The sequence below is a fragment of the Pongo pygmaeus genome, chromosome 14 (genome assembly GCF_028885625.2).
Source record: "Pongo pygmaeus isolate AG05252 chromosome 14, NHGRI_mPonPyg2-v2.0_pri, whole genome shotgun sequence".
NCBI lineage: Eukaryota > Metazoa > Chordata > Mammalia > Primates > Hominidae > Pongo > Pongo pygmaeus.
Genome location: NC_072387.2, coordinates 49,023,959 through 49,281,882, shown reverse-complemented (window position 1 = coordinate 49,281,882; position 257,924 = coordinate 49,023,959). Strand labels below are relative to the sequence as shown.

Here is a 257,924-nt window from a genome sequence, read left to right as displayed (position 1 = left end):
GCTCTCTCTCAGCCTAATTAGCTATTGTGGGAGCATGTGTGGAGTAAAGGGTAATTGGCATGCTAGGCTGCCCCTTTGAAAGCTGTGATGGGACAGTTAAATTAAAAGTTGGGTGTGACAGAAATATTACCAGACATATTCAATTCACAGCCCTAACTTCCACACCTTCTACCCGACAGACTTTGTATATCACTCAATATTGTTCAGCTTCAGGCCGGGCATGGTGGCTCATGCCGGTAATCCTAGCACTTTGGGAGGCCAAGGCGGGCAGATCACTTGAGGTCAGGAGTTCGATACCAACCTGGCCAAAATGGCGAGACCCCTGTCTCTACTAAAAATACAAAAATTAGTCAGACATGGTAGCACGTGCCTGTAGTCCCAGCTACAGGGGAGGCTGAGGCAGGAGAATCGCCTGAACGCACGAGGTGGAGATAGTGGTGAGCCGAGATTGTGTCAATGCACTTCAGCCTGGGCAACAGAGCGAGACTCTGTCTCAGAAAAAAAAAAAAAGTCTTCAGTTCCCTTATCTGTAAAATGGGTGTGCAAATCCTCACGGCAGTTTGCTGTGAGGAGAAAAGGAGTGAGCAGAACATTGAGCCTGCACATGGCAGGCACTCAGTGAAGAACAGCAACTACAGTTAACATTCAGACATAATGCTGAGTGCTTCATGTACATTTTTTTTCTTTTTCTTTTCTTTTATTTTATTATTATTATACTTTAAGTTTTAGGGTACATGTGCACAACGTGCAGGTTTGTTACATATGTATACATGTGCCATGTTGGTGTGCTGCACCCATTAACTCGTCATTTAGCATTAGGTATATCTCCTAATGCTATCCCTCCCCCCCTACCCCTACCCCACAACAGTCCCCAGAGTGTGATGTTCCCCTTCCTGTGTCCATGTGTTCTCATTGTTCAATTCCCACCTATGAGTGAGAACATGCGGTGTTTGGTTTTTTGTCCTTGCGATAGTTTGCTGAGAATGATGATTTCCAATTTCATCCATGTCCCTACAAAGGACATGAACTCATCATTTTTTATGGCTGCATAGTATTCCATGGTGTATATGTGCCACATTTTCTTAATCCAGTCTATCATTGTTGGACATTTGGGTTGGTTCCAAGTCTTTGTTATGTGAATAATGCCGCAATAAACATACGTGTGCATGTGTCTTTATAGCAGCATGATTTATAGTCCTTTGGGTATATACCCAGTAATGGGATCGCTGGGTCAAATGGTATTTCTAGTTCTAGATCCCTGAGGAATCGCCACACTGACTTCCACAATGGTTGAACGAGTTTACAGTCCCACCAACAGTGTAAAAATGTTCCTATTTCTCCACATCCTCTCCAGCACCTGTTGTTTCCTGACTTTTTAATGATTGCCATTCTAACTGGTGTGAGATGGTATCTCATTGTGGTTTTGATTTGCATTTCTCTGATGGCCAGTGATGATGAGCATTTTTTCATGTGTTTTTTGATTGCATAAATGTCTTCTTTTGAGAAGTGTCTGTTCATATCCTTTGCTCACTTTTTGATGGGGTTGTTTGTTTTTTTCTTGTAAATTTGTTTGAGTTCATTGTAGATTCCGGATATTAGCCCTTTGTCAGATGAGTAGGTTGCGAAAATTTTCTCCCATTTTGTAGGTTGCCTGTTCACTCTGATGGTAGTTTCTTTTGCTGTGCAGAAGCTCTTTGGTGTAATTAGATCCCATTTGTCAATTTTGGCTTTTGTTGCCATTGCTTTTGGTGTTTTAGACATGAAGTCCTTGCCCATGCCTATGTCCTGAATGGTAATGCCTAGGTTTTCTTCTAGGGTTTTTATGGTTTTAGGTCTAACGTTTAAGTCTTTAATCCATCTTGAATTAATTTTTGTATAAGGTGTAAGGAAGGGATCCAGTTTCAGCTTTCTACATATGGCTAGCCAGTTTTCCCAGCACCATTTATTAAATAGGGAATCCTTTCCCCATTGCTTGTTTTTCTCAGGTTTGTCAAAGATCAGATAGTTGTAGATGTGTGGCATTATTTCTGAGGGCTCTGTTCTGTTCCATTGGTCTATATCTCTGTTTTGGTACCAGTACCATGATGTTTTGGTTACTGTAGCCTTGTAGTATAGTTTGAAGTCAGGTAGCGTGATGCCTCCAGCTTTGTTCTTTTGGCTTAGGATTGACTTGGTGATGCGGGCTCTTTTTTGGTTCCATATGAACTTTAAAGTAGTTTTTTCCAATTCTGTGAAGAAAGTCATTGGTAGCTTGATGGGGATGGCATTGAATCTATAAATTACCTTGGGCAGTATGGCCATTTTCACGATATTGATTCTTCCAACCCATGAGCATGGAATGTTCTTCCATTTGTTTGTATCCTCTTTTATTTCATTGAGCAGTGGTTTGTAGTTCTCCTTGAAGAGGTCCTTCATATCCCTTGTAAGTTGGATTCCTAAGTATTTTATTCTCTTTGAAGCAATTGTGAATGGGAGTTCACTCATGATTTGGCTCTCTGTTTGTCTGTTATTGGTGTATAAGAATGCTTGTGATTTTTGTACATTGATTTTGTATCCTGAGACTTTGCTGAAGTTGCTTATCAGCTTAAGGAGATTTTGGGCTGAGACAATGGGGTTTTCTAAATATACAGTCATGTCATCTGCAAACAGGGACAATTTGACTTCCTCTTTTCCTAATTGAATACCCTTTATTTCCTTCTCCTGCCTAATTGCCCTGGCCAGAACTTCCAACACTATGTTGAATAGAAGTAGTGAGAGAGGGCATCCCTGTCTTGTGCCAGTTTTCAAAGGGAATGCTTCCAGTTTTTGCCCATTCAGTATGATATTGGCTGTGGGTTTGTCATAGACAGCTCTTATTATTTTGAGATACGTCCCATCGATACCTAATTTATTGAGAGTTTTTAGCATGAAAGGCTGTTGAATTTTGTCAAAGGCCTTTTCTGCATCTATTGAGATAATCATGTGGTTTTTGCCTTTGGTTCTGTTTATATGCCAGATTACATTTATTGATTTGCATATATTGAACCAGCCTTGCATCCCAGGGATGAAGCCCACTTGATCATGGTGGATAAGCTTTTTGATGTGCTGCTGGATTCGGTTTGCCAGTATTTTATTGAGGATTTTTGCATCAATATTCATCAAGGATATTGGTCTAAAATTCTCTTTTTTGGTTGTGTCTCTGCCAGGCTTTGGTATCAGGATGATGCTGGCCTCATAAAATGAGTTAGGGAGGATTCCCTCTTTTTCTATTGATTGGAGTAGTTTCAGAAGGAATGGTACCAGCTCCTCCTTGTACCTCTGGTAGAATTCGGCTGTTAATCCATCTGGTCCTGGACTCTTTTTGGTTGGTAAGCTATTGATTATTGCCACAATTTCAGATCCTGTTATTGGTCTATTCAGGGATTCAACTTCTTCCTGTTTTAGTCTTGGGAGAGTGTATGTGTCCAGGAATTTATCCATTTCTTCTAGATTTTCTAGTTTATTTGCGTAGAGGTGTTTGTAGTATTCTCTGATGGTAGTTTGTATTTCTGTGGGATCAGTGGTGATATCCCCTTTATCATTTTTTATTGTGTCTATTTGATTCTTCTTGCTTTTCTTCTTTATTAGTCTTGCTAGCGGTCTATCAATTTTGTTGATCTTTTCAAAACACCAGCTCCTGGATTCATTAATTTTTTGAAGGGTTTTTTGTGTCTCTATTTCCTTCAGTTCTGCTCTGATTTTAGTTATTTCTTGCCTTCTGCTAGCTTTTGAATGTGTTTGCTCTTGCTTTTCTAGTTCTTTTAATTGTGATGTTAGGGTGTCAATTTTGGATCTTTCCTGCTTTCTCTTGTGGGCATTTAGTGCTATAAATTTCCCTCTACACACTGCTTTGAATGTGGCCCAGAGATTCTGGTATGTTGTGTCTTTGTTCTCGTTGGTTTCAAAGAACATCTTTATTTCTGCCTTCATTTCATTATGTACCCAGTAGTCATTCAGGAGCAGGTTGTTCAGTTTCCATGTAGTTGAGCGGTTTTGAGTGAGTTTCTGAATCCTGAGTTCTAGTTTGATTGCAGTGTGGTCTGAGAGACAGTTTGTTATAATTTCTGTTCTCTTACATTTGCTAAGGAGAGCTTTACTTCCAACTATGTGGTCAATTTTGGAATAGGTGTGGTGTGGTGCTGAAAAAAATGTATATTCTGTTGATTTGGGGTGGAGAGTTCTGTAGATATCTATTAGGTCCACTTGGTGCAGAGCTGAGTTCAATTCCTGGGTATCCTTGTTAACTTTCTGTCTTGTTGATCTGTCTAATGTTGACGGTGGGGTGTTAAAGTCTCCCATTATTATTGTGTGGGAGTCTAAGTCTCTTTGTAGGTCACTCAGGACTTGCTTATGAATCTGGGTGCTCCTGTATTGGGTGCATATATATTTAGGACAGTTAGCTCTTCTTGTTGAATTGATCCCTTTACCATTATGTAATGGCCTTCTTTGTCTCTTTGATCTTTGTTGGTTTAAAGTCTGTTTTATCAGAGACTGGGATTGCAACCCCTGCCTTTTTTTGTTTTCCATTTGCTTGGTAGATCTTCCTCTATCCCTTTATTTTGAGCCTATGTGTGTCTCCACACATGAGATGGGTTTCCTGAATACAGCACACTGATGGGTCTTGACTCTTTATCCAATTTGCCAGTCTGTGTCTTTTAACTGGAGCATTTAGCCCATTTACATTTAAAGTTAATATTGTTATGTGTGAATTTGATCCTGTCATTATGATGTTAGCTGGTTATTTTGCTCGTTAGTTGATGCAGTTTCTTCCTAGCCTCGATGGTCTTTACAATTTGGCATGTTTTTGCAGTGGCTGGTACCGGTTGTTCCTTTCCATGTTTAGTGCTTCCTTCAGGAGCTCTTTTAGGGCAGGCCTGGTGGTGACAAAATCTCTCAGCATTTGCTTGTCTGTATTTTATTTCTCCTTCACTTATGAAGCTTAGTTTGGCTGGATATGAAATTCTGGGTTGAAAATTATTTTCTTTAAAAATGTTGAATATTGGCCCCCACTCTCTTCCGGCTTGTAGAGTTTCTGCTGAGAGATCCGCTGTTAGTCTGATGGGCTTCCCTTTGTGGGTAACCCGACCTTTCTCTCTGGCTGCCCTTAACATTTTTTCCTTCATTTCAACTTTGGTGAATCTGACAATTATGTGTCTTGGAGTTGCTCTTCTCGAGGAGTATCTTTGTGGCGTTCTCTGTATTTCCTGAATCTGAATGTTGGCCTGCCTTGCTAGATTGGGGAAGTTCTCCTGCATAATATCCTGTAGAGTGTTTTCCAGCTTGGTTCCATTCTCCCTGTCACTTTCAGGTACACCAATCAGACGTAGATTTGGTCTTTTTACATAGTCCCATATTTCTTGGAGGCTTTGCTCGTTTTTTTTTATTCTTTTTTCTCTAAACTTCCCTTCTTGCTTCATTTCATTCATTTCATCTTCCATCACTGATACCCTTTCTTCCAGTTGATTGCATTGGCTCCTGAGGCTTCTGCACTCTTCACGTAGTTCTCCAGCCTCGGCTTTCAGCTCAATCAGCTCCTTTAAGCACTTCTCTGCATTGGTTATTCTAGTTATCAATTCGTCTAATTTTTTTTCAAAGTTTTTAACTTCTTTGCCATTGGTTTGAATTTCCTCCTGTAGCTTGGAGTAGTTTGATCGTCTGAAGCCTTCTTCTCTCAACTCATCAAAGTTATTCTCCGTCCAGCTTTGTTCCATTGCTGGTGAGGAGCTGCGTTCCCTTGGAGGAGGAGAGGCACCCTGCTTTTTAGAATTTCCAGTTTTTCTGCTCTGTTTTTTCCCCATCTTTGTGGTTTTATCTACTTTTGGTCTTTGATGATGGTGATGTACAGATGGGTTTTTGGTGTAGATGTCCTTTCTGTTTGTTAGTTTTCCTTCTAACAGACAGGACCCTCAGCTGCAGATCTGTTGGAGTTTGCTAGAGGTCCACTCCAGACCTGTTTGTCTGGGTATCAGCAGTGGTGGCTGCAGAACAGCGGTGGCTGTAGAACAGTGGATTTTCGTGAACCACAAATGCTGCTGCCTGATCGTTCCTCTGGAAGTTTTGTCTCAGAGGAGTACCCGGCCATGTGACGTGTCAGTCTGCCTCTACTGGGGGGTGCCTCCCAGTTAGGCTGCTCAAGGGTCAGGGACCCACTTGAGGAGGCAGTCTGCCCGTTCTCAGATCTCCAGCTGCGTGCTGGGAGAACCACTACTCTCTTCAAAGCTGTCAGACAGGGACATTTAAGTCTGCAGAGGTTACTGCTGTCTTTTTGTTTGTCTGTGCCCTGCCCCCAGAGGTGGAGCCTACAGAGGCAGGCAGGCCTCCTTGAGCTGTGGTGGGCTCCACCCAGTTCGAGCTTCCTGGCTGCTTTGTTTGCCTATGCAAGCCTGGGCTATGGCAGGCGCTCCTCCCCCAGCCTTGCTGCCGCCTTGCAGTTTGATCTGAGACTGCTGTGCTAGCAATCAGCGAGACTCCGTGGGCGTAGGACCCTCCGAGCCAGGTGCAGGATATAATCTCCTGGTATGCCGTTTTTAAACCTGTTGGAAAAGCGCATTATTAGGGTGGGAGTGACCCGATTTTCCCAGGTGCCATCTGTCACCCCTTTCTTTGACTAGGAAAAGAATTCCCTGACCCCTTGCACTTCCCGAATGAGGCAATGCCTCGCCCTACTTCGGCTCGCGCACAGGGTACTGCACCCACTGTCCTGTACCCACTCTCTGGCACTCCCTAGTGAGATGAACCCAGTACCTCAGATGGAAATGAAGAAATCACCCGTCTTCTGCGTCGCTCATGCTGGGAGCTGTAGACCGGAGCTGTTCCTATTCAGCCATCTTGGCTCCACCCCCCCACACCCCATGTACATTTTATCATCTCAATTCTCCAAGCTAGAGTTCCACTATGTTTCTGAAATCTGAATTTCCTGTTGATCAAAAAGCTTATGTATGAGGAACGAAGTAGAGTTTTGTCTTTAAATACACTATACTTACTCATTTTTATAAAATAATCTCAACTTATTTTAGGTTAAGAGGTTACCTGTGCAGGTTTGTTACCTGGCTGTATTGCATGATGCTGAGGTTTAAGGTATGATTTATCTCAGTATCCAGATACTGAATCTAGTGCCCAATATAGTTCATTTTTCAACCCTTGCCCCACCCCAGTAGTCTCCAGTGTCTATTGTTGCCATCTTTATGTCCATAAGCACCCAACGTTTAGCTCCCATTTATAAGTGAGAACATGCAGTATTTGGTTTTCTGTTTCTGTGTTAATTTGCTTAGGATACTGGTCTCTAGCTGCATCCACATTGCTGCAAACGACATGATTTCATTCCTCTTTTTTTTTTTTTGACACAGTTTTGCTCTCATTGCCCAGGCTGGAGTGCAATGGTGCAATCTTGTCTCACTGCAACCTCCACCTCCCGGGTTCAGGCGATTCTCCTGCCTCAGCCTCCTGAGTAGCTGGGATTACAGGCATGCTCCACCATGCCCGGCTAATTTTTGTATTTTTAGTAACGACAGGGTTTCTCCATATTGGTCAGGCTGGTCTTGAACTCCTGACCTCAGATGATCCACTCTCCTCAGCCTCCCAAAGTGCTGAGATTACAAGTATGAGACACTGCACTCAGCCATTTCATTCCTTTTAATGGCTGTGTAGTATTCAGTGGTGTATATGTGCCACATTTTCTTTATCCACTCCATTGTTGATGGGAACCTAGGTTGATTCTGTGACTTTGCTATTGTGAATCACACTGCAATGAACATATGAATGAATGTGTTTGTTTGGTAGAACAATTTATTTTATTTTATTTATTTATTTATTTTGAGATGAGGTTTTCACTCTTGTTGCCCAGACTGGAGTGCAATGGTGTGATCTCGGCTCACTGCAACCTCTGCCTCCCAGATTCAAGCGATTCTCCTGCCTCAGTCTCCTGAGTAGCTGGGATTACAGGCATGCGCCACCATGCCCGGCTAATTTTGTATTTTTAGTGGAGACAGGGTTTCTCCATGTTGGTCAGGCTGGTCTCGAACTCCCAAACTCAGGTGATCTGCCTGCCTTGGCCTCCCAAAGTGCTGGGATTACAGGCATGAGCCACTGTGCCTGGCCTATTTTTTTTAAAGTATATACCCAGTAGTGGGATTGCTGAGTTGAACAGTAGTTCTAAGTTCTTTGAGACATCTACAGACTGTTTTCTACAGTGGTTGAACTAATTTACATTCCCACCAACAGTGTATAAATGTTGGTGGGAATGTAAATTAGTTCTCTGCAGCCTCGCCAGCATCTGTTATTTTTTGACTTGTAATTGATAGCCATTCAGACTGGTGTGAGATGGTATCTCATTGTGGTTTTGATTTGCATTTTTCTGATGATTAATATGATAGGCATTTTTTCATGTTTTTTTGGCCACTTGTATGTCTTCTTTTGAGAAGTGACTGTTCATATCTTTTGTCCACTTTTCTTTTTTGACACGGAGTCTTGCTTTTTTGCCCAGGCTGAAGTGCAGTGGCACAATCTTAGCTCACTGCAACCTCTGCCTCTCAGGTTCAAACAATTCTCCTGTCTCAGCCTCTTAAGTAGCTGGGATTACCGGCATGCACCACCATGTCCCACTAATGTTTGTATTTTTAGTAGAGATGGGGTTTCACCATGTTGGCCAGGCTGGTCTCGAACTCCTGACCTTGTGATCCACCTGCCTCGGCCTCCCAACGTACTGGGATTATAGGCATGATCCACCGTGTCTGGCCTTTTGTCCACTTTTTAATGGGGTTGTTTGTCCGATGCATACTTTGCAAATATATTCTCCCATTCTGTAGGTTGTCCGCATGCTCTTGATAGTTTTTTTTTTTTTTTGAGACGGAATTTCTCTCTTGTTGCCCAGGCTGGAGTGCAATGGCGCGATCTCAGCTCACTGCAACCTCCACCTCCCAGGTTCAAGTGATTCTCCTGCCTCAGCTTCCTGAGTAGTTGGGATTACAGGCATGCACCATCACGTCTGGCTAATTTTGTATTTTTAGTAGAGACGGGATTTCTCCATGTTGATCAGGTTGGTCTCAAACTCCTGGCATGATCATGGCTCACTGCAGCCTTCACCTCCTGGGCTCAAGTGATCCTCCCACCTCAGCCTCTTGAGTAGCGGGACCACAGGCATGTGCCACTATACCCAGCTAATTTTAAAAATGTTTTTATAGAGATGGAGTATCCCTATGTTGCCCCAGTTTGTACTTCTCAGCTTAAGCAATCCTCCCACCTTGACATCCCAAAGTGCTGGGATTATAGGCATGAGCCACTGCACCCAGGCTGCAATTGCTGTTGAGAACTTAGTCATAAATTATTTCCGAAGGGTGATGTACAGAATAGTGTTTCCTAGCCTTCCTTCCCCTCCCCTCCCCTCCCCTTTCCTTCCCTTCTTTTTTTCAGACAGGATCTTGCTCTGTCACCCATGCTGGAGTGCAGTGGTGTGATTTGGGAATACTGCAGCTTTGACCTCCTGGGCTCAAGCAATCCTCCCATCTCAGCCTCACAAATAGCTGAGATTATAGGTGCATGCCACCACATCCGGCTAATTAAAAAAAATTTTTTTTTTTTTTGTAGAGACAGAGTCTTATGTTGCCCAGGCTGGTCTCAACCTCATGAGCTCAAGTTATCCTCCTGCTTTAGTCTCCCAAAGTACTGGGATTACAGGCGCGATCTACTGCACCCAGCCTGGTCTGGGATTCTTATAGTTTGAGGTCTTACATTTAGATCTTTAATCCATCCTCAGTTAATTTTTTTATATGGTGAAATATAGGGGTTCAGTTTCATTCTTCTGCATATGGCTAGCCAGCTATTACATCCAGCACCATTTATTGAATAGGGAGTCCTTTCCCCATTGCTTAATTTTGTCTACTTTATCAAAGACCAGATGTAGGTGTGCAGCTTTATTTCTGGGTTCTTCACTCTGTTCCTTTGGTCTATATGTCTGTTTTTGTACCAGTACCATGCTGTTTTGGTTACTGTAGCCCTATAGTATAGTTTAAAGTCAGGTAATGTGATGCCTATAACTTTGTTCTTTTTACTTAGAATTACTTTGGCTATTTGGGCTCTTTTTTTGTTTTACATAAATTTTAGGATAGTTTTTTTTTTCTAATTCTGTGAAAAATGGCATTGGTAATTTGATAAGAACAGCATTGAATCTGTAAATTGCTTTGGGCAATATGGCCATCTTAACGATATTGATTCTTCCAATCCATGAACGTGGGATGTTTTTCCATTTGTTTGTGTCATCTATAATTTCTTTCAGCAGTGTTTTGTAGTTTTCCTTGTAGAAGTCTTTCACCTCCTTGGTTAGATGTATTCCTAAGTATTTTACTTATTTATTTTTTGTGGCTATTGTAAATGAAATTGCATGCTTGATTTGGCTTTCAGCTTGAACATTATTGGTGTAGAAAAATGTTACTGATTTTTGTACATTGATTTTGTGTCCTGAAACATTACTGAAGTCATTTATCAGTCCCAGGAGCCTTTTGGCAGTCTTTAGGATTTTCTAATTTAATAAACATTTATAGAAGACCCACTACATGCAGAGCTTAAAGAACATGAGGCCAGGCATGGTGGCTCACGCCTGTAATCCCAGCACTTTGAAAGGCCAAGGTGGTGGATCACCTGAGGTCAGGAGTTCGAGACCAGCCTAGCCAACATGGCGAAATCCCATCTCTACAAAAATACAAAAACTAGCCAGGCGTGGTGGTGCATGCCTGTAATCCCAGCTACTTGGGAGGCTGAGGCAGGAGAATTGCTTGAACCTTGGAGACAGATGTTGCAGTGAGCTGAGATTGTGCCACTGCACTCCGGCCTGGGTGACAGAGCGAGACTCTGTCTCAAAAACAAAAACAAACAAACAAAAAAAATCACCTCAGTCACTCGGAGTGCAAAGTGAAGAGAAAGTGCCTGAAATTTTAGAGCTTACAGGAGACATAATGGTGTCTAATGCAATCAGTAATAATTTGGAAAGAGTTCAATAAAGTATTTTTATCAAATGCAGAGTTGCCAAAAATCTGCCTTCTGCAAACCCATCCTCCACACTGTTTCTGGAATGGTTGGTAGGTGCTAGTTATATTAAAAACAAAGACTCACTCACTCAAACCTTTTTAAGAGAAAAAGGGTTTGTGGCAAGTTCACATGGACTGGACCCGGATCTAAGGCTGGTCTAGGGCCAGCTCTTCTGTCTAGATCTCGTGGTCTTCATGCTCCCACTATAGTAGCCTGGCCTCCTCCCTCTACCCAATGGACAGTGTTGTCTTTCTTTCTTTCTTTCTTTTTTTGAAACAGTCTCACTCCTGTTGCTTGGAGACTGGAGAGGCTGGAGAGCGTGGTGCAATCACAGCTCACTGCAGCCTGGACCTCCTGGGTTCAAGTGATCCTCCCATCTCAGCCTCCCAAGTATCTGGGACCAAAGGCATGTGCCACCATGCCTGGTCCAATGTTGTCTCATCCTTGTAAACTTCAACATGTAAGGAGCCAGGCTGGCTGGCTTAGTAATGACCATCGTCCCTATTGACCAGAACCATTCTTTCAGGCCACCTCAAGGTCTTGCCCTGGATCAGATCCTCTGGTCCCTCTTCTCTGATTATGGTCAACCATGTCCAACTCAGTCCAGAGCAGCTTCCCAGAGCAGGGACTGTGGGCAGGTTGGCTTCATGTAGAAGGAGAAGTTGGTGTCTAAAGTCCTGTATCTGCCTGACAGACAGGTTCAAGATATATTTTTTAAGACAGAAATTATGTAATGGGGCCAGGCATGGTGGCTCACACCTGTAATCCCAGCACTGTGGGAGGCCAAGGCAGGTGGATCACTTGAGGTCAGGAGTTCAAGACCAGCCTGGCCAACATAGCAAATCCTTGCCTCTACTAAAAATGCAAAAATTAGCCGGGCATGGTGGCTCATGCCTATAGTCCCAGCTACTCAGGAGGCTGAGGCAGGAGACTCACTTAAGCCTGGGAGGCAGAGGTTGCGGTGAGCCGAGATCGTGCCATTGCACTCTAGCCTGGGTGACAGAGTGAGACTCTGTCTCAAAAAAAAAAAAAAAAAAAAGAGACAGAGAAATAAATAAATAAATAAATAATGTCATGGTACCTTTTTCTCATCATCGTTTGTTTTTTCTTTTTCTGGGTTTTTCACCCATCACCTATGGTTATAGTTTCCAATCAACAATACTTGGGGTGATGCTTTTTGACTCCACCAAATCAGTGGCCTGAATAATAGAACCAAGAGCTTGCTTTCTTTTATTTTTAAAGCAAAGTTCCCAAAGTCTTAAAATGCATCTTATTCATTTTCAGTGGCTAGCATGCTGGCTGGCAGAGCTGACAGCCCATAAATGTTTGATGAAAACAGAACAAAACAATAAGGCTTTATTAATGTACCATAACATGATAGACTAAGTAGGTGAAAACCTCCATCTACTTCCTTGTTCTGAAAAATCTTCCTCATTTCCATTCTGTTTTCTTCAATTCTCCACTTGAGGGCCACTGACAGCTCAGCCCAGGGCTGCCCAGGCCGTTTTCCTCATCTTGCCCTCAGCACAGGTAGAGATACAGAAGGGATCAAAGCCCACATCTTTCTCTGTCCTCACACCTGCACATACCTTCTCAACACACTCAAGTCTGTAAAATCATCCTACATCTGTTAGTCTACAGCCAGGAAAATCCAGAATTGGGGTAAGTGAGCTCCCTAATGGAAACATAACTTACTGGAGCATGGTTCTACAGGAAGATAATGTGGAGCACTTTGCATCTCCTTCCGAAGCATCACCTTCATATCTTCCCCAAGAGTGGTGGGGATGAAAGAACCCAAAAGAAAGCACAGTTTCTCCAGAGTGATCTGTAAAAATACAGTGTTGATAATGATAACCTTTTATTTAAAAAGTCTTTCAGGGCCAGGCACAGTGGCTCATGCCTCTAATCCCAGTGCTTAGAGAGGCTGATGCAGGAGGATGGCTTGAGCCCAGGACATCAAGGTTACAATGAGCTATGATTATGCCACTGCACTCTAGCCTGGGCAACAGAGGGAAACCACATTTCAAAAAAAGAAAAAAGAAAAAAAAAAGGCTTTGGTGGCCCTGCATTGATTAAATGGCAAACTTCACACCTTTGTACCTTTCCACGTGCTAGAGTACCACCTTCCTTCTCTAACTGGGAAACTTCTTATCATCCTGTCCCCTCCAAGACTAAGCTGGCTGTTCTGGGCTTCCCTCCTAGGCTCTCCAGGAAGGACTGGCCCTGGTGTTCCTTTTGTTGTTGCTGTTTTTAATTGAGATGGGGTCTCACCATGTTGCCCAGGCTGGTCTCAAACTCCTGGGCTCAACCGATCTACCCACTTCAGCCTCCCAAAGTGCTGGGGTTACAGGTGTGAGCCACTGCACCCAGCCCATGGTGTTCCTTTTGTACCTGCGGGCACAGCATCAGCCACAGGGCCCTACTGTTAGATCAGCAAGATGGCAAGTCTGGTCCCATGGCTGACTCGCTGTGTTACTGTGCATAAATTATTTAACACCTCTGTGCCTTGGTCGCCTTATTTGATAGCGATGTAGAACTTGTGATATGTTGGATAATATGAATGAAATACTTAGAATGGTGCCTCGCACACAGTAAGCATGGACTAAATGGTAGCTCTCATTCGAGTATCTCTACCATAGTTTTTAACATGGGATAAGAAAGCGTCAGTGAATTTCTTCTGGAGTAACTGTGTAATCATAGGTTTTCTCTAAGTAAGTTAGTGGTGGAACTCAGAAAACAAAAACAGAAACAAACCCAGGGCAACTGCTTTTTAAATCAGGGTTTCCAACTTTTCCCACTTGTAGGAGTTGTGCTTTTAGCACAAGGAGACCCTACGTTCCGTTCAACAAGACAGCAAAGGCCCTAATGTGGTTGCTTATAGTTGTCAGGCTCTCGTTATTCTTTTTGTGAGACAGGTGTTTTAGAAAAACTATGGGATGCAGTAGGAATGATTTGCATTTTAATAGGCTTGGTCATAAAAAGGATTCTTCTGGCCGGGTGTGGTGGCTCACGCCTGTAATCCCAGAACCTTGGGAGGCCAAGGTGGGCAGATCACCTGAGGTCAGGAGCTCGAGACTAGCCTGGCCAACATGGTGAAACCCCATCTCTACTAAAAATACAAAAATTAGCTGGGCGTGGTGGTATGCGCCAGGAATCCTAGCCTACTGGGGAGGCTGAGGCAGGAGAATCGCTTGAACCTGGGAGGCGGAGGTTGCAGTGAGCCGGGCTCATGTCATTGCACTCCAGCCTGGGTGACAAGAGTGAAACCCCATCTCAAAGAAAAAAAAAAAAGTATTCTTCTTCCTGTGCCTTCCCTTTCCCTAGAACACAAGCTGAGATTTGAACTTAGTCAAATTTACACTGTCCTTCTGACCTTAGGAGAAATAAACCATGGAGACGAGCCCAGTTTTCAAGTTGTCTAGTTCCTGTGAAATTAAAATGGGTAGGTTTGGCTCTAGAAGAACTGTCAGTTGAGGCATCCTTTTTTTTTTCTACAGTATGGCTAATAATGGCAGTTTTTAAAATTGAAGCTAAAACACCTAGAATTAAGATTTTGGCAGAACACACTGAGACATTCCATGGTTTTGGACATTTTAACTATATGCCTTGATTAAATGTTCACTTCTCACTTAACAGATTTTAAAAGCAAGAGGTGGAAATAAATGATAGAAGTCAAAGTTTTATGACAAATGTACTTCAAATGCTTCTCCTCCAGTGAATTTTAAAAGCAAAATTAGGATTAAAAAAAAGGATGAGGCTGCCATGGTGGCTCATGCCTGTAATCCCAGCACTTTGGGAAGTCGAGGAGGGTGGATCACCTGAGGTCAGGAGTTTTAAGACCAGCCTGGCTAACATGGTGAAACACCATGTCTACCAAAAATACAAAAATTAGCCAGTCTCAGAACCTGGTCTCAAATAAATAAATAAATAAATATTTAAAAAGTAAATACAATTTAAAAAGTGTTACTATGTGCAAATTGATGTTGAAAAATTATATTGCTGCTTAAAGCAGTGGTTGCTTTATTTGGGACAATTTTTGTTTCCTTTTAATCCATAATCATTCTAGTCCCAATTCTTACACTCCTCCTTACCACTGGCCCTGCTTGCCTTAGATCCCTTCCATCCACTGATCTCATGTGGCATGATATGTTTGTCTGTTATCCTTATAGAAAATTTGGGTTTTATCATAATAGCTATTCATCAGTCACCTTCTGTTGTTATTCTAATTGTTCATGAAAATTCAAAGCATAATATTTCTTTAAAGATTGATCCATTCCCAGTGCCTACTTCTTTCCTTTATCTCAAGTGAAACAAAGATTCTAGTTTTAGACTAATAAGAAAAATGCGCCAGGTGCGGTGGCTCACACCTGTAAGCCCAGCACTTTGGGAGGCTGAGGTAGGTGGATCATGAGATCAAGAGATTGAGACCATCCTGGCCAACATGGTGAAACCCTGTCTCTACTAAAAATACAAAAATTAGGTCCGGGCACAGTGGCTCACATCTGTAATCCCAGCATTTTGGGAGGCCGAGGCGGGTGGATCACGAGGTCAGGAGATTGAGACCATCCTGGCTACATGGTGAAACCCCGTCTCTACTGAAAAAAAAAAACAAAAAATTAGCTGGGTGTGGTGGCAGGCACTTGTAGTCCCAGCTACTCGGGAGGCTGAGGCAGGAGAATGGCTTGAACCATTGCAAATGGCAGGGTTTGCAGTGAGCTGCGATCACGACACTGCACTCCAGCCTGGGCAACAGAGTGAGACTCCGTCTCAAAAAAAAAAAAAAAAAAAGTTAGCCAGGCGTGGTGGCATGTGCCTGTAGTCCCAGCTACTCGGGTGCCTGAGGCAGAAGAATTGCTTGAACCCAGGAGGAAAAAAAAAGATAGCTTTAGGCCAGGCACAGTGGGTCAAGTTTATAATCCCAGCACTTTGGGAGGCCGAGGCAGGCGGATCACGAGGTCAGGAGTTCGAGACTGGCCTGGCCAACGTGGTGAAATCCTGTCTCTACTAAAAATACAAAAATTAGCTGGGCATGGTGGCAGGAGGCTGTAATCCCAGCTACTCGGGAGGCTGAGGCAGGAGAATCATTTGAACTTGGGAGGCAGCGGTTGCAGTGAGCCGAGATCACACCATTGCACTCCATTCTGGGCAACAGGGTGGGATTCTGTCAAAAAAAAGAAAAGAAAAGACAGAAAGAAAGAAAGGAAGGAAGGGAGGGAAAGAAGAAAGAAAGAAAGGAAAGAAAGAAAGATAGAAAGCAAGCAAGCAAGCAAGCTTCAACCAGCCCAGGAAGTTTAAAAAAAATTAGCCCAGCATGGTGCAACACACCTGTAGTCCCAGCTACTTGGGAGGTGGAGGTGGGAGGGTCACTTGAGACCGGAAGGTCAAGGTAGCAGTTAGCCTGATTTTGCCACTGCACTCCAGCCTGGACAACATAGGGAGACCTTGTCTCAATAAATAAAATAAAATAAATAAATAAATAAATAATTAAAAGAAAGATGCTTCAGAGAGAGTGAGAATATCTAAGAGAAATTCTCTCTTAATAAGTATCTTTAGAAAGTTTCCCCAAATTATGCAACTGATAAACTTTTTTCCCCCAGCAAAGCTCAATATTAGAACAAAAGATGCAGACAAGTCAGATATCTAATGTTAAAAGATGCCTGTATAATGAACAATAATGAAAATAGTGGCCAGGCATAGTGGCTCACTCCTGTAATCCTAGCACCTTGGGAGGCAGAAGCAGGCAGATCACTTGAGGCCAGGAGTTCGAGACCAGCCTGGCCAACATGGTGAAACCCCATCTCTACTAAAAATGTTAAAATAAATAAAAAATTTTAAAAATAAAGCAAATGGTTGGGTGCGGTGGCTCATGCCTGTAATCCCAGGACTTTAGGAGGCCAAAGTGGGTGGATCACCTAAGGCCAAGAGTTCGAGACCAGCTTGACCAATATGGTGAAACCCCGTCTCTACTAAAAATACAAAAATTAAAATTAGCTGGGTGTGATGGCGGGCGCCTATAGTCCCAGCTATTTGGGAGGCTGAGACAGGAGAATTGCTTGATCCCGGGAGGTAGAGGTTGCAGTGAGCTGAGATCACGCCACTGTTCTCCAGCCTGGGCAACAGAGAGAGACCTCATCTCAAAAAAAAAAAAAGGTAAAATATTTATGTTACTCTTAAGATATTATAAAAATGAAACTGCAGGGCACGGTGGCTCACGCCTGTAATCCCAGCACTTTGGGAGGCCGAGGCAGGAGGACTGCCTGAGCTCAGGAGTTTGCGACCAGCCTGGGCAACACGGTGAAACCCCATCTCTACTAAAGTACAAAAAATTAGTCAGGCGTAGCAGTGTGCGCCTGTAATCCCAGCTACTCAGGAAGCTGAGGCAGGAGAATTGCTTGAACCTGGGAGGTGGAGGTTGCAGTGAGACAAGATCACGCCACTGCACTCCAGCCTGGGCGACAGAGCGAGACTCCATCTCAAAAAGAAAAAGAAAAAGAAAAAGAAAAAGAAACAATTTTTGGCCGGGCGAGGTGGCTCACGTCTGTAATCCCACCACTTTGGGAGGCCGAGGCAGGTGAATTACGAGGTCAGAAGTTCAAGACCAGCCTGGCCAACATGGTGAAACCCTGTCTCTACTAAAAATACAAAAATTAGCTGGGTGTGGTGGTACGTGCCTGTGATCCCAGGTACTTGGGAGGCTGAGGCAGGAGAATTGCTTGAACCTGGGAGGTGTAGGTTGCAGTGAGCCAATGTCACGCCACTGCACTCCAGCCTGGGCTACAGAGCGAGACTCCATCTCAAAAAAATAAAAATAAAAATGAAACAATTTTTAAAGGCACATAAAAGACGCTTCTCTCTTTTTTTTTTTTTTTGACTTTTCTGAGTTTTATTACCTTTTCTCTAAAACTTTTTTTGCAAATGGCTATTAATGTCATATACCAGTAGAGGGCGATAAAACATTACTTTTAAGTATTATCTTAACTACTTTTACCAGAGTGGAAAAATAATTTTTGGATAACTTTTCTCTTGCCCCTTCACAAAAGAAAACGATCGAAGACACTGGCAAGATGGAGAAACATAGTTCAATTGGAAGATCAAAAGTAACAGACAGATTACCATGACCTAAATTTGCAGAAGAGAGAATCACCATCTGTGTAAAAACTATCGTGACAGCTCTGTTTAGATTGGTTTATGTCTCACGGAGACAGCCTTTTGTGCTAGCTCTCTGACACTGCATAACAATTGTGGGCAATTATGTATGGAAATCCTTCAAGCTGAAACAAATTGCAAAATTTAAGTGCACTTAGTATGTTATACCTTTTGTGGATCTAGAATACGTAACTTTAAAAATCTAGATTGTAATAGCTTCTAGATAGATGATAGTTTGGGCGTGAACCATTGAACCATCCACTTCTGGTGTGGCAGGAGTATATGGTGAGGAGTGGCCAGCTAACATTCTCAGGGTGCCATGTTTACATGGGCAGGCTTGATTCCTGGAGGCCGAGCTCATTTACCAGAAGAGCAGCCAATACCATGAATAAATCTGGTCCTGAAAAAGTAAATGCTCTGTTTCTTGGATTATTTATTTCCATGAGATGGAGGGGGACAAGAAAGCTCATGCCTTTCCCTGTGGCCATGCAGCGCAGCTAGAGAATGTACACTGTGGTCGGTGCGGTGGCTCACGCCTGTAATCCCAACACTTTGGGAGGCCGAGGCAGGTGGATCACCTGAGGTCAGGGGTTCGAGACCAGCCTGGCCAACATGGTGAAACCCCATCTCTACTAAAAATACAAAAATAAATTAGCCAGGTGTGGTGGGGGCGGTTGCCTGTAATCCCAGCTACTTGGGAGACTGAGGCAGGAGAATTGCTTGAACCGGGAGGTGGAAGTTGCAGTGAGCCAAGATCATGCCATTACACTCCAGCCTGGGCGACAAAAGTGAAACTCCGTCTCAAAAAAATGTGAAAAAAAAAAAGAGAGAGAGAATGTGCACTGTATTTAGTCTAGCCTGGGGCATTTTGTTTTGCAAATTTTAGTAGTATGGAAGTAAACTATCAGCACAAGAAAAAAGAAAATTCCTATGGCTCTGAATATGTTAGGATTTCTATCAAACACAGGGCCCAGCCCAGCCAGTTCCCAGTGGGGTAGGCTTGGCCCTGAGTCCCTACCAACACATTGACTGCTCTCCCCACAAGGTGATTTCACTGCACCGGACACAGGATGAGATGGTTTAGATGCTGGCATTGGAGCAGCTGCAGTAATGTGAGCTGAAAGGAATGCAGTTGTATGTCGAGAGTGCCAATTTCCAAAGCAGGTTCTTGAAAGGCTGTTTCTCTCCTTATAGTGAGGGACCTGTGCTGTTATCAAGACTAGGAAGGAGATTCATTAAATGTCATCATCAGCCTGAACAGGTGGTTGGCAAAGGAACAGAAAGCACGGAGATGAAGTCTTCAAGATCGGGGTGATTGCTGGCAACTAACATTATCAACTGTGATTCCAAGAGGCCCCAACTGTGGGACGCCTGGAGGAAGCCACAGAGGTTATCTGGAGGACCAGAGCTTACAATCTGGATGGACTGGATCCAGCTGAATCCATCTGAGGCCAGCTCCAGGAAAGGCAGGTCTGGTATTAAGACGTACAGCAGACCATGGTGGGTGGGGAGCTCAAATTGTACTTACAGGCAACTGGGTGTGGGGAGGAGGGTGGTACGGCTCTGCAAGCATAGACCAGATCCTGTGGCTATCCCCACATGAGATAGCAGGAGGATATCCTATGGGAGTTAGCCATAGGATCTGGTCTAAGCTTAACTTGAATTTCAATAGGCTGTCTTTTCCTTTCAATGAGCCTTCCTCACGAATACTTTCCATCCAAAGACTCTCTCCTTCTAATCTTCTAAGGGCTGCCAGCTGCCTAGGGCAGGCTCTCCAGAAGCCTAGGAAAGAGATGCAGGGGTCAGGGAAGCATGAGTTGGGACCTCTTTTTTCTCCCATTCTTACCTGTGTTCAGTCTGGTTTACTGAAAGCAAGAGGTAATGAGCCTTTGTGGATGGGTGTGGCCGAATCATTGTGCATTACCGATACAAGATGATCTGGAAGAAGCCCCTGATGGAACCTAAGGCCCTGGTGGAGTTTCTTTGAATATCATCAGATGGAACTTGAGACCCGAGATACAGAGGGGACTGCAAACAGGCCTGCAGTGCCTGGGGCTGATCCTACAGGCAAGCACCTGTATCATTATCTCAGGTGACCCCCACAGCAGGAAGATATTATTATGCCAAGTACTCAGATAATGAAACGGCCTGGAGGAATAAGGAGTAGAGCCTGAATGAATTTACCACTTTGTCCTGCTGAGTGGTTGGTGAGGGAGGGGTAATAAGCATTAGAGCTATTAACTAAGGAAGCAGCATGGATTACTGGTTAGAAGCAAAGCCGTGGCTCTAGCCTGCCTGGGTTTGTATCCCAGCTGCGCAAGTAACACAACCTCCCTGTGCCTCAATTTCCAATCATATCTGCCCAGTAGGGTCTTGTGAAGATTAAATGAGTTTATACAGAAAAGTGCTTAAAGGCTGGGTGCGGTAGCTCACGCCTATAATCTCAGCACTTTGGGAGGCCAAGGCTGGCAGATCACTTGAGGTCAGGAGTTTGAGACCAGCCTGGCCAACATGGTGAAACCCCATCTCTACTAAAAATACAAAAGTTAGTTGGGCGTGGTGGCATGTGCCTGTAATCCCAGCTACTAGGAAGGCTGAGGCAGGAGAATTGCTTGAACCCGGGAGGTGGAGGTTGCAGTGAGTCGAGATCGTGCCACTGCACTCCAGACTGGGCGACAGAGCAAGACTCCGTCTCATTAATAAATAAATAAATAAATAAATAAATAAATAAATAAGCTTAGAACAATACCTGGCACATAGTAAGTCAGTTTTCCTGCATGGTGCTGACTGTGCCGCTTTGTTAAGCAACCACACATTAGGAGAGTGAGTTTGGTTGAGACTGCCTCTAAAATTAGTGCTTTATTTGCTTAACTGCCTCCCTGAATTAGGGTCTTTTCATTCCTCATTTGAATGTTAAAAACCTAACCTATGTTTGGAAAAACATAATTGATCATACAGTCATTGTAATTTGCGAGGGCTGCCCTAACAAAATACTACAGACTGTGTGGCTTAAACAACAGAAATTTATTTTCTCACAGTCTGGAGTCCGAGATCAAAGTGCCAGCAGGTTTGCTTTCTCCTGAGGCCTTGCTCCTTGGTTTGCAGACGACTGCCTTCTCCCTGTTCTCACATGGTCTTTCCCCTGCGCAGGCATCCTTGGCGTCTGTGCATCCAAATCACCCTTTCTAATGAGGACAGAGGTTTGATTGGGTTAAGGCCTAGCCTAACAGTCTCATTTTAACTTAAGTCACCTTTCTAAGGGCCTGTCTCCAAATACAGTCATATTCTGCCGCAGTGGGGGTTAGACGTTTTAGCATATGAACTTGGGGAGGAAGAACACAATTCAGACCAGAATAATCAGGTTCCTCGAGGAAAAAAAAGAATTTAGATGTGCTAACATCAGTCAAAGAATGACAAGTATCATTGAAAGGAAGAAGTTGAGTGCCTGGGAGCAGCCTGGTCACTGGTGGGTATCAGAGCTCATGATCATGTGTATGTATGAGAACCACAGCATGCTTCGGGTTTTCAATTGAGTAAGAAATAATTATTTAAAAAATTCCCCTAGCTTTTTTCTCTTGTTCTTTTTCTCAGCCAGCTAAGAGAAGAGGGAATGTGGCACAGGGCTTGTGGAGGGAGGTAAGTTAAGTGTCTACTCTGATCCAGCTCAAGAAGGGCCCTTGAATAGCTCCAGGAAACAACAGAAAGTACTTTATCCATTACGACCATTTTAATAAAATCTCCATTGCAACCCATTTAAAAATAACTTTTCATCCAGGCACAGTGGCTCACGCCTGTGATCTCAGTATTTTGGAAGGCCGAGGTAGCAGGATCACTTGAGGCTAGGAGTTTTAGACCAGCCTGGGCAGTACAGTGAGACCTCATATCTATAAAAACATAAAAAAATTAGCCCAGCGGCCGGGCGCGGTGGCTCACGCCTGTAATCCCAGCACTTTGGGAGTCCGAAACAGGCAGATCACGAGGTCAGGAGTTTGAGACCAGCCTGGTCAACATGGTGAAACCCTGTCTCTACTAAAAATACAAAAATTAGCCGCATGTGGTGGCGTGCGCCTGTAGTCCCAGCTACTCAGGAGGCTGAGGCGGGAGAATCACTTGAACCTGGGAGGCGGAGGTTGCAGTGAGCCGAGATCATGCCACTGCACTCTAGCCTGGGAGACAGAGCGAGACTCCGTCTCAAAACAAACAAACAAACAAACAAATAAAAATAAATAAAATAAAAAATAGGCTGGGCACAGTGGCTCATGCCTGTAATTCCAGGATTTTGGGAGGCAGAGGCATGAGAATCATTTGAGGTAAGGAGCTCGAGACCAGCCTGGCCTAGATGGTGACACCCAGTCTCTATTAACAATACAAAAATGGCCAGGCGTGGTGGCTCATGCCTGTCATCCCAGCACTTTGGGAGGCCAAGGCGGGCGGATCACCTGAGGTCAAGAGTTCTAGACCAGCCTGGCCAACATGGTGAAACCCCGTCTCTACTAAAAACAAAAAATTAGCTGAGTGTGGTGGCACGCGCCTATAGTCCCAGCTACTTGGGAGGCTGAGGCAGGAGAATCGCTTGAACCTAGAGGCGGAGGTTGCAGTGAGCAGAGATCGCACCACCACACACTCCAGCCTGGGCGACAGAGTGAGACTCCAACTCAAAAAAAAAAAAAAAAAATATTAGCCGGGCGCTGTGGTATATGCCTGCAATCCCAACTACTCTGGAGACTGAGGCAGGACAATCACTTGAACCCTGGAGGCAGAGGGTGCAGTGAGCAAGATCACACCACTGCACTCCAGCCTGGGCAACAGAGCAAAATGCATCTCAAAAAAAATTTTCTTAAGAAAAAATTAAAAAATAGGCCAGGCTTGGTGGCTCGTGCCTATAATCCCAGCACTTTGGGAGGCCAAGGTGTGTGGCTCACTTGAGGTCAGGAGTTTGAGACCAGCATGGCCAACATGGTGAAACCTCGTCTCTACTAAAAATACAAAAAAATAGCTGGGCGCGGTGCCTCACGCCCTGTAATCCCAGCACTTTCGGAGGCCAAGGCGGGTGGATCATGAGGTCAGGAGATCGAGACCATCCTAGCTAACATGGTGAAACCCCGTCTCTACTAAAAAAATACAAAAAATTAGCCGGGCGTGGTGGCGGGAGCCTGTAGTCCCAGCTACTCAGGAGGCTGAGGCAGGAGAATGGCGTGAACCCAGGAGGCAGAGCTTGCAGTGAGCCAAGATCGTGCCACTGTACCCCAGCCTCGGCGACAGAGCAAGACTCTGTCTCAAAAAAAAAACCAAACAATAATAATAATAACAATTAGCTGGGCGTGGAGGCGGGCGCCTGTAATCCCAGCTATTCGGGAGGCTGAGGCAGGAGAATCGCTTGAACCCAGGAGGCAGAGGTTGCAGTGAGTGGAGATCACGCCATTGCACTCTGGCCTTGGCAACAAGAGTGAAACTCAGTCTCAAAAAAATAAATAAATAAAAATAAAAAATAATGCTTTCATTATGACCTGTTTAAGAATTGATCACCAAAGACAGAACTAAGAATGTCCTTGCTAATTAAGAAAAAAAGAAAACCCTTTCACACCTTTAAATATTTTTTGGTAACATTTACAATATAAATTTTTACCCTGACTGTGTAATTTTAGCAGCTTCTTTTGTTTCTAAATTTCAGGTTTTCCTGGTTTCTAATTTAAGATGTTTCCATGGTTCTCATCAATTTTTGTTTATTAGTGACTAAATTTGTTGTATATTTTAATTGGGCTGTGAAAATAAGGTGGCATTTATGGTATCTTTTAATAGAATCATCATGTGTACACACAGTTGACACGTGGTTTTACAGTACAACCGCCAAGAATAACTAATCTAGGAATAACTGCAGAATCTGCCTTGTTAGAAATAATTCGTCTACATGAAAAGACATGAGTACTTTTTAATTTTAAAAGTGAACATTAAAATTAGGCTATTGCCTTCTTCCTAAATAAGAATTTAACTAGTCTTAAAAAAAGAAATCACAGCTAGGTGCAGTGGCTCACTCCTGTATCCCCAGCACTTTGGGAGGCTGATGCGGGTAGATCACCTGAGGTTAGGAGTTCAAGACCAGCCTGGCCATCATGGCAAAACCCTGTCTCTACTAAACATACAAAAAATTCACTGTGTGTGGTGGCAGTTGCCTGTAACCCCAGCGACTCGGGAGGCTAAGGCAGAAGAACTGCTTGAACCTGGGAGGCGGAAGTTGCAGTGACCCGAGATAGCGCCATTGCACTCCAGCCTGGGCAACAAGAGCGAAACTCCGTCTCAAAAAAAAAAAGAAAAGAGAAAAAGAAATCAAACCCAGAAAAACAGATCCCAGACTTAGAAGCCATTATATTCCAATTCCCTTCAAGTCGTCTACTTTTTGTTGTTATTGCTGTGCTATATGTTTTGCTTTTCTTATTTGAGAGAGTTAATTTTGTTAAGATTTTAAAATTTTTATGAGACAGTCACTTGTCTCCAAATTTTGTTTCTTCTTCTTCTTCTTTTTTTTTTTGTAAAGAGACAGGGTCTCACTATGTTGCCCAGGCTGGACTCGAACTCCCAAGCTTCAACAATCCTCCCACCCCAGCCTCCCAAAGTGCTGGGATTACAGGCATGAGCCACCATGCCTGGCCCCAGTTTTTGTATTTCTTAAAGCAACATCTAACTCTTACAAAATACGTTGGAGTGTCTGAGTGGGTTCAGTTTTTGAGAATTTTGTCCAAAAGAAGAGCCACAGAAAACCAAAGGATACATTGTATAAATTCTCTTTTGCAATTATTTTAGAGAAATTTGCATGATTGTTAAAGTTGTTGTGCTGCTTTCTATGATAATATTATCTGTCAAGCTGAAGCTACCAGTACCATTGTCAGCTAAACTCCTGAAATGAGTCAGCTAATTTTATTTTTAGCTGCTTTTTAATTGCCTGCTGAGACTATCAAGAATAATATGAGGATTTTTAAAGCTTTTCTAGCAACATTTTGGTATATCAGATCGTATAAAAAGATAGGTCAAAGATTCAAAATTCTCAGCTTACTTCCATGTAAAACTCATAGCAGCTAGGTGCAATGGCTCACACCTGTAATCCCAGTATTTTGGGAGGCTGAGATGGGAGGATTGCTTAAGGCCAGGAGTTCCAGACCAGCCTGGGCAACACAGGGAGATCCCATCTCTACAGAAAATTTAAAAATTAGTTGAGCGTGGTGGCAAGCATCTGTAGTCTTAACACCTAGGGAAGCTGAGGTAGGAGGATCACTTGAGCCCAGGAGTTCGAGGCTGTAGTGAGCTATGATCACACCACTGCAACTCCAGCCTGGGTTACAGGGCAAGACCTTGTCTCTAAAAAAAACAAACCAAAAAACCAATCATAACAACAACAACAAAAACCCCCAAAGCTGTAGGGCATGAATAGCTAGTAACAATCCCTGAGATTAGAGGCCTTCCTAAACTCTTGCTACGATGTGTCATTATTATACATATTATCTCTAAATTCACAAAGGACCAGTTGGATTTGGCAACCAATGTGCCTAACACGTGAATGTGGAGGAGCTATGGTACAATTTAGAACAAATATCAGTGATTTAGAAATCATGTATTTACCAGAGTTAAAGTAATTTGTATACTAATAAAAACCTACCCACGAGGTTGTACCAATGTCAGAGAACAAACATTTTATCCCTGTTTCAAAGTGCTTTAAGACATTATTTTAATCCTTACAATACCTCTTTGAGGTATGTAGGTGGCAAGTCATACCAAAATAAAAATTCAAAATACAAAATAAATGGAACACTACTTAGGGAATAAAAGAGGTTCTAGTTGATCATGCGTTGTTGATTTTCTGCTTTTCTTGGAAGATCTGTTTGTGATTTCACTTTATCATATTTTGCATAGAGGACCAGCATCATGGCAAACTTGATGAGGGGTTGCTATGATCTGTAAAGAGCCTCTGTGTTCCCGTTGCCTTCTCCTCACCCCAGTCATGGCTGGAGATGACTGAGGGACTCTGGGTGTGCTGTCCTGTCCAGAGGACAGCAGGGAGGGGGAAGCCTCCACCCTACTTCCCCAGACCTCTGCCAGGCTCCTAATTTGGCTGTGTATACAATGAAAAGGGAAAATCAAATCATGAGTCAAATATATAGATACTAAAGAAAAGAGATAATGTATTGAGATGCTTAACTGATTTTGTTTTACTGGGTTATCATAATCTTCAGCATCTACTGATGCCAACATCAGTGGATGCACAGGCCAATGGCCAATGGGCCATTAAAACTAGCACATCTCCTGGAGATGGAAAAACACCAAGGAGTGATTTTCCTTTTGTGATTTAGTGGCAATTTAAACTGTTCCCACCTGAAAGGAAAGTAGCCATAGATAAGCTCTTCTAACTAGGGCTAGCCTCTTGTCTGTGATTGATGGGGGCTTTCCATGCTTCTCTGTGATGTGATGCTGAAGGAAAGAGAATACAACCTCAACTCTTAGCTGAAGGAAGTTTTATTTATGCTTTTCATGAAAACTGGGGACACTGACACCTGATTCCACCCCACTTCTTTTGAGACAAATTCTCACTCTCTCGCCCAGGCTGGAGTGCAGTGGTGCGATCCTGGCTCACTGCCTCCCAGGTTCAAGCAATTCTCCTGTCTCAGCCTCCCGAGTAGTTGGGAGTAGGCGCCTGGCTAATTTTTGTATTTTTAGTAGAGGCTGGGTTTCACCACGTTGGCCAGGCTGGTCTTGAACTCCTGACCTCTAGTGATCCTCCTGCCCCGGCCTCCCAAAGGGCTGGGATTAGAGGCGTGAGCCACCTCACCCAGCCTCCAGCCAAGTTTTTCTTTTTTGAGACACGGTCTTGGTATGTCGAACTTATGGACTCAAGCGATCCTCCTGCCTCAGCGTCCTGAGTAGCTGGGACTACAGGCGCACACCACCATGTCTGATGCAGTAACTTTTTCTAAAGGTGCTTTAAAAATATTTCTGATATTTTATGCCCACTTGGTGAGAGAGAGGGACATGCAGCAATTCAACTTTGAAGCCAACTTCAAAATAGAGAGGAACACAAGGGCTTTGTTTGTTTTGCTTTAGTTTACCGCCTCATGAAAGTAAACCTTATGGCTCTGCTGAATTCCCCAGTAGGTCCAGGCAGTAGGGGTGGGTTACATATTACTGGAATAAGGCCCACCGTCTGAACTGTAAAACACATGTTCATTTGTTCTAATCTAACTCCAAGCTTCTGAAACTCAGCTGAGGACAGGCTTTTTGATAAATATCCAATGCTAGTCCCTTTTCTTGATGGGGATAGAGTTCAATATGGCTGTTGAACTTGGTTTGATGTGCCTTTATTCAGGATAAGGAGAGATTTGGAGAGAGTTCCAGATAAACCAACCATTCTGGAAGAGCTGGCTGCTCTTATTGTATATGGTTTTAGGCTGGCTGTTTAAATAAGCAAGTGCTAATGGCTTGAAATCCCCTACATGGTTTGTCTTATACACATGCAAACATCAGCATTATTATTGTTATTTATGTTCTGTCCCTGGGCTTCTATCATTAACATAAACTGAATTGGCTTTAGGCAGAGATGATTGCTGACTTAGATTACCCCCCAAAAAGTCCAAATGTCAATTTTCTGGGAAAAAAATTGAAATCTTAAATTAACCTCTCATTAATTTCTTGTCCTCTAGAAAAACCCAACATTTTATAGAGGCAGAAAGTGTCATGTTAAACAGGAGATGAGCTCTGAATTTGGATAACGGTAGGTTCAAGTCCGATTGTAATTAGATAAACTTCTAAGATAAGACCTCAGGTAAGATTCTCAGCTGTTTGTACCTTAGTTTCAATTTCTGTAAAATGTGAGTCATAATAACTCTTATATTATTGGGTGGCTTGGAGGACTGATTCAGATAATAGCTGTAAAGTGCTTGGTCCATAGTTATTGTTGAAAAAAAAAAGCAGTTTTTATTAACACTGGAGCATAAAGAAAACTTTCATGTGTATATTCTCATTCTGGGTAAAAAATGATTTACAGTTTATAACTGAAAACATCTTGAAAGTAGACTTATATGTATATTTATTGACTTAACAGCTCATCTTGTGTCAGATGATCTGTAAATCTGAAAAATGAGGAAGAGAGCTTCCGGAGCCTAGTCTTGGATTATAGAAAGAATTTTTCCAGGTTGGAATGCTCTAGAGCTCAGGCATGCAACATAGCCGTCAAATGTTCTGTTTTCAGTTTGTTGTTGAAACACAAAATTATTTAAAGTACACATGGCATCACACGAGACAAATTAATCTTTCCTCCAGCACTATATCAGTAATCAGCTAATTAGGAATTCCATTTTTAAATGTTAAACCTTAGAATATAGAATATTTCAGTGTGTTTTAAAGGCTGTATTCACCACAAAGTAGAAACCTGATATCCCAGGGAAATCACTATTCATCTATGTTGACTCTCTGCCAGAGTAGACTTTGCATATGGGTGGGCCCTGTGAGTCAGCCAAACCTGAAATTTGATAAACTCTTGCCTCCTGTTTTTACACCCTGGCTGACAGTCAGTGACTGTACTATCATATGGAAAACACATGTACTCTAACTACACAGTTATTACCTCTTGTTATTGATTTTTATCAACGAATGACAAGCAACTTGGTTAGTTACTATAAAATGCTAACAGTTTCTTCCTTCATTCCTATCCTGGATTCTCTTAGTCAGTAGTTTGTTTACAATCACACTTGACTCCCTTTCTCTGCTATCATGGTATGGAAATAGGGCGATTAGATTGGAAAAACTGATTATTGTAAAACAGCAATTAATTTCTTACTGCTTTACTTGAACATTCATGCATATTAGTTTTCCAAGTAAATAAGTTAAATGCCTTGTTAAACTTCCTTTCTGCCAGAAATGTTGTACCATCTGTGTTCAACATGGCAGCATTTTCTTATTTAATACATATGTCCCCCCTTTTTTGGAAGTGTGTTAAAGAGCTTTAATATGACAAGAAACAGAAATAAAATAGTGAAAACACATTGTGTTTCAAACATGAATGTAAGATTCAGATTTGTGACATTCAGAGAATTTGGGATTTCATGTACCATCATTAATTTTATGGCAGTTCTATGAGTTCTCAATGTTAGAAAGAATTTTAATTCTAATGTGAATCCCCTTTTGGCTTGGGAAAGCTATTTTATTTTATTGTCGTCCAGGCTGGAGTGCAGTGGCATGATCTCAGCTCACTGCAACCTCTGTCTCCTGGGTTCAAGTGATCCTCCCACCTCAGCCTCCCTAGTAACTGGGACTACAGGCTTGCGCCACCACGCCTGGCTAATTTTTGTATTTTGAGTAGAGCAGTGTTTCAGGGTTTCGCCATGTTGGCCAGGCTGGTCTGGAACCCCTGACTTCAAGTGATCTGCCTGCCTCAGCCTCCCAAAGTGCTGGGATTACAGGTGTGGGCCATTATGCCCAGCCCAAAGATTTTATTTTAAATGGCTGTGTGAAATTCCACCTTATAGATATGCCATTATTTATTTAACCATTCTCTATAGTTGGTCATTTAGGTTATCTAGAAATATGTGTTAGTATTCCTGCAGAGACCCACAAGTAGTCTCTCACTAATACCTAAAGTGAAGGAATAGTTTATTGAAGTTGACAAACACTGGCCCGTCACAACAGAACTGACAAAAGAAGTGGTTCACTGCTTCCCTTCTGTTACAGGTTAGTAGACAGATAACCAGAGGTAGTCTCCGTCTTCTGTCCGTTTGTAGTAAGATCATCCCAACCCTGAGGCTTAGTGGTCAGAACTCATACTCCCAGTGCCCGTGGATGGTGCATTTTTAAATCTTTTCCACTTCATCTCATTATTTTCCTCCAAAATGGTGACTATATTTCAATTTTTCCAGCCTTAGCATTTCTTTTACCTATCAAAAACATTTTTGTGTAATTCCTCCAAATAAATATTGTCACTATGCATTGATGATTAGAAAAGAACAGCATTCTTAACTCTGATAGCAAATATCGTATCAGGGAAAATAAACCATTTTGGAGTTCAAGGAATTTACCATCAAAACAATGGACTCTAAGATGCACAGCACCTGGCATATATGTAGGAGGTGCTCTGTAGATATTTGTGGAATTAGTGACAAAACCCAAAGGAAATTATCCCTTAAGAGAAACGAATGGTTACTTCTAATCTTACTACAGCTACTAGTTAATATGCCAGCCTTCAGGACATTGGTTTAAAGACCTGAGGCTATATATATTTTTTTCAGATTATTACTTTCTATGGGCTAAGTGAAGAAAGGCTGTTTCAGGTTGACAGCAGTACCTCCTAATAATTCAGACAAAGTTTTGGAAATGGACAGTTGTTGGGGAAAGGGAATGTGAAATACGAAGTGAAGTGCCCTGACTGAAAAATCAGCATCCAAGTTTTTCACTTACTCATTAAATGGAACTTAAATTATTTATTTTGACAAGTAAAAATTTAAATTTAAACCAGAGATCTATCATGTGTTGGTGAGGGGTAAATGTAGAAATTTCTGCCTGGGAATTGATCAAAGGGAACCATCCCTCAGTCTTCCTGTTAAGGACGAGGCAATAGTTACCCTGAAAACCAGGCACAGAAAAGAACATCACATAGTTTTGTGAGATGGGCTTTGTAAGGATAAATTTCCTTTTTCATTTTAATTGTCCTCACCTGACATGAGACATTTTTCTTCCCTATTTCTTCCCAGTTCAGACACATGCAGCAACTAAGTGATAATCAGTAGAAAATGCCTTCAAAGCAAGCTGCAACCACAAAACACAAGGAAGGAGAAAACAACTTTTTCCCTTGAGCAGAACCAGGGATGACCTAAATACTTTGTCACCCTTCAGAGATGGCAACATTTATATTTTTGACTAAAAAAACCCCCAAAAACAAAAAACAGAAAAACTTCTTTTGTAATCTCTTCTTTCATTATCTTATTACCACTATCATTGTTTTATGTCTGTTTTCTTGATCTTTTATTTTTTATTTATTTGTTTTTAAAATTTTTTAATTTTTTTGAGATACAGTCTCACTCTGTCGCCTAGCCTGGAGCAGTGGTGTGATCTCGACTCACTGAAACCTCCACCTCCGGGGTACAAGGGATTCTTCTGCCTCAGCCTCCTGAGTAGCTGGGATTACAGGCACCTGCTACCACGCCCAGCTAATTTTTGTATTTTTAGTAGAGATGGGGTTTCACCATGTTGGCCAGGCTGGTCTGGAACTCCTGACCTCAGGTGATCCGCCTGCCTTGGCCTCCCAAGGTGCTGGGATTACAGGCACGAGCCACTGTGCCCGGCCTATTTGTTCTTTTAATTCAAACCTTTATTTGGTTCAGTGGAGTTCATCTAACTATGATTACTAAGATCTGCGGCTTGACTGGAAGGAAATACACCACGAAGTTATAATGGTTATTGCTATAGGGGGATTACAGGATATTTATAATTTTCCATCTGTGTTTAGAGAAGGTTACTGATGGGAAAGCAAAAAATTAGAGCTATAGCCCTGGCATCACCACTCTTATTATGTGAGCTGGGGCAAATCAGCATCTCTGCACCTCTCTTTTTCTAAGTTAAACGGGGTCACCAAGGTGATCTCCAAGTTTACTTTCAAGTTTAACATTCTGTGGGTCTAATGGAAAAGAAAGTTTAGCTTGATATAACCGTTGTGGAGCGCAATTTGGCTGTGCCTTTCAAAACTACAAATACCTGCCGACCCAGTGACTCCCATTTCTGGAAATTGCTCCTGTATATATACTTGTACAGATATGAAATGAAGTTATGCAAGGTTATTTCTTTTTTTTTTTTTTTTTTTTGAGACGGAGCCTCGCTCTGTTACCCAGGCTGGAGTGAAGTGGGGCGATCTTGGCTCCGCTTCCCGGGTTCACGCCATTTTCCTGCCTCAGCCTCCCGAGTAGCTGGGACTACAGGCGACCGCCACAACGCCCGGCTAATTTTTTGTATTTTTAGTAGAGACGGGTTTCACCGTGTTAGCCAGGATGGTCTCGATCTCATGACCTCGTGATCCGCCCGCCTCAGCCTCCCTGCAAGGTTATTTCTTACAGAATAGTCTATGATACCTAAAGACCAGAAACAAGTGAAATATTCACCAACATCCTGGGGTTCAGTAAATTGATACTTAGATACAACAGTGTGGTGGTTAGCTGTAAAAACCCTTCAATATATATTTTTAATTTTTTGGACCTATGTGTCAGGGACATTGGTGTTATAGGTTCTCTGTGCCTGCCTCGTCAATTTTTTAAAAGAAAGCCCAAATAAAAGTAAACTATGACATTTGAAGAAACAATTGGGCAGGAGAGCCTCAAAGATTTCAAGAATTTGGGGAAAGTCTGTAGGAAGACTCCTTTAACCAAATAAATATTCTCTGATTGACGCCCTGAAAAACCGGAATAGAAATGAAGGCAAGGCCAAATTTGAAGCTGGCTTCCTTTGCCAAGAATGATCCAGTAGGGCACCGCCTATTTTTAGGGTGCGGCTGTCTGGATCGGGGGCTGCTTCTGCAGAGTGTAATTGGAAAGGTGGGGGGAAGCAACAGCTGTACTTTGGGGGCCTGCGTTTGAGCTCATCTGAGTTACTGAGGTCCCCTAGCGGCTGGCAGAGGAGGCCCAGACTGTCCAAATTTGATAGTAAACGTGAAGAGACCACAAGACCAGGGTGGGAACCAGTCTCCGCCCGTCCCCAATCCATCCGGCTCACGCTCCCCACCCCACCCATCCCTAGTATCAGCAAGAAGCTGTTGTGATAAATAGATTATGAAGAAACAGGAGCCCGGACTAGAGAGACCATAGTGAGAATATAAAAGAAGAAAGATAATCTCTCTCAATCTTTTTAACTTTTGTAAGAGGCCTAATTTTTCCTTTTTTCCCCTCTTTTCTCTTTTATTTTTTCAACAACCTCTTGTCCAACTGACTAATTTTCTCTAGATGCCACTTTTTCCATTGTAGAATTACTTGTAAGAAAGAAAGGGGATTAAAAAAAAAGAGTTGGAAGCTGTCCTTTTGGACAAGATATTTAAAACCCTACTGTCCATCTTCCATCCTAAGTGGTCCCATCTTTCTAAAAGGAAATGCCTTCCATATTCTTCCTAAAAAAGCAAAAGCATAACAAAACAAAACTGGAAAACTGTTTCTTCTGCTTGAGACACAAGGGCCATTATCTTCCCACCTTTGGCCCCACTGATCCTTGACAGGATGTCCTGGACCTGCAGCCCAGATGAGGAAAGGTGGGGTGTGGGTGGGGGGTTGACTGACACACACAGCAAGTAGCCTCAAGGAACTTGGGGGTGGGGAAGGCTGCGCCCCAAGGCTTTGGTCCTATCCCCCGCCCCCCTTGCGTTTTTACTTAACACCCGATCACTTCCGTTGCAAATAAAAAATAAATAACAAACAGCTAAATTTAATTAGGGATAAGTAATAAAGTGACCTGGTTCTCGCTAACTGCGCTCCTGAGCCCTTCGCTGCCGGCCCTGGACTCAGTGGACGGAGCGGGAGATTCCCGCCCAGGGGAAGAGGTTCCCACCGAGGGCATGCGGTCGCGGGTGCCTTTGGATTCGTGTGTGCGAGGAGGCCAGAGAATCTCCTCCCCGCGCGGGAGCCCCGTTCCTCATTTCTAGCATTTTAAAAAAGGTCAAGAATACAGTGAATCCGGCTGGGGACTGCCGGCTGGGTGACGCGCCTCTGGCTAGACCGAATGGCACAGGCTGAGCCCGGGGATGCGGACAGGTGGGCACGGAGAAGGGTCCCTCGGCGCGGACTCGACTGCAGGAGCCGCGGCGCCGGGGGCGGGGGGCGTGTGCAGCTCGCGAGGGGGCCGCAGGACTTGACAGATCGCAGCGAAAGAAAACATTAAACCAAAACAAAACCCACCGATTCCCCACGTCGTTCAGCAAAGACATCGTGGGTGGAGCCAGCAGGGAGCGATTGAGTAGAATTCCGCGCGGCCGCCTCCGCCCGCCCACCCCGCGCCCCCGGCCCTCGGCCCCCTGCCCTGCCAGCCCCCCGGGCTCGGCCCGCAGAAGAGGTCAGGGCGCAGCGAGCGCCTCCTCCCACCCGGGCTTCCCGAGTACTCGGCTCTGCTGCTCCGTAGTAAACAAAGTGTCGCCGCCGCCTCCACGCTGGTTTGCTTCCTAGCAATCAAAACACTGAGAAGGCGAGAGAATCACAGAAACACTCGAGAATTACCAGAAAATAATAGAGATCCAAAAAAAAAAAAAAAAAGGAGGTGAGTGTGTGAAAGAGAAAAACACCCCACTACCCCCCACCAGCCCACCGCCGCCTCCCCATGGAAAACCGGGCCCCGCCCAGCACGGCGCCCACTGGCTGCCCGTGCGGCGGTGCCGCATGCCCATTGGCCGCGCGGCCTGTCGGTCAGGGGCGGGCCGGCGCGCGCGCCGCCGCGGGCGGGGGGCGGTAGCAGATCCCGTAAGTCGGGCGGCCTGGTAGTCGCAGCAGCCGCTGCCGCAGCCGCCACATTCAACAGGCAGCAGCGCAGCGGGCGCGCCGCTGGGGGAGAGCAAGCGGCCCGCGGCGTCCGTCCGTCCGTCCGTCCTTCCGTCCGTGGCCCTGTCAGCTGGAGCGCGGCGCAGGCTCTGCCCCGGCCCGGCGGCTCTGGCCAGCCGTCCAGTTAGTGCGGCGGACCCCGAGGAGCCTCGATGTGGATGGCCCCGCGAAGTTAAGTTCTGGGCTCGCGCTTCCACTCCGCCGCGCCTTCCTCCCAGTTTCCGTCCGCTCGCCGCACCGGCTTCGTTCCCCCAAATCTCGGACCGTCCCTTCGCGCCCCCTCCCCCTCCGCCCCCAGTGCTGCGTTCTCTCCCTCTTGGCTCTCCTGCGGCTGGGGGAGGGGCGGGGGTCACCATGGCCGAGGCGCCTCAGGTGGTGGAGATCGACCCGGACTTCGAGCCGCTGCCCCGGCCGCGCTCGTGCACCTGGCCGCTGCCCAGGCCGGAGTTTAGCCAGTCCAACTCGGCCACCTCCAGCCCGGCGCCGTCGGGCAGCGCGGCTGCCAACCCCGACGCCGCGGCAGGCCTGCCCTCGGCCTCGGCTGCCGCTGTCAGCGCCGACTTCATGAGCAACCTGAGCTTGCTGGAGGAGAGCGAGGACTTCCCGCAGGCGCCCGGCTCCGTGGCGGCGGCGGTGGCGGCGGCGGCCGCCGCGGCCGCCACCGGGGGGCTGTGCGGGGACTTCCAGGGCCCGGAGGCGGGCTGCCTGCACCCAGCGCCACCGCAGCCCCCGCCGCCCGGGCCGCTGTCGCAGCACCCGCCAGTGCCCCCCGCCGCCGGGCCGCTCGCGGGGCAGCCGCGCAAGAGCAGCTCGTCCCGCCGCAACGCGTGGGGCAACCTGTCCTACGCTGATCTCATCACCAAGGCCATCGAGAGCTCGGCGGAGAAGCGGCTCACGCTGTCGCAGATCTACGAGTGGATGGTCAAGAGCGTGCCCTACTTCAAGGATAAGGGTGACAGCAACAGCTCGGCGGGCTGGAAGGTGAGCGGCCTCGGCGCGCGGCCGGACCTTGGGGGCGCGGTGGGTCGGGCGAGGGCGCAGCTGTGCAGGTTTGCTCGGCCTGAAGGTGCGGAGCAGGAGTGCAGCGCGTTTCCAGGAGGGCGGGCGAGAAGCGGTGGTCGCGGTGGCCTCGCCCGGGTCCGGTCGGGGACGGCAGTAGGTGTGCGTGCGCGCCAGTCAGGAGTTCGCGTGGGACGCGGAAAGGGGCTCGTTGGGGAACTAAGTGAAGAAAGTGCGCCAAGAAGTGGACGTCAGAGCGGCCGAAAAGTTTGCCAGTGAAAGGAGAAAGGGGTTCGCTGGGAGCGGCAACCCCCGGCCCGCGCCGACTGCTTCGGCTGTCCCTTCCCTCCCGGACCTCCGCGGGGGGAGGGCGGGTTCTCTCCGGCCGCGCCGCGGAGCTGTTTCCGCCGGGCGCGGCGGGGGAGGGCGCGGCGAGGGGCCCCGCAGCCTCCCTGCCCCGGGACCGGGCTGCAGGTGGAGGGGACAGGCAGGGCGCGACCGGCCGGGGACGGTGAAGGGCCGGCCGGGCAGTTTCTGGAGGCGGTGCGCATTTTGCTTTGTTTTGGTTTTCTCCGGAGTGGCCTCGAGTGCCGGGGGCCCGGCGTCCCGAGCCCGAGGTGGTGCCTCCGACACGTGCGAAGGGGCGGCCACCGCCTGCGGAGCGCCGGCGCCTGGCCGCGCGGGGCGAGCTAAAGTTCAAGTGTGACCCTCGGCGGGGGCGGGCGCGGGCGGTGGCGGTGGCGGTGGCGGTGGGGTGGGAGGGGCCCCGGGCGCAGGAAGCCCGCGCCTTTAAAGGGCCAGCGCGTCGGGGCCGGGCGCCGTGGGGCCCGCGTTTCTCCATGCGGGGAAGCGCCCGAACTTGGTCTTGACCCTGGTAGGAGGCTTTTAGTTAGAAACACAGAGGCTGCCCTGAGGAGCCGGGGGCTGGGATGTGTGCGTCTTTTCTTGCCTTGCCACCCTATTCTTGAGCATGGAGGTCCAGATGAGGGACCAGGCGGGGGCTTTGCGACCAATGTTTTGAGGGAGTCGGAGTGGCGGTGCGCGTCGAGGGAGCGGTGCCTCCAAGGAGGATTTTTGCCATTTTTGCCTTCCAGAGCGTGGCCAGGAGAGACTTAGCGTGGGGGCAGGCACTTGCCGACTCCGAGGAGAAGGCCCGGGGGCCCTCGGCTCCGCGGAGGCTTCCCGGAGGCGGGGTCCAGTCGCGGCGCGGCCTCCCCAAGATGACAGTTTCTCACTGTCACCGGTGGCGGAATTGCTGTAAAGGCTGTCTAGTTGAGCTAAACACCTCCCTCTCCCTTTCTGAGACGGAGTCTCGCTCTGTCGCCAGGCTGGAGTACCGTGGCGCGATCTCGGCTCACTGCAACCTCCGACTCTCTGGTTCAAGCGATTCTCCTGTCTCAGCCTCCCGAGTAGCTGGGATTACAGGCACGAGCCACCACGTCCAGCTAATTTTTGTGTTTTTAGTAGAGACGGGGTTTCACCATGTTGGCCAGGATGTTCTGGATCTCCTGACCTCGTGATCCGCCCGCCTCGGCCTCCCAAAGTGCTGGGATTACAGGCGTGAGCCACCGTGCCCGGCCGAGCTAAACACCTTTTTAAACATACCTTTCCTCGCCTCTCATATTGGACTCTACAGCATAATAAAGATTGGTCTTTGCTGCGCAGTTGTTAACACCAAGGTTATTTTACATACAGTGTCATCCCTGTGGTTAATGCGTGTCAAAAAGGTTAAGTTACACCATACTGAAGTTCCTTTAGAAGGAGTTCAAGATTCATTTTATATTTTCCAAAGTGTGTTTTAGAGTAAGGGTATCACTTATCGCTTCATTACCAGGCATTACATGCAATTTTACCAAGTGTTTCAAAAAAGTAAAGTGCCTTCTTACCATTAAGCTCAGCATATATTCTATTAAGTCACAAAATCGAAATTGTCTGCCAAATCTTGTTTTACTTAACATTTGAATTTAAGTACTTGACTTACTTGCTCATCTATCAATTCCACTTCAGCTGTTAGAGTATTAGCCATTTAAAAAAAAATACTCCCCCCTTTTTTTGCATTCAAAGTACAGTGTGTACTTACACCATTCTTTAGTCCTTGGAAATGGATACAACCTACTTCAACTTGCTGGAGTGCCTTTCTTTAAAGATAAAGGCAGTGTTTTGGGATATTTTTAGTTTTGCGTCTCAAATGGCATTGTCAGAGTGTTAGTCTTAAACTAGGAATATGACTTACACTTTTTAAGATTTAGGTTTTTAAAAAATAGCTTCTGATGTTAAATCATCTTTACAACCATTTTTATCAGGTTCTTGTTCTGATTTTTAAAAAAATGCAAGAATAATTTAGTGTTTTTTTTTTTTTTTTTTTTTTTTTTTTTTTTTTTACTTTATTTGCCAGAGCTAGGAGACCTGTTAAGTTATCTGTCTGAAATTGGAGGCCCTTGAGCAGCTACCAGTGGGAGCCTAATGGGGCTTTGCTTTGGAGTAGGCTGCCTTTCTCAAATGAGTAAATGTTTCAGGTGTAATGTCAGTTGGTTTAAGTCGGATTACAGCAAGTACATTTTCAGTTTGAGTAAAAGGGTATTTTAAGAAGAAAAGAAACAACCTGAGCTGTTCTAACTCATAACTAGTCTTTTGGTTAGTTTCATAAAAATGAGTTACTTGTTAAAACCAAGTTTCACTCTCAGATCTGAAAGACTCCTAAGAGTCATAAAAGAGAAATTTTACTCTGAATTTTAACTTAAATCCAGTTTTTAAATGCAAAGCAACCAAAACTTAACTGTTTTAGGACCGAGGAGAGGTTGCTTTGGAACAAAATATTTCCTGTGATTTACTACTGGAAATTAGGCTGAATCTTTAATTAAATAGTTTCTTGTGTGCTGCTTCCTGGGGCCTGCCTGAAAGTTTGAGTCATTTGCATAGGACAAACTAGTTGGAAAACTGTTAATGAATTCAAAAACTTTTAATGTCATTCTTTAGATAGTTAAGTGCTGGTTATATTTGAAGGATATGCATTTTGTGTTTGTGGGGATGGTATGTGAAATGTCTTACACTTGTTTTAATATTGGCTAGAATTGCTATAAGGTCACACACAAAGTGGAACCTAAGACTTTTGGAAAACCCGGGATCTTCTAAATCTAGTGCAGTATTTATAAATAGTGAAACTTCATTTCCATGACCTGTTTTCTCACATAGAAAGCCTTCTAAAGCTTGGGAAGTGGTATTTTGAACTCCGATTTTTTAAAATAAATGGCTGTTTTGAGTTGACTCTTGATATTATTTGGAACACTTTAGGTTAAAAGAATGACTTTGACTATACCACTTAACTCTTGTTAAATAAATTTTTAGATTGTTTTATTAGAGGTATCTTCTTTGATTTAAAGATAAATATCTTTTTTTTTTTTTTTTGAGGCAGAGTCTCACTCTGTCGCCCAGGCTGGAGAGCAGTGGTGCAATCTCGGCTCACTGCAACTTCCGCCTCCCAGGTTCAAGCAATTCTTCTGCCTCAGCCTCCCGAGTACCTGGGACTACTGGCATGTGCCACCACGCCTGGCTAATTTTTGTATTTTTAGTAGAGAGGGGGTTTCACCATATTGGCTTGGCTGGCCTCGAACTCCTGACCTCGTGATCCGCCCGCCTTGATCTCCTAAAGTGCAGGGATTACATGCGTAAGCCACCGTGCCTGGCCCCAAAGCTTTTTATTTTTAAGATAAATCTTTAATTGGGAGTGATGTTTCTTATTTGGCCTATGAGTTGACAGTGGATTTCCTTATGTTTTGAAATAAATATTTATTCTGTAATTTGGGTATAATCTGTAGGTGAGTAATTGAACCAGCCACAGAGATCCCATTAGAAAGATGGCTGCTTTTTTGTTGCATGATCACATTTGACTTAGAGAATCCTGGTGAGACCAAGTGGTTAGAGGATCTGAGACATCTTTCCTATTTCTGGATTGTCACTGAAATTACCTTAAAGAAAGCCTTGATAGGCTGGGCGTAGTGGCGCACCCCTGTAATCCCAGCTTTTTGGGAGGCTAAGGTGGGCGGATTGCCTGAGCTCAGGAGTTCAAGACCACTGTCGTGGACAACATGGTGAAACCTCATCTCTACTAAAATACAAAAAATCAGCCGGGTGTGGTGGCAGGTGCCTGTAGTCCCAGCTACTGGGGAGGCTGAGGCAGGAGAAATCACTTGAACCTAGAAGGCAGAGGTTGCAGTGAGCCGAGATCACGCCACTGACCTCCAGCCTGGGCGACAGAGGGAGATCCTGTCTCCAAAAAAAGAAGAAGAAAGCCTTGATAATCCTGTATATGTACTTGGGGAAGCAATAATGAGGAAATAATTTAAAATGGATGAGGGGGTTATGCAGCTAAATGTAGCATCTTATTAAAGGCTGAAAGTTACCTGAATCTATTTGAGAGCTAAAACATTTTGTTCAGAAATTCCAAAATAGATGCCAAATTGGAATACTTAGTTTCAGACTCCCAAGAACTTTACTTTTTACACATGGTTTTGTGGCATGTCCGTGGTTGAGGGGATGGCGATAAGAGTGGCCTCTTTTTGAATGATTCTCATTTTTGTTGTTGTTGTTGTTTTTCTGAGACAGGGTCTCACTCTGTTGCCTAGGCTGGAGTGCAGTGGCTTGATCTCAGCTCACTGCAACCTCTGCCTGCCCCTGGCTCAAGTGATCCTCCCACCTCAGCCTCCTGAGTAGTTGGGATTATCAGCACGAGCCACTGCTCATGGCCTAATTTTTTTTTTTTAAATTAGGTGACAGAACACTTGACAAGTGAAAATAAGGCATTTTAATTCTCAGGTAAACTTGAAAAAAGTTAAAGGTCTTCAAGATCCCAAAATTGCTGAAAAGGTATCACATTAGCAGCAGACACATAAATTGCATGCTCCGCACACACAAAGAATCTTCTCCGAGGCGATATGAAATGGGATGCGGGGGAAGAATATTCAGTGGCAAGTTAGAATCCCTTGCAAACTGTAAACATATTGCCTGTCCTTGTGCTTCTAGCCCCTTCATCCAAGCATCTAAACTGCAATTTTGTGTTAGACTTTCTAAGATAGCAGCTGTATTTGGCTGGAATTTCTCTGGGGAAGCCTGAATGATTTGCATTTTTCTGGAACACTCTGCCCTTGGAAACTACCCAGTTCTCTGGCATCATGGGAATTTACCCAGCCATTTTTTTTGGCCTATATGTGCTGTAGCTTTGGGGCTTTTTGGGGATCCTCTTGGAAAGGCAGTGTAAATACCACATAGTGATTGGGGAAGGCAGAATTTTCAATTGTGTGGGAGTTGGTCTGCTTCCCTGCAGTTCAAGATTTGCCTTTGCCTTTGTAGCAACAACTTGCAGAGACTTGCCCAGCCCCCCAGGATCTCCCTGGGGTCATATAACCAACCACCTTTTCTTGGTGCATAAGGAATTCTGATGCTTCTAGTGGTGTTCCTCAGTTGTGAAACAGAAGACCACATGTACTTGAAAAAGTATGTATTTTGGTGCCTAAGAGATGTGCTGTGTACAAATAGTTCAAGTGTGGAAGACATCTTCCTCTTTGCCAGTTGCTGATGAAGATGAACAAAAATCAAGTCAGTGGCACAGAAATTCTTTTGTAGGTGTTACTACTTGTTATTTGTAGTCTTTTAAGGAACATACGAAACATGAAAAACACATTTTTGTACGTTGGCCATTTTATATGGTTCAGCCTTTTTAAAAACTTGCTTTATTCATTAGCATCCCAGTTTACTCCACTCCGTCTTCTCCCTGTGGTTTATCAACTTGTAGGTTAAGCACCACCAATAGTTGAATCTAGGGTTGACTTATTCTTGCCACTTGGCAGGCATTTGGGCTACTTTTTTTTTCTTTCATCCATTTTTGTAGTTTTGATAAAAACTAAAAAGGAAAACAAAAAAAGCAAGTTAGTTTTGATATTAAGCCAAATACTACTAAAAAGGTAAATCTGCAGCTCCTCATCATACAATTTAGTGAATTTTTACCTTCACTTATTACTTTAATAAGGGCATAAATTCAAAATGTGTCCTTTATTTCAAGCCATATTCATCACAGGAAAAAAAAATCAAGGGAGAGCTGTTTAGGGAATTAGCCTGTGTAGCCCCCAATTCTGGGTTTTGTTCTGATGATCCCTGAAGCTGGACTCTTTATGGGAGTTGGGGGTGTGTGTGTCTAAGTCTTCCTTTTCTTTTCTTTTTGAGATGGAGTCTTGCTCTGTCACCCAGGCTGGAGTGCAGTGGTGTGATCTCGGCCCCCTGCAACCTCTGCCTCCCAGGTTCAGGTGATTCTCCTGCCTCAGCCTCCCGAGTAGCTGGGATTACAGGCATGTGCTACCACACCCGGATAATTTTTGTATTTTTAGTAGAGACAGGGTTTCACCATGTTGGTCAGGCTGGTCTCGAACTCCTAACCTCGTGATCCGCCCACCTAAAGTGCTGAGATTACAGGCGTGAGCCACTGGGCCCAGCCTGTCTTCCTTTTTTTTTTCTTTTGTGAGATGGAGTCTTGCTCAGTGGTCCAGGCTGGAGTGCAGTGGTGCGATCTTGGCTCACTGCAAGCTCCGCCTCCCGGGTTCACGCTATTCTCCTGCCTCAGCCTCCTGAGTAGCTGGGACTACAGGCGGCCACCATCACGCCTGGCTAATTTTTTTTGTATTTTTAGTAGAGACAGGATTTCACCATGTTAGCCAGGATGGTCTCCATCTCCTGACCTTGTGATCCACCCGCCTCGGCCTCCCAATGTGCTAGGATTACAGGCGTGAGCCACGGCGCCCGGCCAAGTCTTCCTTTTCTTAGCTTTGCTTTGAGAAATCATTTCTTATCTTGGATTCCATTACAATGGTCCTCCTGCCATCTGGCTTCTCCAGTTGGTTCGCTTATTTTTCCTTCTCCTATCCTCATTCATAAGTATACCTCAGGACTAGTTGTGGACTTTTTCTCTGGTATTTTCTTAGGTAACTTACTCTCTGTTGCCTTGTGTATCCAGTTACCTAAAGGCTCTGGATGTCCCACTTTTATCTCAAATCCAGTATGTCTAAAACAGAACATACTGTATTTCCCCCTGCCCTCAGATGGCCCATTTCAAGGTCCCCAGTTGGGTTAATGGTCTAGTTAGTTCTTTCCCTAGTTTTCAAACCTTGGTGTCCTCTTGAGCACTCTCCTGGTGTTTAGTGTTCCCAAGTCTGTTAACTCTTCTTTCTCAGGGTCTGTTGAGACTTTCCGTTCCTACCCCCTAACCATTCCCCTAGTATTTCAGGCCTAGACGCTCCTGTCCCCAGAGCTTAGATCATCTTGAGCCCCGAAATTCAGCAGCTCTTGCTCAGTCTGCAAGGTTCAAGTCAGTTCACCAACTTCCAATCTTGGCTCCTACCCAGAGAAATTTTTGTCCTCTGAGTGAATATCTGGTAATCTTTTAATTCATGCTGCTGTGTATTATATGTAATTTAACTTTAATGTCTGTATGTCTTGGCTTCTCAGTTATATTGTAAATATGTTGTTAGGAAAAGAATTCTTTCTTGAAACATGGGTCTTTTATATTTCAGCTTCCTGTGTGTTGAGAATATCACAGTCTGTATCATGTGAGAATAATTTAAGAAGTAGTATAACTAAAGAACAGTGATTATTTTGTTTTCAACAGATTGTCAAAGTACTTTTTTTTCCGTTTATTTGTTGAATGATTACTGTGTACAAGATGTGCTAGGTGTTTTTGAGTGGTAGCAGTGACTCAAAACATAGATCCAGTAGGAAGACTAGATGCAACGTGTAAGTAATTATGATATACAGTGGGAAGAGTTAAGTGTCTTAGAGAAAAATGAAGTTCTGTATTGGCCGTTGAACCAGGCATTGAAAATGGGAGATTGGGCCTGGCACAGTGGGTCACGCCTGTAATCCCAGCAATTTGGGAGGCCAAGGTGGGCAGATCATTTGAGGTCGGGAGTTAGAAACCAGCTTGGCCAACATGGCAACACCCTGTCACTGCTAAAAATAGAAAAAATTAAGCGAGTGTGGTGGCGTGCATCTGTAGTCCCAGCTACTTGTGAGGCTGAGGCAGGAGAATTGCTTGAACTTGGGGCAGGGGGTTCGGGGGGCGGAGGTTGCGGTTAGCCGAGATCACGCCACTGTAGTCCAGCCTGGGCAACACAGCGAGACTCCCATCTGGGAAAAAAAAAAAAAAAAAGGATGGGAGATTGTTCCCTTACGATTTCGCTATGGAAATTTTCAAGCATTCAGCAAAGTTGGAAGAATTTCTACTACCTTTTCTACTAATGACATTTCATGATGCTTGCTTGGTCATATATCTGTGTAAATGCACATCTTTCTGTCCATTAGTTCATCTTATTTTCAAGATATATTTTTGGGATGGTGGACTGGCATTCATAAAGGTCTGAAAATATGGGAAGCATCAATTTCTCTGAGTGCGAGGTCAGGAGATCGAGACCATCCTGGCTAACACGGTGAAACCCCGTCTCTACTAAAAATACAGAAAAAAATTAGCCAGGTGTGGTGGTGGGCGCCTGTAGTCACAGCTACTTGGGAGGCCGAGGCGGGAGAATGGCGTGAATCCAGGAGGCAGGGCTTACAATGAGCCTAGATTGCGCCACTGCACTCCAGCCTGGGCGACAGAGAGAGACTTGGTCTCAAAAAAAAAAAAAAAAAAAAAAAAAATTCTCAGAGTGATAGCCATATGAAATACACACACAGTTTGAAAAGTATAGGTAGGAAGGACATATTATGAAAATAACGCTGTGTTATAGACCAGATTTGTCAAATGATATCTTTGTTTTTGCCAAATAAGAAATTATGAAAATATGATTACATTAAAAAATTTTAAAATGCAACTACTTAGGAACACACTTGTATAAATATGGAGACCTATGGAATGCAATTTAAAGCCAGTGTACTGTAGTTGATTTTGAAACTGACATATGGAATTTGGCAATACATAGAACAGATTATGTAATTGACTTAATGTGAATAGTTGGCATTTACAATGTATTTAGCTTTTTGCTTGATCTGTTCTTTAAAATTAACTTCAGTGAGGCCCAGTGTCCTGGTAGCAGAGTGATTCAAAGAAAGAAAGATTACTATTAAGTCTTGCTTTTTTGAAAAATGAGAAATTCTGAATTGAAGTCAGCAATTTCAAAATATACTTAAGGCAATTATGAGGGAAGGTTATACTGGCTTGAAACGATACTTCAAAATGTAAATGTCAGTTCTAATATTGCCTTAGCTAAATATTAGATGTCCTTGATAGCTTTCTCATTGCAATAATTATCTTCCCACTAACCCAAATGCAAGAATGAAGATTATAATGGGGTATTTCAATAGATCCAGAGGAGGTTAAATTTGGATAGGCCGAATGCAAAATTGACACCATACAGTCCAATAGGACTGAATATATTCACTGTTAAGTGTACTTGGAGTGAGTCTGACTAGCTCATGTTGAACCAAAAGGTTTATGCAGTAAAAACGGCATTGTGACACATCAGAAGGCACAGATGTAGATTAAATAACACTCATCAGCCATTTAGAAATGGCAAGTGTTGAGGAGAGCTGTCTGGGTGCGGTGGCTCACACCTGTAATCCCAGCACTTTGGGAGGTTGAGGTGGGTAGACCACTGGAAGCCAGGAGTTGGCCTGGCCAATATGGTGAAATCCCATCTCTACTAAAAATACAAAAAATTAGCCAGTGGTGGTGGTGCATGCCTGTGGTCCCTGCTGCTCGGGAGACTGAGACACGAGAATCCCTCAAACCTGTGAGGTGGAGGCTGTAGTGAGCTGAGATTATGCCACGACACTCCAGCCTGGGCCTGGGCGACAGCAAGACTCTGCCAAAAAAAAAAAAAAAAAGAAATGTAGAAAACGATTTTACTAATATATTTATCCCTATAGAAGCAGACATTTTATTTAAAAGGTACACTGCTGATGAGGGGTGGGGGACAGTTAAATAAAAGTAAATGAAAAAGCCCACTACCATGAGGTTTTATTAAATGTCTAAGTTACCTTCCACGTGGAGAAAATAGCTTTCAAACGCACCAGGATCTCACACTTGCATGATTGTTAATGATGCCAGGCAAAACTAGTCAAAACCAACTAGGAAATAATATGGAACTGGCCAGTCTAATTTTTTTTTTTTTTTTTTTTTTTGAGATGGGGTCTCACTCTGTCATCAGGCTGGAGTGCAGTGGCCTGATCTTGGCTCACTGCAACCTCTGCCTCCCAGGTTCAAGCGATTCTCCTGCCTCACCCTCCCAAATAGCTGGGATTACAGGCACACCTGTAATAGTAGAGACCACCACACCTAGCTAATTTTTGTATTTTTAGTAGGGACGGGGTTTCACCATGTTGGCCAGACTGGTTTCGAACTCCTGACCTCAAGTGATCCGCCCACCTCGGCCTCCCAAAGTGCTGGGATTACTGGCATGAGCCCCTGTGCCCTGCTGACCACTATTGATGTTTGTAGATCCAGTGAAATTCAGAATTACGGCTCATCTTTGGTCTTTTAATTTTTGTAAGTAAAGATATTATGTAAAACATCATCCTTCAACTCCTTTCTCATCTTGGTTCTAATTTTGAAGGGAAGAAATGTAGTAGGGTCTTATCTCCCTCAGGGAAGGGAGGTAGATCATTTCTTTCAAGATAGCCTATCTCTACTGACCTTAAGTCTTAGGAGTTCTTTAATTCTTAGAGACCTCTGCCTTCTCAGAGGCCAGTACCACCTCTAAAGTGTCGTGGCCCCTTGGTCTACACTGCAGCACCCTTCATCTGGGAAGTGCTGTTATCTCCAGTAAGCCCCACTGTATCCTTTATACATCTCTGGCCAGCCACATATAGAAATTTCCAGGCTGTCAACTTTTTCAGTGTGACTTGGTTCCAGCATCTTGTATACAGATCTTCAAGACCTAAAAAGAAAATCTTTTTTCTGCCTTGATGTGTTTTTCTCCCTAGATGATGTTTGTCTTTTTCTTTTTTTTTTTTTTTTTTTTTTTGTGACAGAGTCTTGCTCTGTCGCCCAGGCTGGAGTGCAGTGACGCCATCTCGGTTCACTGCAACCTCCGCCTCCAGGGTTCAAGCAGTTCTCCGTCTCAGCCTCCTGAGTAGCTGGGATTACAGTCGCCTACCACCACGCCTGGCTAATTTTTTTTTTTTTTTTTTTTTTAGTATTTTTAGTAGAGATGAGGTTTCACCGACTTGGCTAGGCTGGTCTTGAACTCCTGACCTTGTGATCCGCCCACCTCAGCCTCCCAAAGTGCTGGGATTACAGGCATGAGCCACCCGAGCCCGGCCAGATGATGTTTGTCTTAATAACAATGTCATTCATTCTTTGAGCAGTTCCAGTTACAGAGCTGGTCCTAATGATATACCCCATGAGCTTAACAGCCCTGGAGCCCCTACCCATCTTATCTGATTAAAGCGAACCTGTGATGAGAAAGAGGGTGGAAGAGAGGGCTTCCCTTGTATCCTTTTGTTCTTTTTTGTTTCATTAAAGATATTTCTTGGATAAACAGTTTTTCTCAATTGCTGTTCTAACAGTCTGGAAAATATAGGTCATGGTTTTGCGAATCTCCACTCTTACTATGTTGGAGATATGATAAAGCATCCATGTTGAGGGAAAATATGTGTTTCTGTTTAAAACCGTGGTTTCCCCATCTTGAAGGTGTTATAGTACTGCCTTTGTAAGTACTGGTGAGTACTTACAAAGTACTTACTGGTGAGGGGCTGGGTTTTTGCTCAGTTAAAAATCTGAAAGTAGCTAAGTGAACCTGGCATCAGGAAAGGGAGGGAACCTCTGTGGTTGTATTTTGTAACTGCAGTAAAAAAGCCAATGCGCATGATTAATCCTCTTAAGTCTTATTTGGGCCTAATGAGGAAAGAAGGAAGAGGGAAACCAGTTTGCATTATGTGGGAAGATAAAGATTTCTTCAATGGTTTGGTATTCTGAAGAGTTAGCTGAGGCCTGGAGGCACTGGGCTTTGTCTCCTCATTGGCCCTTTCCTTTCATATTGGTTTTCCTTTTTTAATTAAAAAATTAGTGCATTTCTTCTGCAGCTACCAGGCTCAGAAGCCTGCCATGCAAGTGGCTGAGCGAAAACCCCTCTTTGAGTGAGGAATCCCGAGCACAGAATGAGAGGGTCTTCATCTTTGCAGCAGTGGCAAGGGTGAGAGCATTCTGTATCTGAAAAGAAATGCATTTAGAGGCTGGGCGTGGTGGCTGGTGCCTGTAATCCCAGCATTTTGGGAGGCTGAAGCGGGTGGATCATGAGGTTAGGAGTTCGAGACTAGCCTGGCAACATGGTGAAACCCTGCCTCTACTAAAAACACAAAAATTAGCCAGGCGTGGTGGTGCGTGCCTGTAATCCCAGCTACTTGGGAGGCTGAGGCAGGAGAATGGCTTGAACCCAGGAGGTGGAGGTTACAGTGAGCCGAGATTGTGCCACTGCACTCCAGCCTGGGCGACAGAGCAAGACTCTTGTCTTGAAGAAAAAAAAGAGAAATGCACTTAGATTTCAAATTTAGTTTGGAGAGAGAAGTTATAATTGAATCACCTAATTCCCAGGCTTGTAAATATTGTGTCCTTCAAAGCTTGAAAGCAAAATAACCACATAAATATTTGGGAGTGGTCCATACAAGTAAACGTCAAATACTTGAGACATTTTGGTTGCTTGGAAGCAAGGTCAAAGGAAATGGTTTGCATATGGTTTAGCTAGAAGCTCTTATTTTGGCAGATTCTTGAGGTAGTAACGGTCACAATGTGGATTTTATTGTTCTATTTTGACATGAAAAAGGTTTTTTCTCTTCTCTAACCTTCAGGATAGAGTTGCATAAGTAACATCAAGATAGGTATGTTCAGTCACCATAATTTTGTATCAGAGATGATGTGCCTTCATGAGCTGTGAGGTTTAATTTGCAGAATCATCAGTTTGGGCCGGCACGGTGGCTCACGCCTGTAATCCCAGTACTTTGGGAGGCCTAGGCGGGTAGATAACCTGAAGTTAGGATTTCAAGACCAGCCTGGGCCACATGGCGAAACCTCGTCTTTACTAAAAATACAAAAATTAGCCAGGCGTGTTGGCGGGCCCTGGGGAGCCAGAGGTTGCAGTGAACCGAGATCGCGCCACTGCACTCCAGCCTGGGCGACAGAGAGAGACTCCATCAAAAAAAAAAAAAAAAAAAGAATCACCAGTTTGTTACACCAGTAGGTTTCAGCCTGCCATCATACTATACTGTGATTTGAATACAGGAGAAAGTGGGCTCTCTTGAATTACAGTTACCTCATCTGTTTGCAGCAGAACTGTCTCTGCAGGGCTACCTCCTAAACGGGGAGTGGGGAGGGAGGAGAGGAGAACTTGCAAAACTTGTAAATATCAATTGGGGTTGTTTGTGTACTTGGCACCAAGCTGGTTGCATTGGAAACTTTTCTCTCTGGATGGGTAGGTATGTAGGCCATCATGAAATTTACATGTGATGAATGGGAAAGCTTCCTGTGGATCATCCTACCCTGAGAGTTCTTCAATCTGTATGACTGAATTGGTCTCTCCCCTTCAACCTTTTAGGATTTAATTTTCTCTTCAGTGGCCCATTATGGCATTTACATACGTTGAATTTGAAAGATTCCCATACTCCCAGTCTCTTCTGTTACCGGTGTGCCTGGAGCAGTTTGTTGAATTTGTGAAATTTTGAGATAGAATGAATTTTGTAGGACCTGAATTTATTTATAATGTTATTGATATTATAAATATAATGTATATTTAGATGTATATTTATATGTCATGTATTTGTATTAACATGAAGTCTTTCTGATGATGATAAAACACTTTTTAAACATTTGGCAGTTGATGACTACATTTTAGAGGTCATCAAAATGTTTTTTTTAATTTTTTTTTCCTCTCGAAGTATTTGGTATAATTTAAAAAATTCATGCTAAGGAAATTTATCAGGGTTAAAGATTCCTGTAATTAGGCATGTTTTGATGTTATTGATATCCTCTTTTCTGGTTTTGGAGTGGATACTTTCCCTGCTGTGACCTCTGTGCTCTGTAGTGGTTCTCCTAGGGAATTATATTCCAGTAATTCTGGATATTTCTTTAAGGTGCTTTGTATTTCTTGAAGTGCCATTTTGATACTTTCAGTGTTCTGAACTATACCTAGAACGTACTTTTTATAAAGAGAAAGCAGAGTCCATCCAGGCAGAGAGAGTAGTGTGTGCCTGTAGTCTTGTCTATTTGCACGGCTGAGGCCAGAGGATCCCTTGAGCCCAGGAGTTCAAGTCCAGGCTGGGCAACACACTGGGACCATGTTTCTTAAAAAAAAAAACCAAAAAAACTAGGCAGGGCGTGGTGGCTCACACCTGTAACCCCAGCATTTTGGGAGGCTGAGGTTGGCGGATCACTTGAAGTCAGCAGATCACTTGAGGTCAGGAGTTTGAGATCATCCTGGCCAACATGGTGAAACCCAGTCTCTACTAAAAATACACAAATTAGCTGGGCATGGTGGTGCATGCCTGTAGTCCCAGCTACTCGGGAGGCTGAGGTAGGACAATTGCTTGAATCCAGGAGGCAGAAGTTGCAATGAGCCAAGATTGCGCCACTGCACTCCAGCCTGGGTAACCGAGTGAGACTCCATCTCAAAAAACAACAACAATAACAACAACAACAAAAATCAAAGCTAAACAAAAGCGGAATCCAGATTATTAAAATAACAATTTAAAAAGCATGATTGTCACAGGCTTCAATAATTACCTGCCTGCTCTTGAGTATTTAGGTTGGTCTTGGAATCGGCCTGTCCCTGTGCTTGAGGAGTGGACCCTCAGGGTGTCACTGCCCTTCTTTGTGATCTCTTTTTAGCCCACAGTCCTTCCTTTGGTGCCTAACTCAGAAATAAACATTCTTAATCTGTTCAGCTTAATTGAGATTCAAACCTCTTAAAAAGTAGTTTTGTCAAGAGGCGTGTGAACCAGAGCAACTCCATTTTGAATAGGAGCTGGGTAAAATGAGGCTGAGACCTACTGGGCTGCATTCCCAGATGGTTAAGGCATTCTAACTCACTGGATGAGATAGTTGGTCAGCACAAGATACAGGTCATAAAGACCTTGCTGATAAAACAGGTTGCAGTAAAGAAGCCGGCTAAAACCTACCAAAACAAAGATGGCCACGAGAGTGACCTCTGGTTGTTCTCACTGCCACACTCCCACAAGCCCCATGACAGTTTACAAGTGCTGTGGCAAAGTCAGGAAGTTACTCTATATAGTCTAAAAAGGGGAGGCATGAATAGTCCACCCCTCGTTTAGCATATCATCAAGAAATAGCCATAAAAATGGGCAATCAGCAGCCCTCGGGGCTGCTTTGTCTATGGAGTAGCTATTCTTTTATTACTTTACTTTCCTAATAAACTTGCTTTCACTTTACTCTAGGGACTCGTCCAGCATTCTTCCTTGCGGGAGATCCAAGAACCGTCACTTGAGGTCTGGATTGGGACCCCTTTCCTGTAACAGTTTGAATGTTAAAGTTTGTGCCATTGCATTCTTTGGTGTGATTGCTTTATTTTGAACTAGAGGTGGAGAATATGGGGAATGTGGAATAAAATGAAGGGAATATATCAGTACAGATGGAGCTCATAATTTGTGGTGAATTTCTCCTTCCTCACAATTGGAGGGCATATGTTTGAAGTCAGTCAATTTCTGAATTTATTACCTAATTTGATTGTATGCCTTATACATTATATTTTTAAGAAAAAAATTAATTATTGTGCTCTGTGATCTCATTGAACGATGTAAATGATCTTGGGTCATGTAAAATGCTGAACATATAGGAGGACCCTACTTAATAATTTCCTTTGCAATGAAAATAGGGACACATTTTAATCAAAGACAAGCTGTTGATGGGTATGTTTCTTAGACTAACCATGACTTCCGCCTGTGTTTATGGCAAGAAGGGAAAAGGAAAACACTTTCATCCACAGAAGTCATCAATTCTGTCATGATTGACAACTTGGGGGCCTCCAATTAAGCCTCATTTATACTCCCCACCCCTCATTTTTTTAGAGAATTCATTTTAAAGGGTATTGGGAGGAAGAAGTAATTAAGTCAGAGAGATAAAATGAGAACTTAAAACTCTAGAGTAATGCATCAGAGGGATTCTTTGCAAGACAGAATTGTCTGTGATCCTTAACTGTGTGAATACACTCCTCGGATTTGAAATGAAGACACCCCCTTTCCACTTAGTCATGTGCCCTATGAAGCTTGTTTCTGTGTGGCTTGCTGAGACTCACTTAAAATGACATTTACTTTTATTAAACCTTAAGGTTTGTGATGGGCTTTTTGCACAAAAGCCTACTTCTCCAGGGGACGTCCCTGCTCCCTCAGATTGCTATCTTGTTACTCTGGCCTGAAACAAGTTAGCAGCCACTTTCCCGCAGACCTGCACAAGGCACATCACATCAAGGGCTGTTGATTAGAGCATAATGATTCGTTAGATCATATTTATTGTGCAAATGAACCTGAATGTTACTAGGACAGCATATCCATGTAGGCTTAGAAAACTTAATTTTTAATGCCCCTTCTATCTTTCATCAGGCTAAAGCTTTTGAATTTATGATTATTCATTCTAGCTATAAATATATTAATAGTATTTTGGGCTGGTCAGATATGGGGCATGACCTTTGACATCCTGCTTGGCTATGCCTGGGAATTTGACATCCTTCAATTTAGGTGGAATTCTCTTGTTTCGTTTCCTGTGATAGTGTGGGGAAATACACATTTTGGCTCCTTCGGCAGAGGAAGACAGGAAAAAAGTAAAATTGGAATGCACTAAGAAAGTATTAATGATTTTATTTCTGCTGTGTATAGTTGAATGCACATGCTTTTTATGGAAGCCTGAGCCTATGAAAATAGTGCACAATAATAAGAAAATGCTAACAATCATATTTAGTTTTTGCATTTTTTAATTTGGGTTTATTTTTTGACTAGTTTGACATTTTTGGGTTTTTGAACTGTTTTGCATCTAAGTGTACATGGTGGAAAGAACTTTTTGTGATGCCTTTACTAGTATTGTCAGTACAAAGTATCAACAGTTGGGAAGAACTACAAAAGGGAACTCTTAGCCGGTGTGTATTTTGACCTGAGGAAGGGAGTGTTCTGCTGCTACCAACTAAAAGTTTATGAGTGTGCTTCTGTTTCCTGAATGTAATCAGAACCTCCATCAATAATTATCCCTGTAGGGGAACACAACATGGCTTTCTTCTACTGTAGGTTCTTTGACTGAGCCAATAATTAAATTGACATAAGGCAGACTAACAGGATAAAAAAAAAATTGTATTTTCTTATGCACTGGTGACTCGAAGAAGAGTCAGATGATTGAAGCTTATAGAGCATCCTCAGCTATAAGTTAATGGAGATTATACAGATAAAGGGAAAAAGACAAAGAGACTCTTACCACTCGTGCTTTGACCAGACTCTGCAGGCAGAGATGTGGGAGCCCAATGTGGTAAAAAGTCTTAGCTGCAGCTGGCGTTTTGTCAGGGTCTCAGGATCCTGCAGCTGGAGCAGTCCTGGAGCTAGTAGTGTCCCAGCCAGTGAAGGATGCTCCACATTGGGCACCAGAAGCTATATAGCAGGGAAAAATGGCTTCCCCCCATCCTTCTAGGTTCTTTGGGCTGGGCCATGATTTAAATTGACATTAGATAGCTGGGCGCGGTGGCTCATGCCTGTGATCCTAGCACTTTGGGACACCGAGGCGGGTGGATCACTTGAGCTCAGGAGTTGGAGTGCAGCCTGACTAACATGGCGAAACTCTGTCTCCACTAAAAATACAAAAACTAGCCAAATGTGGTGGTGCACGGCTGTAAACCCAGCTATTTGGGAGGCTAAGGCATGAGAATTGCTTGAACCCAGGAGGTGGAGGCTGCAGTGAGCTGAGATCATGCTACTGCACTCCAGCCTAGGTGACACAGCAAGATTCCATCTCAGGGCAGGGGAGGGGAAGAAATAAATAAATTGACACAAGGTAGACTCTAACAGGAGAAAATGTCATTTTATTTATACTTATGTTTGCACAAGAGTCCCACAAAATGTAATGCAGGTTGCATGATTGAAGCTTATATTGTATACTGAGCTACAGAAAAGAATTAGGGTTTGAGGTTTTTGGTGGGGTGGTGGCCACACAAGTTAAAGGAGGATGAGGGGAAGAATTATATGGTGAATAAAGATTGTCTTGTTCTTGGGGATAAGGTCTTTCAGGTAATAAAAGTTGTCTGGAGCAGTCCTAATCTTAGTACAGATACTTTACTAATGTAGATTTCCTTTATGGATGCAAATTTCTTTTACAAAAGGACAGCTTTTCTTGTCTACTCTGGTGTCTGCAGTTTCTCAGAATAACCAGCTCAAATATGCCAAGGAAGTATATTTTGGGGTGGCATATTCTGATCTTCTACAGTCATATTTTGGGGTAGTGTGTCCTGGGCCCCAACATCCCTTTTGAATTGTTACGAAGTTCAGGCCGGGCATAGTGACTCACGCCTGTAATCCCAGCATTTTGGGAGGCTGAGGCAGGCGGATCACTTGAGGTCAGGAGATCGAGACCACCCTGGCCAACATGGTGAAACCCTGTGTTTACTAAAATACAAAAAATTAGCTGGGCGTGGTGGCACATGTCTGTAATCCCGGCTACTCGGGAGGCTGAAGCAGGGGAATCTCATTAACCCGGGAGGCGGAGGTTGTAGTGAGCTGAGATTGCACCACTGCACTCCAGCCTGGAGACAGAGCGAGACTCCGTCTCAAAACAAAACAAAACAAAACGAAACAAAACAAAAATGAATTGTTATGAAGTTCAAATGTCCAAAATTCGATGAAGCGGAGGGAAATTGGTTAAGCTAGAATTTTATAATATTCACCTTTTAGAAGTCACAGTAGTCAGCTAGGCACGGCTCACGGCACCAGCGCTTGTAATCCCAGCACTTTGGGAGGCCGAGGTGGGCAGATCACAAAGTTAGGAGTTTGAGACCAGCCTGGCCAATATGGCGAAACCCCATCTCTACTAAAAATACAAAAATTAGCACTCCAGCCTGGATGACAGAGCGAGACTCTGTCTCAAAAAAAAAAAAAAAAAAAAAAAAGTCACGGAAGTCAACTTTTGCTTTAAAAAAGAAAACCACAATTCCTTCGTAGCCTCCAAATAATCAATTTAATAGGCTTGCTTTTTGTTCATTAAGTTTTTTCATTTCCCATCTAAGGCTGATATCCATCATAGACTAATTAAAATTGTAGATTGTGGGGAGTCTATCTGTTCTGTTCTCAATTATTCACTAAATGAAGAGTGCCATGACTTTTTTTTTTTTTTGAGACGGAGTTTCGCTCTTGTTGCCCAGGCTAGAGTGCAGTGGCGTGATCTAGGCTTATCACAACCTCTGCCTCTTGGGTTCAAGCAATTCTCCTGCCTCAGCCTCACCTGAGTAGCTGGGATTACAGCATGCGCCACCATGCCTGGCTAGTTTTGTATTTTTAGTAGAGACAGGATTTCTCCATGTTTGTCAGGCTGGTCTCAAACTCCAGCCGCCTTGACCTCCCAAAGTGCTGGGATTACAGGTGTCAGCCACTGCACCTGGCCAGTGCCATGACTTTTGAGGATGCACATCTAAATGGTGATATTAAAAATGAGTACTTTTTGATCACCTCCTACTCCCCTTCCCTAGTTTTTCATCTCTTCTTTGCTTTCCTTCTCATTTTTGGCCCCCTCATTTAAAATATTTGACTTGAATAAATTTCTCTAACTTTAAATTAGATGAAAAGTTTCTTTAAAGGTCATTGCTGGCTGCTGGTGTGAGTTTTAAGTTAGCTACAACAACCCTATTTTACTTATTACTGCCTTTAGAAATAGTCATTGTTATTAATAGAACTGATCCCATTTAGAAATATTTGCAGGTGGTGATGATACACTTCACCCTGGGCGTGAACATGATGCAAGTCACCTTAAGGCCCGTAAAGAGGAAATCCACAAGGAGAATGACTTAGGGGAGTGAGTTAAATGGAAGTTACCTCTGTGTACTTTCACCTTTTAAACTGAAAATATGTAAGTATGTGTTTGTCTTACCATAGTTTTACTACCTTCATTGTGTTCTGGTAAATAGGACCTTTAAAATGAGCAGGGAAGGGGAGGGAAACAGTTTTTCTGGCATCTGATAGTCTGGATATATAGATGTAAATTTCCACTGAAACCGCACCTACCCAATCCTTTTCCTACTGTGACATGTCATTAACTCATATTTGACTTTTGGGAGGAGAGAACTACAAACTCAAGCAGAAATACCAAGGTGTGAGGTAAGAAATCATAGCCATTTCAGTATTCTAGATGTGCATGTCAGCAGCTGTTGTCATTGAGCTAAATGCCTTTGTGTTTTCAGTGTTGTCTCGACTCTGTCGCCAGCGGTAGTCTAGTTTAGCAAATTCTGCAACCTTCCTGCCTCATCTGTGTTGAATGCTAAGACTAGTAACTTTGAGATGAGTAGTGTTGGCTGCCTTCACATTGTGAAGTTCTTAATTTTAACTTCTGGCTTAGAGAATATGAGACCATGGACTGGATGGAGAAGTCTCTTAACGTTAGTAAAAGGAGTTAAATTCTCAGGGTGGTTTCGCTTTTGTGCTTGAATGAGGATGGGAGAGAATACTGCCATTCTCTGTGTTTTGGGTGAATAATCCCAAAGACATTTTATATGTTGAGAGTTTAGAGGTTTGACCCAATCAAACCGGGCATTGTATAACTGGGATGTCCAATACCAAGGCCTCTAAGCTCCTGTAAAACACTTTAGAAGTTCCTGAGCCATCATTGTATGTATGACCTGGTATATCCCACTGGACTCACGTGCAGATCTTACATTGTGATTTTTTTCTCTGGCTCTGGTTAGATTTGGCTTTTACTCTATCTCTGGCTTCTAATCGGTCCTCCTTTCATTCTCCCACCCTACTTTTCTCTCCTAGTAAATTTTTCCTTTCTGTTAGAGGCAGTAAAGTCCTCACTCTCCTTGTCAGTCCACATGGAAGCTTTGCCTACTTGGCTCCCCTTGGGGTGCGGTGAGGTGAGAGGAAGTCTAGTCCTGTGCTAATCGCAGATTGTTGGGGATGTGTGTTTCAATTTCCTTTTGTCTCAGTTTCCCCACCTGTAATTTTGGAGCATGATAATGGGCCATCCAGTGCTAGTGTCTGCAAAACTTGCTTCGAGATCACTGGACAAAAGGTGCTGGTTAGATGTATTTACTGGCATGCCCTGGGAGGATGTCTTTAGATCACTAGAGTATTCCAAAACTCACGTTGGGGTCACATCAGAATGATCAGAATTCCCTCTAGCATTTGCTCTTTATAATGCACTCATGAGCCTAACTTAGATCTGTAATTTTGCAGTAAATATTAGGAGTTTTTGGTTCTGTTTCTACATTGGTAACCAGATAATTCCTATTTAGACAAGTCACATCACTGCTGTACTAGCATCGTCATCTGTAAAATGGGGATAATGATACTGCTGGGAAGTACTTGTAGGACAAGTCGAGGTGCTCAAAGGAAGGAGCTGTGTAATTATGCTGTATTACACAGCAATAGCATTAGCCAAAATACTTGGACTTAAAGCTTAGCAAACCTGAGATTCTGGGGTTTTTTTTCTTTTTTTTTTAAATTATGGACATTAGGATTATATGGAATATTTTTACATAAAAACATAAGATCAGAACCAAAGAAAGAATCAAAACCTTTAGACCTATCTTTGCTAGCATTCCTAGTAATTGTGTAGCACGTTTGATAAGGGTGCTCTGGTAGACTTATATTGTTTTTGTGCTTTGGAAGAACTTCTGATGGGATGGGGAAATAACCTGGCAGCATGAGAAAGTGGAGTATAAAACTGTATATCAACTGATTTCAATTGTTTGAAGTATCTTAGGCTCTACTGTGTAGCTGTACTCGGGAGGAAATACACCCAGAGTTTGCAGTGGGTTGTATTTGGAGTGTATAAATATGGGTAAGTTATACATATATATCTCCTTTTCTTTTTTCTTTTTGAGATGGAGTCTCACTTTGTCACCCAGGCTGGAGTACAGTGGAGCAATCTTGGCTCACTGCCTCATCCGCCTCCCGGGTTCAAGCAATTCTCCCACCTCAGTCTCCTGAGTAGCTGGGATTACAGGTGCCCGCCACCACACCTGGCTAATTTTTGTATTTTTAGTAGAGATGGGGTTTCACCATGTTGGCCAGGCTGCTCTCAAACTCCTGACCTCAAATGATCCACCTGCCTTGGCCTCCTAAAGTGCTAGGATTATAGGCATGAGCCACCACGCCCAGTCCTATATTACATTTTAAGTAACAAACCCTTTTAATAGAAACATTAACAATTTTGAAATGAAAATGCTGTTTGTGGTTTTCAGGCTCCCCTCCTTGAGAGAATTTTGGATTCAAGCAAGTCAAACTTGAGATTATTTATATTTTTTATTTTTGGGAGAGGATCTCACTCTGTCTCACCCAGGTTGAAGTGTAGTGGCACAGTCTCGGCTTCACCTTCTAGGCTCAAGCAGTCCTCCCACTTCAGCCTCCGAAGTAGCTGGGACACAGGCGCACACCACCATGGTAGACTACTTTTTTGTATTTTTGGTAGAGATGGTGTTTTGCCGTGTTGCCCAGGCTGGTTTCGAACTCCTGAGCTCAGGCAATCCACCTGCCTTGGCCTTCCAGAGTCCTGGGATTACAGGCATGAGCCACCCTGCCCAGCCTATTTATGCTGTTAAAGGGAAGAACAGAGGGCTGGAATTAAACTTTTGAGGGTCTTTTATGGGATAGGCAGTGAGATAGGACTGAGCTGATCATGTTAGGATTCCAAAGGGTAAGTTTGCCAAGCTTATATCTGTCATCTGATAGTCTGGATGTATAGATGTAAATTTCCACTGAAACTGAAATTTACATTTATATGTGGTGACAGGCATGAGAGATACCTTTTTGGAGTATAGTTGCCAGTGCAAAAGTGAAGACAGACTGGTTGAGGGAAGTACACAGTGTACAATCCATTTTGAGAGGGCATTCACTGACTGTATATCTAGATTGGGGTTTGGTTGCACTTGCTACATATCCTAGCACTTCTTAAGAATGTGAAAAAAATCTATAGAATTAGACCTGTTTTTCAAAGCAGTGAAGTTACACTAGCTACAAAAAAGAAGCTGATATTTATTGTGTGCTTACTGTGGCAGGCACTGCTGTAAATGCCTTTTATGCTATAAATGCCTTTTATTTTAGTCTCATAAACATATAATGTAGATATTCCCACTATCCCCAATTTGTAGATGAGGAAACTGAGACACGAAGTTGAGTAATTTCTTGAATGTTACACAGTAAATGGACTCAAGATGCCAATGGGTATTTATTTATTTATTTATTTATTTTTTGAGATGGAGTATTGCTCTGTCTCCCAGGCTGGAGTGCAATGGTGTGATGTCGGTTCACTGCAACCTCCGCCTCCCAGGTTCAAGTGGTCCTCTCACCTCAGCCTCCCAAGTAGCTGGGATTACAAGTATGCGCCACCATGCCCGGCTAATTTTTACATTTTTAGTGGAGATGGGGTTTTACCATGTTGGCCAGGCTAGTCTTGAACTCCTGACCTCAAGTGATCTGCCTGCTTCGGCCTCCCAGAGTTGCTGGGATTACAGGTGTGAGCCACCGCACCCAGCTGTCAGTGGGTTTTTAACCTAGGCCTGTGACTCTTAATCACTTCAGTTTGCTACATCAAAGAGAATAATTATCTTTGGAATTTTGGAGAAAAAATCTAGGACTTAAATTTGAAACTGGAAAAACTAAAGTAAAATAAAATTAACAGCTAAATAATCAGTTAATTGACAGAATTTAAACAATTAATGCACATACTGACAATCCTATGGTAGAAGTCTTACTGGCTCATCCAGCTAGTTAACTAGACTCTTAAAGATAAAAAATATATAATGATATATATATATATATACACGTATATATGTATATATATACGTATATATGTATATATATGATATATATATGATATATGTATATATATGATATATATATGATACATGTATATATATGATATATATATGATATATGTATATATGATATATATATGATATATGTATATATATGATATATATGAGATATATGTATATATGATATATATGTATATATGTATATATATGATATATATGATATATATGTATATATATGATATATATGATATATATGTATATATATGATATATATAATGAGATATAATGAGATTTATGTCAAAGTATTAGTGAATTGTTCTCTGAGGAGAATAATTCAGGTGTGTTTGTGGTGATGATTAATGAGCGGTTGGGAGGAGTTGACCAAGTAACCCTGTCGTGGCTCACGGTGTGGTGAAGAGGAGTTGCCTGTGGTTTCCTCACCAGATGGATAGGAAGGCTCTATTTAGTTGGCTTCACTGTTGGCTCTGTCACCCCCTGCCATACTGCCTAGAAGATGGAGGAAAAGAACCTCCTTTTACGGGGAATGGAAACTTGTCCTTGTTGATGCTGTGGGGTTGGCACATAGAAATAACAAACACTGGCTGGGCACAATGGCTCACGCCTGTAATCCTAGCACTTTGGGAGGCCGAGGCGTGTGGATCACCTGAGGTCAAGAGTTTGAGACCAGCCTGGCCAACATGGTGAAATCTTGTCTCTACTAAAAATACAAAAATTAGCCGGGTATGGTGGCAGGTGCCTGTAATCCCAGCTACTTGGGAGGCTGAGGCAGAAGAATGTCTTGAACCCAGGAGGCAGAGGTTGCTGTGAGCCGAGATTGCGCCATTGTACTCCAGCCTGGGAAACAGAGCAAAAACTCTGTCTCAAACAACAACAACAACAAAAGAAATAACAAACACTGACCTGTTTGGACAGAAAATACTTTGTTCTTGGGGTGAGCTTAAGCTTCAGGAAGGTTACTGATACTTTAGTTAAGGGACAAGGACAAAAAGAAATCCTTAAGCTTTCATCCACATTTTACTAAGAACAGGTCAGTACTTCCCATTAGGTACTGTCTCTATTGCATGCACAGGAAACTGAGGCGAAGAGAAACGAAGTGACCTGCTCCAGACTGAGGTCCTGAGACTCAGGGCTTGGGGGATGCTAAAGCCGCCCTTCTAACTGGATCATCAGATGAGCAGAATAGCGCCCAGGAGTGCCCTCATTGAGAAGGTCTTTTGGTTTTGCTTTGGACTATACATAGAGAGAGTGTAGTGTGGTTCAGAGGCGGTGGTAGCCAGGGCTACCTTCAGAGCCAGACATTGCTTGGCTTAGGACTCTGCTTCCAAATAATGTTCATCCTCCCTCCCTTTCCCTTTCCTTATCCTTTAAAAGAAATCACAGTGGCCTAAAGCAATTCTTTTAATTCCCTTCACATATGATGCTTGCATGAAGTGTGGCCCTTTAGCTTTTTCTTGAGTAATTGGTTCCTAATAGATGGACAGGATTTGTGCTATTTTAGTGTAGGATTATCTAGAGTTATTAATGTTTGTTTTATTCAAGGAGTGGAATCTATGGCCCTGTGGGGGCAGAGGTTCTGTAGTGTTTAGAACCTTGAGTATTGTCACCAAATCCGTTCAAGCTTGTTTAACTTAACCTTGGACAAGTTAACATTTAAGTATAGGTTTTCTCACCTGTGTAATGAGGATAGTACTTGCTGAGATTGTCGTGAGGATTGAGGGATTGGGGTTGCCACATAAGGCAAAGGTTGCTCTCTCCCCTGTCCTCAATCGTTTTATTTTCGAAGATTTTTCAGATAGAAGGGAGAAAGGAAAAAACTTCTAATTAGGTCTAAATTCTTCCTCTGCTAAAGACTGGGCTAATGGTTCTCAGCTGGTCCCTCTGACATTTGGCAATTCAAGAAACATCTTTTGTTGTCACAACTTGGGTGGGGGTGTGTTGCTACTGGCATCTAGAGATTAGAGATCAGGGATGCTGCTAAACACCGTGCAATGCATAGGACCTACCTCCCATAACAGAGAATTATCTGACCAGTAGTCTGGCCACTATGTATGTCAGTAGTGCTGAAGTTGTGAAACCCTCCCTGCTCTAGACAAAATTACTGTTTTTTTTTTTTCCTGCATGAAAATGCCTTTGTTGCTTAGTGAGTGATTTTGAACTATTGGAATAAAAAACTGAGAGAATTCCTAACTTAGTTACTAGTGTTTTTATTTACTGCACCTAAAACTAGAAGAATGATGTGTAGGGCTCTGGACTACTGACAGGCGACCCTGTGGTAGGGCCAAGCAGGGTTAGACTGTCAGAGGGTCAGACCTCCTGTTCCATCAGCCCCGAGGCTTGTGACCTCTGAAGAAATGAGAGTTACTCTGCTGGCTCTTGAACCTTCTCCATATCCCTGCTTCCCTTTTCATTGTCTTAGTAACTGTTGTTGTTGTTGTTGTTTTTTTTTTTTTTTTAAAGACAGAGTTTCCCTCTTGTTGCCCAGGTTGGAGTGCAGTGGCACTATCTGATCTCAGCTCACTGCAACCCCCTGCTCCCGGGTTCAAGCGATTCTCCTGCCTCAGCCTCCCAAGTAGCTGGGATTACAGGCACGCGCCACCACACCTGGCTAATTTTTGTATTTTTAGTAGAGACAGGGTTTTACCATGTTGGTCAGGCTGGTCTCGAACTCCTGACGTCAGGTGATCCACCCGCCTTGGCCTCCCAAAGTGCTTGGATTATAGGCGTGAGCCACCGTGCCTGGCCTTAGTGACTGTTCTGGAGTTACAGAGGTGGTGCGCTGCCCTGCCCCCCTTCCTTCCATTTCAGAACTTCCAGTGATGGTCTGAAGTTTCTGCTGCCTTCAGTGCCTCATCACAGCATGAATACAGTGCCCGTCCTTCTGATGACCGCTTCTCACCACTGTCGTAAGTGGGCATGTATTTTCCTAGGACCGTTGCCACCTTCTGAAACCTTAGGCCCCTCTTCCTCCCAGACTGCCTGTTTTGCTGCCTTTTTCGTGAAGCTTGTTGTCTTGATTTCCTCCCCAGTTGAATGGGATTTCTCGGTTTCCTTTGATTTCCGCCTTAACAGGTATGCTCTCTCTTGGAACTTTTTGTGAGTTAGTCTCTCGCCCCCAAATCTCGTTGGAGTGTAAGCTTTTAAGGGCAGAATTCTATTTACTTTTCCTTTCTGGTCCCAGGAAACATCTTAATATAGTTTCTCACACACAGTGGGAATGAAACAGACATTTAAAAATGACAAATTTTAGCTTTTTTTTTTGTTGGAGAAGCAAAAATGTATTCTTTCATATAATGTCTTCCTTACATCACTTCAACATTCCTCTATAAGTTATCTCATTATGGTGATGATGGTGATGCCAGAGGTTCTCATCTGGCTTGACATGTTTTTCTAGTGCAACCTTTTGAATTACTAGGTCCTTAAATTAAATGATCTGGTTCACTGCTGTCATTGTACTAAACTGACCCTAAACCAATCCTTGCTGTTCCTAAATTTAGAAATGGAAAGAACCTTCACAACATTCCAGCCTTTATGCCACTGAAGTCCACTGACAGAAAAACCAAATTTCAAGAATTTTTTAAAATACAAAAACTTTTAAGTGGGTAGACATATCACTGTTAACTCAGTAGTGGACTGTTGGCAGTAAAATGTGTACTGCAACTTGCAAATGACCCTAAGTGTGGTGCCTCCAGTATCTTAGTCTCATCTGTAATACAGATAAACATGAACTTTTTCTGCAGTTCTGTATAGTATTGCTTATCTAAATAACCAGTTATTCCCATAAAGTGAGTAGTTGCTGAGGAAGTCAGTATAGTAGAGTGTGTAAGTGCTTCGGTTTGCCAGTCACACTGCCTGGGTGGAGTTCTGCCTTCAGTGCTTACCAACTTTATCACTTGGGCAGTTGACCTCACTGTGCTGCTCTTTACTCCTGTGAAGAATGTAAATAGTAACTCTTACAGGTTGTTGTGAGAATTGAACAAAACATAAAATGTGTTCTAGAGCAGTGTTTGCTGTGTAGGAAGTGTTTTATAAATGGTAGCTATTATTACCATTACTTTGGTGAAGTACAGATTATATATAGAAAGCAGAAAATAGAAGGCTGACATTTTTTGAGTTGGTTAAAATTTGATAGCTAGGAAGACGTAAGGTCAAGGGTGAAATCCCAGCAGGACCTATTGTAACCTTTTTTTTTTTTTGAGACAGAATCTCACTCTGTTGCCCAGGCTGGAGTGCAGTGGCATGATCTCAGCTCACTGCAACCTCCACCTCCCGGGTTCAAGCTATTCTCCTGTCTCAGCCTCTTGAGTAGCTGGGACTACAGGCACGTGTCACCATGCCCGGCTAATTTTTTGTATTTTTAGTAGAGACGGGGTTTCACCATGTTAGCCAGGATGGCCTCGATCTCCTGACCTCCTGATCCACCTGCCTTGGCACTCCCAAAGTGCTGAGATTACAGACGTGAGCCACCGTGCTCGGCCATAAGCTTTTTACATGGGATCGATTGCCACTGCTACCAGAAAGGCTGTCACAGTGTTGAGTTGGGGTATCTTTCTGTCAAGTTTGAATCCAACCTTCATCCACTTGTCAATGAAGTTCTTAATCTTCATGCCTCGGTTTCCTCATTTGTAAGTTGGCACAATAATGATCAAGGGTTGTTATGAGAGCTACATAAATTAATAATACATGGTAAGGTGCCTAAAGAACAGTACCTAGCACATAGTATTCAGGAAAAGTCATTGTTTATAATTACAGTAGTTTATTCAGCCTAGCACTTGTACTCCACCAGCACTGTGCTAGGCTTCTTGTTATTTCATTCTTTTAAAAAGATATTATTTTTTGGCCAGGCGTGGTGGCTCACGCCTGTAATCTCAGCACTTTGGGAGGCCAAGGCGGGTGGATCACCTGAGGTCAGGAGTTTGAGACCAGCCTGGCCAATATGGTGAAACCCTGTCTCTACTAAAAATACAAAAATCAGCTGGGTGTGGTGGTGCATGCCTGTAATCTCAGCTACTTGGGAGGCTGAGATGGGAGAATCGTTTGGACCCACGAGGTGGAGGTTGCAGTGAGCCGGGATTGTGCCACTGCACTCCAGCCTGGGCAACAAAGAGTGAAACTCTGTCTCAAAAAATAAAAAAAAAAAGTTATTATTTTTTAAAAATAGAAATATGATCTTGCTATGTCGACCAGGCTGGTGTTGAACTCCTGACCTCAAGCAGTCCTCTCATCTTGGCCTCCCAGAGTGCTGAGATTACAGGCATGAGCCACTGGGCCCAGCCCATTATTTCATTCTTACAGTAGCCTTTCATGGTGTAAGTATCATCAACATTTTACAGGTCAGGAAATGGAGACCTAGAGAGGTAGAGGACCCTACTTTGTTTGAGGTTGTACAGCTTGTGTGGCAAAGGTTTAACAGACCCCACGGTTTTGTTTTGTTTTTGTTTTTTTTTGATGGAATCTCGCTCTGTGGCCCAGGTTGGAGTAGGGTGGTGAGATCTGAGTTCACTGCAACCTCCGCCTCCCAGGTTCAAGCAATTCTCCTGCCTCTGCCTCCCAAGTAGTTGGGACTACAGGTGTACTGCACCATGCCACGCCTGGCTAATTTTTGTATTTTTAGTACAGACAGGGTTTCATCATGTTGGCCAGGCTGGTCTCGAACTCCTGACCTCAGGTAATCTGCGCGCCTCAGCCTGCCAAAGTGCTGGGATTACAGGCGTGAGCCACAGTGCCGGCTCCCACTGGTTTTTACAGATGTGCGCTACTGTGGGTCTGTCACATGCATGCATCTGGTCCCCAGGGAAGGGCAGCAGGTAGAGTACAGCTCATCCTGATGGCTGGGACCTCTGCCACGCCCCCAGAAGTGGGCAGGGCAGGCCCTCAGTGGAGGGGAGAGGACACTCTCTCCTCAGTGGTGTGCCTGACGGTCCAGAGGCCTTTCCTGCACAAGGCATCAGCCTTATTGACTGTAGAGGGCAGTGATTAGAGGTGAGAAATTTAGCTTAAGGGATGGCCCAGACATGACATCTCAATTTTCCTCTGTAAAAATACTCTTCCAGACTCATGGTAATGAAAATATTTTCATTGTAGTCTTAGCAGGTTATTTGTTTGACGAGCAGATTATAAAGCTGAGTAAAAGCAAAACTGACCAGGATGATGATATTTTGAAAACTGACTCAGTGATGTAAACAGTGCCTCTACCTGGTCCCCATGGATGCAGTATTAAACTGGAAATTAAGTCCTTAAAAATCCTTAACCTTCGTGGGTTAAAGGGTTCTTTATCAGGAACAGTTTTTTTCTTTTTTTTTTCCTAAATGTTAAAAGAAGCTTGTAATGATTCTGTGATGCTGCAGAATTACAGCATTACTTGTATACTTAGTAGCATACAGAAAAAAAATTTATCTTAAATTTACTCCTGTGTTTCTTCATAGAAGGAATAAACAGTGAATGGGAAGCAGTATTTTTCAAAAATTTTTTTGGTTAATGAAGAATTAGGTATTACGATTTCTTTGTCTGATATCTAATACTTTGTTTCAGGCAATAATGAACAATGCCATATGCCTTACCAGGTAGATTTTTATATAAATAATTGCTTTTTATATAAATAATTGTAAATGATATGAGTTGGGTTTAGAGGTTTAGATTTTAATGAATGATGCTAAATTGATGCTGAAATTGTAGAGGGTTGTTTGTTTTGTTTTTAAAAATTGGGGCCGGACACGGTGGCTCATGTCTGTAATCCCAGCACTTTTGGGAGGCTGAGGTGGGTGGATCCACGAGGTCAGGAGTTCGAGACCAGTCTGGCCAACATGGTGAAACCTGTCTCTACTAAAAATACAAAAATTAGCTGGGCGGGGTGGTGGGCATCTGTAATCCCAGCTACTCGGGGCTGAAGAAGGAGAATTACTTGAGCCCAGGAGGTGGAGGTTGCAGTAAGCCGAGATTGCGCCACTGCGCTCCAGCCTGGGCGACAGAGCAAGACTCCATCTAAAAAAGAAAGAAAAAGTACTAAAGTCACCTTTCTTGCTTTCTTTTTTTGTTGTTGTCGAGACAGGGTCTTGCCCTGCTGCTCAGGATGGAATGCAGTGGCATGATGATGGTTCACTACAGCCTTGGCCTCCCAGGCTGAAGTGATTGCCCTGCCTTAAGCCTCCCAGGCGCTTATTTTTAAATTTTTTTGTAGAAATGGGGTCTAACTGTGTTGCCCTGGCTCACTTTTCTTACTAATACACTTGGAGTGACTTAAATTGTGTGTATTCTGTAGCTTCTTAGGTTTGTGTTCAGTTTATTGAATGTGGGAGTGTTCATTTGTTAATGCCTAAGTGAGATTTGTTATTGTCTATACAGCAAGGTGTAATAATTATATCTTCTTGTATATGTAGTTGTGTGGATATTAACCAGTTAAATTGTTGAGTTCTGTGTTGCAGATTAGTTCAACACAAAGCAAGGCTTTTTGGTATCATTGGGAAAACCAAAGGGACTTTGTCGTGGGCAGTTTTATTAGCAAAGGAAAACTTCTTTATGTATTACTGTAAAATCACACAGTCTTGGTACCCTGTCATATACCTGTCATGTGGGCTAACAGTTTGATGTTGAATAACTATTGTCAGTTACTAGATTGTAAAGTACCTCATCCAGAGAATAGGCATGAAACTTCCCATAATTCAGTTTCCAACCTTGATAGTGAGTGCTTTACTAGGTACAGTAATTTGTAAATTTATTTTCATGAACCTGGGTGCTTGGCAAAATAGGGATAGCATGCATTTCTACTGATGTGTGCCTGTGGTGAGGAAAGTTGAGTTTCTATACTTGAGCATAAGGAGACTTGGGAATTCTTTCCTTGGCCATTTATAAAGTTACTGTGACTATCTTTTAGTATGAAATGGATAAAGAAATCTACATTCTATTTTTAATAATAGCTTTATTGAGATATAATTCACATAACAGTTTACCCACTTAAAGGGTACAATTCAATAGTTTTTAGTGTATTTGCAAGAGTTTGGGCAACTAGCACCACAATTTTCATTTTTATCATCCCTAAAGAAATCTACTACCAGTCACTCCCCATTCTTCCCATATCTCCCTAACCTGCATTTACTTTCTGTGTTTATGGATTTGCCTGTTCTGGACATTTTGTATAAATGGTATCATGTTACAATATGTGATCTCCTTTGACTGGCTTCTTTCACTTAGCATAACATTTTCAAGGTTTATTCCCGTGGTAGCATGTATCAGTATCATTCCTTTTTATTACCAATTAATATGCCATTGTATGGAAATAGTATATTTTATCCACTTATCAGTTGATTTTAAATAATTTCAAAACCTCCCCACATTTCAAAATTATTGCTGTTATTAATAATGTTGTGATTATTCATGTGTAGTTTTTTTTATGTGCATATATATATATGTTTCATTTCTCTTGGTTTGGGTATATACCTAGGAATGAAATGGCTGGGCCATAAGAACTGTATGTTCGACCTTTTGAGGAACTGTCAAACTACTGAAAAGTGGCTGCACCATTTTACATTCCTATCATGAAAGGTATGAGTATTCTCATCTCTCTACAACCTTGAATGACACTTGTTATTGTCTTGTTTATTTTAGCTGTTCTAGTGGGTGTGAAGTGGTATCACTGTAATTTTGTTTTCCATTTTTCTGATGCTAAATAATTTTAAGCATCTTTTTATATGCTTATTGGCTATTTGTGTATCTTCTTTGGAGAGATATCTACTGAGATCCTTTGCCCTTTTTTTTTCTTTTTTCTTTTCCTTTTCTTTTTCTTTTTTTTTTTGAGACGGAGTTTTGCTCTTTTGCAATGGCACAACTTCAGCTCAGGTTCAAGTGATTCTCCTGCCTCAGCCTCCCAAGTAGCTGGGATTATAGGCATGCACCACTATGCCCAGCTAATTTTTTTTGTATTTTTAGTAGAGACGGGGTTTCACCATGTTGGCCAGGCTGGTCTTGAACTCCTGACATCAGGTGATCCGCCTGCCTTAGCCTCCCAAAGTGCTGGGATTACAGACATGAGCCACTGTGCCTGGCTCTTTTTTTTTCTTTTCTTTTTTTGAAATGGAGTCTTGCTCTGTCGCTCAGGCTGTAGTACAACGGCACAGTCTCAGCTCACTGCAACCTCCGCCTCCCGGGCTCAAGAGATATTCGTGCCTCAGCCTCCCAAGTAGCTAGGATTACGGGTGCCCACCACCACCCCTGGCTAATTTTTGTGTTTTTAGTAGAGGTGGGGTTTTGCCATGTTGTCCAGGCTGGTCTCGAACTCCAGGGCTCAAGTGGTCCCTTTGCCCATTGTTAAATTGTGTTATTTGTCCTTTTAGTACTGAGTTTTAAGAATTCTTCATATATTCTAGGTACTAATCCCTTATATATATGATTTACAAATAATTGCTCCCAGTCTGTGGGGTTTTTGTGTTTTGTTTTTGAGACGGAGTCTCGCTGTGTCACCCAGGCTGGAGTGCAGTGGCGTGATACTGGCTCACTGCCACCTCTGCCTCCCGGGTTCAAGCTATTCTCCTGCCTCAGCCTCCTGAGTAGCTGGGACTACAGGCATGTGCCACTACACCTGGCTAATTTTTTGTATTTTTAGTAGAGATGGGGTTTCACCGTGTTAGCCAGGATGGTCTCTATCTCCTGACCTCGTGATCCACCTGCCATGGCCTCCCAAAGTGCTGGGATTACAGTCATGAGCCACCGTGCCCGGCTGGGTTTTTTCATTTTTTTTGGAGGTAGTGTCCTTATTTTTAAAAAATTTGTGGTAAAATATACGTAAAATACACTATCTTAACCATTTTAAAACGTACTGTTCCGTGACATTAAGTACTTTCATTGTAATCACCATCCATCTTCAGAACTCTTTTCATCTTGCAAAACTGTAACTTTGCGTCTGTTAAACAATAACTTCACATTTCCTCCTCCTTCAGGCTTTGGACAGCCACCATTCTACTTTCTGTCTCTATGAATTTGACTACTTTAGGTTCTTTATAGGAGTGGAATCATACAGTATTTGTCCTTTTGTGACTGGTTTATTTCACTTAGCACAATGTCTTCAAGGTCCATCCATGTTATAACTTGTGTCCTACTCTATTCTATGTATATATCACATTTTGTTTATCCATTCATCCCTCAATGGACACCTTTTAGGTGTTGTGAATAGTACTGCTGTGAATATGGATGTACAAACAGTGGTGGTGTCCTTTGAAGCAAAAATGTTCTTAATTTTGATGAAGTCCAAAGCATCTATTTTTTTTTCTTTTGTAGCTTGTGCTTTTGGTGTCATGTCTAAGAAACCATTGCCTAATCCAAGATCACGAATATTTATCCGTATGTTTTCTTCTAAGAGTTTAATGTATTAGTTCATACATTTAGGTCTTTGATTCTTTTGAGTTGATTTTGGTAGATGCCATGAGGTCACAGTCATAGTTTATGGAATAGTGGCCCTAAACTTAAGCTCTAGTTGTTAGTCTGCTTTGGTTATGCTGAAAAGTTGCAGCATAAATACTTTTTGCAGGGATCCCTCCTCCACAATGCTGCCACTCCACCCTGCAGGACTCTAAGTCCAGCCTCTCTTGGCCCTGAATGATTGAGAACTCTGGAACAAAGACCTTGGCAATAATGTTTTTATATGCATTTCATTTTTCCTCATTGGTCATAATGGCTTTATTCTTTCTGACTTATCCACCCCACAATGTAATTTATGTTAGGTGGAAAATTCCCCCTAACTTTAGTAAGGCTCTTTGGGGTGGGAAAAGCCTCACCTGTGTGGGGGCATTGCCCCTTGATTCTTGGTTTCTGAACCACATTCCTGCAGAGTGGTGCCCTGCGGGAATCTTGGTATTATACTTTAAGGCAACTTCCTTCCCATTTAAGAAATTAAAAAGATTTAAACAAAGAAAAATGACAGAGTGGTGTTGAGGAGTGGTGTTGGGCAAAGCTCGTAGTCTTCACAGTATGGGAAGGGAAAAATAGTTTTAGGCTCTTTCACTATTTGTCAGACCAGTCATTAAGTGAGAAGCTTTTCCTGGTTTTTCCTTTTTTATTTTTGAGAAGTTTTGCTCCCTCGCCCAGTCTGGAGTGCAGTGGCACAATCTCGGCCCACCCCAATCTCCACCTCCTGGGTTCAAGCAATTATCCTGCCTCAGCCTCCCGAGTAGCTGGGATTATAGGCGCGCGCCACTGCACCCGGCTACATTTTTGTATTTTTAGTGGACACAGGGTTTCACCATGTTGGCCAGGCTGGTCTTCAACTCCTGACCTCAGGTAATCTGCCACCTCAGCCTCCCAGCATGCTAGGATTACAGGCGTAAGCTACCACACCAGGCTGGTTTTTCCATGTTGACAAATGATTTTTGCTTTTCAGTGGGAATAAAAAGAAGAACAAAAGCAAGCAGCCCCAGACTGTTTAGAAGGATCCCCTTGGCTTACCCTGTGTATAAACTACATCGAGATTTTCTGTATAATCAGAGATTCTCAAGAGTTTCAGTTCCCCTTGCTGTTTAAATTAACAGGACTTGAATTCCTAGAACAAAATGCCTAGCATTGTGGCAGGACTGGAGTTCTTGGTTTAGCTGCTTATATTTTAAACCTCCTTCCCTTATTTTTTGGACATAGAAAGGTAGAAGATATAATACTATCAATTTTTTGAAGTGGTGGGCATTATTTTGTAAATTAAAAATGTTAGATGTAATGTAGTTCAAGGTTCTTATCACTTGACTGCTGAGCACAAGAAAAGCACAAACCAGGCTACTTGTTGTAGGTCCTCTGGTTTCAGAATGATTTATGCTCACTTTACTAGCACATATTTAGTTGCCTTGAACCTTCTCAACTGTAGCTTCCTCTTACAGAACACAGTGCCCCACAAGGAAACCTTGAATCTGTGGTCTCCTCCCAGGTTTTAGCCGAAGCCCACAACTCACCGAGCATGTGAAGCAAGGGCCATTGGTAGATGGGTCTTATGTCCATATACAGGTTGAATATTCCTAATCTGAAAATCTAAAATCCTAAATGCTCCCAAATCTGAAACTTCTTGAGTGGCAACATGATGCTCAAAGGAAATGCTCAGTGGAGGATTTTGGATTTTTGGATTGGGGATGCTTAACTGGTAAGTTTAATGCAAATGTTCCAAAATCTGAAAAAATCCGAAGTCTGAAATGCTTCTGGTTCCAATCATTTTGGATAAGGGATAGTCAGTCTGCACTTTTGATATATCTCTAGAGGTTGTGAAATCTTAGGCAGTTCAAAAATCATGTTGTTTGGCCGGATGCAGTGGCTCACACCTGTAATCCCAGCACCTTGGGAGGCCGAGGTGGGCAGATCACCTGAGGTTGGGAGTTCAAGACTAGCCTGACCAACATGGAGAAACCCCATCTCTACTAAAAATACAAAATTATCTGGGCGTGGTGGCGCATGCCTGTAATCCCAGCTACTCGGGAGGCTGAGGCAGGAGAATAGCTTGAACCCAGGAGGCGGAGGTTGCAGTGGGCTGAGATTGCACCACTGCACTCCAGCCTGGGCAACAAGAGTGAAACTCTGTCTTTAAAAAAAAAAAAAAAAAAAAAGTCATGTTGTTTTAACTATTCATTGCCATTTGTTGGTTGGGCCTCTTCAGCCATTGTGATCTAATCCTAGTTCGATCCATTGTTGAATTCAAGTATTGAGGTCTTAGGGTGAATGAGCAAGGCTTTGGGCTGGCACATAAAGGTGGGACACCCACAGGTCCTGCTCTTGGGGAGTTTGGGTAAGTGTATTTTATTCCCGAGATACACTTGTAAAAATATAGATGGTAGGCCATAGGTGGTCTCACAGTTTGTCTGTAGTAGTACAGTTACTATTTGATTCAGGGGAGTGAGAGGTGAGTCTGTTTCAGAGCAGGTGCCTGGGGGACAACCTGGGGAGGAAGGTTGAGCCTGCAGGGCTTTGGATGTGTGAAGGGAATGATTCCCAGTAGTGTTTTGTATTATTTCAAAGTACTTCTATACCATTGTTACCTCCTGCCAGGTCTCATCTGCTTCTGTCGGTAGGTTGGCCATGTCCCCATTTCACAGATGAGGAAACTTGGCTTTGAGCGTGTGGCTTGGTGCAACTGAGATTTGGGTCTAGATCGTATGAGTCAATTCCACTATACATTTTCTAGGAAGTGGTAGTAGCATGAACAAAAAAGCTGAAGAGGATGGACTCAGATAGCATGGTGAGTTCTTTGGGATTGGGGAGGGGAAGGTGAAAAGTGCAGAAAGGGATGAGGGGGTTGTGTACTGTGACAAGGTTTGTCCAGACAAGTTGCCGAGAGTGCCCGGGAAGACTGAAACCCTCACAAGGGGGTGTGTGTGTGTGTGTGTGTGTGTGTGTGTGTGTGTGTGTAAACAGCTCTATTGAGGAATAGCTGATGTATAATCTGCACATATTTAGAATGTACAGTTTGGTAAGTTTTGACGTGTATACTTGAAAAACATCACCATGCTCGAGAATGAACATTATTCATCACCCTGAAAAGTTTACTCCTGCCCCCAAGAAGGGCTTTTAAAAAAATTTTTTTATTTTGAAATTTTTTCAAGTGGTAAGTTTGAAGAAGAAAAAAAAACTTCTGTGTACCCGTTACCCAGATTCACCAGTTTTTGACATTTTGATAATTTGCTTGCATCCTTTATGTATGTATATATGTATACATGTGTATATGTCTATATTTGTAGGTACCTAGATTTGTGCACACACACGGTTCCCCTGCCAACCCAGTCAAGGGTAGCTCTTATGAGTGGTGCTGCTGTATTCTTTAATGCTTCAATGTGTATTTCCAGAGATCAAGAATAGTCTCTTATGGATCTGTAGTACAGCATTCACATTCAGGAAAGTTACGGTTTTTTTTTTGAGCCGGCGTCTCACTCTGTTGCCCAGGCTGGAGTGCAATGGCGTGATCTTGGCTCACTGCAACCTCTGCCTCCTGGGTTCAAGCGATTCTCCTGGCTCAGCTTCCTGAGTAGCTGGGATTACAGGCGCCTGCCGCCACGCCTGGCTAATTTTGGTATTTTTAGTAGAGCTGGGGTTTCACCATGCTGGCGAGGCTGGTCTTGAACTCCCGACCTCAGATGACCTGCCCACTTTGGCCTCCCAAAGTGCTGGGATTACAGGCGTGAGCCACCATTCTCGGCCAGGAAAGTTATTGTTAATATAGTATTTTTTATTTCATGTTCCAGTTTTGTCAGTTTCCTAATAATCTCCTTAATAGCAAGGAGATTTTTCTCCTCATACAGAATCCAGTACAGGGTTATACAGTGCACTTCAGCATTACCTTTCTTGAGTTACCTTTGCTTTGAACATTTCCTCAGCATTTCTCAGTCTTTCATGCCATTGACACCTTGGAAGAAACCAGACCAACTATTTTTAAAGTGTCCAAGGGTTTTGAGGTTTTAGCAGGTGTGTGAATGTGATCTATCTGGGTTTGGGAAAAATGAACAGTTGTGAGTGAGGTGGATACAGATGGTGGGGAGGAAGTTGGAGGCAGTGGGCTCTGATTCCCACAGGCTTAGGTTGGTGGAAGCTGTGGTTGGGGGAATTGTCAGTAAAATTGCTTGGATAAGGATGGACCTGGAAAGGAAGCAAAGGTGATTGCAGGGTTCTAATGCTTGTGTTCTGGAAAATTAAATAAAGAGCAGGGAGGTTTAAAGATAAAACTGGGAAAGGGCTGTTTTATGTCCAGGAATTGTTATGCATACATTTCTTCTTTCTGCACACTGTGATAGCCCTGATGGTAACTACTTAGAAAAAAGGTTGTGAAATTTTAGGAGTTTGGGACCCAGTGGCCAGATTGAAATTCAGTGCATGTAGGGCAGTTGCCAATAAAGTCACCCTTGGGTACTTGTTCATAGCTTTAGATGGAGGAATGTTTGTTCTCTAGCTTTAAGGAATTGAGACTGGTATCATCGGGGCAGTGTCTGATGGACCTAGTTTAGGGAAGTTCATAGGCCAGTGTCTTTGCAAGTGAAACTAGGCATCTTTCCCCAATGAGAGAGCATATGGAGACGTTCACTTTAAGGACGGGTTTTGAAAGGGGAGGTATTGGTGGAACTTACCAACTTTGTTATGTAGCCTAGTTATCATTTCTGTAGGTGTGTAACAGTTTATCAAGTGCAAGGAGTTGTTACCTCTGAATCTTCTATATAGGAAAGAAAATTTAGGCATGTTTAGTAACATGCAGTAACCTCTGGAATGCAAAAATGCATCTGTACTTTCTTTTATGAAGTCTGAGTAGAGAACATTTCAGTGTGGGGCATGAGCTGTCTCACCAGTAGGACAGCTTTAGAAGTCATTAAGCTTTCAGTGTTGTAAACTGTTTATCACTTATATTAAAACATCACAACTGCCTGAGACCAGTGCTCTTACTTGGTTGCTTTGTCAGGAGACTTGTGAATATTGAATCCTTTTAAGTTTTTACAATGTTTTGAGAAGTGGAATTAGTTAAAAATATATCCTGTTATCAGAATGTCTGCTGGCTAGGATTTGTTATTCTGTTGTTCTATTTAAATAGAATATGTCATATATTAGATGTTTTCTTAAATAGCCTTAGGTTTTAAATAAAAAGTAAGGCTGGGCATGGATTTGTTATTCTGTTGTTCTATTTAAATAGAATATGTCATATATTAGATGTTTTCTTAAATAGCCTTAGGTTTTAAATAAAAAGTAAGGCTGGGCATGGTGGTTCACACCTGTAATCCCAGCACTTTGGGAGGCTGAGGTGGGAGGTTGGCTTGATCCCAGGAGTTCATGACTAGCCTGGGCAACATAGCAAGACCTTGACTCAAAAAATAAATAAAATAAGATAAAATAAAATGTAGTGAAGACAAAGACGACTTTATCCTGGTCCCTGGTCAGGGACCTGGTTCATAATTTAAAACTCTCTTGTTTGAATTTAATAATCTATAAAGTAGGATTGATAAACTGTACTGCCTTGGATTGCTTTTGAAAATGTGTGTGCCAAGGCCTGCTTTCACATGGTAAGAGGAAAGTCATTACCTATCATATGCCATGTTTTCCTCTAACTTATACCTAAAATATTTTAGAGTGCTTATTGCCTTATGTAAAATTACAAGATCATATAATCACATTCCCAACCTGTGGAAAATCAAACTTTTTTTTTTTTTTTTAAAGTGAAAGCAAGTTTATTAAAATAAAGGAATAAAGAATGGCTACTGCAAAGGCAGAGCAGCCTAGACTCTCTGTAACTGAGTCTAAGCTAATGGAGAACGGATTATTGTAAAAAAAAACCCTCTGTTTTATAGCAGAATTTTCTACCAGGCCACATATGAATTTTCTGCTCTTGCTGTCTTGAGTGTTAACAGTGGGAAATTGTGGACACTTACACTGAGCAGTACTTAGAATTTGCTGGATTTGCTGAAAAGTAATCCATCAGCATTGGAGACCACAAGCAGTATAAAATTGTTGATACCCATATTTATGTTTATTTTCTTTAGGTGGAGAAAGAGACCCTTGAGTTAGAGTTTTTGGATGATGAGTTTAGTACTTAATCATTAGTATATTTGTGCATGTCATATTCTCGGTCATAATAAATTATCAACATGCCACATTTGTGGTAGTTAGATAATGCTTTTATTTCCTCTTTTTTCCCCACTTTGAATCCAGATTAACATAATATGTTAATTTGTGTTTTTCTCAACTCAGTGTGGTAATTCCATTGCATTAAAACGTTAGGCACTTTTGTCTTAACTAATAATCCACTTAATCTCTCACAATAAAAAGTACTTTCATTTCTACTGACTTAACATTTATCCAATCAAAACTTTATATATTATTAGACTTTTTGTTACTTTTACCTAGCATCCAAAACCATGTTTTATGATTGGTTGGCAAAGAGCTGTAGAAAACAGATTTTAATATTGCAATGTATATTGTTAGATTTTTCTATCTGATGGATTGCCAAAAATATTCTGTGTTATATACATAAAAAACTATATGCATAATTCCCAGTGAGACAGTTATTTTCATTACTCGAAATACTCTCATTGAAAATTGTAATTCCATGTTCCATTACATGCTTACCAAAAATGATTCCAGGTTGGGGGAGTGGTTGATTCCATATACTCTCAAAATTTCCAAAAAAATAATGAGTGGACTTGATAAACTTTAAAAAGCATTAAATTCCTATGCAGTGTCATCTGTCACCTCCCCCCGCCAAGTTGCCTGGCTAGCCACCATTTAATTTATGATGAGATGAGTGCTCTGGCCCTGGGGTTCCCACCCCACCCCCTTTAGTCAGAGTGCTGTTCTTATCATATGGTATGAATCAGAACTGATCATTTATAACGCATGTTATAAGTGATTGGGTAAGACAGGCAAGCACAATTTTTAGATGTTATAAAGCAAAGCATTGCTGCAATTTCTGGGTAAGTTTTCATGAAACTCCTGTAGTAACATATTTCTCTTTGCTCTTAGGAATGTCCTGAGTGATCTTTTTTTTTTTTTTTTTAAGCAGTATTAGTTTTTAACAGCTTTGATCACATTCCTGGCCTGTTTTCTGTTGGTGGTACTATCAGGCTATGAGATGATAATAGTCCCCAGGTGCATGAAATCTTAGAATTGGGATTAGGCCACATATCTCCTTTTGGGTTCTTCTGCAGAGGGTCATCTAGGCTTTGTTTATCTCCAGAGATTAGGAGTCTTTTATTTCTTATTTTTATTTATTGAGACAATCTCACACTGTCACCCAGGCTGAAGAGCAGAGGTTTGATCACAGCTCATTACAGCCTCAAACTCCTGGGCTCAAGCCATCCTCCCACCTCAGCTTCCCAAGTAGCTGGGACTACAGGCGTGCGCCACCGTGCCTGGCTAATAAAAAAAAAAAAATTTTTTTTTTTTTTTTTTTTAAGAGATGGTGTCTCACTTTGTTGCCCAGGCTGGTCTGAAACTCCTCCTGCCACAGCTTCCCAAAGTGTTGGGATTACAGGCATGAGCCACCATGCCTGGCCTGGGGAACTTCTTGACCATGGTCCCCAGAACTGGACCCCTTTCTCGTTATGGGATGCGCTCTGATTTATCAATGTCCTTCTTAAAGTGTGTTAATGAAGAACTCATCTAGTTCTCTAGATATAGTGTGGCCAGTTTTGAGTGTAGTAAGACTTTAATTTCCTGTGATTTGGAAATTGTACATTTGTTAATGCAGCCTAAGACTACCACACCTTTTTGTCACTTACAGTGGTTCATATGACACAGCAAACATTTCTGTGCCTGCCTCCAAACACATTTCCCCATTAAAAAGAAAAAAAACTGTTGAACTTCCAATTTTATGTTGATTTTTAAACCCAGCATTCTAACTTGTCAGTGTAATTTAATTCTGTTGTTGATTTTATTGCTTATTTTATTTCTTGTTGTTGGCAAGTTTACCGATCTGTCTTCTGGGTTGTCGTGTGATACACACAGATGTAAATGCAGAGGAAAAAAGTTGATTTTCGTAATAGTCAGCAACAGTAATAACTAATGCCCCACACGGTCCCCTGTGTCACTTTTGAAAAAAAAAAAGCCTTTGTTCATAGAGCAGCCTTACCAAGGGATAAATGTTTTATGGCCTGAAGGGAAATGCATCTCAATATAATGGCTGTGTTATTTTTTAGAAGCCAGTTTTGTTTTTCTTTCCCCTTTAACTGTATTCCATTTTTTTAAAACATTCCCATTGGATAACTTAGAGAAAGGTGAATAAATGCAAATCAGGTGGTTTTGTTTTGATTAGTAGTACCTTTGATAAAAGGAATTGATTCTGCTGAGAATTTGGCTGTATAAGTGTGTTGCCATAGCAGACTTGCAGTCATAAAATGATTGGCATGGGCTTAAACCTTTGAATCACACCCTGGAAGCACATAATACCTTAAGGAATCTCTTGTCTGTAGTTGTTTCTTACTTACAGAGCAGGACACTCTTCTTCCATGCTTACTTATAGTGATCCTTAGGGAATGAGCAAGATAGGAGTAAACTTGGAAAATAATTTTTAGGGGATTGGAATCTGAGAAATAATGATAAAAAATAGTTTAACTTTGAAAAACCATGTTATGCCAGGCATAGAGCTGTGTGTTTTCTGTGTACTGTCTCATCATGACAAGCCTGAAGCAAGTCATTATTGGCCCCATTTTACACAGGCTCAGGCAATGGTGGAATTATGTCGAGCAGGCAGGAGGCTTGGTGATTTTTGTTTGGATTTTCTTTGGCTTGGGAAAGACAGATTTGCCTTTTGCTAGAAAAGAAACTCCTTCAGTGAGCTAGCACTTCAAAGTTGATGTCTCAGAATGTCGTGGAGATGCAGCCAGTTCACCTGAAGTAAGTGGTGGTGGTTAAATAAACATCTCCTCTGTAAGTCTAGCTCTTCCTACAGTTGTGAAATCTGAGATTTTTTTGTTTGTTTGTTTTAATATTTGTTGGTAGAAATAGATCATCAATGCATACTTTGTGTTTATATAAACTGCATTCTCTTAAAGGTTTTTGTTTTCATTGAAGATTTTTAGCCTCCAAGTGAACTTAAAATATTATCTATGCAATCGATTCTTTATAGACTTTTTTTAGATTTTAACACTAAATTTGGGAAACCATGCATATTGTATACCTTATTTAATAATCCAAAGAATTGTTTGCACTTTCAAAAGAGTTACAGAAAGGCTGAACACAAGTTAAATAACCTGTATGTCCTAAATTTTCCATTACTGAATAAATACTTCTTCAGTATTGTATATTGCTTGCTTTCTAATAAGTCAGATTGTCAGAGATGTTTCAGTAAATTATCTCTATATTAAAATTATATCTGAATCCCTTTTCTCTCTGAGATGATCTTGCCAGTATTAAACATTGTGCCATATGCATTATTAGCCCAAAAGCTTAAATAAGAACCAAACTTGTAGACTGAATATTTTAACCGTAAAATTATATACCTATATATGCATATATGGTATGCTGTATATTAAATTTAACATTTCAAATAACATGTATAGCAAACATTCAGCCAAATACTCTTTCATGAAAAGGTATTATTCTTAAAAAGTTAGTGAAAAGCTTATTTAGATAGAAATGTCTAGACATAAGTACTAAGCCTATGAAACTTGAAAGTAAAGTCTGCTGTGCTATTAAGAAAAAGAAGATTGGTTTTTAACCTACTGAATTGTGCAGATACAAAAGTGCTTAGCATGACAAAATTACCAAAATAAAAACATTTTAGAGGTTATTTGGTTCTAGCAATGTTAATTATTTTGTGTTTCTGGATAATTTAATGTTTGTATTTTAAATTTTATATAAATTTCCTCTTTATAACAAGTTTTAAAAAGCATACAAAAATAGTTCAAACTATATATAATCTGTTATTTTTCATCCTAGTTAGCTCATCACAAGTAACTCAGCAAAACAATGCTTGAACATTCAGTTCTACTAAAATACAATATTTGAGTAGATCCCATCACTTTACCCATTGTTTGCTATGTTGGACCCTAAAACAGGCTGCTGACAGATCGGACAAGTGAAATTCTCTGAGAGGCATTGGTCAGTACAATGAATATGAAATTCATGCCTGCAAGGTAATTGCCTAAGCTTGTTTCCAGTTATGTAGTCACTGATACAAACACTACAGATTTTACCTCGTTCACTATCAATACTGTTATGCTCTAGCGCCGGGTGGAAAGATTGTCAGTCTGTTCTTTGGTTAAATCATGTATTCAGGCGGGCATGGTGGCTCTTGCCTGTAATCCTAGCACTTTGGGAGGCCGAGGCAGGTGGATCACCTGAGGTCAGGAGTTCAAGACCAGCCTGGCCAACATGGTGAAACCCCATGTCTACTAAAATACAAAAATCAGCCAGGCATGATGGCGGGTTCCTGTAATCCCAGCTACTCGGGAGGCTGAGATGGGAGAATAGCTTGAACCCGGGAGATGGTGATTGCAGTGAGCCAAGATCACACCACTGCACTCCAGCCTGGGTGGCTGAGTGAGACTCCATCTCAAAAAAAAAAAAAAAAAGAGCAAGGGGAGGAATAGGTAGTGTTCCAGTTTGACTAAATCATTTGAATTTTGCAACTACATGCTACCCCTATTGTCACTGTTTCAGGTATGAGGCTGGGTGGTCTCATTTACACCAAGCATTTCAGTGCTGTCTCCTTGGGCCTGCCTGTCTCGAGAGGAACCTTCCCTGTGCTGGCTGCTGTTAGTAACTGTACCTAAGTTACTCAGTTCTCAATGCATCTCTGGTAAATGCTGACCATTTCTCTGAAGCTTTGACTTGGAGAACCAGAGCTTCTCTCTAGTGGTTGAACCCTCCATTAGAGTACTAGGTTCTCCAGACCGAGTCATAATCTGCCTTAAGATTGACCAAAGAGCCACTGGTGATGGCTCAACAAGCTCATTCTCAGAAATCCTAGGAAGAATTATGGTACTAACATAGGTTTGAATACGTGACCGCTCTAAACGAGAAATGATTCGGCAGAAGCCCCCACTATTGCTTGGAATAGTGACTGTATTTTCTGTTAGCCCTACTCTGGATGAGTTCTGTTTGCAGTACTGTCTTGATCTCTATTTTCTCTGGGATGGATCCTTCTCACTTGAAGGTCCAGTGTGATTGTTCGATGTCGTCGTACAGCAGTTGAGGATCTGCTGGATTCTTCTTCTTCTACTGTTATTCTTGACTTAAGTCTTGAATTAGAGAATGGGGTATATGCAGTACCTCTGTGTTCTCTATCTTGCTCTGAAAAGACTTGAGTTATACCTCTCCTCCTAACAGATCTTCTAGTGGTTTGCTGTATTGGTCTACTTTCCCTTTGTGAATTATGACAAACAGTGCCACTGTGTCTCTGAATTGGTGAACGGCTTTGGCTACTGAAAGTAGATGTTATTGGCCCTAATCTTTGGTTTGTATTTCTCACTGTAACATTACATCTAGCCCCATTTTCCCAAACATGTGCTGCTTTAAACTGTTGTGCCTCCCTTTGCCTGAGTTCGCTGCCACCCGACTGGTTTGTGTTACTGAAATTAGTGCGTGAAGCACTAGCTCTGGGAATGCCAGCTGATCCCCCAATTCCATTTCTTAATCTTCCCAATGTTGAGAAAGATCCTTCAGCTGAATTTTTCCCCCTTGAAGCAAGCCTAGTCCTTAGAATGTTGGAACTACCACCATTGAAATTCACTGAGGTTTGGCTTCTTGTTCGCCTAGCCACAGGACTAGTTGACCTTTGTTGCCTATTTGTAGTATGATCTCTGTTACTATCTGAAAGTGGAATGTTTGTATAATCTCCATGAATTTCAGATCCTCTATTTTCATGATTTATGTGGATTTCCAAACTAAACCGAAACTCTCCACTGTTGGAGTTTGTTCGACTCACAGCTCTCCAATTTTGATTCCCATTTTGTCCACTTTGAGTTGCATTTCCTGTGCCCCGAAAGGTGTTCAACTATGCTAGAAGAGAATATTCATTTGAACTTTCTCTGGGGACTTCTGAGTCTCTGTAATTTGTTCCATTTATTTATTTTATTTTATTTTTTTGAGACGCAGTTTCACTCTTCTTGCCTAGGCTGGAGTGCAATGGCACAATCTTGGCTCACTGCAAACTCCACCTCCCAGATTCAAGCGATTCTCCTGCCTCAGCCTCCGGAGTAGCTGGGATTAGGGATTACAGGCATGTGCCACCACACCCGGCTAATTTTTTATATCTGTTTAGTAGAGATGGGGTTTCACCATGTTGGCCAGGCTGGTCTTGAACTCCAGACCTCATGATCCACCCACTCAGCCCCCCAAAGTGCTGGGATTACAGGCATGAGCCACTGCGCCCGGCCAATTTGTTCCATTTCTCAAGTCAGGCTGAGATGCTAGTTGTTTGTTGACCCCATCTAACCACTGTTGCAGTTCTTCTGATGTTATTTCTCTAGGGGAGCCTAAAAGATTATGGTCTCTCATAAGCTGATAATCTTCATCATTGAGTTCACAGACTCTTCTCTGTGGAGATGCTCTTGCTGCCATCTTCTCCCATTTTCACAATGATTACGGTCTTGAGATAAGGTTTCTTCACTACCACCATCTGATCTAGATCTAGACTGATTCATCCTGAGATTCCTGGCTTTCTTATTTTCCTTTCAACATGCTTTTAACATATGCCATGGTATCCATCCTTCAATTGTTTGTGCCTTTTTGGAGAGCTGTCCATCTCTTCCCAACTCAAATCCAGGCCTGTTGGTCTTCAGGGTTCTTAGTTTTAACTACTGTACTGTTCTTGGTTTCATAACTCTGCTGTTCAGTAAAATAACAATTATTGTCCTCTCTGCCCTCATCACTCAGCTTAGCCAAATCATCCACCAGAATACAATCCCGTTCTGTGGAACAGCTCTTGGGAGCTTGGAAGAAGAAAGATGAGTGGGTATTTTAGTATGAATTGGTGGTATTCTACATGTACATTTAAAGTTTTCAGGGCCAGGTGTCATGGCTCATGCCTGTAATCCCAGCTCTTGGAGGGGAGTGTAGGGTGAGATGGGTGGATCTCTTGAGTCCAGGAGTTTGAAACCAGCCTGGGCAACATGGTGAAACCACTTCTCTACAAAAATTAGCAGGGTGTGTGACGTATGCCTGTTGTCGCAGCTACTCTGGATGCTGAGGTGGGAGGATCATTTGAGCCTGGGAGGCGGGGTTCCAGTGAGCCAAGATTGCGCCACTGCACTCCAGCCTGGGTGACAGAGCCAGGACCATGTCTCACAAAAAAAAAAAAAACTTTTCAGGTCTTGCACTACTCTAGAAGAAATATCTAGAATGGCAGATGATGTGATTTTGGCAAGCGTGTCACATGTTGATTTCTGTTTTGCCAGTGAATGCATCAGGCCTGAGGTATGTGTGGGATCTGGACTTCTCCATTTCTTGTTTCTGATCACCTGAGGCTTGCACTCTGGAGCTTTTCCTTGTCTTCGGAGAATTTTCAGTGTGATACATCTCATTTGTTGTATTACAAACAATGTACAGAAGAGCACTTAATGCTTTCATTGGTTAGGAATCTCTGAAATTAAAAAGGAAATACCATGTTAGTTTTTGCCTTCTTATTTATTGTTCAACATTGTTACTTAAATCTTTTTTCCTATTTTCAGGTCATTTTTTTCCCCCCCAACATGTTTGGTATTCTTTCTATCCACCTGTTCCTTCACCCAAATATAGTTAGGAGAGGAGTGCTGACCTATTAAGGCTTGTGTACTGTGGCTCTGTGTCTCTATTAGATGAGACTGAGTTCCTTTTCTGGCTCCTAGATGCTGGGGACATATTACCTGGTCACAAGAATGTGAGTTCTGATATGATTTCCCACCCTTCTCTCTTTTAGTAGTAAACATTCTTAGTAACCTGTCACCTTTTTTTTTTTGAGACGGAGTTTTGCTCTTGTTGCCCAGGCTGGAGTTCAGTGGCGTGACTGCAACCTCCGCCTCCCGGGTTCAAGCGATTCTCCTGCCTCAGCCTCCCAAGTAGCTGGGATTACAGGCATGCACCACCACGTCCGGCTAATTTTGTATTTTTAGTAGAGACAGGGCTTCTCCATGTTGGTTAGGCTGGTCTCGAACTCCTGACCTCAGGTGTCTGCCTTGGCCTCCCAAAGTGCTGGGATTACAGGCGTGAGCCACCGTGCCTGGCTTTTCACCTTTGTTATTGGTCAAGGACAGATTGTTCCCTAAACTGTCATTTCTCTTCTGTTATCCCATTAGAAATTCATGCAGAAATTAATACTTTGGTATCGTATTTAAACATATCTGTTCAGTTATATCTATTTCGAGTGACTTGGATCCAGTAGGGAGGGTGTGGGCAGGTTTTGTATGTATTCACATGTTAGCATAAAGATTCTAAAGCATGAGGGCTTTCCATTGAAAAAGGAGCCCCGGGAAGCTCACTGGAAGTGAGTTGCAATAGAACATTGTTTCCTGTTCCTTGCTCCTTTCTCCATCTGTCCCTTTTGCTCTGGCTCCGGATCTAGACTGCCATGTAGTGTCAGTTTTTCTTTTCATTCCTTGGTCTGCTTCAGGTCTTAATTTTATTCTGCCTTCTTCCCTCCACACCCCTTGCATGCAGCCTCGCAGATCAACTCTGTCCTAAGCAGAGAAATACAACTTCGTCTCCCTCTTGTATTTCAGTCTTGTTCTGCCCTATAGTAGCTTCTGATACCTCCAGCAATAAATAAAATTGCTCATCATGGCCTTTTCAGGCCATTCCTGCTGCTGCTACCTGTGAGTTTACCGATGGGCTTCTCATTCTTCTCCACATGCCTTTGGCACTCCACGGGCCCTCTTCTTCTGAAATCCTTTTTCCTGTCTTGTTCATTAGATGAGCATCGTCTCGTCCTTCAGAATCATTTCCTTTACAGAACTTTTCAGAGTACCTGTTTTAGTTCTTGTCTTCTAAATTTTTTCTCTGTCCTTCATACATCTTTAAACATTAGTCCCTTTGCAGCGCTCTCTGACTTAATTTTTTGTTGTGTGCCAGGGTGTGCAATGTTCTTTTTTTGCGTTTCAATTTTTTTTCATTTAAAAAAACCCTCCTTACTATCATTTCCAGATATTCTTGTCTCAGCTGAAGATACTTGTTTTTCATTTTGAATAAATATTCCAAGTAACTAAAGCTCTTTCAAATTTAGGAAGAAGGCGTTTTCCCTTTCCCTTCCTATCCCACATCTGGTTTATCAGCAGTGCTGTCATCTTTATCTTCAAAATATATCCAGGTTCCTTTACTTCTTACCCCTTCCACTTCTGTGTCTGGTTCAAGCCCCTGTAGTTTCTCTGCAGGTTGGTTGCTCTGTCTCCTAACTGCTTTTCTTGCTTCTGTCCGTTCTTCTCTTGCAGCCTGTACTCAGCAAGGCCAGACGGATCCCCTGCTCCAAACTTCCCCTGGCTGCCTACCTCCCTCAGCATGAAAGCTGAGGTTCCCACAGCAGCCTGCAAGGCTCTTTATTACAGCCCAGCCCTCCTGACCTCATTTTCCTCTCTTTCATGTCTCTCTGGTCACTTGGCCTCCTTTCACGCCATGCATCCTTCTGCCTTGGGGCTTTGGCACCATCCCTTGCCTCCCTTTGGAACACTCTTCCCCAGGTGTCTGCCTGGCTACTTCCTTCACCTCACCTCGCTCACTCAGATGTCACCTTTTCAAAGCAATCTTCCTTGACCTCATTGTTGATAATCACAGCCTCCCCGCATGCCCGGTATATGCCGTGCACCATCCCCTCTGCTGTATGTATGTATGTATGTATGTATATATGTATTTGAGATGGAGTCTCACTCTGTCGCCCAGAGTGCAGTGGCGCGATCTTGCCTCACTGCAACCTCCCCCTCCTGGGTTCAAGCGGTTCTCCTGCCTCAGCTTCCCGAGTAGCTGGGATTACAGGTGCGCACCACCATGCTCGGCTAAATTGTATTTTTAGTAGAGATGGGATTTCACCATGTTGGCCGGTCTGGTCTCCAACTCCTGACCTCAGGTGATCTGCCTACCTCGGCCTCCCAAAGTGCTAGGATTACAGGCGTGAGCCACTGCGTTGGCCCCTTCTGCTTTATTTCTCGTAGCACTTGTTGCCACCTACCCCCAGTGTGTATTCTTGTCCATCTCCCCCACCATACAGCACAGGCTCCACAAGGACAAGCATCCTCTGTTTTGTTCAGTCTTTTGAACCCACACGGTGGTAGGTGCTCAGCGGTTGTTTGCTGCATGAATGTGCATTTTATCTACTTCTGCATTCACTGTGTGCTTTTCTGCCTTACTGGAGTGATGGGAGTGATCATTGGGAACTTCTGGTTTTTTGCTTACCACCTATGCCATGTCTTCTGGAGCTTGACAAAGACCTCCTCTTACTGTGTACATTGATTTGCCTCCTAGCTACTTCAGCATGGTTTTCAAGCTAGGAAGGGATGAGCCTTTCAGGAGAAGCTTTATAACAAAGTGTGTTAAATAACTGGCCTTATTTTATACACAGTTTAAATCCAGCAGCCCCTGGTTGAGGATTTGAGAGGATCTCTGTGCTCTGTAGTTCTGTGGATTAGCACTTGGCTTTCATTGTTTTCTTTTAGCCCTGACTTTCTGGTTCACGTTTGTTTAAATAGTCTGAGTGTTTCAGAGGCTGAGGGGTTGGAAGGCTGGCCACCAGATAAGGGGAGCATCACTATCCTTGTGCTTTCTTCTCTGCAGGGCCAAGAGATCTTCCACTGTGCAGTGTGAGAAAGTTGCTGGCGTTGTTCTCAGTAACAAAATCTACGTGAAGATTTGCTGTCCCCTCAGTTCCTTAGTTTTCCTCTTTACAAAATGAAACGTCATTGACCATGTTTTCAGGCTGCTTGCAACTCCAGTGACCTTGAGTCCTGTAGGTCCCTCTTTCTAAGTAGAATGTTCAGATGAATTAAATATGGTGCCGTTGTGTTGCAGAATCACACTTTGAAAAGAGGTCCTATTCCCTGCAGTGTTCTTGACTTTCTGAAGAGGACTGAGCTCATGGTCAGCATGTTTCCTGGTGGTTAAACATATCTAGCTTTAAAATTTCCAGCTGCTAGAGGAGACGAAGACGATGAGAAGCAAGCACACAACAAACTGTTTGGCTTTTAGATGCATCCTGGCCTGGCTGGGTGGACTTGCACAGAACTGCTGGTGCCAGGTTAGTTCCCTGGGACTTTTCCAACATTTGTCTCTGTATTGAGTTTTGTCCTTATTCCTGAAATAGAGTAGCCACTGAAATCAGGAACCAGAACTGCTGGAAAATACCTTTGGAAACCACTGTGTTGCATGGTAGAGGAAAGGCAACTGCCAGTAGTTAAAATACCGGCTTGAGTGCTAGTTTTTTCACCCTTTATTTTTTCTCTTTAAAGAGAGGTCTGATTTACTTTCTTCTGTCTGTTAAAGCTCTTCACAGGCTCCTAGAAAAACAAGCCATTTAATGGTACCAGCTGTGAGGACCCAACTTCAGTTCCATGAAAGCTGCTTGGTAGTTCTGGTCACAGGGTCCTGATGGGAGACCGTGTAACTGCTGCTAGGCAGTCAGCTGGAGGGCTCTGGTGTGGCTCACGCTTGTGTTTGTTCAAGTGACCTGAATGTGCTTCCTCTTTGGGGACCTGTTTCAAATGCACATGCTGACGCCGTAATCATCCACTAAACCAAGTGAGAGTCAGGAAATTCAAATTCGTAGTGCCTGTGACTTGGCCACACTCCCTGTACACATAAAACAAGGTCTTAAATCAGAGACTACCATCTAGATTAACACTCAAACTGCAGATGGGGGCCGGAGCTGCTCTTGGTGTGGGAACTGCAACTTTGAAGTTCCAGACTTTGATGTGATTAACATTTCAGACTTAAAGTCCTTTCTGTGTGGTAACTTTTTTTTTTTTTTTTTTTACACCAAACTGAAAATAAAAATTGATTTAGATTAGGGGTGTTGGAGAAGCAGATTGTAAAGGGAGGAGCCCTCTTGCAAACCACATGTAACTATGTCACATCCTTATGTGCCTCAGGAAGAGAGAGATGACAGACTAGTGACCTTTCACCATATCTCTTCTACTTCTAGCTGTTCTCACAGAGACCCTGCCCTCCAACACACACACCACCTCCAAAAAGAGGACACTTTTGACTTTGTTATCTCTTATTGACCAAGTGATAATCCTGATGGAGAAATAGGGTTTACAGGCATGAGGTGTTCTTTTTTACCCAGATTTCAAGGTTCAAATACTGGAGATCATCTTACAGCCTTCTTCAAATTGTGGCTGATTAAAGTTTAATTCTTCACCTCTATCTTGCTGGTGAAAGGAATACGAGGGCAGGGAAAGTAGAGTTTGTGGGTCATTCCTCTTTTAAAACGTTGCCATTAAAATTGTAGATCAACTGATACACAGTAGTCCTCCTTTATAGGAGGGAGGTAGTTCTTTTCCCTATACCTACATACCTATGATAGTTATACATTAGGCAGAGTAAGAGATTAACAACAATAACTAATAATAAAACAGACCAATAATAACAGTATACTGTAATAAAAGATAGATGAATGCGGTTTCTCTCTCTCTCAGAATATCTTACTGTATTGTACTGCAGGTAACTCAAAAAGGCGGAAAGGGAAAGCTCAGGGAAGGACTACTGTACATGGAATTGACATCAAGCAAACAAGAAATGTTGTGCCTGGGATGATAAAATTTCTTGGCCACTGAAATTGTTGGGCCAGCCTTCTTTTTGAAAGAAATCTCCTTAGGCATGCTTGCGCGCACACACGTGTGTGTACGTACATATGTGTAACACACACAAGTCTCTTCTGTTTTCTTAGGCTAAAAACCTGAGGTGTCGTCCTGATAATATCATGGAGACCCTGTAACATTTTTTCCATCATACATGGCACTTTATCTTCGTAGCTGTGTCTATGATATACTGTCTACCTGCTGTGCTCTGTCCATTTGAGCTTTCTAGAACCCTGTAGGAGAGGTGGGGAAGCCTGGATTTTGTTGGGGAGATCCAAGGTCTCTATGGCATGACAGCTGATAAATGGAAGATGGATAACTGTAACTCTTGAGTCAGTGTGTTTTCTGCTGGCCCTTTCAGTCTACTGACCTTGTTTTCAGTAGGCCTGTAAAAAGGCAGGGCAAAACCTAGCCCTCTAGTAGAGTTTTTATTTTTATTTTTATTTGTTTGTTTATTTATTTATTGAGACAGGGTCTCACTGTGTCTCCCACGCTGGAGTGCAGTGGCGTGATCTTGGCTCAACCCCCGCCTCCTGGGCTCAAACAATCCTCCCACCTCAGCCTCCTCAGTAGCTGAGACTAAAGGCATGCACCATCACACATGGCTCATTTTTTTGTATTTTCAGTAGAGACGGGGTTTTGCCACGTTGCCCAGGGTAGTTTTGAACTTCTGGACTCAAGTGATCCACTCAACTTGGCCTCCCACTGTGCTGGGATTTACAGGCTTGAGCCACTGTGCCCAGCCTAGGTCTTAGGGTTTTTACATTTTACTGTTGACAATGCTGTAGCTGTGATGGGAGGAGGGAAATAACAGGGCTCATGAGAGAGTGCTGAGCACCGTCCTCTCTCCCAAAAACAGCTTCCGTGTGTTTTAGATGTGTTCTTTCCCTATCATGCCATCAATGTTTAGGGGCACAAGAAGAGTCAGGTGAGGAGGGAATGGGCATTTAAGTCCATGTGAACCCCTATAGCAGGGATCCCCCCTGGATCACTCTTTCAAGGAGATGGGATAGAATTACAGCGTAACTGTTTTAATGTACAAAATCAGCAGAAGTGATGAATATTTTTATCTTCAAATTTGTATTACACACTGAGGACCTTATATATGATTCTAAATTTATTGGTCATATCCTGAAATATACACTGGGTGTACCTAGTAACCTTGTATTGGTTACAGTGATGCTGTCTTAAGTTTATTTGTTTGTTTTAAATAATGTCTGAACCCACCATAGGGGTAGCATTCTAGCACAGTTTTGGGTAACAAATAAGATTGCATTCTGACATGGTGTCATAAATCATATCTAAAAGCCGTGAGGTCACATAGAACTTGTTTATGTAACAGGATAGAACAAAACTCATTGTTCTGAGAATATATTGCTTACTCATTTTATCCTCAGTCACGATGAGTTTTACAGCCTATGTGCAGTATTGATGCCATTGAATAAGCATTTATTTTTGATGAAGATACAACTTTTCTCCTCACATTCAGTTGAGAGGTTGCAACAACTAAGACTTTGCATTCTGGAATTTATGTAGATGTATGTGTATAGATACATGTGGTTTTTAAGGCCTGGCAACCTTAATGAATACTGGTAGAAGATTTTGGCTGCCTTTTAACAGCATTACCACGTGGTTGACCATTTAAATAAGCAGCAGTTTATCTTGATGTAGTGAATGCATTTAATTGGTTATCTTGGCAAAACAGGAGTATTTGTTGGTTACAAGCATAATTTTCTGATTTTATATTATTTTTCCTTCTAGATATTTGTGAGCTATTGTTTTTATAGCCTATATTGAAAACATGCTTTTTCTTTTTAAAATGGATTGTAGTATAGAGCTTTGTTAATAAAAAAATTTAAAATAAAAATGGTAAGGCAGAATGACTTAGTTATTTTTATATTTTCCTGTAAAAACAGCCTCAGTTAAGTGAGCCACAATGAGCCATGATGTATTTCCTCCATCAGGATGGAAAATAAGCCATTTATTATTTCAGGTCTGACTCACAGTGAACCTGCTGACACTGGGATGTTTTAAAATCATAATCATAAGGAACAGGTTAGGGCAGAAACTTGGACGCTGGGCCTAGGATTACCTGCTTATTACAGTGTTTTACAACTTGGATGCTTTAGGTTTTCTGGCACAATGTCCTAAACCTCACACACTAAACACCCCCTTGTTGTACAATTATTGCTTGCTGGTTTTAGATAGTGCCAAATAGACAGATGCCTCATCATAATTACCATTTTTTAAAATTTCACTGTTATAGACATACATAAATAGGTTGTTATCTCCTCTCCCTTCCCTCAGTACAGTATGCTTATGCTTCCACAAAAAGCACCCCGGATGTCCTTAGTTAATAAAAACGGGCAGCTGAGGAGTGAGGGTGTGGCAGGTGGATGCAGCGTGTCCTCAGTGTCGCAGGGTACATAATATTAAATTACATGTGATTGCAAAGGAAAGCAGTTACGTCGAATACAGTTGTCAGAATTGTCATAGGGTAATAGATGTGCTTCTTTATCAATACATTAAATAATATTTAGTGGCGGATCACCATAATTTTGAGGTGGAGATGAATAAACAATATTTTGAGTTGTTGACAGCAACTGTAATGTGAAGGCATCCGATTTCTGTTGGTGTCAAAGTCACAGGTACTGCCAATACTGTGATGTGTTGCCTACATTCGTAATTGGAAGAAATGCTAAATTTTAATGAGCGGCTCATAAAAATGTGTTTTTTCCTATCCCAGGTCAGGAATCCCTTGAGTTCTGTCCATGGGCTCCAGGTTAAAATCCTGGGCCTTGAGGAATTTTTTTTTCCCACCCTGAAGAATTTCTTTAGGCATGAGTTTGAATATATGCAAATAAAGTTTTCCTTGAAGACAATGCTATTCTACTGGCCTTGGTTCAAAAATAGGAAGACATGTTTAACTCTTGTTTTTATAGTCAATTCTAATTATCTATAGTCCAGAATTGAAGAAATTAGCCTTCATTTTCCTGAGAAAATCACATACTCCTTTGACATCAAAAGAAGGATGCACTGAAACCTGTGTTTTCTATGGTTTTGAGTAAACAGACTTACATTTACAAATACTCATGCATAATTCTATACACATTCTAGGTGTATTAATACAGTGTAGACTGATGTATAAAAATTACATTCTTTCCAAAATAAGTGTATGCATCTCCTTTGTAAAACAGAAGGAAGAATAAAGGAAGCAAACAAATTAACCTTGTCATGGCAAGCAGAAGAAAAAGAAGCAGTAGGCTCCCAGTTTGGTGTTCTACCCTCCAGATGACTTTATTGCATAATGTGTTTTGTCATCCAAACGTAATTTTATTTCAGGTCTACTGAGCTTCAAAAATTACAAATGATAACGATAATTAATTAAATTTGAGTAGTTTTAATGACATTGAGCTGTGTGCTGGAATGGGAAAATGGCACAGTTGAAGGACATTTACATTGAATGTCATTGTTTAAGGTTACCCTGATTTGGAGGCCCATTAAAAATACCAAAAGTCATTGTATTTTAACATTTATTTCAGCTGAAGTTTTTAAAACAGCTTTTAAAAATCTTTAGTAACTGCAGTGAAGATACATGTACCCCCTTCCCACCCATCTCTAGGATCCATCATATGAGCTGAAAATTATCTTTAATAAATTAACCATGGTCATGACAAATCTTACTTTACTGCTTTGAAGGAAAAAGGAGGCATTTTGTGACGTGACACTGAAAGGATAACATTTTCTGCCACCCTCTTATATAATACCTATCTTAAGAATCAGGAAAAGCCTTGGAGATGACACTTCAATTTGTAGACAATGTTCTTTTCTGAAGAGAATCTGAAAAAAAGATAGCCTAGAGAAATAAATAAAATATAAAATAGAAAAAGAATAAGGTGATTGCTACTTTAACAACAAGCTAATACTCTGAGGGGGTTACATTAATGACAGACAAGGAGAAATATGCATTTTTGTCTTGAAGGACAACACATTGTATCAATCAGCTTTTGCTCCATAACAAATAACCCCAAAAGTCTCAGTGGCATGCAACTGTATGTATTTATTTCTTGCTCACATGTATGAGATTCCCTGCAGCAGCCTACTCCATGTGTCTCACTTTGAGGCCTTGGCTGGAAGGTGAGTGACTAGGGTAAGTTCTTCTTATGGTATTGTCATGTGCAAGAGGGCAAGCCTGACTGTATGAGTATGTTTCAAGTCTCTGCCAGCATCAGATTCCCTAGCATCCCATTAGCCATAGCATTTCTTGAATCAAGAAGGAGGAAAGTGTACTTTACCCACAAGAGGCCATAGAAATACAATTACCAGGGAGTGAAGAATTGGGACCAATAATTCTGTCCTACCACAAATGCTAAAAATGTTAGCAGCTGAGGGTAGCTTTTGGTTATGAGATTATATGGTGCTGTGTTATTGCCTTTGGCTTTTGTCATTTCGTCTGCCCCAAGAAACACTAGTTCAGTTTTTCATATGGACGTGGACTGAATGTAACACACCATGAGAGACATGTCACTAACAGCTAGGTAAGGGACAAGAAAGAGGGTACGTGAATTGAGCCAAGACTTAAGAGATCTGGGTTCAAAATCTGGTTCAGCAGTGTACCCATTGGGGGAACCCCAGGCAATTCATGTAACCTGTTTCTGTCGTGGGCCTCTTGTTCTGTAAAATGAAGATACTGGGCTAGCCCATCTCCTTAGTTCTTTCTACCACTAGAATTGAGATTTGATTTCTTACCTGTAGATACAGGTTTCATTTATTGGCACCTCCATTCCCACCTTTGTGTTGGTGTAGGCTCAAGGCAACAGAATGACTTTAGTAGACAAATGGGGTTAAGTAAAAACATCGAGTGTATAGAGATGTATTACCTATGTGTACAATACTAAATAGTGTGGAGTAATGACTGTCGAATGCTGTGTTTGGGGTTATAGAATCTCCCCTATAGGCTTTAAGATCCCTGATAACTTTATTTCCCTCCCTCCGTCCCACCCACCTAGTACAGTGCCTGACTTGTAGTAAAGCACCCTAGGAACAAATGGTTGAAGGAAGAAACCCCAAGTGGGAAATTAGTAGGGGAACAATTCCCTAGCCTGAAAGTGTATCCAAGAAGAATGGTGGTTTTCTGGTGGTTATATTTATTGCCTAGGATGGACAGCTTTCTGCTTCAGAGGATTGGGAGTGTTCATCCAAGCAAGATTGACATAGACATTTGACCCCTTGCTGTGTCCCCAGCATTTTGCTAGGCGTTCCGGGTGTAGTACAAGGAAGCATGGTTGCAACGCCCTCCGATTTTTGTCTGGAAGACAGATGTGTAAACAGAGTTGCACTGTGCCTTCTGTACCAGAGGCCCAACCAAGGCATAGAAGAGCCACGTGGGAGACATAGGGAGATCTCACTTCGAAGAAACCTGTGTCTGGTCTTGATTGAGGAGTGGGGAGAAGTTGGGCAGATGTGTGGGTTTATAGAGAGCTTTCTGGGAAGGGTGAAGTGGCGCAGTTTTTTTTGGGGGCCTAACTACAAAGTCTGAAGGGAAAGGCAGGGTGAGACAAAGCTTCAGAGGCAGACAGGGTTAGATCTGAGAGCCTTGCATGACATGACTTTGGTCTTTACCTGTTGGAAAAAGGAAGTTACTGAGGAATTTAAAGCAGGGTCAGGGATGTGATGAGATAGGAATGGCGGTGAGGAAGTTGGATGTGGGAGTTGCAGGGAACTGCAGGCTGCACTATGACTTGGGGAGGATGGAGGGACAGCAGAGGGGCATGAGATGGGCTGACATCTGGCAAGTAGTGTCTAGTATGGACAATCACTCTTACAGTCCTCCTCAGTCCCTTTTGGCACCCTGCCTCTCCCCCAGCCCCACCATAGAAAATAACATGCTGTGCTGTCACTTAAAACCCCCTTTTCATGGCCGGGCGCGGTGGCTTACACCTGGAATCCTGGCATTTTGGGAGGCCGAGGCGGGCGGATCACTTGAGGTCAGGAGTTTGAGGCCAGCCTGGCCAACATCGTGAAACCCCATCTCGACTAAAAATACAAAAATTAGCCAGGTGTGGTAGTGGCACGTGCCTGTAATCCCAGCTACTCAGGAGGCTGAGACAGGAGAATCACTTTAGTCCAGGAGGCAGAGGTTGCAGTGAGCTAAGATTGCGCCACTGCACTCCAGCCTGGGTGACAGAGTGAGACTCCGTCACTAAATAAATAAAGAAACAAAGAAAGAAAGAAACCAACCAACCATGTTGCTGGTCCCTGAAATAGTCCGTTTTAGGCTGTATAGCTCTGGGTGATGAGAGAGATATGGTGTAGTCTGTGTTGAAGAGTGATAGAAACTCAGTTTGGAAAACTGTCAACTTGATAGGTTTGAAACCACCTTGGTCACTAAAGTGATGGAGGTTATTTTGATCTTCAATTTTTACATTTGCTTTATCTTGCTAGATAACATTTGGAAAAATTGTTATTCTACAGTATTTTGGTTAAGTAGAACAAGCCTTTCAGTAAATTCCACTACATTATTGTTATAATTTTTTTTGTCATCCCGGATTTGTTGATATTTGTATTATTGCTTGGTCGATGTACGTTTTCTAGATTATTAGGCTCATACCTACTATTCAATATTTGTCAGCTGATAATCAAGAGGTATCTCTTAGTGGTTAATGTCAGCAGCATTACTGGTATAATTTGTGGCCTTCTTTCACACACTAGTTTTCCACACCTCCAAGCAGGTTCAGGGCTTACGTAGCTACTGATTCATACATACTGCTGGCAACTGACTAGAGAGGTGGAAAAGGGAGTACCTTGGGGGTTTAGGGGCTAGAAAAGGTCACCATTGGGTTGGAACCAGGAAAAAATAGAGTGCACACCTATGATGAGCACTGTAGTATAGGTAGAATTTCAACAGGCCGAGGCTGTATTTTTGGGCCAGATTGAGAGGAGATTCAGGGGGAGGAGCAGCCTGGACAAAGGGGAGGAATTGAGAAGTACGGTGTGGTTGGATTCGTGTGATTGGAGTTAAGGCTGGAGAAGTGGGAGCCATGTCCCCGTCATTTCTTTTTGAGAGTAGGGAGCTATCGAGTAGGAAATGTGCGTGTGTAATGCTGACAGTAATACTGTTAGGTTGAAGTTTTAAGCACCAACTGTGAGCACTGGAGTGCTTAGTATTGTAACAGAGCATCTCCAGGTACTCTGGAATTCTCTCAAAATATCCTGGAATTTTCCTTGATCAGGAAAAAAAATGATATAGTCGAGCAATGAATTTTAAGAATTTTATTTTTCTATTTATTTACTCCTATAAACTTTTGTTAGTAACTGTGTTTTATTATAGAGTTGCCCACACAGTGTGTGGTTTTGGTGACTGAAAATGAGGACTGGATGACCATTGACTAAAAATACATATTTATATGTATTTTATATATATCAACACATACATATATATGATATATATCAGGTTTTTAAAAGTAAATGATGAAGAACATCACTAATTTTATTTTATTTTTAGTAAATCAGTAAATCAAATATGTACCAGTTTTTAAATTCTGGAAACAAAGATTCCAGGTTTCTATAGCATTTAACAAATTATTATTCATAGCAAAATCTGCATTCCTGAGGCTGGGAACTAGAGGAAAGGGTTTGTGTCAAATAGGAACCAATTGAATTTTAGAAAGGAGGTTAACATATAGCTGTTTTACTGTCTATAATGTTAAATGAATACACTTTTGGCTTCTGTCTGGAGAAAAATAACATCTTAATCTAGTGTGTGATTCTTATACATAAGACTTTTTTGGGATGACAGTAATATTTACAAATAGGTAAAAAAAATATAGAGTTGTCTGGCTTAGACTCCTGTTGTCATGGCATGTTTAAAGAAGAAAGCTTCCAGCAGAGAAAGACTTGTGATGAAGTAGCATCACCTTTCAGTTAGTTCTCTGTAGTACAGATTATGTGTATGTGTCTGCCTGGTCATAGATGCTGGTAGCTGGGTGTCCTTGCCTGATGCTAATATGATTCTGGGCTGAATGCACATGAATCAATTCTGATATAAGTGTAAATAGCACACGGGAAGATAAACCTACCAAGAGAACCACATACAGATCATATGGTTTATTCCAGAGGCAAGAATAATAAAAAAAAGATCTGACATCAGACTAATTATGAGATAGTTGAGTGTACTCAGTCATATGTACGCTTTAAATAACATGTAGGTACATGCACATACATATACAGTATCACTATTTAGATTTTTCACAAGATTGACTTGTAGGAACAAGTGACACACATTTAAAATGTTAATAGTGCTTCTAGGTGGCATGTCTTGTCTTTTTTTTTTTCCTTAGTGGAAGTTGCAAAATTTAGGCTAATTCTGTCACATTCAGTATAAATCACACAGTTAAAAAGCCACTCTGTAGTTTTCCCAGTCTTTGCCCCATTTTGGCACATAATTGTTCAGGGTAAATTTCTGTGGCGACACCATCATCTGCTCTAGCTTTCTCACCTGATCTTTGCTTCCCCAGCACACCACATCAACCCCAGTTCTTAATTCCCTTGACAAAACACACTTCATGATTGTATATGGCACTCTGACTGCTAAAGCTAAGCTCTAGTACAGTAGTTGAGTTATAGTTTTCTTGAAACTCAGTTGTGCTTTTTCTGATGTGTTTGTGCAGTAGTACTTGTTTTCCTAATAAAAAGTTAGTTATTAAATATGAATGTGAAAATAATTATCTTTAGGAAAAACTAAGTTGAACCCCTTGAAAGACTTAAGCTGCTGATAAATTAGTTGCAGTCAGATCCTGTAAGATTAGGGGAAACCATGAAGAACTCTGTAGTTGGATTGATATGAAAGGGGTTCAGTTGGATTCCTCTTACACTTGAAAGAAACCCAAATTGTAAATCTGTGGTGACAATATACTGTGGGTTTAGGGTTTATAAGAAAGAATGGAAGCCTAGCCAGAGTATCTTGGTTCAAAGGTTTGCTGTACCTCAAGCACAGTTACCTGTATATTTTTAAGGCAAATGTTTAAGGAATACATATATGTACACACACACACACACATACAGACATACACACATATATAAGGTATACATACTTTTTATTTATAATATATGTATATATTTAAAATCCTGTGCTTTAACTCAACCTTTTTTTTTTTTTGATTCATCTGCCAACTAGGGTCTCCATCTGGCTTGGGTTGGATTGAGATTGGATAACAACTTTCCACCTAATAGCAGCATTAAGAGCATTGACTACCAAAAGCCATAGCTAACCTACTTTCTTTAGGATATATATTGTTTCTCCTCATTACCCTGTAATAAAATAAGATTTATCTTAAGCATATGCTGAGAGAAGCCTAAAATGGAAATACACGGTACAGGCATAGTAAGCTGGGAGAGACCTTAAGGACCATTGCCAGCTCCCTAAATTGTAACTGAGGAAATGGCTCCACCAGATTGAGATCTGCATTAGTGGCCTAGCTGTGAAGTGACGTAGGCAGTGAGTGTATGAGCAGAGCATGTGTGGTGTTCATTCCCATCCATCCATCACTCATCCCACATGAAGTTGCCTCTGGATTGGGACCTTGAACTCTACTAATTTTATGGCAGTGTAACTTGCAGAAGACTTACCAGGTAGGTGAGCTTGTTAGTATGTTTTGTTTTGTTTTGCATTTGGGACCATCTTCACATGTGTCAACTAAGAAGGAGTTGCTGCTAACCTATATCTAAATCTCTGACACAAATCCTGGAAAAGCCTTAAATGATTGGCAGGTAGTGTTGAAAGGTGCTGTATCAGGGCTTTGTAAATCATGCCATCTAGATAGAATGCATTGTGTTGGAATGAAATTAAAACAAAACAACCATTTTAAAAAATGTAAATGACCTTGGGTAGAAAAACACGAGCATTAAGCTGTATTAGCAGGTGAAGATAAATATCTCCCCCTTCATGTTTGAAATAATCTTTTACATTGCTTATGTGAATTTCTTTCTTTTTTTCGGGTACATTGATTATGCATCTCCCCCCACCCTCCACATTTAATCCCCTAAGGGATTGGTATTAATGAGTTTTATGCTTTGAATTTTAAAATTTTCTTGTCCTCAAAAGTGAGACTGGGGAGAAAGAGAAAAGACTTTAAAAATTTTCTTTGAAAGCTTTTGGTTATCTCATATACCTATTCCTTTTGAAAATTTCTCTGTGGATAGCAGGCTTAGTTTCTTGCAAAAGACTAATTTAAATGCCATAGAACATGTTTAGATTCACTGTCCCATGGTTGTTCCCGCCACATTTCTTTTGCTTAGATTCACCTTCAGAAAGTGAGGGAGGGGGAAAGCATATTAAGCATATTATTCCTGCAATTGAGGCATAGGTTGGCTACTTAATTTGTAGTTAGTAAAAAACTACTCTGATGGAACTCAAAATATTAATACATTAAGAAAAGCAGAATGCTTGTCTTTTGCTTTAGTGATGGGACTAAGGTTTACATGAATCTTTCTATGTTGTGTAGTTTCAGCTAGTGCCTCTTGGCTCTGAAAGCTATGCATATGTAATTTCATTATTATTGATAACATAGGTACCTCTCTAGAGAGTTCTAGTTACTGTATTTTTAAAATGCGAACATTTGAAAATGTAGATACAATTCTATTTTTAAAATTAATAGGTCTGAACTGGGATCTTTGGTGATATTTCCATTTCAAAGTATTTATCAAATCAAGACATTGGTGGTAAAACAGTACTAGTACGAAGATGCTTAGGTATTGCTCTATATTTTTCAAAAGAATAACAAAGCAAGAACAACATCTTTTAGAAACATGTGTCTAAAAAGGTGCCAATGTGACCAAAAAACCCATTTCATCACTGAGAATTTTAACAGAAATTTTTAAAAGTATTATATTGGAGAATCAATATTTAGTACATTGGACAATTCAGAAGATTTATTCAGGTTTGCTTGGGGACTTGAGAACAAATACGTGTTTAAATTTGTATGTATAATTTAAAAATATTAAATTTGAAAAATAGGGAAGAGTCAGCCATATTGTTTTAATTAAACAAAATTACTGCTACTGTTTTAGCAGTGCTTCCACTTTGTTTTCTATGCATTATCTTTTTGAAGCCACTGGTTAATGTATGTATAAAGCTTGCCAGCTTGCTTTTGATTAACAAAGTTCAGTCAGTGAATAATGTAAAATACTATTATTGACAGCATAACTGGAAAGTGACTTGAGCACATAAAAATCACCTTTAAGTCCAAAGTTAAATTCTTGTTTTTATGTTATTTATTGTTTTCATTTAGAGAAGAGATACGTGCCTCATCTTAGGAATTCTCATTTAATATCCTTCAAAGACTGGGCTTTAATGAACAAATTTGTCATGTGGCGGAAGTTACTGTAGTCTGATGAAAGGGAAGATGGCTGCAAAGAAGAGAAAACGGGTGGTGGGGGGCATTGAGGTATAATAATCTGTGGCTGTGGGATGGTTTTCGACAGACCAGTCATAGCCCAGACTCATGTTTCCAGACATAAATTAACTGCAAACCCTGATCTCAGGTTTTATGTTTTTCCATCACTTTTTAGCTTTAATTTGTAGTAGATTGCTTGAGGAAAGACCCCTGTTGATTGGTTGTAATCATCTAAGATTTATGATGATTAGGAAGTCTAAATAAAAGTCTGTTAGATCCAATTTGGACATAAATTTGAATGCCCAGTTTATTGGATTGCCTTGAAATTTTAATTGGTAATATGCAAATCGAGTTAGAGTCTTTGCTATCAAAATCACCTTAGGAGTAAATTAGACAGTTTGGAAGCTCCATTAACTCTTTCAGAGTACTGAGCTACTATTTAGTCTACCCAAATTTACTAAGTTTAGCATACCCAGACAGTAATTTGCAAAGTAATACTTTGAAGATGCTGGAAGGAGTTAATGAAGCTTCTGAAATATTGTGTTTTTTTGGGAGAATCTGACTCAGCATTTGCAGTAGTTGGAGTTGAGAAAAGGCATCTTTAAATTTTGGATGCCTAATTGGCAGGAATTGTTGCTAATGCTACAGTCTTTGATTTTTATCATACTCCTATCCTCTTCCTGTCATGTGGCACATTCCTTTTACTAATTTATGTGAGTGCCCCCCAAGGTAAAGCCCCTGTGCACTTCCGTGGTGGTGCCTTCTGACTGGTTCAGCCTGTCACCTTGACACACACACAGATGGTTTCTGGAGGCCGATTTAATTCCAGCTGTCTTGTTCTTCACCTCTCGTGTCCATTTCTCTCCATCTTTTCTCCTGAGCTTTGGTCTAATTTGTCAATTCGTTGGGGACCAGATGGCTGGCTGTTGCCTTGAACTTGTCTTCCTCTTTGAAATGGGTTTCTCCTCCTGAAGTCATCAGGTTTTGAATAGCACTTACCATCATTTTTTAGGTGAGGATAGCTTTCAGTGCTGGGTCAGTGGGAAAAACTCCAATTCAGCTCTTTTGCCTCCACAGTAGAGCATGGAGTTGAAGCTTCTTGGAGTTTTCCTCTTTCCCTTCCCCTAGTTGGCTGGAGCCATTTCATCGTTTCATACTTGGGTCACTACACTGGTCTTTTCATCGGCTTGCTGCCTCCAGTTTCCTCCTTCACTCTGCTGTGGGCAAGATGACACATCACTTTAATTATAACGTTTCACCTCCTGAAGCATCTTCAGACACTCTGCTACTTTGAGGATAAAATCTAAATCCTTTTGCTGGGTATCAAGACCACTCACCATCTGAAAGGCCCATCTTTCCAGCTTCCTTTGCTACAGATTCCTCTACCACCCCTCCGAGGCCCGAGGGGGGCACTCCCTCCCTTTGAGGTATTTTACACTTTTCTGTGCTCCTAGCAGGACTTCCCTTTTCCGTACCCACCCTATCTAGAACCACTCAATGAAAAAAAGGCAGGCTCACAAAGACACATGCCACACAATTCCATTTGTATAAATTTCAATAAACAAGCAAAACGAACATAAGTGCTAGTAAGTGACAATACCTGTGGGTGGTGGTTTCACAGGGTACACGTACAAAACTTCGTCCAGCTGTACACAGCCCATTTGAGCATTTGGCTGTAAGTTAGACCTCAGTAAAACAGTGCCAAACGTGTAAGGCTGTGGTGAGGCTTAAATTATATAGTGTAGTATATAAAATGCTGAGGGCAAGGCCTGGCATGCGGGGGAAATCCCATCTCTTTTAGACAGAAGCAGTTGCTCTCACTCTGAATTGTATAGTAGATAAATCCTTCCCTGACAAGACTAACTCTGCAAACAGACCTCGGAAGCTTTTTTTTTTCAGCGTGTTTTTCACTTGACTTTTATTGCCATGTTTTGCTCAGTTGGTATCTTTGGTTTAATGTGGATATACTTGTTTTCTTTTCTTGTTTATAATGTAAATTTTTGATCAATAGAAATAATGGCAGTAGGGTGTGTTGTAGAAAGCTCTTAATGGATTAAGCAATTCCCCCTTCCCTCAAAACATTGTACATATCAAAAAAGAACTTTATCTTAAAAGTATTTCATACAACAAACAAGATTTATTTTCCCAAGTCATCTAGTTACCAGAGAAGCATCCATAAATGGTACTTAGTAGGAAGACATATGACTAAGGAAGACTTTCTTAATTGAGCTGTGAAAATGAAATAATAAACCATTTTGCGAGATGGCAAACTTAAGTGTATATATTAATCACCTGGGGATCTTGTCAGTTCTGATTTAGTAGGTCCGGGCTGAAGCCCAAGGTCCTGCCTTTGTAACCAGCTCCTAGCGATGCCAGTGCTGCTGGCCTCAGAACCACACTGGGAGTAGAGCAGAGCTGGGGGTGTATTCAGGTTCAGAGATGGGACATTATGAAGGGCAAAACAAGAACTTAGCTCATAAAAACCACCCCACAAATTTGGGTGGGTAGTGACCTTGTGAACCACATTTATGTAAATATTCCTGAAAGAATCCATTCAAGAAAGTATCAACTTGTCTTTTACAGTTTTGATGTTGTGTGATTTTTTTTTTTATGCTAGTGGAAAAGACTGGTTGATTTCATTAGTTTGTTTTTGTTCCCTCTTGCAAAATAATACATCAGAAATGGTCAATGAATTCAATCAGAATTTTAGGGAAAGAAATTTATTTGTGTGAATGCCCCTTCTTTAAAGAAATAGTAACAACATCAACAAAAAAGCCCCAAAAACTGAACTAAAAAGTACCATCCTGCCCATTTGTTACCGTATTTCATGCATCATACTTGACAAAGTTGCTACCCTTTGCCATATTCCATCTGAAGAGCCAGTTTCACCGGTGTTCTGTCTGCTCACTTAACCGTGAGTAGATATCCATTTCCCTCCTCTGAACTGGGGCCTCTTTCATTTGCTTGTTCCCTTTTGCCTATCACAGTCTTGACTTGGTAGAGGATTTTATTCCCTGTCAGTCTTTAACCTCTGTTAGCCTATGATTTGAAACTGAGAAAAGTCCAAGTTGGAAATTGAAAATGAGAGCCCGATTCTCTGAGGCTGGGAAAGCCTCTGAGGACTTGGCCCGAGCACCTCCCGCCACCATAACAGGTTAACAGGAAGAATGTGGCTCTGCCTGCCGGCTCCTGGCCACATTCCTTTCTGTTTGGGGACTGAAGTACTGGACACACACATTATTAAATTACTTAATGAAGATTTTGAAGCACACCTCTAATCCCTTTGAAAAGGCCCTTTGAGCTGGAGAAGGGTGTGTGGGCAGTGAGAGAGAGGCGCCTTCACACTGGTGAACAGGGCCCCTTAGAAGCTCCCAGGGTGCGAGTCAGCAGCGCTCCAAGGCTGCGAGTCAGCAGCGCTCCAAGACTGACCATTACTTTCTGCCCTGAATTGGCAGAAGAGACTTAGGGGAAAGTTCTTTCTAGGGCAGGACCCTTCACCGAGGGAAGATGTGGGGTTTAGGCTCCAACCTTGACTCAGCATTGCCATTTACCATTTTGGCACAGGACCTTGTTGAAGCCATGACTAAGGGCCTGCAGGTGGTGGGCTGTCCTTTACACGTCCTGATCACAGTTAGGGATGCAGCTCGGACTGATAAAAATGGGCCTTGGGCTCTGTTAGAAATGTGTATAGTTGAATTACATAGGTGATTCTGATAACAAAGATGTTTTTGTGTTCCCACTACCCTCTTATTGGGAAGATGTCTGCCTTAGAGAATAAGAGAACAGGCTCCAAGGCTGGGTGACCAGGAACTCATCTCTGGCAACAAACTCCAATAGCCTTTGTCTTCATCTGTGGTAATAATAATAGTCCTAATACATTCTGGGGTTATTGTGGCGATTGATTGAGAATATATAAGGAAAGACTAGATATTAAAGCATTAATCGCATGTAACTATCTGTAAACAGCGGTTTTGTAGTTTTTTGCTTTTAGTAAATAGGCTCCCCCGTGTGATCAATACTAAACTGACAGCAAAAGAGCAGTCCATTCTTATTAGACCATGCCTGGGGAGATGAGTTGCTGCTGGTTCATGAAGGACACATTCTTTTTGATGTAGGGAGGTGGAATGAGGATTTAGGCGCTGTCTTCCTCCCCTTTGGGGTAGGGTACCTTGCTATCTTTTGACAGAATGAGGATGAGAGGAGGTGGTAGGAAGGCGGGGGAGGATCAATGATGAGATGGCATTGGGGACAGTGGAGAGAATGGTTGTGCATATGATTTACGGTCTTTATTTTCAGTATACTACAGTGCTTAGATGTGTATGCAGAAATCAAGAGTTATCAGTGATGTTTGAAAATTAGATGTTGCTGGCATGGAACTTCCGTTCTCATTGAGAACAGAGTGTGCTTAGTGACATGTCTATTTAGTACAGTAAGACAGTTGCAGAGGGATGGCCCTGATGGTGACAGTGATAATCCTAACCCTAGACGCTCACTGGCTGGGCACAAGTACAGGATCTCAATGGAACCTCACTAGGTATCTATTGTTCTCCTTTTATAGTTGAGAAACAGAAAGCTTAAGTAATTTGCCCAAGATCATGTAACTAATAACTGGCAGGGATTTGAGTCAGGATCTCCAAAGCTACCTCTCTTCCTAAAACTAGTTTTAAAATTTCATTTGTCATATATGGAGTAGCCCACAAAGGCTGTATGCAAGGTAGTCTTCAGAAAGCTTACATCTTCACCAAGGCACATGAGACTGCAGAAAGAAGCAATGTTAGGCGTTCCTGATAATAATTATCTGCCTGGATGACAGCAGTCCTGCTCTATGGTCACAGACCCCAGCTTTCCGCCAGAACATGGCTCAGGACTCCTGAAAAGCATCCCATTCGGGAGCAAGTGGGTTTAATTTCATTTTCATGAAAGGAAAGATTAGCTTTCATGCAAACACTTGGTCCATTTGGCCATTTAATAAGAAGACTGAAGTCTCATGTTCCATAACTTTATCAGCCTAAAGTCCCTTTGTTGTATTATAAACACATAGGCTGAAACCCCTGTCCTTCCAACTCAGAGCAAATTCTGTTGTATTAAATAACCATGCCATATACTGAATGTTTTTACACTTATTTATTGGACTTGACTCCTACCTCCTTCCCGCAAAAAAAAAAAAAAAAAAAAAAAAAAAAAATTAGCTGACATTTCTACAGGGCCTACCACTAACCAGAGGGAAAGAGACTCACATGTCACTGTTTGTAGCCAGCAGTCCAAATTGTGAAATAAACATACTTTGAAATGTGGTCATAAAATACCTCCTGTATTTTATGGCCCACAGAGAAATGACAAATGTTTGAGGTGATATGCTCAGAAGAGCATAGAAGTGATCAGGGTGGGTCATTTTGTTAACCGTTCAAGGATGGAGATTCTGTGTTCAAGGAATCAGAGTAAATTGTGAATTTATTTGAATTTCTATTACTGTTCACTTGATAATTTATAGTTGTCTTAGAGGCCCTTCAAACAGAATATGCCCCTTTATGAAATATTACCACCCCTGCCCGTTTTACCCTGATTTGATCATTATACACTGTATACATGTATCATAGTGTTACTTAGTACTCCATAATTATGTTTAATTATCATGTGTCAGTTTAGATAAAATTATAGCATGGACCATTGACATCAGTATCACCAGGAAATCTCAGGCCTACCCCCAGACATACTGAACGAGGATCTGCATTTTGACAGGATAGATAGATCCCTGATGATCCCTTGTATGTTCAAGTATGAGAAGCACTGATTTTTATGGTACTCAATCCCCCTCCAACTTACTGGTTAGGCTTATAGAATGGAGGCTTTATTCTTTACAAAGTGTGTCAAGCTCTTTTAAAGCTAGGCTTTAGAGAACAAAAGTCTCAAGTGTACCTGTTTAGCATCAGGGATGTTTTGCCATTTCTAGCAAAGTCTGACTTATTAAACCTCCTAATCACTCCATCTCAGTTTTTTCTGTTTATGTTGTATTTCATTTGCAATGTGAAGCTATTAGGATGTTCCTTTTCTGAGGGAAAAGGCGGGGCGGATTCCATCTTAGTTCTCATAGAAGTATAAAAATCAAAACCAAATAAGCATATAAAGTCTACTGTATGCTGGTGCGGTGGCTCATACCTGTAATCTCAGCACTTTGGGAGGTCAAAGTAGGAGGGTCGCTTGAGCCCAGAAGTTTGAGACTAGCCTGGGCAACATAGTGAGACCTTGTCTCTAGAAAAAATAAAAAAAATTAGCTGGCGTGGTGGCTTGCACCTGTAGCCCTAGCTACTTGGGAGGCTGAGGCAGGAGGATAGCTTGAGCCTAGGAGTTGGAAGCTGCAAGTGAGCCATGATTGTACCACTGCATTCCAGCCTGGGTGTCAGAGCAAGACCCTGTCTCTAAAACAGAATCTCCTGTAGATGGCATGGAGGAGAGAAGCCCGTGTGTATTATTCAGAACCCTCCCTCCCTGACGCCTTCTCCCCTGCCTTCATCTTGTGCTCTTTATTGGAGAAAAGTGTGAGGTGAATACATAGAAAGGTGCTCCCCACTGTGGCAGGTTGAACGTTTGTTTTTGTTAATTAATGTCCATGCATTCTGCTCTTTCAGTAACTAGATTTAGGTAACCTGGGCCTGTTTCCCATCACTTCCTGGCCTTGTGACTTTGGGCAAATAACTTTGTCTCCCTGGGCCTCAGTTTCCTTAACCCTGAAATGAAGGGGTTAGATTCCAGCGCTCTGCGCTCTCTGGCCAGCTCTTGAGCACCTGCGACTCCTTCCTGCTCTTCAGTTCTTCCTCCATCCTGGCTGACTTTTGCCTGGCTCCCGCTGCCCCCATTGGCCCCCTTAAACTCCAGAAGAGCATAGAAGTCATCAGGTGGGTCTTTTTGTTCACTATCCATTAACTTTTCAAGGAGGGAGATGCTGTGTTCAAGGAGTCAGAGGTGAAATTGTGAGTTTATCTGATTTTCTGTTCACTTGATAATTATATAGTTGACTTGGAAGTGTTTCAAACTGAAGATATTCCTTAATGAAATATGACCTCCCCACTGCCCCATCTTTAGGGAATGGCATTCACCAAATCCTTTCAAATTCAGAGAAATTAGGAAACCTTGGATCATTTTAGTATTAAATTTAGTCTTAAAATTGTGGGTGGTTGTCAAATGAGACCTTGTCTAAGGGGACCTCATTAGGCAGTTCTCTATAATGGTGACAGGGTGGCTTAAAATGTCTTAACTAAATGCAAATTATCTCAGAGCCAAAAGTTGAACACTTGAAAGCCAATGAAATATCTATTTAAGGAGCACAGAAGGATGTCAGAGAAGGATCCAAAGTCCTGATTTTTTTGTTATATTATATTGGGGTAGATTTACTGCAAGCCAGAGGATTCTTTACCTAATTAACTCCCATTTGAAAAAATAGCAAACAATAAAACTATTTTTTTTTCCTTTACCTTTGGTATAAATAGAACTAAGCCATAGGTTAGTATGTTTAGTAAGTAATAGGTATTAAGTAAGTAATATGTATTACTTAGTTTTACCATAGTTCAGGTGTGAACTTTTGAAATATTTTTGAAGCACGGTCAACAGTGGTAAGAACTTTTCTTTGCTGCAGTTTTAGATTACCTAGGAAGAAAACAGTGACATCTTGGAATGATTGTAAAGTGGTGCTTGAAACCCTGGAAGTGAACTGTTTTCCAGTGGCAGGGTGATGTGAGATTCAATACTTCTCCCATTTGAGTCTTAGATTTTAAATAGTCTAATTCCAAAATATTTCCTTAGGCTGGACACGGTGGCTCATGCCTGTAATTTTAGCACTTTGGGAGGCCATTGTGGGCGGATCACTTGAGCCCAGGAGTTCGAGACCAGCCTGGGCAACACAGGGAGACCCTGTCTCTATAAAAAAAAAACCCAACAGAAATTAGCCAGGCGTGGTGACATATGTCTGTGGTCCCAGCTATTCGGGAGGCTGAGGCGGGGCCATCACCTGAGCCTGGGAGTTTGAGGCTGCAGTAAGCAATGATCACGCCACTGCACTCCAATGTGGGTGACAGAGTGAGACCCTGTCTCAGAAACAAAACAAAACAAAACAAAAAAGCCCCCAAAACAAAATGCTTCCCTTTATTCTTGAGGCATAGTTGATGTTTTAGTGGTGTTATAAACATAATTATTATCTTATATAGGCTGTGAAGTGATTGCTTATTGGTTTAGTAATATAAACCATATACCTTTAATTATGTTTGATCATGTGAGACCCAGAAATGCCTCCTGTACACGCCTTTACCATTTCTTGGGAAGTCAGTAGGGGCCTGCTATCACTGTGAAGCAATAAAGTGTAAAGGATTGGAAAACAGGGATTGGGATTATTGAAACTGGAAAAAGTGAGGGAGTAATTTAAATTCTTTTTTAGTTATTAAAAGTCTGGTTTCCTGACTGTGCTAAGTATTGCAGAAAGACAAAGTGTGAGACAAAATATTTAGATCTTCAGGAGCTTACATTCAAGACAAGGTTAACCTGACGCTGTAGTTCTGGTTGTGTTCCTCCAAGAGGCAGGAGAGGAGAATGGAGATATTCAGAAAATGTTCGGGAGGAATGTAGTAATCAGGGCACCCTTCTGGTTTAAGTTGTCTCTTCTGCTTCACTACTATTCAGAAAGTGAAAAGCTTTGTTCTGGAACTTTGAGATATAGATTGGTCTTTTGCTTTTAATAATTTAAGGTAACTCCTTCAAAGATATTGCAGGCCTAGTTCACAAAACAAATTGTGTAGTGAGCTGAGAGCAACTTTCTCTGTCCTGCGTTTTGATGAAGTTTTTTTTTTTTAAATCATGATCAGGATACAGGTCCTTAATTAGTTTGTCTGGAATTTAGTAAGCGGAGTGCTGGAGATTGGAGATCAGAGTAGCATGAAGATTGAATAAGATGGGGATTGCACATTCTGGTTTACCCAGTTTGGAAGAGTAATGCATAGGTAATATACAGGTTGTGTTGATGGGTGAGGATACAGATGTCACAGTTTGTGAGAATTCAAGTGTAGTGATTTATTTTCATTTAATCTACTGGCAGAGTTCTAATTTACTTACTGAGCTGTAGAAACAAAAAATTTCTAGTAGGGCTGAGTGCAGTGGCTCACACATCTGTAATCTCAGCACTTTGGGAGGTCAAGGCGGGTGGATCACTTGAGGCCCGGAACTCGAGACCGGCCTGACCAACATCATGAGACCCTGTCTCTACTAAAAATGCAAAAATTAGCCTGGCGTGGTGGCACACAGCTGTAAAAATATCTCAGCTACTCGGGAGGCTGAGGTATGAGAATCACTGGGACCTGGGAGGTGGAGGTTGCAGTGAGCCAAGATCGAGCCACCTCACTCCAGCCTGGACGATAGAGTGAGACTCTGTCTCAAAAAATATATATATTTTTAGTAGTTTATGAAAGTAACAAGACTAGTAAAATTATAAAGCAATTGGCCTTTATGGTCTAAAGCGTTCTTATTTATAGCCACCCAGAATGTATCATCTGCTAGCCTCCACTCTGCTGTCTGTACTTCCCATCATCCCTCTTGGGCGCCCTACCTGGCTGGCCTGCCTAGTAAGTATGGCACCAGGATTCCTGTTCTGGGCCTCTGGCTGCTTTGTACTTCTCCATTCCTAGAGGTCTCTGGACCTTCAGCTGCTCAAAATTCAATTGCACCAACTTTGACTGAAGTGCACTGCTGATGATCCTTCTCTTTGTGAGCCTTGCCTCTTCCCTCTGAGCTACTTTCTGCCTAGACCTCCTCATGGTGCCGTGTCCAGAAGGTGGGAGCCACCCGGCTAGGAAACTCAACACTGCTGCGCTACTAGCAGTAGCAGCAAGCTACAGCTTGCCCTCTTTCGAGGTTTTGACCCTGTTGGATTTCTCATTGCTCCCCTTCTTGCTTTGTACTTTTTGGCAGGAAGAGTCTCTTTTATTTCTGAGCTGATTTGCAGATCAGAAACGATGGACCTCTGTTGAACTCTGAAGCAGTCCTCCCTCTCCACTTGGGACTGCTAGCCCTCTTGCCTTTGGTATAAAGGGGTCCTCCATCTGTCCCCAGGCCCCATCCCCCGAGAGGCCTTCCAGAACCTGAGCACTGTGTTTTTCTTTTTCAGTACTTTAGTACCTTAGAAACCAGAAAGGGATAAATGAGGAGAGTAGGTATGAAGTAGAAGAGGATTTTGATGGCCAGCTCGTAAAGTGGAGCGTTAAGTGAAACATTGTGATGTGAACAATTTGGTATTTTTGAAACTCCTAATGCTACTGTACCAGGTGAAATGTTTAAATCTCTTTCAAGCCCCTAGCATTTTGATATTCTTAAAAAAGAAAAAAAAAAAAAAAGCCACACAGAAGGCATTAGTCCAGCGTGGTATGTTATTGAAACTGGAACGATATTGCAGCATATCTCCACATCTCCTATTGACGGCAAAGCTGAGCCAGTGAAACAGGTGTGAGCCTTTGAGACTGCTGGGATAACCCATGCTGTGGAGATGAAAAACTAAACTTTATCTTGAGTGAGTTTTCTGGTTTATTGGGATTCATCTTTGGTGTATCAGCAGTTGTGGTTTCAAGGTTCCATATTTTAGTTCTTGTTCCACTTGATGGAACACTTGACATCTATCCTCTTCTGCAACTCTGCAAGAGGGGCATTTGGTTAATGGTCATTTTGGAAAGAAAGCTATTTTGGAGACCGTAATTGCCTGGAGTCTTTATGTAAGAAGAGACCGAAGAATCTTAGCAAGAAGAAGGTTTCTGTTTGCGGCATTTGGCCCATAGTATAGTACACATTCCTGTTATGTTGTTTTGTTTGCATCCATTGGGCTTAGATGTTATTAGATATTACTAGTCTAATCCAATTCCTTGTTCTTGGAGAATAGGTTTCTTGTTTATCTGAATGGCTTTTCTTTGCGTCACTATGCCAGAATAGTCATTCTTGGACAGAAATGATGGTTTTTAAATCTCTCTTATATTTTAAGACCTGCTCTAGGGGTTGTGAAATAGTACTGCTGTTATTGGGAGGAGTTGGGTAGGGGCCACAGCAGCAGGGAGAGAGAGGCTCCCATCGTACAAACTTGCAGATTTTTATTAAAACGTATTTATTGATTGCAAATTACGTCAGCAGAGTAAGGCTTTGGTAACTCTTCAAGTTACTAGTGTTTGCTTCTTTGCATAGTTGTTTCCCATCACCCTTTAAACATCTGCTGCTTCTGGTCTTGTCCGGTCACGCTTGAGTGATCAGCCCCAGAAGTCTGACAGCTCTTCCTGTCTCGACTCAGGCCAGTCCAGGACAGCTCAGCTCCCTGCACTGAAACAATGGGACTCCTGAAAACTGTTCTGCTGTTGACATGAGAAGCACATTTCCTCTTTCTTAACTTCCAGAAAGTTACTGTGGTGGCTTTGAAATTTGTTCTGAAACAATAAGCTCAAAGGATTCTGTTAATCTATTCTGATTAATTTAGGAGGCAGCAGCATTCATTATTTGACTTATGTTAGTGGTTAATTAACCAAAGTAGAACATGTTCACTTTTTATAAATTAAATGCTGATAGAGTTACAAAGACGAAATATTTTACAACACAGATCCTTGAATTTGACTCTGAAATATTCTGTTATTTTGCAGCAGCTTCCGGTTTTAGTGACACTTACATACTGTTTCTATTATTAGCAGATTTTGAATTTAAGTAACTTGAAATGGATATGAAAGTTGTTTCTATAAATAATACAGACTGTACTCATGTGAGAGTTTTTTTTTCTTTAATTTCATTGTTGGCCTTGATTAGGGAGAAGATTTATATTTTATGCCAGTCTTTTTCTTGTTTGAAATTGGCAAGAATTGGATTGAGTTGTATTAAACTGTTTATGTGAATAGATAGGTACTTTTGAGATGTCTTTGAATGTAGAATATTCTTGCAGCCATTTCTTGATGGTCTACCTTGACTGTCTTATGGACAGTTGGCATCAGTGACACTTTTATTTATTTACTTATTTATTTTTTTTTAGACAGAGTCTCGCTCTGTCGCCCAGGCTGGAATGCAGTCGTTTGATCTCAGCCTCACTGCAACCTCTGCCTGCTGGATTCAAGTGATTCTTGTGCCTCAGCCTCTCAAGTAGTTGGGATTACAGGCATGCCCCACTATGCCTGGCTAATTTTTGCATTTTTAGTAGAGATGGGGTTTTACCATGTTGGCCAGGCTGGTCTTGAACTCCTGACTTCCAGCAATCTGCCCACCTTGGCCTCCCAAAGTGCTGGGATTACAGGAGTGAGCCATCACTCCTGGTCAATCAGTGACACTTTTAAATCACTTGTGTCCTTGACTCTTTTTATGTTGACTTTATGAGGGACAGGCCCTTTATTCTACCAAGGAGGCCTCCATAGTTGCTCATTCTGAATTCTTTCAGGAAGATTTGGTTGAGGGTTGTTCATTAGGCTGGGGCCTCTGCCAGGGTGGGTTGAGGAGATTAGATGGATAACAGGAAAATAATCATAGTGCTTCCCAGCCCCTGTAAGCGAGGGGTCTAATTAGGATAACTTTTTGGCTTGGAGTAAATGTCCCCCCCAAAATCTTAAACTCAGTTTAAGGGTGAAAACTTAAACATAATTTGTTCCTGGACTTTGGGATTCTGTGAACGTTTGTTTGCTTCTGTTAGTGATGGTTATGGAGGGTTTAACCGCCCACATTTTCACTACGTTTTTAGCCCAATAAATGGAAAAAGAAAAGTTAGGCAGGGAATTTTGTTCCACTTAAAACATCAGTTGGCCTGTTCGGATTCAGGTGACTCAAGGTTTGGTAATGAAGCTAGAGAAGTCTTGTGCACATACACTCAAACTTCCTGACTGTGCAGTTCAGGGAACTGTAACTAGAGCCTGAGCAGGAACACCTTGATTGTTGGAGAGGAAAGGTGGAAGATGAGCACTCCCTAACCCTCCTCTACTCAGTTTCTTTAGGGTTAAATGGGCATTTATTTAAATGTAGGATTCTGCTTGCCTGAACTCCCAAGGTTTTGTTAATTGAATTGAATCCTTTCTATCCTGGGCTTCCTCCCGCACCATAGGAGATGTGAGGATATGGAGCATAATGCAGTAGTGCTCTGTACCCTGTGTTATGCAATTTGAAAAGTGCCGTTCTAGCCGGAAAATGTTTAGTGCATTGACTCTCTTTCACTTGAAAGGCCTTAAAGTTTACCCCTGGGAGTCAACCTAGGGTGGCACAGAGGCAGAGACCCATTACCACCATCAACCCTCTGGCCCTTTTAAAAGATGGGGAGAGGCTACTGTGAACACTGAAGACAGCACTTTAATTGGATGGACTTCATAATTAATGTCTCATTAAGTGAAGACTTCTGTTTCATTTGCCTTTCCAGACCATTCGGTAGAAATGCAGAGGAATGGAGGGAGAACAGTGCATCTCAGTTGGCAGGCAGGAAGAGCAGATGTGGAAGAAGCAACAAAGATTTTCTCCAAGCACTTGAGCCGTGCTCTAGGTATAGATGGACTGTCTTTGGGGCCATCCTAGTAATCATCATGGTTAATGGCAGCTTCTCTCTCTGTCCTTGAGTCTTTTACCAAAAATAAGTTTTTATTTGACTCCTCAAGCAAGGGTACCCAGCCTTGGAGAGGAGATGAAATTAAGATAAATCTTTATTTTTTCTTATTTGTATTTGAAGGGGAAGTTTAAAACTAGTCATGTAAATAGCTGTTTGGCTTATCTGGACTTCCCAGTCATTTTTGTGTTCCTTCCTTTCACGGATAATCGATCTTTCACTATCTGTTCGTATTTGCTTCTCACTGTGGTCTCCTGCTCCGCCCTGCCCACCGCCCCCTGTCCCCCTTTTTTTTTTTTTTTTTTTTTTAAACTTTGTTCTGAGCCCTTCTCAGGCAGAGGAGGTCAGGCAGGTACACGTGCCTTTGGGAAGAAGGTGGTGGAAAAATGTGGAATAATGAGCCCTTCTGACTTTGGATTCAGCAATTTAACATTGGTGCAGTAGGTGGAGTTATTCTTGGAGTCCCAGTTTGAAGATTGCTGTGCAGAAACCCATCTGTGCTGCTGGTTGCCAACATTTCTGGTACAAATATTGTCACATTCTCTTGAGGCAATCTGCTATTTCAGTCCTAGATGCAGTTTTGTAATATGCTGGGTAAAATAGCAGACAAAAAATATCTTAAGTGGTGGTATAATCTTCAGTTTAAAAACACTTTAGCAATGTTTCCAGTAGAGGATTGTTCAACGTGTCTCCTTTCCTTGGCTGTAAACATAATCTAAATTCATTTTTCCTCGTTTCCCTGAGCCATGGTTCCCTTGTGCTGACTTTGCATGTCAGTAACTTCCGTACCCATCAGAGAGGAAAGACAGAGGGGCAGTCTTCTGCAGGTAAAAGGTTTAAGTAGTAACATTTCCTTAAAATTGCACCCTGTAGAGGTTTAGCATTCCATGATCATTCTGTTGATAAGTAAATGAGAAATGAGTAACTTGCTCAAAAGTTATTTGGTTACAAAAATTGTCAAAACTGATACTACACACTATTTCCCATTTGGTACCTTTTATCCCAGACTGCAAGAGTCACACCTTCTGTGCAGGCTGCTGAACAGCTTCACAAGGGGTACCTCTGTTGCCTGTGAGGAGTAGGTGTTCTTGAAGGGATTGGGGTCTCCCTGGAAACCCGGGGATGGGACTGTGCCACCATTTTATTGGGCTTTTGTTATTAAGCCCTTCTTAGAGAGAGAAAGCATATCCTGTAGGAAGTAGTATGTTTCCTTCTGTTTCTGTGGCTTTCTCAGTTTCTTCCCATCCTGATGCATAGTGAGAAATTCATTTTACAGTATGACTCAGTGCACATATGCACACAATGATAGAAGAGTTTTACAAAATAGTACTGTACTTAGCCATTTATGTAAGACTGTTTTATTATTCTTTACAGAAATGCTAGCCACAATCCTCTCAATTGATTTCACTATTTTATGGATTGTGATCCAGAGTTTTAGCCTGAGGGCTTTCCCACATTCTTTCAAGACCTTTGTGTCATGGCAGCAGCCTTGAAGTTAGGGGAAACAGGTAGATGAATCCATATATGGAGAATTGGCCATATATGGGAAATGAGGAGGGAGTTCACAGGTCAGTCGCTTGAACACAATGATTTGGGCTGAGCCAGTTTTTAAGTAGCCCCTCTCTGGATTGGTCTCAAACATGGAACTAGTTAAAATTATGTACTAAATCAAACAGACCCAAAAGACACAGTTTGTTTTTTAAGTCCTGCTGGCACAGACTAGCTAGGATAGGGTTTTTCATCCATCTGGACATCTTGTCATTCAGCTTTTGTATTCAACCCTTGAAAATGGGCAGCTGCTGGGTCCACTTTCCTGGATGAGGTTTCTTCCTTCTTTCTTTTGAGATTAACCTGAGTAAGGCTCACCTGAATCAATTATTTCCGCAGAAGCTTTCATCTCATGAAAGCGCATTCCACTTTTCATGTCTTCAGGGCAAATACGAATTGCACTTCCACCCTGAAGTCAGAACTGGAAAGGAATTTTAGGTGTTATCAATGTTTGATAAGAAGTGATTACCCTTTCTCTGCAGAGCTGGAACAGCTGAAGCTGGTGTGATCTGGCTGGGAGAAGACTGTGCTCTGGAATAGTGTCCTTCCCACTGAGTCCCTGACTTGCCTGTTGGCATATGGAGCAGTAATCTTTTCAAAACTCCATTGTGAAGTTGGCTGTGTGTGTGTGCAAAGGAAATACTTACATACTAAAGGGGAAAGCGGGGGAGGAAAATTCCAGGAAATTGGAAGGTGAGGTTGACATTCCTTATTCTCTTAACGCTTGCTTCTGTTTTTCTTTCTGAAAAACAATGATGACTTAAAATTTGATCCCAGAACCAACTGGCTTTTTATCCGTAAGATTACAATTGTGTTTTTAGACATCCTTTCATAAATATCTAATGAATTGCATTTTATTATTTGGTGTTAATGACCAAAAGTACCACTAACATAGTGTTTCTCATACTTGCCTGTCATATAAGATACTTGTTAAGAATATTCTGGGACTTCATCTTCCTCTTGTTAAATCAGAATCTACCTGGAATAACATGGTTACCTTATTTTCTTAGAATAGTAGAACTGAAAAGAATCTTATACATGAAAGTAGTTCAGGTGTTCCCAAACCTGGCTCCAGTACCATAACTGTTTTAATAGATTGCCAAGCCCTGCTTCATACCCAGTGAATCATAACATCCGAAGCTTCCTAGAAGAGTCTGACCATTAGACTGGAGTGATAACTACTCACTTATTCGGTTACCTTCAGGAAAGGGGAATTTATATGCTTGGTTATTGGGCTGATTAATAGCAGGACAAGAAATCTTATTGTTTCTATAGATTCATCCAAATAATATCCAAATATATATTTAATGTTTGTTTGAGACGGGGTCTTGCTTTGCCCCCCTGGCTGGAGTGTAGTGGCACAATCACAGCTCACTGCAGCCTCAACCTACCCGGGCTCAGGTGATCCTCCTACCTCAGCCTCCTGAATAGCTAGGACTATAGACATGTGCCACTACATCTGGCTTTTTTTTTTTTTTTTTGCATTTTTTGTAGAGATAGAATTTCTCCATGTTGCCCAGGCTGGTCTTGAATTCCTGGGCTCAAGCCATCTGCCTGCCTTGACCTCCCAAAGTGCTAGGATTACAGGTGTGAGCCACCACGCCCAGCCCCAAATAATATTTACATTTCAGGTACCGAGTAGGTAGGCGAGCGGGGGCAGTTTTGAGATGGGTGAGCAAGGTCTCTCTGCCTTGGAGGTATATGTGGATTGTTATTCAGCCTTTCTCAAGGGATGAGTTTTAGAGAGTGGAATTAGACTCACTTGGGGAGCTTTTTATTAAAAAAAATTCTAATACCCATATAAGACTGCGAACTTAACTGATAAATGTTTGTTCTCACTGCTCCATTAACCTGCCATTCCCCATCTCTCTCCCCCTCTTCAGGGTTCCCTATCCCTGAGACAAAACATTATTGAGATTAGACCATTAAAACCCCCACAATGGCTTCTACATGTTCAAATAAAAGGAAGAGTCACACCGTCTGATCTCACTCACTGTAAATCAAAGGCTAGAAGTGATTCAGCTTAGTGAGGAAGGCATGTATAAAGCCCAGATTGTCCAAAAGCTCGGCCTCTTATGCCAGTCAGCCAAGTTGTGAATGCAAAGGGAAAGTTCTTGAAGGAAATTAAAAATGCCACTCCAGTGAACACACAAATTATAAGAAAGCAAAACAGCCTTATTGCTGATCTGGAGAAAGTTTTAGTGGTTGTATAGAAGATCAAAACAGTCACAACATTCCTTTAAGCCAAAGCCATGTTCAGAGCAAGGCCATAACTCTTAAATTCTATGAAGGTTGAGAGAGGTGAGGAAGCTGCAGAAGAAAAGTTTGAAACTAGCAGAGGTTGTTGGTTCATGAGGTGTAAGGAAAGAAGCCATCTCCATAACATAAAAGTACAAAGTGAAGGAGCAGCAAGTTATCCAGAAGATGTAGATAAGACCATTGATGAACGTGGCCACACTAAACAACAGATTTTCAATGTAGATGAAGTGGCATTCTATTGGAAGAAGATGCCGTCTAGGACTTTCATAGCTAGAGAGGAGAAGTTAATGCCAAGCTTCAAAGAACAGGTTGTGATTCTCTTATTAGGGGGGTAATGCAGCTGGTGGCTTGAAGTTGAAGCCAGTGCTCATGGACCATTCAGAAAATTCTAGTGCCCTTAAGAAGTATGCTAAATCAACTCTATTCGTGCTCTGTAAATGGAACAACAAAGCCTGAGTGACAGCACATCTGTTTACAGCATGGCTTACTGAATATTTTAAGCCCATAGTTGAGACCTACTGCTCAGGATGAAAGATTCAAAATATTAAACTGCTCAATGATAATGTACCTCCTCACACAAAAGCTTTGATGGAGATGTACAAGCAGATTAGTGTTGTTTTCTTGTCTGCTAACACAACATCTGTTCTGCAGCCCATGGGTCCAGAAATAATTTTGACTTTCAACTCTTATTATTTAAGAAATATATTTTATTAAGGCCCAAGTTGCCATAGTGATTCCTCTGATGGATCTGGGCAAAGTAAAATTTAAAAATCTTAAAGAAAGGATTTAGCATTGTAGATGCCATTAAGAAATTTGTGGTTCATGGGAGGAGGTCATAATAGCAATATTAATAGAAATTTGGAAGAAGCTGATTCCAATCTTCATGGATGACTTGGGAGGGGTTCAAAATTTCAGAAGAGGAAGTAGATGCAGATGTGGTGAAAACATCAAAAGAACTAGAATTAGAGTGGAGCCTGAAGATGTGATTGAATTGCAGCAATCTCATGATAAAACTTGAACTCATGAGGAGTTGCTTCTTATGGATGAGCAAAGAGAGTGGTTTCTTGAGATGGAATCTACTTCTAGTGAAGATGCTGTGAATGAACATTGTTGAAATGACAATAAAGCCTTTAGAATATTACATAAAGCGGTGGCAGGGTTTGAGAGGATTGACTCTAATTTTGAAAGAAGTTCTACTGTGGGTAAAATGCTATCAAACAGCATCACATGCTACAGAGAAATTTTTTGTGAAAGAAAGAGTCAATCAATGAGGCAAACTTAATTGTGTTGTTTTAAGAAATTACCAAAGCGATCCCAGCTTTTAGCCACCACCACCCTGATCAGACTGCAGTCATTAAGATCGAGGCAAGGCCCTCCAGCAACCGATCACAACTCACTGAAGGCTCAGATGATTATTAGCATATTTTAACAATAAAACAGTTTTTAATTAAGATGTGTACATTTTTTTAAAAAAATAATGCTATTGCACACTTTATAGGCTACAATATAATGCATACCTTTTATGCACAGGGAAACAAAAATTTGTGTGACTTGCTTTATTGTGATATTTGCTTTATTGTGGTATTCTGGAAGTGAACTTGAGGTATCTCTAAGGTAGGCCTGTATTTCATACATGAAGAAAGGCATAGGGGCCAATATAATTAGTACGCATATTCTACCTCTCTGTTTTAGCTATAAATATAATTCCTCCCCTCCTTGTCCCAGAGGTAGCCACTAATTCCAGAGTTTGTGTGTTGAAGGGCACCTTTCCTGCCAGAAGCCCGTACCCTGGCTGTGCTGATAGATGTGGTCCACAAATTCTTTGTAGGATCCCCTTTTAAAAAAAAGCTTTACATAAATGTTATCATTTAAGGTAAACACCATTCTGTAACTTGATTTTCTTTAATAAAAGTCAGCATTATATTTTTGAGATGTATTGTTCTTACATACCAGATATGGCCCCATACTTAATAGTTAAATCAGGAAATTGAAGCCAGACAGCTTGAAAACCTTCTTAATGGAAAAAAAATGCAAGAAGTGGGTGGGATAGAGTTTCTGTTGAATTTTTGTATAGAACATTGTCATTTGTGGAAAACTAGTTGATTTGAATTCTGTATTATTTTGAATAGCCTAATAACAGCTTAATGAGGATTAATTGCATGTTGTATGGAAAGTTAATTGTTTTAATTTACTATGGGTGTAGTTACTGCAGTTTGGTTCAAACAGGTGAAAGTTAAGATTTGTAGCATAAAACAGGAAGCAGATGGGAGCTAATTAAAGTTCTGTTGATGATAAAAGGATGACTGATCAAGGAGCGAGCAGCTGGTTTCTCAATTTAAACACAATTTGTACTATTGTATGAAGACAGCCCTTTGCAAGTTCTCGTGAGTATCTTTCAAAGGTGAAGGCATGTGTTCCAGCAACAAGTGTGAAGGCTATTGTGGCCCTGTTTGTGCTTGCTCCCCTTTTTTGCCTTCAAGCAGTGTCACTTCAGGTTTGTCCAAAAAAAGGGGGTTAAGGGATCACAAAACCTGGCCAGATTTTCAGTGATGCTCTCTGGGCACCTGTTGTGTCCCAGAAAAGTCTAAAGCGCTTTCTGTCTCCAAGAAAAGTGCCCAAGCATTTCATTTCCTTTTGTAGTTTTTCTTACTTATCTCAACTCCGTCTCCTGGTGGGCTTTCCAATGTTGTTGCCCTGACCATAACCCAAGAAGGCCCACATCTAGCTAGCAGAAGCGCTGGGTATTTAAGTGTGTAGGTGAAGGCTAAGCAGTGCTGTAGACACTTTCCTGGAGCCTCACCTTGTTCTTCAGGGTCCTTGAGCTTCTGGCCATGAGATATTAGGAACTTGAACTTACTTTGCTTGATTGTGTCCTGGATGACTTTCACCTTCAAATGACAGCATCTTTTGTTGCTACTGCTAATAATGGTTGCGTAAACATTAAGGACAAGTGTCCTCTATGTGTTTTGCTTAAGGAACATGCCAGCACTGGGTTTTCTTTGAATGTGTGCAGGGAGGTGACATGAGGTCAGATGAGGTGTGCCTTGCTTGGAGCCAGGGGCTAGACATTTGCTTGAGATTTTGTGCCCATAATATCTAATATTTATAAGTGCTTTGTAGGATTATCTCATTTTAGTCCTAATAGATGAGGAGATTGAAGCCTGGAGAGGTAAAGTGACTCAGCCAAGGTCTCACATTTGCTAAGTGCCAGTACTGGATGTAGATTCCAGGTTTCTGTGACAACAAGCCCATGCTCCTCAGCCACTAGTTTTGTGTAAAACTGTTGTTCTCTTTCCCCCTCTCCTGCTTAAGGAAAGATATATTGTTTCCTGGAAAAACAAAAATGTTAGCATATAGTTTGCAAACTACAACTTATTATTTGGTTATGCAGGTGTGTGTGTGTTATATAAACATTATATATATTTCACTTGGATATATTCCACTTGATAGGAACTGCTTTGTTTTTGAATGAATATATGAGAAAGGAAAATGCCTGGATTTTTGTTTGTTACCCCAATGTAGCAACATTATGAAAGGTAAAATGCTCTTTCTTTAACAACAGCAGCAAAAAGACAACATGTAAAGGTAATCTACAAAGTAAAAAGTCCCATTATATTCACCACCTGGAAGCAACATTATTATATTCATCAAAAATGTCTTGTAAAAGAAGTAATTGACCATACAGAGCTCGTATAATTGGTAATAAAGAGCACCCTGTATTTTAGTTGCAAATAGTGTGCAATAGGTTTCAGGGGTGTCATGATTGATGTTCATTGTCAGGTGTTGTAAATAAACTTTCCAATCCCAGATGGTGTTTTTGCCTAGTTAGGTTCTACACTAATCCCACCACATATTACACTAATGGGGAAACCTTGTGTACAGGTTCCTCATTTTCCAAGCTCTATTGTGGTGACCCTAGAAACTGCCTATGTGCTCACATCATGGCTCCTAACAGCATGAGGAGGAGTGTCACAGCCAAGGCTAGAGTGTTTTCCTGGCCTGGGAGAAGTCTTAGGATTGTGCCACCCCCGCCCCCCTTTTTTTTCAGAATCACTCTTCTCCTGTCTTCTTTTCCCCTTCTTTGCTTGTTCCTTCCTATACCTTGCTTGTCTTTTTACAGAAGCATTTAAGGAGATGGAAAAGACTTGGCCCATTCTTCTGTCATAACTCTGCCTGTGTATTTTTGAAGATGATGTTGACTGTTGGGGAATGGGATGTAGGAGAAAGAGGTCTGCTGTGGGTCTTGCTTCGCACGGGGTAATCCGACCTGGCTTTGATTGTCTGGTCTCCTCCTTCATCCATCAAAGAGTAAGGCATGGTTCAATTACTTCTAGCAGCAAGTCCCGCAGAACACCTGGGCTTTCTGAGCTACCTAGGGCAGGTGTGTTATTTGGTAGGAAGTTTGGGCAGCACTGGGGCTTTCAGTGAGAGCCCCTTCTTCTACCTTGGCATAATCGTAAAATCTCACCAATACGTAGCACTTTATGCTTTTTGAAGCACTTATACCCATTACAACTGTGGGGCATTTAGGACAGGCATTGTTTTCCTACTTTATAGACAAGAAAGCTGAGACATAAAGGATGTAAAATGTGTCCAGTCAGAAAGATAGAGCCAGACTTAGATTTTCTTCCTCATTACCACTGTCTTGCCATTAGATCAGCATTTTCCAAAATGTGTGCTGCTGAACATCAGTTTCATGGTATAGTCTGTCAAGAAGCGTGGGCAAAGAAGTGTGTGTGTGTGTGTGTGTGTGTGTGTGTGTGTGGAGGGGTGTGCATGTGCATGCATGTGATCCCACCAACAAAACAAAGTCTAAGGGAACAGTTATGCTCTGTTTGTTTTGTGTTGTTTTGTGTACTCAAGGCTCTAAAAAACTGTGCAGTTAGGAATCCTGTTTAATTCTGTGTGGCCAGAGTGTCCCAAAGGTATTTGTTCAGTGAATTTAAATCACCCTAAAAGGAACCATTATTTTGTAGAGCACATGCGGAAGAATGCTTTAGTAGGCCATAGTGTGCTGCTTTGTCCTGAAACTACTTTGGAGGTGCTACAGGAGACCTCAATGGTTAGAGGAAAATCTGATCTTCAGGGAACTTGGAGGGAAGAGTCCAGAGGATGCTGATGCAGTCAGTGGCTGGGGATGCTTTGGGAATAAAGACTGTCCTGAAAGTGGAGTGGGATGGGAGGCTGGCTGCAGGGAGTCTTTGTCATAATGTTACTGTAAGCACCATGCCTCCAGGATTTCATACCAAGTAGGACTTTAACCAGAATGCACAGAAGTTCTCAGTCTACAGGATCAGCATTCTAGGACCAGTTGTCAGCTTTGTTAGGTAAAGCTCCATGAACTGTAGCCTGAGTGACAGCTGCAGAGTTTATTGGCTTAAGGATGGACTTAAGAAATTTGGACCCAGAACAGCCAGCATGCTGCTGCATCTTGGCCTGAAGTTTGACAAGGCACATTCCCTGAGTGAGGCCATCTGCATCAACCCCCGCTCCACTGCCCTTTATTTAGTACTTAATGTTCAACTTTGCGTGCAATTTTGCTTTTACTAGATGGCAATTGAGGGAAGGGTGGAAGAGAGGTTGGTGGTAAAGGTGCCAGCCAGCGGGCACATTCTGCATCCATGTCCTTAATCAGCTCTTGTATCTTTTAGCAGAAATAGAACTTGATAAAACTCTTATTTTGAAGTAAGTTTGTTCCAGCCAAGCAGAAAGGATAAATTATTTTGCATTGATACCTGAAACTAAGGAAGCAAGTCTAACCTCCTAAGAACTGGTCATGGATATCACCCTTCATCTGTCTTTTCTCCTGTTCATTCTGTTTCATTCCGTTATGTTGTGCTTGGCTCTGTTCTGTTCTGGGCATTGAGTATAGATCAAAAAGTTCAGGTACAATATTTTTAAATCCCGATGACAAAAACTTTAGATTAATGGAGGTGATTAGTTTACTTAGTTTGGGCTGGTGAGGAGAATAAAAATGATCCTGGTAGGAGGAGTGGCTGGAAGAAGTGCTATGAAATAGGAAAAGTTAATAACCTAAGGTGTGGTGTTCCTGTCTGCAGGTATCTGTTAGCTATCCTCCATAAAGTGGTTTTATGTGCTTCTAAAGTGGACGGAGTATTAGACTCTGTGACCCATTCTACAAAATATTTGAACTGTCTGCTAAGGTTTCTTTGTTTGCTAGTAACTGTGACTTTTAGACCCTGTCTTAAGTTGCATGGCACACACTTCGTTTGTAACAGGAAGGAAAGGAAGCAGTTAGAGGTCAGGGCATCTGGCTGGTGGAAGAAGAAAGGAGGATGGGATCTGTTGAGGGTAAGGTTAACATCACATAAAATGTTTATAATCGAATTCTGTTGTGGGGAGTGCTCATCAACCTTTTAAACGTTTTCAAGAATTGGACCACTTGTCTTCTAGTATACATGTGGGCGGGGGGTAATCATGCCTTTCACATTGAGGAGGAGGGGCGGGTGGGTGGGGGGAGTCTGATGCCATTGCAGCTTATCCTCATGCCCCTGCAGTACCCCACAGCCTTGGCCCTGAATCTCCTGTGCATCCACCAGGGTACTGACTAATGCATGAGTACTTTGTTGCAGCTTTATCCATGTTTGTGTGGAACCATCCATGGTTACATTGTAGGCCATTATTTCCTTTAATTTCCTTTTAGCTGTTCAAAACAACCTGAAAGATGTTATAGTTGAGCCTAGACAATGACCTCAAGGAACAAAAATAAACCTTCAAAATGTAAGAACCAAATTTGTATGCCAAATCTTGTGAATGGTGGATAAAATGTATGAAAGCAGTCAGCTTCATGGAGGGAGACTTAAAATCTGTTTTCAAAACAAATGGTCCTGGCCCCAGCATCCTGCCCTCCTTTGGCTATGAAAATATCAGATTATGCCATAAATTTGAAAACAATCAAGTATCCTTCAAGTCATGAGACAGAAGCCAAAGCTTGAATCAAAAACCCTGTCATTTTCAGCGAGGGAGACAGGGAGGAGGGCCTGAAGGTAACTTGTTTCTGAGGCCCTTCTCTCAGCACTAGCTGCAGCAGCTTCCTGTTAGGTGGGAGAAGAACCACAGCCAAGGACAGCAGCTCCTGGAGATGCTTTTACTTATCAAGAGCAATGTAGATGTATGCAAAAATACAGACACCCACACACAGTTACATTTGTGGATAATCAGAAATATCTTTCTGCTTTCCCAGCAGAGCCCGAACTCTTCTCCTATCATCCAGGTGGGAAGACAGGTTTAGCGCTTTGCCCTAGGTTCTGCATTATAACTTTACTCTGTTGTCCTGTGATCTTCCACTTGCTGTCCTGTGCTTTGCATGTAGGGTAAAAAACATGCTGCTGTGTTAAGGCCCCACTCACTGTACCTTCTCTCTCTCTCTTCCCCCTTTCTGTGTCTAAACTCGTACATGGCCATACTGACCTCTTCTCTTTTCTCCAGACATACCTTACTAATGTTTTTAAAAAAGTTTCCTCACAAACACTAATAGCTCATATTTATCGGACATTCTGCACAGTGGTCAGTAAGTACCGTTAGTATTTCCTTCTTGCAGACAAGGGAACCAAGCCCAAAGATCGCGAGCCACTTATCCAAGAGCACTCAGGCCGTAACTGGGTTTGAACCGGGCCGGTCTGGTTCTAGCACACATGTTCTGCACCACCACATAGTTTGTCTGTCAGCATTGGTTCATGCTCTGCCCTACATCAAGAATTCCCGTCCCCTTTTATCCAGCAATCCAAATCGTCCTTTGCTTCACGTCCCAATTCCAGCGTAGGACCTTTCCTTTCTTGTTTTGCGTGTGGTGCACGTTAACGTTCCTGTGTTGTTAGCCTTCCGTACATATGTGTAAGACCATGGGAGGCAGGGAGAGCCTTGTGCCTTAATGCCTACTTGTTATTTCCACAGTATACAGTAGGGGCTTAGTAAATAATTGTTCAGTGAAAATTACATTGATCGGTATTGATTTGGCCAAATCAAAAGATCCTAATTTATGTTATTGAAATGTGAATGGAAATAAATTAACTTCTGAAATTGTCAGTTGATTGAAATACTTTACATTAGGTAGGCTCACTTTAGCTAGGCGTTGCTCAGGCTCCCGATTAAGTTTGCCTAGATTTTCCAGTGACAAAAATGAAGATAAAAATTGATCTTTGGTTTGTTTTCCCAATAAAAATGACTGACACAAGGTCCTTTGAGACCCTTCCTCCTTGGTGCCCTTCACTCCACCTACCCCCACCCCTGGCAAGTGCTCTGACACTGACTTGGGCAGGATGAACTGGACATGTTCTGTTCCAGTCCTGATTCTCTGAATGGTCCCTTACTTATTTATTTTTGTCACCCAGGCTAGAGTGCATTGTTGTGAACTTGGCTCACTCCAGGCTCAACTTTCTGGGCTCAAGCTGTCCTCCTGTCTCTGCCTTCTGTGTTGCTTAGACTACAAATGTGCACCACCACACCTAATTTTTTGATTTTTTTTTTTTTTTAAATGTAGAGACAGGATGGTCTCATTGTGTTTCCCAGGCTGGTCTTAAACTCCCGTGCTCAAGCAATCCTCCCTCCTTTGCCTCCGAAAGTGCTGGGATTACCGGTGTGAGCCACCATGCCTGGCCCAAATGGTCCTTTTAAAGTCTGTCATATATTTCTGTCAGAGACTTCATGAAGATAGACCTCAATATATTGGATAACCATTTTAGTCTTCAAAGTAGCTATAAATTAAGCTAGGAATAGCAAGCAATTTTCGAACAACATATTTCTTTAAAAGAGTTTTCTAGGTTTGGCTATTTATTATGTGTGATAGATTTTTTAAATGATTAAAATGTGAAACTTTTGTTTTTGGGGGTAGTAGGGTACCACTGAAGAATGATTGTTTTACACTTTGTTCAGTCAACAGCAGTTCTAAGTCATCCATTGCAATCTTAACTAGGCTGTCAGAATTTAGCTAAATTAGTTTTCTCAGTAATAAAAATGAAAATAAATCGGAATACCAGAGACTACATGTTGGTTCAGAGAAAAGTGATCTTTGAGAGTTGAAATGCTGAAGTAATCTGTTAGACTGACTTTACTGCTCATCTCTTTGTTGTATAAGTATCTGTGACAGTAGAGCCAATAATTTCTTCTAAAAACCTTGCATTTTGTTCTAGAATATCATGAGTTTATAGAATAATTCTCTAATATGCTTGAAATTGGTAGCATTCTTCACATGTATAATCTGTTTTATGTTTTCCAAACATGTTCTCATTTAATCTTCACAACGTAGTTGTGAAGTTATATGGTATGGAGTTATATGGTATAGAGTTACATGGTATGGAGACACCAGGGCATCATACAGCTCAGATTCACACGTGCAGTAATGATCTAACTTGGACACAGACATACATGCCCTGACTTCTAGTACTTTTCCTACTGGACCATATTGGCCACTTTGTAGTTTTAAGAGAAGTGGAGAAAAGGTATCTCCAAGTGTGCTAATACATACATTGTGGTGGAAAACTAGCAGTAGGTCAGAGTATCCTTTTTAAAAATTTTTTATTTTACTTTAAGTCCTGGGATACATGTGCAGAGTATCCTTGAATAGCTTGGAAGAGACAAAAAACATTTGTATTTGTGTGCAAGATTCTAGCCACAATAGTTGATATTCAGTTCCCTTTTGGAGGAAATTGAAAGTGAAAACGCTGAAACAATGAGGACTAAAATTCCAAAGAGGAGTTTAAGGTGTACCATCGCAAATTATTGGCTTGTGTGGGAGGTTCTAATTTTCCGTTGGTTTGAATCATCCTAAAAAATGGTTCATTTAATCATTCATTCCTTCTGCCTTTGCTAGTTTGCCCAAAGTTATTAAGATAAACTGTATATAATTATCATTGTGTTTTCATCTTCAAACAACAAATGTGTATTGCGCGTAGCCAGTGTGTTTTAAAAGATCAAGACTTTTCTAAAAATGATGTCGATAACTTCCAAAGGCAACTGTGAGGTTTTTTTGTTTTGTTTTGTTTGTTTGTTTGTTGTTTTCTTTTGTTTTGGTCTGTGGAGGTTTATAAAGATAGTCTTGTCTTAATTTATGACAGCAATGTCATCCATGTTTCCAAAAAAGACATGATTCGAACTGCAGCATTGGAATAAAACATTTAATATTTAATACAAGGAACACTGTCCATATGGTAAGGTTTGCTTAGTCATTCAAGTGGGGACCCTCAGGTGGTTCAGGGATTCCTTTTGTCCTACTTGACATTCTCCCTTCTCTCTGGAGCCCAAAGAATTCCTAGTGGGATGTCCTCAAGTCATCTAAATGTGGTTCCAGGGCAGACTCAACTTGGAGCCTTTCAGAATTCCTTTAGCCCAGGAATGATCTTGGGGAAACACATTCTTCCTGGGCTGGCTTGCTTTGACCTGAGACTGCATTTAAGCTGAAAGTCCTCGCGGGCATCTCTGACACAGATGTGCCCACATCTGGTGGAGTGCCAGTGACTGCGCAGTGGTGAAGGCTGCTCTGCAGGCTTCTTTTCTGCTCAGTGGGTGCTAAGTTTTCAAACAGACATGAACATGCAGCTCTCAGCACAGGTGCTTCCATTGGGGTGGAAATTTGGCCTTACAAATAAGCAAAATGTAGGCTTCATTCATGTTAGGTGTGTGCTGATGGGGATGTGTGGCTTTAGTGTGGGCACATTGAGGAGGGCCAGGAGGAGTCATGGAGGCTTTTTATGTATGTTAATGAAAGCAGCATTACTGAAACATTTATGTGAGCTGCTTTTGGAGTCCCCAAACATGCCTGGGCTTCTGGTGGTGCTGAGGGAGCAGCAGTTTGTGAGAGGGACCATGTCTTTTGTATTATTTAGAAGGAAGGTGTGGACAGCAGGGATTTTGCGCAGCAGACCTACTGTGTCTTAGAGTGTAATTGTGCTCTGCCTCCTCAGGTGGATCCCTGATGTCTGTGGGAAGCTGGGCCACAGCCCTAACTTGGGCTCAGTCTCTGTGGTTGTGGGAGTTTCTCTTTAGCATAAACCTGAGCCCAAATAGTTTTGCTATTATTGGGTCAACCCATTTGGGAAGCTATTTGATTTGAGACAACCTTTGAATAATATTTGGGTGGTATATAACCAAACAGTATATACTCGGCAGTCTCAAGTCGTTGTTGCATTAGGCTTCCTAGACAGAATAATGGGCAAGCTGGTGTCAAGATTCTATGTAAACCCTACAGGAAAACCCAACATTGCAGGTAGTGTAATTCAGAGTGTTACACTTTATTGCAGTTTGCTGTTGTTTTTGTAATCTGGATTATCATGTCTAGGTCCCAAAATAGGAGGAAAAAACACATAAATCTAGACTTTGTACTCTGTTTACTAAGAATTCTTAGTAAACAGACTGTGCATCCAATAGATAAATTCTTCCCTAGATTTTCCAGATAGCAAACATATTTAGGATAAAAACAGTTCTACATAGTACATGCTATGGGTGGGATATTGTCCTAGGGATTTTAATCTGTCAAAGTTTCAGTGTTCTTGCTTCTGAATTTGTATCCATAAAGTTTTTCACTGGCTTCTGTAAACAATTCGGGAACATATCTTAAATATACATTTACCTAGCATGAACAGGATTAATAGGCTTATCAATGTAATGCTGACAAAATACTTCAAAATTCACTTTAGTCCTTTAAAATTTTAGAAAGCTTTAAAATGGATCAAAGTATTGGTATGGTTATGCTTTATTTTATGCCTAATTTAAATTCTTCATCAGAAGAGAGTAGATCCTAATGTGTTCTTTGTTTTTGGTTTTAACTTTGTTGTGCCTTAGTCTTCTGGTAGCCAAATAGATAAGGTAGTTAAATGCATTATAATGCTGTGCGTTTATAGGACCACTGCAGATTAGAAAAATTGTATGGCCTATAAAATAGACAAAGATTTTCATTAGGAACAGCAGAATTACTTCAGCGTCAAATGAGTTTCCTCTTAATATTCTCCTATAGTGGGGCCTTTTGCATCTGAGACAGCCATTAGGCGGAAGCAGCAAAAAGCATGGGTGTTCCAGTAGTTAATTCAGTCGAAGTTTCAGGAAGGCCCCTTTAGGTCACTGATGGGCAAGATGCGGGGAGTTGTGGCTGTCTGCTGTGGATTTGGCAGTACCTGGCCTCTGTGCCTCCCTGGGGAGGAGCTGGTGAGTGGGTTAAAGGGCCCCCAGGGGTAACTGCAGGCTGCATCAAAACTAAATCAATCCTAGGGGAAACAAGCTCCACTTTGAAATCCTTGGTAGCCTACAGATCTCTTTTTTTTATTTTTTATTTATTTTTTATTATACTTTAAGTTCTAGGGTACATGTGCACAACGTGCAGGTTTGTTACATAGGTATACATGTGCCATGTTAGTGTGTTGCACCTGTTTACTCGTCATTTACATTAGGTATATCTCCTAATGCTATCCCTCCCCCTTCCCCCACCCCATGACAGGCTCCAGTGTGTGATGTTCCCCATCCGCCTACAGATCTCTTAAAACAAGGCATTAGAAGAATCTTAGCTAGATGAAATTTAGTCTCTGGATATCCACCACAGGGACCTTATTAGCTAGGGTTGATGACATTCATTTGAGAGCTGGCCTTGTTTGGGTTGTGTGGTATCATTAAACCCAAGCGTATGACAGTGTGAGATAGTTTCTGTTTTCCAGGCTTTGCTTAAACAGGGGTCCACATTAGCACCTGATACATTGGGGTTATAGAAGGAAAGTGATTAAGATGAATGCCTTGTGATCTGGAGCTGGTGTCTAAGGGGATTGCTCGTTTCTGCCTCACCTGGATTGTTTTGGGATTTGTCTTTTTGGGGTAGTTTGTTTCTGATAGTGCATAGAGCCCATAGTATTGAATGGTACAGGAGACTTCCATTTCACTTCCTGAAAATTAAAGGTCTTTGCCCTTCCTTTCACAAAACTGTAGCTTCCTTTAATACAGGGTTCTCATGTGGGACATAGTGAAATTTTGTAGTGCTGCTTTTTAATTACTACCTTCTGAAATGCAAAAGCTTTGGTATGGTGTAACATCATTAAGTACATTTTCTGTTCTGTCCCTGAAGGGGTTTTCTTCAATCCTAAATGTATGAGGTTATTGGCTGAATTGTTACTCTGAAATATTTAGACCTTTGGCTAATAAAGATCAGACAAAGCAGAGAGCATCCTCCGTTGTAAAGCTTTCTGCCCCCGGTCTTGTGGGCTAGTGGTGGCCCCCTTCTTCCTTCTTCGTTCCTCAATACCATAGTCCCATTTACTTGTAATGCACCTCTTTTGTCCTGTAGTACGTTCTTATACTCCTTGACCTCCTCACCTCTTAGGGGCTCTTTTTTTTTTGAGACAGTCTCTCGCTCTGTTGCCGGGCTGGAGTGCAGTGGTGCGATCTTGGCTCACTGCAACCTCCGCCTCCCGAGTTCAAGCAATTCTCTTGCCTCAGCCTCCCAAGTAGCTGGGATTACAGGCACGTGCCACCACACCTGGCCAATTTTTGTATTTTTAGTAGAGTTGGGGTTTCACCATGTTGGCCAGGATGGTCTCCATCTCTTCACCCTCGTGATCCACCTGCCTTGGCCTGCCAAAGTGCTGTGATTACAGGCATGAGCCACTGCGCCTGGCCTAGGGGCTCTTTTAGTTTTTTTTCCATAAAGTAAATAGTCATGGGTGACTAGTGTTTGTGAAGAGATGAGAAAGAACATCATTCTTATAATCGCCATCCTGGATATAATTTGTCATCGGTCCAGGTGCAGTAGCGCAGGCCTGTAATCCCAGCACTTTGGGAGGCTGAGGTGGGAGGATCAGTTGAGATCAGGAGTTGGAGACCAGCATGGGCAGCATAGCAAAACCCAATCTATTTAAAAAATTGTTTAAAATTAAAAATTAATCTATTATCAGACAACTGCTGTATCTCCCTTAATTTGAACAACATCCTGGACATGCAGAACACGTGTTCTGACATAGGTCACCTCAAAAGCCGACAGAATATGCTAGTTAAATGCTCAAATTCTTTCATTTAAAATTTTCTTAACAGGGAGAAAACACAATTTTTCTGTAAATGAAGGATTGCAGCTCAGTTGTGAGGACATGGAAATAAGCCTGAGGAAGGCTGGCTGCCTTTAAACAGGAAGTTTGTGATGAGTAACTTTTAATCAAGTTACAACCATTCATAATGGCTTAAAAAATTGTTGTTTATGTATTCTTTCACTTCCTAAAACAAAATAGCCAGTGTTTATTGTCTTTATGTCAGGTGATGCACCAGGCAACTTCATGTGTATCATGTATATCATGCCATCCGTACATGTAACTGTTTTACAGATGTGAAAACAGGCTTAGTGATGAGATCCAGGACTTACTCAGAAGGGCCCAGCAGTAACTGTGCCTCCAGAGCCAGCACCTCCGGTTCTGCCTCACAGTGTACTTCCCAAGTCCATGAAGCTTCTCCTGACACCTATGAGTTCTTCCATTTGTCTTTTTAGTACTATTTGACATGCAAGCGTAATCTCCTACATTTCTTTTGCGGTGGATGGTCATATTTTTCCTTCCTTTGGAACGACTGACTATGGAGTTAGAGGTAGAGCTGTGTAGAACTAAATTTGTGTCCATGGTGGTTTGAGACCATAGGTAAGGATTGGCTTGGCTAGGGGAGGAATATTGCATGTTCTTGGTACTTGTTTTACATTTCTTCCAGTACTAAAGCTCCATGTGGTTCTATTTTTTGTAAATGAACACCCTAAGTTTCCCATCTGCATTGTAATCTCTCTGAACTTTGTTTTCCTGACATAAAACAAGAGTATTAGACCAGATGACCTTCGAAGTACCTTCCGGTTTTACCAGGCCGCGAGTCTCTGTCCACAGCCCTGGGATCAGTGGAGATGCTTTAAGACCTCGGCACAGTGGGGGTAGTAGTGGGGGTATAGTGGTCTTTGAGGATATTCAGGCAAGAAGGAAACGATTCTGGGAAATGAACCAGCCTTATGGAAGGATCTAGGGTGTAAGCGTGTAGATTAGCTATTCTCAGCAGATCTTGTGTTAAACACTTTATAACATTGATTTACATACTGTCTATTGCTAACGTGTGTCTACTGACAACTCTTGTAAAAAGAAGGGTTGGCAAAAGGTCATGTTTTCCTTCTGTTTGCAAACAAAATGGATTATTTTTAAAAGTTGTTGTTTTATTAGTAACTCTTAATGGGAACTCTGTTGAATAGATTTTCCTACTTTAGTTTGTTTTCACTTGTGGAAGTGCAGGAAGAGCTGGTGTAAAAGAGAGGAAGGAGGAGGAGGGAATAAAGGCCATGCCGGGAGCCTGCATAACAATCACACACATTGAGAAAGTTCACAGAAATTAGATTAAATGCTTTGGAAAAATCTAGTTTGTCTAGCATTTTGAAAGAATTTCTAGAATTTCTGGGACAATGAATTCATTTAATCATATGTTCCAGTTTCTGAATGTGAAGTTCTTTTTGTTGGATTTGGTGGCTATTGCTCACACCTTCACTCAGGGTGGTGGGCAGTTCTAGGTAGCTGGGGGTCTCTGGGGACCTTTCCGCTTTCCCTGTGAGTCCCCACAGGTTTTCCCTAGGATGATGCTCACATCTGAAATGCACGTTTCAGCTGCTATGGATTCCTGCCATAAAGAAGAACCCACTAGAATAAAAGCAAATCACATTGTGTAAAATTTTTTTTTTTTTTTTTTTTTTAAGACGGAGTCTTGCTCTGTGGCCCAGGCTAGAGTGCAGTGGCGCAATCTCAGCTCACTGCAACCTCTGCCTCCCAGGTTCAAGTGATTCTCCTGCCTCAGTCTCCTGACTACCTGGGACTACAGACGCCCACCACCATGCCCAGCTAATTTTTGTATCTTTAGTAGAGACGGGGTTTCACCATATTGCCCAGGCTGGTCTCGAACTCCTGATCTTGTGATCTGCCCTCCTCAGCCTCCCAAAGTGCCAGGATTACAGGTGTGAGCCACCACACCCGCCCACATTGTGTAAATTTATCACCTGTTAAGGCAGAAAATGAGCTTTGTAAACTAGTAAACAATTATTTCTGCTCCCTCAAGGTGCATACATGTAACCTCAACCTTAAGTATGTTCCTTTGATTCCTCTTAATAGTGGTGAAGCCAAGGGGATAGTTTTTTCAGCCAGCAGTGGGGTTGCAGGTAGAATCACAGAACTTTGCTTTGAGCCCTAACTGGACAGATCATTTTCTGAGTCTTAATTTTTCCTTTTCCATTTCTAAAGTGAAGACAGTAATACCTGCCTTATAGGGCTGTTGCAAGGATGGAATGAGATGTATTGACAGCAGTAAACTATAAAATAGATAGTTTATATAATAAACTATAAAATAAATATAAAAATATAAAACACAGGGTATGAAGGCCATCTAAGGGTTTCATGAGCAAGGTGTATTCAGCCTTAAGTTGAGGTTTTGCATTATTTTTGGTTAAATATAAAGACCAGGGTAATCATAGAACTGCCAAGCAGAAAGAAATGTAGAATGTAGCGGTGGTGTGGAGACCCCTGGCTGACAGGTAGTGGTCTTTATATAGGCTGAGGGACAGGCTAGATGCATGTGAACTGGCAGCTCAGGTTGGAAGACAGGAGTTGGGGATGTGAGAGTCCAGGCCAGGGTGAAGAGAAGTGGCTGGGAAGGCAGCCAGGCTCAGCTCTTAGGAGGCAGAGAGCTGCAAGCAGAGGGTGGGACCAGGTCTCTTTTTTCAACCCAGTCTTGAGGGATGGGGGCAAAGTCAACCTAGACTTGATTTAGAGCTAGTTCTGCTCTCTTGATCATCTTTATTGGGGCCTTCAGTCTCCTAGAAGGCTACTGTGATAGACTGACTAGTGGTCTGTAAATGGTTTTTATTAAAAAAATCACATACCCTTTTTGATAAAACGTATTTGTTTATACACTTTAAATATATCGTGTATATTATATAATACATTCACAAATAAGAATTTTAAAAGAATGAGATAAAAAATTTAAAGTAGTCCAGGCGCGGTGGCTCACGCCTGTAATCCCAGCGCTTTGTGGAGACCGAGGCAGGCAGATCATGAGGTCAGGAGTTCGAGACCAGCCTGACCAACATGGTGAAACCCCGCCTCTACTAAAACTACAAATAATTAGCTGGGCGTGGTGACAGGTGCCTCTAATCCCAGCTACTCAGGAGGCTGAGGCAGGAGAATCGCTTGAATGTGGGAGGCAGAGGTTGCAGTGAGCCAAGATCAAGCCACTGCACTCCAGCCTGGGCAACAGAGTGAGACTCTGTCTTTAAAAAAATAAAATAAAGTCAAAGAAAGTTGTAAAGATTTCATCCTGCACTTCGGTGGCTGATGATTGCCTTAGACAGTGGGTCTGGGAGCATCCTGGGGAGGGCATGTGTCCTCAGGGGTCTCTGGGGACCAGCCTCAGCACTTTACTTCTTCCAGCCACAGAGGCAGAACATCGGAACTATCCTTCATGGAGCTTCCCAACTGGTCTTTTGAGGTCCCTGCTCTGCCAACCCCTGCTGCTGCTCCGCACATGCTGGCTGTGTCCAGAGTTCGGAGGCCCCTGGCCCCAGCAATGTGTGATGCCTGCACATGTGGCTTGGCTGCAGCACCTTGAGAAGACTTAAATATTCTAGTGACACTGGCTGACCAGGGCACTGACAGACTCACCTTAGTATCTGAATCAGTTCTGAGGCAATATCTAGTGTGAAGAGAAAAATGAACTGTTTTTCCCAAACCAGTCAGTCTTTCCAGTAATTAACATATAAAAAAGCCTCATGTTAAGTGAGAGCAGTGCAACATTTGGTTATAAAGAAATAAGACTAATGTTTATGACATACATAGGTCTGTAAAACACAGACATATGTTATTTTATGGATGCTATTATGCCAGTAGTGATAACAGTAACATTAGCTAATAGAGATTAAGGTAAGCCTTTCCACGCATACTATCTCATTTAATCTGTGCACCAACCTTGTAAATGTAGGAAATACTAATCTGTTCAGCAGATACTTGAGTGCTGTGAGGTGTGGTGTTGGTGCTGTGAGGATACAGTGTACAAGAAGACAGACAAAGGTCCCTGTGCTCACTTGAGCAGCTCACAGTGTAGTGGGAAGTCAGGCATGCCCCCCCACCACCCCAGGGATCAGACATAATGGAATCATAATGAGGGGTGAGTAAGCAAGGTCCCATGTTAGAGCTGCAGGATGAGATGAGGTCCTCAAGAAATGCTTCTGGAGGGGACAGTTGGGCTGAGACAGAAGCTGGGGCATGGAGGGCAGGGTGGCAGCCTTTGGAGAGAAAAGGTCTGTGTTCCTGGACAGTCTGTGGGTTGTGTCGTCCTATTAAGTGGCTCTTTACGTGCACTTATTTTCTCCCCAGGTAGATCAAAAGCTTCTGGAGGGCATGTTCTGTGTCTCATTCCTTCATGTCTTTCACTACTCCTTGCACAAAATAGTTTCCAGTAAATGTTAGTTGACATGAATTGGTATTCAAATGGATAGTTAAAAGATGTGTAGTGTGTAAGACACCATATCTTCCTTGTAATTTTTTTTTTGGGGTCAAGCAACAAACATTTATTGAGGCTATGATATTAGAAATTAAAGACAAGCTTTAGCCCATTTGCTCTTTAAGGAGCTCAGAATCTGAACATAGAACAGCCAGCAGAGCAGGTTGAACAAACAAGTACACCATGTCGGGGTTCCCCGACTCCCCCATCTGTGGAGCTCATTGGGTCAGGCTTCCCAGGAAGCACATGCTGCACTGCTTGGGGTGGCCAGGCATGCAGATGGCAGACGGGGTGTGTGCAGAGGCTTGTGAGTGGGGCTGCAGAGAAACAAGCTAGTGGAGAGGTGATTGGCTGGCTTGTGTTTCTCTAGTGCTGTCATGTAGAAACGCTGGATTTGGGCAAGTGATCAACAGGGCATGAGCCTCTGTCCTGACACCCTGCCTCTGTCCTCAGGTAATATTTGTTTAGAGTTCAAGGGCATAGTATTTCAGAGCCCAGCAGTCCCACGCGGCTCTGCTGCGAAGTCCCTCTGGTGAACTGCTCTTTCATCCAGCCTCTCCTGTGGCCAGTAGGGGAGTGCAGACACAACGTCGTTAATAGCAACACATTTTTACAAAATTTACCTTTTCAAACCCCACCCCCTAGAAACCGTAGCTGCTTTAATGTCCCGCTGGCTGTGTGAAAAACAGGAATTTATGTAACAAGTCCTGCACAGCAAACCTTTTCCTGTTCGGAAAAAATTTTAATTGTTGGCAAAGTTAGGAGACAGCTCTGTTACTCAAAGAGCGACCTGAAATGTCCTCTTAGAAAAATATGTAATATGATGTTTTGATAAGTAAGAGACTGCTGTGGCTTTTTTTTTTAAAGTCTAAATTAGTATATGTCCCACCTGAGTTAGTGAACGCTTCTTGAATGTTTTAAAGATTTCCTTATTATGTCTCCTGCAGTCTTTTTAAAAATGACCCCCAGCTGGGCTTGCCAGTGATCTGACAGGCTTATCATGAGAGAGCTTCACCCCTTCTCCCCAAGTCAATGCAACAACCAGGAAGCTTCTATCTGGGAAGATCTTTCTTCCCCCTTTATCATTAACTAAATGTGACAGGGACAGGAGTCAAGCTTCCTCTCCTCCAGAGATTTCATCGGAGCTTATCTGTGTGTCTATTGTGTTCAAAGAACAAAACTGTCATGATGGAATATTGTGCAAATGCCTGGACTTCCAGTGTATAGAAAATGTCAGGGTCAGAGTGCAGGACTGCATTCCAGTGCTACCCCAAGTGCAGGCCTGCTGATCTTAAGGAGGAATTAAGAACTCGGTTCGGCTGGGGTTGGTGGGTACAGCAGACAAGGCTGTGGCTCTGTGAGCATGCGTGTGTGTGGTGCCTTCCCATAGGAATTTGGGAATCTTAGGGGAATGAAATAGGATGGGAGGGAAATGTACTCCCTGGCCTCTTTTAGGGATTCTTGTACCGACTCTAAGCCCCTGGCCCTCCTCACAGCATGTCTCGAGGTGAGGGTAGATCTTGGGTGCGGAGGAAGGCGGGGATTCTTGGGAAGAGGAGACAGTCACTGCCATCACCACACACCTGCTCCGCTCCAGCCGGGCTCCGGTGGTGTCTTCCTTGCTCTCACGCTTCACTGTATGCTCTGGCAGGAGGGCTTGTCACATAGCTGCTGTGTTGAAATCTTTAGGCGGAATGCAGTACAGAGGGTCAGAGGGCGTTTTGAAATGTGGATTTCTCAGCCCTGACTGCTGGGCCTTACCCTGACTTTTGCATCTCCCTTTAGAAAGTGAGACCTCTCCATTTTCTCTCTTCTACCACCTTTTAATGAGAGAGCTTCACCAACACGGCTCCCAGTTCGTGTTGGAGCCAGGCCTCATCCTGCTGTGCAGAGGCTTTGCTCAGGCGCAGTGGTTGGCACTCAGGCCCGGGCGTCCCATGTCAATGGCATGAGGATGTGGGCGCTGTGGCTGCACCCCTGGGTGACCACAAATCCAGCCAGAGCCTTTTTGTGGTTGAGAAGAGGGGCCGCAGAGATGCAGGGGGCATGGTCAGCTGAGCCTTGCATCCAGTTGGCAGAGGAGGCCAAGAAAGCTGGGAGACTGTGCACATTCCAGGGTCTTAGGGCACCCAGAATCCCACTCCTTGGGAGCAGACCTCTGAGGAAAGAGGCTGCTGAATGAACAAGGTGTAGTGGCTGTGTGCCCTGTACTGTGCTGGGGGCCAGAAGCTATAAGACAAGGCCCTTCCTCCTGGGGAGCTCCCAGCGTTTCCCTCATCTCCTTTTCCATGTGTCCCATGGACTCCCCTGAACGCCATCTTACCATGTGTTGTAGAGGAGGTGAATCAAACCATGGCTTTCTCATCTGCAGCCTGGCTCTCGTGTTTCTGCTGAAACTTGGAGAGACCACCTCTGGCCCCTTTCACCATATATTTGCAGTTGTGGGTTTGTATCTGTACTACTTCTAAGCTCCTATACATACCACACTGAATAGGAATAGAGAAGCAGGACTTTGGGGGCGCAGGATACCACTATTCTAAGTTGGGGTCTAATATTCCCTTCGTGGTGACTGCTTACATGCCAGGTACCACTGAGCATTTTTATGTATCTCATTTAATACATGTAACAACCCTGATAAGGTTCTGTAATTTATCCCTGCTTTACAGGTGAGGAAACTTAAGACACATTAGGGGCTAGGCAGCTTCCCAGGGTCACCTAGGTAAGTAAGTAGCAGAGCCACCCAAGAAGTACTCAGAAGAAAAATTGTTGGTTTTTCTTCCCTAGTTGGCCTAGGGATGATAAACATGGCATGATTAGTCATGAAGCTGCGCTAGCTCGAGTGTTAGAGCTCTTTGCATTCTCTGTCATTTCTTCCCATCCCAGGTTGTCTGTTTGGACAGTGTAGCCCCTGGCTCCGTGGAGGTGTGTCATGGAGTTAGTTGGTGCATCCTGCTCATACTACTGGTCATTGGTAGAACTGGAGGGTAGGGGCACTACTTGAATTAAAAAAAAATTTCTTTTGGCAGGTCAGCTTTCTCAAATACAAAAGCAATGACTGTTTTCCTTACATTCACTTGTATTTGCTTAATGGGCTTTAAAGATGTGAATGAATCCAAGTCTTATTAATTTGGGGCCTTTAATTCTTGATCAGCTCTGTATTTCTATATTCTTTTTTTTTTTTTTTTTTTTTTTTTTTTTTTGCGACAGAGTGTTTAACTCTTGTTGCCCAGGCTGGAGTGATCTCAGCTCACTGCACTCTCCTTCTCCTGCCTCCGCCTCCCAAGTAGCTGGGATTACTGGCGCCTGCCACCACACCCAACTAATTTTTGTATTTTTAGTAGATATGGGGTTTCACCATTTTGGCTAGGCTGGTCTTGAGCTCCTGACCTCAGGTGATCTGCCTGCCTTGGCCTCCCACAGTGCTGGGATTATAAGTGTGAACCACCATGTCTGGCCTATATTCTATATATTCTATATTCTTTCGTCTTTTTTGTTGCTGTATGTGGGCCCAGTAATATAAAACTTCTTTATGTAAATGGCACATGTTCAAACTGAAGAGAATTGGCAGTAGTTTTAAGGATAGTAGAATGGAAGGGGTTTTTGATAGCAGTTTGATACAGAGTACTATTGTAGCTAAGCAAAATTTAAGCATTTATTAAAACCAATTCCTGTGATTTTTCCATAAAATATAGCTGTATAAAAGAAGGTATTTACAATACTTTTTATTAAATTTTGTCCCTTCATTAAATTAAGACACAGATTTTTTTTTTTTTTTTTTTTTTTGAGACCGAGTCTCACTCTGTCGTGCAGTGGCATGATCTCGGCTCACTGCAAGCTCCGCCTCCCAGGTTCACACCATTCTCCTGCCCCAGCCTCCCGAGTAGCTGGGACTACAGGTGTGCACCACCACGCCTAGCTAATTTTTTGTATTTTTAGTAGAGACAGGGTTTCGCTGTGTTAGCCAAGATGGTCTTGATCTCCTGATCTCATGATCCGACCGCCTGGGCCTCGCAAAGTGCTAGGATTACAGGCGTGAGCCACCGCCCCCAGCCACAGATATTGTTTTTAAGATAAGATACTATTTATTCCTGGGCTATTTGAGATCTTTTGTAGTGGCTTCAGAGCCATTAGGACTGTTCAGATGGAAATCTGTAGCACACTCTTAAGATTTTTTACTTGTTTTCCATGTAATACATGTAGAATAGTAAGTTTTGCAAGCAGAGAAGTATTGTACTTCTAATAAGATGTTTTGCCTTACAGAATTCAATTCGTCATAATCTGTCCCTACACAGCAAGTTCATTCGTGTGCAGAATGAAGGAACTGGAAAAAGTTCTTGGTGGATGCTCAATCCAGAGGGTGGCAAGAGTGGGAAATCTCCTAGGAGAAGAGCTGCATCCATGGACAACAACAGTAAATTTGCTAAGAGCCGAAGCCGAGCTGCCAAGAAGAAAGCATCCCTCCAGTCTGGCCAGGAGGGTGCTGGGGACAGCCCTGGATCACAGTTTTCCAAATGGCCTGCAAGCCCTGGCTCTCACAGCAACGATGACTTTGATAACTGGAGTACATTTCGCCCTCGAACTAGCTCAAATGCCAGTACTATTAGTGGGAGACTCTCACCCATTATGACCGAACAGGATGATCTTGGAGAAGGGGATGTGCATTCTATGGTGTACCCTCCATCTGCCGCAAAGATGGCCTCTACTTTACCCAGTCTGTCTGAGATAAGCAATCCCGAAAACATGGAAAATCTTTTGGATAATCTCAACCTTCTCTCATCACCAACATCATTAACTGTTTCGACCCAGTCCTCACCTGGCACCATGATGCAGCAGACGCCATGCTACTCGTTTGCGCCACCAAACACCAGTTTGAATTCACCCAGCCCAAACTACCAAAAATATACATATGGCCAATCCAGCATGAGCCCTTTGCCCCAGATGCCTATGCAAACACTTCAGGACAATAAGTCGAGTTATGGAGGTATGAGTCAGTATAACTGTGCGCCTGGACTCTTGAAGGAGTTGCTGACTTCTGACTCTCCTCCCCATAATGACATTATGACACCAGTTGATCCTGGGGTAGCCCAGCCCAACAGCCGGGTTCTGGGCCAGAACGTCATGATGGGCCCTAATTCGGTCATGTCAACCTATGGCAGCCAGGCATCTCATAACAAAATGATGAATCCTAGCTCCCATACCCACCCTGGACATGCTCAGCAGACATCTGCAGTTAACGGGCGTTCCCTGCCCCACACGGTAAGCACCATGCCCCACACCTCGGGTATGAACCGCCTGACCCAAGTGAAGACACCTGTACAAGTGCCTCTGCCCCACCCCATGCAGATGAGTGCCCTGGGGGGCTACTCCTCCGTGAGCAGCTGCAATGGCTATGGCAGAATGGGCCTTCTCCACCAGGAGAAGCTCCCAAGTGACTTGGATGGCATGTTCATTGAGCGCTTAGACTGTGACATGGAATCCATCATTCGGAATGACCTCATGGATGGAGATACATTGGATTTTAACTTTGACAATGTGTTGCCCAACCAAAGCTTCCCGCACAGTGTCAAGACAACGACACATAGCTGGGTGTCAGGCTGAGGATTAGTGAGCAGGTAAGTTCACACCAATATCAAAAGACCTTTTGAAAAATAGAACTTAAAAGCGAGGAACACAGTAACTTGCCATGGTTAGCACATCTTTGATGTCAACTGACTGCCCTTGCAGAGAGGGATCTTTTATCATTCATTCTCTGTCCTTTTTGCAGCTTACAATTTTCCTTCTGAGCTTACACAGAAGGAAGCTTCCTTTAACTGCTTTAAAGATTGCTTTTTGACAGTTCGATGGCTGCATCTTTTTAGTAGCTCTTCAATAAATGAATACATTTGATATAAATCAAATGCTGAAGGGTTTTTTGTAAAGTAGAATTTTCCCCATTGAATGATTTTAGAGCTGTTTGAGAAAGCTCTAGCTTTTTGCCCCTAAGTATGTCTGTCACTCTTAACATGTTAAGTTGAATTGACTTTAATTTGGCTATATTTTCATTGTGTGTGTATGTGTGTGTGCGTATGTATGTGTTTTTTCCTAGGTTACACTTAAAAGTACTTCAGATTGTCTGACAGCAGGAACTGAGAGAAGCAGTCCAAAGATGTCCTTCACCAACTCCCTTTTAGTTTTCTTGGTTTAAAAAAAACAACAACAAAAAAAACCCTCCTTTTTTCCTTTCGTCAGACTTGGCAGCAAAGACATTTTTCCTGTACAGGATGTTTGCCCAATGTGTGCAGGTTATGTGCTGCTGTAGATAAGGACTGTGCCATTGGAAATTTCATTACAATGAAGTGCCAAACTCACTACACCATATAATTGCAGAAAAGATTTTCAGATCCTGGTGTGCTTTCAAGTTTTGTATATAAGCAGTAGATACAGATTGTATTTGTGTGTGTTTTTGGTTTTTTTAAATATCCAATTGGTCCAAGGAAAGTTTATACTCTTTTTGTAATACTGTGATGGGTCTCATGTCTTGATAAGTTAAACTTTTGTTTGTACTACCTGTTTTCTGCGGAACTGACGGATCACAAAGAACTGAATCTCCATTCGGCACCTCCATTGAACAGCCTTGGACCTGTTCATGTTGCCACAGAATTCACATGAGAACCAAGTAGCCTGTTATCAATCTGCTAAATTAATGGACTTGTTAAACTTTTGGAAAAAAAAAGATTAAATGCCAGCTTTGTACAGGTCTTTTCTATTTTTTTTGTTTATTTTGTTATTTGCAAATTTGTACAAACATTTAAATGGTTCTAATTTCCAGATAAATGATTTTTGACGTTATTGTTGGGACTTAAAAACATTTTTGGAATAGATATTGAACTGTAATAATGTTTTCTTAAAACTAGAGTCTACTTTGTTACATAGTCGGCTTGTAAATTTTGTGGAACCACAGGTATTGGGCAGCATTCATAATTTTCATTTTGTATTCTAACTGGATTAGTACTAATTTTATACGTGCTTAACTGGTTTGTACACTTTGGGATGCTACTTAGTGATGTTTCTGACTAATCTTAAACATTGTAATTAGTACTTGCATATTCAACGTTTCAGGCCTTATTTGGGCAGGAAAGTGATGTATAGTTATGGACACTTTGCGTTTCATATTTAGGATAACTTAATATGTTTTTATGTATGTATTTTAAAGAAATTTCATCTGCTTCTACTGAACTATGCGTACTGCATAGCATCAAGTCTTCTCTAGAGACCTCTGTAGTCCTGGGAGGCCTCATAATGTTTGTAGATCAGAAAAGGGAGATCTGCATCTAAAGCAATGGTCCTTTGTCAAATGAGGGATTTTGATCCACTTCACCATTTTGAGTTGAGCTTTAGCAAAAGTTTCCCCTCATAATTCTTTGCTCTTGTTTCAGTCCAATTGGAGGTTGGTTTTGTAGTTCTGCCTTGAGGAATTATGTCAACACTCATACTTCATCCCATTCTCCCTTCTGCCTTGCAGATTAGATTACTTAGCACACTGTGGAAGTTTAAGTGGAAGGAGGGAATTTAAAAATGGGACTTGAGTGGTTTGTAGAATTTGTGTTCATAAGTTCAGATGGGTAGCAAATGGAATAGAACTTACTTAAAAATTGGGGAGATTTATTTGAAAACCAGCTGTAAGTTGTGCATTGAGATTATGTTAAAAGCCTTGGCTTAAGAATTTGAAAATTTCTTTAGCCTATAGCAACCTAAACTGTAATTCCTATCATTATGTTTTATTACTTTCCAATTACCTGTAACTGACAGACCAAATTAATTGGCTTTGTGTCCTATTCAGTCCATCAGTATTTTCAAGTCATGTGGAAAGCCCAAAGTCATCACAATGAAGAGAACAGGTGCACAGCACTGTTCCTCTTGTGTTCTTGAGAAGGATCTAATTTTTCTGTATATATCCCACATCACACTTGCTTTGTCTTGTATGTTAATTGCGTCTTCATTGGCTTGGTATTTCCTAAATGTTTAACAAGAACACAAGTGTTCCTGATAAGATTTCCTACAGTAAGCCAGCTCTATTGTAAGCTTCCCGCTGTGATGATATTTTTTTTGAAGATCATTGAACAATCACCACTCTATCCATCCTCATTTTGGGGCACTCCAAGACATAGCTGGTTTTAGAAACCCAAGTTCCTCTAAGCACGGCCTCCTGGGTATGTAACTGAACTTGGTGCCAAAGTACTTGTGTACTCATTTCTATTACTACATACTGTCACTTTCCTCCCATGCCATTACTGCACCATAATACAAGGAACCTCAGAGCCCCCATTTGTTCATTAAAGAGGCAACTACAGCCAAAATCACTGTTAAAATCTTACTACTTCATAGAGTAGCTCTTAGGAAAATGTATCTTCCTCCTGAGTCTGGGTAATTATACCTCCCCCAAGCCCCCATTGTGTGTTGAAATCCTATCATGAATCCTGGGTAGCTCTCTGAGAACAGTGAAGTCCAGGGAAAGGCATCTGGTCTGTCTGGAAAGCAAACATTATGTGGCCTCTGGTAGTTTTTTTTTCCTGTAAGAATACTGACTTTCTGGAGTAATGAGTATATATCAGTTATTGTACATGATTGCTTTGTGAAATGTGCAAATGATATCACCTATGCAGCCTTGTTTGATTTATTTTCTCTGGTTTGTACTGTTATTAAAAGCATATTGTATTATAGAGCTATTCAGATATTTTAAATATAAAGATGTATTGTTTCCATAATATAGACGTATGGAATATATTTAGGTAATAGATGTATTACTTGGAAAGTTCTGCTTTGACAAACTGACAAAGTCTAAATGAGCACATGTATCCCAGTGAGCAGTAAATCAATGGAACATCCCAAGAAGAGGATAAGGACACTTAAAATGGAAATCATTCTCCAACGATATACAAATTGGACTTGTTCAACTGCTGGATATATGCTACCAGTAACCCCAGCCCCAACTTAAAATTCTTACATTCAAGCTCCTAAGAGTTCTTAAATTTATAACTAATTTTAAAAGAGAAGTTTTAGTTTGGGAATAATCATTCATTAAAAAAAATGCATTGTGATTTATGCAAACAGACCAGCCTGGCATTACAGTTGGCCTCTCCTTGAGGTGGGCACAGCCTGGCAGTGTGGCCAGGGGTGGCCATGTAAGTCCCATCAGGACGTAGTCATGCCTCCTGCATTTCGCTACCCGAATTTAGTAACAGTGCAGATTCCACATTCTTGTTCCGATACTCCCTGAGAAGTGCCTGATGATGTTGATGTACTTACAGACACAAGAACAATCTTTGCTATAATTGTATAAAGCCATAAATGTACATAAATTATGTTTAAATGGCTTGGTGTCTTTCTTTTCTAATTATGCAGAATAAGCTCTTTATTAGGAATTTTTTTGTGCAGCTATTAAATACTTAAGTCTTGTCAGCCACAATGTTGTGGTTTGTTCAAATCTGGTATTTCCTTTGGAGGAAAAGGGGAACAGCCCCTCTGGGACCAAATCATAGTCCCCTGAGATGGGGAACAAGTACAATCCTTGATAAAATCCTGGAATACTTCATCTTTGGAATGTCTGAAACTACATCCGGTTCAGTAATTACTAGGCATATTAAGTCTTATGTCAGAACAGACTCTGCTAAAGGTAAAAACACCTTGAGGGCAAGTTAGGAGGATCTGGCTAGGAAGTCACAGAGCAGATACGGTGGATGGAGTGGTAGAACCCCCATGGCTAAGGTCGTAAGTGCTCCTCCAGTCACTACGGCACACCTTGCTGAAGGGGGAGGATCAGCCCTCCTTTAAGTGGCTGTAGATGGGAAGTTTATGTTTGCTCTTTTCAGAAGATGTCTGAGGAATGAGCCAGGATTAGATTAAGATGGTTAAGATGCATTTTAAAATCATTGTGAAGCCCACTTTCTCCTAACTTCTGACTTTCTGACCAGACAAGTGAATGAGCTGGAGAAGCAAGGAAAAAGATTATTCTGTTTATCTGTGTAGACACTGAGGGTCCATCCCGCTTTCAGAGTATTTTAAAATTTACCCACTTTTGGAAGTGGAAACCCTTTCTTTAAAAGACATGATAGCCAGAAGCCCAATGTATAGAAGAGATGAAAGCATCTACCCCCATCCCCTGGGGCTCATGCACAGTTCAGTGTGAAAACTCTAGATGTAGTCCAAATGAGGAAAAACCCCTTGCTTATACCCTAGAACTCTAACCAGCTAGCCTTTCATAACTCTGCACATATATACAAAACTGCACGTCCAATGTCATTACTTGAGGCCAGTTTCCAAGTTTTACATTAATTGATAAGCAACATATAGCAGGAAGGTTTCCCTGGGAGACCTCATAGGAGGAGCTCAGTGTTAGACTTTGTAGCCGGACAGGCTTCCTTCCTTGGACAGTTATCTAGGCCCTTGATGTGACCAGAGCTGATAATAGAATCAGGATGTGTACCTAGGCTTGTTTCTTGACCTGTGAATCGGCCACACTGGAAGACCTTTGCCTTGGCTATTGTTCTCCATGTTTCAGGTGACCTATAACAATGACACTACACTGGTTGGTGGGTTAGGTAAGGTAGGTGGAGGGCTGTTCCACTGGATATACCATGTTTAAAAGTGGCAGTCTCTGAAGCAGACATCATCATGTACACATCAAACCTTGTATCATCTAGTGGTGCTCATTCTGGGCCCAGGTGTATGAAGGTATATTCCTGGTAGGTTTCCTTATTACAGTTTGTTGTTTTGGTGTAAAAGTTGCTTTGGTGAGAAATAGTTTAGCACTTAAATCACACCAGTTACATTTATTGAGAAAATTATTGGGAAAAAGTGATTGGGGTACAAGTCCACTTTTCAAATCATAGACTCTGGGGTGTTTTTTAGTTTAAGTAACTAGAAAAAAAATGGAATTTTCAGTGGACTGGAAAGGGAGGTAGCTATATGCAGGGATAAAGGAGAAGAACAAGTAGTCCTGGGTGGTGGTGGGTAATACATCAGGCAACCAGACGTGAAGTGGAGCCGTAGGCCTTGGGAGGAAGCTATGGAGTGTCGCGGGGGCATCCGAAAGCTAGAGAGCTTTTGACGCCAACGGGGAGAGGGGGCTTTCTGTTCAAGTGCCTGGCTTTGGTGATGTGGCTGTGAGAGGAGGGAACTCTGTACTGAGAAGGCATTCACCTGTTAGAAGAAGCAGAGTAAAACAGTTGGGGCTGGCTTTTTCTTGCTTGACTGGTGGCAGGACACTTTTCCACCCCTAGGCCCTGGCCCCCATATTTCCACGAACTCCCAGGCTGAAGGAAATTTCTTGCCTTTAGTACCTTACTCACGCCATATCTCCCCAAAGTGATTCTTGTTTTCTTGGAAGCCACTGGTGGAAAGTAGAGATTTACATCCTTCAGGAAGAAGGTCGCTTGTTATTTGTCCGTTACATGTTAACTTCTGTGAGCTTAAATCCCCGAACAAGTAACTTTGAGAAAGAATTCCTACAAAAACACATTGCAGATGGCAGCATGGGAGCCCTGCTGTGTTCTTGTAGTTGCTAGAGTTTCCGCAAACATACTTGGCTTGTAAAGTACTAAAATTGCTGCCCAAGTTGGATGACCTTAGATGAGATAGCTGCTTAGAATAAGGCTCACATTTTAAACCAGATTTTTCTCCCCTGATGAATTGGGATAGAGAGGAAGTCCATTTGCACTTTAGCACTTGGTCCCAGAATAAGCCAGAGATGCCCACTTCTTAGTCTGTGCTGGTGTCAGGGACACTTGCAGTGTTTGCAGAGTGGGAAGCTCTGATGCTTGGGCAACAATTTCCCCACAGGTAAATTGAGGATACCTTCTGTTACCTGCCTCACAGGTTTGATAGGAGATTAGAGCGATGAGGTAATGTCTGCGAATGGTTTCCTGTGTCAGGGAGAAAGCCTGCACAGCTGAGTGGTGTCATCTTAGGTAATAGTAGGCCTTGGGATATTTCTGTAGTGGGGCTTCTGACAGCATCTCCCTGCAGGATAAGTGAGAGAACTATGTGGTTCATCCCCAATGTTTTTCTGTTTTTTGTTTGTTTGTTTTGTTTTGTTTGAGACAAAGTCTCACTCTGTCACCCAGGCTGGAATGCAGTGGTGCAATCTCTGCTCACTGCACCCTCCACCTCCAGGGTTTGGTTGATTATCATACTCCAGCCTCCTGAGTAGCTGGGACTACAGGCGTGCACCACCACGCCTGGCTAATTTTTGTATTTTTAGTAGTGATGGTGTTTCACCATGTTGGCCAGGATGGTCTCAAACTCCTGGCCTCAAGTGATCTGCCTGCCTTGGCCTCCCAAAGTGCTGGGATTACAGGCGTGAACCACCATGCCCAGCCCCCAGTGTTTTTCTGCTTTCATATTTGCTGTGTTTCGTTTCTTAAGCAGGAGAGTGTAGACAGTTTACAGGGCCATTTCCAAGAGTGAGTAGGTCTGTTTTTCTTCAGCAACTCTAAAGTATTATCAGTAGTAAAACTGTAAACCTGTATCTGCCCAGTAAAAACTAGTATTGATATTTATTCCCCAAGAAGTTCCCCAACATGGACCCGTACTAAGGAAATTTACAGACATTTAAGTTTTCTTGACGTTGACCTCATCCCAGTCTAGAATAGACTGTGGGACTCCATCTGTAAGATAGGGAGAGAGGAGAGGAGAGGAAAAGCCTGAGGTCAGTGGGGCCACAGTAGTGTGTGTTGGAGCCCAGTCACCTGGTCCACAAAAATGAATGGTTAAACTTGCAGAAGTTTTGTGAGCCCATTTTAAATACCTTCATTATCAACAAGTCAGATAAACTATTATATTTAAAATCAAAGATAGTAAGTCCTCAAAACTCTTCACTTTGTAATTATTGTATTCATGTTAGTCTTGTCTGCCATCGAGGTTGTTGGCAGCGACTGTGTTGCATGGTGAGGATGCTGTGTAATGGTGTGCTACCATAACTGACCCCAGGTGTGTCTGCTCACTGCTTGAAAGCCAGATTCCAGAGACAAGGGTTGGTGCGAGGAAAAGCAGGATTAATTGGAGAGCCAGCAAACTGAGAAGATGGTGAACTAGCCTTCTAAAGTACCATCTTCAGACAGTACAAATTTTAGGCTCTTTTTATGTTAAGGGCAGAAGGAAGGGGAGGGGATTGAGATCAAGAGGTAACAGATAACCACCGACATCTGGGTGCCAGCAAGTGTTCAAGGAACTTCTTTGTCCTTGGTCAGGTCACAATGCTCCTATAAATCTTTAACAAAAACATAGTTGTTTACATACTTCTCCTTTAATCCCAGAGTTAGTTTTTAAAACTACATGATTGCTGTTTTTGCATATTAATAGTACTCTAAAATTATCCTTGCCTATGTGCAGAAATGGGTAAGGGCCACTTAAACCAAAATGGAGTTAGTTATGTTAGCTCTTTTGCTGTTTCACTGTTACACTGCTGCTGTGCTGACGCTAAGCAGAGTTTCAGCTTCACTAATATAATTTGGGTGAGAGTGAGAAATAGTTTAACAGTTAAATCACATCAGTTTATTGAGAAAGTAAATCTGAGAAAAAAAATGCATTGGGATGCAAGTCCATTTGTCAAGTCCTAGTTGGATTGCCACCATATGTTGGCTATGGATAAAAGTTCACCAGAAAAATCAATGAAAGAATTCTGTGAGAATCAATTGACCTAATATAATTTACAATAGAGAGTATTGTATATTTTATTATTTGTAAATTGTTACTCATCTTTTATATCAGTAAATTCTTAATTTATGTACGTATATACAGGCACATGTTATTTCCCCACAGAGCAGGTTGTTAAACATTGGCCAACACATCACCGACAGGGTGTATGAAGGCATTAAAGGACTAATGATTTTGGTGACAATAACAGGCAGAATGGGAGTAAGGGAAAGATAGAATAGGAGGTTGAGGAAGGGTCTGGGGTGAGGTCATGGCAGCAGGTGTCTGAGAAGCTGTGAAGTCCAGGGCCCTAGAGTAGAAGAGGTTAGGGGATGATAGGGCCTCAAGATTGAATGCAGCATGCAAATTAGATTTCAGAGCTAACCAAGGGACTTGGGGTGGAGAGGAGTCACATTTAAGTGCCAGTGCCTTTAATTTGGGGGAGAAATGCAGAGCCAGTAGCTGCTAGATGTCAGTGACTGGGAAGGGCACACAGCAGGTTAGGCTGATGCTGTAAGCATGGATACAGCTTTTAACATGCATGTGCAAGAGGAAGATTCTGGAACTGGAAAAGGAATGCAAAGGATGCCAGTTCTGCTTTTTAGACTCATTTTTGATGGGAGGAATTGTACCTGCGTACTGGGGTTACTGTGGAAATTAAATAACCTGAGTTAACCCCCTATGGTAGTGCTTGGCCTATAGAAGGGGCTCACAAAATAAGAGCAATCAAATGTTCTGGTTTGCTTAGGAAAAAGTGTTGTCCCAGCACAGTTATGGTAAGTTCCTCTTGTTACTCAAAGTGTTCAGGTTTGGGTGATTAATTATATGTTCACCCTATCAACAAATGACTGCTTTTTAATTACTTCCTGGAACCCTCACCTCACAATGGACATACCAAGAGCGCCCAGTGGGTGAGAGGACTCAGAGGCCCCCTGGAAGAATCTTTCACAGGCTGGAGGGTTATTCTTCTAAAGGAATGTTACCCTGGTGTCTCAGCATAGACTTGAATCTATGACACATACTACCATCTGAATGTTTGTGTACCTCCACCGCCCCATTTAAATGTTGCAAATGTTGAAATCCTGACCCTTGTGATGATGGTGTTAGGAGGTGGGGCCTTTGGGAAGTAATTCGGTCATGAGAGTGGAGCCCTCATGAATGGGATTAGTGCCCTCACAAACGAAACCCAAAAGAGGTACCTAGCTCTAGGTACCTCTTCCTAGAAAGTGCCATCTGTGAACCAGGAAAGGGAGGGGACTTGGTCTTGGATTTCCCAGCCTCCAAAACAGGGAAATAAATTTCTGTGGTTTCTAAGCCACCTGTATTATGGTATTTTATTATAGCAGCCTGAAGGTACTCAGACAGCATGCAAGGTCCTTCCCAACCAACCTTTGCCTTTGCATCTCCACCATATGCACCAGTCACACTCCATTCCCTTTTATGCTTCCAGCCTTTTTGCATGCTGGAAGGTCTGTTTATCCAGAATGTCTGTTTATCTGGAATGTCTTTCTCCTCCCTTCCTTATCAAAGTCCAGCTCAAAGCCTTCCTCTATCATTAATGTCCACCCCAATCCCTAGTGTCAGAGTAGTTACACAGGTGAATTGGAAGCATTTAAGACTCCTTTCCCAAATATAGCCTTGTGGCTGTGTTTAGCCCTGGCTAAATAGTGACAATTCTCCCGAGGCAGCCCTGTAGCCATCCTAACAAGAAGTTTGGAGCCAGGCCTGCCTGACTTTGGGTCATCAACAGCCTTCCACTGAGCCTGAAGCAACTGGCCAGTGCAGTTGATCACTGGACACAGCCAAAGACATTCTTCTTTGGTGAGCCAGCCCACATCTGCCAACAATCCACCAAATTAAAAGCAGACCAAGAACCCCCAAGTATTTTGACAAGTCTGGAGCTGCTCCGACTTCAACCGAGGCAAGTACAATGGCAAGAGAGAAAGGTATGGGCAATGATGAAATGTCTAAAAGGGATCATTGGCCTGCCCTCCAGCCAGCCATCTCCAGGGCTGCAGAATCCTTTCTTTACATACAGATTTTTCTCTGGGCTCCGGGGACAGAGTCAGCCCTTTCACTTAGCTCCTACTTCCAAAATTGCCATTAACAAGACTGAAATGCCAATTTATCTACTTTCCCCCAGAAAGGGTTGCATGTCTATAGACACAGCTAGGATGTGCTCATCTTGGGACAGTTATAGTCTCTGAGTTTGTTTGTTTGTTTTTTAACAAGACAACTGGCCACCCTTAATTAAATAGATATGTGATTTGTTTTCAAGCCACCTCACCTGAGAAGGACACTGCAGTGTTATTTGTAGTTTTTGCCTCGGTTGTGTGATGGGGGTGTCTCCATCTCTCCCCAGCCTAATGGGATTGGATAAAATATGGGGATTTCATGTTCTGACTTTTAAAAAAATTTAATTTGAAACACTTGAAATATTCAAATATTTTTGAAATATTTCAGAATTAAATATTATTTTGAAAGGAAAATAATTAATTCTCCTTTGCAAGACAGAAAAGTTTTTCCTGTTTTATTTCCCTACACCTGCCAAAACAATGTCTTGGTGAAAAGGAGGACCTCCTGAGGTCAAGCAATTCTGTTTAGAAATAATTGGGAAGTTGTGATAAAACATACCCTGAATTGATTGGGCATAGTGGCTCACGCCTGTAGTCCCAGCACTTTGGGAGGCTGAGGCAGGCGGATCACTTGAGGTCAGGAGTTCCAGACCAGCCTGGCCAACACGGCAAAACCCCATCTCTACCAAAAATACGAAAATTAGCCAGGCGTGGTGGTACATGCCTGTAATCCTAGCTACTCAGGAGGCTGAAGCAGGAGAATTGCTTGAACTCGGGAGGCGGAGGTTGCAGTGAGCTGAGATCGCACCACTGCACTCCAGCCTGAGCATCAGAGCGAGACTCCATGTCAAAACAAAAACAAAAACAAACAAAAAACCCCCCAAAAAACCTGAATAGAAAACTTCATTTGTACTTGTAAACACATCTTCTGAGACTCTGTGAGCTATATTTTAAATCAATATTATCTGTAAGTTTCTAGTTCCCCTCTGACTCCATTTTTCTGTCTTCAATAATTGTTATTCCATTAAAAACGTGGCTATAATTTTCAAAATCCTGGATAGGGCTGGCTGGAAGCATTTAACAGCTGTATGGAATCTCATCTAATCATCATGTGCCTTTTTTTGGAAACAACAATCTGAGCAATTGTCCTTGTCTTTTGTAAGAAAATCACATGATTAAAAAAATAGATGACTAGCAATATTGTTGTCACTTGGTTACTGGCAGGAGTAGGGAGAGGGAGGAAGACATAGGAAAAATGCTTTCTTGGATCCCTCAGCCACACCAATTTGCAAACCTTTCTGGAGTAAATAATTTCCTTTGTCATTTCTGGATAACTAAAAAAAGACTTCGGAATGTTTCCAGGCCTGGGCATTCTATCATGTAATACTTCCAGCGTTTGAGTTACCTTTCCTTGCTCAAAGAGTTGGCTCAAAACTCAGCCATGTTCCCCTCTGCTGGATCTGAGTGTTGGGGAGACTGCTATGAATTGTATGAATGAAAATTCAGTGTTCGTTACAGACAATAATGGCCCCTCTGGGATTAGAAGACATTTGAATCAGCTCCTAAAGGTGCTGCTTTGACCTTAGTAAGCATTCTGAAACCAAGCTTCCCTCTGCCTCCAATGTGTCATCCAGAAAGAGAGCTGCAGGCTTACCCCTGACAGGGAGGCGCCTGTCACGTTGTAGACTATAGAGAATAGAGGCCCCATATATGAAATGTTTGGAAGCAGCAAGGCTGGACATTGACCAGCATAAAGCAAGTGTTGGAACTGGTTGTTTCTCTGCAAAGTAAGCTGATTTTTTTTTTCCCATGGTACTTCTAAGACCTGTAGAAGAAAAACTGTGATTAAGGAAAGTGGATGGATTATTAAGAAAGGCTTTTTATTCAAAAGATTTTGTGATTTTAATAGCGCTTTGCATTTGTAATACCTTCCATCCAAGGATACCAACCACCTCTGCCAACGCTAATTCCTCAGCCTCCCTTTGAATTAAAAAGAGTAGAGCAAACCCATTTGCTGTGGACCATGCAGAAGTGAAAAATGAGTTCCCTGGGCGGGGGAAGTTTAGTTACCCAAGACCCTGAGGGAACCTGTTGTAAGGGAACTTCAGAGATGAGACTTTCTCAAAATGTGAGCTACTAACCGTTGGCAACAGAATTACTTGGGAAGATTTGTAAAAAATGCAAATTCCAGAACCTCTGAGAAGCAGAAACAGAATCTTGGATGTGGGTGTGATGGTGGAGAAATCTATATTTTAATTATTCCGGGTGATTTTTATGAACACTGAAATTTGAGAACTGCTCTTAGACTACAGAAATGCTGTAACGTTTTCTGCCATTCATTTGTTCATTCATTCATTCGTTCATTCAATAATTACATTTACCTACTGAGTATCCGCTGTGTAGCAGGCCCTATGCAAGATGCTAGGGACATCCTATGTGGTGATCGGGACAGACGCGCTGTCTTTCCTCATGAGGCTTGCAGTCTTCTGCTGCTCTTTAGTGTGTAGTGTGGGTTAGCAGAAAGATGTCATGAAGTATTCTGCAAAAATGGGCTCCTTGGATCAAATAAATACTGGGCTGATAGCAGGCCATGAAACTGAAAATTCCATCATTCATCAGAGGCTTTTCCCTGCCTAATCTACTGTGGGTGCCGCATAAGTGAGTTGGACAGCCTGGCCTCCTGCTCTAGGAGCTTGCGCATCTGGGCCTGGTTTGGCCTCTCCTCTGGTCTTGCCAGCACAAGGATCAATCCCTGAATAACACTGTGGAGTGGCATTGAAACCGTTTGAGCCGAAAGGCAGATCTGGAAACCGGCTTATTTGATCCGGGGGGACCACATGGCTGAGCTAAATGCATCCAGGTCTGAGGAAAATAACAACCCAGCCCCCGCGGAGGGTCTGTTTTCCATTGGAAATGGGCCTCTCTTTTCTTAAAGCTGCGAAAGAGAAGCAGCTCCTCTTGCAAGATCTTTGAGGGAGCATAAGCTAGACCAAGTTGTTGGTGCTGGGATGAGTTTCCCATACTCCAGGCTAGGCGGACGCCACCTTGCTCCAGGCCAACTCCAGGGCAGAGGCAGCTCCAGGGCAACTTCCAAACCCCTGGTGAGGGAGCAGCAGCCAAGGTCGGAGCCGCCTGGGGCAGGGCCGGACACTCCATGATGATAACACTTTGACACTTCATTTGGGTGGTGTCCTCAGGCCGAGCTCTGTTCCATGCTACAAATGCTGAGGAACACTTGAAGGAGGATGCCTGGATTTTTTTGTATGTTGTTTGTAAAGTGTCCCCCACAGTGGACATAAATCAATCTCTGTTGCAAAAAGAATCAAGGATCATATCCAATACAATCTGACCTTTCCTGATGCCTCAGGGGCGTCATTAGGAACATCTGCGATGGCGCAGAGTTGGTGTTCAGTGATGTCTTCAGGGCTGTGGAGGTCGCTCCTGTTTTTGGACTCTGTCCTACCCCCTTCCCTTGCCTTCTCTCTCTCCTCTCTCCCCTTCCTTCCCTCCCTTTCTCCCTTCCTTCCTCTCTTCCTCCCTCAATCCTTCCAACTCCCTACTCTCTCTCTGTCTCTCACTTATTCTTTATCATGGAAAATTTGAAACATAAAAAAAAAGTAGAAAGAATTAAAAATATAATGAACCCCCATGAGTTCTTCTTCTTTGAGACAGAGTTTCGCTCTTGTTGCTGAGGCTGGAGTGCAGTGGTGCGATCTTGGCTCACTGCAACCTCCGCCTCCCTGGTTCAAGCAATTCTCCTGCCTCAGCCTCCTGAGTAGCTGGGATTACAGGCATGTGCCGCCACGCCCGGCTAATTTTTTGTATTTTTAATAGAGACAGGGTTTCTCCATGTTGGTCAAGCTGGTCTTGAACTCCTGACCTCAGGTGATCCGCCTCCCTCGGCCTCCCAAAGTGCTGGGAGTTCTCCTTACTCAGGTTGAATAATTATCAGCTCATGGCTAAACTTGCTTCATACACAGTCAAGTGTCGCTTAACAACAGGGATGTGTTCTGAGAAATGTATGGTTAAGCAAATCTGTTGTTATGTGTACATCATAGAGTGCACTTGGACAAATCTAGATGGTATAGCCTACTACACACCTGGGCTATAATGGTACGGCCTGTGGCTCCTAGGCTACACACCTGTACAGCATATTACTGTACTGAATACTGTAGGCAACTATAGCACAGTGGTATTTGTTATCTAAACATATCTAAACATAGCATAGAAAAGGTACAGTAAAAATATGGTGTAAAAGACAAAAATGGTACACCTCTATAGGGCACTTAACATGCATGGATCTTGCAGGACCGGCAGTTGCTCTGGTGAGTGAGTGAGTGAGTGGTGAGTGAATGTGGAGGCCCAGGATATTACTGTATACTTCTGGAGACTTGACAGATGCTGTGCACTTAGGCTACGCTACATTTATACCAAATAGTTTCCCTCTTCAATAATAAATTAACCTTAGCTTACTGTACCTTTATTAACTTTAAATTTTTTTTGGCTTTTTGACTCTTTTAACAACACTTAACACATACATTGTATAGCTGTCTAAAATACTTTCTTTGTATCCTTATTCTATAAGGTTTTTTCTATTTTTAAGTTGTTTAATTTTTTTACTTTTTTTTTTGGGTGGAGACAGGTTCTCACTATATTACCCAAGTTGGTCTTGAACTCCTGGCCTCAAGCAGTCCTCCTGTCTTGGCCTCCTAAGGTGTTGGGGTTACAAGTGTGAGCCACTGTACCTGGCCTATATTTTTACTTTTTAAATGTTTTTGTTAAAAACTAAGACACAAACACACACATTAGCCTAGGCCTACACAGAGTCAGGATCATTAATATCACTGTCTTCCACCTCCACATCTTGTCCCACTGGAAGGTCTGCAGGGGCAATTACATGCATAGAGCTGTCATCTCCTATGATAACAATGCCTTCTTCTGGATACCTCCTGCAGGACCTGCCTGAGGCTCTTACAGTTAACATTAAAAAAAAAAAAATATATATATATATATATATGTAGAAGGAGTACACTCTACAATAACCATAAAAAACAGTAACATGGTCATTTATTATCATTATCAAGGATTATGTATTGTACATAATTGTATGTGCTGTACTTTTGTATGACTGGCAGTGCGGTAGGTTGGTTCATACAAGCATCACCACAAACACACAAGTATGCATTGCTCTAGGACAGTACGATGGCTACCATGTTACCAGGTGATAGACCATGTTCAGCTCTATTATCTTATAAGATCACTGTCATGTGTGGTCCATCTCTGACCAAAATGTTATGCAGTACGTGACTGTATCCTCATCCTCAATAATCCTTGGTTATTATTCTAGAATTTCAAATAAATGTAATCATATCATTTACTATGTACATTTTTTTGCTCCTGGCTTCTTTCACTTGAGTATTATTTTTGAAATTCATTCATGTTGTTGCTTGTATCAATAATTTGGTCCTTTTTATTTATTTTTATTATTATTGTTTTGAGATGAAGTCTCATTCTGTTGCCCAGGTTGGGTACAAGGGTGTGAACTCAGCTCACTGCAAGCTCCGTCCCCCGAGTTCAAGCAATTCTCCTGCCTCAGCCTCCCAAGTAGCTGGGATTACAGGCATGCACCACCACACCCAGCTAATTTTCTTATTTTTAGTCTAGACTAAAAATTTTCTTATTTTTAGTCTAGACTAAAAATTTTCTTATTTTTAGTCTAGACTAAAAATTTTCTTATTTTTAGTCTAGACTAAAAATTTTCTTATTTTTAGTCTAGACTAAAAATTTTCTTATTTTCAGTATAGACTATGTTGGCCAGGCTGGTCTCAAACTCCTGACCACAAGTGATCCACTCACCTCAGCCTCCCAAAGTGCTGGGATTACAGGTGTGAGCCACCACACCCAGCTAGGTCCTTTTTATTTTTGAGTAGTATTGCAATGTGTAGATATACCAGTTGGTTTATCCATTCTTCTGTTGATAGACATCTGGGCTATTTCCAGTTTTTGACTATTATGGATAAAGGTGCTATACACACTTTTGTACAAATTTTTTTTGTGGGCGTATATTTTCATTTCTCTTGAGTGGGATACTTAGGAATGTGATTGCAGGATCATAGGTATATTCAATTTTTTAAGAAAATGCCAAATGGTTTTCCAAAGTGGCTGTACCAGTTTTCTCTCCCACCAGCAATGCATGAGAGTTCTGGTTGTTCCATGTCCTCTCCAAAATCTGGTATTTTTCATCTTTTTAATTTTAGCTATTTTAGTGTTTGTAGTGGTATCTCATTATGATTTTAACTGGCATTTCCCTGATGATTATGATGGTGAATGCTTTTTCACGTGCTTATTGACCACTTGTATGTCTTGTGAAGTGTCTATTCAAGTATTTTATCCATGTTTAAATTGCGTTGTCTTTTTATTATTTTATTATTTTTTGTCTTTTTATTGAGTTGTAGGAGGTCTGTATATATTCTGCGTATAAGCTATAGGAATGTATGTGTATATAAGTATGTAATATCGTTGTACATGATATAGATTAGATATAATATATATTCAGACACAGGTGTTGCACATATTTTCTCCTAATGTTACCTATTTTCTTGAGTGCCTTTTGATGAACAATTTTAAATTTTGATGAAGTTCAATTTATTACTTCTTTTCTTTTGTGATTTGTGCTTTCTATGTCTTCATCAAGAAATCTTTACTTTCCCCGTATTCTCTTATGTTTTCTTGTAATGACATTGTGTTTATATATTTGCACAGAAACTAAAAAAAGCAACAACAACAAGAAAAGCATAACCACAAAATGCAGCCTAATACATAAAGAATAAAACTTCTTAATATTATCAAATACCCAGTTAGCACAATGTTCACATTTTCTCACTTACTTTTTAGGTTTTTCTTATGATTTGTTAATACAAATTAGAATCCAGATAACATCCATATTATAATACATTGCTTTTTTTTTTTTTTCTGAGACAGAGTCTTATTCTGTCATCCAGGCTGGAGTGCAGTGGTGCGATCTCGGCTCACTGCAACCTCCGCCTTCCAGGTTCAGACAATTCTCCTGCCTTAGCCTCCCGAGTAGCTGGGATTACAGGTGCCCGCCACCACGCCTGGCTAATTTTTTTGTATTTTTAGTAGAGACAGGGTTTCACCATGTTGGCCAGGCTGGTCTTGAACTCCTGACCTCGTGATCTGCCTGCCTCGGCCTCCCAAAGTGCTGGGATTACAGGCGTGAGCCACTATGCCTGGCAATACATTGCTTTTTTTGATATGTATTCTAAGAGTCTTTCTTAATCTATAGGTCACCCCCATTTTTTTTTTTGGTACTGTTTTTAAGAAACTGTGTCATTTGTAGTGTGTCTCATAGTTTGGACTTTGCTGATTTTATCCTCATGGTGCCATTAGTATATTTCTCTGCCCCTGTGTAACCTGAAAACTAAATCTAGAGGCTTGGTCATATTTAGGTCCAGTCTTTTTTTTTTTTTTTCTTTCTTTTTTGGAGATGGAGTCTTAGTCTTGTCACCCAGGCTGGAATACAATGGTAAGCTCTCGGCTCACTGCAACCTTCACCTCCCAGGTTCAAGCGATTCTCCTGCCTCAGCCTCCTGAGTAGCTGGGATTACAGGCACCTGCCACTACACCCAGCTAATTGTTGTATTTTTAGTAGAGACAGGGTTTTGCCATGTTGGTCAGGCTGGTCTCGAACTCCTGACCTCAGGTGATCCATGCGCCTTGGCCTCCCAAGTGCTAGGATTACAGGCATGAGCCACTGCGCCCAGCCTAGGTCCAGTCTTTGTCAAGAATACTTTATAGTATTCTGTGACTAGACAGGGTGAGAAGCACATGATGTCCACTTGCCTTTTGTATGATATTAGCAGCCATTGATGACCATTGTTACTGTCGTTATTTCATGAAGATTACAAAATGGCGATATTCTAATTCTACCATTTCTTCTTCTTCTTTTTTGTTTGAGACAGAGTCTCGGTCTGTCTCCCAGGCTGGAGAGCACTGGCGTGATCTCAGCTCACTACAACCTCTGCCTCCTGGGTTCCAGCTTCAAGTGATTCTCGTGCCTCAGCCTCCCAAGTAGCTGGGGCTACAGGCACGTGCCACCACACCCAGCTAATTTTTGTATTTTGAATAGAGATGGGTGTCCGCCATGTTGGCCAGGCTGGTCTTGAACTCCTGACCTCAGGTGATCCGCCTGCCTCAGTCAAAGTGCTGGGATTACAGGCATGAGCCACCATGCCTGGCCCAATTCTACCATTTCTTCTAAATTCATTAGCTGAAAACTTTTGTGGTTATAATTCCTTGAAATGACTATTTGGATGCCCTATGGACTCTATCTTGAATAGCTCCAGGAATGCCAGGAATAATTTCTAGAGTTATTTATCTGCTTTGTATCACTAGTTTTTAAGTTTTCCGCACAGTGTTAGGCTACAGTTGTTGCTTATTAATATTTACAACAACAAGAAAAATAATCATTATGTTCTGAGCACTCTGGGGGCAGGGTCTAACTGAAGCACTCATCAGATCCTCTGAGCTGGAAATTATTATTCATAGACACTATGGCTTTCCACAAAAGGTGACAGATTTATCAAGTAATCTCTGATCTTCTGTATGGGTTTCTTCCAGGCCGTTGTCTCCAGTATGGATATGTGGAAGATATTCCTCTCCTTTAACTTTTTAGGTTTGAAAATATTTCTACCACTAAATGCCTTTTGCTGTGTGAAATAATATGAACCCAGGATAAACATTCAAATAATAGGATGTTGACTATTCCCATTAAAGTTGAAAGAGGAGGCCCATAGCTACAGCATGAGTAATCTCCACTCTGGCCGCTTACTGCGTCAAGTCAGGAATTTAAACAGATCCTTTGCCCCTCACAAAGGCTCCATTTCCTCCTCAGTAGAATGGGAAAAAATAATACTGGGTCATGACTTTGTGCCAAAGAGGTGTTTCCCACTATAGACCAACTGGAGACAGCTTGGGCAGATGCTGGGGTCTGAAACCTTTTCCAAATAAATATAGGAGAACGACATTCGAGGGAACACACCCTCCCTGGTGAGATTCCCCATTTTACCTTCTTCGTGGCTTAGTGTCTTCTAAAAGGAAATGATCGAAGTGACTAGATGTGTGTAGGAAATTATTGAACAGAATACTCAAAATTGGCCTTGACATGAGAGAATAAAGTGTTTAGGGTTTGAAAGACTAATGAGTTTATGCGACATACTAGTCCCTTTCGCAGGGACAGGTACTGTTCAGCTGGTTCATAGGCAGGTTTGCATTCTCTCTTGATTGGAGGAGGGGGATTATTTCTTGTATATTAGGCTGCTTATGGCTTCTGCTTCCTAGCCCTTGATTCTCTTTCACAATTATCTTCCACAAGCCAGCAGTTTCTATTCCTTTGCACATTTAACTCAGCTATAAGATGATCTGTTTCCCCTCAAAACCCCACCAAAGATTGCTGTTGATTTTCTCGAAGATACAGATACTTTCAGTAAATGTTGACCAGTCTCTGTTGTTTGTTTTGAGCTGGAGATTCAATTTTACACATAGAGTGACCGTCCATCCCAGTTTTCCCAGGACAAACTTACGCTTGTTGCCATACTGTAGTTATTAATAGTACCCTCTTTCACTTTCAGAAGTGTCCTGGTTTGAATGACAAATCACGTGGACACCCTATTTATACACAATAGTTACCCATTACTTTTCTTCTATTGCATAAGAGGGAAATAGAAGATCACCCTGAAAATATCACAGTAATAATTGCCGTAGAAAGATCTACTGATGAATGGTAAGTTAGAGGGCAAAAGGGAGAAATAGGATATTTACATAGTGTCAAAGCATCTCCACTCAAATATTTTCTAATTATAAAGGGGGAAAAGAATGAGATTACAGTGGAAAAACCTGGAAGATACCACTTTTGCCAAATGATCAAGATTATCATCACCAGTGGTAAGAAAAATCGACATCATGTACTTTTTTTTTTGAGACAGGGTCTCACTCTGTTGCCCAGGCTGGAGTGCAGTGGTGCCATCTCAGCTCACTGCAACCTCCACCTCCCAGGCTCAAGCGATTCTCCTGCCTCAGCCTCCCTAGTAGCTGGGATTACAGGCACATGCCACCACGCCTGGCTGATTTTTGTATTTTTAGTAGAGACAGGGTTTCACCATGTTGGACAGGCTGGTCTTGAACTCCTGACCTCAAATGATCCACCCTACTTGGCCTCCCAAAGTGCTGGGATTATAGGTGTGAGCCACTGCACACAGCCTGTATATTCATATTGTACCTGCAATAATATAGCATACTGTGTTTCATGTATTATATAACCTGTATATTGCTTAAAGTGTGGTTTCTGTGTTCTGGAAGTTAGGGAAAGATAAAAAGACCAACACCTTTTTAGTTGTGCAAACTTGAGTACCAGCTGTGTCCATTATTAGCCATTTGCCTTTGAGGAATTATTTAAGCTCTTGGGCCTCAGTTTCCTCATATACTTTCTTATATGATGCACTGAGAAGGGCACGTCACCTCTGTGGGAATCTTGCCAGAAATGTATAACCTTAGTTTAATGGTGAGAAAACACATCAGACAAATCCAAGTTAAGGGATATCCTACAAAATATCTGACTCTTACAAATATAGGACTCTTACAAATTGTCAAGGTCCTGAAGGACAAGAAAACACAGAGGAACTGTCTCAGCTTGCAGGGCACATGAGGATAAATGCAGCAAAGGATCCTGGATTGGATCTTGAAACAGAAAAAGAAGACATTAGTGGAGAATCTGGTGAAATCCAAGTATAGTTAATAGTATTATACCAGAGTTAATTTCTTGGTTTTGATTATTGTACTATGAGTATGTAAGTCATTAACAGTAGGAGAAGCTGGATGAAGGGTATGTAAAAACTCTCTTTCCTACTTTTTTTTCCCCAAGAGTCAGAGTCTCACTCTGTTGCCCCAGCTGGAGTTCAGTGTCGCTGTCATGGCTCACTGCAGCCTCAACCTCCTGCACTCAATGGATTCTCCTGCCCCAGCCTCCCAAGTATCTGGCATTACAGGTACGCACCACTACACCCAATAATCTTTTTTTTTTTTTTTTTTTTTGAGAGGGAGTCTCGCTCTCTTGCCCAGGCTGGAATGCAGTGGCGTGATCTCAACTTCCTGCAATCTCTGCCTCCCGGGTTCAAGCAATTCTCCTGCCTCAGCCTCCTAAGTAGCTGGGACTACAGGAGCCCGCCACCACGCTTGGATGATTTTTGTATTTTTAGTAGAAATGGGGTTTTACCATGTTGGCCAGGCTGGTCTCGAACTCCTGACCTCAGATGATCTGCCTGCCTCAGCTTCCCAAAGTGCTAGCATTACAGGCGTGAATCACCACGCCTGGCCCAATAATCTTTTATATATATATATATATATTTATTTATTATTATTATACTTTAAGTTCTAGGGTACATGTACACAACGTGTGGGTTTGTTACATATGTATACATGTGCCATGTGGGTATGCTGCACCCACCCAATAATCTTTCTATTTTAATTTTTCTGTAGAGATGGGAGTCTCTCTATGTTGGCCAGGCTGGTCTCGAACTCCTGGGCTCAAGAGATCCTCCGGCCTTGGCCTCCCAAAGTGCCAGGATTACAGGCATGAGGCCCCGCACCAGCCCTTTTAAAAATCAGGAAAGCACAGGAAAAGAGTGAGTGGGTACGCTTGGCTGGAAGTCAAGGGCCTGGCACGGGGTTGGGGAGCCAGGCTCTTCATGGCGGCGGGGCTGTGGGGAGCTGGATGGCTGGATTGAGGTTACTGAGAGCCCTCCTCAGCTGAGCAGCAGGGGATTTACCCACCAAAGTAATCAGGGACAGAGTCTGAACCTGTCCCCATTGGCTCAAGACAATTAAAGGGGGATGGAAAAAATGTTATCTTTTAAAGGGCTTTGGGAGGTTGAGGGCTTCACAGGAGAATGGCCAGGAGACTAGTGTGTGCAAAGAGGCAGGCGGATGATCCCCATCCCACAGGGGCATTTATTTTGTGGACACTGGGGTCACCTGGGAAGCAGGTCTGGCCTCAGTTCTCCGGCCTGAGGCACTCTTTGTTCTGTGTCTCGCTTGTGGAATAAAGAGGATTCCTGTTTCATTGAGGAACCACACCTGCTCAGAGGGAAAATACTCTGCTTGTCAGAATCTTTCACTTTCTGTGAACCAGCTCCTTGGCCTGACAAGGTCACTGGGCCCAGGAGTGGTCAAGGAAGCTTCTGTGAATGTATTGAACGTCAAGAGTGTCCAGGGGGATGTGTGGTGTTTGGCCCAATTCCTGTCATCGCCAGTAGAAATGCCATCTCTGGAGCTTGCCCCAGGTGTTTGTGAAGCAGGTTGGGATTCGGAGCTGAACGCTCCTCTAAAGATATATGCTGTCTTCTTATGTCATGGCTAGACAGCCCCTGCTGGGCCTGTTTGCTGTCCCTTTCTCTTTGCCCCTGGGTTGTGTCAGGAGATTTGAGGAACTTCTGACTCATCTTAGCAAGTGGCTGTGGCCTTTTTGCAAAAAGCTGTGTCCCAAGGGAAGAGGCAAATGTGACCCAGGTAGGTGCCAGCAGTCACATGGCTTGCAGGGATGACAAGCTCAAACAGGACTTGATGGCTGAGTGTGATGGAAACCATAACACATGATTCTTGGGAGCAGGTCAGTGCTGGCTGGCAGGATGTTTGGCTCTGTTTGTGTTTGAACAGTCTGACAACAGCCATAAAGCCTAGCAGCTGTGAGGTATTTCAGGTACCGGAGGACTTTTGGACTTAGGTTAACCTTGGGGTCTTGGGAGTAGAAATTTAGCTTTGAATAATTTAAGGGCTTGGCCTGTAACCTCACGCCTGTAACCCCAGCACTTTGGGAGGCCAAGGTGGGCAGATCACTTGAGGTCAGGAATTAGAGACCAGCCTGGGAAACATAGTGAAACCCCCTCTCTACAAAAAAAAAAAAAAAAAAAAAAAAGAAAGAAAGAAAGAAAAAAAAAGAGCCAGGTGTGGTGGCACGTGCCTGTGGTCTTAGCTACTTGGGGGCTGAGGAAGGAGGATTGTGTGAGCCCAGGAGGTGAAGGCTACAGTGAGCCATGATTGTGCCACTGCACTCCAGCCTGGGTGACAGAGCAAGACCCTGTCTCTAGAAAAAAAAAAAAAAAAAAAAGGAAAAGTAAGCAGTGAGACAGCTCTTACTTAGCAAAGGAACCCTTAAGCCCTTTGCATATTCAGTTCTGGAGACTCTGCTAATAGCAGCCCTTCCATTCATTAATTTTCTGAAGAAATGGATTTAGATATATTGCTGTATTTTTTCTTCCAGAAGTTGATCCCTAGATGCCAGATAAACATCCCCTTGATCTTCTGGGAGCCTAAGGTTTTTACTTGGTCCCATGGGATGCAATAGGGCTAAGGCCTTCATGGAAAGTTGGAAGTCAGACTCGGGAGGGAGCTTAGCCCAGCCTCAGCGACCCCTCCTCTTTGGACCTGTGATAGAGATTAATGAAATCCAGGGATTAGTACCTAAAATATCGTGTGCTGGCATGAGCGCGGGCTCTGGGCCTTTCTGGGTCCCAGGCTGGGAGCTGGCTGAGGCGCTGGAGAGGAGCAGTAAGGAGGGTTGGCATCTGGGTGGACCCGATGTCAGGCCTGGCCCGCGCACCCACCAGTTATGTAACCCTGGGCAAATGTCCTCCCTGAGCTGAGCCTTTCTTTCCTCATGGACTAAACAGGGTAAGACGACCTTGTTTTCCAGATGGTGTGGGGCCGGAACAGCAAAGGGAGTGTCGGCACCCAGCTTGGCGCTGGCGTTAGCGTCCGCAGCTCTGCGGCTGGGCTTTCTGCTCATCTCCTCGAAGGAGATCTTAGGGTCTTCATTTTGAAAAGGCGAGATGGAGGGGAGCTGCTGGGCCCGGGTGCGGAGGTGGTGGTTTGGTGCGTGGGCGCGAGGCCGGCTTTGGCAGCCCTCTCCGTGCCCTTTCCATGGTGCCAGGCCCGCTCTGGAGGTGACAGGGCTGACCGGCCTGTGTGGGCTCGAGAGACGGCCGCAGCCCTTTGAAGCTCTTTTAAACTTCTTCATCATTTCAGAATCATCACTGGAAAATTCTGTTCGTCAGATGTGTGCCCTGCCAGGTCATCTGGCAGCTCAAGTGCTCTATTTTTTTATTTTTATTTTTAATTTTTTTGAGACGAAGTCTCGCTCTGTCACCCAGGCTGGAGTGCAGTGGCGCGATCTCGGCTCACTGCAACCTCCGCCTCCCGGGTTCAAGCGATTCTCCTGCCTCAGTCTCTGGAGTAGCTGGGAGTACAGGCATGTGCCACCACGCCCAGCTAATTTTTGTATTTTTAGTAGAGATGGGATTTCACCATGGTGGTCAAGCTGGTCTTGAACTCCTGAATTCGTGATCCGCCCACCTTGGCCTCCCAGAGTGCTGGGATTACAGGCGTGATGAGGCACCGTGCCCGGCCTATTTTTAATTTTTTTTTGGCCAGTGAAACATGCTGCGAGTCCCCCTTTTGTTCAGTCTCCTTGTGCAAGCCTTGGTGTTAGAAGCAATCATAGCCACTGGTTTGGGTTGAAATCTTAGATGCCAAGCTTTACTGCATTACCTCATTTAATCCCTGCATCTATCCTGCAAGGAAGGTGTTTTTATTCTATTCCTGTTTTCCTGAAGAGGAGTCTGGGATTGGAAAGGTTAAACATTTACTTAAGCTTGCTGAACAGAGCCCATCTGTCCAACCCCGAAGGCCACGTTCTTTACCACCATGCTATGCTGCGTCACTCAGATAAATCCAGAGAATGTGTTCAGCATTTTCTTTGGCTCTGTGTCCAGAGCAACTGACTGATATCCACACTCAGATATGAAAAAACCTGTTACTCACCTGACAGGTGTCACTTTCAATTTTTAGGAAGTGTCTTTTTTGTTTAACAGCTTTATTGAAGTATAATTTACATATCATAAATTCACCCATTTTTAGTGTAAACTTAAATAACATTACTCGTGAATATGTAAGCTTTGATGTTCATGCAACCATTTATTTATTTATTTTTGAGACGGAGTCTCGTTCTGTTGCCCAGGCTGAAGTGCAGTGGCACGATCTCGGCTCACTGCAACCTTGACCTCCTGGGTTCAAGCAATTCTTCTGCCTCAGCCTCTCGAGCAGCTGAGACTACAGGCACACGCCACCACAACTGGCTAATTTTTTGTATTTTTAGTAGAGACGGAATTTCACCATGTTGGCCAGGTTGGTCTCGAACTCCTGGCCTCAAGTGATCCACCCACCTCGGCCTCCCAAAGTGTTGGGATTACAGGTGTGAGCCACCTCGCCTAGCCGTGTGCGGCAATGTAAAGTATTTTCTTTAAAAATAAGCCATTTAATGGATCTGATTTCACTGGGTTGACTATTATAAATGGTGGTGGGATGCCAAGGCACAGTCTGTGTGCAGCACTGCAGTGTGCACAAACCATGACTAAAACACCTCCAGATCCCTGCTCAGCACTTCATCTCCCATTTGTGGGTCACATCCTTGTATTGGTGGTTGGTTTCCATTTCCTTTGCAACATCCCAGGGATGGGAGGCAGCAGTTCCACACTCTGTATGGGTTTGAAAACGCAGGACGTACGTTATGGTTATTTGGTTTTTATATTATTATAAAAATTTATTTATTATTATTTATATGCCATCTATTTCCACACATCAATTGTGTTAATAGCAAAGGTAGAAAGCTGAGAGCTAAATAATTAAGAGAGAGCAAAGTAATTAATTAAAAGGCTTTCTCTCTTCCTTCTGTTTCTCTTTTCTTTTTTTCAAATTATCTTTTAATGCTCCACTATTATTTATTTATTTATTTATTTATTTATTTTTGAGACGGAGTTTTGCTCTGTCACCCAGGCTGGAGTGCGGCGAAGCAATTCTTCTGCCTCAGCCTCCCGAGTAGCTGGGACCACAGGCCGTGCCACCACGCCTGCCTAATTTTTGTATTTTTATTAGAGACAGGGTTTCACCATGTTGGCCAGGCTGGTCTTGAACTCCTGACCTCAGATGTTCTTCCTGCCTTGGCCTCCCGAAGTGCTGGAATTACAGCTGTGAGCCACCGCGCCCAGCCGGTCCACTTTTTATTATGGAACATTTTGAATGTGCACAAATGTAGAATAGTGTAATAATGCCTGTGTGCTCATTACCTTTTGTCCCCATCGCCTCCACACCAGAATGTTTGGAAACAAATGCTTAGAATTATCTGCAAATATTTGTAAATACTTCAGTATTTGTCTTTAAAAGATAAGAAGTATTTAAAAAAAAAACCACAATATGATAATGCCTTAAAAATCAACAATAATTCCTTATTGTTCATTAGTCTTCATATTTCCCTGATAGCCTGACACAGTTTTATTGAGGTATAATTTACAAGCTGTAAACTTCACCCATTATAAATATACAGTTTGATTGTTAGTAATTTTTCTTTTTTTGAGACATAATCTTGCTCTCTCTCCAGGCTGGAGTGCAGTGGTGCAATCTCGGCTCACTGTAACCTCTGCCTCCCGGGTTCAAGCCATTCTCCTGCCTCAGCCTCCCCAGTAGCTGGGACTACAAGTGTGCGCCACCATGGCCAGCTAATTTTTCTATTTTTAGTAGAGACGGGATTTCACCATGTTGGCCAGGATGGTCTCCATCTCTTGACCTTGTGATCCACCCGCCTTGGCCTCCCAAAGTGTTGGGATTACAGGCGTGAGCCACCGCGCCCGGCCTATTGTTAGTAAATTTAAACAGTTGTGCAAACATCGCCACAATCCAGGTTTAGAGCACTTATGTATTTTAAATGGTTTGTTTGCATCAGAATTTTATTAGGGCTCATGTGCTGTGATTGGTTGTCTTTTCAGTCTCTTTTAATCTATTGGTTTGCCCTCTCATTTTTCCGTGCTTTTTTTTTCAGTGTAGAAATGTGTCTTTGTCTTTAGAATTTCCCAAAGTCTAGATTTTGTCAACTGCATCATTGTAGTGCTATTTAACATGTCCCTCTGCCCCTTATTTGCTGTAAATTGGGTTTGGAGGCTCGATCAGATTGAGGTTAAATTTTTTTTTAGCACATGCATCATAGATGGTGTTGTGTACTTCAGATAGGATGCCATGGTGTGTGATTATTTCTCTCTTCTGGATGTTAGCAGTCTTTGATAATTATTGCCCAAATTCATTATTTCATTACAGTTGCAAAATCGTAAAATGGTGATTTTGTTTTCTTTTTCTTTCTTTCTTCTTTTTTTTTTGAGATGGAGTCTCGCCCTGTTGCCCAGGCTGCAGTGCAGTGGTGCGATCTCAGCTCACTGCAACCTCCACTTCCTGGCTTCAAGTGATTCTCCTGCCTCAGCCTCCCAAGTAGCCACCATGCCTGGCTAGTTTTTGTTTTTTGTGTTTAGTAGAGACGGGGTTTTGCCATGTTGGCCAGGCTGGTTTTGAACTCCTGACCTCGTGATCCACCGGCCTCGGCCTCCCAAAGTGCAAAGATTACAGGCGGGAGCCACCACGCCCAGCCCAAAATGGTGATTTTCTAATTTCACCTTTCCTTCTTGCTTTATTACCTGGATCATTTCTCTAAAGATAAACTCCTCCTTTTAAACCATTCAGTTATTCTAACATTTGATTTGAATATGTAAGGCAAGATGAATGTTTAATTCTACCGTTTTTCAAAATAATGAGTTGATTTCCCAGCATCGTTCCAAGGCAACCAGTGGGTTTTGTTTTGTTTTTTAGTGTCATTATAAAGCCGGAGAATTAAACATACTGAAAGTGTTTCAGTCGATTGTGGTTATTATTCTTTTTGGTGCTTAGTTGTTCCATCTTTGACCAGTGGGGATCTAGTCAAGTTGGTGGCACCTCAGTTCTTTTGGACATGACGCTAGTAGTTTTTGGGAGTTTCTTTTCTTTGTGGTTAGACAAACATTTCAAGACTTAACTGGTACATTTTGTATCACAGATCTAAAATCGATCACTTCTTCAAGAAGCATTGGTTCTTTTCAGTGGAAAATTGTATTAGAGACCACAGTTTGGGTGCTAGGGGGCTCATAAATACTGGGTAGGTCATTTTTCACTAGGATTTTTAGTAGACAAAGTTAAAAAAATGTTTAAGATCAAATACATCAGTCATTTATACTGTTACTTTCGATTCCAATTCAGGACCATAAGTTTTTATTTAGCCCAACTGATCTTACATTTGTAACTTTGTCCTCCACTCTGAATGTTCTCATTTTCAACCACACCAATATGATAACTTATTTACTTGATCAGCACACATAGAAGTCTTAGAAAAACTATACCAGTACTACTACAAACAATATGCTTACTGAAAACAGTTTAAGCTTTTTAAAGGTTTGTTGTTGTTGTTGTTGTTGTTTTTTCCCAGGATCTTCTACTAGGGAGTGTACAGAAAGTTTTTTGTGTTTATTTTTTAAATTTAGAAATGGGGGTCTCACTGTTGCCCAGGCTGGACTTAAACTCCTGGGCTCAAGGGATCTTCCTGACTCAGCCTGAAGTAGCTGAGACTACAGTCACACGCCACCATGCCCAGCAACAACGCTGAGTTTTAGGTCATTAAAGATAAATGTTTCCGTGTTTGCTTTAGTTCACTTTCAACTTTTAGGAAGTGCCTTTTTTGTTTAACAGCTTTGTTGAGGCATAATGTATATATCATAAATTCCCCCATTTTAAGTTTAAAGTTAAATAACTATTAATAAACTTAATAGAGTGGTACAACCATCACCAGAATTAGATTTTGAACATTTCCATTGCCCCCAAAAGCACCCAGCACCATTTGTTGAAAAGGCCATCTTTTTCCAATGGAATTGCTTTGGTGTTTTTGTTGAAAATTAATTGAACATAAGCATAGGATTTCTTGACTCTTAATTTACCTTCATTCATCTTTAGTCCTATTTTTACACCAACCTATCTTGGTTACTACAGTTTCATAATAATTTTTGAAAATGGGAGATGTAAGTCTTCAACTTTGTTATTTTTCGGTGTTGTTTTGGGTACCCTAGATCCTTTGCATTTCCATATAAGTTTTGAAATCAGCTTGACAATTTCTGCAAAAGTGTCTGCTGGTATTTCTGCTAGGGTTTGCATTGAATCTGAGATGACTAGGTAGTGTTGCCATCTTAACGATATTGAGTCTTCCTATCCATGAGCATGTAATGCCTCTTCATTTATTTAGACCTTCTTTGATTTCTCTCAGCAATATTTCATAGTTTTAGTGTGCACATCTTGAACTTTCTTGCTAAATTTATTCCTATTTTATTCATTTTTCATGCTAGTATGAATATAACAGTTTTTTTAGTTTTATTTTCAGATGGTTCCTAGTATATAGAAATACAACAGACTTTTGTATGTTGATCATAGTCTGTGACCTTGGTGAACTTGTTTATTAAATCTAGTAGGGGTGTGTGTGTGTGTGTGTGTGTGTGGGTGTGTGTGTGTGTATTCCTTAGAATTCTATACAGGACTATATTGACTATAAAAAACAGTTTTACCTCTTCCTCCCCAGCATACATGCCTTTAATTTCTTTCTTTCTGTACCCTTCTCGGCTGCCCTTCTCTCCTCCTCCCTCCTTCTCTATCTCTTTGCCTCATGACACTGGTTAGAACCTCTAGTACAAAGTTGAGAAGACAGTACAGAGAGCTCCCATATACCCCACACCCTGTTTTCCCTGTTATTAACACCTTACATTTACGTAGCACATTTGTTATAATTAGTGAACTAATATTGGTATACTATTATTGTCATTAGCCGAAGTCCAAACTTTATTCAGATTTTGTTAGTTTTTACCTAAAGTACATTTTCTGTTCCAGGATCCCGTTCAGCATATCATATGACCTATATTTGTTTTTATTTATTTATTTTTTTTGAGATAGAGTTTCGCTCTTGTTGCCCAGGCTGGAGTGCAATGGCTTGATCTTGGCTCACCTCAACCTCTGTCTCCCCGGTTCAAGCAGTTCTCCTGCCTCAGCCTCCCGAGTAGCTGGGATTACAGGCATGCGCCACCACGCCCGGCTAATTTTGTATTTTTAGTAGAGACAAGGTTTCTCCATGTTGGTCAGGCTGGTCTCAAATTCCCGACCTCGGGTGATCCGCCCGCCTCGGCCTCCCAAAGTGCTGGGATTACAGCCATGAGCCACTGTTCCTGGCCTCGTATGACATTTAGTTGCCATGTCCCCTTAGCCTCCTCTTGACCGTGACAGTTTCTCAGACTTTCTTTGTTTTTAGGACGTTGACAGCTTTGAAGAGCACGAGTAAGATTGTAAAATGTTATTCACTTGGGAGTTGTCTGATGTTTTTCTCATGTTTAGACTGGGATGATGGGTTTGGAGAGGAAAACCACAGAAGTAAAGTGCCATTCTCATCACATCATATCAAGGGTATGTACTAGCAACAGGAATTATCACTGTTGATTTTGACCTTGGTGACCTAACTGAGATAGTGTTTGTCAGGTTTTTCCACAGTAAAGCTACTCTTCCCACCCCCCCTATTTTCTATACTGTGTTCTTTAGAAGGAGGTCACTCTGTACAGCCCACACATAAGGAGTGGAGAGTGATGCTCCATGTCTTTAAGGGTCGAATATCTACATAAGTTATTATTAAATTATTCTGCACAGGAGATTTCTCTCTTCTCTCCATTTATTCATTTAGTCATTTATCTATATTAGAATGGACTCATAGATATTTCTTTTATACTTTGGATTATAATCAGTACTATTTTATTTATTTTGTTGCTCAAATTATTTCAGCTTTGGCTGTTGGGAGCTCTTTCACTTGGCTTCTACGTCCCTTTGACATACCCCAGTCATTTTTTTTAAAAGCACTTCCTTACTCAATGGCACTATAAAATGTCCAGGTTCATCTCATCTATTTCCTGCTCCAGTTCTACATTCAGCCATTTTTCTAAGAAGCACTGGTTCCATTTATTGGAGAATGGTATTAGAAACCAATACCTAGGCAACAGGTGTGCTTACTGATTCTGGGGTGTCATTACTTTTCTCAGCTAACAAGGCAAGGAAATACATGTGTATACTAACCAGTGTATATAAGAACATCTATTAAATAATTCTTTATGTAACCACATGTGTTCATATTAAACTAAACATGGGTTCATACACACATCTCCAACTCTAGCCATTACCACATACACAGATCATTCCAGTGTCCTCCTGTTGCTTGTCTGTAATCTCCCACTACACCAGCCATCCATTTGCTTATTCATTTCCAGTATACATGCATAGCACTATCAGAATTGTTAACCAGTATGCCTGTGGGAAGCAACTTTATCAGCCAGAATACAGTGCTTATGTGTAGTTTCTTTGCTGTTAGTCTTACAGATTCCACTCATTTCCAAAGTTTTTTAGGACAACAACTTTTTCCCACATCTACTTCAGTGAGGTCATTTGATGCATTTTTAATACAGTTAGATTCTTTTGTCACTTATTGTATTCCATCCAAGAATTCCCCAGGCTCCTAAATGATATTTTAAAAATTTCATACCTTAAGGCTTATTCTTTGTGCTGTTAAGTTCGGTGGGTCTTGATAAATGCAGTCATGTATCCACAATTGCAGTGTCATACAGAGTAGTTTCACCACTCTAAAAAAAAAATCTCCTGTGCAACACCTATTAATCCCTCCTTTCCTACACTAAACCTCTGGTAACCACTGATCTTTTCTTTCTTTTTCTTTTTTTTTTGGAGAAGGACGGAATTTTGCTCTTGCTACCCAGGCTGGGGGGCAATGGTGCAATCTTGGCTCACTGCAACCTCCACTTCCCGAGTTCAAGCGATTCTCCTGCCTCAGCCTCCCAAGTAGCTGGGATTACAGGCCTGTGCCACCACGCCTGGCTAATTTTTCTATTATTAGTAGAGACGGGGTTTCACCATGTTGGCCAGCTGGTCTCGAACTCTTGACCTCAGGTGATGCATCCACCTCTGCTTCCCGAAGTGCTGGGATTACAGGCGGGAGCCACCACACTCAGCCAACCACCAGTCTTTTTATTGTGGTTATAGATTTGCCTTTTCCAAACTAGCTTCTTTCACTTGGCAATATGCATGTAAGATTTGTCCATGTCTTTTTGTAGCTTGATATCTCATTTCTTTTCAGTGCTGAATAATATTCCATTGCATGGATATGCAAAAGTTTGTTTATGCACTCACTATTGAAAGACATAACTGGTTGCTTCCAGTTTATGGTGATTATGAATAAAGCTGCTATAAACATTCACAAGCACATTTTTGTGTGGATATAAGTTGTCTTTATTTTTTTGAGACAGAGTCTCACTCTGTCACCCAGGCTGGAGTGCAGTGGTGTGATCTCAGCTCACTACAACCTCCACCTCCTGGGTTCAAGTGATTCTCGTTCCTCAGCCTCCCAAGTAGCTGAGACTACAGGCATGTGCCACCACGCCTGGCTAATTTTTGTGTTTTTAGTAGAGATGGGGTTTCACCATGTTAGCCAGGCTGGCCTTGAACTCCTGGTCTCAGACGATCCACCCACCTCTGCCTCCCAAATTGCTGGGACTACAGGTGTGGGCCATTGTGTGAAAATAAGTTTCCAAATCGGTTTGGTAAATATCTAGAAGTGCAGTTGCTGGATTGTTGGGTGAGGCTATGTTTGGATTTTTAAGAACTTGCCAAACTATCTTTGAAAGTGTCTGTTCCATTTTGCATTCCTAGCAGCAATGAATGAGAGTGCCTATTGCTCACATGCTCATCAACAATTAGTTCAGTATTTTTTCTAATTTTAGCTATTCTAATAAGTATGTAGTAGTATCTTGTTTTAATTTCCAATGCCCTTATGACTAATGATGTTTATAATTTTTTCACTTGCTTATTTTTCATGTATATATTTACTTTAGTGAGGAGTCTGTTCAGATTTTTTGCCATTTTAAAAATTGGGCTGTTTATTTTCTTATTGTTCAGTTTTAAGAGTTCTTTGTATGTTTGCATGTAAGACTGTTATCAGATATGTGTTTTACAAATATTTTTTCCTAGTCTGTGGCATGGCTTTCACTTGTCTTAACAGTGTGTTTTGAAGAACAGAAGTTTTTTGTTTTTGTTTTTGTTTTTGAGACAGAGTCTCAGTCTGTTGCCCAGTCTAGACTGCAGTGGGTGATCTTGGTTCACTGCAACCTCCATCTCCCAGGTTCAAGCGATTCTCCTGCCTCAGCCTCCCGAGTAGCTGGGATTACAGGCACACGCTACCATGCCCAGCTAATTTTTGTATTTTTAGTAGAGACGGGGTTTCACCATGTTGGCCAGGACGGTCTCGAACACCTGACCTCATGATCTGCCCGCCTTGGCCTCCCAAAGTGCTAGGATTACAGGCGTGAGCCACTGTGCCGGCCTAGAACAGAAGTTTTTAGTTTAAAAATGTCTAATTTATTATTTTTTCCCCATGGATCATGCTTTTAGTGTTGTATCTAAAAACTCATTGCCAAAATCAAGATCACCTAGACTATTTCTGTTTCCTTCTAGATTTTTTTTAGTTTCATTTTAGATATAGGTCTCTAATTGATTTTGAGTTAATTTTCATGAAGGGTATTAGATCTAGGTCCATGTTCTTGCATATGTATGTTCATTTATTTCCAGCACCATTTGGCAAAAAGACTATCCTTTCTCTACTGAACTGCCTTTGCTCCTTTGTCAAAGATCAGTTGGTTATGTTTGTGTTAATCTATTTCTGGGCCCTCTATTCTGTTCTATTGATCTATGTTTCTGCTCTTTTGCCAATACCATGCTATCTTCATTACTGTAGCTTTAAAGTAATGTTGAAATCAGGTTGTGTGAGTTTTCCCAATTAGTCTTCCTTCTAAGTTTTTGCCTTTTTTAAATGTATTTTATTTTATTTTGAGACAGAATTTCACTCTGTCACCCAGGCTGGAGTGCAGTGGCATGATCTTGGCTCACTGCAACCTCTGCCTCCCGGGCTTAAGCAATCCTCCTACTTCAGCCTCCCGAGTAGCTGGGACCACAGGTGCATGCCATCACACCTGGCTAATTTTTTGTATTTTTGGTAGAGAAGGGGTTTCACCATGTTACCCATGCTGGTCTTGAGCTCCTGAGCTCAAGTGATTCACCCGCCTTGGCCTCCTAAAGTGGTGGGATTACAGGCATGAGCCACCCACTTTGCCCAGCCAGGTCTTTGCCTTTCCATGTAAACTTTGGAATCATCATGTCAACATCTACAAAATAGCTTACTGGGAATTTTTGACTGGGATTGCATTAAATCTATAGATCATGTTTGGAAGAATTGACATCTTAACAATATTGAGTCTTCCAATCTGTGAACATGGAATCTCTCCATTTATTTTTCTCTTTGATTTCTTTTATCACAGTTTTATAGTTTTCTGCATATAGACTATGTACATATTTTGTTAGAGTTATACATAAATTTTCTTTTTTTTAGTGCTATTGTAAATTGTATTGTTTTTTCAACTCCAAATTATGATTTTTTAATTGCTGGTATAGAAAAACAATGGACTTTTCTATAGTAAGTCTGCAAACTTGCTATATTAGCTTGTTAGTCCTAAGAGATTTTTAGTGATTCTTTGGGATTTTCTATATAGACAATTATGTCATCTGTGAACAAAGATAGTTTTATTTCCTCCTTCATATTCTACATACCTTTTCTTTCCTTTTCCTGTCTTATTGCACTAGCTAAGTCTTCTAGTACAATGCTGATTATGAGTGATGAGAAAGGACAGTCTTACCTTGTTCCCAAGGTACTTAGAGGAAAGTGTCTAGTTTTCTATCATTAAATATAATAGCTGCAGGATTTTTGAGGGTTTTTTTTTTTTTATCAAGTTAAGGGAGTTTCTCTTGATTCCCAGTTTGCTGAGAGTTTTAAAAATCATAAGTGAGTGCTGGGTTTTGTCAAATGACTTTTATCCGTCAATTAATAAAATCTTATGATTTTTCTTCTTTAGTCTGTTGATATGGCAAATTACATTGATTGAGTTTTGAATGTTGAACCAGACTTGCATATCTGGAAGAAGAAGTCCCACTTGGCCATGGTTTATAATCCTTTTTATACATTGTTGAATTCAATTTACTAATGTTTTATTGAGGATTTTTGCATCTGTGTTCATGGGGGATATTGGTCTGTAGTTTTCCTTTCTGGTAATATATTTTTTTCATCAAATTTTTTATTGACAATAATAATTATACATATTTATGGGCTACATATTGATGTTGCAATACATATAATATATAATGATCAGATCAGGGTAATTAGCATTCCATTATCTCAAAGATCATTTCCTTGTATTGGGAACATTCAATATCCTCCTTCTAGCTATTTGAAACTATATATTATTGTTACCTATAGTCATCCTACAGTGTTAGAGAACACTAGAACTTATTCCTCCTTAAGGTAATGTTGACTTCTTAGAATGAGTTAGGAAGTGTTCTCTCTGCTTCAATTTTTCTGGAAGAGATTGTGGAGAATTAATATCATTTCTTCCTGACATGTTTGGTAGAATTCACCATCTGGGCCTAGTGCTTTCTTTGTAGAAGGTTATTAATTATTTATTCAATTTATCTTATAGATATAAGCCTATTCAGATTATCTATTTCTCCTTTGTGAAATATGATAGTTTGTGTCTTTAAGGAATTGGTACATTTCATCTAAGTTATCAAGTTTGTGGGCATAAAATTTTTCATAACATTCTTTTATTGTCCTTTTAATTTCCATGGCATTAATAGTGACAATTCATACCATTTTTAAATGGACTTCTAAATTTTATCATAAGTAGTTGTAAAGAATTAACTTTCTGTATATTGTAAAATGTATTGCTTTTGCTGAAAAATTAAATAATTATATATTTTCTTAAAATGTATCTAATGGGCCAGGCACGGTGGCTCACGCCTGTAATCCCAGCACTTTGGAAGGCCAGGGCGGGCAGATCACAAAGTCAGGAGATCTAGACCATCCTGGCCAATGGTGAAACCCCGTCTCTACTAAAAATACAAAAATTAGCTGGGCGTGGTGGCATGTACCTGTAGTCCCAGCTACTCAGGAGGCTGAGGCAAGAGAATCTCTTGAACCCGGGAGGCAGAGGCTGTAGTGAGCTGAGGTTGCACCACTGCACTTCAGCCTAGTGACAAAGCGAGACTCTGTCTCAAAAAAAAAAAGATATCTAATGGAATTTAAATGTCACATTAATTTGATATCTACCATCATCTATTTATCTATTTAAAAGCTCATAAACAAGGTCATCTTTATTGGAAATATTATATCATTCAGTTTTTACTTTAAATTGTTAAAATTGTATCTATTTATAGTGTACAACATGGTTTGAAACATGCATACATTGTGGAATGGCTCAGTTGAGCTAATTAAAATATGCATTATCTCACATACTTACCATTTTTAGTGGTGAGAACACCTAACATCATCCCATTTTCTCTCCAAACTTGTACTTCCATTTTACTCCTCCCCCAGATTTTTATCTTAATATAACTTATTTTTATACTTAGAAACCTTAATAATTTCTTACAACATAAAAAGCACAATTTCATTGGAAATGCATCTTGTTATGAAATAGTCTAGGTCTCCCTTTTAAATCATAATTAGTTCATATACCCATGGCTGAGTACGACTTACTGCTTGAATGATACAAGGCTCAACATCAATTATATTACTATCTTGGTTTTCATAGACGGAAGTCCTAAAGAAATCTTCTCTGCATCCCTAAGAAGATAAGAATGGAAAGTTTCTGTTAGAGCAGTGTTACTGAAGTCTCTGAATTCCTTCTGAGTTAAACGCCAGAAATCACTTGGTGATCTTTCATCAAAATTATTTTTAGGTATCTATCATGAATAACTCTATTAGAGACTCCTTTCATTTTGTTGAAAGTAAAGAGTTAGAAACTACTTCAATTGCAAAAAGATATTTTATTAGTCATCAGAGTCATTGCACTTTCTCAAAAACAACCTCAACATTCAAATAAACCTTTGCCGGTCACCCTGGAGGTTTTGCATAGACAATGCATCATTATAAGATTTGAAATGAGGGTCAGGTAAATATTTCTTTTGTAAAGTGGGAAAAGGATCTATTATGAAAGCAGGGGTGAGAAATGGGAGCTTGTAAGATACTTCACCCTAGTGATACTCAAATTTAGGAACGAATGCAGGCAGAGCTTGAGGCTCATGAAAATTATTTCCCTTAAACTACCTAAGTGCCCGGGTACTCCTTGGAAAGATTTTGTGAACCGAGGAGCAAGCACCCTATTTTGAAGACCCATCTATGGAAAAGGCAGAAAGGCATCCTTGATAAGATGACATTTGATAATAGACCTGAAGGAAATGCAGGTGAAACCATGTAGCTACTGGGGGAAGAGAAATCCAGGCAGAAGAAACCTCAAGGGCAAAAACCCTGAGGCAGGAGTGGTCTTGGAATGTTCTAGAAACAGCGAGAAGACCAGTGTTGGTTGTAGCAGACTGAATAAGGGAAAGAGTGGTAGAATATGAGGTCAGAGAGATAAGTAGCAGCATGTTAGGTTTTGGAGTCCAAGGTAGAAATTTGGGATTATATTATGAGTGAGATGAGAAGAATGACTTTCCATTGGAGGGTTTTGAGTTTGGGGGTGACATGAACTGGCTTTAATTTTAAAAGGCTCACTCTGGCTGCTGTGTTAGTTATTACATGGAAATATTGTTGCCTTTATCATTTCTGGGTAGTTTTGCTGGCATTCTTTTTCTGGGTTCACAACTGTGATGGCAGTTTTAGCTGTGCAGGATTATGAAAATTATCTGACCCTTGAGGAATTTGGGATACCAATTTGGCCTGCGTGTGGTTCTCTCTGCTTTGTGGGCCTCAGAACTCTTGTATTCCAAAGGAAGCCATCTTCTTTCTGGCTGCCAGCCCATTACACTTGAGCCATAAATGTTGGGGTTTGGGCATCAGATAAATGTAGTAGGGTCTCGGCTGATGACCTGCAGAAGCAGATCATGGAATTATAGAAGCTATTGTAGGTCAGTTCCCAGGAAACAGACTAAAACTCAGATTTGTGTGTGAGAAGTTTATTGGGGAGTGCTCTTTTGAACATTACCTGTAAGGAGTAAGGAAAGCCGTAGTGGGCAGAGGGGAGTACTGGACTCTGATACAGTTGCAGCAGAGCCCCTGACCATCCTAAAGAGGGATGGCCTTTTAGAGTTGTCTCAAATGAAGCATGAGGCCTGGGCCTTAACACCTTCCACATCAACTAGTCAATGGTTGTGAGTGGGCCCTGGAAAAGGGATGTGCTTGGGCCAAGAGTCATTCTTGGGGAGAAACTTAACTGTGAGCCATCAGCTGCCAAGACTCCAAGCAACCTGGGAAATGAGTGTCTCAGTCTTGAAGGGGTGTCTGGGTGGCACACCATGGTATTCACTACTGATGATTAACTGGAAGATCCCTTTAAAGATCATCACCAACACCTCGACACCAGACACCACCATTTCGAAGCTAAAGAAACTGAGGTCTGGGAGTGTACAAATATTGTTTATCCTTGCATCATCTTCTCATGTGTTAATTACAAAACACAAAAATGACGTCAACACGTATGCCTTATTTTCTAAAGGAGGGAGAGTATAAAACTGATTGTTAATTTTTTAAAGTATTTGCAAATATCAACTGATTGCCATTATTGTTGGTGCTGCATATACTGTTTTTATTTTTTAAGAAACAATTCTTTTACTTCAGAACAACTGCATGGACTGTTAAGGTGATCACCAAGTTGACTTCACACCTGTTCCACGCACATTGTTTCCCTCATTGGTGCACACAGTCTTCATTACAAGGAAAATCCACTCTGTGCCTACAGCAAGAATAAGAATGAATTCTTAATGCTGAAATAATTTCAACTAACATGAAGTACACTGCTTGGATACTGTTGTTTGATTTGCTTGGGTGGTTCTGTCTTCCTACATTCATTGTGAAATAAATCTCTTAGACCACCCAGCAATCATGTTCCCGTATTTACAAAATATTTTTTACATACAAGAAATTGCATAGGACTAAAACAACCAAATTTTGTAATACGTGGGCCAGATTCAAACCAACTATAAGAAGACATTTTAGAGACAACTGGGGAAAAATCAAACACATTAAGGAATTATTACTTTTCTTAAGAGTGATAGTGGACTCGTGGTCATGTTAAATTTAAGTCATTATGTGTTAGGATCAATATTGAAATGTTTATAGGTGAAATGATTTGAGGTCTGGGATTACCTAAAATATTCCAGAAAATAGGAGGAATAGATGAAACAAGAATGGTGAAATGCTGATGGTAGTTGAAGGTGGGTTATGGCACAGGGGGGTTAACTTTTACCATTCTCTTAACTTTGGTGTGTATTTGAAAATTTCCATAATAAAAAGTTTTAAAAAACCCACATTTTTTCACGTCTGGTTTTAAAACTTTTATTTTACTGGATGGAAGCTAAGAAAATGGATTGTCTAGCTTAATTTTGAACTTCTGGCAGTATAACTGTCCCAGATTAGGGAAGAGGCACAGCCCAGCCTGCAAAAATGCCCGGCTGGACCTCATGTGATCACACCCATTCGCCAAGGCAGGCAGTGTCACCTCCTCTGGGTCTCATGGTGAATAACCGCAGCACGGCTGAGAAGGGTGAGCTGACAGAACAGTTAGGCCTTGGTTCAAACCCGGAGCCCACCTTTCTTTAGCCTCTGTGATCTTACACTTTGTGTGCGCTCTCTCAATCTCATTTATAAACTGGGACTTGTTTGAGGGTTAGAAGTGATGCAGAGAAGGTATCTAGTGTGTAGTTGATATCCAACACAATGGTAGTCATTATTGATAAAAAGCTGTCTGTTCTCCTCTCCTGGGAAATAGTCCTGCTTTGTCTCTAGGTTGTAGAAGTTTTCCCTGGGAGTTTATCTTGGTCCGGGAGGAACAAGTCCCTATCTCTATATTTCATTCATGGAGTCCATGTCACCCTGAACTTTCTACCTTTTAATACTTGCCTGCAAGTTTATTTATAGTCCGTCTTTTGGACTTGGGCTAAGAATTTGTAATATACGTAAAACACGAGGATTTGAGAGGAAGCTTAAAATGTCTCTAAGAAATCTTTTTATTGTTGGGGCAGCTCTGGTATTTTTTTATTCCTTTGTGATTTGCTGCCCTGAAGCAAACATGGCTAATCAAATAAGAGTCACCTACAGATCCTGATTCCTTGGCCAGGGCTCCATCCCCTAAAATGGGGAAATTGCTCCCTGGTGCTAAGTGGAGGCAAATTAATAATAATAAATTGCATTAATACTTTTCAATAGCATTTTAATTAAACTTTTTAAGTAACAATATGAAAATCTGCCTTATTCTTTTATATACTATTTTATTAATCTACTCCGTGAGCACTTTTTCAGTTTTCAAATGTATATGTTTATCATTTCGTTTGATTTATTCTAGCAACATGCCTGTGAACTAGAGAGGTGGAAACAGTTATCACTTGGAGACAGAGAAGGCCAAGGTGAAGGACTTCATTCCAAACATAGGATCTCACTTCCACCCAGAGTGCTGTCCCTTAATTAGACCCAGGTTTTTCTGTGGGCAGATTACAATCTACCCATTGATCTTAAAGGCACGCCGGGTTAATTTCCCAGTTGACAACTGCCACCTGCTCCCTCCCTATGGGAATTTCCCAAGGGGAACGTGGCCAGCCCTGACTCAGCCAGCCCACACCTCGCCTAGACTTCCAGCAGCCACCCTTCACCCACCTTGATCACACTTGAAGGAAATCAAAAGTAACACCTTCTTGGGAAAGGGCTGGGGCCTCTCGCCGGAGATGGTGCTGCCTCCCACTCAGCAGCTGCTGTCTTGTCCATTTAGACTCACAGATCGGGTTGAGTCTCAGAAGCCTCTATGTGGATCAGAACTGGGGTGGGGGAATCTGAGGGAAGAGGCTCATTTCCTGGTGCTCTGTGGGAGTGATAGACTTTGAGTCTTGTAACAATCCCTCACTTCTTTGTTTGAGGATAGCAACAAAGAAAGAAGACAACACTTTTTCTTCTTCCAGGGAGTCCACAATAGGTTTCTGAAGGCAGACGTTTTAGCAGATACCCTCTCGTTGTCTAGCAATGCTTCCTTGTCATTACCAGTTTGAGCTGGATATTCATAAGAGCTACCATTTACTGAGCAGAAGCCATGCGCCGGCCACCATGCAGAACGAGACAGTCAGAGCCCCAGGGAATACAGTTGTGAATAAAGCTTTCCTGAAGCTTACAATTTACTGGGTTATGGCTACTGAACAACTGCTTAAGTTGAATGATTAGAAGGGGATGCAGGGTTCGGAAGGGAAAGTCCGGGGCGCTTCAGGAGTCTATAGCTGACATTACTTGATTTAATCCTGACAGTAGCTCTGGGAAGTAGTATCACCATTTCTCATTTTTCAGACAAGACAACCAAGGCTGAGAAGTTTAAGTAAATTTCTCATTGAAAGGAAAGAGCTGGGATTTGACTTGGTGAGCTTCTACTCTGTACTCAATGCTCATACACAGAAACAAAACTCCTCACCAGTGTTGGAAGTGTACCTCTTCTTTAAGTTTAAATTTGGACATATCATTGTTCGATTAGAAGATCAAAGGTTCTTACCTCTATGGAGAAGCTTCAGGGGGTTGTGAAACCCCTGAAACTGTATGCAAATTTCAGTGAGTATCTGCATATGTTTCTTGGGGAGAAAGTCCCTAGGTCACACCATGTTCTTTGAGGATCAATGACACCAAAATGTTAATAACCACTGCATTGGCTCATGTATTCATGACTGCACCTGACTTTGTTCTCAGCCCACTCAGCAGGCAGCTGAACAAGCCCAGTGCAAAAAGAGGTTAGTGGGTGTTTGTTGATCTCCACATTTTTACAAGTTGTTGATGGTGATGGCTGAGAGACCGTTCACCTCTCAGCCTTGCTCCTTCCCCTCATCTGCCAAGCCGTCTGGTTGGGATAGGTAGAACAGGTGGTGTGGGTCTCTTCTGGGGCACCAAGAGCCTTCTCCCAATATACCTCTCCGAAGGGTCCAGTTGTGTCATAAAGCCAGTATTTCAGATTTTTAGACATTATATTAGTTTCCTGGGCTGCTGTAACAAAGTACAACAAACTGGGTGGCTTAAAACAACAGAACTGCATTCTCTCACAGTTCTGGAGGCCAGAAGTCTGAAGTCAAAGTGTCTAAAGGCTCTAGGGAAGAATCCTTCCTTGCCTCTCCCTAGCTTCTGGTGTTGCGGGCAATCCTTAGTATTCCTTAGCTGTGTCACTCCAATTTCCATCTCTTCATGCAGCTGTCTTTTCTCTGTCTCTGTGTCTTTCATGATCTTTTTATAAAGATACCAGTCATTGGACTTAGGGTCCCCCCCAGTCCAGTATGATCCCATTTTAACTAACATCTGCAAAGACCCTCTTTCCAAATAAGGTCACCTTCTGAGGTTGGGGGGGAAACAAATTTTGGGACTACACTATTCAATCCGGTACTGATATAGTCTTCCACCTTGTCTTCTGCTAACAAAATAAGTGCTTCTCAGTAAAACAGCAATAACCTCAGAAGCCTTGTCAGTGGTTTATTTAGGAGTGTAAATGAATTTATCAGGTATTTTTCCAAAGGCAGGTTCTGCTTGGGCAAGTAGATATGCAGTTCCTAGGTAGCTGGATGGGAAGAGATAAACTCCTAACAGGGGAGGGCAACTGGCTAGGAGGCTGGAGACACTAAAGACAAATTTTCTTCACTTTATAGTGTTCCTAGGTTAGCTCTTGATGTAGAATTCATTCATTATCTTGATGTAGAACTCATTCATTTAGGGACCCATTCATTCATTCTAAAAGTATAGAATGTTTGATGTGTTAAGAAATATTTTTTTTTGATGGAGTTTCGCTCTTATAGCCCAGGCTAGAGTACAATGGCGTGATCTCGGCTCACTGCAACCTCCGCCTCCCAGGTTCACGCGATTTTCCTTCCTCAACCTCCCAAGTAGCTGGGATTACAGGCATGCGCCACCATGCCCGGCTAATTTTGTATTTTTAGTAGAGATGAGGTTTCTCCATGTTGGTCAGGCTGGTCTCAAACTCCTGACTTCAGGTGATCCACCCCCCCTTGGCCTCCCAAAGTGCTGGGATTATGGGCACGAGCCACCATGCCCTGCCTGATGTGTTAAGAAATTTTAAGGGCAAACAAAATCAATCAGTTATGGCCCCTGCCCTAAATGAACCTGCAGTCTCACAGGGGAAAGGAACGGGCATGGACTACCTGTATGCAGGTCAGAAAGTGAGGAGTGTTCCCTGTCCATAACACTTAGACCCCTGCTGGTGAGGAGCAGTGAGAATGCTGTGCATATATCTACCCTAGGGTAGATCAGAAAAGGCCTCATGAAAGTGGAGATACTGGAACTGGGTTTTCAAGGATGGATATGATGGAAACATGCAGAAGTAGGAGAGAGACAAGTGGAATCATAGAACAAAGACACTCGTGTGGGAGATCAGGAGACATGAATGGGAAATGGCATAGCTTGGCTGGAGCGTCATGAACAGGAAGCATCTGGATTGTGGGGGCTTTGACTACCAGGCTAAGGAAGTCAGGCTCTAGATTATTATTATTATTATCATTATTATTATTATTATTATTATTATTATTGAGAAAGAGTCTCACTGTTCCCCAGGCTGGAGTACAGTGGTATGATACAGGTTCACTGCCTCTTGGGTTCAAGCAATTCTCCTGCCTCAGACTCCTGAGTAGCTGGGACTACAGGCACGCACCACCATGCCCAGCTAATTTTTTGTATTTTTAATAGAGATGGGGTTTCTGCTGTGTTGGCCAGGCTGGTCTCAAACTCCTGGCCTCAAGTTATCTGCCCGCTTCAGCCTCCCAAAGTGCTGGGATTACAGGGATGAGCCACTGTGCCCAGCCTGGGCTCTAGATTTTAATGCTGGGGCCATGAGGGGCTCTGAAAGAGACTGAGCTGTGAAAGGCAGGATTAGAGTGGTGTTTAAGAAGGCTAACTGGGTGGGGTTCGGTGGCTCATGCCTGTAATCACAGCACTTTGGGAGATGGAGGTGAGAGGATCCCTTGAGCCTAGGAGTTCGAGTCTAGCCTGGGTAACAAAATGAGAACTCTGTCTCTATAAAATTTTTTAAAAATTTAGCTGGGTATGGTGGTGCACATCTGTGGTCCCAGCTACACGGGAGACTGAGGTGGGAGGATCCTTGAGCCCAGGAGGTTGAGGCTGCAGTGAGCAATAATGGCACCACTGCACTTCAGCCTGATCGACAGAGCAAGACCCTGTCTCAAAAAGAAAAAAAAAAGAAAAGAAGGCTAAGAAGGCTAACCGGACAGCAGAGCATGTCATGGGAAGAAGAAATGGGTACAGGAAACCAGTTAGGCCACAGCAAGAGGGGACCAGCACTAGAAATTGGATAGAGTCACGTGATTGGGGCAAGAATGGAGAAGTCAGCACGAGACAGAATATGTAGTGAGGGCAGGACAGGGCAACTGATTGGATGGGGCCAAGTGGTTCTTGTTTTTTTTTAAGTTAGAAATGTTTATTAACCTAACATTTATTTTTAATCATTTTTTTGCTATGCAATATTTTATACACACAAAGGAATATAGGTAATGTATATGTAAGTTAGGAAGTGTAATAGTCAAATGAGCACCCTTGAACTTAACATTCACTACCTGTGTGCCTGACCCCATCCTGAATTTCTTATTGACCATTCTCTTGCTTTTTTCTCATAATTTTACCATATATGTTTGTATCCCTAAAACATAGGGAGGGAGATGTCACCTTCCGTGGATGACACCTGGGAGGTATTTCAGAGGCACTAGCTTAACCGTCTTCTCTCTGTTCCAGCCCTGCCCCGAAGAGCAGCTGCTGCCTGACAGTGACTTGGGGGCAGGCCCCATAGTAACACATTCTGTGGCAGGAGGTTCTGTCAGACGATGGTGACTTACAGATTAGAGACTTGTTAAGGAGTGACAGAGGAGCTGAATATTTATACTTCGGAGAATAGCTTACTTTCTCCTGGCCTAGGGGAGGACACCCTTCCAGTCATATGGCTCTGTAATATTCACTCTAAAACTCGGTGGCTTAAAAACATTTATTTTGCTCACAAATCTTCAGTCTGGGCAAGGATAGCTTGTGGCTATTCCACTTAGTATTGAGTAGCGTGGCTTGAAGGCTGAAGTTGGAGTCCTCTGAAGGCTCACTCACTCATATGTCTGGTGACTGGGCTGGGAAGACACAAACAGTTGGGGGCTGGAACAGCTGGGGCTCCTTGGCACTCTCTATGTGCTGTCTCTATATTGTCCCTCCCTCATAGTAGCTTTGAGGGCCAAATGTCTTACATGGTGGCTAATAAATACGAGTTCATATGTCCCAAGAGAAGGAGATCCAGATGGAAGCTGTATTACCTTTGATATCCTAATCTCAGAGATCACATAGCCATACTTTATTGGTAGAGGAGTTACAAAGTTCCACTCACGTCCAAAGGGAGGGAACATAGACCCCATTTCTTGATGCCAACCTTACATACACAAAATTTTAGTAGGTTCTTAGGAGGAATCTGCGGTAATACTATGTGTAGACAATGTTTTTCACATGGTAAGAATGGATCCACAAAAATGTGGCTATCTTTGGAAAATACAGTCTGTCCCAGTCTCTGACTTAGAAGAATGAAATGCTTTGATGTGTTTTCACAGGATTAGCCTTGGAAAGAATAGGAATACACATATGAACAAGTAACAGCTTGGCAAATAACCAGTCAAACATAAGGGCTAGGGTCTAAGGTACATCCCTCAGAGGACTTCTGCTTCAAAACCCAAGGAAATGGCATCAACCGACAGAAATTGGTCTTGAGCTCTGTAACCGATGATCACTGTGCTGTAGCATTTAATTCAAAAAAGAGTAATTATTTTTGAGCTCCCGTTTCATGTGAGGTGCCACGGTAGGTATCAGCATACAGAGACAGAGAGACATACATTTTCTGAGATGCTCACAAGCTGCTTACTGAAACATCTTGTGACCAGACATGACAGAGCAAGGTGGTTGTGGGCCAGAAAAGGGAAAGAGAGGCAAAGGAAGAAAGAAGATATGAAACCCAAGAAAGAAAGGAGTAATAGAAAGTGAGAAAGAAGATTTAAAAAAATTTTCCATTTCTATTTGAGTCTCTTATCTTTTCTGCTCTAATATTGTGCTCTTTTCCTGCAACCTCACACACACAAAATTTTAACTAGTAGGTTCTTAGGAGGAATATGCAGTAATACTATGTGTAGACAATGTTTTACACAAAGCCTTTGGACTCCTTTTTGAGGTAAGCTTCAAATACCCCGGCAGAGATCTTCACAGTTTGCACACTGTTGACCAGTGGCTCACTGCTAGTTTCCTCACCTTCAACTCCCTTGGGATGCCATCCTCCAAAGCACAGTCTCCCTCGTGGCGCTCTCCTTCGGATTCTTACAGGTAGATGGGATTCATGGGATGGAGCTTGAGCAAGGAAGATGAATGCCTACTTGTGGTGTGACCAGTTCTATTTTACTGGGGGAAAGAGGGCTGGGTGCTCAGTTTATCTGCATCTCCATACTTCATTCACCTGTGAAACTGAACAACCTTTCACCCATGAAACTGAAGAAGGGAAAGGGTGGAGGGAACTTGCACACATTCAGCAACTGGTCTGGAATCTCTCCCAGGTTCTCTCCATCTCGGGGGCCTTCCAGACAGTCCCACTGTCAGCCCCTACTGCTTATGCTGGGATATGGTCCTGGGCCCATCTGAAGGTCTGCAGAATTGATCCTCCAAGCTGAAGAGGCTTCCAAGAATTTCCATTGTTAATTTTTTATTTATAACAGCTTTTTATTTTTTTTTGTCTTTTAAAAAATATTAATTTTATTTTATTTTAAGTTCCTGGATACATGTGCAGGACGTGCAGGATTGTTACATAGGTAAATGTGTGCCATGGTGATTTGCTGCACCTACCAACCCATCACCTAGGTATTCAGCCCAGCATCCATTAGCTATCCTTCCTGATGTTCTCCTTCCCCCTGCCCCTGGACAGGCCCCAGTGTGTAATGTTCCCCTCCCTGTGTCCATGTATTCTCATTGTTCAACTCCCACTTATAAGTGAGAACATGTGTGGTGTTTGGTTTTCTGTCCCTGTGTTACTTTGCTGAGGATAATGGCTTCCAGCTTCATCCATGTCCCTGCAAAGGACATGATCTCGTTCCTTTTTATGGCTGTACAGTATTCCACGGTGTATTTGTACCACATTTTCTTTATCCAATCTATCATTGATGGGCATTTGGGTTGAATCTATGTCTTTGCTATTGTGAGTAGTGTTGTAGTGAACATACATGTGCATGTATATTTATAATAGAATGATTTATATTCCTTTATGGACCAGTGGAACAGAATAGAGATCTCAGAAATAAGACTGCACATCTACAACCATCTGATCTTCAACAAACCTGACAATAACAAGCAATGGGAAAAGGATTCCCTATTTAATAAATGGTGCTGGGAAAACTCGCTAGCCATACGCAGGAAATGGAAACTGGACCCCTTCCTTACACCTTATGCAAAAATTAACTTTATATGGATTAAAGACTTAAATGTAAAACCCCAAACTATAAAAACCCTAGAAGAAAATCTAGGCAGTACCATTCAGGATATAGGCATGGGCAAAGATTTCATGATGAAAACTTCAAAAACAATTGCAACAAAAGCCAAAATTGACAAATGGTATCTAATTAAAGAGCTTCTGCACAGCAAAAAAAAAAAAAAAAAGTATCATCAGAGTAAACAGACAACCTACAGAATGGGAGAAAATTTTTGCAATCTGTCCATCTGACAAAGGGCTAATATTGAGAATCTACAAGAAGCTTAAACAAATTTATAAGAAAAAAAACAAACAACCCCATTAAACAGTGAGCAAAGGACATGAACAGACACTTCTCAAAATAAGACATTTATGCAGCCAACAAACATGAAAAAAATCTCAACATCGCCGATCATTAGAGAAATGCAAATCAAACCACAATGAGATACCATCTCACGCCAGTCGGAATGGCAATTATTAAAAAGCCAAGAAACAACAGATGCTGGTGAGGCTGTGGAGAAATAGGAACACTTTTACACTGTTGGTGGGAGTGTAAATTAGCTCAACCATTGTGGAAAACAGTTGGTGATTCCTCAGAAACCTAGAACCAGAAATATCATTTGACCCAGTAATCCCATTACTGGGTATAACAGCTTTTAAAAGATAATTCACATGCCATACAATTCACTCATTTAAAGTGTACAATTCAATGGTTGTTAGTATATTCACAATTGTGTAGCCATTGCCACGATCAGTTTTAGAGCATTTTCGTCACTCCAGAAGGAAACCCTGTACCTATCAGCAGTCATTCCCCATTTCCCGTAATCAGTATCCCCCATACCCCCACCTCTAGGAAACAACTGATCTACTTCCTCCTGCTGATGGATTTGCCTACCCTGATGGATTGTATGATTTCGTGGAATCATACAATATGTGTGGTCTTTTGTGACTGGCTTCTTTCAAGGTTTTCAAGTTTCATTCATACTGCAGCATTTATCAGCATTTCATTCCTTTTTATTGTTGAATACTATTCCATTTTCTGAATATAGTACATTTATTCATCAGTTGGCAGAAATTTTAGTTGTTTACACTTTTTGATAATTATGAATAATGCTGCTAAGAGGATTTGTGTACAATATTTGTATGGACATGTTTTTAGTTCTCTTGGATATATAACTAGGGGTTGAATTGCTGGATCATATGGTAACTCTATGTTTAACTTTTTGAGGAACTGTCAAGACTGTTTTCCAAACAAATGGCTGCGTCATTTTATATTCCCATTAGCAATGTAAATGAGTGTTCCAATTTCTCCACATTCTCACCAACACTTGTTATTTCTGTCTTTGTTATTATATTCATCCTGGTGGGTATGAAGTGATATCATTGTGGCTTTGATTTGCCTTTCCCTAAGAGCTAATGATGTTGAGAATCTATTCATGTGCTTATTAACCATTAGTATATCTCCTTTGGAGAAATATCTAGTCAGATCCTTTGCCCGTTTATTAATTGGGTAATTTGTGTTTTTATTAAGGAGTTGCAAAAGTTATTTATATATGCTGGATACAAGTCCCTTATCAGATATATGATTTGCTAATATTTTCTCCCATTCTGTAGGTTTTTTTTTTTTTTTGACCTTCTCGGTGGTGTCCTCTGAAGGGCAAAAGTTGTAATTTTGATCATGTCCAATTTATGTATTTTTTTGTGGTTGTTATTTGTGCTTTTGGCATAATAGCTAAGACACTATTGCTTAATCCAAGGCCACAAAGACTTATGCCTATGTTTCTTCTAAGAGTTTAATAGTTTAGCTTTTACATTTAGGTCTTTGACTCATTTTGAGTTAATTTTTTTATAAGCGTGAGGAAAGGCTCCAACTTCATTCTTTTGCATGTGGCTATCCAGTTTTCCCAGCATTATTTGTTGAAAAGACTATTTTTTCCCTCATTGAAATGTCGTGATAGCCAATGTTTTCTTTTTCCAATGTAAATATGTTGTAGTAAAATATATATAACATAAAATTTACCATCTTAACCATTTATTGTTTGGGTTTTTTTGTTTGTTTGTTTTTGAGACAAGGTCTCACTCTGTTGCCTAGGCAAGAGTGTGGTGGCATGATCACGGTTCACTGCAGCCTTGACCTACTGGGCTCAGGTGATTCTCCCACCTCAGCCTCCCAGGTAGCTGGGACTACAGGTGTACACCGACAAGCCCAGGTAATTTTTAAATTTTTTGTAGAGAAAGGATTTCACTTTGTTGCCCAGGCTGCTCTCGAACTCCCGGGCTCGAGCGATCCTCCCACCGAGATTACAGGCATGAGGCACCGTGACTGGCTCACTGTTATTTTTTATGGCATGGAAAAGCAGTGAGAAGCTATTAATAAGGAAATTGCAGAGAAATTTCTTGATGAATCCTGGACAGTAGTGATTTGTGACAGCTATGTTGTGCTGTGCATTTCACAAGCATTATCTCATTTAATCCTCACAACTCTATGAGGTATTATATGATTATTCCCATCTTATTGATGAAAAACTGAGACTTAGAGGGAGGTTAAGAAGCTTGCACAAAGGTCAACTGCTAATAACCAGTGGTGCTGGGCTTTGAATCCAGGCCCATCTGACTCTAGCACTGGTATTAACAATTATGGGCTCATGCTGAAGTAACAGCTGCTAACTATGTGTCAGCCACTCTTCTAAGCATATTACTAACTCATTTCATTCCTACAGTAATCATACTCACATACAGATGGATAAACTGAGATGCAGAGTTTCAATAACACCCCAACCAATCAGTGGTAAAGACAGAATTTGAACCCAGAGTCTTTGATTTTAATGTTTTTAGCCACCACACTAAATTCTTCAAAGCTTTGTTGCTGCGGTTTTTAGGTTTCATCTGCAGCTTCTTTTGTCGTATTTTTTTTTTTTAAGTCTACTCATTTGTGATTTCCACAAACAAGTTGCTTTAATTTTGCCTGGCCTCTTTGATTCCAAGGTTGCTCGCTATAATAGCCTTAAAGAAATTTCTAGGAGATATTTTTGTCTTAATGAGATGAGTTGTTCTCATAATGCTGAGCTTCTGCTTTTCTAAGCCAGGAGAGTTACTTGTAATAACTGGGGCATCAACAGCTTATGGGAACCCAACCAATCCCGCTGTGGATTTTATTTAAGGCAAGATGGGCGACTTTCACCCTTTAGGCCTGTGGATCACCGTTCATGGCTCTTCAATGCTGCCGTTCAAAAAGATGACTGGCACGATGCTCCCAGTTTTTACTATTTCTTTTGAAACATGAAATGTCAGAGCTTATTAATTCTACTTGTTCTTTCTGCAGATGAAAAAAACTCTGACTGCCCCAAAGGTTATGAGACTTGCCCAGGACTTCTGATCCTAGTCCAGGGAATTTCCTGGCCTCTAGGCTGCCTCTTGGCGATGTCGGTGTATTTGTTTTTTGTGTTTTGGGGGGTGAACTGTCCCAGGGTGTCTGCTGCTCATGTCTTCGTAGTGGAATGCAGGATGATATAATGCTTTTCAGCTGTTTCATTGTGAATTTACTCCAGATAGTTTTTGTTTAATCACAACAATATTTCCTGGGTTGCCAGGCAACATGGTGATGAAGTTTCAGTCTTTATTGCCAGCCAATGAAATGGAAAGGGTTCTATCTTTTGTTTCCAGATGAAGTTCTCTCTCTCTGTTTCTAGATTTGTGTTCGCTTTGTGTTGAGATCAAAAAATCAAAAAGGCATAAGGAGAAAAAGCTAATTAAAGAGGGAATGGGCTGGGCGCAGTGGCTTACGCCTGGAATCTCAGCACTTTGGGAGGCCGAGGCGGGTGGATCACAAGGTCAAGAGATTGAGACCATCCTGGCCAACATGATGAAACCCTGTCTGTACTAAAAATACCAAAAATTAGCTGGGTGTGGTGGTGCACGCCTGTAATCCCAGCTACTCGGGAGGCTGAGGCAGGAGAATCACTTGAACCCGGGAGGTGGAGGTTGCAGTGAGCGGAGATCACACCATTGCACTCCAGACTGGTGACAGAATGAGACTCTGTCTCAAAAAAAAAAAAAAAAAAAAGGAATAAACATCCTTCCTTCTGGTTCTTTTACTTGAATAAGTGGAATGTGTGGACATTTAATTTGTGTGTGACAGTAGGTTGGGGGGAATGTTGGCACCTTGGAGAGTTGCCTTAAAACTCAACATAGACCTGGCTAATTGGGAAAGGAAACACGTTTAATTAAGACAAAATTAGAAAGTCACAACTCCAGGGTAATTCACATAGGTAAAATATGCACCCATCTGAGGAAGGACTACCGGGTGCATGTAAGCTACAAATTAATAATGAAATGTGTGTGTGTGCTCCTCCCTCGCTGCTTTCAGGTCTGGTTCTAACCCAACGAACACTTTTGTTAAGTTCAGGAATCCTCAATGGAAATGGGAGGATGGCAATCCCGGAAGACACTAAAGAAAATTAATGAATGATTTGTGGTTAGAGGAAAGACGAAAAGAACCTGTGTTGTGTTGATGAGTTGGTGGAGGCAGAATGCTGCTTGCCACCCACCAGGACCTTCTGGCGCATTCTCATTCCACTGTTGCCATCTGTGGGTGCTGCATGTTGCTTCCCCTCCTGTTACCTGGTGCCTCTGATGCCTCCCTTCTGATGTCTCTCTGATGGTGTCGCTCATTTTTACCAGGAAGCTCATTTGCTTGTGCTGGTGTTGTGGCCCGTGAGGTAAGCATTTCCCTACAGGAGACCAAGGTCCAGGACCCTGCATTATACAAGCCCATTAAGTCACCAGCTTCAGGAAGGCCTTTGGTCACCCTCATCTAGACACATCCCTGTTCCGCCTCTTGCACCCGGCCTCCAGCTCTCTTCTTCTTTTCTTTGGGTCCCAGCCTCTCTTTTTGGATACCTTCTTTTATAAAATAAAACCCAGATGTTTGGCCCTGTTCAGAACTGCAGTTCCTGTCCCCCTCACTCCCTACATCCTGTAGCATGCATCCACAATGAGTTTCCTTCATAAACAACATGCTTCCGGAATTTCTCTGATCTGATTTCCTCTGCATCACCTTTGCCAGAATCACACTTGCCAAGGTTTCCAGTGACTCCTAATCATCAACAATCCTAACCGTCAACAAAACAGACCATTCTCCATGTTTTGTCATTCATTCATTCACTCGTTCGATAAAGCTGATTGCACATGTACCATGCTGGACACATGAAATGAAGGATGCAGGTCCTGCTGTCAACACACATGCATTCCAGTAGAGGAGAAACCAACACACAGACACCAATGTCTGGCTCCTGACCTGATCTTAGGGCAGGAAATGCTTCCTAGGACTCTTGGTGGCTTGGTTGGTTGGCTCATCAGTTGACTGCTTAATACCTTCCTTTACCTGATCTACATGTTTTGCCCTTTAATCCAAGCTATTCTTACATCCTCCTTTGGAGATAGATATGTTCTGTAATCCTGTCTTTATAAAGCCCCTTAGTGTACACCACATATTTAAAAACACCTACTGTGCGCAGATCAAGGCTTCAATAACATAAAAATGAAAGAGGTTGAGACCACAGCAAATGAGCATTTAAAGGAAGGCAAGAAGGAACTGTTTAATGAAAGAAAAAAATGGCAAAATAACTTGAAACAACTTAGAGTGAGAACCTAACCTTTAGTCATAAACACCTACAGATGCTTATGAATGTCAGTAGTCAACATTCAGGGAGGCTTGGATTTTGCCCCTTCATCCAAGCTATTCTTACACCCTCCTTTGTAGAGAGATATGTTCTGTGATCCTAGAAAGCCCCTTAATATATACCACATATTTAAAAATGCCTAAATGTACAGATCAAGGCTGCAATAACATATAATGAAAGAAAAGGATGGCAAAACAGAACTTAGAACAAGTTAGAGTGAGAACCTAGTCTTTAGTCATAAACATGTACGGATGTTTATGAACATTAGCAGTCAACATTCAGGGATGCTTGTTCAGCCAGTAGGTGCTGGGTAATGGAGCTGATTGCTCATCAGCTACATCTGTTCTGATTGACAGAGTGGATTTCCATAAAGATAATCAAAGCATCGGCTCAGGCTCCTTCACCTTCACAGCCATGTGAGGGTCCAGTAAACTGTTCACATGCTTATAGGTTTTTGTAAAATCTATACAAGTAAGATAAATGAACTTTAATTGGTTAAGACCACAGTCTCTTTCTAGTGTGATTTCCTTTCCAATATACTCCCTTCTTGAATTGGTGACTGCAGGCATTTTTGGGATCAGAATAAGGGAAGCGGAGTCAAGCAGACATTTAGTTTGGATTAGAGGTATATATTTATGAGGTTCACAGTTGCTTCTGTGTATAGTTAACGTAGCCACTGGTGTGAGTAGTTTACAGAAATGCTTCTAATGCCGATTGTGCTGACTCAACCAGTTCCATGACTGAGCTGAGGTGAACAGGCATTTAAGGACCTGGCACCAGAAGTGTGTGGGTAATAGAAGATGATCAAGGTTTGACACGGAAGGGGCCAGAAGCTATTCTGTGACAAATTCTTCCCATCATCAGATATGTAAAATTTTAAGCTGAAGATTCAACTGTCATCAATGCCTTGTCAAGATATAAGCTGTCTCTTGTCCAGTATAGACTTGATAATGCAGCCTACGAAACTGCAAATGCACCATAGAAAGAATTATTTTCATATCTTTCCATAGAAAATCCATAGAAATATTCAGATATTAACAAGTAATCTGTAACAAAAAATTCAATCATAAAAGCAGTAACAGATAAAGAAGATAAAATCTTTGAAAAGAAGTAATGGATACACTCTTGAATTCTTGGCAATCAAATTAATGAAGAGGTATGAATCTAGTCACCCCAGAACTCCAGCAAAATGGGCCCCAGTCCTGAGTCTCTGCTCTAGGGGACCCAGTTATAGCTTTCCTCCTTGTTCCATTCCAAGGGTGCGGAGTCCCTGGGGAGTGAGGAGACACTTGCCTGTCAGTGGTATTAGCCTCTGGCACAGTTTTGACAAGAAGTCTACACGTGTTTCTCCACACTGGAGCCTGGTATCTGGAAAGCACATTCGGGAAAGAAATTCGTAAATCACACTGGAGAGAGAGTAGCAAACCAGAACATATAGCCAGTGTATTGGAGAAGGCCAGATGGTAGAAAACCAAGTGCAATTTTGTGACATGTAAAAAGTAGCCACCCACTTAGGCCTCCCCACAGGAACAAGGGAGAGCCAAGTGCCTCAGAATAATAGGGTGAAGAGGAAGTTGGCTGGAGAGAGAGGCCCTTGGAAAGAAGAATGCTGTTGAGATGGGTGAATCTTGGCTGGCAAGGCCCTGAGGGTGAGAGGCCATGGCTCTGCCTCCCAGAGCCAGCAGGAATGTGTGGTGACCCTTGTATCCTGCCCGCCTGCCTGGCTGAGGCTGCAGCCAGACTATGAACTGAAATGAAAATATCCTTCTAAGGGTATTTCAGGTTCAAAATCCAGTTGGCTAGCGGGAGGAAAAGGATATTATCTGATGACAGATAGTGGTAGCCAGTGTCTGTTGGTTACTCATAGAATCAACATAGGCTGGGAATTCCAGGGAGGTGCATTCCAGAAAGCCTGCATCCTAGTACTTGACTCTGGTTTAGGGAAACAATGGGGTGTCACGGAGGGGAGTGTGTGTGTGTGTGTGTGTGTGTGTGTGTGCGCGCTGAACATTCATCTCTAGTCATGATGTGACTGGAGTTAGAAGGTCATTCCTCCATTCTTCAAAAGCTTGAGGATTCCTGAGAACACTAAGCTCAGGAGGATGATGTTTGCTTTTCCTCAACTCACTTTGCAAATATCTATGGTGAGCTTGCTCTATACCAGCCATTTGTGCTAAGAACTGGAATGTAAAGATAGAGGAGATAGGCTCCCTCCCTCTAGAACTCTGAAAATTTAACAGGGGGCTTACAGAATTATGTTCTGGTAAAGAATGATCTAGCAGAAACTAGCAGCTACTCGTTAATTCTCTGGATGTTGGCATTGGCTTGTTATGTTGGATGACTTTTGGACTGGGAGCAAAGATGGATGTTTGGAGTAAGTTAATTTTGGGCTCTAAGACCTTCTGTCTCATAACAGATCTATTTCCATTTCACTCTACTTTTCAGCACATCAGTTTCGGCTATTCACAGCCTCATAGGTCCCTGGATGAGTGGAAGTACTAAGAGCATTCAGTAAAGTCACTACTCTCTGTTGCTCCTCTTGTAACTGTCTTCTAAGAATAAAGATGACCAGTGGCTCCTTCCAAATTGGTCCATTGCTGTATTGGTAGTGAGGATGGCTGATCTATAGTAACGGCCCTTAATCTGGGGACCAAAGCACTAGCTGTTGGGAGCCAGAGTCCATCGCATGACTTGGTTGACCCTGTGAGCTAACCTGCTGGTTCTGCCGTAGAATCCTATGCTCCTCCCTCAAGGAAGCCATTTGGGCCAAAACAGTAGAACGTTTTCAGGGCTGTAATGTAAGTTATGAAACAAATGGCAGTGAAGTCAGTGCTTTGTCTTCTTCCAAAGAAGAAGAAACATGAAAGTTATTCTATGCTTTAAAGTTTAATGGTTTGCTGCAATAGCACAGAACACTCCTACATTACGAGATACGAGCCATTCTGTATGGTAATAAACAAGAGTAGCTGACATGACTCCATGTTTGGTGAAAAAGGGAGGATGTCCCAGAGCAAAGAACCAGAGAAGTGGATGAAAGTTCCTTAGAAAATTGCAGTTGAGGGTGATGGGGATGTGGGATGTCACAGAGGGGAGGATGTGTGTGTGTGTGTGTGTGTGTGTGTGTGTGTGTAGTTGAACATTCATCTCTAGTCATGATATTTAGCTATAGTGTTGCCCCTATGAACCTGGAAATTAAAGGAGCAGAAGTAAGACTATGATGGCTGTAAGCTTCTCATCCAATGGGACTGTGGCCAGCCCCTAAGAAACAACCAACTTAAGCATAGGAGCAACCAGCGAACAAATGTCCAGGCAAATGGATGCTTCCTTATGCCTCCTTGCTTTCTAAACTAGTTACTCTGCATTATTTGTATAGTTAAAAGATAATGCTTATGTTATGCAATTTGCTTGTAGTTTAGAAAAGTGATTATACTGATAGTTTTTCCTGAATATCTTTAAATCCATTGTTATACTTGACAAATACCTCTCAAATCTCTCAAACGTTCTTCCTAAAAAGAACTGTGAACATCTCTCAATGCCTTGGGCAGGTCTTTGAATGTAGCAGGTGATCGGAAGTTTGTGGTTGCTGATGGCTGATGATGATGATGATGATGATGATAATGTTTTATATGCTCACTATGCACGAGGTTCTTTATCCTGCACTTGGCTTTCATGAAGTCATTTCATTGCCAACACTCTGAGTCAGGTGTTGGCAATAAGAGGATAAGTAACTAGTCTGTGTCCACACGGTGCATGAGTGGCTGAAAAGGGAAAGGGACCCTAGTGTTTCAGACTCTAAAGTCTAAGCTCTTAATTGCTCCACTGTACTGATTCTATGATACTCATGAACACTGACTACCTGCTACTCTTCTCCTTACCAGATATAAGTTAAACCATATAAATAAACCAGATGTTTTTTCCCTAGACAAAGATGCTATTATTGCTTGAGAAGATGAATATCCGAGATTTTTATAAAAGCAAAACGGGGAATCCGGTTTTCTTTCAATGGGATATTTGCTGCCAGGTCCTGGGGGAATATATTTTTTCTTTTCATTTTATTTTTAGTTGACACATAACAACTGTACATATTTCTGGGGTACAGGTGATATTTCAACATATGGTGTGCAATACTCAAATCAGAATAGTTAGCATTTCCATCACCTCAAACATTTATCGTTTCTTTGTGTTGTGAACATTCAAAATCCTTTCTTCTAGCTTTTGAAAATAACACTGAATTATTGTTAACCGTATTCACCCTACCCAGTGCTACAGAACACTAGAATTTATTCCTCTCATCTGGCTATAACTTTGTGTCCATTAGCCAACCTCTCCCTATCCTCCCTTCCCCACTACCATTCCCACCCTAATCTCCACAACTCTACTCTCTGCTTCTCTAAGCTCAATCTTTTTTTTTTTAATGTGGTATTTATTTTTCTGTGCCTAACTTATTTTACTTAAAATTATGTCCTCCAGGCTTATTCACATTGCTGCCAATGACAATATTTCATTCTTTTTTTTTATGGCTGAATACTATTCCATTGTCTATATATGCCCCATTTTCTTTATCCACTCATCTGTTGGTGGATGCTTAGGTTGCTTCCAAATCTTGGCTACTGTGAATAGTGATGCAATAAACGCGGAGGTGTAGGTATTTCTTCGGTATATCGATTTCCTTTCTTTAGGATAAATGCCCTGGGGAGTATCTTAAAGATGGTGTTCACTTTGTTATTAACAGACACGTTCCCGGCCATCTTCTTAGCTACTGAAAAAAAGTGGATGCCTGGTCCAGTGGACCAAGCAGGTCTGGCATGGAGCTTCTAGTTCTGGCCTGACCACCCTCACTCACAGGCTGTGGGATTAAATCCAAGATACTTGATGATCCATTGTATTAGTCTATTCTCACGCTGCTAGTAAAGACATACCCAAGAATGGGTAATTTATAAAAAAAGATTTAATTGACTCACAGTTCTGCAGGGCTGGGGAGGCCTCAGGAAACTTACAATTGTGGTGGAAGGGAAAGCAAATACGTCCTTCTTCACATGGCAGCAGCAAGGAGAAGTGCCCAGCAAAGGGGGAAAAGTCTCTTATAGAAACATCAGATCTTGTGAGAACTCACTCACTACCATGAGAACAGCATGGAGGTAATCACCTCCATGATTCAATTACTTCCCACTGGGTCCCTCCCACAACACACGGAGATTATGGGAACTACAATTCAAGATGAGATTTGGGTGAGGACACAGCCAAACCATATCATCCATGGTGCAGAAGACTCATGAATTTGAGACAATTTGCCTCCCACCTAGCAGGGATGTAATGGGATTTAGTATAGGTGAAAGTGATTTTTAGTCTCTCTATTGGAAGATGTAAGCCAATAGATGATGTGGCTCTTTATGTCCTAAAACTTGTTAAGAAAAGAATTCTCCAGATTGGGCAATCAAATGCTTCTTTAAAATAATTTTTGAGATACCCCTCCCTAAAAAATAATATGAAAAAGTACAAACAAAAACATGTATGTTTAGGAAAGAGTATGTAGTTTTAGGCTCCTGTTCAGCTGGTGATTTTTGCCTATTAGTGTAAAAAAGTCAGTGCCGTCCGGGGTTGATACCTGAAGGAGAGATGGGCAGAAAGCACCGAAGCTTGGGAATCAGTCCTGCCTGATGAGGATGGAGGGCAGCATTTGGAGGGCAGCCTACAGGAAAGGGAGAATCCACACAGGGATGGCTGTACTCACAGGGACAGGGCAGGGACTGCAAGGGATAGGGGAATGGCTGCTACTGGCACATTATTAGTAATCCTAACCCCTCTGCCGCTTGTTATCATGGTGACTTTAGTCTTTTACTTTTTTTTGAGACGGAGTCTCGCTCTGTCGCCCAGGCTGGAGTACAGTGGCCCAATCTTGGCTCACTTCAAGCTCCGCCTCCTGGGTTCATGCCATTCCCCTGCCTCAGTCTCCAGAGTAGCTGGGACTACAGGCATCCACCACCACGCCCAGCTAATTTTTTGTATTTTTAGTAGAGACGGGGTTTCACCGTGTTAGCCAGGATGGTCTCGATCTCCTGACCTCGTGATCTGCCCGCCTCGGCCTCCCAAAGTGCTGGGATAACAGGCGTGAGCCACCGCGCCCGGCCTAGTCTTTTACTTTTTAAAGCAAGTTTACATATGTTGTCTTATCTTTCCCCCTTTTACTGGAAAGCTGTGGGGGATGCAGAGATGATCTCATTATGGTCAAAGCAGTGGAGGTTCAACGAGTGCCATTGACTTGCTGAGAGTTATTTTACTGTGTGGATTGGGATTTGAGGTTCCTTGACTGTGAGTTTGCTGCTTGTCTACATCTTCAGTGTCACAGTAGTGCCCGGATGGCTAACATTGTTTCTAAAACATTGGCTCTTGGAGAGTTATAGTGGAAGAAACAGTTTTCGAATTGAATGATTTAAAATGCATTTGGGCATAGAGTCCTACAAATGTGCAATTTGTTCCTGCTAGTGAGCCTAGAGATTAAGAGATTTGGTATTTTTTTTTTTTTTTTTTTTTTTTTTTTGAGACAGAGTTTCACTCTTGTTGCCCAGGCTGGAGTGCAATGGCGCGATCTTGGCTCACTGCAGCTTCTGCCTCCCAGGTTCAAGTGATTCTCCTGCCTCAGCCTCCTAAGTAGCTGGGATTACAGGCATGTGCCACCACACCTGACTAATTTTGTATCCTTAGTAGAGATGGGGTTTCACTATGTTGGTCAGGCTGGTCTCGAACTCTGACCTCAGGTGATCCACCCACCTCAGCCTCCCAAAGTGCCGAGATTACAGGTGTGAGCCACCACGCCCGGCCCTACTTTTTTTTTTTTAAATCTATTTGGAGATTAAAAAAAAAGTCACCAGGAAGCCTATTATTTTTCCATGTTTCTCCCACAATGAAAATAGATTTCTGTTTTCTTTTTGATTTTTTTGAATGTGTGAGACATTCTCATTATAAAAAATTTAAATAATATATAAAAATATAAAGAAGACAGTACAGGCATCCCAAGGTAATCACATTCAGTTTGGAGACTGGCATTTGCAGGCATGTACTCTTTGTGACTGCTTGGAGTTTCCTTGTTAAAGAAACCGAGGCTAGCAGCCTTTTATAAAGAGAAACAATCACCCTTACTTTTTTTTTTTTTTTTTGACAATACAGACTTTTCCTAACACCAGTTTTACTTAATGTGCAGCACAACTGTGCTGAATACTCACTTTGCAAAGTAGAGAAAATGGGCACATTTGGGGCAAGCCAGAATTCTGAAGGGGAAGGAGGTAGAGAGTTGAGGTCATGCAGAAAATAGCTGGTGTGGATGCCAAAGAGGCACTTGGGTCTGTTCAGGTCAACAAGCTTAACTTGAGTTCCCATACTGTGCCAGGCATGAGGGACACAGAAAAAGACAAGATGCTCTCCTGCCTGCAGGGGCATGGCAGGGCAGTGATGGCAGACACTTCCGAATAATAAGGGGTGTGGTAGAGGCAAGTCTGAGTGCTGTGGAAACCAGGCTGTGGGCAGGAAGGTGCTGTAGCCCAGCTTCTGTTGGCAAGCAAGTCTTCCTGAAGGAGAAAACACCTTAATTGGAGTTAACCTGGTGTAGGAAAGACAAGCCACGTCAGATGGAAGGAACTTTGTGGGGAATGGCATGGAGGTAAGAGTAATGTGGTGGATGAGGAAAAACCAAGCACAGTTCAGCATCATCAGAATGATGTGTGCATGTGGCATGTGCATGTGTGCACAGGTCTGTGCGTGTGTGTATGCATGTGTGTGTGTGTGCATGCATGTGTGCGTGTGTGCGTGTGCATATGTGTATAATTGTGGGGGGGGGGGCTATCAAGAAAAGAAGCCAGGCTAGGGGAGGGATAGCATTAGGAGAAATACCTAATGTAGATGATGGGTTGATGGGTGTGGCAAACTACCATGGCACATGCATACCTGTGTAACAAACCTACACATTCTGCACATGTATCCTAGAACTTAAAAAAAAAAGAAAAGAAAAGAAGCTGAAGAGGTCAGCAGGGCCAGATCAAGAGAGTCTTGAATGTGAGGGTAAAGAATGTGACTCTCATCGTGGAAACAATGGGTGAACCAGGCACATGGGAGGTTTGCATCTAGAAAAATCTCTAGGGCAGCAGGAGGGGTGCAGGGTGGATTTGTGGGGGCAAGACTGGGGATGGTGGGATGCTGTGGCTATGGTCCGGGTGAAGGGCAAGAAGGGCATGGGCAGGAACAGAGGGTTGGAAAGGAGAGGGGGATGGGGAGAGAAGGCAGAGGCACCAGGAAGAGGGCAGCTGGAGCAGACAGGAAGAGGCTCACCCCAGGCTCCAGCGGCAGAACTCACCCCCAGGGCACCTTTCCAGAGGTCACAGCTCTGAAGATCCAGGGAAACAATTTCCCTGATTTTTTCTCAGGTAAGTAGAGGCAGTGGAGAGAAAGCTTGTTATCCTTATTGAGAAAGAGGAAAGAATGAATTGAAAAATGAATACTGGGATCTTTAGAGGAAGAATGTAGGAAAAATGTACAAAATTGACTTGACTTCTCCTTGGACCCAGTTTAGAGGTTTTATAAGACAGGAGAGCTACAGAAAGAAAACTAGAGTTAAGCCTAACGGATGCCGGAGTGCACTGCCCAATTCCCCAGCTGCGGGGCGGCAGACAGCTCTCAGCTGAGTCCCTCCCTGGGATTCGCGTGGGCCAAGGTCAGATCTGCTTCCTGGGGCAGTCTGCACCCAGTACCTGGTTGGTGTGGGGTACAAAGGCATGGTCTCCTTGACTTAACTTGGGCCACTTTCAGTGTTCCCCTTGGGTACGCCGAGGCTTAAACTCTGACTGCACTGAAGTTCAACATCCCCCTGCACCCAGTCCTTTCTTTACTCCCCCACTGGTTGTGATCCACACATCACTCCTTAGGAACTGTCCTGGACCCAAGTCTGTATCTGAAGTCGGCTTCCTGAGAGCTTGATTTGCAGTGTTAGAGGAGTGAAATTACGTGAACCCTCCGAGAGGAGGACCAAACTGGGTTCTTCGTTTCTAGGAAGATTGGTGATAAGCATTTGTCTTATCAGGGAGGTGGGCGAAGGTCTTTTCTGGGACTTTGGGGCTGGAAAAGTGGTCTGGCCAAGTCCCCAGAGAATGGGCTCTGACGTCAGACAGACCTGAGTTCAAATTCCTGCTCCAATTGATCAACTCTGGGATTTTGAGGTCCTATCGCCTTTCTGCCCCTCAGGTGCTTCTGTGAAACAGGAATAATAGTCATACTTACCTTGCAGTCATACTTATTTTCCCAAACCTCGTGGGGCCAAACAAAATGGTGCTCTTGCTGTAATTCCCAGTGCTTGGTGTGTAGTATGGTCCTCAGTGTCAAAGGAATGACCGGTGAGCAACGTTGATAGGAGGAGTCGTTCAGGCGGCATTGCCAGTAATCCAGGTGAAGAATGATTGGAAAATGTATTGTGGTGGAATGAGGAGGTTATTGCAGCCAGGACCTAGCTGAGCAGACTGATCCAACCCACACATATCCAATTCCTGAAATAGATCCTAGCAAGTCAGCTCACTCGAGAATGTTTTGAGTCATCCACTACAGATGAGATGCTGGCAGTGGGGGACGCAGCATGTTGGCCATTTTCTGGAGAACCCTAATTAACGACTCTGTTAGTGGGTGAGTTAGAGATCTATTTATTTTGTGAGTTAAAGAATTTTAATTTATGTCACCATTAAGTACAGTCATGGCATAGAATAGGTGCTCAGAAGATATTTACTGAATGAAATATGTTATATAAGACACTTCAAGTGCTTTAGGGCCAGTAGAATTTATCTCATACCAAGAGTGAGATATTTAAAAAACAAAGATGATATGTCCCAGAAGTTAGCCAGATGAAAAACAGGAATTCACTGAGACAGAATGAAGTACGTAACCCAGGAGCATTCTGAAGTCTCCCTGGGATCAGCGAGAGATAGGATGGGTAAAAGATAAGGCACAGAGAGTTCTCAATGGACTTGACCCTGCTTATCTATGCTCACAAAAGGAGCTACCAGAAGACAGAACACAAAGCAGAGGTGCTCCCTAAGGAATTTCCATATTTATGTTCCAGTGGCTTTTGGTGCTATCTATCTATTGTCCTGTTTATATTGGTTCCAGTTTTGCATTTCCTGAGTACACACCAGCTAATAATAAGGGGCCAGAGCCGGTTATATATTGGGGAAGCTGTCCTCCCTGGGATTAAAATTGTGGCCATGAATAATCCACAGAGAGGAGAGACTGAAAGCTCTGCCCTGAGACGAAGCGAGTCATTGTGGATATCTTTTGGATTCGGATAGTTTTCCCATCCTAGGTGAGACACCACCCTAGGGATTGGAAGTTCAAATGTCCACGGGGCAAGGCAGGTCAGATAAATGAGGAAACCATCTGGGAAAAAAGCAAAAAAGAATGGTGCCTGCATCCTCCAGTGGGTGACTGGGTAAACAAACCACCGTGGACTATCACTGGCCAGTAAAAGCAACGCACTATTGATACCCGCAACAAGATGGATCAATCTACGGGGAATGACGATGAGTGAAAAAACCAATCCCAAAGGCCACATACTGCATATTTCATTTCTGTAACATTCTCCATTTGACAAAATTATAGAATTGGAGAAGAGATTAGTGTTTGCCTTTGCCTGGGGCTGAGGAGGAGCAGGATAAGGATGGGTGTGCCTATCCCGTGGGATCCTGCTGGTGACTGAACTGTCTGTGTCTTGACTGTCCTTGTCAATATCCTGGTTGTGATCTTGTATTAGAGTTCTGCAAGATGTCACAATTAGGGGGAGACTGGGTAAAAAGAACATGGGATCGCTCTGAATTATCTTGTACAATTGCATGTGAACCTACCATTATCTTAAAACAAAAATTCAATATGAAGAAGGAAGGGTGGGGACTGCGGTGAACTAGACAGCACATGACTCTTTTAAAGGGCAACTGTGTTTTTTTAGAAAACCAACATATAGTACAAACCCAAAATAACAAGCACCTCCCCCTCGACTAACCAATCAACCAACCAACAAAGAAATAAAAATATCTGTCTACCCACTTAAGCTCTCAAACTTTTTTTCTAAAGTAACCATTTTAGACGTAAATCTTTAAAAAATGTAGCACATATTCCTCCGCCTTTTTAAATGTCATGTACTGAATGTAGCAAATATTCTCAGCTGCTCATTGAATCAAGATTTCTTCATCTGCAAATCATTGATAACCTTGCTGGAAATGGCTTAACCACCAAGAGAAGGCTATTTGTAAAATAAAAAGTTGGGATAGTGGATGAAGGTGTTTAGGGCTGTTTGAACATTATTCCATGAAGCCCTGCTGCCGTGCTTTGTAAGTTTTAGAATTGATTTTAGGGTTTTTCTGTCTCCTCTTTTACTGCCAGGCTCATAGTAATGTTTTCTTGATACTGTCAGCATGCTTGCATGCAGTGAACTATCATTTCCTTCTCACTTACTGTGAGCTTGAAAGTGGATAACAAAACTCTCTCTGTGTGTGTGTGTGTGTGTGTGTGTGTGTAAGTGAGAGAGAGAGGAAGGGAGGGAGAGACAGAAGGAGGGAGACAGAGAGATTGAGTAAATAGGCATTGAGTGGGAATCGGAGGGACTGAATATTCACTCTTTTGTGTATAGTCTTTGTAACATCCCTTTTGACTGCTCAAAGGCCTTATTGATTTCAAATAGTTAAGACTTCTGAGACACTGCATTTTGAGAAGGTAAAATGAAACTTAAAAATGGAAATTGCATGTTGCTTATTTCAGACTGGCCAGAATAATACTTTTGAGAGGCAGCTTGTGAGAGGGTTAAAAACCTAGGCTCTGGAGCCAGACTGTCTGGGTTTAAATCCTGGCCCTACTTCATACAAGCTGTGTGACTTCTTCAGGCAAGTTACCTAACCTCTCTGTGCCTCGGTTTCTTTACCTATAAACTGGGGTTGATGATAATAATACCTATCTCATAGTGTTGTTGGAATTAAATGAACTGATAGATGTAAAACATGTAGAAGGGTATCTAACACATAGGAAATGCTACATATGTTTGTAAATATGAAGCGGTAGATGTTGCCAGCCACTACTCTCCATCCTCTTGTAACTTTCTCTCCCGGCAGGTCTGGCAGATTTTTGACCATAGGTGAGGAAACATGAAGCAGTTTTCTTTAGGTTCCTGGATTATTATCACTTGGCCGTATGGGAGACCCCAGCCTTCCTCTAGACTGTGTCTCCTTGGGAGCCATGAATTTAGGATGTGGAAGGGAGAGTGGGAGATGAAGATGGCTTCATGTGATTTTCCTGTGCCTGAACCTGCCATTCCTCTGTTCTCACAATGGCTCTGGATGCCCCTTCTACCCCTTCTGTCATCTGTCCCTCTAGGTGCAAATTTTAGATTCCCTGGAGAGACCATCTGACTGGCCCAGCTTGGCCCGGCGTGGGCATCAGTTCGAGCCTGGGGAGTCTCAAGTGGTATAAGCAGTGTAAGGGGCTCACAATAGAAGGCATGGGGCAGGGATGAAGTCACTGTCCTGAGCTGGGCAGGTGCTCGGAAACGGCTCATTACATTCATGCATCAGACTAGATACTGCGCTAGGGAGACCTGGGGCTGTAGTTAGCTGCTTACTAGCAGGGTGTCTTTAGGGAATCCATTTTACCACCTTATCCCTCAGTCTCCTCATTGGAAATGGGGAAGTTGGTGACACCTATATTTCTTACTGCACCAGTCTAGGACCGGCTACATAGTTTGCCAGCTCCAGTACAAAATGAAAACATGGGGCACTTTTTTCCAGCATGATTATTAAGGCAGCAATAGCAGAGCATTAAACCAAGTGTGGGGTCCTTTTAAATGTAAAGTCCTAGGGAGGTTGCCCACCCAAGAAGCTGCCCTGCACAAGATGGTGATAATGATCTCATGCAAAGCCATATAGCACAAGCATCATACATCTTCCGCTTGTATGTTTCGTCATTTAATCTTAAAATCTTCTTTATTTTTATTTATTTACTTATTTTTGAGATGGAGTCTCTCACTCTGTCGCCCAGGCTGGAGTGCAGCAGCACGATCTTTGCTCACTGCAACCTCCGCCTCCCGGGTTCAAGCAATTCTCGTGCCTCAGCCTCTGGAGTAGCTGGGATTACAGGCGCTGCCACCATGCCTGGCTAATTTTTGTGTTTTTAGTAGAAGCGGGGTTTCGCCATGTTGGCCAGGCTGGTCTCAAACTCCTGATCTTAGGGGATCCGCCTGCCTCGGCCTCCCAAATTGTTGGGATTACAGGCGTGAGCCACTGGGTCCAGCCAAAATGTTCTTTAAAAGAAGGAAACTTGGCTGACACTCTGTGGAGAGGTGATATTCAGCCAACGTGCCCTGGGACAGGCTGGCCTATTGTCACATCCCTTGGAGTTGGCCAGCACCCATGCTGTTGAGATTGTGAAGCGGTTTCCAGCATCAGCCCCATGCAACACTCATCAGAGTGAAAGACAAGGGTTTCTGCTGCCTCTTTTTCTGTTCTGGACTTCACCATGCTCAGAGGGAAGCTCCACGAGGGGACCCTGCAGGAAGTTCAAGAACATGGCTGGGACCACAGCCTTGTGAGGTCCCTGCCTGACTGCCACCTGCCCCCACAGGCTCACCCAGGAGCCCTCCCTGGGGACCAGCATCTGGGAGGGGCTCTCCAGTGGCACCACTTGGCTCTCAGGGAAGGGAATCTGTGTTGGTCCGTTTGTGTTGCTATAAAGGAATACCTGAGACTGGGTAATTTATCAAGAAAACAGATTTATTTGGCTCATGATTCTGCAGGCTGTACATAAAGCCTGGTACCGGCATCTGCTTCTGGTGGGGGCCTCAGGAAGCTTCTGCTCATGGTGGACAGTGAAGGGGGAGCAGGCCCATGACATGGCAAGAGCAAGAGCAAGGGGGGGAGGAGGCGGCAGTCTCCTTTACCCAGCTAGATCTCACATGAACTCATAGCGAGAACTCACTCAATCCTGTGAGGACAGCACCAAGCCATTCACGAAGGATCCGCCCCTATGATCCTAACACCTCACACCAGGCCTACCCCCAACACTGCAGGTCATGTTTCAACAGGAGATTTGGAGGAGACACACATCCGAACTACACAAGAATTCATTCCCCTGCAGAAGGGAGGGTGGCCTTTTCATCTCGAACACAAAACAAATCGTTTCTACTCTACCTTCTTTTCTCACTTGAGCCCATCCAAAACTCATGATTAGGTCATCTCATTGTCCACTTGCCTAGTCCACTGCTGGACTAAGCACTGTCCTTTTCACAGGCTTCTGTCTCAGTGACAGTCTGGACCCCCAGGGGCTGCTGTATCAATTTCTTGATCAGAAGGGGCTCTGGAAGTTCCCTTGCTTCTAGATCTTCTCTCTCCTTTGTTCTCCTTCTTATGCTCTTGGTGTCAAGGACTTATGCTAGGTTGTCTGGAGGCCCCATCTTGCTCCTGTTCCTTCTTGCCTCCCTGCAAACATATTTTGGAGTCTGGAAAAGTGTTCTTCACTACCACAGAGCCAGTCACACCCCTACCCAACTCCCACCAACTCCCCACTTTCTGGTAAAGCTTCTCCCTAACTTTCTTCTGAGAAGTCCATGTTAGCCACCAATGGTGTATTAGCTGACAGAATGGCCTGTAGGAGGGGAAGGAGGAAGAAGGGAGAGAAGGAGGAAAGGAACACCACCTATCCAAGGAAGTTCAAGATAATTGCATTCTTCCTCTCTGAAATAATGGAGGGAACATGTGTCTCATAATTCAGGGCAGTTCCTCCTCTTATGAGTGGCTGGCATTCTAGATCCTAAGGCAGCCGCTTGGAAATCAATACACTTTCCAAAGAAACGCTATTACGCCTCATGCTTCTCAACCCAGCCCACAGAAGCGTTTTTACGATGTGGACCTGAAGCACTCCACCAATCAACAAGGTTCACAACCCCCAAGTCCCTGTAATGCGGTCTCTGTGATACACTGATGAAAGCTGTGTTACAGTTTGGGGTACTGGTGACAGCTGGCAGAGGGGATACCATCCTCCAGGGTGTAGCAGTTTGCATAAGTAAAGATGCTTCTACCTTCTGGAAGATGCCTCCCCAGCTATGAACATCCTCATAAAGACGGTGCCTTTTTTGGGGCATACACATCCCAATGGGCAAAATGTGCCCAGTAGAGGTGAAGGCTGGACTCCAAACCCAGGCTCTCCTGTGGCCCTTTGCTCACAAGTGTTAGAGCATCATTATATGTTTTTTTTTTTTTTTTTCCTCAGACAGTCCATTTTGTATGCATTCTCTGCAGCTGCAGACCTCAAGGACTTGACTGCTTTTATAATGATGATGAATAAAAGCAAAGTCTTTGAAGAAAAAAGTTCATTTTGATTTTTCAAGACAAGTCAGCAGCAGCCTCAGAGACTTTGCAATCCTTTTTGCCCTGCGCTCCCTGCTTGGAGCTTCACATTCATGTGTTGTTTGCTGTAACTGAAAAATGCCTCGGTCTCTGGAAAGCTAAGTGGATGCAAATGGATTTGGAATTGTCAGCTTGGAACAGTCTCCAGTGGCCGGGAGCCCCGAGACAACTTTGATGGCCCTGACAGAGCCGCCCTTGTAGCTCCTCGGGAAAGCCGGCTGCCTGGCATGCTTCTTGCCATCTGTAGCTATCTGGGACCTAGCTCTCTATTTATGAGGCTGCAGGAGATGAAAGCAGAAACCACGTTAATTATTGCAAAGTGCTTTTTACTTTCAAAAGTGCTGCACTAGCGTTAATTAATTATTCCGACTTACAACACTCTGGTGAGGTAGGTCAGATTATTACCCCTTTCTACCTTGGAGGAAATGAAGACACAGAAATTTAATGACTCCCCAGGGGACCTGGAAGAAGTTGGTCTCCTAGACAGAGTTAGGTTTTCAACGTGGTGTGTCTGGCTTCCTGCCGGGCTCTGTGCGTGTTGCCACACCTTGCTGCTACAACCAGTATCCTCAGAGCTTCTTAGGCAGGGACAACTTCTGTCTACCATTATCAGAAGAAACGGGATTTTCCAGAGGCTCTGGTGGGTGGAAACAAAGGGGAAAGATTGCTGTTCCTTTTCCAGTCCACACCAAGGGAAGGAAGCTTCTCTTTCTTGGTCCTTCACCCCTCCGAAGGAGGCAAGGTTTGGGATGAAGGTTGCTCCTGGTCAGATGCCCCATGAGGTGGTGGAGAAGGGGAGGGAGAGAGAGCATGGGGGATGAGGACTGTTCGTAGTGCTTCTGTGCCAGGCATGTGCTTTCTAGATGATTTCCCATCTGCATGGATCAGAAAGCAGAGATACTGATGCAGCTGCCTTTCATTATTGGGCAGAGAGAGATTAAGTGTTGGAAAAAAATCCTTCCTTATGGCTGGGTGGCAGGGAGAGGAGACGTGGGCTTTGGAATCAGACAGCTCCCGGTTCTCATGCTGGCTGTTCCGCTCCTAGCCTCCCTCCTCATCTGTAAAGTGGTGGTGATGAAGGAATTCGTAGACTTGAAGTGTCTGGCACAGACGCTATCATCCCCTTCCCCACATCCAGGATGAGTTCATTTTGGTCTTTTCACTTCAGACCCCCTACTTTCCAACAGAAATCTTTCCTGGATTTGAGCAGTTACCTTTCTCACCTACAAATTTATCAGATGACCTTGGATTATCAGACATCCTCCAGAACTGCTGTCCGCGTGCCCTCCTTATTTCTGCACAGAATTTCTGAACCTCTGGGCTGGCATGGTCCAGGTGAGGCTCACATGGACAGTGGGTTGTAAAGGAAGAACAGGCACAGGCTAAGAAAAGAGGTGGAGGAGGAAGACGCGGTTCCACGATGCGGGAGGGGAAGAAGAGGCAGCTTTTGAAGGAGCTCCATCGCCCACCCCCAGCATCGAGCCCCGACGGGGCCCCTGTAACTCTCTTAGGGGTGGATTGTGGCGAGGAGAGAGGCGGCTGGTTCAGTTTGGGATCCCCAATATTCTAGGACAGCCCCATCTTCTCTCGCTTCCATGAACACAGCTCCCAAGGCGGTCTCTGCATTTGGCCACAAAATTGCGTCTCCTAAGCTGCTGCGCCCTCTGGGAGCCGGTGGTGTTCAGTCCCACAGTGGCCAGATTGTCCTCCGTGGAGGGAGGTGAGACAAGACAGTCGGTGTTTTTGTGACCCCTGGTGCAGTGAGAGGCACCTTTCTTCTGACACATCCTGCCCCCAAGAGCCGTCACGTGGCAACTTGCCTTCCCCTTGAGGCGCCCCGGGCCATTTGTGTGCTGGGCCTCTCCCGTGTGTTAGCAGAGAAATCTCTAGTCCTTGTGGGCGGCTCACGGTGGCTCACGCCTGTAATTCCAGCACTTTGGGAGGCCGAGGCGGGTGGATCACCTGAGGTCAGGAGTTTGAGAGCAGCCTGGCCAACATGGTGAAACCCCATCTCTACTAAAAATACAAAAATTAGCTAGGCGTGGTGGTGCGCGCCTGTAGTCCCAGCTACTCGGGAGTCTGAGGCAGGAGAACAGCGTGAACCCGGGAGGCGGAGCTTGCAGTGAGCCAAGAATGCGCCACTGCACTCCAGCCCGGGCGACAGAGCCAGACTCTGTCTCAAAAAAAAAAAAAAAAAAAAAAAAAAGAACGAAATCTCTAGTCCTTGACTTGCAAGGCTCCTGTCCAGAACTGCTGGGGCTCACAACCCATGTATCCATTAACTAGCTAGGTGATCTTGGGTACATTCCTTCATAGCTGGGTGTCTTGTTTTTTATCCGCAAAATGGGAGAATAATGATATCAGTCTTGCTAGGAGGATCAAATGAGTTAAGACAGTTAAAGCACTTCAAACAGAGCTACGTTAGCTATTATTATTGTTAACTTTAGTGTACTATGAGAGGGTGGACCCTGCCTGGGTTACAGGGCAGCAGGAAGCAATTTGGTTCAATTCTCTTGAATGTGGGAGAGCCAGGGGGTGGTGGGCACGCTTCTACTGCAATCTCCCTCCTTCCTTGAAAGATTTGTGTGGGTCAGTGGACAGGAAACAGATAATTCTAATAAAGGAATGGCCTCCTTGCTACTTTCTGAATAAATTCCAAATCCCTTAGTGTGGCATTCAAGGCCTGCCCGGGATCTGGCCTGGACTCATCGCAACAGCTATGGCGCACACAGTGGGCGTGGAATACGTATGTGTCTCCTGAGTATGGACCCGTGAAATCCTTTTCTACCCTCCTCCCCCAGAGGCCACCAGCTCTGGTTTATTCTCACTGCTCCTAACACCTTGAAACTTCATGCCTCCACACATTGTTCTCTCCAAATTTCTCCTCCTAACAAGACCCATTTCCTAAATCGCCTTTACCCTAAAGCCTTTTTTGGAGTCCTCCCCTCTTTCACCTTCAAATTAAATCACATCTTCTCTGTAGTACATTGTTTACCCCACTACCAAAGAAGTTTGAACCTGGGCACGAGGGCTCACACCTATAATCCCAGCACTTTGGGAGGCTGAAGTGGGAGGATCATTCGAGGCCAGGAGTTTGAGACCAGCTTAGCAACACAGCCCGACCTTGTCTCTACAAAAAATAATAAAAAATAAATTAGCTGGGTGTGGTGGCGGGCACCTGTAGTCCCAGCTACTAGGGAGGCTGAGGTGGGAGGATCACTTTAGTGCAGGAGTCGAGGCTGCAGTGAGCTATGATGGCGTCACTGCACTCCAGCCTGGGTGACAGAGGGAGACCCTGTCTCAAATAAATGAATAAATAAATAAATAAATAAATAAATAGATAGATAAATTTTAAAAAAGAAGTTTGCGTGTGCGTATGTGTGCGATGTGTGCGTTCATGCATTTGGATGCATCCCAGCCACCTGTCTTTCTCCCAGCCCATCTGCCAAACAGCGCTAGAGGGATAATTCTAAAAGCACCAGTTGAGCCCTCCCCTCTGTGTTTTAACTGGCTGCTGTAATTGAATGCCAGCACATGACATTTGTTATTTTACATAACCCTCATGATCTATGAGGTGGGTATTATTATGCCCATTTTACAGATGAGAGGATGGAGGTTTAGAAAGATTCAGTATTTCTCCCAAGATTGCACCATTAGTACAAGCAGGGATTCCATCTGAGTGTGGCTGACCTCCCAAATCAATGCCTCTGACCCTTAGCTATACAGCCTGTACTGCACTCCACAGATCAAAAACCCAAAATGAGAAACAGCCACCCTCCTCAGCAGATGCTGAAGCCTCGGGCCTGGTTTCCAGCACTCCCCTCTGTGCATCGTGGTCCAGCCTCATGGGTCCGTGTGTGTTACCTAGCCAGCCCATCTCTCTGGGCCTGGGCCATGGAGTTTCCTACCGCCTCTGCCTGGAATGTCCAGCTGCCCAACCACTGTGAAAACAGTGAGTTGGGTCAAGTGTTAACTCCTTTGGGAAGCCTGCTCTGCCTCTCCCTCTCTAATCTTCAGGAATGATTAGGGGCTCCCTTCCTGTGGCCCCTCCAGTCTCCCCCAGCCCTTCCTGCGGGCAGCTGTGTGCTCACATGCCATTCCAACCCCTGGACAGTCTGTCCCCAGAGATCGTGGGCTTTGCTATGTTTGTCCTTGTATCTTTGAGCCTGGCTTTGGCCCTGACCACACATGTGTGGCACTGTAAATGCTGCTGAAGTAATAGAGAGTTGGGTAAATGATGATTGCTTTTCTGCCTTGCTGGCTACCAATCCCACCTTCACAGAGCAGGCCCAGCACATTCCCATTGTGCTGGGCCACTAGGGAGCCGTTTGGGGAAACCAAGCTAACATTCTTCTAATGTTCAGGAAAAATAGGTGGTTTCACTGCAGGTTTCATTGCAGGTCACCTGACTGGCCTCGAGGGCAGTTCAAGTCTCTACTTAAACACCTGAGAATGGATGCTGGGCCACTCCCTGGGGATCATTTTGCCCCATGCAGTAATTCTACCAGTCTGGGTAGCAGAAAGGTTAAGTGACTTGCTCAAGGACCCACAGAACTAAGGGACAGAGCTTGGGTTGGGAAGCAGTGGCCTCTGTGCTTTCTGCTCTGGGACCCATTTCTCAGCCCTTGGGAGGGCCCACTGAGGGTGGGGTGCGGTTTGGGCTGGCTTTGAAATCCTTGGGATCGTCTGGCGAAGTTGAGAACAGGGCAGCAGCCTTGCTTCAGAAGTCTTGGGGCTGCTCTGGGTACCTGAGCTGCTGCCCCGGCAGCAGGAAGTAATACTTTTAGAGCTTTAGCCCCAAAACCTCAGAAACTTTTTGATGATGCATTAAATGTCAAGTATATTGTTGAGAGGTGAAAAAAAAAAAAAAACCCAGGTATCAGCCTTTGTTACTGAGATGACAGGAGATAGTAATATTACAGGAAGTCATACTGTCAAAATAATAGAGAGGGTAGCGTCTAGGGGGCCACACCTTATAATAACTGTACTTAGTACAAAGGAGATTTCGTGTGCACCTCCTCATCTGTGCACTCTGAGGTGGAGCCCGGAGAGGAGGTGTAGAGAGAAGAAGGTGGAGTCTGCTCTGCGGGTATCTTTGCTTTGACATACAAAGCAGAGATTAACTCAAAGACTGCTTTGTCTGGGGACAGACTACTCAGGCTGCAGGCAATTACCATGAAAATTCAAGTTAAAAAAAATGCGTAATTGAAGCAAAAGGATTTTTAAATCTTTTTTTTTTGCCTAAATGATTTGTCTACTTAGATGATAATTTCCAGATAATTGCAGCATTTTGGAACTGGAAGGGTCTCTAAGGGGTCATTTTTCCCCACTGATGAGGGCTTCGCAGCCTGCAGATGGACTTGGTTCAGGTCCTCAGCTAGGTGATGGCTCAGCAAGTCTGGCCCCTAGGCAGCCTGGCCCCATGCCTGCCACTTCCTGCCGCCACACCCTGCCCCCTCCCATCTCCTTTCCAAATGAGCTAACTCCCTGGGCGAGCCTTCTGTTCTGCAGGACGAGTTATCTAGCCTAGCCCCTGGCACGGTGTAAGTCCTGGACACACGTTTGCTGAGAGAACAAACATGAGTTGGGCAGGAACTGGGTCAGGCTCCTCCACATGTTGTATGTGAAGCCCGTAGGTAGAGCTGGTTCGTGGCCTGGCTGTTTAAACATGCAGGGACTTAGGCTGCAAGCGGGTGTGGGCCGCATGGTGTGTTTGGAAGCAAAGCAACATTCACACGCTGTAGCGAAAGACATCTCCCTTCCGACTCCAGACAGGAGCTATTCTCTCCCTTATTTCTGTCTCTAGACCTGACCCTCCTTCAAGCCCATCTCTCCAGCTGCCTGCCTGGCACCTCCACTAGGATATGCAGCTGGCATCTCACTCTTGACATGGCCAAACCAGTCTTCTTCCATTTTCTGCTCGGTTACAGCATTTATCTACTCATTAAATCTAAAGAGTCGCTCTTGGTTCTTCTGTTTCCCACTCCTCCAAGCACACTCAATCTACCAGCAAGTCCCATTGGCTTTGCAGTAAAGAATATACATCAGATTGGGCCACGTGTCAACCCTCTACCTCTACTCCCCTCATTCAAGCCACCACCGTCTCCCTGAGCTCTGGGTCCCGCAGCTCCTCCTGTTCTGGGCAGACCCACGCTTGCTCCCATCCCGGGTCTTTGCACCACTCTGCCCTCTTTTGCCCACGCCTCCTGCCTCTGGGATGGCTGCCTCCTCCTTGGCATCGGCCTGCTCTTGGCTCAGACATGACCCCTTACAGAGGTACTCCCCGACTCCCATCTCAGAAAGTCCCCTTGCTCCCCGTTACTCATCACTTTACTGTTTTGGTTTTGTGTTCAGGACACTTATTACCATCAAACACTCTCTTACTTACTGATTTGTCTGCTGTCACCTCCCCATGCTGAAGGGTTAATCTCCAGGAGGGCAGGGACTGTGTCAGCCTCACGGCAGGAGCTCAGTCAGTGCTGCCTGCAGTGAGCAACACACTGGCATCTTCACAAGTCTCTGCTCCACCTTCCTCTCTGTCATTCACCTGTATATGCCAAACAGCTGCTGAAAAGCCAGAAGAGGAGTTCAAGGACACTCACACAATCTTTGAAAAGACATGGGTTTTATTTCCTCTCCTTACCACCGTGGCAGTGCGAGGGGCGGCGTTTCTGCTCTGCGCACCTCCATGGAGGCAGGCACACAACCTTGCTGTGGTCAGCACACCCTCATCCTCACTCCGCCAGTGAGAAGACCCAAAGCTCTGCAGGGCTCGGGAGCACAGGTGTGTGGGCAGGATCCGTGCCGCGGCTCTTGCTAGCTCTGCTGCGAAGTGGTCCCAAGGGGACAGTCATTCATTCATCATAGGGAGACTAGGAAAGGCTTGTAGCTTGGTTCTCCCGTCTGCCTGGGTGCTCAGTGCTTACTGGCAGGGCCATTGTGGCCTGGGCGTGTGGCTTTCTTGCCTGACTGCATGTGCATCTGCCAGTGGCTCTCGAGCACCCATAGAGATCTTCCTTGTCCAGGCTTCTTGCCAGGACCCAGGGCTGGGGACAGATGTGCAAATGACAGCGACCAGCTCTGTAAGGAAGCAACAACTGTCCACATCTCCATCTGCCTCACCTGATGCTCGCCATCATCTCTGCCCCAACTATGCAGGCTACGGTTGCAGATAAATGTTTCCCATCTCACATGGATTAAGAGCTTGCTGTGTGCCACCGATTATGTGTTTTATGTTCCTTTATAGTTTAATCCTTGCAAACAATCCAATGAAGACAGCCTTTGAAACCTCATTTTTAGAGTGCAGGAACTGAATGAAACTCAGAGAAATTAAGTGGCCCACATCTAGTAAGTGGCAGTCCAGGAGTCAGCTGGAAGTCTTCCAAACCCAAACTCATATTCTCATATTCTCATAGTCCACGACCTGGACCCACAGTGACCATCTGTCCCAAGTTGCCCAGGATGTGGGAATTTTACTGCTAAAACTAGAAGAGTCCCAGACAACCTAGGATGGTTGGTGGCTTCACCTGTGCAGGTGAGGAGGTGATCATAGTCAGTCCAGTTGAGTTTAGGCCTAATCTAGGTTTCTGATAAAAGGAAAATATATCCTTTTTCTTCCCCATTTCCTTCTCTGACCTTTTGCTAGTCAGCTTTTAAGATGCATGTGTTCATCTTTTGTCATTGTTCCTAAATGACACGTATTATTAAACACCAATATTTGAAGTTTGGTAGGAGCTGGCCCTTGACTCCAAGCTTGTTTGGGTTGGGACATTACTTTTTGATGATAGGTAGGTGACATGGTTTGGCTCTCTGTCCCCACCCAAATCATGTGAAATTGTAATTCCCACTGTTGGGGGAGGGGCCTGGTGGGAGGTGATAGGATCATGGTGGGAGATATCCCCCTTGCTGTTCTTGTGATAGTGAGTTCTCATGAGATCTGGTATTTTAAAAGCGTGTAGCACTCCCCCCTTCTCTCGCTCCCTCCTGCTGCCATGTGAAGACGTGCCTGCTTCTCCTTTGCCTTTCACCAGGTTTGTAAGTTTCCTAAGGCCTCCCCAGCCATGCCTCCTGTACAGCCTGTGGACCTGTGAGTCAATTAAACCTCTTTTCTTTCTAAATTACCCAGTCTCAGGTTGTTCTTTATAGCAATGTGAGAAGGGACAAATAAGTAGGAGTTTTGGGTTTACTTTATATTCACCCTCTTCCATTTTTCAATTGTGCCTTTGTTGTCCTTCATGAGATAATTTAGCAAGTATTGGTCAACTTGGAAGTGATTCTACACAGGTTGTGCAGATTATGGGGTCAATGTTCACAGCAGGACAGCCTGAGGAGGAGCCTATGGGGAGCCTTGTCTGAGGGTGGACCTGCTGAGGCTGGCGGGAAGCCAGTGTCCTCCTTTCCTGGAGATGAGGGACCAACTCCAGGGCTCCCTGATGTCCGCTTCGATGACTTCACATACAACGTGTGACTCTAGTGACTCCAGAACCGCTAAGCCGTTTCACCAACAATGCCCAGACGGACCATTCTTAGCCATTCCCCCCTACTGTCTCTTGTCTCTGTTTCTCCCTCTTCTCTTACCTCCCACAAAATAGCCTTTGCCATCTTAGTTTCTCCTGAGGCTAATTTCACCGAACTTTTTGCTAGCCAGTGAGAATTAACTTCAGTTAATCAGTTGAAGAGATTATTCAGCTAAAAGGTAAACAGGGGAGGGTATTTCTAGTTAATTAGTGAGAAAGAAGTTAAAAAGTTTAAAGGACTCCTTGATTTGTAGTATGTTGTAACTGGGGAGCTGGAATCGGTGTTACTTCTGTAGGTGCTGACACAACATCAGTGGGGATGAGGCCGAGGTACTTGGATTGTCAGTGGCCCCCCACACCACCCTGTGATTCTGATGCACCCCAAAGTCTGAGAACTGTTGCCCTGACCCAATTACTCCCACAGCCCCAGAGCATGGCGGGGGTCCTTGAACAGGGCCCTAGTTCCCTTGCAATCTCTTTGCCTTTTAGTTTTAAAACTAGCTATTCATCACTGGTTAGTTAACTGTTATGCATTTCTACAGGACTGCATTGTTAGGAGCCTCAACTTGGCTTCTCTACAACCACATTCAACATTGGCCTTCCAAACCCACTCCACTCCTGTATTGTCTATTGCAGGCCTGTGCCCTCACCATGCACCCGGTCCAGTCTGGAAACCCGAGTCTCTGTGTTTCCGTCCCCTCTGGCTTGGCCCTCAAGCCTCTGCGTCTTCCCTGGGTCATTCAAGTCTTCCAGGTGATGCCTATATTGTTAGTCTCTACAGTCTGGCCTTACAGCATCGTCAGAGCTGCCCTAAGGCCCAGGTAGAGTTGTGGGTCCTCTCTCCGCTGCCTCCCTGAGTTCTGACTCTTCATGTGTTCAGGGACTTCCTGCCTCTGCGCCTCCCACCCCGTGCTTTGGCCACAGCACAGACTCTTCTGATTCTGTAGCTATGCTTCTGCTTTTCCCTCCACCTGGCTGCTCTGGTCATAGAAATTCGACCCCTCACTTAAGAACACCCCCAGAAGTCACCTCTGTGAAGCCTTCTTTGGTTCTTCTAAAATAAGTGAGTTGCTCCATCCTCTGTGTCTGCCAGCACTTTCTCTGCTCCTCTGGACTTCATTGGTCAGGGGTGGGGGGTGCTACTGTTGGTCTTGTAGCCACCCTGGATTGTGACCTCGCAGAGGTCAAGGGCTGTGCTGGCGCCCCCCGTGTCTGCGTGTTGACAGCAGACTTACCGGGGACACGCTGTAGAGCTGTGATGGTGGCTGTTGGCCGAATGGATGAATGGCTTCAGTAACTTCACTGCAACACGCAGGAGTCCTTGATCTCCCCCCTTGAAAGGTATTGGGGGTTTCCCTAGACACTGCCACTTCAAAGCCATACAGAAAAATTTAGAGCTAAAAGAGGCAACATTGTTTATTTCTCAAGAAGATGCTTTGGTGTTCCTTCCTGCACCTGTGAGAGGCCTCCTGTTTGACCTTGATGTTTCCCTGTCAGGCTACACAGCGGTTAAAGGCAGGGCCCCAGAGGGTGTGCCACGGTGCCCAGAGAGAGAGAGGGGGAGTGGGCGCTGCCCTCCAGACTGCGTCCCCAGTCTGGGAGAAAGGGGCACTCGTCCTGACTGGATTGCCCAGACAGGCACCCCTTTCCTAACTTGCCTGCCCGGAAAGGTAGGTGTAATTCCTCCACCCGGAGGGAATGCTTTCTGCTAACTCACAGAGAGGCTTTGACTTGTCACTCTGCCTTCTAGAAGTGACCACATGTTTTTTTTGCTCTCGGCAAGGGGGTGCCCTTGGCTGCTCTCCTGTGTGGGAGTCTTCCCCTTAATCCTTGCTCCTAGACATTTGCATTTTCACAACGACCCTTTGTGGCAGGTGGGTCCTTGCCTTCTTCAGATGACCTTGAATAACACTGTCCTCTGCACTTCTGGCTGCCACGGAAGAGGCATGACTGCTGTGAGTCTGGGGCCTTGGAACCATTTTAGACCAAGGCAGGAAAAATAAACAGATGGGCGAGGTAGGTGGCTGCCCTTGAATTCTCACTCTCGTTATGCGCCCATTACTGGTGGCCAGTTGACTAAGCATTTAGGACTTGGCTTTGCCATTTGTCAGCTGATTAAACAATAGAGCTTTACTGAGCAGCTCCCATGGGCTCGTGTCATTATGCCTATTTTACAGAGGGAGAAACTGAGTTTCAACAAAGAAATTGCACAAACCCAGAACTAAACAGGACCGGGCTGCCAGAGGGTGCTTTTCTGTGCTGAATCATGGGGCCTTCTTGCTGACCAGAGCAGAGAAGAAAAGTCTCCTGTGGTCGGTGGAGTTTTTCCTTTTCGGATTTTCTCCCCTATGACTGATCTCAGTCCTTGCCTGGCCACTCCTGCCTGTCCTACAAACACCGAAAACCGCTGTCCTTTTCTCAGCCGTCATTTAGCAGTCGGGCAGCGTGTGTCCTGACGTATGGGCTGCAGTCAGGGCGGGGGCCCTGACAAACAGGATTCATTCACCAGGCCCTGGCCTGCCAGCTCCCTCACGGGCGTCACATGGGGCCGAATGAAAAGAGCAGGGGGTGCCCGCCAGGGAGGCCTATCCAGGGGCTTTCTTCCCCGCGGCGCCGTTCCCTGGGCCTGCCAAGTCCCACGAGCCAGCACACTGGAGAAGCGTTTTCAAAGCGAGGCCTTTGCCCTCCTTGACAGGCTCCTCAAAGCCTGCCTCGCTCTGGCAGTGCCTGGGAGATCCTGTGAAAGGCGCTTTTTGTTCACCCTCCTCACTGGGGACATCTTCGGGGAGCCACTGCTTGAGAAGCACAGTGTGAGCTGGAGGACACTTGAGGCAGGGCCACTTGGGTGGGCAGCGGGAGGAGCAGAGTCCGGGGAGCAGGGCAGGCAGGGAAGGCACTGGAAAACGCAGAGACTGCTCCTGGGAAGAGTACATTTCAGAACTGAGGAACACTGCCCAAAAGTTTCTTTTAGAAGTGGGAGGCAAAGAGCGCTTAACCTTTATTTTTATTTTTATTTCTTTAGTTGCACGGCTGTGTTTGGTGTACAAATAACACCTGGGGTCTGTGGTGATGGGTCCTTAGGAATAGAGAGAAAGAGAAATGGTCTTGGAATTTAGTGGCCTCAAGACATAGTTTAAAAATTCATTTCCGGACCTCAACCTACGGCCTTTGACAGAAAGATGGGTTTGTTGTCCGCTGTGAAATAAAAGCCATCTGAGGCTTGTGGGAGCATGATGAGCACCAGAGTCCGGCTTAGAAATCACGGTGATGGCCCAGAAAACTCGGCCAACCACAGATACCTTTGCTGCTTCTAGAAGCCCAGGACACTGGCACCGTGAGGCAATGCCGGAGGTTCGTCCCATCCCTGGTCTCTTGCAAACATTTTAAATTGAAGCCTTTAATAGTCAGCATGAGAGCACTCGGATTCAATTATATTCATCTCTGAAGATGTCCTGATATCGCCTACTTGTTTATAAAAATTAATCATAAAATATTGAACTAGTGGAGGGTTTGTATGTTTTCTATAAAGCCTAAAAAATGAATTCCATTTGGATCCAGTGAAAGGTGAATTAACAAATTATTCCCTCAGTAGGACAAGAATGTTGAAGAAAAAAACGGAATGATTTTTCTTTTGAACAATTCTTAGCCAATACAAACAAAAAAATCAACAAACGAAAGCAAGCCAAACAACCAAACACCTCTCCAGTATTGTGTTTAGACCAGTTTGTACAAAGTTGGTACTGGTTTTATGACCTAACTTTTCCCCCCACTGTTTAAATGGATTTGGACATTATCTTTCAAATATGCCACTTACAAGGAAGGTCTGAGTGGGTTTGCTTTTGCAGTGCATTTACAAAGCAAGCTATCGAACTGGCTCACAAGCCAAACAGAGGCCCCTGGAAAGACAATATCCCTTCCTTCCTGAGGCAGATATTTCAGGATTGGGGAAGCAGAGTTTCCTGTGTTCTCACAAGGGGCTGAGATAAAGAAACCCAGGGCAGTTTTGGAAAGAATTCAGCCTGCCACAAGCACGAGGCTGTTGTTTTTGTGTGCAGGGCCCCATTTCACAATGAGAGGCCTGCCTGGCCAGAGTGACCGTGGGGACAGGACGTGATGTGGACAGGGCTTTGGAGCTGGAAGAGTCCTCTCAAAGTGTGATGTTGAGAAGCAGTGATGCAGAGGACTCCCTGGAAAGGTCAGCACTTCTCTCCCTCGTCCCACCTCTTGCGCCAACCCACCCACCATCCTCACCTTTGATTATCCACACACGTGTGTCTTACTGCTCCTCTTCCGTACCATGAGAGCATCAGAAATCTTAGTGCCCTCTGCGAATGTTTATTTAGTTTCCATTATGTTTTCCCCTTGTTTCTATGATCAACAAAAGGCAAAACAGAGAAGTAGGTATTCGCCTTCAATGTATTTCCCCATCTGTCATCCAATTTCCTTTTTTGTGTTTTCTCTACTCCCAGCCTATTTACTGTCCTGCGTCCTGTAGGAGCCTCTACTGCAATGAATGAAAGTAATCTGACAGCCTGGGCAACACGTGAAAACCCGTCTCTACCAAAAAATACAAAAAAATTAGCAGGGCATGGTGGCACGCGCCTGTAGTCCCAGCTACTCAGGAGGCTGAGGTGGGGGGATCCCTTGAACCCAGCAGGGAGGCAGAGGCTGCAGTGAGCTGAGATGGCACCACTGCACTCCAGCCTGGGCAACAGAGTGAGACTCCGTCTCAAAAAAAAAAAAGTAACTTGAGTACTTAATTCATGCAGAGATATTGATATCTGATAACTTTAGCCTCTTCCAGAGTTTTATTGTATTTAAAAGAAGTCCATGAAAGAAAAAAAACTTTACCAAATATGAAAGTAATAACAATAATGATAATAATACAGCCATAAGGAAGAAAAAAATTCAACAACATAATAACAAGTGTCTGTTGATAGGGATTAAGGCGTAGGTGGAAAGGAAATGGGAGGAAATAGAAGATCATTAATTTTCTCACCTTTTGTATTTGGGAGATAATAGATACTATTTGATTTCTGATTAATTGATAATAGAAAATTAAGCATCTTATTTAAAATCGAGGAGGTAACCACTATTAGGACTAAAATTCAGATTACACAGAAAACAGAGGAAATAATAAATAAAAGAAATTATTTAAGATGATAGAATTGTGACAAATGTATTATAATAATAAATGTAATGAGATCAATTCATTTATTAAAATAAATAAACTCACAAAAATGGGTAAAAAAATCTAAATACAATGTTGTATTGTCTTTAAAAAAGTAACTGAAGCCAAGTGACTCAGAATCGGAGATAGTGCTTCAACTCCCAGAAATATCCCTCTAATGGTGGAATTCCAGGCACTGTGGCATTTGGGAGGGGTAGATATTTTTGGACTAAGCTTTCCTAGCCTCTAAAATCAGACCATATGGTTGCCAGCTCATAAGACCAACCCTGTGTGCCTCAGTGTTTGTTCTAGATTGCTGAGCTTCCAAAGGGCAGGGGCTGTGCCTGCTTTGTTTAATTCCAGGCATTTCAGAGAAGTTCCATGTGCAGACATGCGTTTTGGTGTGGAAGAGTTAGAGAAGGGCAGGATTAGGGACACGTTGTGCTTCCCACTCCATTAGGTAGAGTGTCTCTGGTAGAGAAGCCTCTCCGGAAGTTATGGTGGCTACTCAGGGCCTCGAGTGTGCTGTTTGATGTCTCCAAGCATTTGCATTCAACGGATCAGCACTTGATTTATCAGGGTTCACCTATGTGTTATGGTTTCTGAGAGGCAGAATCAAACAGACCTGGGTTAGAATACCAGCTCTTCCACTTACCAGCTGTATGACCTTGTGAGAATTACTTAAACTCCATGGCCCTCAGTCAACTCATCTGTACTATGCTTCATTCACTCATTCATTCATAATTCAATAATTACTCATTGAAAGCTTACTATGTGGTGGTCTCTATTCTGGATTCTGGATATTCAAAATCTCTGCTTTCAAGGAGCTTATATTCTAATGGACTAAGGCAGAAAATAAATAAAAACAACAACAATCAACAAATACATTCATAATATACCACGTGAGATAAATGATATGAAAAAAGGCCAAGTGGGGTGACAGAATAGAGTGATGGTGGGATGTGTGAGTTGTGTGTGTATGGTGAGGGTGTGTGTGTGTGAGTATGGTGAGGGTGTGTGAATGTGTGTGTGCACATCCCCGTTGCTACTGTAGATAGGCTGGTCAAGGAGAGTCTGCCTGAATGAACTGAATGAGCTGTCTGGAGACTTGAGAAAAGACTCTTCCTTGCAGAAGGAACACCAAGTATGAAGGCTCTGTGGCAGCAGAGAAGAGGCTGCAGTGCAATGAGCTGGGAGGGCAGCAGGATTCGAGGGCAGAGCTATCTGAGAGCTACACAGAGTATTCCAGGCCATGGTTAAGGACTTTGGATTCTTCCTGGAGGTAGCCAGAAACCACTGGAGGAGTTTGAGCAGAGCAGGGATTAAAAAGGATGACGCTGGCTTCTGAGTTGAGAATAGACTGACTCTGCAGACGTGGCAGCCGCAAGATGAGTTAGGACAGATGACAGAGTCTGGACCAGAGTGTTGCAGAGGAGGTGACAAAATGGTTGACTCTGGATCAGGTTTTTTTTTTTTTTCTTCTTTTGGAGACAGAGTCTTGCTTTGTTGACCAGGCTGGAGTACAGTGACACAATCTTGGCTCACTGTAACCTCTGCCTCCCAGGTTCAAGTGATTCTCCTGCCTCAGCCTCCTGAGTAGCTGGGATTACAGGCGCCCGCCACCACGCCCAGCTAATTTTTGTATTTTTAGTAGAGACAGGGTTTCACCATGTTGGCCAGGCTGGTCTCGAACTCCTGACCTCAGGTGATCTGCCCACCTCGGCCTCCCAAACTGCTGGGATTACGGGCACGAGCCACTGTGCTCAGCTGGATTGGTTTTAAAGACAGAATTGACCAGATTTCTGGGTTGGATATAGGATGAGAAAGAAAGGAAGGAATCAAGGATGATGCAAGTTTTTTGGTCTGAGCTACTGCAAGAATGGAGCTGCTGTAGACTGAGCTGGGGAAGACATGGATGGAAGGGTGGTAGCAAAAGTTCCATTTTGACCACATGAAATGCCTGTTAGATAGAGAAATGGAGACGTTAAGTTGGAAGTTGGAACTAAAAGATTGGGATTCAGGGAGTGAAGTCAGGAAGGAGATACAAATTTGGACAAAGCAATTACAACCTTTTGAGACTAGACAGCATTGCATATGGGGTGCCTGTGGATAAAAAAGAGACCTGAGCCTGGGTCCTGCCAACATTTGGGGGTCAGGGAGATGAAGAGGAGCTAGCACAAGAGTAAACAGCCAGTTGGGTGGGAGGAAGAACAAGGAAGGTGGTATTTGGGAAGCCAAGTGATGAAAGAGTTTAAGGAGGATGGAGTCTTCAGCTGTGCTAAGGGTTGCTGGTGGTCAAATGAAGTGAGGGCCATGGAATATTGTGAGGTTAAATAAAATAACATTTGTAAAGCACTTAGCACACAAAGCAAATGCCCAACAAATGGTAGCACTAGTAAAGGCTGGTCAGTACTTAAAGTTCCATAGTTAGAGATGCCTTCATTTGGGTGAACATGCCCGGGAGGGATCCTCGTTCTGATGAGGGGTAGGGTGAGAGATGAATACACTGCATGTGAATAGGGACAAAGATTCTCTGCTTGGCCAAACTGTAGACCAACTCCTCAACGTTTTCCTAGGCCATCTGTGCGCTTCCTTGTAAAATCCGTTTTAGCAAAGAGCCCTAATCAGTGAGTTTATCAAGAGCCCCCATCCTCCATATCTGATCACCCTTGTAACTAATCAGGCTCGTCATCTTCCTCCATCCCCAGGTGATGTCTGGTCACCCTGGGCTATATTCAGCAAGAATCCTGTTAGGTTGGTTTAGCCACAGTCCCCCTTATCCCTGATGTTTCCTCTTAGTAATTTTCCATTCATCGACCCCCATTCCGCTCCTTGGCTGTAAATTCCCACTTGTCCGTGCTGTATTTGGAGTTGAGCCCAAGTTCTCCCCCACCACCACGCCCCACTGCAGTGGTCCTCATACCTATCATGATGGTTCTGATAATGTCTGCCTTACCATGCTCTTTTTTTTTTTTTTTTTTCTCTGTGGCCCAGGCTGGAGCGCAGTGGCACGATCTCGGCTCACTGCAAACTCTGCCTGCCTCCCAGGTTCAAGCAATTCTCCTGCCTCAGCCTCCCAAGTAGCTGGGATTACAGGTACCCACCACTACTCCTGTCTGATTTTTATTAGAGACAGGGTTTCGCCATGTTGGCCAGGCTGGTCTCGAACTCCTGACTTGAGGCGTTCTGCCCACCTTGGCCTCCCAAAGTGCTGGGATTACAGGTGTGAGCCACTGTGCCCGGGCCTGCCTTACCATGCTTTAACAAGTACCATTGAATCATTTTTCTTTAACAGTAGTAAGAGAGATTACCACAGAAGAGAGAAGGAGCATAGGAAGTGGGGAAGTTTCCTGAAGTAAGTTTCTGTGTTATAGCTTCCCTGAGCCCTGCTGCTGGTGTTACAGTCCACACTGAGATATGTTAATCAAACCCCAATTGTTTGCTCATCTTTGCACACCTGTATACTGTCTGGGTCCTCTCTTGAAGGTTCTGTACCTGTACTAGATTTGACAGAGCCTTTTAGGTGTCCTGGGCTCGCACGGTGAGCCAGCACATCTGACTGCCCTGTGTCCTGATTGAGCTTCACTGTGATCACAAACATTGACCTTAAGGACATTCTTCTGGATGGATCAAGACATTCTTTTCTGAGCTGGGATACACCTCAAAACAGGTCTTGAGGAAGGCCCTGACTGCTGATCACAGGAGTAAGCAAGATGCAGGCAGGCACAGCGGTGATGAGCATAGTCAGATTGCCTGGGCTCAGATTCGGGCTCTGCCATTTGCTACCCAGGTGGTCTTGGGTGAGTTACTTAACCTTTCTGTGTCTCAGTTTCCTCATTTGAAAAGCAGGGATGATGATAGAACTTAGCTCACAGGGTTGCTGTCCTAATATATGGAAATCACTTAGGATAGTCTCTATGTACAGTAAGTGCTCTACACATATTAGCTGCAATTTTAATCCAGCATGAGGTTTCTTGTCAGGTAGTATAGCCTCCCAGGTACTGTGATTTGGAAATTTTGAAGGCACAGTCCTCACATTGATTGTTTAAATCATCACTGAAGTTAATCTTTAATGAGAGGAGGTAGCAGGGAAGGTGACCCTCTGGTGGGGGATTCAGGCATCTAGGTACTTTTCAAATTAATCTAGATGGCTACGATTTTCTCTCCCTCTCTCTCTGCCTCTTCAGGCTCATCATTGGTCAAGCTCTTCTGCTTTTGCAGAGCAGTACCAGTTATTAAACCTGGAGCTTCAGGCTAGGAAAAGCTGTGGCAATTTTTGGGCTCAGCCATTTCACCCACAGGTGTCCTGGAAGCGTAGGGGCCACTCAGCCCGTGTGTCTCCAGGATGATGGCAGTGGAGCCACTGCTTTGGTGGAGTCACTGCTTCTCTCCCTCCCCCTGGGACTGTGGTCAACCACTGGGCCCCACCACCTCCCGCCTGGTGATTCAGAAGCACCAACCAAGTGTACCCCAAGTAAGAGTGCAGACCAGCCAAGTCCATCCTGGCTGTCAGTGGGCACGTGATGCTCACGTGCTCCTCCAACACTGCAACTTAAAGAGGCTGATGCTGCAGATTTTGGGGAAATAAAAGGTGTCATTGGGTTGGCAGCATGGGGTGGTTGGTTAAGCACTCTGGAGCCAGAGGCCCTGGGTTGAAATGCTGCCTGTCACTTTCTAGCTAGATCACATTGGATATATTACATTACTTCAGTGGTCCCCAGTCTTTCTGGCACCAGGGACTAGTTTTATAGAGGACAATTTTTCCATAGACTGGGGTTGGGGTGGCAGTGGGGGGATGGTTTTGGGATGAAACTGTTTTACCTCAGATCGTCAGGCATTAGATTCTCATAGGGAGCGTGAAACCTAGATCCCTCCCATGCACAGTTCACGATAGGATTTTGCGCTCCTATGAGAATCAAATGCTGCTGCTAATCTGACAGAAGGCGGAGCTCAGGTGGTCACGCTCTCACACCTCCTGCTGTGCGGCCCATTCCTAACAGGCCACATACTGGTACCTGTCCACAGCCTGGGGGGTTGGGGACCCTGTATTACTTAATTCCTTTGAGTCTCTGATATTTAAAAGGTGAAATGGAACCAGTCACTGTGTTAACCTTCCTGAGCAATTCAGGGATAGAAGGCATACGTGCTTGTGTGGTGTGCAGCAAAGTGCTGGCACTCAGCAGATGCTCAATGAATGTTCATTCGCTGGTGGCAAAATAGTGGGGTGGGTGCTGTGTGTCCCTTGCCACCTGGATGGATAACACGCATCCCAACCTCCACGAGTGCAAAATACCTTTTGTATGAATCTTGACACTGGCAGGGTCCTCTGTCTCCCTGTTTTTGGTCAATGGCATCCCCTCTGCCCAGGCCCCAGTCCCAAATGGCTTCTTTGTTCCTCTTCCCCTCTCCCCCATATCCATTTGTTTAGCAGGTTGCACTGGTTCTACCCTGGTGGCCTTGCTCAAGTAGAGCCCCAGGTGGGACTCCCACTGTCGCCACCCTAATCCACAGCTTCTTCACCTCCCACCTCATTTCACCTAAAACACAGACAGACACAGACACATCCACCCAAACCCCTCACCTGGATTGTCAAGCCCCCACCCCTCATCTCATCCCCTCTGGCTTCACTCACTCCCTCTGCTTGAGCTCCTCTGGCCTTGCTGTTCTAGAGTGCCATGCTTTCCTGGCTCGGGGTGTTCACTCTTTTGGTTTCCTCCATTTGGAATATCTTGTCTCCAGATCCTGTCGTGACCAGCTCCATCTGGTTTTGCAGCAGAGAGATGGAGTAATGGAGTAAGATCACACTGACCCCCCGGAGCCCTTTGGAATGGCTTCAGGCCACCTGGCCCTCCCTCTCTTCTTCCACGACTTTAGGGCCTGTGAGAGAAATCGGAGGGAATGCTTAGGCACATGTGGCTTGGTCCTAATCCTCATGTTTCATTTGCCTCCCAATTCTAAGACCAAGAATTTTGACTTGATCGGAATTGAGTTGGGAGAGTAGGTGTATCACACAGACTTCCAAGTATGATTTTAGTAAAGGGTAAGTTTTCTCTTCGGGGCAGCTACATCTTGGCTTTGGGTTGTTGGTGCTGCTGAGTTCTGAGTTGGAGTGAATTTTTTGTGAGCTAAATATGGTCTTGTGACCAACTCTCCTTTCATCCAAGGCGAGGAGGGTTTATGCCAGTGAGCAGGCCACGGATTCAGTTCCATTTGGAAAGCTAGTTCACGATCCTCACGTATGAAGTCACAGTTGGCCTCTGGTTCAGAATAGCTCCTCTGACAACAGCCTTCCTTCCTGGATTTCAGAAAGATGTGGAATAGTTCCTGAAGGCTGGATGGCTCCCTTGACACATCTAGCCTCATGCTCAAAATTTCTTTCTTAAGTAGAGCTAAAAATGGAGCTTTTTGCTTGACAGATGTGAGGCCCAGCAAAGTGGATTGACCTGGCCAAGGTCATGTGGTTGATCAGCACCGATGCTGGGTTCTCCATCTCCATTCTTTCAGCTGGGCTCAGCTTCACAGTCACCTGCCTAACTTGGGCTTTGGTCTATAGCATGTCCATCTACTGTGAGAGCTCAGCTCTCTGAAGGAACAGGGCCCAGCCCATCTGGGACCCCCACGGGCCTCCATTAGGGCATGGGGAGCTGGAAGCACAACTTGGGGTGAGGAAGAAAAGGGAGAGAGAAAGAGGAAGGAAGGAGAGCACCAGAAGGGGAGAGATGGGAGAAATATGCTAGAAGAGAAGGGCTGTGGGGTTAGAGGCAGGAGTGGGGACACAGACAGAGGTCTGGGGAGATCGGGGCTCGAATGTGCCCTTGAATGGCAAACACTTTGGCAGGAGTCTAGCTGGTGAAGATGGAAGATAGTAACTGCCTGCTCTCTTAGCATTTTAGACTAAGTTCTTCTACTCTCTTATCTTCTTAATTTCACAGCAAACAATGGGCTATTGACTAAGCTTTCAGAGCTGTGGGTGTTCTCAGAGGGAGGCCAGCCAGAACACCGCATCTCTGGCTTTTCTTCCAACTCCCAAGTTGGAGCTCCATCTATCAGAAATATGAAACCCTGGAATCTTCCTCCTCCTCACTTCTCTGCCTTAAGGTGCAGGCAGTTGGGGAAGAGAACATTGTGCCCAGGGAGAGTATATTGTGTGAGTGTGTGCACTTATTCATGAGTGTGTGCATGTGTATGAGTGTGCACGAATGAGCGTATGCATGCATGTATGAGTACTGTGTGTGCTGGCAGTGTGTGCTGGCAGTGGGGGTGTGGTAGAGGATAACAAGGTGCACTACACCTGGCCAGTGATGTCAGCACTTTCCTTGTGCCCACCTTTCCTAGGGAGGGGCTGCACTGAATTGAAACAGTGCCAGCTGGGAAATGAGAAGGCTTATGAACACGTCTTTCCTTGGAGGGGCAAGAAAGAGCTCGAGGGCCGAGCGTAGCGCCTGTCATCCTAGCACTTTGGGAGGCCAAAGCTGGCCAATCGTTTGAGCTCAGGAGTTCGAGACCAGCCTGGGAAACATAGTGAGACCTCGTCTCTAAATAAAAAAAAGAAAAAAGAAAAAGCTTCAGGGTCCTTTTCTTCCCTTGATGTTGGTTAGCTAAGAAATTACCCCCCAAAGCTCTCATGCTCCTGTGTCTACTTGCAAAGACACGGACCTCACCATTCTGGGGGACTCACCTCAAAGTCTGTATAGGTGTTACATCATGCTAACTAATACCAGCTGGCACCTTGCTAGGAACCTGCTGAGGAGAGGTGTCTTGGAGCACTTCAGAGAGGGACCTTGAGCCTTGGCTGGACAGCTCAGCTTTTTGCTAAAAATGGAGAAAACCTCAACTTGTTTTGAAATGTCTTGGGACTCATTTGTAGAGTGGGCAAATAAGATGGGGAACTCCCATCAAGTTCCCCTGGGTCAAGCACAGTACCTGCCACATATAGGTGTTGTATATGTTGATGTCCTCCCTTCCCTTTCCACAGTAATCCTCTGCCTCCTCTAAGATGGTATAGAGCAGAAGTCACTCGTGTGATGTGCAGATGATCTGGCGGAGTGTGGAGAGAAAGAAAGTATTTCAACTTCTATTTGAGCTTATTTTTTTATCTCATTATTTTCCAACTTGTAGTGCATATTTTATGGTGTTCATAATATATAAGCACATGCATATATAATCTATAAATAATTATAAATAATATATGTGTATCTGTATATATTTTACACAAAACATTGAGGTTGAGCATGCACACATTTTTTTAACTGCTATAGAATGAAGAGCTGGAGAACTGTGTTCTCTTGTCCAGTTAGGGAAGCTACCTGGAAATCTTGGAGAAAGACATGAGACAGGTAAGGAGCGATCTATGTTAGTCAGGGTTCCCTGGAGAAACAGAACAAATAGGATGGATGGATGGATAGATAGATAGATAGATAGATAGATACAAATAGGATGGATGGATGATAGATAGATGGATGGATGGACAGATGGATGGATGGATGGATGGATGGAGAGAGGGATGGATGGATGGATGGATAGATGGATAGATAGATAGATGGATGCAGAGATGGATGGATGGATGGATGGATAAATGGATGGATGGATGGATGGATGGATGGATGGATGGATGGATAAATGGATGGATGGATAAGTGAATGGATGGATGGATAGATAGATGGTTGGATGGATGGATGGATGGATGGATGGAGAAAGAGATGGATGGATGAATAGATAGATTAGATAGATAGATGCAGAGATAGATGGATAGATGGATGGATAAATGGATGGATGGATAGATGGATGAATGGATAAATGGGTGAATGGATAAATGGATGGATGGATGGATGGATGGATGGATGGATGGATAAATAGATGACTAGATAGATAGACAGATGGATAGATAAATGGGAATTGGCTCATGTGATTATGGAGTCTGAGAGGACCCACCATTTGCCACTTGAAGGCCTGACAGTGGGGGTGGCAGGATGATGGAGGTATGGGAGTGGGGGTGCTGATGGAAGTCCCTGAGTCTGAATGCTGGGGAATCAAGAGCTTTGATGTTGGGCCCTCAGCAGATTGGATGATGCCTGCCCACATTGGTGAGGGCAGATCTTCTTTACTCAGTTACTGATTCAAATTCTAATCTTGTCTGGAAACACCCTCACAGACACACCTAGAAATAATATTTTACCAGCTATCTGGGTATCCCTTAGACCAATGAAGCTGACCCATAAAATTAACCATCACCAGAGCCTTTGTCATCACTCTTCACACACAGACTTTTCGAAATATGCTAAGAAACTAGCTTGGACCAGGTTGCAACAGAACAGAGGAGAAAAACAAGGTTCATAGAAAATAAGTGACCTTCCTCATGTCTCTAGAAAATTCAAGAAAGGAAGCCGGGTAGGAGAAGCCTGCCAGGAATCTGGGCCTTCTCAGAATGTTTCCTCCTCATTGCTGTCACTTCCGATAGGATTCCTGTGCTCACAGCGTTGTTCTGCACACCAGGAGAGATGTGAAGGGAAGAGGGTCATGATCCTTGTAATATGATCTCTGCATACCCATTGCTGTGGAAGTTATGAGGTGCAAATTGGCTCGATGAATGCTGCAGAGAATAAGTGAAGGAATGATCAGAGGACCTACCTCCTTATCCTGCAGACTTGTTTTAAATGCTCCTAGAAGCTTAAAAGCTCATCAGATTAAGATTTTTCACCCTAACAGTGATGCCAATTATTGAGAATTAACTATACACTATACTTAGTATTAAAAGTTGAACATACACCATCTCTTTTATTCCTCACAATACTATAATGATGCATGTTTATTTTACACAGGAGGAAACAGGAACATAGAGAGGTGAAATCACTTGCTCCAGGCCACAGTACTAATAAATGACTGGATTCCAGTCCCATTCTGCCTCCAAAGGGTCGAGCAGTTTTCTCCACTGGTGTGGGGACTGTGGATAGTTTCCTTGTAATGAAACTGATTCAGGAGGCCAAATTCAAATAAGGAAAAAGTGCTTAGTGGAATGTGAGCAGATTTCCTTTGGGTGTCTTCAGACGGTAAATATCGAACTGGTAAGTAGAACTCATTGAAAGGCAGGACCTTCTCACCAGTGGGTAGCCTGACTGTGATGAGTTTAATAAATATTAACTGCATTATGTTACGTTACGTTACGTTACGTTATTAAGATTTAGGGCTCAGCTGCCCTCACCTAAGCCTATCTCTGGAATGCATTTGCTGCCTATCTTCTAACTGCCTGCTTCTGCATCTGTCTTCCCAACCAGATGATGATGGTGCCTTATTCATTTCTGCATCTCCAGATCCTAGTCCACTGACTGGAACATGGAAGATGCTCCATAATTGTTTGCTGAAGGAACGAGTGATAACCAGAGAAGCCAGCTCCTGCTTCCTGATTAAGGCATGCAGTCAGGCCAGCGGGGAAATGGCCCTCATGGCAGAGCTTGCCTCTGCTGGAAGACTGACGGAGCCAGGCGCCCACACTTACATAAGGCCCTTTATCTTACGTTCCCTGCCAGTCTCTGACAGGGAACCTGGGCATCACACGTAGCCTGTGAGAGGAGTATCTATACCAAGCTTGTCCAACCACAGCCTGTGGGCCGCATGCAGCCCAGGATGGCTTTGAATGTGGCCCAACACAAATTTGTAAACTTTCTTAAAACATTATGAGAGTTTTTGGCAATTTTTAAATTTAGCTCATCAACTATCATTAGTGTTAGTGTATTTTATGTGTGGCCCAAGACAATTCTTCTTCTTCCAATGTGGCCCAGGGAAGCCAAAAGATTGGACAGCCCTGATCCACACTCTGGTGAAGACATCTCATTCAAGGACATTTTCAGTCCTCAGTGCCATGAAACTGTGGGGCATCCCCAGCAATGGCCCCAGTGAGAAAGAGAGTAATAAGCTCCGAATTTACCTTGACTCCAAAGCCCAAAGTTCCATCTTGAATGAATTCCTCTCCAAGGAGAGGAGGCCATTGGCAGTCATCTCAAATTGCAATAGAAACACTTAGTGCAGTTCCCAAAGATTAAACAGTTTGATGATCAGAGCGCCCTTGCCCTGTTCCCCTGATATTTGCTGCTCTGTGGTAAAATATCTGACAGTCCACGGGTGGCTCTTGCTTCTGCCTGCTTATGGGATGACAGGGGTATTTGTATCACTGGGAAAACAAGAGAAAAAGGCAAATAGATCACTGTGTCACTTATGCCTAGATCCTGGGGACAGAAACAATTTGGGAATGTTTAGGGGGTGGTATGCACTTGTTAGCCTTCCCATCCAGGCCACAAAGCAGTCTCTCTCTGCACATTTCTCCTCGAAGCATGGATTTGGATGGGTAGCATCACATCAGAATATACCAGGGCGGGTCGGGCGCGGTGGTTCACATCTGTAATTCCAGCACTTTGGGAGGCCAAGGAGGGTGGATCACTTGAGGTCAGGAGTTCGAGACTAGCCTGGCCAACATGATGAAACCCCATCTCTACTAAAAATGCAAAAATTAGCCAGAAATCACTTGAATCTTGGGGTCAGAGCTTGCAGTGAGCCGAGATTGCACCACTGCACTCCAGCCTGGGCGACAGAGCGAGACTCTGTCTCAAGAGTATACCAGGGCAGAGTTCTGCTTTCTCCCAAGATGGAGACCAGGTTCACTCTCTTACCTAAAACTGCCCACACACTGAGCAAGAGATATCAGCAAGACACTGGATTCCAGGCAATGAAAAACAGTGATCCTTGTGAGATGAGAAACATGTGAGGTGAGCCTGGGCTTGCCCTGGCCTGCTGACTTGAGTTTGCTGACCACAGTGAAGGAGCGGGAAACTCAGGTGGAGCCCAGTACACTTCCTTGGCTGAGAAAATGCAGCTGGATGTCCAGGGAGAACAAGTTCTCAGGGCTAGCACAGGGCAGAGGGATGGTGAGGAGAGCACTGCCCACAGAGAGAACTTTGGTGGTCTGCAGCAGAGTTAGTAGAGTACTAATCAGCACTTGTGTGTGAGGAATCTGCACAAGGCCAGGGAAAGAACCACACGAAAGGATGAAAGGAAGAGTGCTCGGCACTCACACAGGGCTGGGAATAGTGCCTGCTTCCATCAGCCAAACTGGAAAATCTCATCATAGACAGTGCATTGGGTAGAGCACTCAGAAGGCTCTTGTCCTGGACATTATCCAAATTAATAGATTCTTCTCTTTGAAAGACACTGTTCAGAGGATGAAAAGACAGCCTGCAGATTTGGAGAAAATATTTGCACAGCTTATATTTAATAAAGGACTTGTATCCAGTATATATAAAGAACTTTCAAAGTCAATATTAAGAAAACAAACAACCACATTGAAAAGTGAGCACACGATTTTCACAGACACTTCACTAAAGAGATGCTCAACATCATTAGTCATGCAGTTAATGCAAATAAAACCGCAACGAGGCGCCACTACGCTCCTGTTAGAAGGGCGACAATTATAAAGACTCATCATGCCAGGTGTTGGCAAAGATATAGACAAATGCGAATGCTCATGCCCTGCTGCTGGGAATGGAGAATGGTACAACCACTTTGGCAAATGCTTGGGCAGTTTCTTAAACAGTTAAGCATGTGCTTACCATATGATCCAGCTTTTCCACTCCTAGGTATTAACCCAAGAAAAATAAAAGTGTGCGTCCATCTGTATTACATTCCCAGGGCCGCCATGAAAAAGTACCACAAGCTGGGTGGCTTAAAACAACAGAAATATATTGTCTCCCTTTTTTGGAAGCCAGAAGTGTGTGATCAAGGTGTCAGCAGGGCCATGCTCCCTGTGAAACCTGTAAGGGAGACACCTGCCTTGCCTTCTCCCAGCTTCTGGTGGTGGCTGGCAATCTTTGGCATTCTTTGTGTTGCAGCTGCATTACTCCAGCCTCTGCCTTTGCTGTCATATGGTCCCTGTGTGTCCCCTGTCTTCACATAGTTGCCTTCTTATAAGGACACCAGTCATATTGCATTAGGAGCCCTTCTACTCTAGTATGACCTCATCTAAACTAATTATATCTGCAAAGAACTTTCTAAATAAGGTCACATTAAGAGGTACTAGGGATTAGGACTTTCAGCATACCCTTTATTGGGGGGCACAATTCAAGCCATAACACCATCCAAAGACCTGAGAATGCGTATTTATAGCAGCTTTATTTATAATAGCTAAAAGGAGAAAAGAACCCAAATGGGTCATGAACAGGTAAATGGATGAACCGACTGTAGTATATGCAGTCACGCACCACATAACCATGTTCCAGTCAACAATGGATCCCATGTACAATGGTGGTCCCATGAGCTTGTAATGGAGCCGAAAGATTCTGATTGTCTAGCAGCCTAGCTGTTGTGACATCGTAGCGCAACATGTTACTCCCAAGTTTGTGGTAATGCTGGCATAAACAAACGTACTATGCTGCCAGTCACGTAAAGGTATATCACATGCTGAATTAACCACATTTGCAGCAACCTGAATGAGATTGGAGACTATTATTCTAAGTGAAGTAACTCAGGAGTGGAAAACCAAACATCGTATATTCTCACTGATATATTGGGAGCTAAGCTATGAGGATGCAAAGGCATAAGAATGATACAGTGGACTTTGGGGACTTGTGGGGAAGGGTGGGAGGGGGGTGAGAAATAAAAGAATACAAATATGGTGCAGGGTATACTGCTTGGGTGATGAGTGCGCCAAAATGTCACAAGTCACCACTAAAGAACTTACTCACGTAACCAAATACCACCTGTTCCCCAATAACTTAGGGAAAAAGAAAAAAAAAACAGTATATCACAGGCTATTATATAGAGTAATTATATATATTATTACTATATATTACATAGTGTTTGATAATGATAATAACTATGTTACTGGTTTATGTATTTACTATACTTTTATGGTTATTTTAGAATGCAGTCCTTCTACTTATTTAAAAAAAAAAAAAGTTAAATGTAAAACAACTGCAGGTAGGGCCTTCAGGACGTATTCCGGAAGGCATTGTTATCACAGGAGATGGCAGCTCCACGTATCTTACTGTCCCTGAAGACCTTCCAGTGGGACAAGATGTGGAGGTGAAGACAGATATTAATGATCCTGACCCTGTATAGGCCTAGGCTAATGTGTGCGTGTGTGTCTTATTTTTTAACAAAAATGTTTTAAAAAGTAAAAAAAAGTTTTTCAAATAAGAATATTCAGAGAGAAAATATGTTTGTATGGCTGTACAATGTGTTTGTGTTTTAAGCTAAGTCTTACTACAAAAGAGTCAAAAAGTCCAAAAATTTTTTTATTTTTGAGAGGAAGTCTCACCGTGTCGCCCAGGCTGGAGTGCGCTGGTGCAAACTTGTCTCACTTCTACCTCTGCCTCCAGGGTCCAAGCAATTCACCTGTCTCAGCCTCCTGAGTAGCTGGGACTATAGGTGCATGCCACCAAGCCTGGCTAATTTTTTTATTTTTAGTAGAGATTAGGTTTCACCATATTGGTCAGGCTGGTCTCGAACTCCTGACCTCAGGTGATCCGCCCGCCTCAGCCTCCCAAAGTGCTGGGATTACAGGTGTGAGCCACTGGGCCCAGCCAAAAAAAATTCTATAAAGTAAAAACGTTACAGTAAGCTAAGCTATGGTTAATTTATTTCTGAAGAAAGAAGCAGGCCAGGTATGGTGGCTCATGCCTGTAATCCCAGCATTTTGGGAGGCTGAGGTGGGAGAATCGCTTGAGCCCAGGAGTTTGAGACAAGCCTGGGAAACATAGTGAGACCCCATCTCTACAAAAAATTAAAAAGATAGCTGGGTTTGGTGGTACATTCTGGTAGTCCCAGCAATTGGGGAGGCTGAGGTAGGAGGATTGCTTGAGCCAATTAGTTTGAGGCTGCGGTGAGCTGTGATCCTATGATTGTGCCATTGTACTCTAGCCTGGGTGACAGAGCAAGACCCCATCTCTTGAAAAAAAAAAAAAAAGAAACATTACAAAAAATTTAGTTCAGCTTAATTGTACAGTGTTTATAAGTCTCCAGTAGTGTGTAGTAATGTCCTAAGCCTTCACATTCACTCACTACTCACTCACTGATGCACCTAGAAAAACTTCCAGTCCTGCAAGCTCCATTCATGGTAAGTACCCTATCTAGGTGCATCATTTAAAGTCTTTTATGCCATATTTTTACCATACCTTTTCTATGTTTGATATATTTTGATACACACATACCATTGTGCTATAATTGCCTATAGTATTCAGTACAGTAACATGCTGTACAGTTTGTAGCCTAGGAGCCGCAGGCCATACCGTATAGCCTACATGTACAGTGGACTCTACCATCTAGATTTGTGTAAGTACACTCTACGAAGTTTGCATGAGAAAATAATGTAACGATGCATTTCTTAGAATGTATCCATTGTGAAGTGATGCATGACTGTACTGTATATACATTAGAGTACTACTGAACAATCAAAGGAATAAACTATTGATATATACAAAAATGTGGATGGATTTTAACATAATTATGCTGAGTGAAAGAAGCCAATCAAAAAGAGTATGTACTGGCTGGGCACAGTGGCTCATGCCTGTAATCCCAGCACTTTAGGAGGCTGAGGTTGGTGGATCACCTGAGGTCGGGAGTTCAAGACCAGCCTGACCAATATGGTGAAATCTCATCTCTACTAAAGATACAAAAATTAGCCGGGCTTGGTGGCGTGCACCTATAGTCCCAGCTACTCAGGAGGCTGAGGCATGAGAATCACTTGGTCTCAGCGGGTGGAGGTTGTGATGAGCCGAGATCACACCACTGCACTCCAGCCTGGGTGACAGAACGAGACTCTGTCTGAAAAAAAAAGAATACATAGTATATGACTCCATTTATATGAAATTCTAGAGAATACAAACTAAACTGTAGTGACTGAAAGCAGTGGTTACCTGGGGACAGTGGGTGAAGGTGGGAAGGAAGTACATATTCGTATCTTGATTGTGTTGATGGTTTCATGGATATATACTGTATTAGTTTCCTACCGCTTCTACAACAAATTACTACAAATTTAGTGGTTTAAATCTGGAGGCCAGAAGTACAAAATGAATATGGGAGCTAAAATCAAGGTGTTAGCAGGGCTGCTTCCTAATGGAGACGGGTTCTAGGGGAAAATCTGTTTTCTTGCCTCTTCCAGTTTCCAGAGATTGCCCACATTCCTTAGCTCGTGTCTACATCACATCAGTCTCTGCTTCATGGTCACCTAATTGTCTCCTCACTTTGACTTTCCTGTCTCTGTCTTATGAGGATGGGCCCTAGTGAGTAGATTAGGCTCAGTCGAGTAATCCAGGACACTTTCCCCATCTCAGGATCCTTAACGTCATCACATCTGCAAAGTCCCTTTTATCATGTAAGGTAACACAGTTACAGGTTCCAGGAATTAGGACAGGGGTATCTTTGGTGGGGCCATTATTCACATATACATTTGTCAAAACTTTTTAACTGTACACTTTAATATGTGTGGTTTATCATATGTCAATTATACTTCAATAAATCTGTCAACAATATCAACTGAGTCTAATAAATTACTTTGATGTTTTAAAAATGCATCAGGGCTCTGCCTGCCACATTTCATGAGCTGGCCAGAGGTCTTTGGAGTCCTCCCAGTCATTGCTGAGATGACTGAGGATTGTTTCAGAAAATCAGGCCTCCTCCTGGGGAATGTGCCTCAGCTTCTGATAAGTGACTTTTCTTTCTTTTTTTTTTCTTCTTCTTCTTCTTTTTATTTTTTTTTTTGTTAATATGGAATCTCACTCTGTCAGCCAGGCTGGAATGCAGTAGTGTGATCCTGGCTCACTGCAACCTCTGCCTCCCGAGTTCAAGCAATTCTCGTGCCTCAGCCTCCTGAGTAGCTGGGACTACAGGCATGTGCCACCATGCCTGGCTAATTTTTTGCATTTTTAGTAGAGACAAGGTTTCACCATGTTGCCCAGGCTGGTCTCAAACTCCTGGGCTCAAGGCATCCTCCTGCCACTGCGTCCCAAAGTACTGGGATTACAGGTGTGAGCCACCATGCCCGGCCAAGTGACTTTTCAATTCTGGCTTAGCTGGCATCACCAAGGCAGCTTAGAGGGATACAGAGGTGGGAATGCTCTGGAGTGTAGCGTGGCTTCTGGATCTCTGTGCCAAGGAGTCAAGGAAAAGTGAACCCAACATCTCCTTGAGAGGCAGAACAGTCAGAGAAGGGCCGCAGCGTTCTGTGCCTGGCAAACTAGTCTGTGAAGATTTTGCTCCGATTGACTTCTTTTGCTATACAGCTGATGGATTCATTTTATGTTATGTTATTTTATTTTAGTGAGAGCTCTTAACATGAGATCTACCCTCTTAAAAATTTTAAGTGTACAATACAGTATTAACCACAGGTACAGTGTTGTACAGGGATCTCTAGAGCTTACAAGTCCTGCTTAGCTGGAACATTTTTCCCTTTGATCAGCAGCTGGCCATTTCCAGTTTACTTTTTCAGTTTCACTTCCTGTTTTCCTGTGGCCACCACCTACGAGACCCTGTATTCAAAGAGGCTAAAGGATTTTTTTTATAATTGTGATAATTGTATAATAAGGAAGAAAAGAACAAGGACTCAATATCTCAGCTTTTTGTCTCCAAACACTGTGATCATCCTCCCACTCCACCCAGCTGTATCCATGGAGACTTAGGAGCCGATGAGGTGAGGAAGACACTTTTGGGTCTTTCTGTGGCACTGACACTTGGAAGTTCTCTCTTTCTCACCTAACACCTGTGGGGGCTGCCATCAACCTGGGCCTCAGAGACACCTCTGCTTCTCATCCCTCCATACAGCCAACTTTATTCCTGAACAAGATACGCTGATTCTTCTACCAGAATGCTTAAGTCTGCAGGAAGTGGAGACTTAAAATTTTCTTCTCTTCTTCCCTCCCTCCCTCCCTCTTTCCCTTTCTTTGTTCCTACTTTTCTTTTTTGTCTTGCTGTTTTATCATTTTTAGTTGCCGTGGCATGTTGTGAACTACACTTGTCCAGACATCTAATCACCTACAAGACCCTTTACTCCCATGTCAGTAGCTACTGCAGCTGCGAAGCGAATCTTGAAAATGACCCTAGGATCGTGCCCTACGAGTGAACTGTGCCTTCTGCCCTGGACTTCTCCATGGGAGTGAGCTCGTGTTGCATGAGCTCTGCCCCTCTGTGCACAAGGTCCTCTGCCCACGGAAGGATTAATTTGTCTTACATCACCCTCTACTGAATAGCTTTCAGGCAATGAGGGGGTCCTGTTTGGTTCTTGCACCAGAGTTTGTTCAGCATGTGTGTACATTTTCTTTTCAGGCTGCGGCAGTGATTTGGACACCCCTTAAAGACAATGAGCATGGTTGGGAGAAGAGCGCTTTCCACCCCTCTCCTTCAGGACCATCCTGGATGCAGCTGCATCTCTGCTCTTGGCTGTCCTATGGCTGGCAATAGCTTTCTTGCTCTCTGGCAGGCACAAAGCAGGGTGTGTGTGTGTGTGTGTGTGTGTATGTGTGTGTGTACGTGCACGTGCTCATGTGTGCATGCACTGGAAAGCTAAGGCTGAGGCATCGAATGACAAGATCCCTGAAGTAAAAGGCTCCACAGCTGCTTACTCAACCCCTAATTTGCTGGGGCTGGGCTCCTTGCAATGGGCTGCCAGACCCTGGTAGGCACAAGGAGACTGGCTGTACATGTATTGTGTCCCCTGGGCTGACTGTCCCAGTGAGCGAGGACACCACCAACCTTCTTCCCCCCTACACCCTCCATAGGACAGTGATATCCTGCATTGGATTATGCATGAGGTGTATACACTCTGCTTGTATGTGAGTATGGAAGAAAGGATTTTGGCTTGAAACATTTTTTTATTGGCAGAGACAGCACTTCTCTTAAAGGAAATGGCGGAATTTGCCAAACTAAGCCTCCAGAAGAAAATATAACAGAGAGTGTAAAAGAAATCCATGTTCAAACATTGGCAAGTGTGAAACATTCAAGATTTTTGTGCGAACATCACATTGTGGGAGCAAAATTAAATTAAGCTGGTCTCTGGCAAGCGTTGGAATGAAAGCAGAACTGGAGCAAGCGGATGGTACTTGGACATTTTTTGCAAGAAGCCAAACAGAGCATAATCAGATGACAACCAGGGATCCCAAGGGCTAGGTTCTTTTCTTCATCTCATTAACCCACAAGCACCTAACTGCTTTGGGTCCCGAGGGTCCCAAGGAAGTGCCAAAAGAACTGGAACTTTCTTCACCTCCACAACTCAATGACAGGCAGAGAAGGAATGAATTTCATTCAAAAAATGTTTATTGAGCATCCTCAGAATATTTATTGAGCAAACTACTGTTCCAGGCACCAAAGGAGGGGATGGTCCCAGCTCCTTTATGGAGTCTGCAGTCCACAGACTTGAACTCAACTAACTAGAAGGAAAGGCAGCTCAGAGCAAGTGCCCTGTTGGAGATTGAAGCAACGTGCCAGAGAACGTGGGGGTAAATTCTGATAGAGCTCTCTGTAAGTGGGGAAGGAGAGGGTGGGGCAATATGCCTCTCTTAGAAGAGAAGCAGGCATTTGAATGGGGATATTGAAGTAAGTGGAATTTGGGGAGGGGTGGGAGGAGAGGGATGGAACTGAATGCCAGAAGGAGTCAAACAGCGAACCGGAGACCTCACACACGCCCTGCTCCCTTTGGGGGTTCTCTTCAGTGGCCTAGTGGGGAAAGAGTATGGTCTTGCTGGTGTGCCTGAGGGGCCTGAACACCCCTGGGAGGGCTGCAGCCTGGGCTTCTGCAGGGGAAGCCCTGTTCCTGCCCACCGACGACTCAGCCCATGCTCTGCTGTCTTCTGTGGCTTGGCATTCACACTGGCCTTGTGGATATGGTAGAATGGCACGTCCCAGAGTTGGGCAGTGCTGATCCGTACTCTGTTGGGTACCTGTCAACCTATGGTTGTCCTATTACACAGTGGCAGTGCTTGGAGCAGGCAGGGGCCAGTCCCTCCCTCACTCTTCCTTCTATAAAGACATAAGAGTTACCATCACAGTGACACATAGTCAAATTTGAGAAGCAAGACTAGACTCCATTTCTCCCTTTGGTGTTCGACAGGATGTGGTTTTTGCTCAGAGATTTTTGGCTGCATCCTCTGGCCCAGGGCTGTCTCCTCCCTACCATTTCTATAGTCCACAGAGAGTACTCTCCCTTGGAGCCTCAGGCTGCAGCTGTTCAGCACTCAGATGGGGACTTGAGCATTCCAATGGGGACTGCTGTTGCTGGGTAGTGATGTTAAGGACCAGCTGAGGATGATTGCCCAGAGCAGTTGCTGCTGCCGACAATGGCTCCCCACTGGGTACCAGCTGTTCTCATTACTGGTGGCACACCTGAGTACCCCTGGGCACCTGCCAGTGCTTCCACGTTCTGGCCAGGTGCTCCAGGACTGTGCACAGCATTCTTATTGCCAGTGTCGTGATTGCTGTTTGCCCAAAGTCATGAGCTCCGTAAATGTTGCCTGACAAGGCTGAAGTTCTTCTGGGCATTTGCCTGACTAGTTCACGGTGGGAGTAACTTACCTGGCAACCTAAAGCTTCCAGAGCAGTTTTTCTTAGAATGTAAAATTGCTTATTGAATGCTAGGATTTTAGTTGAGAAATATTTTGAATCCACTGGATCTCTCTGGGATGAATTGACATCTCTTTAACATTGATGAGGTTATTGATTAGCTTTCTCACTTTTTTTTTTTTCCCGAGATGGAATCTTGCTCTATCGCCCAGGCTGGAGTGCAATGGTGCGATCTTGGCTCACTGCAACCTCCACCTCCTGGGTTCAAGTGATTCTCCTGCCTCAGCCTCCCAAGTAGCTGGGATTTCAGGATGCGCCACCATGCCTGGCTAATTTGTATTCTTAGTAGAGACGGGGTTTGACCACGTTGGCCAGGCTGGTCTGGAACTCTTGACCTCGTGATCCACCTGCCTCGGCCTCCCAAAGTGCTGGGATTACAGGTGTGAGCCATCGCGCCTGGCCTGATTAGCTTTCTCTTTACATCCTTCTGTTAAATATATTTTTTCTACATGTCCTACACAGTTCCCCTTAAGTAAAATAGGTATTTTGTGTATTGTTGTTACTGTGAATTATATAATTTTTTTCAGTGTTTTCCAATTCTGTGTATATGTATATATGTATAATAATATACAAAAATATAAAAGCTATTGTAGTTTCAGTTTTTTAAGTTTCTCTTTATGTATGTGTGTTTATACCTGTTTTTTTGTTTTGTTTTGTTTTGAGACGCAGTCTTGCTCTGTTGCCAGGCTAGAGTGCAGTGGTGCGCTCTCGGCTCACTGCAACCTCAAGCGATTCTTCTGCCTCAGCCTCCCGAGTAGCTGGGACTACAGGTGACTGCCACCAAACCCAGCTAATTTTTGTATTTTTAGTAGAGACGGGGTTTCACCATGTTGGCCAGGATGGTCTTGATCTCTTGACCCCATGATCTGCCTGTCTCGGGCTCCCAAAGTGCTGGGATTACAGGTGTGCGCCACTGTGCCCGGCCATCTATTTTGTTGTTACACAGGCAATTATATATCGGGATGAAATGTTATCTCTTTCCACTTATACGCATCTGTTTTGTTTGTTTGATATTGTATTGGCTAGAATATATAGACATATACGAATACATATAATATGAATACTAAATCTGGCCATTAGAACTGGTGTCTTTATTTGCTCCTTACTTGTTTGTCTGTTGATAATGATAGGGACACCCATAACACTTTACTGTTAATTAAAATATTCATCGTTGATCTAAGAAATAGTATTTGGAATGTTAATCTCCAACCTAACAAAAAGAACACAAAATTAGCAACCGCTGATCAATTTCACTTATAATAGGATATTAAAAATCTATGCTAAATAATAACTCCTAGTGTAACAATGCAGCAAATAATAAATGACCAAATATGCCTTATTTGTGAATGTACAGATAATTAAATATTAATAAATCAATTTATATAACACATCACCTCAAGGGCATAGGAAAAAAAATGATAAGTATTTCAATATAAAACATTTAAGAACCATTTCTAAATTTAATAAAAAAGCAAATATTTAGCAAACTACATAACAACATTATTCCACCAAAAAATAGATTTTCAAGAAAAATAAGAATTGGAAACTAATCCTATGAACTTCATTGAAAGACAGTTCTTTTATATTTAAATAATGGTGGCGACAGCAACACTACAGTTTCCCCTTTCTTTTTATTGATTAGTTTTAGCATTATTAAATAGCAACTAATTAAACTGAATAAGAAATCAGAAGTGAGATAAGAACTAAAATGTTATTCATATTTTAAAAAACTGAACATCTTTGTTGAACAAGTCTGGTATTTCTGACAAAATGGGATTTTATATCCTTTGAGAGACTTAAGGTCTCTCAAGTTGCTAAGTTTTCAACCAGGCCACTGGTTCTTTGATGAAAACCATAAAACCATTGGCAGATTTCTAAGGGAAGACCTTATCTTCAGGTTTCTGAAATAGAGTTAACATTCTCTATTCTCTGAAAGACAGAATTAGTATTTGTAATATTGGCTTTTTTATTTAATGAGAAAAAGAAGGGAAACAAACATTAGATAGGTTAGCTTTCTATTTCACCTACCATTTTTCTCAGAGGGAGCTGCCAGTCATGGTATTCGATATTGTCACCAAGAAAATCTTTGTGTGTGTCAAGCAGCATCCCTGTTTTCAATGAGAGGTGACCAGATAAACCGCAACGTATTTTATCTGTCTTTGTGACACAGATTATGTGGTTGTCATTTTTCACCAACTTTCTTACTAGATCTTGAAAATGGTCTTGGTCCAGGTGTGATAGCTCATGCCTGTAATCCTAGCAGTTTGGGAGGCCAAGGAGTGTGGATCACTTGAACCCAGGAGTTTGAGAACAGCCTAGGCAACCTGGTGGAACCCCATCTCTACAAAAAATATAAAAATTAGCCGGGAGTGGTGGTATGCCCCTGTGGTCCCAGCTACTTGGGAGGCTGAGATGGGAGGATCTTTTGAGGCCAGGGGGCGGAGGTTGCAGAGACCTGTGATCGGGCCACTGCATTCCAGCCTGGGTGACAGAGCAAGACCTTGTCTCAAAAAAAAAAAAAAAGAACATGGTCATGCTGGAGCCAGCATTGGAAGAGATAAACCGCAAACCTGTCGGCTTCCCACATCAGTCTAATTGAGTTGTCTGACAGGAGCTGCCTGGAGGCAATTGAGAGGTAAAGACTATGTCTTCCTGTGCCAAAACAATGGGGTGTTTAAAATATCCCCCAGGGCATTTTCTGCTCTGTTTTATTTGCCTGGTTAAGAATTCTGCTCCAAGAGAAACAGATTTGACGAAGATCCATGAAGTGAAATTCAACCCTATGTTTCATTTCCTACTTTAACATAAGAAGCTTGGCTTTTGCTTAGTGGGAAAAATTATTCTACATTCAGATGATACTGAGAGATTTCATATGTGTACATATCTGCTTTCCCCCACCATGGTGAAGCCAGTGGTTCCAACACGTGAATCATCAATGGAAGGCCTTGTTAAAACACAGATTGCTGCTCCTCCCCCTGGGTTTCTAGGGTGGGGCCTGAGAATGTATATTTCTAGCAAGTTTCCAGGCAATGCTGGCGCACCTAGGCCGAGGGATCATACCATGACAACCTCTGCTCTAAGCAAACTTGCGAGTTTGGTAAAAATGCTTATAAAAGTTCCTAAATATCTTAGTTGTCTCATAACACAGTTTGTCAGGCATGTGAAAACTGGATCTGAAATGTAGTTGGAAGCCCAGAATAACATAGGCTGATGGGGCAATCATAGGCAAGTTCCAAATTAAACAGGCTGATCAGTTTCACGGAACACACACCTGAATGACTCCAGTGAATACAGGGTTGGAGGCACCTCAGCTGTGAGGTAGGCTGTGTCATGACTGAAAGCTTGTGTGACATAGGAGTGTGTCTTGCCTTCCAAATGTGGGCTTCGCTGCAGCACCTCTTGGGGAGGACATTGTCATGGCTCTAGAAGCTTATGGAAGGGCAACAGCACTGCCTTCCTCAGGCTGAATCACCCATGGCATTAGCTTTGTAGCATGCCTGAGAAGGACCTGGAAGTTATTTCTCAAGCAACTGAAATACACAAACACACATGTTTTTAAAGTGCCCATTTTCTTGGAGCTGCCTCTTGTGCCACTTCTTATGGTACTGGACGAAATGGCTTTGTCTCTGCTACTCAGGGTCATGGTAGAAAGCAGCTTATTTTCTTTACCAGCGCTAAGCCTGGCTGAAGAGGCGAAGACCCTTCTCTCCAGCCTGTGCTCAGGAACAGACGGTAGCCTCTGTTACGCAAAGATGGAACTTCAGCAGATTTGTTATGGAACCCAGCACCAGGCTAGAACTTCTGCTGGTCAGTCTTCAGTGCAGGGGTCATACCACAGGGAACAGCACTCAACTTCCTCCTTCAAACAGTGTCCTGAACGACAGGACCTTCAAGCCTCAGGATATACATGGGAGGAAATAAAACTTCTTGATTCCTCCTGTGGCTGGGGGAACCATAGAGAGATCAGTCCCTTGCAACTGTCCCTGGGGACACTCACTGAGCTCCTGGACTGCCAAGTGCTGCTGGCTCCCCACCTGAATACTGGAACCAAATTCAAGCTGGTTTGTCTTTTACTGAGTAGCCTTTGAATTCTTTAAATATGTTCTGACTGGTGTCTAGCCAGTGGGAGATGTGATTACAGAAATTGATGGGCCTGTGGCACAGACTGCTTTCTGAAAACACAGGGTTGTATATTTTGAAAGTGATTCCATAAATGCTTATTTCACCTGACTCCAGTTTTCTGTATGTGAAGGCAGTGGCTAATGTGTCAAATGAGGACAACCAAGCCATCAAGGTCTTTCCTCTGGAAGGTCACAGAAGAATTTAGGACTAAGAAAATGCAAGCATGTGAGACAATAGGGTTATTACTGTAAGATAATCTCCTTTACATTTTCTTAAAAATTTTTTTGGTCGGGAATAGAGGGAGGGAGATAAAAGTAAGGTAAGAATTTACACTAAATTCAGAATCTGTGGTTACATCTACCCCATCCTTCTTTCCTTGAACATCCAATTTTATCTAGCAGGTTAAAGCTAGGCATTTTAGACTTGAATATCATTCTTATAATTCTGAGAAAGAGCAACTTTAAAAAATTTATAAAAGAACAGCAAGTATGGATGTATAGAGCTATATCTTGTACTCTGTTAAAATACCAATCTTTGGTCAAGACTTTTTGGTGTATTGTTTCTTCCATTTTATTATTTAGCAATTGCTATTTTATTCTTGACTTAATGGTTTTATTGTTTATGTTTCTATTATTGTAAAATTCCTTTCATTTACTCAGTAATAAACAAATCCAAGGCAATATAAATGATGTTTTCAACTATCTCCTTTTATCTATAATCTGCCTTCAATGGCGATGATGTGGTGTATTCCAGCTCTGTGGGTATTAAGATGGTTTTATGTTCATTATTTTTGCTTGTGATGAGCAATGTGATGTAAACCTAGAGAAAAAATTGACCCCCAGATAAAAACTTCTTTCAATATGGTATTTTGGTGCTTATCTGTGAGGTTAATTTTATTTCCATATCACAACTATTTTCAAGAAGGCCACTGGGAAGGATTTAATTATTTTGATGTAACTTATGAATCCCATGGGTGTGTGATGTCAGTGATGATGATGGAGTGCTGCATCATTTCCATAGTCTGGAGTGAATTAGGATGTGCTAATCAACCTTCCAGGTCATTCAAGAATGAGGTTGGAAGAGATCATTCTCCTGTTTGCAAATGAGAAACAAGTATAGGTGTGAAGAGACCTGTCCACAGCCATTCAACAAATGACAAGTCCAATCGAAGATGGGACCTGATTTCTTACACCCCAGGTATCTGCTTATCATCTTGGGTAAGACCACAGGGACCACCCAGACACCCAGAAGAGACACTTGATTGTTTCCTGGATGTTCCAGTTTTGGGACCCATAGATGTATGCCATTTACTTTACATGCTTTCTAAGACTGGTTGGTGACATCATTCTTGCTTGATCTGCATGGGAGCCACTTGCAGGTGGGCAAGTTGGGCCAGAGATGTGGTGGTGATTATGTCAGAACAGGCAACCTCTGCTTTGCAATGGTGTCAATCAGGCTTGTGTAGCTCATGGGACCAGCTTGCAATCATGCTTCTCCACCCAGTGATGACTCCTTCTCAGTGGAACAGGTAAAGATGGCACCCCAGAGAGACAATTGTGTCATCTTCTAGAACTAGGTTATGCTATTTTTTAAATATAAGAAAATCTTCATAAATACACAATCTCATTTTCATGGATTTAAAAACAAAAACTTACACCTTAGTGGTGAGGAATAGTCTGGTTCGCTGCACTAAAAATCAGAGGCTAGTGAGGCCTCTTCCACTATGAAGATGAAACCTCCAGACTCCTAAATAGGAGCCCTTTGCCATGACGATGGCCTAGATCGGTTGTCTCATCTCTTCTTTGGCTGTGTCCATTTCCCATTGTCAACAACGTCCACCCCAGCAGCCCATCTCACCAAGAAATTAGCATATCGACCCCACAAGAAGAATGTGGGGTCACAAACTACATAGATATAGGAAATTGGTGGGTCTGCAGGCAGAGGTCATGAACTTGTGACCTGTGGGCCACATGGCAGTATTTTAAAGGCAGTCAACAGGTATGCAACGTGCTTGCTCACAATACAAGCACTTTTCACCTGCTTCCCTCCTCTGGCCCCTATTTCAGCCCTCTGTATTCTCTGACTAGTTCCTACAGAATATTTGGGATCCTTGGTAGAATCATGGTGTCCAAAGCCAGCCTTCTTTAGAAGTTACTTTTCTCTTCTTAGTTTCATCTCATTTCTGCTACTGTTGAGTCACAGCTCTATGTTTTTTATTTTTGTTGGAAAAGTCCCCTTTGTTTCCAGTATAGCAGTTGAATCCAGGCCATTCTAGCTTCTCAACTCTAAGACCATGGGCTGCACTGCTGTTCTTTAGACTGTGGCCCAGTGGTATTCTAGAACTTTACCTCTTTACAGCATGGTTCCCCCTAGCTTCCATATTCATTCCTTGCTCCTCACCACCGCTTCCACTCCTGGCCTGGGTCATTTGTCTTTTGTCCTGCATGTCCAACTTGTTCCTAAATAATCTGTGACCCATTCAAATTAAAATTGGTAAAGCCTTCTCACTGCCATAAGCTTTATGTAAGATGAGTCTTGCCTATAACTACAAAGGATGTCTATTCCATATATACAACTGAAAGGTTCATATTCAACAGATATTACCTACTATAGAAGAGGCATCTAATAGGTGCTATCTCATATCTTCCTCCTTATGGCAATGGTGTGAGGTAGGGATCTTTGTTGCCCAATGAAGGAAATAGATTCAGAGTGTTTTGGAAAGTTTGTGAGTTCACACAGCTGGTGAGTGGATGAGCAGTGGCCAGGATTCACAAACAGTCCCCTGATCCTAAGGCCAAAGCACTTTCTTAGCACAAGATCAAGGATCTGGGTGAAGGGGACACAGGCAACACCTCTTCCCTAGCTCCAACCTGAGGCAGCTCTGTAGGGGCACCTGTGCCTAGGCAGGCCCTATGAAGATAGGGATAACGTGGGCAGCAGTTCCATTTAGTCCAGGCTGTAAATGGCAAGAGGCATCACTTTAGCCACTCTTCAGAAGCTAATCTAGGTAGAAACAGCAGGAGGCATCCTCACAAATGTTCAATCTGCTCCCAAATCAATCTTCCCCTGAGAGCCTTGTCTCATCTGGAGGTGGGAGGAGAGAGATTCATGTGGTAGGAAGATGGCATGGAGAGCTGAAACTGCTGAGGCTTTCCTGAGGCTCTCTTGGGGTTCATGAGTTTGGGCTTTGGGCATTGGGGAGGAAGGGTCAGTTAGGGAATTTATTCCTCAGGGAGGGTATAGGCACATTTTGGCTCCATTGTCCTCCTTCTCAGGAGGCTGCACACAGAAAGGCAAAAGAAGGAAGAGGTTAGGTGTGAGGTGGTGGTGATGCTGAAATTGATTTCAGATGCTACAGGATGTAACCACACTTTTCTAGTTATAATTGCATGGGACAATTTTGGTAGTTTTCTGTGCTTATCAATGGCTAGGACTTCAGGTTATTTTGAATTCCTTCAGAATCTTATAGAGTTCCAGACACTCACATATTCTTAACAAATGTATATGGAATAAACAATTAAGAAATGAATAATGAGATGTCCCATTTCTAATTTTTAAATTTCTTTACTTTGTGCTCCTATCCAACAAATGTGTATTCAGCTTCCACTGCAATTCATAGCTATGATCAAGCCAAACGAGAACCTTGCTCCCATGGAGCTTACATTGTAGGGGTGCAGAGAAAGATGTTAAATCTACAAACAACTAGATGAGAGAGTGAGACATGCCATCAAGAAAATAAATCAGGCAGTGGAATAGAGTGAGGGAGGTGGAGAGGCTGTTGTTTAGCTTGGGTGGTCAGGAAGGGTGTGAAGGGGCATGAAGGAGCTAAGGTTTAGTTGGAAAGAAGGAACCAGCCCTGCGTGGATTGGGAGAAACCTCAAATAACGAGGCAGGCTGTTCCAGCAACCTACGTGGACTGAATGTACTGATATCACCTGTATTCATTTGCTAGGGCTGCAGTAACAGAGTACAGTCGACCCCCCTTATCCATGGCTTTGCTTTCTTCAGTTTCAGCTACCCACAGTCAACTGTGGTCTGAAAATATTAATAGGGAAATTCCAGAAATAAACAATAAGTTTTAAATCATGTGCCACTCTGAGTAGCATGATGAAATATCTTGCTGTCTCACCCTATCCAGCCTGGGACCGAATTCTCCCTTTGTCTTGTGAATCCAAGCTGTAGGCACTACCTGCCTGTGAGACGCTCAGAGGCTGGCTCTGTTATCAGATAGCCTGGCAGTATCACAGGGCTTGTGTTCAAGTCACCCTTATTTTACTTAATAATGGCCCTGATCTGCCAAAGGGAAGCCGTTAAGGTGATTCCTTTAAGTGAAAAGGTGAAAGTTCTCGACTTAATAAGGAAAGAAACAAATAGTATGCTGAGGTTGCTAAGATCTATAGTAAGAACCAATCTTCTATTTGTGAAATGATAAAGATGGAAAAAGAAATTCAGGCTAGTTTTGGTGTCTCCCCTGGAACTGCAAAAATTATAGCCACAGTGCATGATAACTTTTATTACAGTATATTGTTCTATTTTATTGATATTGTTGTTAATCTCTTACTGCATCTAATTAATAAACTAAACTTTATAGATATGTATGTACAGGAAAAACATAGTATCTATAGGCTGTGGTACTATCTGCAGTTTTAGGTATCCACTGGAGTTCTTGGAATGTATCCCTCTGGAAATTGATTGTTCCACAGTTCTGGAGGCTGGAAGTCCAGGATGAAGGTGTCAACAGGGTTCCTTCCTTCTTTCCTTCCTCCCTTCCTCCCTTCCTTCCTTCCTTCCTTCTTCCCTCCCTCCCTCCCTTATTTCTCCCTTTTCTTTCTCTCTCCCTTCCTTCCTTTCTTCCTTTCTTTTTCTTTCTTTCTTTCTCTTTCTTTTTTTTCTTTCTCTTTCTTTCTTTCTTTCTTTCTTTCTTTCTTTCTTTCTTTCTTTCTTTCTTTCTTTCTTTCTTTCCTTCCTTCCTTCCTTCCTTCTTTCTCTCTCTCTCTCTCTCTTTCTTTCTTTCTTTTTCTTTCTTCTTTCTTTCTTCCTGTCTTTCTCTCTCTCTCTCTCTTTCTTTCTCTTTCTTGATGGAGTCTCACTCCATCAAGTCACTCCATCACTCAGTTGCCCAGGCTGGAGTGCAGTGGCATGATTTTGGCTCTCTGCAACCTCTTTCTCCTGGGTTCAACTGATTATCCTGCCTCAGCCTCCCAAGTAGCTGGGATTACAGGTATGCACCACCACACCCGACTAATTTTTGTATTTTTAGTAGAGACGGGGTTTCACCATCTTGGCCAGGCTGCTCTCGAACTCCTGACCTCAAGTCCTCCACCCACCTCAGCCTCCCAAAGTGCTGGGATTACAGGCGTGAGCCACCATGCCCTGCCAGGGTTGGTTTCTTCTAAGGGCTGTGAGGAAGAATCGGTTCCATGCCTCTTTCCCAGCTCCTGGGGATTTGCTGCAATTTTTGGCATTTCTTGGCTTGTAGATCTCTGCCCTCATCTTCACAGGATGTTCTCCCTGTGTCTCAAAATTTCCCTTTTTTATAAGGACACTGGTCACATTGGATTAGGTCCTAACCTAATGATTTCCTCTGTAAAGATCTTACCTCCAAATAAGATCACATTCTGGGGTACTGGGGAATAGTACTCAATCCAGCATATGTTTTTGGTGGGGACACACTTCAACCCATAACATCACCACTCATGAATGCCCTGGAATGTCTGTGTTACACGTGCTCACAAAAGTTTGTTTGGTTTTTCTCTTCTCTTCCATTATGTTGAATACCCTAAGGTATTTGAATTACCACTGTTCCTCTTAGATCATTCCCTCCCAGCTGATGGAGGAACTTGGGAAAAGCTGCCAACCAACTCAATATTTTGCCTCCCTTAACTGGGAGATGACATCACTATAGGCAAAGTGCTCTTCATGCAAATCTCCATGGGTCTGAGGAAGAGCTCTGTGAATTCCAAATATTCAAGAGGGCACTGGGCAAGTGGCCCTTTTTTTTTTCTTTCTTTTTCTTTCTTTTTTTTTTTTTTTTTTTCTGAGACGGAGTTTTGTTCTGTCACCCAGGCTGGAGTGCAGTGGCATGATCTCGGCTCACTGCAACCTCCATTTCTGGGTTCAAGTGATTCTCCTGCTTCAGCCTCCCCAGTAGCTGGGATTACAGGCACCCACCACCATGCCTGGCTCATTTTTTTAAAATTTTTATTAGAGACAGGGTTTCACCATGTTGGCCAGGCTGGTCTCAAACTCCTGACCTCAGGTGATCCACCAGCCTTGGCCTCCCAAGTGGCCCTGCCTTTTTAAAATAAAAATATAAATATAGGCTTTATTTCCTCTTTGGAACGCTCTAATCAAAACAAACTGACTGGGCCGCGCATGGTCACAATAACAGGTGGCTCGGGAGGTCCCTTGTGGCTTGCTGGCCGCAGACCTGGCCTCGTAGAGCCCTGGAGGGAGTGACATTGGCCCCTCATGCAGTGGGGCAGCCAAGCGTGCCTGCAGCTGGCCGAGGCCAGCTCTTGACTCACAGAATGACTAACAACGGGGAAGCGTAGACAATGGCGAGAACAATGTGGGAGAGTTGTTGCTGGAAGGAAGTGAGACTTGTCAGGGCTTCCCCCCAGCTGCTCACAAGGTAGTGCTTGGTGAAGCACGCCTTTCTCCTCAAAGTCTAAACAGGATCAGTGAAAACGTAACCAGCCCTCATGAGCCTGTAATCTGGGATTACAGGTGTGAGCCACTGCGCATGGCCAGCCCCACAGCTTCTATGATGAGCCCCTCACCCCATTTATACCACTTAAGACTTCCCCTGGCCAGAGGTGATGCCCACACTGGGCCAGGCTGGGTCCAAGTGTGGAGTCAGGTCATCTTTGCTGGAGGGATTTACATAGAAGAGCTGGGGTCACACCCAGGGACACTGGGATGGGATGTCCGGCCCGGAAGTGGCTTCTAAACTCAATGCCCTGTGGTCTCTGTCACTTGAACTTCTGCAGCTCTAAATCTCTATTTTTATATATTTCTTTGATTAAAGGCAAGAAACACTTAAGTTTTGTTGAGTTTGAATAGAAGGAACTGCCCTTATATTTAACAGTGAGCAAATGTACAACGTTCCTTTTGAAATGAGGTCTTCTCCATCCCACTCGATTTCCCATATGGGAGTGTTGAAGGAATCTAGAATTCACCGTCTTCATAGTCCCCTTCACCTTGCTCAGAATCTATGTTGAAATTTTTAAAGTCCATTTTCTGTGCTGATTAAACTTTCACATGTTAGCCTTTGAGGCAGATACGGCATTTTGGTAATGTGGTATACAGATTACTGAATAATTACATAAGCTCTGGACGGCCACATTTCCTAATATGCGTGTGCCTCTTCTCATGGGGCCCAGGACAATACTTCCAACTAAACAATTCCAAGAAGTTTTATTCAAGTAACACTCTCTCTGAAGAATTTCTCCTGTTTAATGGGAGCTAGGGGATATAATTAACTTGAACACTTGATTTGGAATAAGACACTAGAGATTTTAGAAATTGAGGGATTTGAAATATCAAACTCACTCCTAGGATTTAGACCCAGACAAGAAAAAGCTTCAAAATAAAACAACATTACAATTATTAAATTTATAGTCCAAATTTAGATATGTGTAATGAATATTCATTTTTTTCTTCTTATCTGGAGGCTGAACAATCCCGAGCTGGGATTTTTTTTTTTCTTTAACATGAAAGAAAAGAAAAATTAGTGTCTGGGAATGAAGGGTACTTATGACCTTTCTCCAGCCTTCCTGAGTGATGTTTGGGGACCTTTGCTGAAGTAAGTAGAGTTATTCATGTTGAAGACAGCTCGAGAATGAAGCACACAATTACACGGGGAGAAGAGAGAAGAGAAAAGAGATCCATTTATTGTTAGAGTCAATCTTTAGAGAGTTGTGCTTTTTGAATGAACTTATCAGTGACTAAAAAGTTAAAGTTTAGAAGCGGAAGGCATTTATTCAGATAGTATCTTTCACATCGTGAAATAATGTTATAAAACACAGAGGGCTTGGGCCTGGGAATTTCTGAGCCTGTGTCAAGGTTTAATTATTGGATTTTTATTATAAATCTGCTTTTTTCATGATGGTTTCAGACTTCAACTAATGAGAGATTATTTAAACGTGCTCCCACTGAGGGTGCCAAAAGCAAAATTTTCAGCTGGTTCTAAAACCGTCTTTGAACGTGAACATGGTCCTACGGCAGCTACTTGGTTTGAAGTCCCTCCTTTCCAAGTGACAGCATTCACACAGCATTTACTGTGGACAGTTCCCTGTGCTTGGGGTACATCTATGCAAATGTGTGAGACTCCCTGGGCTGTGCCACCTTCCATAAACCGCCCCTGCTCACCCTTCCCCTGCAAGCACGTCATTGGAAGTCACCAGATAACCAGAGGCCGACAAAGAGACAAAAGGCCTACCCTAACCACAGCACTAGGTCCCTTGCTTATCCTACTCCTTCAACCAGGAACAGCACAGCCCCTTTCTTGGCATATGTTTTTTACTTTCATGAAACTGGCCCTAAATGATAGACCAGGCACCCACTTGGGTTCAACTTCATGGTTCTCAGTAGAAGTGGCAAATATGAGGAGCTGTGTTCATGTCAGTTAATTCTCTGATGGGTGCTCTGAACTGGGTTTGTCCTCGGGGAATCAGGAAAGTGGCCACCCAATTCAAGTGTCTTTTAATAAGATCTGTAGGTCTTCCATGATCTCTAAGACATTCTAAGATCTATAGCACATTGTAACATTTTAAAGCACAAGGTTCTAGAAATGTAAGAAAGGAACTGTCTGAGAATATATAGAGAAATACCGTGGAGTGACTTAATAGTTTCCTAAGGCGTATGTGCATGCATCAAAGAAGAACATAAAGTAAATACTGATCTATCTAGAGTGTGGGT

General features: G+C 42.9%; 1 protein-coding gene and 1 pseudogene across 1 annotated transcript; one reads left to right on the top strand and one right to left on the bottom strand.

Moving 5' to 3' along the window:
- Nucleotides 1–34,633: 34,633 nt before the first annotated feature.
- Nucleotides 34,634–145,505, top strand: FOXO1 (forkhead box O1). Its single transcript, XM_054446024.2, has 3 exons — nucleotides 34,634–35,699; nucleotides 140,413–141,764; nucleotides 142,238–145,505. Exons 1-2 carry the CDS (start codon nucleotides 35,073–35,075, stop codon nucleotides 141,748–141,750), a joined length of 1,965 nt encoding a protein of 654 aa, XP_054301999.1. The 5' UTR covers nucleotides 34,634–35,072; the 3' UTR covers nucleotides 141,751–141,764; nucleotides 142,238–145,505.
- On the bottom strand, nucleotides 80,162–82,833 carry LOC129011246 (E3 ubiquitin-protein ligase RNF6-like; annotated as a pseudogene).
- Nucleotides 145,506–257,924: the final 112,419 nt, after the last annotated feature.

Coding starts and splice junctions, on each gene's coding strand:
- FOXO1 (XM_054446024.2), top strand. CDS start 35,073: ATGGCCGAGGCGCCTCAGGTGGTGGAGATCGACCCGGACTTCGAGCCG. Junction 35,700..140,412: donor ACAGCTCGGCGGGCTGGAAG/GTGAGCGGCCTC, acceptor TTTGCCTTACAG/AATTCAATTCGTCATAATCT.